At 46.3% G+C, this 258,397-nt stretch overlaps 2 protein-coding genes across 6 annotated transcripts; one reads left to right on the plus strand and one right to left on the minus strand.

Annotated features, from left to right (window-relative positions):
* Positions 1-31,405: 31,405 nt before the first annotated feature.
* LOC138303516 (zinc finger protein 780A-like) lies at positions 31,406-139,031 on the minus strand. 2 transcript variants are annotated; one of them, XM_069242701.1, is made up of 16 exons: positions 136,534-137,955; positions 135,554-135,680; positions 124,873-124,977; positions 119,240-119,359; positions 112,077-112,178; positions 66,542-66,667; positions 63,477-63,587; positions 60,644-60,691; positions 59,767-59,802; positions 54,740-54,787; positions 52,224-52,259; positions 51,397-51,444; positions 46,406-46,441; positions 41,340-41,429; positions 35,427-35,537; positions 31,406-32,405 (listed from the first exon to the last, which is right to left on the minus strand). In XM_069242701.1, the coding sequence occupies exons 1-16, from the start codon at positions 136,573-136,575 to the stop codon at positions 31,906-31,908; spliced, it is 1,686 nt and encodes a 561-aa protein (XP_069098802.1). In that variant the 5' UTR covers positions 136,576-137,955; the 3' UTR covers positions 31,406-31,905. The 2 variants fall into 2 exon arrangements, with proteins under 2 accessions (XP_069098802.1, XP_069098803.1); XM_069242702.1 differs by lacking the exon at positions 59,767-59,802 and having other exon boundaries at positions 136,534-139,031.
* Positions 139,032-151,934: 12,903 nt separating this feature from the next.
* Positions 151,935-216,597, plus strand: LOC138303534 (zinc finger protein 773-like). Of its 4 annotated transcripts, none has more exons than XM_069242751.1 (8): positions 151,935-152,437; positions 166,507-166,633; positions 191,803-191,913; positions 194,958-195,071; positions 203,015-203,131; positions 204,152-204,262; positions 204,491-204,592; positions 214,977-216,597. In XM_069242751.1, exons 1-8 carry the CDS (start codon positions 152,414-152,416, stop codon positions 215,630-215,632), a joined length of 1,362 nt encoding a protein of 453 aa, XP_069098852.1. In that variant the 5' UTR covers positions 151,935-152,413; the 3' UTR covers positions 215,633-216,597. The 4 variants fall into 4 exon arrangements, with proteins under 4 accessions (XP_069098852.1, XP_069098853.1, XP_069098854.1 ...); XM_069242752.1 differs by having other exon boundaries at positions 151,987-152,437; positions 204,152-204,235; XM_069242754.1 differs by lacking the exon at positions 191,803-191,913 and having other exon boundaries at positions 151,988-152,437.
* Positions 216,598-258,397: the final 41,800 nt, after the last annotated feature.

The raw sequence follows: 258,397 nt of genomic DNA on the forward strand, positions 1-258,397 counted from the left end.
ATTGTATTCCAATGTCCAGCTCTCTGTGAAATAGGCTTTGGCCAAAGCCCTCGACCTCTGACGTCACACCTTAAGCAGGGCTGCTTGCCTTCGACTGTGGCCACTGCAGAGACACCTCCACGGCAGATTAAGCCTTCCAAAGGGAAATCCAAAGCTAAGAAGTGGGCGCCCTCGGAGGCCTTTGAGCGGTTTGCAGCTACCGTTCTGGATGAACATGGCTACAGTAATCCTCGCGCCCAAGAGCCCCCCTCGGATAACTCCGAATGGGCTGGTTCTGATTCCTCTCAGGAGACCTCAGATAGTGACCAGGAGGAAAAACCTGGCCCCAGCAAGAGGAAGCATCCGGACCGTGGATCAGTCCACCAGGCGCCTCTCAAGGTGCTAACTTTCGACCCTACGGAGATTGTTCAAACATGTTACACCAACTGGACGCCCCTCCCTGAGGTGGCTAGCTATGTCCAGTCACACCTCCAACAGGGTTTCAACAAGGACATCAGGTTGAGGCTCAGGTCGGAGTGTCCTCAACCAGACCATGAGGGCAAAGTTTCCGATACACTAGAGGTGGATCCCACCATGGTGACTTTTGTGAAGAAGTGGGCCAAGGACCCCAAAAAATGGCTGGACAGGGCCTGGCGACCCTGTCAAGACAGATTTCTGGATATTTCGGGCCCCTTAACTAAGATCTTGGAGATGGGGGTCCAGGCTAAGGAATCCGGGGTGACAGTGGACCAGGACGTCCTCATTGGATGGGCGGAGCTTGCCGTCTGGCAGCTGGGCAACGCCAATGTTGCGATTTCGACTGAACAAAGGCTCTCTATCCTAATGCGCATAGACCCAAAGCTCAACGACCTCGCTTCCTCAGAGGCAGGTCCGGTGGTGCAGGGTCTCCTATTTGGTGGGCCATTTGTATAGGACCTGGCCAAGTTGACATGCAACGTATACCACCTTAGACAAGGGGCACTTGTCTTTGAAAAAGGTCTTCCGTAACCACCTTTTAGGCAGGGCCTGACGATGTAGAGCCTGTTCGTCAGGCCAAGGTGTGTGCCAGGGCTCCCAAAGAAAATCTTTTAATCGCCCTTGAGGAGGCTGGCAGGACCAGCAATCTGATCAAACCTTCTGCCCCACCAGGAATCATGGGGGTCGCCAACGCTTCCCCAGACGTTACGGCAGGGGCCAATAGAGGAACAACCCTGAACCATGATATTCCGGTGAGTCTCATTCCTTTTTCAAAAGTAATTTTGGGGGGCAGGATCAGAATGTTTATTCACAACTGGAGGTCGCTGACTCAGGATCCTTGGATTCTCGAGTCTGTCATGGGGTACAAGATGGAGTTCTACAACTCCTGATACAGGCAGATCCTCCTCAGGAAATATATTTTTCCCAACAAGATCGAGACCTCATCTCAGGGGAAATTTCCGCTCTCAGGCAAGAAGGCGCCATATGTGTTTCTTCTCCCCATCCCGGGGGATTCATCAGTTCTATATTTCTGGTCAGCAAAAGAGGAGGCGGATCTCGCCTTTTGCTCAACCTGAATACTTTAAATTCTTGGATTGTCTATCGGTATTTCACGATGGAAGGTATTCATCTTCTTTGAGATCTACTGGAGGAGGGGGACTGGATGGTCCGGCTGGATCTGAAGGACGCATACCTTTCAGTTCCCATTTTTGCTCCCCACAGGCATTTTCTTCAGTTTTACTGGCTCGGTCAATGTTACGAGTACAAACTCCTTCCTTTCGGTATCTCCTCGGCTCCATGGTGTTTCACTAAGCTGATGAGACCAGTGGTAGAGGCTCTTCAGGCTCACAGCGTCAGGTTAATCATCTACCTCAACAATATCCTCATTATGGCCCAGGATCCTCAGACAGTATCCCTGCATTTGTCTTGGACAATTCAACTTCTGCAGGTCCTGGGTTTCAGCATCAATCAACCGAAATCCTGTGTGGTTACCTCTCGGCAGATGCAATTTTTGGGATTCTGGATAGATTCGGTGCTGTGCCAATTGATTCTTCCGTCGAAAAAAGTCCAGTCGATCAAGAAGGAATTGAGAGCTGCACTGCGAGGCCAGAAAATATCATTGAGGTCAGTAGCTTGGATTGTGGGCCTTCTGGCCTCTTCCATCCAGGCCATTTTTCCGGGTCCCCTCCATTACAGGGCCCTTCAATACCTGAAGATACAACACCTTCAGAAAAGTTTGAGTTATTCAGAACTGATTCACCTCTCCTCGGAAGCCAGGCTGGAGATGACTTGGTGTTTAGCCCACATGGAAGCCTGGAATGGCAGGGCAATTTTTGGCAACGCCCCCGACATTATCTTGGAGTCGGATGCCAGCAGGTGGGAATGGGGAGCCAGATGCGGGTCTCTCTCCACAGGTGGCCGTAGGTCGGAGCAGGAACTTCAGCTCCACATCAACTGCCTGGAGCTTCTAGCGGAATCCTTTGCAATCAAAAGACTATCCCCATCTAAGACGGACTGCTGCATCATACTGCGGATGGACAACATCTCAGCAGTCAGGTATGTCAACAAGCTGGAAGGTACGAGGTCCCGGATATTGGCAGAGATTGCCAAGGATTTTTGACATTTTTGTCTGCAGCACCGGATTTCTCTCATAGTGGAGTATCTGCTGGGATCAAAGAATTCGGTGTCGGACTGGCACTCTCGCCACCTTCGGGATTTCAGCGATAGGAGGTTACACCTGAGGGTTTTCTTCCTTCTCAATCACAGATGGGGCTCATGTTCAGTGGACCTCTTTGCATCACAGCTCAATTGTCAACTGCCAAATTGTTTCAGCTTGCGTCCAGATCCAGAGGCTCTTGCAACGGATGCGTTCCTGCAGGATTGGTCGCCTCTCCTGGGCTATGCTTTTCCCCCATCCAGCATGATTCCCAGGGTATTGGCTCAGACGAGATGCCAGAAGGCCGAGATTGTTCTGGTCATGCTGCTATGGAGGGCTCAGCCTTGGTTCCCCATGGCGTTAGACATGACATGCGAGGTTCCTCTCCTAATTCCGTCGAGGCACAATCTCCTTTTGGACCCGGTGAGCCTTGTAGATCCCTTGATCACATCAGACCAATTGAGGTTAGTAGCTTGGAGGGTTTGCAGAAAAGATGGAGTTTGCCAGGCATTTCGGCACAGGCTTCGGCCTACATTGAGCAGGCCTGGGCACCTAGTACTCACAAACAATATGCCTCTGCGTGGCGGAGATGGGTATCTTGGTGCAACAAAACAGAATGCAGATCCCTCTCAAGCAGATGTCTGTCTGGTAATGAATTTTCTATCGTCATTGGCGGATTCCGGTTTGACTTACAGGTTGGTAAACAACTACAGATCAGCTATTTCAGCAGGCCATATCCAGGTTAATGGAAAACCTATTGGCGAGGATCCCTTGGTGTGCAAGTTAATGAGAGGCATTAGGGGCCATATTTATACTCCGTTTGCGCCGAAATTGCGTCGTTTTTTTTGACGCAATTTCGACGCAAAACTAACGCCAACTAACGCCATATTTATACTATGGCGTTAGAGGCGAATAGCGCCAAAGTTCCCGGAATGTGCGTCATTTTTTAGCGTGAACCCCTTCCTTGCGTTAATGATATGCAAGGGAGGCGTTCCCGTCTAAAAAATGACTCCCAGGCCTTTACGTGGTATTTATACTCCCGGGCAAAAGAGACGCCCGGGAGTGGGCGTGGCTAAAAACGGCGCATTTGCGCCGCTTTTTAACGCCTGGGTCAGGCATGGCGTTAAGGGACAAGTGGGCTCAAAATGAGCCCAGAGTGCCCTCCCCTGCCCCCAGGGACCCCCCCTGCCACCCTTGCCCACCCCAGGAGGACACCCAAGGCTGGAGGGACCCACCCCAGGGACATTCAGGTAAGTATTTTTTTTATTTTTTTTAAATAATTTTTTGTGGCATAGGGGGGCCTGATTTGTGCCCCCCTACATGCCACTATGCCCAATGACCATGCCCAGGGGACAGAAGTCCCCTGGGCATGGCCATTGGGCAAGGGGGCATGACTCCTATCTTTACAATGATAGGAGTCATGTTGATGGGGGATGGGCGTCGAAAATAAATGGCGCAAGTCGGGTTACGACGATTTTTTCGACGTAACCTGACTTGCCCCATTTTAAGACGCCCATGCGCCATTTTCCCCCTACGCCGGCGCTGCCTGGTGTACGTGGTTTTTCTCGCGCACACCAGGCAGCGCCGGTCTGCTTGCGCCGGCTAACGCCATTCCATAAATACGGCGCCCGCATGGCGCTTCAGAATGGCGTTAGCCGGCGCAAAACTTTTTGACGCTAAACTGCGTTAGCGCAGTTTAGCGTCAAAAAGTATAAATATGGGCCTAGGTTTTTTAAACCTCCCCAAGCCAGATATTCGACCTTGTGGAGCGTGAACACTGTGCTTAGACTCTTGATCTCTTGGCCTTATAACAAATATTTATCCCGTAAGCAATTATCAGCTAAACTGACTATGCTATTGTGCCTGATTTCTTGCAAAAGGGTCTCGGATGTACGAGCTCTAGATGTCAGAGGTAGGAAAGTTTCTCGTGAGGGTGTTCGTATTTCCATATCCCGCAGAACGAAGACTAACATCAGGTCAGTGTCTTATCCGGCTTTTCCTTCTGACAAAAAAATTTGGCCCTGATTTATACTTTTTTTGCGCCACATTACTGTCATTTATTGACGCAAAAGCGGCGCAAACTTACAAAATACAAATGTATTTTGTAAGTTAGTGCAATTTTTCTGTAAAAAAATCATGGTAATCAGTGCAAAAAAAGTATAAATCAGGGCCTTTGTGTGGTAGAGTGTATCAAAGCATACAAGGCAGCTACCAGTGAATTTCAGGTTGAGCCTGAGGGACAATTGCTCATCGCTCTCCGGAAACCTTTTGGACCGGTGTCATCAGCCACTCTGGCTAGATGGATGCAATGGTTGTTATCTGAGGCAGGAGTTGACACTTCGATTTTTGGTGCTCATTCGGCACGAGGCGCTATGGCGTCAAAATCTTTTGCATTGGGTTCTCGTTTGGAGGATATCATGAAGGCAGCAGACTCGTCTTTGGAATCCACATTCAAATCTTTTTATTATAAACCGATTGTGGATGTAGCGTCGGTTATGGTGGCACAGCTTTGAACAAGCATAATCAAAGCCTCCGTTCCTGATATAGAATAAAACTTTTTCTAGCTAACGCAATAAGAATTTTCAATTCTTTTAAGGACAGAGAGGCGAGGACTATCCCATCCCTGAGTGTTGGCATTACTACGTAGGGTATAAGTACATGGTTTTTCAGTAATTTTAATGTATAAAAGATTCATTCCCACCCGTTATTGTTATTCTTTATGCATGCTATGGATACAGATTTTATGGCTATGGTTCCTCTCCTAGGTAACGACCAGAAAAAAGCACGAATTGCAGTTTTAGTTCCACGTGGTTTGGCCGTTTATAACGTCTTCTCCTGAAGGTCTTCGTTCTTGACCAGGAAAGTTGGGGGAGTTCCAGGTCCTGTTTGTGACCATTCAGACTTTCTCGATCCAACGGATTTATGGAGTTTGACTTTAATTCAGCCTTTGCAAAGAAAGATGAGGTTAAGATGGTGGCAGTGACTATTGAAGGGCTAGACGGTTGGGGATTGGCCCATGTGATTTGTAGTTTTATTGCAGTTTTTTTTGTATCTGATTGGCTGCTGTATTATGTGTAGTAAAGAAAGGGAAGAGTAATACTCGCCTCTGTGTCCTTAATAGAATTGAAAATTCTTTTGCGTTAGCTAGATTTTTTAAAATTGTAATTGTGTTTATATAGCGCTTACCCCTGATGAGGCGTTGAAACGCTTTTTGGCGAGGAGCATGCTACTCCGGAACCTAAGAGGAATTAGTGGTGGATTAGTATAGGGAATTATGAGTACAGTATTAGTATTAGTAAATTTGAGCAGTGGATATGTGAGTTTGTTTGTTGGATTGACTAGAGTAATGGAGGGATAGAGGAGGGAAGATTCCAGAAATTGTAATTGGGAGTAGTAATAGGATGAGGCTTGGGATGATTAAAGGAGAGCTGGAGGAGGGAGGAGTCTGTGCAAAGGGTTAGGGAGATCATAGTAGCAGGAGGGGTTTTGGATGAGTCAAAGGTGAGATGAATGGGGGAGCATTTAGTAGGGTTGTTTGAGAGATCATGGTAGTAAACTGAGGTTTGGGGTGAGCTACATGCAGTAGAGGAGGGTAGAACTTAGCAGGGTTATTTTGGAGATGAAAGTAGTAGGATGGGTTTGGGGTGAGTTTGAGTGGAGATGGAAGATAGATTGATAGAGACATAGAGTGATGGGGAAGACAGAGTAAAGCTTACAAGAGAGTAAATTTATATTATTTTTATTTATTTAGTATTTTATTTATATATGTGTGTGTATGTATATATATATATATAAATATATATATGATTTTTTTATTTTATTTTATTTATTTTTTATTTATAATTATTGATTTTTTTTAAATGTAATTATAATTTGAATTGTATTTGTAGATTTTATTTTAATTTCATTTTTCTCTAATACAGTAGGAGTAGAGTAATAGATAAATAGATATGTAAATACATACTAAGAGAATATATGTGCAAGGAATATATTAATGGGTATAATAATATGAGAAGAAAAGTAGTATTGTATAAACAGACTTTCAAGATTTTAATATTTGAAGTTAATTAATAAGTGTACTTTTCTAACATTCATTTATCTTTCCTCAATTTTTTAATAACGAAATGCTTATGATAATAAAACATTTGATCACTGTGATAGAAAAACAAAAGCAGGGCTTCATAAGTACCTAATATAACAATGTATCTAGGAGCTATGCAATGACCTATGGACATATTAAGCATTGAATAAAATACATAGATATGTGTATACACACACATATACACATACACACACACATACACGCACATATATATTTAACAGTGAGTATACATACATTTGTTAAACCGGCTTAAAGAGTATGTGTATAATTTATTAATACGAAATAGTTACAATACATATTTCTTAAAGAACTATACATATCTAGAATATACAGATTATAACTATTTATCAACACAGGCGTATGCAGTCCATTGCTGTTTGGATATGGTGGTTATGAAGGAAAGAGCCAACTCCTGAGTAGTCTTCTAAAGACAAGATAGTTATCCGTGGATCGTATATTCGGGGGCAATTCCATAGTTGGCAGCTTGGGCAGAGAAGGATGTACCACCTACTCTCTTTTTCTTGTATGGTGGTGTTCTAAGGTGGGGTCCCAATCTTGAGCAGAGGCTTCTTTGTTGAATGTATTTGGTTATTTTGTTTCTGATAAAAAGCGTTCCTGTTCCATGTATAGCTTTGTGGGTGATACAAAGCAGCTTAAAGATGGATCTTCTGGCAACGGGTAACCAGTGTAGTGCTCTCAGGGCAGGGGAGATGTGGGGTTGTGGCTTTACATGTAGTTGTAGCCTGGCTGCGGAGTTCTGAATACATTGTAGTTTTTTCATAACAGGTAGAGATGATCCATGATAGAGGACATTGGCATAATCCAGTTTGGATAGTACAAGAGATATAGTAGCCTGCACCTTGTGTGGAAATCCGAGGTGGGGGAAGAGTCTTCAGGGTGATGAAGCTTGATCGTGCTAATTTGTCCACTTGGGTATTCATTGTTAACTTGGAGTCTATGGAAATTCCAAGGTTTTTAACTTCCTTGGATACTTGAGGAGGTGGTCTGAGAACGCCAGGGCAGGCGCACAGTGTGTCATAATTTTCCCTTCGCCAAATTAGTATTTCCGTTTTGGAACCATTAAGTTTGAGATGGCTCCAAGTCATCCACCGATCAACAGCCATGAGGCAACTGAAGATTTGTGAGTTTTCAATGTCTTTGGGGCATTCCAATTTAAGTAGTATTTGTGTGTCATCTGCATAGTTGTAGTATGTGCGTTGGAAATCATTGATCATTTCTGGTAATGACATCATGTAGATGTTTAAAAGCATAGTTGAGATGATTGATCCTTGAGGGACCCCTGCTTTTGTGAGGTAGGGTTTGGACGAGAAGGGGGAAGAATAGATAATATTAGTTTTGTTTTGAAGGTAGGATGTAATCCAGTCGAGTGCAGTCCCTTTTATGCCGGTTTCACGGAGTCTTTGAATTATGGTGTCATGGTCAACAGTATCCAAGGCAGCTGAGAGGTCCAAGCAAGAGAAGTAGTGCAGTAACTCCATTGTGGTCGACTGTGTTTTTAAGATCATCCCAGATTGCTATGAGTGCCGATTCAATGCCTCTTCCTGGGCAGAATTCAGTTTGGTAGTCTGAAAGTATGGAATTGTCTTCAATGAATTGTGACATCTGAGAGAATGCTGCACTTTCTATCAGTTTGCCCAGGAAAGGCCCATTTGTGATTGGTTTGTAAATGTTGGGGTCCTGCGAGTCTAGGTTTGTTTTCTTTAATAACAAACGTATGTATGCCTTTTTCAGGTCTTCAGGAAAAGTTCCTGTAGTTAAAGAGTTATTGATGATTCTTCTTACAGGTGTGGCAGCAGAAGTAGATAAAAGAATGTTCTTGAAGATGTGTTGTGGACAAGGATCAGAAGGGCAACCGGAAGGCCTGCTTGCTTTGACCAAATCCATAAATACTTGTGATATTTGTTTGAAGGTGTACAGAGGCTGGGTTGGTTTATCCCTGGAGGGGACTTTAGGATAGGGGTTTGTGCTGATGGGTTTCTTCTGTTTTAAATAAGAGTCCAATGTGTCTGCCTTGGTTCTGTAATGAGTTGCCAGTTTGTTTGTGAAATCTTGAGTAGTGGGATGACTTCCTTCCATGCATTTAGGTTTTCGAAATTCACTGAGAATTTTATAAAATTCTTTGGTTGCATATTTAGCATTTAGAATTAAGTTTGTGTAACTAAAGTTTGTCTCAAATGTCATTTGTTTTGAGCCAGGCCCATTGTAACCTTCTGATTTGTTGCTTTATCTTTTTAAGTTCTGTGTTTCTCCAGGGTGTTGATTTTCTTTTGTCCTGTTTAGTTTTTCTGAGTGGTACTAGGATATTGAAAGCCTCCTGTAGCCACTCATAAAGTTTTGGAATAGAATTAATTGTATCTAGATCTGTGATGGCTGTTAGTTGTGTTTCTAAGTCTTCAAAATTGAGTTTGCTCCATGGTCGATAGATGCATGTATGTAAGTTGGTATGGGGTGTATTGATTTGTAGTGTTTTATGTCAAAAAGTTATCAAATGGTGGTCTGACCATGCGATTGGCGTGATGCTATGAATTATTATTATTATTATTATTATTATTAAACAAGCTTTATTCGGTTAACTTAACCATCAAAGCATCAATAAAACAATTTAAGCTAATTAAAAATGTAGACAATTTAAAACATAGATAAAATTAAGAAAAACATACAACTATTATAATAGAGTACAAAACCTCCCACTTCATAGCCATAACATACTTACATGATATTTAAAAAAAAAATATTTAAGAAAATGAGTTCGTATATGCCGAGCGGCCACAAGGAACTTGCTAACCGCGAGGATTAGGAAATTAGAAGCATCACTTTTTAAAATCCTTAAAACAGTGCGTCAATGGTTTAGACACAAATTCCGGCAAATTGTACGAATCCATTTTGACCGGGGAATGGAGTATACAGGACAAAAAAACATAAAATGTTCAACAGATTCAATACTGCCACAACAGGCAGGGCATAAATCAGAAGCTGAAGGTGATCCCCAACTGCTTGTTAGAGACAGCAATGGTAAACACCCAAAACGAAAACGAGCATACAAACCCTTCCCCAGCAAGTCATGTATAAAATCTAAATAGGGTTCGTACTGAGGATACCACTTAAAATCAATAAATAAATTGGTCAACCAACCATATGATTTGCAACAGATAAGATTATTTCTTACATGAGACCAATAAGCTGCTTTCAAAATAGATTTATGATTTTTCACCAAATTTTGTGGGTTCTCCCAATAACTTTCCAACCCCAAAATGCAGAACCAATTTGACACATGTCTAAACCCAGGAATGGAAACTACATTCGATCTTTTTAATAAATCAAGAAGGGAGTCCCTATATATGACAAGTTCAGGGGTAGTCCAAATCCTTATCCAGAAAAGTAAGAATCTTAAAGCTATCAGATCAGTAATGCGATTAAACCCGAGATCCAGAAACACTGGAATCAGGGGTGTGCTACGAGGGCATGCAATTAGAGCCCTGGCAAAATTATTTTTGCCCACAGATAGTCTTTTACTATTACAGAACCCCCACATCTCAGCACCATAAGCAGCCGCACCCTGCGCTTTTGCCAAATAAACGTTGATGGCTGGGAATACAGCTTTAGATACAGATCTTCTATAGAAACGCAGGATAGCGCCCGCCATATGCTGGAGAAGCCCCGCACTTTTGCTGATCTGGTCCTCCCAGTGTAGATTATTTGATATCCTCACACCCAAATAGTCTATTGATCTAACCCTACTTAAGGGAATCCTGTCCAAAATGATGGTACATCTCCTACTTGGTCCTGGACTGAACACCATTAATTTGGTTTTACTAACATTCAATTCCAGGCCATAATCTACACAGAATGATTTGAACCTAGCAACAAGAATCTGGAGGCCCATTGGAGTCTTAGAAATAAGAAGAGAATCATCAGCAAAAAGTAGGATAGGGATTTTCTGCGCATTCAGATAGGGGGCATCATTCTGACAAGAGGAAAAAGTTTGTACCACCTCGTTAATAAATAAAGTAACTAGGGTACGAGCCAAAACGCTTCCCTGGCGGACCCCTCTCTGAATAGGAATATGTTCAGTTAACTCTCCCTGATTGCCCCATCTCACCCGAGCATATGTATTTTCATGTAACCATTGTAAAAGATGGATTGTATTGATAGGAGTACCCATTCTGTGTAACACTTCCCATAGTTTTTCTCTGGGGACCAAATCGAAAGCAGATCGAAGGTCCACAAAAACAACGTATAGATATTGCTTGGCAAGGACTACATATTTCCAATATAAGAGCATCAGCCTAAAAACCTGATCTATCATATTGGTTTTTGGGCGAAAGCCCGACTGTAGAGGGCATAACACCTGAGAATCTTGTACCCAACTCAGTAGCCTCTCCAAAAGCTGTTTAGCAAAACATTTCTGTAAATTATCAATAAGGCTAATAGGTCTATAATTGGCTGGGGAACTTACATCACCCTTTTTATGAACAGGAATTATTTCAGCCCCTTTCCAAGTACTCGGGATTGGACCCTCGCTGCAATTTTATTCGAAATCAGATTTATATACCAAGACCATATTATTGGTTCTGATTTATATAAATCTCCCGGAATCTTATCCGAACCTGGCGCGTTAACAGATTATAAAGAATTAATAGCTGCTGTAGTTTCCTCTAAGGTAAAGATAACTGGATCTTCGAAAGTACAAATATCTAGTCCTAATATATCCGTGGAATTTCTAGCCAACGGCGGAGAAACTAGAACATAGGTTGGGAAGTTACAAGGAATAACATAAAGTTTAGTAAAATAATCCACCCAGCTCTCGGGTTGAATATGATTACTTATATTGCTCTTGCTATGCTATGAATGGTAACTAGTTCAGGCTTTGCAAAAATGACATCTAGGGTGTGTCCAGCGATGGATTGGCGTGGCCTGGCCTGCCAGCAAGATGGCCGTCACGTCGTGAGGCTCTGCTGGCCTATTTTCTATATTTCTCCTGCCGGAGCGGCTATCTTTGAGGTTTTCCTCTTCGGGTGCATTCCCTGACCAGGTGTGCTGCCTCCGGGATCGGGATCCCCGTGGCCGTCTGGTGCTGGTCTCCGCTCGCCGGCCGGGCCTGGCGATTTGGGGTGTTGCCCGTGGCGGTGCGGGCCTGGGCTTCCTCCTCCCTTCGGGTGCGCCCCTGGCGCTGCAGAGGTGCTCTCTGTGAGCCTAGAGCTGGGGAGGAGCGGTGGCTCCCTTTCTGGAGGCATGCTCGGTGGTCGGGTCGGACCACGGGCTCGCGGCCCCCTCGGTCGGGGGGCCTGCTTGCCTCGTCGTGCCGGCAGGCTGGTGGCGCTGAGCAGAGGGGGGGGTGCTCGAACTGGCCCCCTCTGGTGTGCTCCTTGCGCTTTGAGGGCGCTACGGCTGTTGCTGGGCCCAAGCGGGGGCCCCAGCTCAGAGGTGCTGTGCTGGGGGCCCGTCGGCTCCGTGGAGAGGTGAGGAGCAGCTGGCATTGACTGTCACCCCCGGTTGGGGGCCTGCTGTGCATGCTTCGGCTCAGGGGTGCTTCCCGGGCCGCTCCTTCTGGGGGGTCCCTTCACCGGTCTGTTCGGACTGGGGGACTTTTGTCAAGTTCCCGGAGTGGTGGTGGTTGGCTATAGCCACTGACTGGCCTCGCTTGCTGCGATCCTGGGGTTGGTCTTGTGGCTTGGCCGCGCGGCTTCTGTGGCAGCGGTGGCCCGTCGCCCAGCGGGCACCGATCATCCCCACTGGCCCTTGGAGGGGAGAGTGGCTCAGGCTCAGCCTGCGGTTGTCTGCGGACTGGGGCCCTGGCTGGCTTGGTGGGGACGGGAGTGACAATCACAGCGAGGCCAGAGCACCGTTACTCACCTGGTCAGGCCTTGCCTCTTGGTTCCCCTGGTCACCAGTTGGTGCCCCTGCAGTGAGATCTCGGGGACTGACCGCTCTGTTGGCTTACCGGCGAGGGAGTTCTACAGGCGACATCCTTGCAATTGGGAGAATGGGAAAGGTGGAGCAGAGACAGGCAAAGTTATCCTTTAAAGCAGGAAAGAAGAGGGGCAGCCTCTCGGCCTCTCAGCCCGGGGATGTGTCCGTGAAGGCCCGGACGCTTCAGTCAAGGCCATGTTTCTGGATCTTAAGAATAGCCTTGCTGGAATAGACTCTAAACTTAATCATTTGCCTGCGCAGATAGATAGAATTAAGACCAGGGTGGATGATCACGATTCCCGGCTTGATCGGTTGGAGACGCGTGCTTCAGAGCTGGAGGATCAGCAGGTGGGTGAGCGGGAGCAGCTGTTGCGCATGGAGCACGTGTTGGAGGTCATACGCAATAAAAATGAGGATTTGGAGGCGCGATCTCGGCGCAATAACATAAGAATAATTGGGCTCCCGGAGTCCACTGACATGGGCAGGATGGAGGATTTTGTGTAGCACCGGCTGTCTGAGCTCTTTCCTGGTGAGTTATCCCGACTGCTGGTAGTGGAGAGGGCTCACAGGTCCTTGGGGCCTCGGCCTGGTACTCCGCCGCGCCCCATCATTGTTCGGCTGCTGAACTATCGTGATAGGGATTCTATCCTCGGCTGGCAAGGGAGCGACGCCCGTTGGTATACAAGAACGCGGAACTGCTTTTTTTTCCAGACTACACCCCTGGTGTGCAGGCTGCCCACAGGGCCTTTCTGCCGGTTGAACAGGCGCTTAGTCAGACGGATGCTCGTTTCTCACTCATCTATCCTGACAAACTGAGAGTACAGCATGGTGGCAAGCTGCATTTCTTTACGGACCCTTTAGCAGGTGGCAAAATTCGTTAAGGTGATCCCCAGGAGGTCAGCCGCCGCTGTCTCGGGTGCCTCTGAGCGAGCGGACTTGAGTGACACTGCTTGTGAGGCTGATGGTCTGGGATGCTCCTGGCTTGCGGTTGGGGTGCACCGATACTGTGTTACATGTGCTCCTGGCTGCTTTATAGCTTTGTTGACATAAGGTCCTTTGCCCTCCCCTCCCCTGTTCCGTTTGGGATGGTGGGAAGGATGGCTTGGCACTCGCCCCTTGGATGTGTCCTAATCTTATGCTATATTTTGAGGGATGGGTTTTTGCGATTACAGAGGGTGTTTTTTTTGCTCTGACCCGTTTGGGGGGTCTGTGTGGGTGGGGGGTAGGTTTGTTCATGTTTTTGTTATTTCTTCTTTTACTGCGTCCCTTCTTTTCCTTTCTTGGTCTGACTTTGGGCAGTGGGCTTGGCGGCGTGGTGGGGCAGTGTGGTGCTTTGGCATGGATTTTTTGATGGCGTGGGAGATGACAACATTAGTTTGCTGTCTTACGTGGAACGTGCGTGGCTTGAATGATGGGCGAAAGGTGAGGCTTATGTCTGCTTACGTTAAGCGCCAAGAAATGTATATATGCATGCTGCAGGAGACCCATTTGGTGTCTGCTACGCTCCATAGGTTGAGAGCCCGCTGGATTGGAGAATCCCACGGAGCGGTGTTCTCGAGTTATGCAAGGGGAGTGGCGATTCTGCTGGGAAAGGGGCTGCATTGGCGTACCCAGAAAGCGATCATAGATCCGCAGGGCAGATATGTATTACTAAGCAGAACGCTGTTGGATAGACCTTGTAGACTCGTCTCAGTATACGGCCCAAATACTGACGACCCTGAATTATTTTGTGAAGTGTGGCGTTTAGTTGAGTCGCTGGGTAGTGGTGCTGTGATCTGGGGTGGTGACTTCAATGTGATCCTAGATCCGGTGGCGGACCTTGAGAGTTTGGCCAGGGTTCAGCATGTTGCAGCTGCCAAGGCTCTATCGACTGTGATGGCGGACGGCGCTTTGGTAGATTTATGGAGGGTGAAGCATGGGGCTGCGAGGGAGGGCACTTGTGTTAATTATGTGCATAATAGTTGGTCTCGTATTGACCGTTGGCTGGGTACAAGGGATGTCGAGCTCTGGACCCAGTCTGTGGAACATATGGCTCGTACGCTGTCCGATCACTCGCCGGTTAAACTGGTGTTGGCGGTGCCTGGAGGGCCTGGGCGTGCCTACATGTGGCGCCTGCGAGATTCGCAAGGCCATCTCTCACTATTTCGCTGAAAATGGTGGGTCTGTGAGCTCGGCTGGTACGCTGTGGGAGGCGTTTAAGGTGGTTATTCGCGGGGTGTGCCTCTCGAAACAACACGTGTCTTACGGATGTTGAGGCGGGAGCTGGCTGATCTGGAGACGCAGATCGCGGATTTAGAGAGGCGACTGGTGCTGGACTGGTCGGGTGCTACGTTAGCGGCTCTTCGGAGTGCTGTGTCTCAATACGAAGAGGCCTCCCAGCGAGAGATTTGTTTCCTGGGGAAGTTTGCCAGGGCAAGGCGCTATGGAGATGGTGAGAGGTCTCGGCGCACGCTGGCAAATTTGTTGCGTAAGCCCTGGGCCAGTAACTACATTACCGAAATTGATGGCTTAGAAGGTGAGCGTGTGGTGGGGACGGAGGATGTCATGCAGCTTTTTACAAAAATGTTTGTGGATCTGTATGCTGAGCCTTCTGGGCTGGATGACGAGGCGGCGCAAGCTTACTTTTCTGAGATTAGTTTGCACTGGTTCGCTGAGGCTCACCGCTCTTATTTTTAAGCTCCCTTCTCTGTGGAGGAGGTGAAATCGGCGATTCGTAGCTGGCCCGTGCACAAGTCCCCCGGCCTGGATGGATTGACTCCTGCGTTCTACAAAGAATACTCTGACCTTCTTGCTCCTCACCTGCTGGAGGTCTATGCGGAGGCTGTGAAGACTGGTGTTCTTCCTCCTTCCCTTCGTGAGGCCTTGATTGTTACAATTCTTAAGCCTGGTAAGGACCCGCATTGCTGTAATTCGTATCGCCCGCTCGCTTAATATAGACAATAAAATCTTGGCTAAGATGATAGCTGCGCGCCTGCAGCCACTGTTGCCGAAGCGGGTGCTTCAGGATCAGTCAGGATTTGTACCAGGCCGGTCCACGACGCATAATCTGCGTACATATTTCGTGGTCGCTGGCTCGATTGATGCGGAGGATGATGCAGTCGCAGTGTTTCTTGATGCCACTAAGGCTTTTGACTCTTTAGCATGGAAGTACATGTTTGCGTGGTCGTTAGAGTCGGCTTAAGCGTGCGTTTCATAAAATTTATTTGTTTGTTGTATTCCGAGCACACAGCCAGACTGCAATTGAATGGTAGTATCTCCGACCCCTTTAGGGTGGCCAGCGGGACGCGTCAGGGCTGCCCTTTATCTCCGTTGCTTTTTGCCATCGCGATGGAGCCGTTGGCGGCGTGTCTGAGACAACATCATAATCCAAGAGGCCTGCCGTTTCGGCAGCGACCCATAGTGATCTCCATGTATGCTGATGACATTGCGCTGTTTCTACGCGACCCACGGAAAAATCTTGATGTTTTGTTGGATGAGATTGTGCGCTTTGGCGCCTTTTCAGGTATTGTGATTAATTGGTCTAAATTGGTAGTGATGCCTCTATCTGAAGGGTTGGCGAGAACTCCCTCCCGGTATCTTGTTGGGTGGGCTGATGGCCCTGTATGCTATTTATGGGTGTGGCTGAGTCGTGATGTGGAAACGTTATGGCTGACCAATTACGGAAGGGTTATCTCTTGGCTGGAAGACAGAGTCGAGGTGTGGCGCTCCTTGCCACTATCTCCTATTGGTGGCATTGCTATTGCTAAGATGGTAGTGTATACCCAAATTGTTATACCTGTTTGTGAATATTCCTCTCGCCCTCACTGCCAGCTTTTTGCAGCGTTTACGCTCTGCTCTGATACGGTTGGTCTGGGAGGACGGACAGAGTAGAATTGCCTGGGAGAAACTGACATTGCCTTTTGAGCTGGGTGTACTAGCCGCGCCTGACCTGGAACTCTATTATTATTGTGCGCAGGCCCACTTTGCGTATTATTGGTTGCGCCCGGTTCGATATTTGCTACATCTGGCACCTGAAAGAGATGCAGTGTGGCCTGATGCGTGTGCTCGGGTGCCCCTCTCGACCCAGATCGCGCGGGGTGGACACTGTGGCCCGTACCGCTAGAGCTTGGTCTGCCCTTCTGCGCTGGGATGCCGCGCGTGAGCCTTTTGCTCCCTCGTTGCCTGTACTGGCTGTTGCGGATGAGAGGATGCATCGCAATGCCCGGCTGCGTGACTTCTTGTGAGACTCTAATCTGACTGATCTGGGTGATTGCTTTGTGGAGGGGCGATCGATTTCCCCAGAGGTGGCTCTTGGGGATAAGCATGACTGCCCACTGCGCAGGCTGTATGCACTGCGGGTCAGCGCGATGCGTCATGCACGCTTTTCCGGTCTGCCCGCGACTACATTGGTATGCCAGGTTCTGGAGGTGATATGTAGGGCGCGGTCTCCTCGGGTTCTCATTTCCAAGCTTTATAACTGTTTGAAAGGTCAGCGCGGTGGTACTGCTGATTCAGCTAAAGCCAAATGGGAGGGGGATATCGGCAAGACCATTCCTGAGGATGAGTGGAGGAAATGCTGTGCGCATATGAGAGCTCTGTCCCCTAACTATAGGTTGAGGCTTATTCATTTCAAATTTTTTGCACCAGTTGTATTACACCCCTCGTGGGCTACATGCTATGGGTCTGCGCGCGGACTCGTGTTGCAAGAGGTGCCGGACCCCTGATGCTTATTTTCTGCATCTCTCGTGGTATTGTGGGGAAGTCCATGCCTTCTGGGTGGAGGTCATGCATATGATTGAGGAGATGACTGGCTTAACTCTTCCTTTTTCCCCCAAGCTGGCGCTTCTTGGAATGGTCGACGTAGTTCCGTCGCCTAATAGGAGGCTCGTGGGCCGATTGCTGCTGCTGGCTAAGCGCAGGGTGGCGATGAGCTGGGGACGTGGTAGGTCTCCTCGTGGGTCGGAGTGGTTGCGTGATGCCTCTTTCTGCCAGGAGCAATTAATGATTTTCTGGGAATTGGTCCCCGAGGGTTCCCGGCCCCGTGACATTTGGGCTCCATTGCGCTCTTTCTTGGAGTCCTGTCCGTGAGGCTGATGTTGTGATTTGTCTTGCCATGTGCTTGGCGGCTCCGCTCTTCGTCCCTCTTTCCTTGCGCCATGACTGTTTTGTGTTCATTGTGGCCTGCGCCTTCCCCCCGCTCCCTATCTCTGGCCGTTGTTCCTTCTTGTTCTGTTAGTTGTATTTGTAGTTTCAGCCCTCCGGATGTGAGCATCTTCGAGCTGGAATTCAGCCTCATGCTAGTTAACGCTGTATGTTCCCCGTGATGATGTTATCCTTTGTTAACATTATTTGTTGTAAGACACTTCATTCAGTGATACTGTTGGATCGATGTACTGGCACTGGTTTTGTGCATTGTATGTGACTAGCTCTGCATTTTTGTAATGCTATTTGTGGGGCTGTCTTTGTTTTTTGTGTTTCTTATATTGGAAAAATTCAATAAATAAATAAAAAAAAAAAAATAAAAAATAGGATGTGTCCAGCAATGTGTGTGGGATTGTGTACAATCTGATGTAAGTTCAATGCGATTAGGTCAGTGGTGATAGCTCTTAGATGAGGCATATTAGGTTTGTCAAACCAAATGTTTAGGTCCCCAAGAATGCATAGGTTTGAGTATAATATAAGGTTTGAGACTGTATCTAGAAAAGTGTCTGGGAATGTTGAGTTGTTAGGTGGAGGTCTGTAAAGAAGGAGAAAGCTATAGGAGGAAGATGGTGTAAGGTTGCATCTAGCGAGGACGGCCTCACAACCTTGTACGGAAATGTCTGTTTTAAAGAGATTTATTTGAATATAATAGCTAGTCCACCTCTTCTCTTGCCTATACGGTTTTGTGTGATGGTTTGATAGCCTGAAGGAATGGCTTCATGCAACAGTGGGGCCATGTCATCTCCCAACCACGATTCTTTTACAAACAGTAAGTCAGGTTGTGTGTCCGTGAGCAGGTCATAGATGTGGTCATTGTTTTTTTACAGTGATTGAGCATTTATGAGCAGGCACTTTAGAAAATGTGTGTTAGTGGCGGTGTTGTTTTGTTTTGGAGAAGAGTGGGTAGTCTTCCGGTCTAGATTTTTTTATTTGAATTCTGGGACTTGTAGTCCTGTTTTATAATAGAATAAACAATACTATAAGGGCCAGATGTAGCAACAGAAAAGTTTGCGAGTTGCTAATTGCGAGTCAGACCGACTCGCAATTTGCAACACGCAAAATTGTATGCAGAAAGGTGTCTCAGACACCTTCTGCGACTCGCTATGGGGTCGCAAAGACCCACCTCATGAATATTAATGAGGTGGGTCGCATTTTGCGACCCCATAGCGAGTCCATGCATTCACAGGGATGGTGGCCTGCAGAAGACAGCAGACCAACATGTCTGTGACTGCTTTTTTTAATAAAGCAGTTTTTTTTTTTGAATTGCAGCCCGTTTTCCTTAAAGGAAAACGAGTTGCAATACAAAAAAATAATGAAACCATTTGGTTTCATTTTTTCAGAGTAGGCAGTGGTCCATTGGACCACTGCCTGCTCTGAAAAATTATTTTTAGCGATATTCACAAAGGGGAAGGGGTCCCATGGGGACCCCTTCCTGTTTGCGAATGAGTTACCACCCACTTCAAGTGGGTGTTAACTGCGAATTGCTTTGCGACCGCTTTTGCGGTCACAAAGTAATTCTGCATTGCGGTGCGAGTCGCAAATAGGAAGGGAACAACCCTTCCTATTTGCGAGTCGGGTTTCACATTTTGCGAGTCGGTACCGACTCGCAAAATGTGAATCAGCATCGCGATGGCCGTTTTGCATGGCGCAAACTGCGTTTTTCGCAGTTTGTGACATGCAAACCGGTTCCTACATCTGGCCCTAAGTCCCAGAATTCAGTAGAAAAACAATTGGACTGTAGTCGCACATCACACATTGACCTGGGAATCTTTCAAGGGCTGGGCTCTATGATTCTGTTTCTTCAACAAAAATAACATTTGAAAAAAAAAGTGGCATAAACGTTTCACCTGTATAAAGGGCTTTACTGTGCCATTCCAATGGCAGAAGGACTACTTATAACTGCCCAGTTTCCCAGATCCATGTGTGATGTGCTGTGCCCCTCCGAGTTTGTTCTTTGCATTTTGGAAGTGGTAGTCCTGTTTTAGTGTGGAAAAACAAGACTACAAGTCCCAGAATTCAAAGAAAAAACATAAAGTGGAGCAGTACTTTGCGCATGGACCTGGGAAACTTGGCAGGGCTGGCTGCCATAAATGATTTTTAACCTCTGCATTCAAGAAGGACAGCTCTTTCCTTTCTGCCAACCTGCCTGCAGGATCTAATCAGGCCATTTATACAAATGGGTTCACTGGATATAGACACACTCACCTGGGGGGCGAGTGACACAAATCATCATCCATACCTTCCAAGTTTTCAGGTTGCCTATGTGTAGATTTCCATCATTTTTGTATGTGCCTGTGTGACATTTGAATGTGTAACATGTTACACAGAATAACAGCCAGTTATGTACATGTAACATATCTCAAAAGAAGGGCTGGTCGACGTGCACTGTGCCCCTTAGACATGGTCTCCCCCATAAATAAAATCACAGAAAAGGTGCAGCCACGTGTTCCACACACAACCTGACAACCACAGACAATCTTATGAAACAACTATACACAACAAACATTCATGCTCACCACAAGATTTTTGATAAAATAGAGCCTTCCCTATTGAATGTATCAGTACTGCACTCTGATCCTCCCAGCACTTACTTTGTTTTGTGACCATTACAAGATCCCAGTGTAAAATAAATAAATAAACTGTGTCTTGATGGCGACCCGGGGAAACTACAATTAAAGTGCTGGCAAAAGAGGCCTCGGGTCTTGCGGTGCCACCGGTAGAAACCTATGATTATTTGCCATGTGTTTTTTTTTTCTCAGCAATCAAGGATATACCATGAATAATGCCAGATCTCTCTAAATCTTGGGAAAGCATTTTATTTTACACATTTTTTTGTGTGGTTCAATTACAAAAATACAAACAAAAACAAATAAACTCTGTGACAAAGAGAACATTTTTATCTTGTGAAAGTAGAGGCACTTGGTGATGTAGTGCCTTACAACTGCAGTTGAAAACTTTGGGCCTGATTTGGTTTGGTGGATGGGATTACTCTGTCACAAATGTGACTGATATCCCTCCCACCATATTACAATTCCATTATATCCTATGGCAGGCGTAATACGGCAGATGGGGTATCTGTCACGTTTGTGACGGAGCAACCCGTCCACCAACCTTTAAATCAGGGCAATTGTCTTTTTTTTAATATTTACATTCGGATATTACCAGGAGCAGAAAAAAAAATGAGTGACCATTACAAAAAGAAGTCTTGGGGGATCAAGTCTTACCTTAACTGCCCACTCAGGTCTTAAACTCCTTCAAGCTTGTGAAGCGGCATTATGGCTCATAGTTGACTGATCATGACCTCGGTGGATGTTGCTTCTAGCAGGAGCTTTGTACATTGAGTGTTCCCTTCCTCCGCCATGGCATGTTGTTCTTCCCGCGTGGCGCTGGCCATGTAAACATCTTGCATCATGCCCACTCCTGTGTAACCGGCTGGGGATGCTTACCAGTTCCACAGGGTCACAATGCTACAGCACTACCTCGTCTCATCAGGTGCGGGCAGCACAAAAAAACAAAATGCTGCTGCTCCATTGCACCAATTAGCTGTGAAGAGTGTGTGCCCGGAAAATCAACAGAAGCTGCCTATATCGGGGTCCAGCTCGCTTACTCTGCTGTCAAGACCTGGCTACTCAAATGAACAGATCACCACAAAAGAGTTAACAGCTCCACTGCTTTGAGACCCTCACAGGTGATCTGCCGTGCTTTATAAATCCTTGATTGATTGATTACTACTCGTAAATTACAGTGACACTAGGGTCGATGGATCCACATGGCCTGGAGAGTCTGGGCCTGATCTCAGCTCACAACTTGTTTTTGAAGGGACTCCATTCATACTACGCTGAGGAAACACTATTAAATACTGTTTCCCAAAAACTGCTCTCTATCAGAAAGTGTATCAAATTTAAGGCTATCTGTATGGGTCCCAAGACTCTTTACAACAGGCCTAAAAAAAATCTACTCGCCCACTCGCTATGGAGGGTCACATTTTATCAGGTCGAGATAGTTTTAGCACCTATTGGTCCGTTCTGGCGAGTGAAATTAAGCTGGAATGAACATGTGTTTTGTTCATTCAGAAAGTGAATGAGCAATAAAGACGCCTTTAAATCTTGTTTTTAACTTGACACATTTGCTGTCTAAGGACAGAGGTTAAGGCCCATATTTATGAACAATGTCGCACAAGTGCGCTTGCGCAGTTGTGAGTCATTTTTTAAAAACATGAACAAATGCCACTCCCTAATGCCATCCATGCAGCATATGTATAAAATGACGCACAATGGCACTAAAGAATGGCTAGCATCTAAAAAAAAACGCTAGCCGGTGACGGATGGCTTTAGGGGAAATGGCGATAATGGATCAGAAATTACGTTAGGCTGGTTAGTGGCAAAATATCTGCCGCTAGTCAGCCTAGCATCATTTTTTGACGCACAAGCAGCCAAAAAATGACTCCAGTGTAAGTACAGACAAGAGTCATTCCCACTACCTCAATGCCCACCGCAGGGGACCAGTGTCCCCAGGGCAAGCCCAACATACCCAGTGCCAGCCAGGGGGCCCCATGTATGGGCCCCCAGTGGCATACCACACACATACACATAATCTTCCCTTCAACTTACCTGGGATTGGCTCACTCCTTCTGTAGTGTTCCTGTGGTGTGGGTGGTGGTGATCCCGGGGTTGGGCTTCTATGTGCCCCCATTGAAATGGGCCTACCTGCACATTGACGCCTGGTCTGACCAGGCGTTAAATAATGGCACTAAGGAGGCTTAGCGCCATTATTTAGGTCCGCCTCCTCCTTGCGCGCCGTTTCAGCTTCAGGAGTCAAATATGGCGCTGGGGAAAGGAACGCCTATCTTGCATCTCATTGACAAAAGGTGGGCTGTCGCTTCCTAGAAATGGCGCTAACTGCAATATTTTGACGTGAGACAGGTTTAGCGCCAAAATATAAATATGAAGTTAGGTTAGCACTGCTTTAGCGTCAAAATTAATGACACAACGGCGATGCTAACCTTCCATAAATATGGGCCTAAATGTCAGTTTGTATTTTTACTAATTATTTCTTATCCTGAAAAATGGTGTTTACATTTCTTTCTTTTATTATGTTAGAGGTGTTTGTCAAGTGAGCGGTCTGACAATCATTGTGAAACAAAAAGCTGTAAAATGTCAGTTTTTTTCCTAACACACGTGGTTTAAACAGCTTGTAAATTAACAGTACAAGTATTAAAAAATATATCAGGAATTACGTAAGAGCATTTTTTTGGTAATTCAGAAGTGTGATGTAAACTAAGATTTAAATAGGAGCAAAACGAATCAGAACACGTCACTTGGTGATGTGCAAATATTTGCAGAACTCGATTTCCAAACATTATACACAATATATATTTTCATAAGTAAAACCAAGTCAGTGGGAAATGTGGTCATTTAAATGGAAGATCTACTGATTGAAAATAAGTTACCACTTCATTCTTCAGGTATGTATTTATTAAAAGTGATAGTTTTTGAACTTTGAGAAATATTCCTGCTCCGCCCTGATGACAATGCAGTTAATGAACTAAGAGGCAGGTCAGCAGTCATGTGTATTCTATATGTAGCTAGATTTGTATTATATATATGAAGCAAATGTTTACAACCTACTTTCTCAAATTGGGTATAATCTACACTATAGACTGTTGCTTATTCTTCTATCAACGCACCTAGTACATATTCTTTATTTTTTCCAAATGTGCCCCTGGAACATTCTATGGTGGGATCGTGGAAACAGTCCCTTGTGTAGATATTGTACCACGGCAAATAAAGCCTTTCATTGGGTTATATTACTTTTATGTCAGTGCCTCAGAAGCTCCCTCACCTTCTCGGCTCAGGTGGCAGCCACCTCCAGGTCCAGAGGTGCAGGAGGCCCACCTTTTTCCTGGAACACAACCTCTTCCTAGGTAATTGGTAGCTTTCTGTCTGACCCTCAAGAAGCCACACAAAACCCAGGCTAGAGGTGTAAAGTCTATGTTCTCTTCAAGGAGTAATCAGAACAGGTCCAGTGTACTCTGATTTATTTGCCCCAGTGATGAGTTGTGCATCATAGTGAAACATACCTTTAAAAGCCTCAAGTGGTCGGTTGCAGAGGCCAGTTAGCAAGGTCCGTCTGTCTCACATCCTTTCAAATAGAGCACCCCTAGAGAGAGGCTAAAAGGCAGCAACTTGGTTGACCACTGGTCTGAGCAGGAGTGACCACATGTCACAGGCTGGCAGTTCTTGCACCGCTGAGCTGTAAAAGCTGGCATTTGTCCTTGGCAGACAGGATATGTTTATAGCTGTCAAAACGCGCTCCGAGGAGCTAAGACAAATGCATCAGATCCCCACTTTAAGCTCTAATTTAAGGGTGAAAATTTTTCTTAGTTTGGAATTCCTTTCTCCCTGAAATAAGGTTCCTGTCCTCATTCTATGGCTGTAGGAAGGCACTCAAAGCCCACCTATGTTAGATATTCTGATTCCTAGACCCACGCCAAGAGATCTATTGCTGGTGGTGTGCGCTTTATGATTTTCTCATTCTTTTCACAAGATGACTATGGGTTGGACAAAGTTTCACTGATATCTTGGGAAAAGGCGTCTGAATTTACTTATGATTCTGGATTTGTATTTTGCATTTTTTTACTTTGGATTTGACACGTGCATGGAGGCTATGTTTTGAACACTGTTTCATCTACGTTCAATGCATGAACAGCTTGTTTATGTCTACCATTTTTGTATTGGTGGACTGAGTGTCCATGCTTCTGTAGAAGTTTACCAACAAATTTGGGCCATATGTACAAAGCATTCTGTAAATCGGGCTGTTTGCGACCAGAAAGGCAAAGGTGTGTTTTAGGGCATCACTTCCAAATACCGAACCAATGCGGTATGTATTACTGTTTTCAACCAAATTCCAGTCACAAATAGTAACACATTACCACCAGTTTAAAACTGGTGGTAACCCATTTGCAAAGGGAAAGAGGTCCCAAAGGGACCCCACCCTCTTTGAGGATGTGAATAATAATACATTCAACGAGCAGGCAGTGGACCCACAGAAAAAATTAAACAGCAAGTAAAAAATTTTCTTTTCAAACACATCACATTTTCCTTTAAGGAAAGCAGGATGCACTTAAAAGAAAAATATTGCTTTATTAAAAATCAGTCACAGACATGGTGGTCTGACCCCAGCAGGCCACCATCCCTGTGATGTCTGTGATCCCTAATAGGTTGCAAATTGCGACCTACCTCATTAATATGCATGAGCTAGGTCTATTTACCACCCAGTAGGAATCGCTAATGAAACTCAAAAGTTTCATACGTTAGGAATACGGAGTTCCTGATTGTGATTCGAAGAGAATCGCAATTAGGAAATCAGTCTTACTAGCAGTAGTACATCTGGCCCTTCACCGTCCATGATGAAGAAGATGGAGGGCAAAATCAAGCCTTGTGGCACAATGAAAAGTGATTGTTCAGAAAAATAATTGACAAATCTGTTTGTGAGATAAGATCTGAACCAATTAAAGGCTGTATCATCCGTAGCCACCCTCATTTTAAAAAGCAGCAGGGGAATGCTGTGGTCATGGTGTCAGAAGAGAAGATGAAACAAGTTAACTCTAAAAGACATTGTCCTTAGTAAAAGAGTGGAACAGTAGAATGAGGAGGCATAATTCTGTAGGGTGTCATATTCTACATCCTGACTTAAATGGACCTAATAGAGATTTTTTGGGCAGATAGTACACTCTGGTGCAGATATGTTCCATCCACTGTAATACAAACTTATTATAGTCAATACACTTTCAATGTGTCGGGCGGGAAAGAGCCCCTGTCTGCCAGCTCTAAAGAAGGCCCCATGTTTGGTGATGTGATCATTATGTTGGAAGGGAACAAAATTCTCAAGTAGTTTTGCAAGGAAGAGTAGACTTGTAACTAAACTTAAATTACCAGTTTTCTTGGGATCACCGTTTTTGAGAAGTGGGTGTTCCTGACCTATTTTGAAAGGATCAAGGACAGAAACTTGTTAAAGTGAAGCATTTTCTCCCCAGAGGGACATGAAAGTATCAAAGTTTTCATTATCCAAATGAGGAGGAATGAAATCGCCTGGTCAGTGCAAGGGTCTGGGCTCAATGACCGCCACCTTAGTCTTACTCGGTGTTTGTTTGAGTGAAGGTTCTGAGTTATTGTTTGCCATTGGCCACGTGTGTTTTTTTAGGGATAATCCCTAGAATCAGACGAAGTGTGTCAATCTCAATCCTGAGGGCAAGAATGCTAATGGAAAAATAAGTTGTGAATGGCTCACATTCTGGAGTTGTTTACCTTGTAGCATGGAGGTTGTGATGTTTGACAGTTTAGAAGACTGAATAGATGTTGGTCAATATTTGGTTCCTACAAACCTAGCCTGGGTGCATGCTTTCTTAGGTATCATGGCCCAAGTATCTCTCTCTGTATATTCACTTAGTCTCTTAACCCTTTTGAGTCTTGTCGGGGAGGCAGATGGGCAGGGGTTGATCAGGGACTGTGTCAAGAATCATGGTTATATTGCCATGACAAGGAGGGATCAACATTAACATGTTGTGAACATGTAAGGGATGTAATAATGGCAGAAAGAGATTTTGTATCAACATATTTGAGATATGTGATGGTTGTTAGTAGCCTGCTGGGTTGTGTGTTCTGCGAGAGATGTGTGTTGTGAGTTAGGAAGGGTGGGTGCTCCTTAGAGAGGTTCTAAGATTAGAGTGATATGCCAGTACAATGTGACCACACTAGTGATGGGGTGCTACTGAGAGCAGGTGTCATTCCTAATACCCTAGCCATTACCAACAATTAAACGATAGAGAATGCGGGTTGTCACATAGCTGTATCCATGTTAAAAAGCATATTACCAACCAGTAAAACTTTAGAGAGAATATCTGAAAAGGAAAAAAAAAACTTTTTTTCCAGGCTAAATAAATGATAACCTAAACTATGCAAGGGCATTCTAGCTTGGGAAAACATTTGGACGTTATGCACACATAAGAGCCTCCTCCTCTTCTTGAATTCCACAAGAAGCTGAAGACCCGGCTTTTCAATCAACCAACCCGCCATAGGCAGGGCTGGGCACGCGCCTGCCCCGCAGCAGGACACTCTCGCAGGTGATAGTTAGCTTTACAATACAAACATTACATAACATACAGGGTAAGCATCCAAAGAACTGTACTTCTGGTGCCCCTGTGGTGTTATTCATGTTTGATTAACTATCAGGGTTCTTTACTGTCTGGTAAGCATCATTTACACAACAACACTAAAATACAGGGAATGCATTTTGCAATTTCAGTTTGATAAAAAGCAAAAGAAAAACTTAATTGTGGTAAAACGATAACATTACATTATTGGTAAAAAACATTTTGGGAAACATTTTATTAACAGTGCTATACATTCCTGAGCATAGTACATCTTTTAACAATTGCTAAGTTAAGGAACGCTTCTCGTGAGATACCAAACTCTGTTTTTCAGAAGTTCTGGAAGCCTGGTTTGTTGTTGCCGTTCTTCCAGGACTCTGACATTTTAGGCTCTGCGCGTGAACACGCGCTTCCTCCCAAGTGATCCACCAGTAAACTGCCATGTGTATTTTGGTTGACTGTACTCAGCAGACCCTTTTCTCAGTGGGTCTACATGTTGGACAAAGTGTTGGTCTCTGAATGTCATGTAGAGATACAATTCCTGAAAGTGTCACATTCGTGTCCCATGTGATGGCGCTTGAGGACATACTTAGTTTCGAGGGTTTCATTGAGAGCGTCGAGCAACGTATTCTTAAGTGAGATATGAAATGACCCAACAGTATCTTTCTCTATGTTTAAAATCAATGATCAGAGTCATGGCTTGCTACAGGTGTTCACCTTGTGTCCGGGGCATTGTTGGCTGCCCTAAAGAGCAGGTCTCTTACTCAGGATGACAATATGCTGTGACGATAATCCCTATATAACTGGTAGGCTTCAGCAGGATTCAAGGATCTGGAACAGAGCGGAGCAGTCCAGGGTTTTGAAGATGCCCCACAAGATGTGAGGATCTGCAGCAGGATTAGAGGTTCCTGCGGTCTGTACAAACCACACCCAGGCCGTGGCCAGGCGCTTGGTGGTTCTCCTGTTAATAGGAAGTCTGTGCTTAAGTTCTGCTCTTTACCTGTGTTCCTGCCTCTCCAACCGAGCCGATCTTAAAGAGGATTGCAAGTTCATGTTCTCAGAAGCTTTCTGCTTGTGGCACACTGTGGAACTTCTTCTGTAGCAACACTTCAAAGGGATTTCCACGCAACCTTGGAACTCTTCTTAGAATTTCCTTACATCGTTGGAAGACTTCGACCTCCGCCAGCACTGTCTTCAGAGGCCTCAGGTTAGTGATTAGCTACAAAGAGTAAGACTTGTTTGATGGGACTGTAAAACTACTGTTGGATTCATGAACTGTCTCTTGCATCTCATCTCCGTACAGGGACTCTGCCTCGACTCTAAGTTGTGCTGTAACAGGCGTGTCTACGCAGAATTATTTACAGATCCTGAGCAAGCCTTTAATTCTGTCTTGTGCCTCAAGTTGTACAGCTTTAAGAACTGTGTACAGGACATTGGAACAGGACCAGTCTCACAAAAGATCCCTTGGATCTAGCATCATAAAGGTACTGTGACACTGGTTTAGGGTTCACTATAGTGCGCCTGCAGCTAGAGTGATTCCTGGGTATTCGTTCAGTTTCTGTAGAATGTTCTCATTCATGCGAAATCCGGGTAAAATAAAAAACCTGCGTGCAGCTGAAATTGATGTCGGAGCAGAAAATAACACTAGTCGTGTGTTTGGTTTAGCAGTAAAGTACAGCCTCCATTTTATGAGACAAGCTGCTGTGTGACTATAACTTGAGGATGTCTTGTGTGCCTGGCGACGGGGAAGGAGACCCGTGGGTTCCTGCAGCAACATTCAGATCTTCAAGCTAGTAGTAAGTTGAGACTGACATTTAGGGGTCGATCTAAAGAATATTAACCAGCAACGATATGTCGCATTTTCTGACCTGTTGTAGACACACAGTGGCGTATTACACAGGAACTTTGCCATATTACTGTTTTGCTAGAAACTTTCCAAAGCAGATTCTACAGGAGTGTTATAGCTTCGGCCTTTTTGATCTGCCCATTACAAAAAAAAATTTAATGTAGGAAAAGATCAGACTGAAAATGTTGCTGTAAACATACACAGATGGTAAAGAAAAGACATTCTTCTTGGGAGAATTTCACTCAATCCAGAATTTGATGTTGATAATATTTGAACTATTAGGACAGCTCTTGCTTTTTGTCTTGGGGGAGGCACTAACGTACTGTGTAAGGGCACCAGCTCATTTTAACTATAATGATAAAATGCTTTTCAGCATGTATGTTATGATGTAGGTAGTGGTGGGCAGCTTAAAGTGAGTGGTAGTCATTTTCCAGGAAATTGTTTCTAGTAAAGGGGTATTTGGCTGTGAGCCTTTGCCTTGATTTGCTGTACATTTTCGGTTTTATATGTTCACAAGGGCTCGCACCGACATTTTGGTGCATTTTACAGTTATTAACTGTTTAGTGATATGTAAAATATTGTTGTACTCTACCTCTTACATGATTAGGACAATTCCCTTAATTTAGTGATTAATGAGGACCAACACGGGTTCAGATTAAATCTTGAGAGTAAACATGTCAACACTTTTCAATGTCTCTTTCTGTTAAATGTATGCCTAGACAATTTTTAAGTAATCTATATATTTCATTTTGCTTACTCCTACATAATTCTAGGAGATATTTGTACTTATGGGACAAATATGGATATGATTTATGTTTTTAAAATAATGTTTACAATTTTAATTAACAGATGCAATAAGAATGTATAGAGAAGAAGCTACCTCTGGTGTGGTGGACATGTCGAGACGTGTCTGTGGATCACAGGATTAATACGGAGGTTGTGGTAAGGCACCTAAGTGAGCACAACCGTGCACATGAAATGCTCCACCAAACCAGTGTCCAGAGGCTCACACAGAGGGGGTGTGGATGGGGGGGGGTATCTTGTACCTATTGGTCTTTTCAACCTCACCTTCCTCCATACACATGGGAAGGTTACAGGAATACAAGATAGTAGGGAAGAGGTTGCTTGTAGTTCAGAGAAGACCCAACCACAGGTTCTGGTCCTTCAGTAAGACTTGACCAAAGACATCATCTCAGTGAGAGGTTCTCCCCAGGACATAACTTTAAAATAAATTGTGGGATGGCCCATTTATCGGCCTTACACGTAACCCGAGATCACATATAACAAGCAGCAAAGACCATCATCTCACAGAAAAGATGAAGCCACACCACTGTCTCTCTCTGCTGCAGGAGGATGGAAGTTGCCCCCTCCAGGAAACGGGAACAGAAGTTTAGAAGGTCATCCCTAACAGATTGGATAACCCAAGGCAGCTGCATCAACACCAAGATGCCCAGGAATTGTGCTTCAGTGTTGTTGAGCCCTACTGGTTTCAAAAGTTCGTCAGTTTACAGAGATGATCATGGCAATCATGTTGCCAGCACAAATCTTCACCCAACAGAAGGTAGATTGCATTCAGTGTGAGTAAGAGCACCATTGTTACCCACTGAATTACAACTTCCAGCAGCATCTGCATTTCCTGCAGCAGACCCATCACTCAGCGTTTTAGTGACTGTCACTGTTAGGGCAGGAGTAACCTTTGGAAGAACTTTGGGGTCTGATCTTAGAGCTGCGGGGGTGATCCTGTAAATTCGACTTGTTCGAGAAACAATAAAACCACAGGAACTTTCTAGAGCACCCAGACTGGACAGTGCCCCCACGCTGAGAGGCAGTGGGGTGCGGGTCAGCATTTCACTGTTTCTACCTTGCACTGGTCTATGTCTTGGACTTGAGCTGAAAGGTAGCACAGGAGGAGGTGCCAGAACTTCAATGAGCATAAATGGAGCGGGCACTTGCATTCCGGTTGCAGGTGCCTTAAAGAAAATGTCCTTAATTGGCCTCTTCCAAACATACCCAGTACCATTCAGCAGTGTCATATATCCCCAGGTGACAGTGGGCTTTCTTGAAAGTCATGAAGGAGGTAAGCAAGTGTTACCTTAACCTGCTGAAGCTCAGCTTCCATCGCTGAAAAAGTCCTTGGCTATTAAGACTGACATATATAGTACAAGCTTGAGTGATTCGTGGATTGGTATGACCTCAACGTCCGGTCCTGTTGGGCAGCAAGGTCTTCGAAAGCGATCTCTGCCGACTGATGGTAAGAGGCATCTCCAGCTGGGTCCTCTACAGGAGGTTGAGACCCTCTGTCCCAAAGGATTGTATCTGGAAGATAGGGTCGGCCACCTGTCCTACCGAACACACAGAGAAAATGGAACGTCTATTTAGAAAAAGTGAGTGTCTTGCGGGTGAGTCCAGCTCCCTGGCAGTGCAGAGAGGAGGACCTCTGAAAGGCGCTGCTGGGACTTGTTGACAATGGGGCCACAATGGGCTTAGACCTTCTTTGCAGGAAATAAACATTCACTGCGAATGATACACCTGTTTTCCGCATGTCAACTGGACTTCCTGTGGGTAAGAAGTAAGGGGAACCGAAAGTTTCAGTACAACTGATTAATACTTTATTTCTTGGTTTAGCATCTTAAGGGTGACTTTCTCTGTTCAATACAGGTTGGTTTCAGTAAGACAGGTGAATGCTCACTATGATACTCGATAGCACCAACGCCACTTACCCACAAGAGTACCCATGTTTTAAAAGAAGCGCTTTATGGGTTTACACAGTGGCACGAGCAGGCAGGCTTGGTAATTCACTTTCACAAGCCCTGGTAAACCATCATCTGACACTTTTCAATCTTTCATTCCACAACATAATTGCCCTCAACAATACCATGATCTTCGGTCGCTTCTAGAGGATGACAGCTTCATAACGTGGCCCCAAAATTTATATCATCACCACCACCACAAACGTGACGGATATCCCTTTCGCCAAACTCTAAATCAGGCTCCTAGTATTAGGTAATCAGTGTAATGACAACTTGGGTATGTTCTGGGATTCAGTTTTGCTCATCGTCCCTTACTCCATCTGGTGGTGAAATAGTTTAATCTTTGCAGTCTGACAGATTAATGAATGAATGGTAACACATATCTAGCGCACTGACGCTGCCACTCAACCTTGGGGCAGCTTTTGAATGGATTTTTTGGTGGGCTAGAAGGTGGTGTTTGAGGTGGAATCTCTTGTTGCATACACTACACTGATACGGCCTTTCACCCGTGTGCATCTTTTGGTGCCTAAGAAGAACCTCCTTTTGATTGAAACTTTTCCCACATAAAATGCACTGATATGGCCTCTCCCCCGTATGTATTCGTTCATGTCTAAGAAGATTTGACATTGCAAAGAATCTCTTTCCACACTCATTGCAGGTATATCTTCCTTCGGTGGCTTGTGTTTTCTGACGTCCAGTGTGACAGTTCTGGTTGGTTTGCTGCGCTTCAGGAGTTTCAGATTTGACCTTTTTTGTTGAAGACTCGCACACTGTTGGTAAATCTTTACACTGCAAAGCATCACCCAGGTTCCTCTTTCTGTTTTTAGTTCTGGTACCTGTTGGAATACAATTCAATGCATATCATTAGTTGTATATGAGTCAAATGATGGATTATAATATTTGCACACATTGCAGTGTATTGTAGCTGCACTTATATGAGACAGAAGTCGGTGTCCCCCCACCTTCTCATGGAGTATAATCTAGAGAAATGAGGAGGTCTGGGCACCTTACATTTCAATGCTCTACCATTCCTGGAACTGGCAGTTGTGGTACACAGTGAAATGTGAAGGAGGGGTATTTTATTCCTCTCTGCTTTTATAAGGACTCTGCCTTTCAGGTACAGGAGCGCCCGGTACCAGATGATGTGAACATTGCAAAGGACGTATCTGGTGAACTCTACTGCCTGATAATCTGCCGCTGGAACACGCTAAGGGCACGGCTAAAACCAATCACATGCATGATGAACGTTTCTGCTGCCTATGGAGGGATTCGTAAGACAGGCCAAGGGACACATCAGCATTGGCAGTGTTGTTTCCATGACACAGAGAGAGGCACATGGACAAAGCCTGCCGATTGGAGATAGGCTCTCCTTGGTGACTGTAGCGAGCTTTATTCTGCGGTGTACACGTCGCAGGTGATAGTGCGCTTTACAAATACACAGAACTTAACACTGACTGCACTGATTAAGATCTGATCCAGAACATACGCGTTCCAGTCATTCCTGCGAAGGGGCACTAGATGCTACAGGCTAGGTCTGCTTCATCTGTGACACGAAGAAGAAGAGGAACAAGGAACCATGGAGAGCCGCAGTAATGGAGGAGCAGGGACTGTTTAAAAAATAAAATAAAAAAGCGGGATTGGGAGAGGTGGGGAAAGCAACAGACAGAGACAAGCAAAATCCAGGCCTCAAAAAAAATGAAAATTGTTCCAGTCTGCTTCCTGTGGGTTGTGAAGCAACTGAGGCCAGATTTACTAAATGTTTTAGTGGTTGCAAACCCTGCAATTTGCTAAATTTGTGGGTTTATGACTGCCTACCAAACCCATTGTAGGAGTCAATAAAGTTTTATCGACTTCTAAAACAGGTTTGCAACCAGAATCTGTGTTGCAACGTGGAAGGGGACTTTGTGGAGAACCCTTAGGTACCTGATGTACCAATAGTTTGTGATAGTCACAAACTATTTATCAACTCCCAAGGAGGGGTGGAAACTCATTTGCAAAAGTTAAGGGGCCTGTTATGGAGCCCTTCTCTTTGTGAAATAAATGTTCCAGTGTATGCATCGGTCCTGGGAACCGTTGCCAGCTCTCAATGTCACAGTACGTTTCCTTTAGGAAAATCAGGCTGCTTTTAAAAATCTTTTATTTAAAAGCAATCATTGACATTGAGGCCTGTGATTGTGACCAACTGGACTGAGTGGCAATTTGTGACCTAATTAATGAATATAAAGTCGGACTGTGACACACTCCAATTCATTATTTAGTGAAGTGACCTACTGAACATAGGTCATATCACAAAGTAAGTTTCTGCTTCTAAAAGTTGTCTCAAATTGCTCCCATTCTCTAAGACCACAACAATAGGACATCTGGCCCAGAGGTTTTAATGAACATGCAAATCTAAAGGAATGGGAATAAAGGAAACACCTTGATAGCAGATCAATGTTTCATGGTAAATTATCAGTACACACAGAACTGTAAAAAAACACACACAATATGCTTTCTGTTCGCGTTCAGCTCATCGTGCAATTCAAAGGTTGTTCTTATGCATGTGTAGTCTTATTAGCGCTTACATAATAAGACAATGAGAACAGAGTTACGCAGTTTTTCTCATTTTCTATATGATCTGAGGTTGCAGTTGCTGTATGGTACTAAATGGTACAAGTCAATGTTCATTCCACACCAGAGTTCTGAACAAAGATCTGAGAGAGGGTGTAAGCTGACATGATAATCCCTGAAAGAGGCAGACAGAAGATATTCATGTGTACTGGAATATTTACAACAGTATCAACTATCAATAAAAGCTCTGGAACTTCTATGAATTTGATGGCAGAGAGAGCGGGGCCTTTCCTCTGCTATCTACCTGACATGGTATAATTAGTTTGGTATAAAAAGCCTTCCTTCGGCCACAACCAGAGCATGTTAAGTTCAGCACTACACACAGACAATGTTTCTTTGAGGCTTATATTTGTGATGTCACTGACTCTTTTAAGGAGATGTATGTTGTACAACTGGCTATAATTTGTTTTTATATATTAAAAATTGTATTTGCATCTGTTATTGTCCCTTATGAGGATGATGCAATGGGGTGAACAGCGATAAATCTTGTTCAGCAAAGAAAGCCATTCCTTCCTAAATATGTCAAACATTTCCAGGCTTCCAAAGTTCTAACATTCAAAGCCCCTCCATCAAAACAAAAGTATTCATCTAGGTCACATAGGCTCACCCTGTCAGTGTGGCCCTGGACAACTGACGAAGGGTGAAGGAAACATGCCCCATGCATTGATTCCCGCTTCTAAAATATCCTCAAAAGGGCTGTGAACAGCAACCATCATTAGAGACCCTCATTATTATCTCTCTCTATTTCTCTGCATAGTTACTGGTAGAGCCAACAGAGGAAGGGGTAATATCTAGAACACAACGGTGACGGATATCCGGTCTGCCGAAATCTAAATCCCAATATATCGTATGGGATTTAGATTTCGGAGGACAGGATATCTATCACCGTTGTGACGGAATAACCTGTCCGCTGAGTTCTAAATCAAGCCCTACGTTTCTATCGCAGCAGACTCCTCTAGCTCCACAACTTCATGTGTATCATGATAAAGTTGTCTGCTGGGCCCTGTGCTGTCCCCGTAACTCTGTTAACTTAATGTAACCTTCAATATGGCCCAACGACAGAACACCTTCATGACTTCCAAGGGGTACACAACCCTGTCAGATACAAAGCCAGACAGGTAGTTACAGCTAAGTGGAGCAAAGGAGAGGTTGATGGGCAACAAAGCAAAACCTAAATAAACAAGATGAAAACACTTCCCAGAACACTGTCCCGGCTGCTCGTGATACTGAGCGGGGGGATTTCTCACCTGTTGAGCTGTTAAAGACTTCTGTTCTTTGATAGCCCTGCATGGCGATGGGATAGGTCTCTCCATCTTCATTAATACCGAGTGATGCAGCTGGCGCAGTCACTTCCGTCCCTTTTAGGAAAGTGTATTTTTAAGTTTGTGAAAAAGCCTTCACAGGAAAGTAAACTATAACCAAGCACAGACCGTAAAACATTCCCTCTCATGATATGTACCTTACACTTTTCTACAAGAATAGATAATGTGCAAGCCATGCTAGCTGACAACGGTGGATAATAAATACACTGTTCCAAGATAGTGGACACCAGTCTTGGAGCAGTAAATTAAAAAATGTGTGAAACTGAATTAAAGAAAAAAGAGCAGTCTGGTAAGAATTGAACCTGTTAGAACACAGGAGAGGGGGAACAACACCAGAATGAGTGGGGGGGGGACTCAATGTCAGCTCAAGGAGGAAAAGGGAGCAAGAGAAACAGAGGAACAGTGGCAGTTTTAAAAGATAAGATGAAAAAAGGCAGATTGGGAGTACTGGGAAAAGCAACAGACAAGAGGTGGGACGGGAGCAACACAGGAGGTGAGGGGGTGGGAAGCAGAGTGGGAAGCAGCACACAAGGCAGAGAGCAAGAAAACATAAGTATTCCCATGGAATACTGAAAAAGAGTGGAAAAAGTAGGTCCCTAATTGTAAGCAGATAGATAAAAGCCATCCAATCAAAACGATGCTAAAGAAGCTATGCTCCAGGGGAGGGCAAACACATGAAGAGGAAGGAAAACCAACCAATAAGGAGCAACCAAATGAGATTGACAAGAAAGCCAACCAATGGTAAGCAATGGGCTGACCCAAAGCCCACTGTAAATACTGGTGCTGTGCCCCATAGGTCTTCAACAACAGGTTTAGGCATATTGTTATCTCCAAAAGTGACAAATGGTTGCTTTGTCTTTCTGCTTGTCTTTGTACTTTCAATGTGGTACATTATAGTGCCATGCGTTCAGCGTGTCTAACACTCTCTTTGCTTGATTTTTGGGTTTTGGAAAAAACTTGGTATTTGTATTGATTGATTTATGTGGAAGTGTGATTCTATTTTGGGTAAGAATTGTGTATGTGTCCTCATGAGAATTCTGTCTTTGTGAATCTGTAAGTACGGTTCTTGAACATGAGTGTTTGTATTTCACTCACCCTGCGAAGAGATGATATGGCCACCACGAATGCTGTCTTTAGTGTGAGCATCTTTAGTGTGGCTTTGTGTAAAGAACCGTTTTAGTACTGGAGTTGTGAAGAAGCTTTTTCCTATGTGACCTCTTTTGTAATTGTATTATCTGTTTGGACCAATACTGTCTCCCGCCGAAGCTTTTCCTGAAAGGAATTTAAGGTTCGGAACACTGTCTGTAGTTCCAGGATATTGATATGTTGTATGGCCTCCTGTTCCTTCCAGACTCCTCATACTTTGAGTGTGTCCATGTGCACTCCCCAGCCCATACGAGAGGCATCTATTGTAATGGTCACTGCTGGAGTTGGTTGTGTAAATGTCCTTTCTTGTGTTAACTGTGAATTGTTCCACCACGCCATTTCCTGCTGTAGTTTCTGTGTGACAATCGCTGAGTCCTATCAACTCCCTGTGGCTTGTGACTTTGGTTCAGTAGCCATTCCTGAATTGGTCTCATGTGTAACTTTGCAAACCAAAATCAAAGGGATGCATGAAGCCATCGTCCTTAACACTTTCCCACAGTCCTCACCATCAGAGCTTGCCCTTTCTGGTGAAGGCAAGTTTCCAGCAACAGTGACCACATTCTCCTTTGCTGGAGTATACGTTCCCTTGGATTTAATTGATCATTTCTCCCAGAAACATTCCTCCTTGTTCTGGTGTTGCTGATGACCTCTGCGTTTATAGAGAAACGCAACATGAATAGTGTCCTCAGTACCTGCTGGGCTGCTCTTTGCACTTGGGGGAGTCTGCTCTTACTAACCAGTCATCCAGGTGCGGACAGACATGTACTCCTTGTCTTCTTAGGTGAGCTGCTACTGCCGCCAGGCACTTTGTGGAGACCTTTGATGCTAATTTCAACCCGAATGCCAGCTCTGTGAACTGGTGGAAAATCTTGTTCACCACAAACCTCAGGAACTTCTTGTGTTTTGCATTCATTGGGATGTGCACATAGGCATCTTTTATATCTATAGTTGCCTTGTAATCCCCTTTTTGCAATTGTGGAATGACTTCCTGCAAGGTTGTCATTTTGAATATTTGTGTCTTTATAAACTAGTTTATGAATCTGAGATCTAGAATTGGTTGTGATGATCCATCTACCTTTGGTATTAAGAAATATGTAGAGTAATTCCCTTTCTTAACCTCTGGTCTGGACACCTTTTCTATTGCTCTTTTTTCCAGCAATTCCTCTACCTCCTTATTTGGCCCTCTTGCAATAGGTATCCTTTCCCATTCTATGTAATATCCAAATTCGTTGACGTTTAAAATCCATTTGTCTGACGTTATCTTACCCCACTTCTGAAGGATGTTTTTTTTTCTGCTTCCCAATGGTGTTGTAAGTGAGAGGCTGTTTGTCTTTGGGAAGTCACTAGTTGGCAGGGGTTGTGCCTCCCCTGTGAGGTTGTCCTCTTCCATGTGCTCTTCACCAAAAGGACTGCCATCCTTGCTGCAGATTCTGCCAGTGCTGCTGGGGAGCAGAACATTGGCTACTTCCCTGAAAGGCCTGGTGTGATGTGCCCATTTGGAAGCTGCCTCTCCCAGTAGGTCTGCGTTTTGGCGTTGCCCCTCGTCGTATATTTCCTCTGAACTGCAACACCTCCATGGACTTCGCAGTCTCATTATCTTTCTTGAGCTGGTTCAGGGTGGCTCAGGCGTGCGGTCTACAGTACACCAGGACAACTGTTCTCCACTGAACTGAATATTCAAGATGTTTGCCTGTACTTCTGCCTTGAAACCTGATATTCTTAGACATGAATTACGGCATAGTGTGATCCCCGTCATCATTTGCCGGGTAGCTGTGTTTGCTTTATCCAATGTTGATCTCAGGCATGTAGTGCCAATATTTAAGCCCTCTTCTGCCAGGTGTGCAGCTCTCTTTCTGTATTGTTGTGGCAGATGTTTCATCAGCTCAGTCATCTCCCCCCAGTGTTGGTAGGCATGTCTACTGAGTAGGGCAAGGGCATTTGAATTGGTGACGTGCCATTGATTGGCTGTGCGGCGTTCAATTTTTCTGCCCACAAGGTCCATCCTCTTGCTCTTCTTATCAGGAAGTGGGCCATATGTTCAGGAGATGTTGACCCTTTTCGTGCCGTAGAAGCGATAATGGAATCAGCCGGTACTGTATCTTTGATGTACGCTGGGCCCTTTGATGAATATTTGTACTTCTTCTCTGCCCTAGGAGTCCCTGTTCGACATGTGATGGGTTCCTTAAATGCCTCTCTTCCTTAGTCCAAGACACTAGGCAGCATCAGAAGGAATTGGTTCCTGGCTTGGGATAACAATAACATTTTCAGCAGGAAACAAGACTGTGGTTTTTCCTCCCCCAGCTGTCCTCCATATTTATTAGCTGCCTTTTTTATGACCTGGTTGTGAATGCTAATGTCATCTGGAGGCAAAGACCTCGAAGGATAACAATCTACTCCCTCCTCTGGAGAGCCTGTCTCCAGCTCCTGCCCCTGAGCCTTGGTGTACTCTGACTCTTGAAACAAGCCTAGTCCCTCTTGCTCCTCTTCTTTCTCATAGAAGAGCTTCTCTTCATCTTCCTGTGGTTCAGGCGTAAAAGAAGGTTCAATTTCTTTGAAGTCCTTTTCGCCCCAGGCTTTCAGCACCAAAGTTTTCGGAGGAAATCAAAGTTCCTTCAATGTTGAGTCAGAGTCCTCCTTCTGAAGCAACGCAGCCATTTTGGCCTTGAGGTATTTCCTCTTTCTCTCCATCTCTGCCGAGCATTCCTCTGCGTTGAGGATCGCCACTGAGTTCCTCTTCGATGTCGAAGATTCATTCAATGACGTATTGGTCGTCGAGCTTCTTTGCTCCTCGCGTGACCTCTCTTTCTTTGATGTCGGAGCATCTGTTCCTATCCATCTTTCGACAAGTGTGTTTTTTTCTGGAGACTTTCCATCTGTAGGTGTCTCTTTCAAGGGAGCCAAGGGGATCTTTGTCTCGGGCCTGCCTTTGGTTGGCGAATGTTTCAACAACGAGACTCTCTTTGACCACTTGAAGTCTGTTTTATGAGTCTCAGGTAATTTTATTGGGGCAGATGCATCTTTTACCTGTGGTCTCTTCTCTTTCTTGGTCGTCTAGGCTTCTACTTCGATGATTTTCTGGTCGTCATCAGATGCTCCTCCCTCGGCACCTTCTGCGATGTGTTCCTCCTCGTTGCTCGACAGACCCTGGTCTCTTAGTGATAGGGTTGGTTTCTGTCCCTGCATGGTGTAGTGTGCCTGTCTATGCTTCTCCCTCACCTTCTGCATCTTCGACTTGAACCTGGCACAGGTGTTCAAGTCATTGCTTCGTTGATCGATCGGCAGGCAGAGGTTGCGGACTGGGTGATGGTAATTCTGCAAGAATTTGTGGTGACAGTTCAGGCACAACTGCAACAGAGTTTTCTCTATTACGCAGAACAGGGAGCCCCCTGTCCAGGCATTCTTGAAACCACTGAGGAAACCTTCTCCCTTACTCTTAGTCTGCTCTGGTATCTCCTTCTAGATGTTCTTCTCTGGGTTTCATCCAATCTCTCTGTGATCTTCTCTCTAACCTCTCACAAACTTGTTGGTGAGCCTTCAGCAAAGCATCCAGACACAACAACTGAAAAAAAGAATCTGAAGATGGCGACCAAAGTTGGGAGCTTCCACGGGAGGGCGTAGAACATCACAGGAAGCACCAAATGGGGGATCTGTTGACGGCCAACAAAAAATAGAAGGACTAGAAAAGTAGGAGAATTCCGGACCAACCACTAGATGGTGGAATAATGCTAAAACATGTGAATCTAGAAAATATTCATGCTGGAAAAGGAATATTGTGGTAGCCAATGAACTGGTAGTAGAAACATTGTGGTTCCTGACTGACCAGAATTACTCTCAATAAATTACAATTTAGGATCTGTTGTCAAAAGCCCCCAACACCTAAAAATAGTCAAATTCCACAAGAAGTCTTTCTTTCACCCTCTTTAAATATCCTAAGAAACCCTTGTCAGCACTTTGCATTCTCCATACAGCCAGTGCCTCGTGCATTGTCCTGTAGTGACCTCGCCTGGTGCCGGCCAAGCCTTGTCTGACAGATTTCTCCATTGTGTCATCACTAGCCCCTGCACTCCAAGCAGCATCTCCATGTCTTGAATGTTGAGTCTTAAATTTGAGGTGGGAGGGGAATACTTTACACCATTATTCCTTGTTAAGCACACTGTACTCTTAGGGGGTACCCAGTATAGTAACAAAGGCCTCTGCAGCTCCCACAGTACAGGGGGAGCGAGCTTCAGGTGGTCCCCTCATTTCAACACCCTGGCCTGAAAGCTCCCGAGTGACTCTGGAGGGGGGCCCCTCCAAGTTCTTTGCAGGGGAGCCCCTCAAGTTTTGTTACCTCAATATGAGTACCACATCCTCTGCCTCCTCCTGCTCCTCAAATAAAAACCACAGAGAACAAAAATGGATTAAAAAAGATAAAAGATGAGGAGATAAATACAAACCCTAAAACAAGCACCAATGAAAGAAAAAAGCAAAAACAATTATTGTTATAAAAGCTTACTTTAACTTAAAAAAAATCATAATAAAATAATGTTTCCCTCCTAAAAAAACACAGCAACATAAGCTTTCAATCGCTACAAGCAACCAACACTCTTTTGCCAACAAACAAAACTCAAGGATGTACCAATAATAACTTTTGGAACATTTGAGAATTTATGTGAGCTGAGAATCTCCTCTTACCCATTGCTTGTTTCTTACCTGAGCTGAGGCACATGGCGCTTGCTTCTTTCTCTGTGCATTGATATTCACTCAAATGCCCATCACCTTCAATGCTGTGAAATAAAAACCCTGTTTTGAAAGATAAATATTAGTATTGCATAAAATATATTTTGCTGCCAAGTACCATGACTTCAAATTCGATGTGGCACCGAGCTGCGACACAGGTAGAAATAGAAGAATAGTGTTAAAAGATTCATAAACATTTGGTGCTCTCTCTAAAAGTCACGTCTGTATCGGAGTGAGACGTTTGGACTCTGAGACAGGATACAGGCTGCCTCGCATGAAGAATGGATGCAGAGTGGGACATCATGACCAGCTGGTTCTGCAAGCAGCACTACTTGGAACTTCACCACACTCAGGGGGTACTGCGTGAAGAGGTGCAGAGCTGGTAATACAGGTCATACTTACTACGTGGTAAAGGCATGCATACCGGGCACAGTATTGTTCCCACTGGACATGTAGTGTCGCCAAGCCCTGTGCCTCGTGCCCACTGGATATCTAGTGTACACAGGTACCGGGCTCAGGATGAAGGACATCCGTGTACTGGAAAACTGTGCTAACAGACATGGTTTTCTACCAAGATCACCTACTCACCAATGTTATTGAAAACCTTAGAAATGCCCTGAAAGACCCTAACATGGAGGGACTTTATGGGATGATGCAAAAACTAAAAACACCAAATGCACATCATCAGTGATGGCATCCATGAAGTCTTGAGAGGTGACGGGGGAGGTAAGGTTGGTGATTATAAATTGTTTTCCATTCCATAAATCAAGGTAATGACTTTTAGGCCTGATTTAGAAGTTGGCGGACGGGTACTCTGTCACAACGGTGACGGATATCCCGCCTTCTAAAATCTAAATACCATAGGACATAAAGGGATTTAGATTTCAGTGGATGGATATCCATCACTGTTGTGACTGAGCAACCCGTCTGCAGAGTTCTAAATCAGACCCATAATTTCTATAACGATAAACTATTTAATATCTAAACAAGAGAAATACAACCTGAAGTGCCAATAAAATGCAAACATTACGTACATTCCGCCAAACATTGCAAAGAGCAGTTGTTAAAATGTTAACGCACACTACACCCACTTCCTACAGACAAAATATTTTCATAAAACGATTTAATATGGTAAAGCATGTAGGGCCAAATGTATGAAAGTTCAATTTTGCATTTCCTAAATAGCGAATCCTAAGAAATCGCTATTCGGGAAATGCTAAATTCAATGTAAGAAAATTCCGATCTCCTAATAGCGATTCCTAGAGAGTCGCAATTGCTATTAGGAAATTAGGGCCAGATGTAGGAAAAAGGGAAATTGCGACTCGCACTTTGCGAGTCCGTGCGACTCGCAAATTGCAACTCGCAATGTGCTATGCAGAAAGGTGTCTCAGACACCGTCTGCGACTCGCTATGGGGTCGCAAAGACCCACCTCATTAATATTAATGAGGTGGGTCGCAGTTTGCGACCCCATTGCGAGTCAGGGCACTCACGGGGATGGTGGCCTGCTGGAGACAGCAGACCACCATGTCCGTGACTGCTTATTAATAAAGCTGTTTTTTTTTCTATCTGTAGCCCGTGTTCCTTAAAGGAAAACGAGCTGCACTTAGAGAAAAAAAAAGAAACCTTTTGTTTCAGTATTTTTCAGAGCAGGCAATTGTTTTTGTGATCATTCACAAAGGGGAAGGGGTCCCATGGGGACCCCTTCCCGTTAGGGAATGAGTTACCATCCACTTCAAGTGGATGGTAACTGCGAGTTCATTTGCGACCGCTTTCGCTGTCGCAAATTAACTTGCATAGTGTTGCGAGTCGCAAATAGGAAGGGAACACCCCTTCCTATTTGCGAGTCGGAAATGCAATTTGCGAGTCGGATCCGACTCGCAAAATGCATTTCTGCATCGCGGAGAGGCTTTTGCGCCTCACAAACGGCGTTTTTTGCCGTTTGCGAGTCGCAAAACCCTTCCAACATCTGGCCCTTAGTATTTAGCAAATGCTACACCATCCTACATATGGGCCTTTAGGTACGAATGGTTTTGCATTTCCAAATTTGTGATTTCCTAGTAGGCAATCGCAAATTAGCAAATGGAACACTAAAAGGGCTTGTGGCCCTACGGCGCACCTTTATGCACCCCAAAAAACGTGGTGCATATGTAAAGTGCACAAGTACTCTAGTGGCATGTGTGCTACATGGCACTTTAAAATGGATTTTGGGTGCATTTTTAAAATTGCACATGGTTATCATCAACTTGGAGTCAAAGGTAATAGAATTTCCTAAATGCCCATTTCGCATTTAGGAAATGCTGGGTACATATGGTTACTAAATCGCAAATAGGAAATCCCTATTTGCGATTTCCTATTTTGGTATTCACAAATTGCGATTTTTACAGGGCAGAAATCGCAATTTGCGACTGCGTTTCTGCTTTGCTAAATGAGCCCATTTAGCATCTCCTAACAGCCCGAAATAGCGATTCGGTCCATTAAGAAATACTAAATGGCTTGATACATCGGGCCCTTAGTGTATGCTACATTTTTTGTATATCTGAGTTCTCAACTCACTGCTTACAGTAAACATTCTCTAGTTTGAACGTAAACACGTTTTTCATGACATACTCAAGGAAACTTAATCATATACGAATGAAAAACTTATGTCTGATTCTTTTGAAGCACAACGTCATATATTATCATATCTATGGGCCTGATTTAGAACTGGGCGGAAGAGTTACTCCGTCACAATGGTGACGGATAGCCCGTCCGCCAAAATATAAATCCCAGTCTATCCTATGGGATTTAGATTTCGGCAGACGGGATATCCGTCACCGCAGCGACAGTAACCCGTTTGCCGAGTTCTAAATCAGGCCCTATGTTTGTTTAACGCTAAAGAACTGAGGGTATCAAGGCGCTGCAGGATTCAAAAGAAACAGGTCATTATTCAAACAGTTTGGTCCAATAATAGACCCAGTAATGCCATCTTCTGTTGACATCAAAAAATCATTGACCTTTGCTCTTGCATTTCACTGAAATATAGTCTAAAGTCGAGGAGGAGTCCAGAGTTTGTTTATCATTGATATTATCTCAAGCATAATGTTTATTATTGTTCAAAAATTTCATTTCATGTGTTTGGTGACATTTTCGAGACACCTTTTGTTTTAGCACCAAGTGGTTTATGATACTGTCACTACAGGCCCATTATACAAGGTAATCAATTACCCATGAAAGGAAAGTATTTCATACTAACCAAGAAATAATTCAGAATATATATTTACAGGATCACAATATTGCTCTGAATGATATAATCAAGAAGCTTTGTTACCGTCAGTGACGTCACAGCTCTGATTTAAATCCAGCGTCTGCGAAACACAGCTGCTAATTAGGTGAAACACCAGTACATCAAAGCCTTTTGCAGTTGGGAGCAGTAGCTGATATCACATGTTTTGGGATGCCTAATCTCCAGAGACAGTCACTCCTTAGATCTCATGTTTCCATGAGACACCCTTAGTGTCCTCAGTACGGACTCACCTCTTTGTAGTCCCCAGTTCACCTCACCTGAAGTTGCCTCATGGCCAATGTAAACTAAGGCCAGAGGCTTCAAGCAGACTGGGGCCCCTTCAGATTTTTTTTAATAAATGTAATCTTCTAGAGCAGTGGTTCCCAAACTGTGCGCAGTGGCACCCCAGTGCGCCACCAATCTCAGCCAGGGGCGCCACGGTCACTTCGAAACTATCAATGCTGCACACATTGTTCAGCAGTGAACCTTTGCAGATTGTTTCAATGAACTGCAGGTCCTGTAAGAGCCACCAGATGCCAGTAAGAGCACAGATTTCCAGACTCGGAACAGCAGCTCTAGTTGCATCATTTGTATTGCTGAAGGACAGCTTTAGATCTACTTTTCCGTGTTTCCACTTTTGTAAGCCACCTCATCCAGACAAAAAGTGCAGTTTTTCAGAAGAGTGGTACCCCTGCCCTGCACACTCAAGGTCACTTCGTTTTGTTTTCATTGTTGCATTCTCTCAGCTTTGCTGGAATACTGCTGATATTTTACTCTCTTTTGAAGTAGTGAAGCATGCTGGTGTTACCTGTTTTTCTACATTCCTGTGTTAGTAACAGTCAGTCTGGCCTTTAAATTACCAAAGATTCTCAGGCTTACCCCTTCAACAAATTGATATAATTTTGATTCCAGAGTGTATGTAGTGGGGATTTACACATATCCTCTTTCAGTGTCTGATGCTGTACAGAAACAACAAGCTGCCAGGATTGCATTTGGCATTTTAATGTATTCTTTTTTCCTTCACTGTGAACTGATGCTGCATTAGCCATCATTATACAACGTCTCTGCTAGAAGGCTGATGAGTGAGATTACAGTGCACACTATTCCCCCTCCTCCCGCCTGCCAAATAAATGTAATGTAACGGGGAGCCGCGGCCAGCGGCCAATTGGTCAAGAGAGCCGCAGGTCCTAAAAAGTTTGGGAACCACTGTTCTAGAGTGTTACAAGGAGACATGACTGCTCTAACTATTGTGAACAACAGAATGAGTGAGCTATATAAAAGAACTTCGCAAACATTACTAGTGCAACCATCTTTAGGTTTACCAGTAACTATTCAAAAGCATTAACTCTAGAAATCACCCATGTTGGGTAGAATTGTGTGTGGCACTTTCCTTTGGGTAGCACCACGCCAAGACAACTGCCAGGGAGACTTCTGCCCATTTGTTGTGATCATTGCTTTTAATGCATACATTGTACAGAGCCATCCAAACACAGGGTACTGAAGTTCCATACTTCAAACCCTGTGTTCTTTTCCACCCTTAATTGAGGGGCAAGGCTATACCTCCTGCTTGGTTCAGAAACCACATACCAAACTTTTAAGTCACTGTTGGCTTCCTTTGGAGATAAACATATATAAAACTCAAATTGCTGTTACAGTTCTGTATTCGTTCTGCTGCTTGCAAACCTCTAGGGCTGCGCACTCTAAAAGCGACCTTCTTGCCTCAACGTAACTGTTTTGGTGGGTGTGATACTGTGGTAGAGCAGGACGGGAACTTACCTGGGTTTTGATGCTGGAACTCAGCTCCAACGACACCTACATGAGAAATAAAAGCAATGGTCAGAGAGGTAGGACTACCAAAGGGCATACTTGAAAACACAGAGGAAAGACTTTTGTTTGCTAACTAGGAGGAACAGATGGGCACTGACAAAGAAACAGCACAAAAGGAGGAAGAGGTGTGATCGAGGAGGGGAGAGGACGCAGATCCCAGTTGAGAGTGGAGAGGATAATGTGATAGAAGAGAAGAATATGAAACCAGAGCCCGAGAAGCTGGATCTGAGGAACAATAGAGGATTCAGGAGGCCGACACTAACGCCAAATTGCCTCCTGCCAAATATACCACCTGGAGAGGCCCTGGGCCCGTCGCGCTCCTGGAGGAGTGTGGCTTGCACTGGTTGGAGCTCGATTACACGTGTTGTGGGAGCAGAGTAAAATCAATCAATCGCATTTATAAAGCGCGCTACTCACCCATAAAGGGTCTCAAGGCGCTGGAGGGGGGGGGGGGTCAGTGCTCGAAGAGCCAGGTCTTGAGCTGCCTTCTGAAGGAGAGGTGGTCAGGTATGGCGCGAAGGTGGCTGGGCAGAGAGTTCCAGGTTTTCGCTGCTAGGAAAGAGAAGGATCTTCCTCCGGCGGTGGCTTTGCGGATGCGGGGTACGGCTGCCAGGGCCTGTCCGGTCGAGCGTAGAGTGCGCGGAGGGGTGTAGAAGGAGACGCGGTTGTTGATGATTTTGGGTCCGAGGTCGTGTAGGGCTTTGTGTGCGTGGGTGAGGAGTCGGAAGGTGATCCTCTTGTTGACTGGGAGCCAATGAAGTCTCTTCAGGTGTCCGGAAATGTGGTGGTGGCGGGGTATGTTCAGGATGAGTCGTGCAGCAGCGTTCTGGATCCGTTGTAGTTTCCTCTGCAGCTTGGTGGTGATGCCGGCGTATAGGGTGTTCCCGTAGTCCAGGCGGCTGGTGACGAGGGCGTGGGTGACGGTCTTCCTGGTGTCGGTGGGGATCCAGCAGAAGATCTTGCGGAGCATGCGGAGGGTGTTGAAGCATGCCGAGGTCACCGAGTTGACCTGTCTGGTCATGGAGAGGGATGAGTCCAGGATGAAGCCGAGGTTGCGTGCGTGGTCGGTGGGTTGGGGAGTGCTGCCTAGGGCGGGGGGCCACCAGGAGTCGTCCCATGCGGCGGGAGTAGGGCCGAGGATGAGGACCTCCGTCTTATCTGTGTTCAGTTTCAGCCGGCTGTCTGTCATCCAGTTCGCTACTTTCTTCATTCCTTCGTATAGTCTGGTCCTAGCTGAGGTGGGGTTGTTTGTGAGGGATAAGATGAGCTGGGTGTCGTCAGCGTAGGATATGAGGTCGAGTCTGTGTTTGCGTGCGATGTTCGCCAGGGGGGTCATGTAGACGTTGAAGAGAGTGGGGCTGAGGGAGGATCCTTGGGGTACGCCGCAGATGATCTCCGTGGCTGTGGATCTGAAGGGGGGCAGGCGGACTCTCTGAGTCCTTCCGGAGAGAAAGGAGACGATCCATTCCAGGGCCTTGCCTCTGATGCCGGCGTTGCTGAGGCGGTGTATCAGGGTGCGGTGGCAGACCGTGTCGAAGGCTGCAGAGAGGTCCAGGAGTATGAGGGCCACGGTTTCTCCCTTGTCGGTCAGGGCTCGGATGTCGTCCGTGGCTGCGATGAGGGCGGTTTCGGTGCTGTGGTTGGCCCTGAAACCGAACTGTGTGGGGTCGAGGGAGTCGTTGGTTTCCAGGACGGTGGTGAGTTGAGCGTTGACGATTTTCTCAATCACTTTGGCGGGGAATGGGAGGAGAGAGATGGGCCGGAAGTTTTTGAGTTCGGTGAGGTCTGCTGTAGGTTTCTTTAGGAGGGCGTTGAGCTCTGCGTGTTTCCAGCTCTCCGGGAAGGTGGCGGCGGTGAGGGAGGCGTTGATGACGTCTCGGAGGTGCGGTGCGATGATGTTGTCGGCCTTGTTGTAGATGCGGTGCGGGCAGGGGTCTGATGGGGATCCGGAGTGGATCGAGTTCATGACGCGGGTGGTCTCCTTGGTGGTGGTAGGGCTCCAGGTGAGGATGGTGGTGATGTCGGTGGCGGGTTCCGGGTGGGGGTTTGCGTTGGCGGTCGGGGAGCTGTTGTATATGTCGATGATCTTGTGGTGGAAGAAGGTTGCGAGGGAGTCGCAGAGGTCCTGTGAGGGGGGAATGGGGTTGTTTTCTGCGTCCGGGTTGGAGAGCTCTTTGACGATGCCAAATAGTTCCTTGCTGTTGTGGGCGTTGTTGTCAAGTCTGTTCCGGTAGGCTGTTTTTCATGCGGCGCGGAGGTGTTGGTGGTGTTGGCGGGTGGCGTCCTTGAGAGCTGACATGTTCTCTTCGGTCTGGTTGAGGCGCCACACCTTCTCGCGGGCGCGGCATTCTTTCTTGGAGTTCTTGAGGTCGGGGGTGAACCAGGAGTTTTTCTTGTGGTTGTTGGTGTTAGCTTGAGTCTTCAGGGGGGCCAGGAGGTTGGCGCAGTCGGAGATCCAGTTTGTGAGGTTGTTGGCAGCTTCGTTTGGGTCGGTGGTGCTGGTGGGTTGGTTCTGGGAGAGGGTTGATGCGAGCTGTTCAGTGGTGATACGATTCCAGTGTCTTCTTGGTGGTTGCTGGGTGTGGTGAAGCACGGTGGTCTTCTTGAAGCTGAAGTGGACACAGCTGTGGTCCGACCAGGTGAGTTCGGTGGCGTGGCTGACGGTAATGTGTTTGCTGGAGGAGAAGATGGGGTCGAGCGTGTGTCCGGCGTGGTGGGTGGGTGTGTTGACTAGCTGTTTCAGTCCCAGGTTGGCGAGGTTGTCCAGTAGGGCGGTGGTGTTTTTGTCGGTGAGGTTCTCCAGGTGAAAGTTGAGGTCTCCTAGGAGGATGTAGTCGGTGGACGAGAGTGCGTGAGGGTTGACAAAGTCTGCGATGTCTTCGCTGAACTTGGCGCGGGGTCCTGGTGGTCTGTACATGAGGGTGCCTCTGAGGGTGGTCTTGGGGTCGCTGTGGATCGTGAAGTGGAGATGTTCGGCGTCGGGGAGTGAGTCATCGGTGTGGGTCGAGATGCGGATGGAGTTTTTGTGTGCGATGGCGATGCCTCCTCCGATGCGGTTGGTGCGGTCTTTCCGGATGATTTTGAAGCCGTCGGGGATGGCTATGGCGATGTCGGGTGCCGAGGAGGGGTTCATCCAGGTCTCGGTGAGGAAGGCGATGTCCGGGTTTGTTGAGTTGATGAGGTTCCACAGTTCGATGGCGTGCCTGTGGATGGATCGGGTGTTGACCAGGATGCAGTGGAGATTGCTTCCGGGGGAGTTGTTCTTGGCGGGAGCGGAGTGGGCCCGAAGGCAGGTGAAGCGGCAGTTGTTGCAGGTGAAGGATCCGTGGGTCCGTTTCGGGGTGGCGCGGTAGCAGCCCGGCGTGCGGCCGGGGTTGAGTTTGGTGAGCGTGGTGGAGTCGTAGGTCAGGCGGGAGGCGCGGGGACCAGGGGGTCGGGCGCTGGGCGCGGTCCAGGCACGGACGGGCGCAGACGGGCGCGCCAGCGGCGCACCCGCTGCGTGGCCTCGCAGCGGCTGCCATTTAAGGGGTAGCCGGGGAGGCGGGGTTAGCTGGGAGGCGGGAGGTGGGCAGGTAGGTGAAAAAGCGGGAAAAGCAACGGCGGGAAAGCCTCGAGAATGGCGAGGAGGCCTATAAACGAAAAAGTACCGAAAAAGGTACGAAAAACAGGGAAAAAACGCAGAAAACGAGGAGAAAAAGCGGCGGAAGGACGGGGGGGACGGCGGGGACACTCGGCGAAGGCAGGCACTCGGGGTACACGGAGAGAAGGGGAGCGCGATCACAACAAGCAGGCAGCAAGGGGCACACTCAGGCAAAACCAAGCAGGCAGACAGCAAAGGGCACACACTCGGGGTACACGGAGAGAGGGGAGCGCGATCACAACAAGCAGATAGCAAAGGGCACACACAGGCAAAACCAAGCGGGCAGACAGCAAAAGGGAGAAGGCACACAGGTCTGGTGGCGCTGTGAGGACGGGGGAGCGACCTACCCTGGGGTCAAGGGTCGCTACCACGGCCTCGCAGCGGCCGCCATTTAAGGGGTAGCCGGGGAGGCGGGGTTAGCTGGGAGGCGGGAGGTGGGCGGGTAGGTGAAAAAGCGGGAAAAGCAACAGCGGGAAAGCCTCGAGAATGGCGAGGAGGCCTATAAACGAAAAAGTACCAAAAAAGGTATGAAAAACAGGGAAAAAACGTGGAAAACGAGGAGAAAAAGCGGCGGAAGGACGGGGGGGACGGCGGGGACACTCGGCGAAGGCAGGCACTCGGGGTACACGGAGAGAAGGGGAGCGCGATCACAACAAGCAGGCAGCGAGGGGCACACTCAGGCAAAACCAAGCAGGCAGACAGCAAAGGGCACACACTCGGGGTACACGGAGAGAGGGGAGCGCGATCACAACAAGCAGATAGCAAAGGGCACACACAGGCAAAACCAAGCGGGCAGACAGCAAAAGGGAGAAGGCACACAGGTCTGGTGGCGCTGTGAGGACGGGGGAGCGACCTACCCTGGGGTAAAAGAGCGGTAACTCAAAATAAAACTATTAAGATGTTTTATTTTTATTATTTTGCGTTGTTAACAAATCTGAAACAGTTACTTAGATACAACAAAGACTCTGAATAATTGAACAAGTGTCTAGAGGCACTATAAGCAACCTGTGACAAAACCAAAAGGAAAGTTTAATTTGGCTTTTGGTTTGTTTTAATCTTAAATTGCTTTGTCTGAAATATGGTCAGTATTCTACAGGAGAGAGGAATATCTAGACATACGCCCCAATAAAGCTGGAAGCATGAAATGAGAGAGAGAACGGTTAAATTAAATAATCAAGTCAAGATCAAAATAATTAGAAACTGAGAGGAAAGAAGATAATTAAATCCATATAGAAACCCTAAAAGGAGGAGAGAAGAAAAGAAATTTCAAGAGTTAACCTCCCCGAATCACTAAACTTACCTGTGCTTGATGTTTTTCCAAGAGACTCCGGTATAGAAATGCCTGCACCTAAATGAAGAAAGGAAAGTGAAATTGGTGAAGAAAACGAGACCCGATAAATCAAAAGGGAAAAGTCAAATTTCTGTGAATTTACTGGACCAAAATTCATGTGTTTCTTCCAACAACCTTTTTTTGCTTTCTTTATATCAATGAACCAAAGTTCGTAATAAAAATAAGCAAATACGTGAAAAGCCCTATCTGGGTCTTGTCTTTCTACAGACTAAGCGAAACCCCGGCCACACGTGGTGTCAGAAGTGGGATAATCTGCTCAGATAAAAGATTGAGAACATCATTCATTGACTAACAGAAGGGCAGCAAAAGCTGGAGTGAGGATTAGAATGTTATCTTAAAGCTGCTGAAACTGAACGCAGTGTTTTTCAAGGCACATTAAAGAATCACGCCAAGCAGCTGCATAAGGTGTCTGGGAGTCAGTTACAGTTACCCACCAGGACAGCTCAAAGTAAGGGCCCTCTATTTCACGATGTTATGAAAAAGCAGCCCAAGCCCTGACCTGTCAAACGTGGACCTAACTATTTTAGCCCTAGCTAAAACTAGGGGAAATTAAACCCTCATTCAGAAATTGATGTTCACTTTTTGTCCTTGTTCCCAAACTTGATGGAACTATCCAGTTTCATATTGATTTTCGAGCAGTCAAAACGTTTGATAATTATCCTCTATTGGGAACAGATCAGTTAATTTACCCCCGTTTTTTTTCCTAAATCGGAAAAATCTGTTGGAGGGAATATGTGACACGCGGGGTGGGGGGGTAGAGCAGGACAGGGACTTACCTGGGTGTCGAAGTTGGAACTCCGGACAGACGACACCTACAAGAGAAATAAAAGTTATGGTCAGAGAGTAAGGACTACAAAAAGATCTACTGAAAAACAAACACAGAGGAAGGACTTTTGTTTCCCCACTAAGAACAAAAAGAACAGATGATGGACAGAATGCTGAACAATACAAACATTCATCCCCAGTCACAGATCTGGGTTTAATCCATTGTTTTTTGCTCACCATGGCACCTCAGTGTGGAGCCAGCCATATACAAATCAGTCTTGATCCCGCTCTCCCTGGGAACAGTCGTACCGGAACTGCCAGGCCAGGTCCTCCCGGGACCAGAAACAAGCATTTTGGGATGGGCTTGGGGTATCACCCCTCATCAGCCAGGCTAGCTTGAATACAGTGGTACAATGAGCACAGGACCAACATCTGCGCATACCCTTCCCACTTAGGGCGACAAAAGCAAAAAGTACAGATGATGAATAGAATGCTGTACAATACAAACTTTCACCCCCAGTCACGGATCTGGGTTTTAATCCATTGTGTTTTTTTGCTCACCACCCCAGCTATATGTAAATCAGTCTTGACCCTGCTCCCCACAGGAACAGTCCAGGCCAAATCACATCTGGGCACACCCTTCCCACATAGGGCGACATAAGCAAAAGCATAAAGAGCAAAAGACTGATATGCAAATAGCTGGGTCCAAACTAGGGTGGTGTGGTGGGCAAAAAAACAATGGATTAAACCTAGATCTTTGTGACTGGGGTGAATGTTTGCATTGTTCAGCATTCCGTCTAACATCTGTTCTTTTTGCATTTGTCGACGAGGAGAAGCAGACAGACACAGACAAATAAACGCCACAAAATGAGGAAGAGGTGTGGTTGAAGTGGAGATATACCATCCACAGAGTCCCCCAGCCCTGCCATGCTCCTAGAGGAGCCCTAGAGGAGCATGGCTTGAACAGATTAGTGCTCAGTTACGGGGGGAAGGGGAACAGGTGACTCCTTATGGATAATAATTGAGTGTTAACCCAAAACGAAACTATTAGGGGTATTTATTTGTTTTACTTTGTTACAAAGTCTGAAACTGTTGCTTAGATAATATAGAGACTCAGAATAATTGTGCAAGAGTCCAGAAAAGCTATGAGCAACCTATGAAACCCCAAAAGAAAAGTTATACTTAGGTTTTGGTTTGTTTGAATATATGTCGGAACAACACATGCTGGAACCACGCATGCCTGAACAACGCGGTTGGAACAACGACCGCGTTATTACCACTAATGCCTTTACCACGAATGCCTTAACAACAATTTTTCGTTGTAAAGGCATTCTTGATAAAGGCATGCGTGGAATGGCATGCATGGTTCTAGCATGCGACCCCCTTGACCCTACCACCCCACCCCTAAAACTATAGCGACCCCCATCTCAGCCCCTAAAAACTAAACCTACCCCCACCACCGCCACCCCATCCCTAAAACTACTGTGACCCCCCACCCCTAAAACCTGAACTACCTCAACCCCCCAACCCGCCTCTAAAACTACAGTGACTCACACACCCCGTACCTAAAACTATCCCAACCCCCATCCCACCCCTAAAACTACCATGAACCCCCACCCCTAAAACCTCAAACTACCCTAACCCCGCACCACTGCCCCTAAAACCTAAAAGTACCCCGACCCCTCACCCCGCTCCTAAAACCCAAACTACCCAACCCCCCATCCCCGGCCCTAAAACTACTGCAACACCCCACACTGCCCCTAAAACCTAAAACTACCCCAACCCCCCACCACTGCCCCTAAAACCTAAAAGTACACCGACCCCCCCCACCCTCGCCCCTAAAACCAAGCCCAACCCAACCCCATCCCTAAAAATTACCGCAACTCCCCACCCCGCCCCTAATATTACCACGACCCCCTATCCCGCCCCTAAATGTATTGCGACCCCCCCAAACCTAGACAACCCCAACCCCACAAAACTACTGCGACCCCCTACCCCGCCCCTAAAACCTAAAATTACCCTGACCCGCCCCTGCCCCTAAAATCTAAAATTACCCCTATCCTCCCACCCCTAAAACTACCCCCCAACCCTACCCCACCCCCACTTACCTGACCGCGTCCTCTCCGATCCGGAGTCTGTTTTCCTCTGCCTTAACCACGCATGTTCATTGTTCTGGACATGCATGGTTAAGGCAGAGGAAACAGGGTCGTTGTTCAGGAAAGCGTTGTTCTGCTTTTGTGGACAATGACCCTCGCTGTTCCCGCATCATTCTACCGGTTTGTTTTATTATTTAATTGCTTTGTTTGAATACTGTAGTATTCTACAGAAGAGAGGAATATCTAGACACATGTCCCAACAAAGATGGAAGGCAGAAAGTGAGAGAGGGGAAGGTGAAAGGAAAAAAACGAGTCACCACAGAAACAGCTAGAAAGAGAGAGGAAGGAAAATAATTAAACTCCATATAGAAGCCCTAAAAGGAGTACAGAGGAAAACAAAGATCACAATATACCCCCTACTTAGTACTTACCTTTGCTTGGTATTTTTCCGAGGGACTCCGGTCTGGAAATACCTACACCTAAAAGATTAAAGGAAATTGAAATCGGTAAAGATTGAACCACAATTCATTTGTTACTTCCAACCAATTTTTCTGTTTCCTTCATACCAATGAACCAAAGTTTGGACTAAAAATAAGAAAATTAATGAGAAGCCCTATCTGGGTTTTGTCTTTTCAAAAACTTCTATAAACTAAGCAAACCCCCATCAACATGTTGTGTCAGAAGTGGGATAATCTGCTCTCTGACAAATTGAGAACCTCATTCAACTACTAACGAAGGACAGCAGAAGCTGAAGTGGCAGTCAGAACTTTATATTAAAGCAGCTGAAACCAACCACAATGTTTTTCAAGATACATTAAAGCACCAGGTCAAGCAGCTACATAAGGTGTCTGAGAGCCATTTACAGTTAGCCACCGGGATAGCTCAAAGTAAGGCTGCATATCAAGCACTCAACTCCACCAGACCTATCCCTTATAATGAAATAAAAAGGATTATTTTGCAAAGACTAGTTGTAGATAATGAGGTTTGCCGACTATGAAAGCGGTTTCCCAGGTGATACTCCTAGAACCTTATTTTCTAAGCTTAAAAATACGGCTGACTGATTGCTTTTACATCATGAGGCCCCTAAGGAAGAAATAATGGCCAAAGTTTACTTAGAACAATATTAGGAAGCCCTGCCACTCCAAATGCAAAAATAATTGAGACAATATCCTGGACTAACTTTAGAACAAGCCATTGAGATGGCAAACACCTTTTCGAGGGCACAACTACCCAAAACTATACAAAGATATAAAAAAAGGACCAAAACCCATGATTGTTACATTGGAAAGATTCCAAAAGAAATTAATTGCTCCTCGGCACGATACGGCGGGGTTATGACAAGTTAGGCCCGATACAATCCGCCCTAAAGGACTGCAATTGTATGAATGGAGGGAATGGGGTCAAACTGTCTGATTCTGTTGAAATTCAGGAGTTGGAAGAGTAACCAATAGGAGTAAATTATGTGCTACATTCTATTTACTATACCCAGGAGATGGGCCCCACTTACTATGTGAGTTTACAGATAAACCATAAACGGGTCATCGTTTTATAGGACTCGGGTGTAAACAATCTGTTATCAAAGATAATTTGGTTCTTCCACAACAGATCAGAAGTGTGTATTAGATGTGTTTGAGGGAACCACAGAACTTATTCATTAGGAAAACTCCCAGTGACAAGTATAGATGGCCAGGAGACGTGGATAGAGGTTGTGGTACTACACAGTCTCCCATAATTTCTTTTTTTTGGTACTGATAACATTCAATTCTTCACATTCTCAGAGAAACCCTATCTGAAGCTGGGGCATGGTTAAGTAAAGCCCCTTTCTCCCAAGACATAATAGAAACCCTACATCATATAGAAGCTATGAAGCCCAAGAAGGAAAGACAAGAGCAGAAAGCAGAAAGGCGCATCTCAAAACACTCTTGTCATCCAGGAACATTGGAAGTTGGACAAAACTTTAGGCTTTAGGGATAACAAATTACAACAGTATGCTTGGCTGAACACCTGAGATGAGGAGGGAGAGAACCTTCAGGTAAATCCCTTGTTTCAGATAAAATATGGATTGTGGTGTTGCATAGGAAAAAAAGACAAGTCTCCCCTGACACTTAACGCCAAGGTATGGGGTTAGATCATTCCAAAAGGTCTGGCAAAAGGGTACTCCTGCTATGCTTTCTCTAGTGTAGAAGTACTAGTGACATATAGGAATAACATTAGGAACAATTAACATGCTTGAATTATTTGTGTTTTTCACCATTCTAATAATGCCTATTACAACTACGTGTCTCATCTGCTTAATAGTTGCAGCTCATGTTTTATTTACAAGGATAAGCTCTTTTCAACAAATATTTCAAAATTTATTTTCGTACCTTTTCTTTGTGGCACCTTGGTCATGCAAAAGTGATGAATGAAAGGGTTACCTTTGTTTCCACAAATTCTGTGGAATTGGAGTGGTCATGTTTGAGGTTACCGACAACATCTATCACCCTGAAAGGTTAGGGGTTTTAGATGTGGTACTGTGAGCCAGCCAAACAAACCACCAATTACTGATAAGAGTACTCAGGGGGTCATTCTGACTTCGGTGATCCTTTCACAGGACTGCCAAAGCCGCTGCAGGCAAAAGACCGCCAGTACTGGAGGTCTTTTGCCCACCATATTAGGAGTGTTCCGCTGGGCCAGCATGCGAAAACAGTGTTTCAGCCCACTGTCCTAGCGGAACACTCACCACAACATTGACGCTAGCTCATAATTGAGTTGGCGTCAATGTTGTGGTGTGTCGGGCGCGACAGCACCTGTTGCCCATTTCACTGCGAAATGCGCGATGGGGCTGTGCATGGGAGCCCCTTCACTGCCCATTCCAAGTGCATGGGCAGTGCAAGGGACCCCAGGGGCCCAACAACACCCCCATTCCGCTATCCTTTCCATGGTGGTGTTCCCCGCCATGGAAAGGCTGGCAGATGGGGACTTGTAATCCGGAGGGCAGCGCTGCTTGCAGCATTGCCCTGGTGGATTAAAACCGCTGGGACCGCCAGGCTGCAGGCTGGCTGCAGGCTGGCAGTGTCATCTGGTGGACCGTGGTGGTTCTGCCATGGTAAGAATGGGGCAGTCGGACCACCCTGTCTGCGGCGGTCCATACCGCCACCGCGGTGGTCGGAATGACCCACTAAGGCCCTCATTCCGACATTGGCCGGCGGCGGTCGCCGCCGGCCTGTCGGGGGCCGCCAGAATACCGTTCCGCGGTCGAAAGACCGCGGCGGTGATTCTGACTTTCCCGCTGGGCTGGCGGGCGGCCGCCTTCAGGCCGCCCGCCAGCCCAGCGGGAAAGAGGCTTCCACGATGAAGCCGGCTCGGAATCGAGCCGGCGGAGTGGAAGCTGTGCGACGGGTGCAGTTGCACCCGTCGCGTATTTCACTGTCTGCAAAGCAGACAGTGAAATACATTTAGGGGCCCTCTTACGGGGGCCCCTGCAGTGCCCATGCCAGTGGCATGGGCACTGCAGGGGTCCCCAGGGGCCCCGCGACCCCCCCTACCGCCATCCGGTTCCCGGCGGGAGAACCGCCGGGAACTGGATGGCGGTAGGGGGGGTCGGAATCCCCTCGGCGGCGCAGCTAGCTGCGCCGCCTTGGAGGATTCCTATGGGCGGCGGTACACTGGCGGGAGACCGCCAGTGTTGCCGGTCCGACCGCGGCTTTACCGCCGCGGTCGGAATGCCCATTGGAGGACCGCCGGCCTGTCGGCGGTGCTCCCGCGGTCCTCCACCCTGGCGGTTTGAAACCGCCAGGGTCGGAATGAGGGCCTAAGTCTCTATACTGTAAAATTTTATTGACCTAATGCACAATTATACTAAATTCATAGGAACCTTATAACAGGTCAGGCTACATATAAGTTACAGTTTCTAGGATGGCGTGCCCAAATATACCACATAAACTTATTAAAAAAGGGTTAGGTCCTCCTCTAGCACACATCCCAACAACCGAAAGAGTGAGATTAGATGAAAGCACCCTAAAGGATACTATGAAGGAAATGTTAACTGAGGGGAAAAAAGAAGAATTACAGCAATGCCTATCCGCTTTTACACAAATGTTCCTCGATCTTCCCAGAAAAACTTAACTCATAACTCATGCAATTCGTAATGAAAGAGGGAAGATTGTAAAACAATTGCCTTATTCGATAGCCAAGGCCAAACAAAAAAATATCCCGGTATCCCGGGAGAGGTAGAATAAATGCAAAAACTAGCCGTAATGGAACCCTCAACCAGATATTGGTATTCCCTTACTGACCTTATTCCCAACCTGGATGGAACTAGTTGGTTCTGTATCAATTTCTGAGCACTCAATAGAATATCAGGTTTGATCATTATCCCCTACGGAAAATAGATGAGTTAATCAACTAGGGGAAGCCCATTCTATAGCCACTGCAGATCTTACAAAGGGATGCTGGAAGATTCCCTTGCGGTTGGAAGATAAAAGAAGACAGCCTTTTCAACACCATATGGGCTTTTCCAAATGACACCCGCCCACCCCTTTGGATTCCATGGAGATCCATTAACCTTTCAAAGACTCATGAATCCTAAAGCCACACAGAAACTAACCTTCTGTGCATCTAGATGATATTGTCATCCTTACCAATAGTTACAGACAACATCTTACTCAGTTATACAATGCCTTAATGGGCCTACAGTCCACCTGTCTCTGTATTAATGCACAAAATCAAAGCCAGCCCATAATAGAGTCAAATATTTGGGATACTTAGTTGGTGATGGTCTTACTGAGCCCCAGAAAGAAAAAGTAAGGGGAATCACGGCCGTTCCCTTACCAAGCACTAAAAGGGATATGAGGACATTTTTAGGCCTTCTAGGATATTATAGAAGGTTTATTCCACAATATTCTACAATTGTGCCCTGCTGAAAAAAAAAAAAAAAAAGGTCCTTTGATGTTCCGTCTGAAAAGGTTTTGATGTATTTGACCACTTAAAACGTCTAATTGCTTCTAAGCCCTTTCTTCAGTCTCCAGACTTCGACAAACCATTTCTACTACAAATGGATGCCCCCGATATTGGAACTGGGGTGGTGCTTTCCCAATTAAAAACCACTGGAGAGGAGAAACTGATCTTGTCAGTTGTAAACCATGAAACCTACTATCCTACTATTGCAAAGGCGTGCTTAGCAATTAAATGGGCAGTGGAAAAGCTGTGTCATTAACTAGAGGGCCTCTTAGATTTTCTCTATATGGGCCATGCCCCATTAACCTAGCTGAGTAGGAATAAGGGGAATAATGCTAGGATCCAATGTTGGTTCCTATTTCACCAACCTTTTAGATTTGAGGTTCAACATACACATGGGAGTGACCAGGGCAATGCTAATGTTCTGTTAATGTTCTGTCTAGGCACCCCCTTTTGTCCAATCAAAAACATCTATGGGTGGGGATATGTGATCTGGGGGTAGAGCAAGACAGGGACTTACTTGGGTTTTGAAGCTGGAACTCTGGTCTAACAACATCTACAAGAGAAACAAACGTAATGGTAGAAGAGAAGGACTACAAAAGGACGTACTGAAAAAACAAACACGGAGGAAGGAATTTTGTTTTCCCACCAGGAGAAGCAGGCAGCAACAAAGAACCAGCACGAAAGCAGAAAGAAGTGTGGCCGAGGATGAGAGAGGATGCGGAGAAGACTGAGAGTGGAGAACACGAAAGAAGAGAAGAATATGGAGCCGGAGCCCGAGTGGCTGGACCTGAGGAACAACAGGAGATTCAGGAGGCCGACACAAACGCTGAAGTGCCTGCTGGGAAATATCCCGTCCAGAGAGGCCCTCGGCCCGCCATGCTCCTGGAGGAGTGTGACTTGCACTGGTCAGTGCTTGGTTACAGGGGTGGTGGGGGCGGGGTAGAGAAGGGAAACAGGCAACTAATTACAGATAATAATGGAGTGTTAACCCAAAACAAAAATATTAGAGTTTTTTTTTGTTTAACAAATCTGAAACAGTTACTTAAAAACAATAGAGATTCAGAATAATTGATCAAGAGTCCAGGACAGCTATGAGCAACCAATGAAGAGCCAAAAGGAGAGTTTAATCTGGCTTATGGTTTGTTTTACTATTTAATTGCGCTGTTTGGAAGGTGGTTAGTATTCTACAGGAAAGAGGAATATCTAGATACATGTCCCACCAAAGGTGGAAGGCAGAAAGCGAGAGAGGGAAAGGGGTAAAAAGAGAACCAAGTCCACACCGAAAGAGCTAGAAGCAGAGAGGAAGGACGAGAACTAAATCCATATAGAAAACCCTAGGAGGATTAGAGAGGAAAAGATAGTTAAAAACATAACCTGCCACTCAGCACACCTACCGGTACTTTGTGTTTTTCCGAGGGACTCCGTTCTGGAAATACCTGAACCTAAAAATCAAAAATAAAGAGAAATAGGTGAAGAGAACGAGACCCAGGAAATCAAAAGGGAAAAATCTAACTTCTGTGAATTTATTGAACCACAATTCATTGGTTCTTTCAACAATTCAACATTTTTTTGTTTCCTTAATACCAATGAACCAAAGTTCAGAATAAAAATAAGCAAAAGAGAAAAAAAAAACATCTGGGCCTTGGCTTGTTATAAACTAAGTGCAATCCTGCCCACAGTGGGGTATTATGAATTTCCCCGTGTTGCAGCATACTGTGTTGTTAATGAGCACGAGCGTCATTGCTAAATCCCTGCGTCTTTCCGCAGCCTAAAGCCTTTCAACATCTCATAGCTCCACTGGAGGACCTCATCAGATCACACAACATCAACATACTCTCCCTGTAGGACAAGACTCCCACAACAAAAAACAGCTTTGCCCCCTTCATGCCCGAGATAGCCAAAAGATGAAATCGAACTGCCTCAAACTCAACCTAGACCAAACTGAAATGTGATCTTCACAAGAAAAGCCTCAGCTTACGACCCCACTGGTGGTCGGTGGACCTCGGCCCCCCACCAGCCCCCACTCCAGGAATCTTGAAGTCATCATGAGCAGCAAGTTCAACATTACAGCCTGAGCAACAGACGTGACACCCACTGGCTCCCACACCCTGCGTGCGCGGCAAAAGATCTTGAAGTGGCTACCGGTAAAGACCAGGAAGACAGTTATACAGGCCTTGATTACCAGCAGAATTAGACTATGACAACACGCTCTAAACAGGAATTCCTAAGAAGCTCCTGAACAGGCTCCAAACATCTAAAACGCAGCAGCAAGGCTCATCCTCAACTAATCTCGCTCTACCCATACACCCCACACCTCAGAAAACTTCACTGGCTCCCCATACACGAACGGACACAGTATAAAATCCTCACATACGCATATAAAGCACTACAGAATATGGGCCCGCCTACCTCAACAGCTGCATACACTTCCACCTACCTCCCAGACACCTCTTCTCAGCTGGACTCTCAATAGCTCACATACCCGGCATCCACAAAGCAACAGTGCCTGGATACCCTCATGGGTGATACGCAGGATTGCTGGTGTAATTTTGTTAGTACCATGCAACATTTGTGTATTGTGCTGTTTGTGGGTTTTGTTTCCTGATTTCTGATACACTGGATGCATATTCACTATATTACGAGATATGAATAAAACAGTTGTGCAACCTACAACCTTGTCTGTATATTCAGACATTATTGCAACTGTGGTAGTTGTGTTGAATTTTACCTGTTGGTAGACTCACCCCACACCATATGCAGCACGTTAGGTGCTGACTTCTCCTATACAGCTACAGAGTCAAGGTGGTTTAGTAAGGCTTACTTCCCACATACAGACCCTCTTTTCCAAGCACTGGCACCATTTGGATTGTTTAGTCTCCATAATTCCACACGCCGCAGAGAGCATTCCTGACCCTTCCTTGTGTGAGAAATCACTGGACCAAAACCCTAATATCCCCTGTGGACTTTACTTTCCTCACAGGTGAGGTGGGATGCACAACCCTAAGAGGCAGCCAGTAGAATTATGGTTCATAATCCATGGTCCCAGCAGCTCACCACCAGTCTCTTTCCACATTACCGATTCATCCAAAAGGTAAACAGAATTTGTGGGATCAAAGAAAACCTATAATGCACTAGCTGCCTTCTCAGGCAGCAGCACAGGGACAGACACAGGCTTCTTAATGAAAAGGAAACTGATGAAAACTGGACACTGCAGGTGACCTGGAGGCCATGGAGAGGTTGTTATCTGAATGTCTGGATCGGGAAGACTGTATTAATTATTTTACCATGTGGACAGTTTCCTTTGCTTGACATTAGTGAAAGCGGAATCTATTTTCTGATATGGACCAGCTTTTTGCTAAATGTGGCCATCTCCTGTTCACAGCATGTGTTAGGAGGGGAAGGTTTGTGATTGCACATGCCAGTACAAGCCACCCATAAATGCCATCACTATGCGTGAGTCCGGAGATTCACCCTCAAGATCTCATGGGCAATGATTTGGATTTGCCTTCTGAAGCAGGGAATCTTGTTGAAGAATGAGATTAGCAGATCTCCTTTGGTTTAACAACAGATGCCACTTTAGCAAGACCTGTCTGTTATTAATGATTGACAAATTAGGGCTGCCGTTTTCATTACAGACAATGTCAATGACAGATTGAGAGATTACCGAAGTGTATTCTATGTCAGGACCGGAGGCTCCGATTATGCTTCTCTTTCTATGCTTTATTTTACTCAGCAACAAATTAAAATAGAGATTTTTTTTTTAAACTACATTTCCCATAACTTCAATAAACATGTGACCAAGGATAGAGCTAGACACCATATATATACTCCTGACAACACAAGACTTTCCCTTTTCTTTGCGAGTAAACATTTTTAGAACTTGAGTCCGTTAATAATCTGAAACTGGAACCAGAACAAGAAAACTGCTGAGTAAAATAAAGCATAGAAAGAAAAGCATAATCCTTGCCTCCGTGTCCTTAATAGAATTGAAAATTCTTGACGCAATAGCTAGAATTTCTTTTACTGAGGGCAGGCTGGCAAGGCCTTAGGACTCAGTAGCACATCAACTTTTGAACGAAGCTGGGAGCAAGGGAATGCAGGGAATGATTCAGTGGGGGTCCCCTCCCTCTCTAAACTTGTACCTACATGCACAGTGCAGGTGATTAGGTGGCAAGGTTGACTCAGATCTTTTCTGGCATTTCAATTTCATCAGCAATATTTACTCACTTTTGGTACTGGCGATGAGTTTGCTTCTCTCCAAGTTGCAGTGTGCCATTACATAGGGATCTTCTTCTCTTTTAATGTTGTATAAAACATCTGGTGAAACATCTGCATGCTCTAGTACAAAAAAAATAACGTCAAATATGCATGTCTGAAACTAACCAGGAGATTCAGCTATTCTATAAATAAGTACATTTAAAATAACATAAAGAAAACATATTCCTTTAGAGAACAGCAACAGGAAGGAGGAAACTCAACAAATTAACACGAGCAGCAAAAATCAAGACAGTAGCACAGAATCTTTCACGACCAGCACTAAAAAATCAAACACGCCATCCTCTAAATATACTAAAAAACACATTATTCTATGATAGAATGAACCAAGGGTTGCAGTTCTGGAACCTCTTAGTCTGCCTTACTTTCCTGCACATTCAGTTCGGATTTAGGTGACTGCGGCAAGTTCACCAAAGCTTTCGAACCACCAACATGTTCAGGAAACTGTCTACTTGACATCTGTCAGCCCTCCGCCTTTGTTCTCACATCTTGCAATGTTACAGAAAGCTTCAATTGTGGTTTAACATTTCCTTCTGCGCCATCTATCATATCCTTTCACTGTATCATGTAACATAGTTTTACTACAAGGCCCCTTGCACGGTGGTTCTAGCAACAAGGGCATGCAATCAGTAGGAGACCGATCCACAACGAACAGACTTTGAAGCTCAGAGGCTCGTGTTTGTGGGATTTCATCTACATTCTGTGAACATTCATTATCACAGGGTTCAGGCACTTCTTTTGGTCTTCTTAACTTATTGCATCTATTTATTACAACTTCATAGCTGATAACACCATCCTTGTGTTTCTCCCGTACACAAGGCCTTTTTCACCTGGTCTTTCATTGCCATCTGCAACGATACATCAGCATCAGCCGTCTTACAATTCCTCTTCGGAGGATTGTAGAAGAAGTGATAGAGTCCATAGTCTACGCGGTTGTGTCCACCAGATCTCCTCTGAATCCCACCAACGTTTGACCTGGTGGGGTCTTTCCCGAGGTTTAGCACCATCTTAGCACCACCCACATACCATCTGGTTTCAAGGGTTAGGAATTAACCTAAGGTAATACCTGTGCCAAAGGCAGCAACAGATCTCACAGGAGACAAGAGACCCGCATATCTAAGACACAGTGCCCGTCAGTCGGAGTTTTTTGGGGTAGAAAAGTTGATGCTACCACCAGAGTCGAAATTAGACTGCAAGTCCACAGTCAGATTTTCCTTTTTGATTCTTATGTTCAGTTGATTGAAAATGCACCTCTTGACAGATTTCCATAGCCAGGCTCAGCCGAATTTGGAGTTTAGGGTCAAGTTGTCTTTTTCCAGAAAGCAGGTGATTGCAAAGGTTTCTACAACTCGACAAAAATACTGGATGAATGATGCAGTCATCAGGGTGAACCACACTAGCTTGAAGATATGCAAACTGGTCTTGATGTTCACAATAATGATTTCTGATTAGTTAGGAGTAGATTTAAGATGGTAAACAATTGTGGCGAGTTTCAGCTAATGGGAGAAAAAATAACATAGGTGTTGTTGGTTCTAGCAGGACTTTTTCAATGGAATGTTGGTTGTTCATAGGATATAATGGGGTTTATATTTCGGCACATGGGCGATCTGTCACTGTTGTGATGGAGTAACCTATCCACGAAATCCAAATCAGGGCCTAAATCCTAAGAATCCATTTCTGTACACCGAACTCCAATCCTGCATTGTTATGTTATGTTCCTTTGCTTATTTTGATCCTGTTATAGGTCCCAGGGAGATTCAAGTTTGGAAATAACGTACACAATTGATCCAGCAATTCACCAATTAATGGTTAAATACAATAATTCTCTACTGCAATAATATTAAAGTCTTATCAATCTCCGGGGGTATTTCCATGTTCTTAACTATTCTTCCTAAAAGAGTAGAGGGGTACCCTACTGGTGGTGTAGATGGCTCACAAATACCTCCTGGAAAGTCTCATTACACTGCCTGAATACACGAGGCACCTACTGTATCTATTTACACATTTCACCAAACAAACTATAAACTCCAGGAGTTGAGCAGATTTAGCTATCATAGTATCCAGAAAGCAGTACCTTCAACAGTTCTTGGGGCTAAAGAATTAGATTTTTAATTCTGAAATCCCTTTGTTGACATTTGTTTGTGTTTTTGCATTTGATGATATATATATATATATATATCAGACCGGTCATAAACACCAGTATCATCGGCGCAGCACAATAGTGAATACAATATATTAGTTGGGTCAATTATACACAAGTTGAAATGATGGTACGGTCTCTCAGGCGTATTGTACAGGTATAGTTACAACTGAACTCATCACATCATGCCGCATAAATACAACAAAGAGATGTTCTTTAATGTCATAGGGAAAGGGAGAGGAAAATCTAACTAAGGGGTCATCAGCGTCTGACAGAGCGGATTGGAACTCAAGCATGAGAGCATCCCAGCTATACGTAATACGATATTTACGCAGGCCCCTGGTATCCTTTTTTACGCCTTGCAACTCTTTCAGCCTCTGCCCACATTTTTATTGAGTATTCCCAAGCAGAGATCATGGTGGGAGTGGGTGACTTCCATCTACGGGTGTTTAGGCTTTTGGCCAGGAGGAGACCTGATATGTGACCTCTGAAGACACCTTGTATGACCAATGTTTTGGTATGGGAACATGTGTGTTGGATGACTGGGCCGATACCATGATAGCCGACAGATGGCTAGGAGATGTTTATTTTATAGTTTGATAGCGGGTTAAATGTAGCGATTGTAGAGTTAACGCAATTCACCTTGATTTCCCAACTCCTCTCCAGCCCCTGTTTAGGCCCCATGGCCTTGTGCACTTGGAGCTTTGAGAGCTTTGACTTTATAAAGAATTATGTTGGAACAAAAATCTATTTAAAGTTATGAAGTTATTTCTTCCCTTTTTCCCTGCTTTGAAGCTACTATTGTATTAATCAATTCACAAAGGGGTCTCGGACATGTGTGTTTGGATCTTTTTAAATGTAAAAAAATTTACCTTACCTAAGCTAGAACCAATGCCACATATTTTTGTATCATACGGTTCCATCGATCTGGACGGATCCATCAGTCTGGAGTCCAACTCTTCTTCCGTTTTCAAAACATATTCCGAATTGAGAATGTGAGCTCCTAGAAGAAAGGCGTAGCAAGTGAATTAAACGCTTAATGGCAGGAATTGCAGAAAACAGCTTTAATGTTAGATATTAAAGTGTTACTATTCATGAACACCAGGGTTGCTATCGCTGTATGTGGGGGTGCGCGTATCACCATTAAGGAGCCATGTTATGCGCCTGCCCGTGCTTTGGATCCCCATAGTCACCTCCCTCCCATGATCAACGCCCTCTGTCTGCGTGATCACCTATGCAGAAGAATACCCTGAGTCTATGTCTCGCCTGCCCTACCTCCTACCAGTCTTGTACTGTGATTCTGACTAGCAAACACTTCTTCTATCCGCGAAGGAGTATTTCAGGCCAGATTCAGCCACTGAGCTTTAAATTCCAGCCTTTGGGTGGACTGAATCGGAAGCTCAGCATTCAGAGCCCAGAATGCAAAGGATGGGGACAACCCTCTACCATTACCAAATAAATTACTTCACCTGATGTTTGGCAGGGGGTTGAAAACTAGGCGGTTACAATACTTTTATTCAACCGTAGAGTTCTCTACACAACAGAAGACTGAAATAATGGTACTCTTAATAAAGAGACTTAACAGGACATAAAACCAACTGTTCTGGTCTTAACTCTCCCAGCCATGCACAGCACTTTCTCAGCATGCCCTGCATATTTCTACCAACATTATGCAACCCTTCTGCCAGAACCATACATGGTCAGCCCGGTCCTGCACATGATCATCCAGGCTCTACACAGGGCTAGCCAGGTTCTGGGCACCATCAGCCAGGTCCTGCACACCATCAGCCAGGTCCTCCACACCACCATCAAGGCTCAACACAAGGCTAGCCAGGTTCTGGGCACCATCAGTCAGGTTTTACACACCATCAGCCATATCGTGCACACCACCATCAAGGCTCTACACATGACTAGCCAGGTTCAGTGCACAATCAGCCAGGTCTTATGCATCATCTGCCAGGTCCTGCACACCACCATCGAGGCTCTACACAAGGCTACCGGGTTCGGTGTACCATTAGCTAGGTCCTGCACACCATCAGCCAGGTCCTGCACACCACTATCAAGGCTCTACACAAGGCCAGCTGGGTTCTGTGCACCATCAGCCAGGTCCTGCACACTATCAGCCAGGTCCTGCACACTATCAGCCAGGTCCTGCACACCACCATCCAGGCTCTACACAATGCTAGCCAAATTCTAGACACCATCAGCTAGGTCTTGAACACCATCAGCCAGGTCTTGCAATCCGCCATCCAGGCTCTGTGCACCATCAGCTAGGTCTTGTACACCATCAGCCAAGTCTTGCACACCACCATCTAGGCTCTACACAAGGCTAGCCAGGTTCAGTGCACAATCAGCCAGGTCCTGCACATCATCGGCCAGGTCCTGCACACCACCATTGAGGCCCTACACACGGCTAGCTGGGTTCTGTGCACCATAAGCTGGGTTCTGTGCACCATCAGCCAGGTCCTCCACACCATCAGCCAGGTCTTGCACACCACCATCAGGCTCTACACAAGGCTAGCCAGGTTCTGGGCACCATCAGCTAGGTCTTGCACACCGCCATCCAGGCACTACACAAGGCTAGCCAGGTTCTGGGCACCATCAGCCAGGTCCTGCACACCGCCCTCCAGGCTGTACACAAGGCTAGCCAGGTTCAGTGCACAATCAGCCAGGTCCTGCACACCAACATTGAGGCTCTACACAAGGCTAGTTGGGCTCTGTGCACCATCAGCCAGGTCCTGCACACCATCATCCAGGCTCTCCACAAGGCTAACCAGGTTCTGGGCACCATCAGCTAGGTCTTGCACACCATCAGCCAGGTCCTGCACACCACAATTGAGACTCTACACAAGGCTAGCTGGGTTCTGTGCACCATCAGCTGGGTTCTGTGCACCATCAGCCAGGTCCTGCACACCACCATCAGGCTCTACACAAGGCTAGCCAGGTTCAGTGCACAATCAGCCAGGTCCTGCACACCATCAGCCAGGTCCTGCACACCATCAGCCAGGTCCTGCACACCACCATTGAGGCTCTACACAAGGCTAGCTGGGTTCTGTGCTCCATCAGCTGGATTCTGTGCACCATCAGCCAGTTCCTGCACACCATCAGCCAGGTCTTGCACACCACCATCAGGATCTACACAAGGCTAGCCATGTTCTGGGCACCATCAGCTAGGTCCTGCACACCGCCATCCAGGCTCTACACAAGGCTAGCCAGGTTCTAGGCACCATCAGCTAGGTCCTGCACACCGCCATCCAGGCCTGTACACAAGGCTAGCCAGGTTCAGTGCACAATCAGCCAGGTCCAGCACACCACCATTGAGGCTCTACACAAGGCTAGTTGGGCTCTGTGCACCATCAGCCAGGTCCTGCACACCATCAGCGAGGTCCTGCACACCACCATCCAAACTCTCCACAAGGCTAGCCAGGTTCTGGGCACCATCAACTAGGTCTTGCACACCGCCCTCCAGGCTGTACACAAGGCTAGCCAGGTTCAGTGCACAATCAGCCAGGTCCTGCACACCACCATTTAGGCTCTACACAAGGCTAGCTGGGTTCTGTGCACCATCAGCTGGGTTCTGTGCACCATCAGCCAGGTCCTGCGCACCATCAGGCAGGTCTTGCACACCGTCCTCCAGGCTCTACACAAGGCTAGCCAGGTTCAGTGCACAATCAGCCAGGTCCTGCACACTATCAGCTAGGTCCTGCACACCACCATTGAGGCTCTACACAAGGCTAGTTGGGTTCTGTGCACCATCAGCCAGGTCCTGCACACCATCAGCTAGGTCCTGCACACCACCATCCAGGCTCTACACAAGGCTAGCCAGGTTCTGGGCAACATCAGCTAGATCTTACACACCGCCCTCCAGGCTCTACACAAAGCTAGCCAGGTTCAGTGTACCATCAGCCAGGTACTGCACACCATCAGCCAGGTCCTGCACACCACAATTGAGACTCTACACAACGCTAGCTGGGTTCTGTGCACCATCAGCTGGGTTCTGTGCACCATCAGCCAGGTCCTGCACACCACCATCAGGCTCTACACAAGGCTAGCCAGGTTCAGTGCACAGTCAGCCAGGTCCTGCACACCACCATTGAGGCTCTACACAAGGCTAGCTGGGTTCTGTGCACCATCAGCTGGATTCTGTGCACCATCAGCCAGTTCCTGCACACCATCAGCCAGGTCTTGCACACCACCATCAGGATCTACACCAGGCTAGCCATGTTCTGGGCACCATCAGCTAGGTCCTGCACACCACCATCCAGACTCTACACAAGGCTAGCCAGGTACTAGGCACCATCAGCTAGGTCCTGCACACCGCCATCCAGGCCTGTACACAAGGCTAGCCAGGTTCAGTGCACAATCAGCCAGGTCCTGCACACCACCATTGAGGCTCTACACAAGGCTAGTTGGGCTCTGTGCACCATCAGCCAGGTCCTGCACACCATCAGCGAGGTCCTGCACACCACCATCCAAACTCTCCACAAGGCTAGCCAGGTTCTGGGCACCATCAGCTAGGTCTTGCACACCGCCCTCCAGGCTGTACACAAGGCTAGCCAGGTTCAGTGCACAATCAGCCAGGTCCTGCACACCACCATTTAGGCTCTACACAAGGCTAGCTGGGTTCTGTGCACCATCAGCTGGGTTCTGTGCACCATCAGCCTGCTCCTGCACACCATCAGCCAGGTCTTGCACATCACCATCAGGCTCTACACAAGGCTAGCCAGGTTCTGGGCACCATCAGCTAGGCTTTGCACACCGTCCTCCAGGCTCTACACAAGGCTAGCCAGGTTCAGTGCACAATCAGCCAGGTCCTGCACACCATCAGCCAGGTCCTGCACACCACCATTGAGGCTCTACACAAGGCTAGTTGGGTTCTGTGCACCATCGGCCAGGTCCTGCACACCATCAGCGAGGTCCTGCACACCACCATCCAGGCTCTACACAAGGCTAGCCAGGTTCTGGGCAACATCAGCTAGATCTTACACACCGCCCTCCAGGCTCTACACAAAGCTAGCCAGGTTCAGTGTACCATCAGCCAGGTTTCCGCACACCATCAGCCAGGTCCTGCACACCACCATTGAGGCTCTACACAAGGCTAGCTGGGTTCTATGCACCATCAGCTGGATTCTGTGCACCATAAGCCATTTCCTGCACACCATCAGCCAGGTCTTGCACACCACTGTAGGAGGCTGGACTGGCTTGTAGTGAGTACCAAGGGGTCCTTGCACCAGGCCCAGTTATCCCTTATTAGTGTATAGGGTGTCTAGCAGCTTAGGCTGATAGATAATGGTAGCTTAGCAGAGCAGCTTAGGCTGAACTAGGAGACGTGTGAAGCTACTACAGTACCACTTAGTGTCATATGCACAATATCATAAGAAAACACAATACACAGTTATACTAAAAATAAAGGTACTTTATTTTTATGACAATATGCCAAAGTATCTTAGAGTGTACCCTCAGTGAGAGGATAGGAAATATACACAAGATATATATACACAATAGCAAAAATATGTAGTATAGTCTTAGAAAACAGTGCAAACAATGTATAGTTACAATAGGATGCAATGGGGAAACATAGGGATAGGGGCAACACAAACCATATACTCCAAAAGTGGAATGCGAACCACGAATGGACCCCAAACCTATGTGACCTTGTAGAGGGTCGCTGGGACTATTAGAAAATAGTGAGAGTTAGAAAAATAACCCTCCCCAAGACCCTGAAAAGTGAGTGCAAAGTGCACTAAAGTTCCCCTAAGGATAAAGTAGTCGTGTTAGAGGAATAATGCAGGAAAGACACAAACCAGCAATGCAACAACTGTGGATTTCCAATCTAGGGTACCTGTGGAACAAGGGGACCAAGTCCAAAAGTCACAAGCAAGTCGGAGATGGGCAGATGCCCAGGAAATGCCAGCTGCGGGTGCAAAGAAGCTTCTACTGGACAGAAGAAGCTGAGGTTTTTGCAGGAACGAAAAGGGCTAGAGACTTCCCCTTTGGTGGACGGATCCCTCTCGCCTTGGAGAGTCGTGCAGAAGTGTTTTCCCGCCGAAAGGATGCCAACAAGCCTTGCTAGTCGCAAATCGTGCGTTTGGCGTTTTTGGACGCTGCCGGGGCCCAGGAGGGACCAGGAGGTCGCAAATTGGACCTGAAGAGAGAGGGGACGTCGAGCAAGACACAGAGCCCTCACTGAAGCAGGTAGCACCCGGAGAAGTGCCAGAAACAGGCACTACGAGGATGCGTGAAACGGTGCTCGCCGAAGTTGCACAAAGGAGTCCCACGTCGCCGGAGACCAACTTAGAAAGTCGTGCAATGCAGGTTAGAGTGCCGTGGACCCAGGCTTGGCTGTGCACAAAGGATTTCCGCCGGAAGTGCACAGGGGCCGGAGTAGCTGCAAAGTTGCGGTTCCCAGCAATGCAGCCCAGCGAGGTGAGGCAAGGGCTTACCTCCACCAAACTTGGGCTGAAGAGTCACTGGACTGTGGGGGTCACTTGGACAGAGTCGCTGGATTCGAGGGACCTCGCTCGTCGTGCTGATAGGAGACCCAAGGGACCGGTAATGCAGCTTTTTGGTGCCTGCGGTTGCAGGGGGAAGATTCCGTCGACCCACGGGAGATTTCTTCGGAGCTTCTGGTGCAGAGAGGAGGCAGACTACCCCCACAGCATGCACAAGCAGGAAAACAGTCGAGAAGGCGGCAGGATCAGCGTTACAGAGTTGCAGTAGTCGTCTTTGCTACTATGTTGCAGGTTTGCAGGCTTCCAGCGCGGTCAGCAGTCGGTTCCTTATCAGAAGGTGAAGAGAGAGATGCAGAGGAACTCGGATGAGCTCTTGCATTCGTTATCTAAAGTTTCCCCAGAGACAGAGACCCTAAATAGCCAGAAAAGAGGGTTTGGCTACTTAGGAGAGAGGATAGGCTACTAACACCTGAAGGAGCCTATCAGCAGGAGTCTCTGACGTCACCTGGTGGCACTGGCCACTCAGAGCAGTCCAGTGTGCCAGCAGCACCTCTGTTTCCAAGATGGCAGAGGTCTGGAGCACACTGGAGGAGCTCTGGACACCTCCCAGGGGAGGTGCAGGTCAGGGGAGTGGTCACTCCCCTTTCCTTTGTCCAGTTTCGCGCCAGAGCAGGGGCTAAGGGGTCCCTGAACCGGTGTAGACTGGCTTATGCAGAATTGGGCACATCTGTGCCCAAGAAAGCATTTCCAGAGGCTGGGGGAGGCTACTCCTCCCCTGCCTTCACACCATTTTCCAAAGGGAGAGGGTGTCACACCCTCTCTCAGAGGAAGTTCTTTGTTCTGCTATCCTGGGCCAGGCCTGGCTGGACCCCAGGAGGGCAGATGCCTGTCTGAGGGGTTGGCAGCAGCAGCAGCTGCAGTGAAACCCCAGGAAGGGCAGTTTGGCAGTACCAGGGTCTGTGCTACAGACCACTGGGATCATGGGATTGTGCCAACTATGCCAGGATGGCATAGAGGGGGCAATTCCATGATCATAGACATGTTACATGGCCATATTCGGAGTTACCATTGTGAAGCTACATATAGGTAGTGACCTATATGTAGTGCACGCGTGTAATGGTGTCCCCGCACTCACAAAGTTCAGGGAATTGGCTCTGAACAATGTGGGGGCACCTTGGCTAGTGCCAGGGTGCCCTCACACTAAGTAACTTTGCACCTAACCTTTACCAGGTAAAAGTTAGACATATAGGTGACTTATAAGTTACTTAAGTGCAGTGTAAAATGGCTGTGAAATAACGTGGACGTTATTTCACTCAGGCTGCAGTGGCAGGCCTGTGTAAGAATTGTCAGAGCTCCCTATGGGTGGCAAAAGAAATGCTGCAGCCCATAGGGATCTCCTGGAACCCCAATACCCTGGGTACCTCAGTACCATATACTAGGGAATTATAAGGGTGTTCCAGTAAGCCAATGTAAATTGGTAAAAATGGTCACTAGCCTGTCAGTGACAATTTGGAAAGAAATGAGAGAGCATAACCACTGAGGTTCTGGTTAGCAGAGCCTCAGTGAGACAGTTAGTCACTACACAGGTAACACATTCAGGCACACTTATGAGCACTGGGGCCCTGGGTTACCAGGGTCCCAGTGACACATACAACTAAAACAACATATATACAGTGAAAAATGGGGGTAACATGCCAGGCAAGATGGTACTTTCCTACACAACACCCCCCCAAACGAAGGACAATAAGACTAGCCATGACCTGATGAGTCTTCATTGTCTAAGTGGAAATATCTGGAGAGTCCATCTGCATTGGAGTGGCTACTCCCAGGTCTATGTTCCACTGTATAGTCCATTCCCTGTAGGGATATGGACCACCTCAACAATTTAGGATTTTCACCTTTCATTTGTTTTAGCCAAAGTAGAGGTTTGTGGTCTGTCTGAACAATGAAGTGAGTGCCAAACAGGTATGGCCTCAACTTCTTCAGAGCCCAGACCACAGCAAAGGCCTCCCTCTCAATGGCAGACCAACGCTTTTCTCTAGGGGTCAACCTTCTACTAATAAAAGCAACAGGTTGATCCTGGCCCTCAGAATTAAGTTGTGATAGGACTGCCCCTACTCCTAATTCAGATGCATCAGTTTGGACATAGAATTTTTTAGAGTAACAAGGGCTTTTCAGGACAGGTGCAGAGCACATGGCCTGCTTCAGCTCCTCAAACGCTTTCTGACAGCTTGCTGTCCATAATACCTTTTTAGGCATTTTCTTGGATGTGAGGTCATTAAGAGGGGCTGCAATGGAGCCATAGTTCTTAATGAACCTCCTGTAATACCCAGTGAGGCCTAGGAAGGCTCTCACCTGAGTCTGAGTGGTAGGGGGAACCCAATCAATAATAGTTTGGATTTTCCCCTGAAGTGGTGCAATCTGTTCCCCACCAACAAGGTGTCCCAGATAAACCACCTTACCCTGCCCTATCTGGCACTTTGAGGCCTTGATAGTGAGGCCTGCCTTTTGCAGGGCCTCCAAAACTTTCCATAGGTGGACCAGATGATCATCCCAGCTGGAGCTAAAGACAGCTATATCGTCCAAATATGCTGCACTGAAAGCTTCCAGCCCTTGCAGGACTGTGTTCACCAACCTCTGAAAAGTGGCAGGTGCATTTTTCAAACCAAAAGGCATTACAGTAAACTGGTAATGTCCTCCAATGGTAGAAAATGCAGTCTTAGGTTTAGCATCTTCTGACAATTTGATCTGCCAATACCCTGCAGTCAAATCAAAAGTGCTTAGATACTTGGCAGATGCCAGTGTGTCTATGAGCTCATCTGCCCTGGGTATAGGGTGAGCATCAGTTTTGGTTACCAAGTTGAGACCTCTATAGTCTACACAAAACTGCATTTCCTTCTTTCCATCTTTAGAATTGGGTTTTGGTACCAGTACCACAGGAGAAGCCCATGGACTGTCAGAGTGCTCAACCACTCCTAGTTCCAACATTTTCTGAACTTCTTGCTTTATGCAGTCCCTGACATGGTCAGGCTGCCTATAGATCTTACTTTTGACAGGTAAACTGTCTCCAGTATCTATAGTGTGCTCACACCAAGAAGTGGTGCCTGGCACAGTAGAGAAGAGTTCTGAAAATTGTCCTAGGAGATTTATGCAATTATCTTTCTGCTCAGCAGTAAGACAATCAGCCAAAACTACACCTTCCACAAGAGCATCTTGTTCTGTGGAAGAGAAGAGATCAGGTAGAGGATCACTGTCTTCTTCCTGTCCCTCATCAGTTGCCATGAGCAGGGTGAGATCAGCCCTGTCATAGTAGGGTTTCAGGCGGTTGACATGGAGCACCCTAAGGGGACTCCTGGCAGTGCCTAAGTCAACTAAATAGGTGACTTCTCCCTTCTTTTCAACAATTGTGTGGGGACCACTCCATTTATCTTGGAGTGCTCTTGGGGCCACAGGCTCCAAGACCCACACTTTCTGCCCTGGTTGGTACTGAACCAAAACAGCCTTCTGATCATGCCATTGCTTCTGGAGCTCTTGGCTGGCCTGAAGGTTTTTACTGGCCTTTTTCATGTACTCAGCCATCCTTGATCTGAGGCCAAGTACATAATCCACAATATCCTGCTTAGGAGCTTTTAAAGGTTGTTCCCAACCCTCCTTTACAAGTGTGAGTGGACCCCTAACAGGGTGTCCAAAAAGAAGTTCAAAGGGGCTGAAGCCCACTCCTTTCTGGGGTACCTCCCTGTAGGCAAAAAGGAGGCATGGTAGAAGGATATCCCATCTCCTGCGGAGTTTTTCAGGGAGACCCATAATCATGCCTTTGAGAGTTTTATTAAATCTCTCCACCAGTCCATTTGTTTGTGGATGATAGGGTGTTGTGAACTTGTACGTTACACCACACTCCTTCCACATGGCCTTTAAGTATGCAGACATGAAATTGCTTCCTCTGTCTGATACTACTTCCTTTGGGAAGCCCACCCTGGAAAATATTCCCAGGAGGGCCTTTGCCACTGCAGGAGCTGTAGTGGTCCTTAAAGGAATTGCTTCAGGATATCTTGTGGCATGGTCCACTACCACCAAGATAAACCTATTGCCTGAAGCAGTAGGAGGGTCAAGGGGGCCAACTATGTCAACCCCTACCCTTTCAAAGGGAACCCCAACCACAGGCAGTGGAATAAGGGGTGCCTTTGGTGTGCCACCTGTCTTGCCACTGGCTTGACAGGTTTCACAGGACTTACAAAATTCCTTTGTGTCCTCAGACATCCTAGGCCAATGAAACAGGGGAACAAGCCTGTCCCAAGTTTTCATTTGCCCTAGGTGCCCAGCTAAGGGAATGTCATGTGCCAGTGTTAGGAGGAACTTTCTGTACTCCTGAGGAATCACTAATCTCCTGGCAGCTCCAGGTTTAGGATCCCTATGCTCAGTGTACAAGAGGTTGTCCTCCCAGTAAACTCCGTGAGAGTCACTGACATCCCCATTAGCCTGTTTGACAGCTTGCTGTCTGAGACCCTCTAATGTGGGACAGGTTTGCTGTGCCACACTCAGCTCCTCTCTGGCAGGCCCCCCTTCACCCAAAAGCTCAGCAGTGTCTGCTTCCAGCTCCTCTGGTGTAGGTTCTGCACAGGGAGGGAATTCTTCTTCCTCAGAAGTAGAATCCACTGTAGAGGGAGGGATAGTAGGAAGTGGTTTGCTTTTACTAGCCCTAGCTTTAGGGAGCACTTGGTCCATTGTTCCAGGATCCAAGCTTCCCTGTCCTTTTTGCTTTTTGGCCTGAGCCCTTGTTAAAGCAAAAATATGCCCTGGGATGCCCAGCATTGCTGCATGGGCCTCCAACTCCACATCTGACCAAGCTGATGTCTCCAAATCATTCCCTAATAGACAGTCTACAGGTAAATCTGAAGCTACCACAACTTTCTTTGGACCAGTTACCCCCCCCCAGTTGAGATTTACAACAGCCATGGGGTGGCTTTGTGTTATGTTGTGAGCATTGGTTACTTGGTACTGGTGTCCAAGTATGTGTTGTTCAGGGTGCACCAGTTTCTCAATCACCATTGTGACACTGGCACCTGTGTCCCTGTAGGCCTGGACCTCAACACCATTTATTAGGGTTAGTTGCTTGTACTTCTCCAAGTTATGGGGGCAAGCAACCAAAGTGGCTAAATCAATAGCCCCTTCAGAGACTAAAGTAGCCTCTGTGGCCTCCCTAATTAGACCAACCCCAACTAAATTACCAAAAGTGAGCCCAGCTACTCCCTTGGATTGGCTATTAGTAGGTTTGCTCCCACCACCACTGCTATTAGTAGGGACACTAGGTGTAGCAGTAGGGGTTGTAGTGGTAGGAGCAGTGGTGCCTTTCTTTGGACAACTGGGATCTGTTGTCCAATGGCCTTTTATTTTACATAAATAGCACCATGGTTTCTTTTCCTTGTTCTGATTAAAGGAGGATTTGGACCCACCACCCCCACCAGAGTGTTTTTGTGGGCCTGATGAAGACTCATTTTTAGATTTGTCCCCACCTTTGTCAGAAGACTTACCATCCTTCTTTTTGTTGCCATCTTTGTCACCCCCTGTATGAACTTTTCTGTTCACTCTTGTTCTGACCCATTTGTCTGCCTTCTTTCCCAATTCTTGGGGAGAGGTCAGATCAGAGTCCACCAAGTACTGGTGCAACAAATCAGACACACAATTATTAAGAATATGCTCTCTCAGGATTAAGTTATACAGGCTGTCATAATCAGTAACTTTACTGCCATGTAACCACCCCTCCAAGGCCTTCACTGAATGGTCAATGAAATCAACCCAGTCTTGTGAAGACTCCTTTTTGGTCTCTCTGAACTTTATCCTGTACTGTTCAGTGGTTAAGCCATAACCATCCAGGAGTGCATTCTTAAGAACTTGGAAATTATTAGCATCATTTTCTTTCACAGTAAGGAGCCTATCCCTACCTTTTCCACTAAATGATAGCCATAGGATAGCAGCCCACTGCCTTTGAGGGACATCCTGTACAACACAGGCCCTCTCAAGTGCAGCAAACCACTTGTTAATGTCATCCCCCTCCTTATAAGGGGGAACTATCTTGTGCAGATTCCTGGAATCATGCTCTTTTGCAGGATGACTATGGGGAATACTGCTGCTGCCACCATGGGTATCTAAACCCAACTTCTGTCTTTCCTTCTCTAATTCAAAAGACTGTCTATCCAAATCCAGCTGTTGCTTTTTAAGCTTCAGTCTGGTTTGTTCCACCCTCAACTTATTGAGTTCCCTCTCTAACATTCTGTCATCAGGGTTGGTGGGAGGGACATTTCTAGAAACAGAGCTATGATGGGAATGAACAGAAGGAGACCTGTCCCTTACAGAAGCCACCCTAACAGCTTGGTTTACAGAAACATTACTACCAGTATGGTGAGAATAAATGCTTTTGCTATGGTGTGAGACAACACTATTTATATGGTGTGGCTCATCATCATTACCATCTATGCTAGATTGTCTAGTAATGGGCAGGCTAGGAAGTTTCTTTCCTGAATCTTTTCCTGGGGGAGTCCCTGAATCAGATTGAGAACTATTAGGTACTTTTTCAACAGATGAGGCACCTATGGCCTTATCCTGTTCTCTAAGCATGTTAAGTAACAGTTCCAAGGAAGGATTCTTCCCTACACTCAAACCTCTCTCTATACAGAGACTCCTTGCTCTTTTCCAGCTAAGGTTGTCATATGCAAGTTTGGACAGATCAACACTTTGGCCTGTGACAGACATTTTTTAGAGAGAGTTAAAGTGATAGAAAAAGAGAAAAAAGTTTTCAGAACTTTTTTGGAAAGACAGAAAAAAACTTTTTAAACTTTTAAGAACTTTTTGAAAGTTTAGAGGTACTTTTCAGCACTTAGAAAAGAGTGAAAAGAGGAAATGCAAAACTTTTTGGCTATGTGTATATACACTGACCTTGTTTTGTATATTTTTCTCTTATGAAAAGTACAATGACAAGAGTGGTAAGTAGTCTCAAGCACTTATCCCACCACTGCACAACCAATGTAGGAGGCTGGACTGGCTTGTAGTGAGTACCAAGGGGTACTTGCACCTTGCACCAGGCCCAGTTATCCCTTATTAGTGTATAGGGTGTCTAGCAGCTTAGGCTGATAGATAATGGTAGCTTAGCAGAGCAGCTTAGGCTGAACTAGGAGACGTGTGAAGCTACTACAGTACCACTTAGTGTCATATGCACAATATCATAAGAAAACACAATACACAGTTATACTAAAAATAAAGGTACTTTATTTTTATGACAATATGCCAAAGTATCTTAGAGTGTACCCTCAGTGAGAGGATAGGAAATATACACAAGATATATATACACAATAGCAAAAATATGCAGTATAGTCTTAGAAAACAGTGCAAACAATGTATAGTTACAATAGGATGCAATGGGGAAACATAGGGATAGGGGCAACACAAACCATATACTCCAAAAGTGGAATGCGAACCACGAATGGACCCCAAACCTATGTGACCTTGTAGAGGGTCGCTGGGACTATTAGAAAATAGTGAGAGTTAGAAAAATAACCCTCCCCAAGACCCTGAAAAGTGAGTGCAAAGTGCACTAAAGTTCCCCTAAGGACAAAGTAGTTGTGTTAGAGGAATAATGCAGGAAAGACACAAACCAGCAATGCAACAACTGTGGATTTCCAATCTAGGGTACCTGTGGAACAAGGGGACCAAGTCCAAAAGTCACAAGCAAGTCGGAGATGGGCAGATGCCCAGGAAATGCCAGCTGCGGGTGCAAAGAAGCTTCTACTGGACAGAAGAAGCTGAGGTTTCTGCAGGAACGAAAAGGGCTAGAGACTTCCCCTTTGGTGGACGGATCCCTCTCGCCTTGGAGAGTCGTGCAGAAGTGTTTTCCCGCCGAAAGGACGCCAACAAGCCTTGCTAGTCGCAAATCGTGCGTTTGGCGTTTTTGGACGCTGCCGGGGCCCAGGAGGGACCAGGAGGTCGCAAATTGGACCTGAAGAGAGAGGGGACGTCGAGCAAGACAAAGAGCCCTCACTGAAGCAGGTAGCACCCGGAGAAGTGCCAGAAACAGGCACTACGAGGATGCGTGAAACGGTGCTCGCCAAAGTTGCACAAAGGAGTCCCACGTCGCCGGAGACCAACTTAGAAAGTCGTGCAATGCAGGTTAGAGTGCCGTGGACCCAGGCTTGGCTGTGCACAAAGGATTTCCGCCGGAAGTGCACAGGGGCCGGAGTAGCTGCAAAGTCGCGGTTCCCAGCAATGCAGCCCAGCGAGGTGAGGCAAGGACTTACCTCCACCAAACTTGGGCTGAAGAGTCACTGGACTGTGGGGGTCACTTGGACAGAGTCGCTGGATTCGAGGGACCTCGCTCGTCGTGCTGATAGGAGACCCAAGGGACCGGTAATGCAGCTTTTTGGTGCCTGCGGTTGCAGGGGGAAGATTCCGTCGACCCACGGGAGATTTCTTCGGAGCTTCTGGTGCAGAGAGGAGGCAGACTACCCCCACAGCATGCACAAGCAGGAAAACAGTCGAGAAGGCGGCAGGATCAGCGTTACAGAGTTGCAGTAGTCGTCTTTGCTACTATGTTGCAGGTTTGCAGGCTTCCAGCGCGGTCAGCAGTCGGTTCCTTATCAGAAGGTGAAGAGAGAGATGCAGAGGAACTCGGATGAGCTCTTGCTGTCACGACTCACGTGCTGCTTGCGCCTGGAATTTGCAGATCTGGTGGCGTGAATCTTCAATGTTCGGCTTTGGCCCAAAAAGGGGCGACTCTTTCTGGTAGCCACGGTGCTGTAGGCAATGGAGACACCAAGAACAGACCGTGCCCTTCAGAAAGTAGCGCCAGAGGGAAAAACCCCTTCCAAAGGGGAAAAACCTCCAAACAGGAAAAGTCCTGGAGAAAAACAAGAACAACAAACAGGAATCCAAAAGGAGCAAAAATCAGAAAATACAGAATGCTGAGTCCAAAACCAAAAGGCAAGGAAATCAGGAGCGAAGACACCAACTGAGCAGAAAGTGTTGCAGCGCAAGGAAAGAGGAAAAACACAGCCCTATATACCAACAAACAGGAAGTGACCCACAGGAAGTAAAAGGACACCATCTTAGATAGGGAAACAATATATAGAACAGAATAGTAGAGGAACCATAGAGAATAGGGAACAAGGAATGCTGGGAAAGCACAGGAATCTGGGAAGGAGGAAAAGACATAAAGAAAGGCACACAACAGACTGCAAACAGAAGAAAGGACAAGAAACGAAGAAAAACAGGTAAGAGGGTTCAGAGACCCCTGGGACAGTGAAAGGCAGAAGGAAGAACGAGGCCCCAAGCAAATCTGGGGCCTCGAAACGCGCAGGAGAGGCTGGGGGCGCGCCGCGTCTTAATAACGCGGTGCGCGGCCCGAGCCGAACGCCCGGCCGAAGTCGAGCTCTCGGCTCGCGCCGCACCGCGCGGCGCGACAGTAGGTCCCCCTCCCGAAGGCCCAGGTTTAAGAGGGAATAAACAGTGAAAGCGTTGAGTCAGGAGAGGAGCGTGAACGGATGAGGCATCTTCCCATGAACATTCACTGAGAGGATAACCCTTCCAATGAATCAGATACTGAAGTCGTTTATGAAAAAGACGAGAGTCACAGATTTCCTGCACTTCATATTCAGGAGCATCATTCACAAGGACAGGAGGTGGACAAGGAAACTGACGTGAGTAAGGATCAGGCACATAAGGTTTAAGCTGAGAAACATGAAAAACCGGATGGATCTTCCATGTATGGGGTAAGTGAAGACGGACAGTGACAGGATTGACCAACTGGAGAATACGGAAAGGCCCATAGTAACGAGGTGTGAACTTGTTTTGAGAGAGACGTGAGGGCAAGAATTTGGAGGAGAGCCAGACTTTATCTTGCAGATGATAATTTGGATTGGTTGTACGTCTCTTGTCTGCAGCCTTCTTCATATACCTCTTGGTATGTAACAAATTAGATCGAATTAGTTTATGGAGTTGGAGAAGGCGTTTGGAGAAATAGTTAATAGCAGGTAGAGGAGAGTTGGATTGTGGAGAAGTAGGGAAAGAGGTAGGATGAAAACCATAGGAACAGAAAAAGGGAGTGACCTTGGAGGCACTATGGACTGAGTTATTGTAGGAAAATTCAGCTAAAGAGAGGTAAGTGCTCCAGTTACTTTGGGTAGAATTGCAAAAGCATCGAAGATATTGCTCTAGTCCTTGGTTCAGACGCTCAGTCTGTCCGTTGGTCTGAGGATGGAACCCTGAAGACAGGGCTCTATTCATATTCAGTGTTTTACAAAAATGCTTCCAAAATCGGGAGATGTACTGAGGTCCTCTATCAGAGATTATGGTATGTGGAAGTCCATGGAGACGGAAGACATGATCTATGAATATTTGACCTAGTTCTTGGGAAGTAGGCAGCTTTTTTAGGCCAGTGAAATGAGCCATCTTTGTGAAAGAATCCACTGTGACCATGATAACCCGGTTTCCTGCTGATGGTGGGAGCGAACACATAAAATCAGTAGAGATAGTATGCCATGGGGCCGATGGAACAGGCAAAGGTTGTAGTAATCCTGCCGGTCTGGTGTGAGGTATTTTGACTTGGGCACATATGGGACAGGCCTGAACGTATCTTTCCACATCCAGTTTCCAGGTAGGCCACCAAAAAAATCGTGAAAGTAATTCTTGTGTGGCTTTGATGCCTCTGTGACCAGCTACAGGGGAATCATGGCACATTTGTAATGCTTTCTTTTGCACCTTGTTTGTAGGGAGGAATATCAGGTCTTGGTAATAAAAATATCCTTGTTTCTTGTACAATAATGGTCTTAGTTCTTCTATGTCATGGTCCGATAGGTTGGCGTATTCTTGTTGTACTTCTTCCAGGAAAGACTGAGCCACTCCAATGATCTTACTGGGTTCTAGAAGATACTGGGATGAGGAAGGAGAACACTCTGGATATCGGCGAGACAGAGCATCAGCCAGAATGTTTTGGGATCCTGGAATATATGTAATATAAAAATCGTACTGACTGAAGAAAAAGGCCCAGCGGGCCTGACGACTATTCTGGCATACAAAATTTCTTAAACATTGTAAATTACGGTGGTCTGTCCTCACCTCAAATGGTTCCTTGGAACCCATCAGAAACTGCCTCCACTCAAGGCAGGCTGTTTTCAGAGCCAATAATTCCCTTTCAAGTACGGAATAATGTTGTTCAGCTGTGGAAAGGATATGAGACAAATAGAAAACAGGATGTTCAAGGCCATCATCCTCTTGTCGTTGGAGTAAGACAGCTCCGATGGCTCTCTCAGAAGCATCAGTTACTACTATAAATTGCTTGGTGGTATCTGGATGTCTTAAGATGGGGGCTTGGGTGAAGGCTCTCTTTAAGCTTTGAAAGGCTGCTTCAGCAGTCTCAGTCCAGACAAACCCCTTCTTTAAATTGTCCTTCTTTAAGGTGTGAGTTATGTGGCTAGTCTGACTGGCAAAGTCTAGAATGAATTGTCGATAGAAGTTTGCTAAACCTAGGAAACATTGTGTTTCTTTTATGGTAGAAGGAGAAGGCCACTCTAGGATAGCTTGTACCTTTTCTTGGTCCATAGCTATGCCGGTGGGACTTAAATGATAGCCCAGATATTTTACTTCCGTTATGTCGAACTCACATTTCTCTGGTTTGCAAAATAGTTGATGATCACGAAGTCTTTGAAGAACTTGTTTCACATGGGAAGTATGGAGTTCAGGATTTCTAGAATAAATAAGAATGTCATCTAGGTAGATCACGACTGTCTGATTAAGTAGGTCTGAAAACACTGAGTCCATAAATCTCTGGAAGATTGCCGGGGCGTTAGTAAGACCAAACGGCATAACCCTATATTCAAAATGGCCAAATGGGGTCCTGAATGCTGTCTTCCATTCGTCGCCTTCTCTTATGCGTAAAAGGTGGTAGGCTCCTCGTAAATCCAATTTAGTAAAACGTTGGGCCCCTCTGATTGCTTCCAGTATGTCCCTGATGAGAGGCAAAGGATAACGATCTTTAATGGTGATTTTATTCAGACCTCGAAAATCCAGGCACGGACGAAGATCCTTAGTCTTCTTGGGCACAAAAAAGAGAGGGGCCCCAGCCGGAGACGACGATGGAACAATAAGACCACTCTGTATATTTTCGTCCAGATACTCCTTTAGAACTTCCCTTTCGGGTTCCGTGAGGGAGTACATCCTCCCAAAAGGAACAATTGTGCCGGGTTCTAATGGAATTGCACAATCATATTCTCGATGTGGAGGTAGCACAGGTTTTGACGGTTTTTGGAAAATATCCTGAAACTCCAAATAGTGGTCTGGGACCCCTTGGACCGTATTAATGGACATACCAGTGGCACCTTCAGTAGCTAAGGATCTTTTCGGAGACCAATACTTGTCAGAAGTAAAACAGTTCTCGTGACAAAATTGCGAAGACAAAGAGACTGTCCGGGTAACCCAATTTATATATGGGTTATGTCTAATGAGCCACGGAATTCCAAGAATGATGGTATGGTTAGGGGACGTAATAAGATCGAAGGAGATGTGTTCTTGATGGTTTCCCACCTGTAGACTTAACATCAGGGTAGTGGTGTCTACAGGACCAGAGGATATCAAAGATCCATCCACAGTGTGTACCTGTTCGGGTACTTCTTTTGCTTGAGTAGGAACTAGGTTAGCAGCAGCCCATGTCTTGTCCATGTATATACCACTAGCACCACAGTCTAGTAATACCATAGTCTTTTCTTGACGACCGTCAGGAAGTTGTAACAGGACAGGAAAGATGAACAAGGCAGTTGTATTGTCATTAAAGGAGCTGATGGAAGGTATAGCTGTAGATCCCGTCCCCTCCCTTCTTACAGAGGACGGGAGGTGGCGTTTCCCGAAGGTCTGGACGGACGTACTGGACAGGTACGGAGTATGTGACCAGCAGAACCACAATACAGGCACAACCCTCTCTTGCGTCTGTCTTCTCGTTCACTAGCAGAGAGCGGACCTCGGGTAGTATCCACCTGCATGGGTTCCCCTTCGATGTCTCTAGCAGGAGTGCGAGGTTCCTCGGAACGCTGCAGGTATGCACGGGAGCTAATTGGTTGGGTAAACCCTCTACTCCTTTTCTTTTCCGATCTCCGTTCCTGAAGACGATATTCGATGGACAGTGCTTGATCCATCAGGCCACGAAGATCTTCCGCTCTGGTAGAATGCACTAGTTCATCCTTTATTTCTTCTCTGAGTCCTCTACGAAATAATGTTACCAGAGTACGTTCCACCCAAGTGGTCTCTGCCGCCAGCTGACGAAAACGGGTTATATATTGCAGGACGTCTTGGGAGCCTTGTTGGATGTCGCACAAGGCTTCTTCAGCGGAGGCTTCCAATCCAGGACGGCTAAACATTTGTTTGAAGCGACTCACAAAGGCGGAATAGTCTGACAATACAGGGTCGTCGGAGGACACCATCGGGGTTGCCCAGGCCAAGGCTGGGCCGGATAAGGCACTGATAAGATAACCCACCTTGGTCCTGTCGTGGGAGAATTGAGTAGGTCGGAAGGCGAAATACACCGTTAAAGCATCCAAGAACTCGCGAAGCTTGGTTGGTTCACCAGAGAAACAAGGGGTAGAAGCGGAGATTGTCGGAACATCACTGGTGCGGAGGGCCAAAGCCTGTCGTAACGCAGCATTTTCATTACGTAGTTGTTGCAACTCCTGGGCTTGTTGCTGAATCGTGGTTAACAGAGATTGCTCCGGATCTGCAGCAGCCGCCACTGTATTATCCATGGTGTTTGAGGACGTCGGAATGGTTAGGCGCTGCAATCTGTCACGACTCACGTGCTGCTTGCGCCTGGAATTTGCAGATCTGGTGGCGTGAATCTTCAATGTTCGGCTTTGGCCCAAAAAGGGGCGACTCTTTCTGGTAGCCACGGTGCTGTAGGCAATGGAGACACCAAGAACAGACCGTGCCCTTCAGAAAGTAGCGCCAGAGGGAAAAACCCCTTCCAAAGGGGAAAAACCTCCAAACAGGAAAAGTCCTGGAGAAAAACAAGAACAACAAACAGGAATCCAAAAGGAGCAAAAATCAGAAAATACAGAATGCTGAGTCCAAAACCAAAAGGCAAGGAAATCAGGAGCGAAGACACCAACTGAGCAGAAAGTGTTGCAGCGCAAGGAAAGAGGAAAAACACAGCCCTATATACCAACAAACAGGAAGTGACCCACAGGAAGTAAAAGGACACCATCTTAGATAGGGAAACAATATATAGAACAGAATAGTAGAGGAACCATAGAGAATAGGGAACAAGGAATGCTGGGAAAGCACAGGAATCTGGGAAGGAGGAAAAGACATAAAGAAAGGCACACAACAGACTGCAAACAGAAGAAAGGACAAGAAACGAAGAAAAACAGGTAAGAGGGTTCAGAGACCCCTGGGACAGTGAAAGGCAGAAGGAAGAACGAGGCCCCAAGCAAATCTGGGGCCTCGAAACGCGCAGGAGAGGCTGGGGGCGCGCCGCGTCTTAATAACGCGGTGCGCGGCCCGAGCCGAACGCCCGGCCGAAGTCGAGCTCTCGGCTCGCGCCGCACCGCGCGGCGCGACACTTGCATTCGTTATCTAAAGTTTCCCCAGAGACAGAGACCCTAAATAGCCAGAAAAGAGGGTTTGGCTATTTAGGAGAGAGGATAGGCTACTAACACCTGAAGGAGCCTATCAGCAGGAGTCTCTGACGTCACCTGGTGGCACTGGCCACTCAGAGCAGTCCAGTGTGCCAGCAGCACCTCTGTTTCCAAGATGGCAGAGGTCTGGAGCACACTGGAGGAGCTCTGGACACCTCCCAGGGGAGGTGCAGGTCAGGGGAGTGGTCACTCCCCTTTCCTTTGTCCAGTTTCGCGCCAGAGCAGGGGCTAAGGGGTCCCTGAACCGGTGTAGACTGGCTTATGCAGAATTGGGCACATCTGTGCCCAAGAAAGCATTTCCAGAGGCTGGGGGAGGCTACTCCTCCCCTGCCTTCACACCATTTTCCAAAGGGAGAGGGTGTCACACCCTCTCTCAGAGGAAGTTATTTGTTCTGCCATCCTGGGCCAGGCCTGGCTGGACCCCAGGAGGGCAGATGCCTGTCTGAGGGGTTGGCAGCAGCTGCAGTGAAACCCCAGGAAGGGCCGTTTGGCAGTACCAGGGTCTGTGCTACAGACCACTGGGATCATGGGATTGTGCCAACTATGCCAGGATGGCATAGAGGGGGCAATTCCATGATCATAGACATGTTACATGGCCATATTCGGAGTTACCATTGTGAAGCTACATATAGGTAGTGACCTATATGTAGTGCACGCGTGTAATGGTGTCCCTGCACTCACAAAGTTCAGGGAATTGGCTCTGAACAATGTGGGGGCACCTTGGCTAGTGCCAGGGTGCCCTCACACTAAGTAACTTTGCACCTAACCTTTACCAGGTAAAGGTTAGACATATAGGTGACTTATAAGTTACTTAAGTGCAGTGTAAAATGGCTGTGAAATAACATGGACGTTATTTCACTCAGGCTGCAGTGGCAGGCCTGTGTAAGAATTGTCAGAGCTCCCTATGGGTGGCAAAAGAAATGCTGCAGCCCATAGGGATCTCCTGGAACCCCAATACCCTGGGTACCTCAGTACCATATACTAGGGAATTATAAGGGTGTTCCAGTAAGCCAATGTAAATTGGTAAAAATGGTCACTAGCCTGTCAGTGACAATTTGGAAAGAAATGAGAGAGCATAACCACTGAGGTTCTGGTTAGCAGAGCCTCAGTGAGACAGTTAGTCACTACACAGGTAACACATTCAGGCACACTTATGAGCACTGGGGCCCTGGGTTACCAGGGTCCCAGTGACACATACAACTAAAACAACATATATACAGTGAAAAATGGGGGTAACATGCCAGGCAAGATGGTACTTTCCTACAACCACCATCAGGATCTACACAAGGCTAGCCATGTTCTGGGCACCATCAGCTAGGTCCTGCACACCGCCATCCAGGCTCTACACAAGTCTAGCCAGGTTCTAGGCACCATCAGCTAGGTCCTGCACACCGCCATCCAGGCCTGTACACAAGGCTAGCCACGTTCAGTGCACAATCAGCCAGGTCCTGCACACCACCATTGAGTCTCTACACAAGGCTAGTTGGGCTCTGTGCACCATCAGCCAGGTCCTGCACACCATCAGCGAGGTCCTGCACACCACCATCCAAACTCTCCACAAGGCTAGCCAGGTTCTGGGCACCATCAGCTAGGTCTTGCACACCGCCCTCCAGGCTGTACACAAGGCTAGCCAGGTTCAGTGCACAATCAGCCAGGTCCTGCACACCACCATTTAGGCTCTACACAAGGCTAGCTGGGTTCTGTGCACCATCAGCTGGGTTCTGTGCACCATCAGCCAGGTCCTGCACACCATCAGCCAGGTCTTGCACATCACCATCAGGCTCTACACAAGCCTAGCCAGGTTCTGGGCACCATCAGCTAGGCTTTGCACACCGTCCTCCAGGCTCTACACAAGGCTAGCCAGGTTCAGTGCACAATCATCCAGGTCCTGCACACCATCAGCCAGGTCCTGCACACCACCATTGAGGCTCTACACAAGGCTAGTTGGGTTCTGTGCACCATCAGCCAGGTCCTGCACACCATCAGCGAGGTCCTGCACACCACCATCCAGGCTCTACACAAGGCTAGCCAGGTTCTGGGCAACATCAGCTAGATCTTACACACCGCCCTCCAGGCTCTACACAAAGCTAGCCAGGTTCAGTGTACCATCAGCCAGGTTCCGCACACCATCAGCCAGGTCCTGCACACCACCATTGAGGCTCTACACAAGGCTAGCTGGGTTCTGTGCACCATCAGCTGGATTCTGTGCACCATAAGCGAGTTCCTGCACACCATCAGCCAGGTCTTGCACACCACCATCAGGATCTACACAAGGCTAGCCATGTTCTGGGCACCATCAGCTAGGTCCTGCACACCGCCATCCAGGCTCTACACAAGGCTAGCCAGGTTCTAGGCACCATCAGCTAGGTCCTGCACACCGCCATCCAGGCCTGTACACAAGGCTAGCCAGGTTCAGTGCACAATCAGCCAGGTCCTGCACACCACCATTGAGGCTCTACACAAGGCTAGTTGGGCTCTGTGCACCATCAGCCAGGTCCTGCACACCATCAGCGAGGTCCTGCACACCACCATCCAAACTCTCCACAAGGCTAGCCAGGTTCTGGGCACCATCAGCTAGGTCTTGCACGCCGCCCTCCAGGCTGTACACAAGGCTAGCCAGGTTCAGTGCACAATCAGCCAAGTCCTGCACACCACCATTTAGGCTCTACACAAGGCTAGCTGGGTTCTGTGCACCATCAGCTGGGTTCTGTGCACCATCAGCCAGGTCCTGCACACCATCAGCCAGGTCTTGCACATCACCATCAGGCTCTACACAAGGCTAGCCAGGTTCTGGGCACCATCAGCTAGGCCTTGCACACCGTCCTCCAGGCTCTACACAAGGCTAGCCAGGTTCAGTGCACAATCAGCCAGGTCCTGCACACCATCAGCCAGGTCCTGCACACCACCATTGAGGCTCTACACAAGGCTAGTTGGGTTCTGTGCACCATCAGCCAGGTCCTGCACACCATCAGCGAGGTCCTGCACACCACCATCCAGGCTCTACACAATGCTAGCCAGGTTCTGGGCAACATCAGCTAGATCTTACACACCGCCCTCCAGGCTCTACACAAAGCTAGCCAGGTTCAGTGTACCATCAGCCAGGTTCCGCACACCATCAGCCAGGTCCTGCACACCACCATTGAGGCTCTACACAAGGCTAGCTGGGTTATGTGCACCATCAGCTGGATTCTGTGCACCATAAGCCAGTTCCTGCACACCATCAGCCAGGTCTTGCACACCACCATCAGGATCTACACAAGGCTAGCCATGTTCTGGGCACCATCAGCTAGGTCTTGCACACCGCCATCAAGGCTCTACACAAGGCTAGCCAGGTTCTAGGCACCATCAGCTAGGTCATGCACACCACCCTCCAGGCTGTACACAAGGCTAGCCAGGTTCAGTGCACAATCAGCCAGGTCCTGCACACCACCATTGAGGCTCTACACAAGGCTAGTTGGGCTCTGTGCACCATCAGCCAGGCCCTGCACACCATCAGCGAGGTCCTGCACACCACCATCCAGACTCTCCACAAGGCTAGCCAGGTTCTGGGCACCATCAGCTAGGTCTTGCACACCGCCCTCCAGGCTGTACACAAGGCTAGCCAGGTTCAGTGCACAATCAGCCAGGTCCTGCACACCATCAGCCAGGCCCTGCACACCACCATTGAGGCTCTACACAAGGCTAGTTGGGTTCTGTGCACCATCAGCCAGGTCCTGCACACCATCAGCGAGGTCCTGCACACCACCATCCAGGCTCTACACAAAGCTAGCCAGGTTCAGTGTACCATCAGCCAGGTTCCGCACACCATCAGCCAGGTCTTGCACACCGCCATCCAGGCTCTGTGCACCATCAGCTAGGTCTTGTACGCCATCAGCCAAGTCTTGCACACCACCATCTAGGCTCTACACAAGGCTAGCCAGGCTCAGTGCACCATCAGCTGGGTTCTGGGCACCATCAGCCAGGTCCTGCACACCACCATCAGGCTCTACACAAGGCTAGCCAGGTTCTGGGCACCATCAGCTAGGTCTTGCACGCCACCATCTAGGCTCTACACAAGGCTAGCCAGGTTCTGGGCACCATCAGCTAGGTCTTGCACACCGCCCTCCAGGCTCTACACAAGGCTAGCCAGGTTCAGTGCACAATCAGCCAGGTCCTGCACACCATCAACCAGGTCCTGCACACCACCATTGAGGCTCTACAGAAGGCTAGCTGGGTTCTGTGCACCATCAGCTGGGTTCTGTGCACCATCAGCCAGGTCCTGCACACCATCAGCCATGTCTTGCACACCACCATCAGGCTCTACACAAGGCTAGCCAGGTACTGGGCACCATCAGCTAGGTCTTGCACACCGCCATCCAGGCTCTACACAAGGCTAGCCAGGTTCTGGGCACCATCAGCTAGGTCTTGCACACAGAATTCCAGACTCTATACACAGGGTTATCCAGGTTCAGTGTATCATCAGCCAGGTCCTGCACACCATCAGCCAGGTCCTGCACACCACCATTGAGGCTCTACACAAGGCTAGTTGGGTTCTGTGCACCATCAGCCAGGTCCTGCACACCATCAGCGAGGTCCTGCACACCACCATCCAGGCTCTACACAAGGCTAGCCAGGTTCTGGGCAACATCAGCTAGATCTTACACACCGCCATCCAGGCTCTACACAAAGCTAGCCAGGTTCAGTGTACTATCAGCCAGGTTCCACACACCACTAGCCAAGTCTTGCACACCACCATCCAGACTCTAGCCATTAGCTAGGTCTTGCACACTGCCATCCAGATCTTGCACACCATCAGCCAGGTAATGCACAGCATAAGACAAGCTCTACACATGGGCAGTCAGGTTCTGTACACCCCAGGCCAAGGAACCAGCTCTGGCAAAAACAGCATTGAATGCTAAATGTATATTGAGAGTTGACGTGTTAAATCCAAGATCTAATAAAATTAGAAGTGAACGACTGTTGTGGGGAAGCTACAGATATGAATGTTATTTCTAAAAGAGAGAAATAGTCATAAAGTAAATACAGCAAGTAACATGCAAACAACAAATAAACATTAATGCTTCACATGTGGGAACACAAAAGATCTGGCCTGGCCCACCAAATGTCTAGCCGCAAAGGTTAGATGCTACCATGTTCCTAGGGGTGCTGGTGCCGTACAGTTAGGGGCGCAGGTCAGCAGTGATGAAGGTGAAGATGAATGACTCAAAAGAAGTAAAAGAGCTAAATAGTTGCTAAACTTAGAGTGTTTTAAATGTAATGGAATCATACATTCCACCCAAAAGGAAAGTGAGTCTCAAGGGTGTAAAGAGTGATGTTGGGCGGATTCCTGTTTGCCATAAACAGTGACTGGTACGCTTGCCAAAAGTTACAGAATGTAGTGTCAGAAACACCGGATGTGACCTCACTTGACTACTGCAGAGTTAAGTTGCCTTAATGAGATGGTTTGGTGCAATTTTGAGTTTTGAGGGTATAACACATAATTGAAACATATATGTTAAGAGAGAAGGTAGGTTGTTTTAATGGCGAGAAGAAAAGAGATTGGGATTCACGTGGGATTCCAACCAACCTAGAACAAGGAGAGGTTAAGGATTTATTGAATGTACATAGATGGAAATCAGAAATTCCTGAGATGTTCCCCAAAAAACTGAACAGGCTGAAAGGATTCTCCCCCGTCTTATTATGAAACAAGAGTTCAAAACGAGAATTACACAAGGTGAGGACTGTACCACTTGCACTCAGAGAATAAGTAAAATCTGAATTACAGAAACCCGGTGAGGAGGAAGTTATTGCACCTATAGAATCTTCAGAACGGTTGAGACTGGCTGTTTTGGCATAACCCCCGGGTGGGAAGATATGAATATGCATCTATGTGCACAATCATATTAAATACATTTAGGTGGACCAAAATCCACTACCTAACATCAATGAATTGTTGAGTATCCTTGAGAAAGGGGAGTTTTTAAAACAAAATAGACTTATCAAATGCCCATTATCAAATAGTACTGTACCCGGACTGTAGTAATTTAATATTGTTTGCAAGACTGGAAGGGGTGTTTGGGAACCAGTCATGCAGAAGCTAGCAGGAACAGATGGGGTGGCATGATTACCTGGTGAAATACTGGTATGTGGTAAGGACAAGTGAGATCATGATACAATTTTGAGACAGGTCTTAGGAACATTGAAGTAATCAGGTTAAACGAATGATGTGGAGAAGTGCAGACTTGCTGTATCAGAGGTGGAATTCCAAGGCAAGTAATCAGTGATGAAGATATTAGACCTAAGTTGCAGTTTCAGAGAATATTGAGAAGGTGCCAACTCCAGTGACTAAGTACAAATTCAAATCTTTCCTGGGTTTGGCTGAATGTTATGCCAAGTTTGTTGGCCATGTTGAAGACAGGACTAGACTTATGAGATCATTTCTAAAAAGGGGATAAAAGTACAACTGGTCGAAGGAGTTTTTAATGTAAAGAAATACAGAGTAAAGGCTCCAATTTTGAAACCATTTAATCCCAACTACAAGTCTGTAGTGATCACCAAAGACAGCGCATGTCGTTTAGGAGCGTTTTAATGCAGCTTGGACCAAGGGTGTGAGAGGGTAGTGGTGCTCTCTTCCAACACTCTGAAGGGAGCTGAAGGAAAATATTCAGTGATTGAAAAGGAAGCCCTTGGTAGTTGGAATTCAGCATTTTGCACCTATTTATGGGGTACGGGATACAAGCTGAGAACAGACAACAAACCCTTGTGAGATATTTTCACCACCACAGTAGCAGGAAGAGCGACACCACTAAAAGCAAAGTGGCTGTTCACGGATTACAAGAATCTGCATTTTGACATGAAACTTCATCTGGTGTACAGAACGTTAATGTAAACTATTCAGTGGGAGGACGATGACTGGGTGGTTGCCGATGTGCAGTTATCGTCGGGAGAAGCCCTCAGATAGGAGGAATAGCAACCGTGGGTGGCGATGATGAACTGGATTTTTTAAAGAAAAATATTTTGCAGAGGTGGAAGGCGATGGTGATGAATGGATGTAATGCCAGGATGAGGGACGACGAGAGAAAAAAAACTTGTTCAAGGTGGATGAGTGATTACTTTCTATACTTTCTTGTGTCCTGCTTTTTGTTGAAATCAGAAACCATTACTTGGTCATTCCTTGTCATATTTAAATGTTCATGTTTCCCCTATATAAACACATGTAAGCAATTATTATGCATTCTGATTCCTGATTATTATATTAAAATTTCGATATTGTTCTCTATTTATATTCAGTTTTCCTTCAAAACAAAAACAATATTATGGAGGTAAAGGTGTTTTCATGCACGTAGATTTAAGACAAGGAACATCATGGCATTTGTTGATGTTATGTGATAGGGACAGTAAATTCCTTTCACTGGCAGCTGCGCTGCCGGGGTCCTGTGTGTGGGATTTGATCCTCTCTTGTGGAATAAAACTCTTTTATTTTGTGACTGGAGTGTGGATTTCTTCAGAAAGGACTTATTTTCACCGCCTCACACCCAAGAACTAAATGGCTACTGAGTGCTTGGGGCAATATGCCCACACTGCAGGGTCAGGGAGAGAAGCAAGAGAAGAGCAGGTGGGCTGGGGCTACATGCAGATACCAGATGACAATGTACGTATGTATTTATATGGTATTTCTATAGCACAAACCTCTGCAAAAGGCAGCTGAACACTGTATATTGCCAAGGCAAGCACAAAGTCAAGTAAGAGGAGAGGAATCAGGGTTGTCAACAGCTAATGCATTGTCCTGTAGTGGTCTTTAAACAGAAGAGTTTTCAACTGCACCCTAAATTACAGCAGCGTTTGGGCGGTCCTCGTGGAATAGGGGATGTTGCCCCAGATCCTGGGTGTATTGATGAAAGAGGCCCGCTGTCTTGTTCTTCTCGTTTTCACACTTCATAGTCTGCAGTTTGATGGTGTCCTGGCTGGGGGTGCCCCAAGAACCACCAGAGATGGTGAGCCAGTTTGCAAGATTGGAGGGGTGCTGGCTGGGATTGCAGTGAGAGAAGCAGGAGGGAGTAGATCCATATAATGCCATGTGGGGGGCAGCATGAGGAGAAGGAGGGGCAGCTACTGTTCTCAGTGGAGAACGCAGGCATAGGTAAAGATCATGCACTACATGCGAATGGCAATCCGACTGCCAGTACTAAAAGCAAACATCGTTTACACTTCAGCAAGCAGCTTAGATTTCTTCTATTATAGACATCAAAACTAAGGCCCTCAGTGTGATTTGGCGGTAAGTCCTGCTTACCGCCATGGTGATGGCCGCCAAAATATTGCCATAGTGGCGAATAACCGTTTGCCATATTATGACACACACACACCAATCCGAGAGAATATAGCCACATTCACAAATCCGCCAGCCCAAAGGTCAGTGCTAAAGCGACAGTTCCAACACCCATACCGTTACGCCAACAAAACAACGCCCACCACATTATGACCCACAAATCATTCAATGGTGGTAAACCATTGGCGGTACATTTTGCTGCGCTCAGAATTGACACCCACATACAAAAACAACACTACATTTGCTAATACTAAAAACACACACCTGACACTTATACACACACCACACCAACCCACAGCACCATAAAACACACACCCACATTACCCACAACCCTTTACGAACAACAATTACTGCCAGGAGATCGACACGAACCGCACAGAGACAACTAGACACACACCACATACACCCATACATCCCACACGCACCCCACATCACACACCCCACCACATTACTCAACACACTCTCACCAACATACACCACACAACATCCATGTCCCCACTAAGACACCCCCGTTTCAATGATGAGGAGTTAGAGGTCATGGTGGAGGAAATTGTCAGGGTAGAGCCACAGCTGTCTGGAGCACAGGTAGAGCAAATATCCATTGCAAGGAAGATGGAGTTATGGCGGAGAATCGTGGACAGGGTGAACGTCGTGGGACAGCATCCAAGAACAAGGGACGACATCAGGAAGAGGTGGAACGACCTACGGGGGAAGGTACATTCCATGGCAGCAAGGCACCAGCTCGCCATCCAGAGGACTGGTGGTGGACTCCTCGTCCCCCACAGCTCACAGCATGGAAGGAGCAAGTCTTGGCAATCCTGAGGGACTCACTGGATGAGCTGGAGGACTAGACAGTGGTGAGTCAATATTTACTACTTATCACCCCCATACCTTCATGCCATCAAACCCCCTCACCCTCACTCTCATCACTCCACTCCATCCCACACACTGCACCTACACATATGACTAACCACAATTTCAAATCCTTAATGCCATACCAATGCATGGACAGCCCTCCCAGCCCTGCATGGACACCAATCACTAAAGCATGCACAGCATAGGAAAAATAACAATCACACAATACATCACCATACACAAACAAAGGTGGGAGGGCAACAGCAATGACAGAGTGGAAGCCAGGGATGTACAATATGTCACAAGCCATAGGTGACAGTAAGTTGAGATGCAAAGTAGTTAATACCATCATGCTACAGCCACACAGAAAACATCAATAGTCAGAGAAATGGTCAATTGCACTGTCACCTGTGTGTCATTGGAAGTGTTGACGTATAACTGATGTTCTGTTGTCCACATCCTCATCCTCTGCCTCCTCATCCTCACTGTCCTCAGGGTCCACAGCTGTCACAGGGGCATCTCCAGTATCCTCATCCTGCAGAAATGGTACATGCCGTCTGAGGGCCAGGTTGTGCAACATGCAGCATGCCACTACTATCTGGCAGACCTTCCAGGGTGAGTAGCACAGGAATCCACCTGTTAGATGGAGGCACCTGAACCTGGCCTTCAGCAGCCTGAAGGTCCTCTCGATGATCCTTCTGGTTCACCCATGTGCCTCATTATAATGTTCCTCTTCCCCTGCCCTGGCATTCCTCACAGGGGTCAGCAGCCACCATAGGTTTGGGTAGCCAGAGTTACCTGCAAGTATTGAGGGACAACATTTAGCCTCACACAATGCTATGGGGATCACACCTGAAGGCATACACTAACATACGGTGGGTGGGGACCATGGCTCACCTATTAGCCACACCCTGTGCCTCTGTAGTTGGGCCATCACATTTGGTATGCTGCTATTCCTCCGAACGAAGGCGTCATGCACCGACCCAGGATACTTAGCAGTGACGTGGGAGATGTACTGGTCCGCCAGACACACCATTTACACATTCAGTGAGTGGAAACTCTTACAATTCCTGAACACCTGTTCATTCTGGCGGGGGGACTAATGCAATATGTGTCCCGTCAGTCGCCCCAACAATATTGGGGATATGTCCCATTGCATAGTGTTGGAAAATGGGTTATTGGTAGGGCAGGTAGGTACCTACACCTAGCAACAAGCCACAAACCTCCACAAAAGTACAGTTAGGTCTCAGTAAATTAATCCCAGCTCTACCCTTGGTAGCTTGGCATCGAGCGTCAAGGCTTAACTTAGGAGACAAAGTGTAAAGCATTCAAATATCACACAACAGTAATTAAATAAAACACAGGAAACAGTTTAAAAATCCAAAACCAATTTATAAAAATAGCTTATATTTTTATCTTTAAAATGACACAAAAACGATTAAAATCGGTTCAGGGGAACCGGAGATATGAATTTTTAAAGTATTATTATTTTCTAGCGCATAGAAACAAAAAGCGCCAATCGGGTCATCTGGTTGCACCAGGACCGGGGCAAAGTCAAACTTTCAGGCCGACCGCGATGGAGCCCTGCTCGGCTACAAGTCGCGGGAGGCCTCGGTCAAAAAGTTACCTTCTGACTTAGTCTCTTTTTCGATGTTTTTCTTCCCCGGGACGAACCTGCCAGTTGGATCCGACCTCCTGGAGCCCTTGTCCGGATACGCGAAGTCGGTTTCCTCGGTGGTGATTTTTACCTTCGGACTTAGTAGTTTTTTCGAGATGAAAATCCTTCGACCGGGGTAAACCTGGATCTTGATCCGACGTCCGTGGAGCCCTTCTCGGATACGATGGCTGGAAGGTCCCGGTCAACTTTTTACGTTCGGACTTAGTCTTTTTTTCGGATGTTTTTCTTGACCGGGACGAACCACGAAGTCAGGCCGGGTCGCGGTTGAGGCAAGCCGGCTAGAATTTCCGCGTCGAGTCGGTCACTTTATGGAGCTTTTTTCTAAAATTTCTCCAATCTTTTCCAAACTTCTGGGGCTTCACCCAGATGTTCTTTTAAGGTTCTTTTGGGGTCCACAGCTCACCCCAAGGGTCCAGAAGTTCTGTGATGGTCCTTGGGAAGTGCGGACTTCAACTCCCAGAGTGCACCTGGCGCAAACTCCTTTTTGGCCACTGGGCAGTGGTCAGCTGGTCACTTTTTCAGGAGTTGGTGCAGGGGACTCTGGTTAGCAATTTTTCACCTGTAGCAAACAGGGAGTCCCTCCTTGAACCAGTGGAAGCCAGGCAAAGTCCTTCTTGTGGTGAAGCCCAAGTGTGCAGCTGGTGCAGTCTTTCTGAGTGCAGGGTCCAGGTGCAGGCCAGAGGTCCAGCAGGGCAGTCCTTCTTCTCCTTGTAGTTCTTTCTTCTTGAAATTTGGTGGGGATCTCAGGCGTGGGTGCAGGTCTGCCAGTTTTATCCTTGCTCCTGGGTGAAAAGCAGGGGGGCCCTGGTCCTCCAATCAGGGACAGGGTCGTCCCCCTGTGATGACCACTTCCTGGGAAGTGTGGCAAAAATCCATCCCAGAAGGCAACAGTCTCTAAAAATCCAAAATGGATGAATCTGATTTTTAGAGGAGAGATCTGGCTGAGCCCACCCACTGGTGTGGCTAAAAATCATAAACACACCCCTCTCCTGCCCTCTCCTAATCTAATCAAGGGGGCACCTAGCTGTCTGGGGTTGCAGGATGTGGGGGTGTTGCTGGGTGCTCCAGATGTCCTTCCCTGCCTTTGAAGACCAGTTTGGCAGCCCTCCCCCTTCCTGCTTCCCCATCTGCTGAGGGGAGATTCTCTCCCCCAAGCACATTCCTTTGTGTAAAGCCAGGCCACTTCACACCTCATAAAAGTGGCCTGGCAGAAGCTGCTGCAGGCTGGCCAATCAGAGCACAGCAGCAAAAACAATGCAGAGCTGAAATTGGCAACTTTTTAGGTAAAGTCTAAACTTTTTACCTGCACTAGTTATATTAAATCCAACAACTGGAAGTTGTGGGATTTATTATAACAATCAATTTGATACCAAATTTTTGGTATGTAACATTTAAGGAGACTTTAAAATTTAAAATAAAGTCTGCCCATTCTAGCCTATGAAGGCCATTTACTTCAATGAGGGAAAAACGAATTTGGCTGTTTTTACCTCACCAGGGCTTATAAATCTATTTTTATAAAGTCCCTGCTTATAGTTACATGGCACCCAGCCCTAGGGGCACATAGGGCACACCTTAGGGGTGACTTATATGTAAAAATAAGGTAGTTTAAGACTTTGGAAGTACCTTTAATTCCAAAGTCGAATTTGCATATAACTTTAATTTAAAAGCAGCCAGCAAGGCAGGCTTGCTTTTAAAATGACACTGGGCACCTCAGCAATGCACCTAGGTGTGCACCACCTATGCTGTGGTCCCTAAACCTACATGCCCTACCATATACTAGGGACTTATAGGTAGGTTAACTTAGCCAATTATAATTAGCCTAATTTGCATATCCATTTTACACAGAGCACAGGCCCTGGGACTGGTTAGCAGTACCCAGGGCACCATCAGAGTCAGGAAAACACCAGCATAAAGTGGAAAATGGGGGCAAAAAGTTAGGGGGCCTCTGCAATCAGCCCCAGTTTCTCACACAACCCCCCCCCAGCCCACACGCCCAGGAGACTCAGCCCAACCCTGGGAGAGTCTTCCTGGCTTGTTAGGCGAGGAAGACAGTGAAGAAAACTGGCTGTCCCTTTGCAGGGCCTACTCTGCCTTACATCCTCCTGTCAGGGTCTCTCCCTCTGGGTAGTGAACCCACCCCAACAATGAAAGGACCCATTTCAAACTGAAACTTCCCTCTAGGGGGGTCTTCCTCCTCTCTCTCTGCCAACTTGGGTAGTGAGGTGCCCACCTCCCCTACTCCTAACTTTGCTAGGGCAACACCTAGCTTACCCAAAGAGGTCACCCAACACTTGAGCAACCCCACCATGACCAATAGGGTCAGGGGGCCTACATTGCTATTGGCCCTGGGGTCTGCCTCCCAGGCCAAGTACAGTGCTGCCAGGAAGGCTAGCACCCAGCAGAGGCTACTGACAGCTGTCAGTACCCAGAACCACACCCTAAGCTCTCCACTGACAGGTGGCTGAGCTGCTTTAGGGGCATCTTTGGGGTCCTGGTACCCCTCTTGCTGTCTAGAGTGGGGGGCTACCACCTCCTGTGGCAGACACCCTCCTTCCACTCTCCCTTCTGTCAGTGCAGGGGCAACACCTTGCATCTGGACAGCTGCCTGACTACTCAGGACTTCCTTGGGGTCAGGTGAGGCCTCACCAGTGCCAACTCTGGGCTCCCCCCCTACTGGGGCAGAAGGCCTTTGGCTCCTTGGAACTCTCTTTAAGAGTGGCCTACCCTTCCTTTTCTTCTTTCCTTTTCTTGGGGACCCCTGTCTCCTAACTGTAGGGACTGACTCCCCAGGACTTTGGGTAGGGGGGGCGCCCTGGGCGACCACCCCATCTGTGACCAGACTCACCTCTGGGAGGTCATTGCCCAGGATACAATCTAGGGGAAGGTCAGCACTGACTACCACCCTAATCCAGTCAAGGATACCCTCCCTCTCTAGGGGCACTATGGCTACAGGTTTGGAGGTGACCTCCCCTGTGGCTATCCTGACTTTCTTTGTCTTTCCTGGGACATACATGTCTGGGGTCACTAACCGGTCACTCACTACAGTGTGACTGGCACAGGTGTCTCTCAGGCCAGTGGTAGGGATCCCATTCACTTGAATGTGGTGGAAGTGCCTACTCCCACCCTCAGGGATCACCAGCTTACCATCTGGTCCTGTCTCCCAGCACAATGCTAGGAGGACTTCATCATCTGAGGAATCCTCCTCTATGGCTACACTGGACAGCCCAGTGCTAACCACCTTCTTTGGACAGGCTGCATCTCCTCTGAAGTGACCTGTCTGCTGACAGTCAAAGCAAGCCCTACTGTCCAAGAGCTTTTTTAACCCTGGGTCTCCCTGTCTCTGCATGTCAGAGTGGGAGTGGGATTTACTCTCCTCCTTCTTAGGGTTCTGGGGTACAGAGGGAGTCTCTGTGGTGGGCTTACCACCTCCCTCCTTAGGTTTTTGGGGACCTGTCCCCCCCTTCTTGGAGTCTCCCCCCTGGGACTTGACAACCACCCTGGTTCTCAACCACTCATCAGCTGCCTCCCCTAGCTCTCTAGGGTTGGTCAGCTTAGAGTCCACTAGATGCTGGCGTAACCTTTCTTGGATACAATTGGTCAAGATGTGCTCTCTCATGATCAGATTGTATAACCCCTCATAAGTATTTACTTTGTTGCCAATAATCCAGCCCTCTAGTGCCTTTAGTGAGGTGTCCACAAAGTCAACCCAAGACTGGGTACTGACCTTCTGGGTGTCCCTGAACTTCATTCTATATTGCTCTGGGGTCAGACCAAACTTCTTGACTAAGCACCTCTTCATACTAGGGTATGAATCTGCCTCCTCCCCCCTTAAGGTCAGAAGCCTATCCCTCCCTGAGTTGGGGACCAACTCCCACAAAAGGGAACCCCAGTATTGAGGCTTAACCCTTCTCATTTGGAGTGCCCTCTCAAAGGCCCCTAGCCACTTATCTATGTCATCCCCCTCTATATAAGCAGGAACTACCCCCTTGGGTAATCTGGGGCAAACTCCCCCACCCATGGACACCTCAGCTTCTTTATCGCTGCTTCCATCTCTTTTTTCTTTGTATGCCCACTTTTTCTTCTCTAGGGCCAGCTTCTCTGCTTCCAAAGCTATGTAGGCTAGCTGGGCTTCCAGCTCTCTTTCCCTGATGGATGGGTTCTCTCCTCCTGAAAGGACCCTCTTCCTACCACTAGCTTTGGGTCTGCCCCTAGTGACTGTGTCCAGTGAGGACCGTTCCTCCTCTTCCTCACTTGGGGTCTGATGCCTTTCCTCCCCTGAGTGGTTAGAGTTAGCATCATCCTCTTTTGGTTCCTCCTCTGGAGCTTCCTCTGTCTCTACCTCTTGGGCCTCAGCCCATGCTGTCAGGGATTTAATCAGGATTTCCTTCCTGAGATTAGTGGTTGCAGGCAACCCCCTCTCAATACACAACCCCCTAAGCTGGACTACTGTCAGTGTGGGTAGGCTAGCCAGATCAAGCTCCATGGTTCCCTAGTTTTGTGTCAACAAAAACTTTTTGCAAAAATTGGAAACAAGAATTTAGAAAAATTACAAAAATTCAATAATTGAAATTAATCCAAATTAGTTTAAAAAAAAAAAAAAATTAAAAATTAAAAACAATTTTTGCACTAGGACAATTTAAAGGATTTTTAATTTGTTTTATCTAAAACTGTAACGTGATATTGAACACAAGTACAGGATCCCGTCGCTGCTTCCAATTATGTTGGAAAATGGGTTATTGGTAGGGCAGGTAGGTACCTACACCTAGCAACAAGCCACAAACCTCCACAAAAGTACAGTTAGGTCTCAGTAAATTAATCCCAGCTCTACCCTTGGTAGCTTGGCATCGAGCGTCAAGGCTTAACTTAGGAGACAAAGTGTAAAGCATTCAAATATCACACAACAGTAATTAAATAAAACACAGGAAACAGTTTAAAAATCCAAAACCAATTTATAAAAATAGCTTATATTTTTATCTTTAAAATGACACAAAAACGATTAAAATCGGTTCAGGGGAACCGGAGATATGAATTTTTAAAGTATTATTATTTTCTAGCGCATAGAAACAAAAAGCGCCAATCGGGTCATCTGGTTGCACCAGGACCGGGGCAAAGTCAAACTTTCAGGCCGACCGCGATGGAGCCCTGCTCGGCTACAAGTCGCGGGAGGCCTCGGTCAAAAAGTTACCTTCTGACTTAGTCTCTTTTTCGATGTTTTTCTTCCCCGGGACGAACCTGCCAGTTGGATCCGACCTCCTGGAGCCCTTGTCCGGATACGCGAAGTCGGTTTCCTCGGTGGTGATTTTTACCTTCGGACTTAGTCGTTTTTTCGAGATGAAAATCCTTCGACCGGGGTAAACCTGGATCTTGATCCGACGTCCGTGGAGCCCTTCTCGGATACGATGGCTGGAAGGTCCCGGTCAACTTTTTACGTTCGGACTTAGTCTTTTTTTCGGATGTTTTTCTTGACCGGGACGAACCACGAAGTCAGGCCGGGTCGCGGTTGAGGCAAGCCGGCTAGAATTTCCGCGTCGAGTCGGTCACTTTATGGAGCTTTTTTCTAAAATTTCTCCAATCTTTTCCAAACTTCTGGGGCTTCACCCAGATGTTCTTTTAAGGTTCTTTTGGGGTCCACAGCTCACCCCAAGGGTCCAGAAGTTCTGTGATGGTCCTTGGGAAGTGCGGACTTCAACTCCCAGAGTGCACCTGGCGCAAACTCCTTTTTGGCCACTGGGCAGTGGTCAGCTGGTCACTTTTCAGGAGTTGGTGCAGGGGACTCTGGTTAGCAATTTTTCACCTGTAGCAAACAGGGAGTCCCTCCTTGAACCAGTGGAAGCCAGGCAAAGTCCTTCTTGTGGTGAAGCCCAAGTGTGCAGCTGGTGCAGTCTTTCTGAGTGCAGGGTCCAGGTGCAGGCCAGGGGTCCAGCAGGGCAGTCCTTCTTCTCCTTGTAGTTCTTTCTTCTTGAAATTTGGTGGGGATCTCAGGCGTGGGTGCAGGTCTGCCAGTTTTATCCTTGCTCCTGGGTGAAAAGCAGGGGGGCCCTGGTCCTCCAATCAGGGACAGGGTCGTCCCCCTGTGATGACCACTTCCTGGGAAGTGTGGCAACAATCCATCCCAGAAGGCAACAGTCTCTAAAAATCCAAAATGGATGAATCTGATTTTTAGAGGAGAGATCTGGCTGAGCCCACCCACTGGTGTGGCTAAAAATCATAAACACACCCCTCTCCTGCCCTCTCCTAATCTAATCAAGGGGGCACCTAGCTGTCTGGGGTTGCAGGATGTGGGGGTGTTGCTGGGTGCTCCAGATGTCCTTCCCTGCCTTTGAAGACCAGTTTGGCAGCCCTCCCCCTTCCTGCTTCCCCATCTGCTGAGGGGAGATTCTCTCCCCCAAGCACATTCCTTTGTGTAAAGCCAGGCCACTTCACACCTCATAAAAGTGGCCTGGCAGAAGCTGCTGCAGGCTGGCCAATCAGAGCACAGCAGCAAAAACAATGCAGAGCTGAAATTGGCAACTTTTTAGGTAAAGTCTAAACTTTTTACCTGCACTAGTTATATTAAATCCAACAACTGGAAGTTGTGGGATTTATTATAACAATCAATTTGATACCAAATTTTTGGTATGTAACATTTAAGGAGACTTTAAAATTTAAAATAAAGTCTGCCCATTCTAGCCTATGAAGGCCATTTACTTCAATGAGGGAAAAACGAATTTGGCTGTTTTTACCTCACCAGGGCTTATAAATCTATTTTTATAAAGTCCCTGCTTATAGTTACATGGCACCCAGCCCTAGGGGCACATAGGGCACACCTTAGGGGTGACTTATATGTAAAAATAAGGTAGTTTAAGACTTTGGAAGTACCTTTAATTCCAAAGTCGAATTTGCATATAACTTTAATTTAAAAGCAGCCAGCAAGGCAGGCTTGCTTTTAAAATGACACTGGGCACCTCAGCAATGCACCTAGGTGTGCACCACCTATGCTGTGGTCCCTAAACCTACATGCCCTACCATATACTAGGGACTTATAGGTAGGTTAACTTAGCCAATTATAATTAGCCTAATTTGCATATCCATTTTACACAGAGCACAGGCCCTGGGACTGGTTAGCAGTACCCAGGGCACCATCAGAGTCAGGAAAACACCAGCATAAAGTGGAAAATGGGGGCAAAAAGTTAGGGGGCCTCTGCAATCAGCCCCAGTTTCTCACACATAGCATCTGGCCTTCACAGTGGCCAGATCTTCCACCTGGGGGAAAGCTATGTAGCTGCACATGTGTTTCACTAGGGCAGACAAAACTCTTGCCAGCACGATTGAGAACATTGGCTGTGACATTCCTGCTGCCAAGCCCACTGTCACTTGGAAAGAACCAGTTGCCAGGAAATGAAGCACTGATAGCACTTGCACAAGAGGGGGGATCTCAGTCGGATGACGGATAGCAGATATCAGGTCAGGCTCCAATTGGGCACACAGCTCTGTGATTGTGCCCTGTCCAGTCTATAGGTGAGTATAATGTGCCTGTCCTCCAGTGTAGCCAAGTCCACAAGGGGTCTGTAAACGGGGGTTTGTCTCCTCCTCTGATTCATCTGCAGCAGTAGGTATCTAAGGGACACAAGAGCGAGTAGGCTGTCACAATTTGAACAATGGAACCACAACCTCAGTGTACATAGTGCATTTATGTGATGGGACAGTGGGAATGGCGAGGTATGTGCTAAACTAGGCTGTGACGCAGTTAAGGTTGATATGACCATTGTCCGCCACCATGAAATGGTGACCACCTGTCCTGTATGTAGGGATAGGTGGAAGTGAGGTAATTCCGCCGACATTGGGCTTCGTGGCGGAAGGCTATTCCTCATTGGATAATATGGGGCTCTATGGAGTACAGTGGGCAATGGGAATCAGTGCCGGCGGTGACGGTGTACACCATTGTGGACGTGACTGCCATTTTCTATCTGATTCCTCACTTGTTTCCTGACCTTCAACAGGAGAACACCTACACTGCATGTGCTGCTGTGACCTGTGTCTGGAACCTACCATGGCCCGTGTGACTGGGGAAAGGGCCCCTGCCTTCACTTCAGAAGAGCTGGAGCGATTGATGGATGGGGTCCTACCCCAGTATGGACTGCTGTATGGGCCTCCAGACCAACAGGTGAGTACACATTGGGCACGATGCACGTGGGAAGGATGCATGGAGATGTGTTTGCAAGAATCGTGTCATCGGGGGGATGTAATGTGGTGGTGTACATGGTGTGCGCCGGCCAATGTGTGTGCCAATGGTGACGGAAGCTCCCTGGTGGTGGCAGACACCTCTGTCACCACCCCAGCTGCAGGTACAGCCGCCACCCCCGTACCAGCACCGTCCTCCCAGTAGGCCCTCAGCGAGCTGCCTGTGCCCGCACACCCAGGAGGGTGGGTATCTCCTTTGCCCCAGGCACCTCAGGCCCTGCCCCAGTGAGCCCGGTTGCCCTCACTGAGGAGGCTATTGACCTCCTGAGATCCATCTATGTAGGGCAGTCAACCATTGTGAATGCCATCCAGGGGCTGGCATCCCAGATGCAGCAATGCATTCCTAGAGGGCATCCACGGTGGATTGAGGGCCCAATAGAGATCCATTCAGGCTCTGGCCTCCTCTCTGATGGCAGCCATTGTCCCTGTTCCTAACGTCCCCCCTCCAGCTACTACTTCCCAGTCCCAGTCTCCTCAACCCCAACCCAACCCATGTACACATACAAAAGAGCATGCACACAAGACAACACACAAGAGTGGCACAGTCAAACACAGGCACCACACTTCATCCCACAAGCACTCATGCAAACACCAGACAGTTGCAGACACAGCCACATCCACTGCCTCCTCTGTCTACCCCTCCTCCTCCTCCTTCACCTCTCTCACAGTCACATCCACACTCACACATGCATGCACTGCATCAACATCCACTACCACCATCATCACAACAAGCAGCACACACACCTCACTAATAGACACCTCCACAACATCCATGCACGCGTCCCCTGTGTCCTCTCCTACCCTGTCTGTCCCCCCTCCTAAAGGACACAAACGCAAGCACTCACTCACCCAACAGCCATCCACCTTGCATCAGCATACAGCCCATACACCTGCACCCAAATCCAGCAAACATACACCTCCAACAACCACTCCCTCAACCTCCGCTCCCATCCCTCCTCCCTCATCCCACCCCACCGTCCCTAAGAAGCTTTTTCTTACCCACCTTGACCTTCTACCTCCCACTCCCCCCCTTCCTGCCTGTAAGAGCAGGGTCCCAACAACCCAGGCCAGCACCTCAGCCAAACAGTCAACATGGACAATGGTGGCACCACCTAGTCGTGGTGGCAAATCAGTGAAGGATCCCACTCCACCAGCAGGATGGTTAAGGATCCCACACCTCCTGCCATGAAGGGAAAAGGGCCCGCTCCTTCTGCCATGAAGGAGAAGAAACCCTTGACTCCTGACAGGAAGGCTAAGGAGCCCGCACATCCTGCCATGAAGGGGAAGAAGCCCTCAACCCCTGCCAGGAAGGGTAAGGATCCAACGCCTCCTGCCATGAAGGGGAAGAAGCCCTCAACTCCAGCGGAGGCTGTCAGGGTGACACCACCACCACCAGTGGTCCAGGGTCCTCACCTCCAGCTGAGGAAGTGCAGCCTACTCCTCCCGCAGAGGCTGCCCAGGAGGCACCTTCACCTGCTGGGACAGTGCAACCTTCACCTCCAGTAGAGGCTGGCAGGATGACAACACCACCACCACCAGTGGTCACGGAGCCCTCACCTCCAGCTGAGGCAGTGCAGCCCACTCCTCCTGCAGAGGCTGCACCGTCACTTGCTGAGACGTTGCAGCCCTCACCTCCAGAGAGGCTGCCCAGGAGGCATCTTCACCTGCTGACACAGTGCAGCCCTCATCTCCAGATGAAACAGTGCAGCCATCACCACCAGTGGAAGCCATGTAGGCCACCCTCCAGGGACTGCTGTACAAGGGGCCCCCTCCAGAAGCAATGGGCAAGTCACCCACCTGAGAGACTGTGGCCTTGCACTCCGCAGCAAAGGGAAATGGGCATGAAGCCCACTCCAGAACCAGTAGGAAGTCACCCACCCCAGAGACTGTGGCCTTGTACTCTTCAGCAAAGAGAAATGGGCATGAAGCCCCCTCCAGAACCAGTGGGAAAGTCACCAACCCCAGAGACTGTGGCCTTGTACTACCCAGCAAAGAGAAATGGGCATGGAGCCCCCTCCAGAAGGAGTCGGAAAGTCACCCACCTCAAAAACTGTAGCCTTGTACTCCCCAGCGAAGATAAATGGGCATTGAGCCCCCTCCAGAACCAGTGGGAAAGTCACCCACCCCAGAGGCTGTGGCCATATTCAGCTGAAATGCCCCTCACGCCCCATCCCCCTGAGGTGCCTGCCCACTTGTAAACTGGTGCCCCTGCAGAGTTCTATCCGGATGAAGTTAGGATTCGAGTTGAGCCTTGGACTGTGCACTGTGGCCATGTGGGACCTTAGTACTTTGGACTGGGCATTGGCCCTTTGTGTACATTTGTACATATCTGTTTTTCGTACAATTGGTTAATTTGGTAGCTGTTTACAATCAATGGATTCTCATTACTGCATTCTTGTTGTCCTTGCATTAATCTGCCATGCGTCGTGTGCCATTGTTTTTTGTCTGCAGCTGGTTGTGTGGATGGTGCGTGTGTGTCTGGTGTGTGTCGTGCGTGTGTGTGTGTCACTCTCCTTTTCCTCCCTCCCTCCCTTGTGTGGTAGGCGGCTGTATTCACCATTGTTGTCTTTGTCGGTGTTGGTGTTCCAGGTGGAGCATGGCGTAGATGAGCATGGGGAAGACTTGCAGTTCCGGTTCCATGGCGGCACTGTTCTTCCCTGTGTCTCCGATGGTGTCTTTGATCTTCTGTGTTCTGTTTCCGCCAGGCTTTTGATGCCATTGGTACCGCCCCGGAAATCCTGGCAGATTGCAGGGTCATAATATGGTGGGCGGTACTTTGTCTTCCGCCTGGCTGTTGACGGCTACTGCCGTGATCAGTGGTGTTAACGCCTTGAAGGCTGGTGTGGCACATTGGCTGTCTATGCGAGTTATCACCGCCAAAATCATAGTTTGGCGGTAATTACCGCCAGCCTGTTGGCAGTATTACCACCACTTTATCACTCACCGCCAATGTCATAATGAGGGCCTAAATGTCCTCCCAGGGTAAGGAGTCAAGAAAGGTGCATGTCATGCACAATCCTGTCAGATAACCATGCAGCTTTGAGCAGTGAGAAATTAACAGCAAGGGATGATGTGAAAACACCCTACAAAGGAGAGCATACTTACTGCTCACTGTGAATGCAGGTAGCAGCTCTGAAGAGAAAGGGATAACTAACTCATGAGTGTTTCGGGAGCAAGGGATATCGGATAACTAACTCATGCCGGTTTTTGGAGCCAGGGATAAGTAACTCATGAGTGTTTTTGGAGCCAGGGATAAGTAACTCATGAGTGTTTTTGGAAAAAGGGATAACTAACTCATGAGTGTTTTTGGAGCAAGGGATAACTAACTCATGAGTGTTTTTGGAGCGAGGGATAACTAAGTAATGAGTGTTTTTGGAGCGAGGGATAACTAACTCATGAGTGTTTTTGGTGCAAGGGATAACTAACTCATGAGTGTTTCTGGAGCAAGGGATAACTAACACATGAGTGTTTTTGGAGCAAGGGATAACTAACTCCTAAGTTTTTTGGTGCAAGGGATAACTAACTGATGAGTGTTTTTGGAGCCAGGGATAACTAACTCAGGAGTGTTTTTGGAACCAGGGATAAGTAAATCATGAGTGTTTTTGGAGCAAGGGATAACTAACTCATGAGTGTTTTTGGAGCCAGGGATAAGTAACTCATTAGTATTTTTGGAGCCAGGGATAAGTAACTCATGAGTGTTTTTGGTGCAAGGGATAACTAACTCATGAGTGTTTTTGGAGCAAGGGATAACTAACTCATAGGTTTTTTGGTGCAAGGGATTACTAACTCATGAGTGTTTTTGGAGCCAGGGATAACTAACTCATGAGTGTTTTGGAGCAAGGGATAAGTAACTCGAGTGTTTTTGGTGCAAGGGATAACTAACTCATAAGTGTTTTGGAGCAAGGGATAACTAACACAAGTGTTTTTGGTGCAAGGGATAACTAACTCATGAGTGTTTTTGGAACAAGGGATAACTAACTCATGAGTGTTTTTGGTGCAAGGGATAACTAACTCATGAGCGTTTCTGGGGCAAGGGATAACTAACTCATGAGTGTTTTTGGAGCAAGGGATAACTAACTCCTAAGTTTTTTGGTGCAAGGGATAACTAACTGATGAGTGTTTTTGGAGCCAGGGATAACTAACTCAGGAGTGTTTTTGGAGCCAGGGATAAGTAAATCATGAGTGTTTTTGGTGCAAGGGATAACTAACTCATGAGTGTTTTTGGAGCAAGGGATAACTAACTCATAGGTTTTTTGGTGCAAGGGATTACTAACTCATGAGTGTTTTTGGAGCCAGGGATAACTAACTCATGAGTGTTTTGGAGCAAGGGATAAGTAACTCGAGTGTTTTTGGTGCAAGGGATAACTAACTCATAAGTGTTTTGGAGCAAGGGATAACTAACACAAGTGTTTTTGGTGCAAGGGATAACTAACTCATGAGTGTTTTTGGAACAAGGGATAACTAACTCATGAGTGTTTTTGGAGCAAGGGATAACTAACTCGTGAGTGTTTTTGGTGCAAGGGATAACTAACTCGTGAGTGTTTTTGGTGCAAGGGATAACTAACTTGTGAGTGTTTTTGGTGCAAGGGATAACTAACTCATGAGTGTTTTTGGTGCAAGATATAACTAACTCATGAGTGTTTTTGGTGCAAGGGATTACTAACTCACGAGTGTTTTTGGTGCAAGGGATAACTAACTCATAAGTGTCTTGGAGCAGACAGTATAGAGCGTTATCATAAATGTGGGCTGGCAGGAAGTTATTTTGTGGGTGTCAAACATGAAACAGGTGAGCAGGGCAGGCATTTAACAATTGTAAGAATAACTTGGTCCTGTCTGGCACCATAACCAGGCCCTCCTTCAGGACCATTAGGTCCCTGGTGCTGCAGGGGCTTTTCCTCTCATTCACACATATACACAATTCTGTGTTTGGTTAGGGTGTGATGAGTGTAGCCCCAGACAGATGGATCCTACCAGGAACATAAGATCTTTGGGCCCGATTTAGAGCTCGGCTGCTGGAATACTTCGTTACAAACCTGACAGATATCCCGTCTGCTGTATTACGATCTCCATAGGCTATAATGGGTTTGTAATAGGGGATGGGATATCTGCCACACTTGGACGGAGTAACCCCATCTGCCAATCAGGCCCTTAGTTGGGACAAATTGTCATCCAGACTCACTAGAGGACTTATGAGAAGACTGAACAACCAGGGAGGGGGTTGTTTCTGGAGCGGTCCTCCTTTCGGAGAAGCACATGCATTTGCAGTGAAGTATCCAAATACCCAACTAAACCTATTTCAGGCTGTGGAGGAATCAAGCTGAGCAGTAGTTGTATCACAGAAAGTGAATCGAACTCACCAAGAATCCCTTTCCTGCAGAACATCACAGTTCCTTCCTGCAGAATGCTGAAGAGCTGTGCCTAGAAGCGGGTAAGTGCGTTCTTGCAGAATGTCAAATGTCTGAGCCTAATAGCAGCTAAGTGCCTCTCTGCAGGATGTCAAAAGGCTGAGCGAAGCCGCGGGTTGTGCCTTCCTGCAGGATGTTAAATGACCAAGCAAAGCCGTGGGTTGTGCCTTCCTGCGGGATGTTAAATGATCAAGCAAAGCCGTGGGTTGTGCCTTCCTGCGGGATGTTAAATGACTGAGCCAAACCGTGGGTTGTGCCTTCCGGCGGGATGTTAAATGACTGAGCCAAGCCGTGGGTAGTGCCTTCCTGCGGGATGGTAAATGACTGAGCCAAGCCGCGGGTTGTGCCTTCCTGCGGGATATTAAATGACTGAGCCAAGCCACGGGTTGTGCCTTCCTGCGGGATATTAAATGACTGAGCGAAGCCGCGGGTTGTGCCTTCCTGTGGGATGTTAAATGACTGAGCCAAGCCACTGGTTGTGCCTTCCTGCAGGATATTAAATGACTGAGCGAAGCCGCGGGTTGTGCCTTCCTGTGGGATGTTAAATGACTGAGCCAAGCTGCGGGTTGTGCCTTCCTGTGGGATGTTAAATGACTGAGCCATGCAGCGGGTTGTGCCTTCCTGCGGGATGTTAAATGACTGAGCCTACTAGCGGTTATGATGCTTCCAGTCCTGCTGCATAACTCAGTCTTGTCCAGGCAACAACAAAGATCTGCTGTTCCTTTTTTTTTAGAGTGTGGAGAGTTTTACTCCCTCAGACTCAAATCCTTACTACAGATGATTCCCAATTTAATATTATCAGAATGACACAAGTTAACCATCATTTTCTCTGACCTGTGCTGAGACCATTGGATCCTTCCCGCTCATCTGTCTCCGCATTATTTGTCAGGTATTGGCTTCCTGTGAATAATACATCAGTTTCAGGGGCCACGACTCCTGTTAAATAAACACAACATAAATGAGAAGTCCCAATATGGAATCATTGAGAAGGTATTTTACTACGTTGTATTTTTAGCTTTAAATTACATCACTTTGGACTTAAATACAACATAAAATTTCTGAGGTGAGCTTAATTGGTGATGATATAATTTCAACATCATGTCCACACTAGTCAGAAGCAGTCTCTATCGAAGCATGCGGGAGAGAGAGCGAGGGAGAGAGTTAATGCATTAGTATATCTAAACAGACTTGTCTGTGTGTACCGTCCTAGGGCCAGGGCGATGAAGTAAAATAGTCCATTGCCCTGAGTGACATCCCGTCCCCCAACTTTAGAGATGTCCACCAGCCCCACCGACATCTCTTTACTTTGTCGGTAGCGCCCTTCACCGACAAAGTTGTAACAAATTGACAGGCGGCACCCTCAAACACAATGGCTAGCCTTCAACCCTTTACAAAGTTTTACTTTTTTTGAAAAAACACTCCCAAAGCAATGTAATGGCCCTCGCACCATGTGATTTCTCTCCCGTGGAGTGGGAGATAATTTCTTTAAAATTATTTTTACAGTCCCTTACCACCGCGTTTTATCCGAATACCCACTCTAAGTTGTGCAGGCGGTCAGTCCTCTGACAGTTCATACTCCTTGGGGGTACTGGAGGACTATGCCAGCGACGGAGGTGGGGTATGCTGTGTCGACATTCTGTCAGTCCCGTGAGCTTGGCGGAGAGGGTACCCTCACCACATGCAATGCCCTACCCGGCGAGGCGGAGAATAATGCACTGTGGCAATCAGTTATTACTTACGAGGCCCACAGCAGGCCTCAGAGTGCCGGAAAAACTGAGATAGTTGAGAGATGGAAGCCAAACATGTGAGGACTCCAGCCAGTAACTGGGAATAAGAAGAATGGGGGGCTGAAACGTTGTACCATTAAATGTTCACAGCAGTCTCGCATTACTGAATGCAGTAACGTTTGTGATCACTGTATTGATAAGGAAGGGTAAACAGGATGCAGTTGGGGTGCAACACCACCTCAAAGAGGGGTCACTGGTCAGGCACATCATGTGCGAGGTTTGGTTTTGTAATACATTGTTAAACTTTATTCCTTTGTTGGTGGGCAATGTCATCTATATATCAAACATTTGCGTCCTGACGGGTGTGTAGCTTGACAGTTGATGCCTCTGGCCTCCCCAGCTCCAGTTGCTGGAGTACAACCGAGCACAGATGATATCCAATGCCTACTCAGTAGTGTCTTACATTCTGTTATTGTTGGAGGGAGTAATACTGAGGCATGAGGGAGAGAGCGCATGAATTCGCTGGCAAGCGGGGGGCTAGCGTGGGTGGCAGGAGGCTATTTGCGAATGTTCTTAGTGGAAAAGGCATAACAAGCCAGATAAGCCAGCCAGTCACCATCACTGAGGACTTGAGGACATTCAATATTTGCACCGTTCAGACCTCTAGATCATTCTGTAATATATGGGCATCCAAATACATAAGTAAATATTACTAAAAGAAGGCCACTCTCCTTCATTACTTGAACTATCTGGGATTTAAATATGCTCCCCTAAGCGAGACAGGTGTTAGCATTCTTAAACAGGCATGGGGCCACATATGACTAAGAGACAAGAGACACATCTAACTAAGGACAGAAGAAAGGAAATTATTAAAGAAACAGGCTGGACATTATGTGACATCTTCATCTTCAAGAGGGTAGCTTCCTTATCAAAAAGGGGTGCCACTCCATCCGTTCCACTCAGTCCCAAACACCGAAGTAGAAATATCATAGAGCAGGGCTCGCCGGGCTGTAAGCAATTTAATTTTAATATTTATGATCCAATTGGGGAAATCCCTGAATTTCTGTAATGACATCTTGTAGGAGGCTGGCCTGGCTTATAGTGGGTACCCTGTGGTACTTACACCCTGTGCCAGCTCCAGTTATCCCTTATTAGTAGAATAGAGGTGTTTCTAGCAGCTCAGACTGATAGAGGTAGCTATGGCAAAGCAGCTTAGGCTGAACTAGGAGACATGCAAAGCTCCTACTATACCACTTATATCATATAGCACTATATCATAAGAAAACACAATACTCAGAGTTACTAAAAATAAAGGTACTTTATTTTTATGACAATATGCCACAAGTATCTCAGTGAGTATCCTCAGTAAGAAGGTTAGTAATATACACAAGTTATATGTACACAAACCCATAACAGGTAAGTAAGAGTCAGAAAAGTTGTGCAAACAATGTAGAATTACAATAGGTTGCAATAGGCAAACTTATGTCTAGGAGCAACACAAACCATATACTCCAAAAGTGGAATGCTAATCACAAATGGACCCCAGACCTATGGGAGATTGTAGAGGGTCGTTGGGACTGTAAGAAAACAGTCAGGGTGTCCAAGATACCCCGACCCAAGACCCTGAAAAGTAGGAGTAAAGTACACCTACTACCCCAAAAGGACACAATAGTCGTGATAGGGGGATTCTGCAAGAACCAGAAACACCAGAAAAGCACTGAAGACGGATTCCTGGACCTGAGGACCTGCAATAACGAAGAGGACTAGGAACTTCTCCTTTGGATGGAAGATGTCTGACGTTGCGATGAAGGTTGCAGAAGTGTTCCCATGCAGAAATACCGCAAACAAGCCTTGCTAGCTGCAAGGGTCGCGGTAGAGGTTTTTGGGTGCTGCCGGGGACCAGGAAGGACCAGGATGTCGCCCCTTGGAGGAGGAGACAGAGGGGGCGCTCAGCAACTCAGAGAGCCCCCACAGAAACAGGCAGCACCCGCAGAAGTACCCGAATAGGCACTTGGAAGATTTGTGAACCGGAGCTGGCTCAGAGTCACAAAGGAGGGTCCCACGATGTCGGAGTCCAACTCAGAGAGTTGAGCACTGCAGGACGGAGTGCTGGGGACCCAGGCTAGGCTGTGCACGAAGGAAATCCTGGAAGAGTGCACAGGAGCCGGAGCAGCTGCAAATCACGCAGTACACAGGTTTGCAGTCTAGCGTGGGGAGGCAAGGACTTACCTCCACCAAACTTGGACTGAAGGATCACTGGACTGTGGGAGTCACTTGGATAGAGTTCCTGTGTTCCAGGGACCACGCTAGTCAGGATGAGAGGGGACCCCGAGGACCGGTGATGCAGTCTTTTGGTGCCTGTGTTAGCAGGGGGAAGATTCCGTCGACCCACTGGAGATTTCTTCTTGCCTTCTAGTGCAGGGTGAAGGCAGATGACCCCCAGAGCATGCACCACCAGGAAACAGTCGAGAAAGCCGACAGGATGAGGCGCTACAATGTTGCTGGAAGTCGTCTTGCTACTTTGTTGCAGTTTTGCAGGTATCATGGAGCAGTCAGCGGTCGATCCTTGGCAGAAGTTGAAGAGGGAAGTGCAGAGGAACTCTGGTGAGCTCTTGCATTCGTTATCTGAAGAATTCCCCAGAGGAGAGACCCTAAATAGCCAGAAAAGGAGGTTTGGCTACCAAGAAAGGAGGATTGGCTACCAAGAAAGGTAAGAGCCTACCAGAGGGGGTCTCTGACGTCACCTGCTGGCACTGGCCACTCAGAGCAGTCCGGTGTGCCCCCAAAACCTCTGTTTCCAAGATGGCAGAGGTCTGGGACACACTGGAGGAGCTCTGGGCACCTCCCCTGGGAGGTACTGGTCAGGGGAGTGGTCAGTCCCCTTTCCTTTGTCCAGTTTCGCGCCAGAGCAGGGATGGAGGATCCCTGAACCGGTGTAGACTGGCTTATGCTTTGATGGGCACCATCTGTGCCCATCAAAGCATTTCCAGAGGCTGGGGGAGGCTACTCCTCCCCAGCCCTTCACACCTATTTCCAAAGGGAGAGGGTGTAACACCCTTTCTCAGAGGAAATCCTTTGTTCTGCCTTCCTGGGCCAGGGCTGCCTGGACCCCAGGAAGGCAGAATCCTGTCTGAGAGGTTTGCAGCAGCAGCAGCTGCAGTGGAAATCCCGGAAAGGCAGTTTGGCAGTACCCGGATTCTGTGCTAGAGACCCGGGGATCATGGAATTGTTCCCCCCAATACCAGAATGGTATTGGGGTGACAATTCCATGATCTTAGACATGTTACATGGCCATGTTCGGAGTTACCATTGTGATGCTATACATAGGTAGTGACCTATGTATAGTGCGCGCGTGTAATGGTGTCCCCGCACTCACAAAGTTTGGGGAATTTGCCCTGAACGATGTGGGGGAACCTTGGCTAGTGCCAGGGTGCCCACACACTAAGTAACTTGGCACCCAACCTTCACCAGGTGAAGGTTAGACATATAGGTGACTTATAAGTTACTTATGTGCAGTGAAAAATGGCTGTGAAATAACGTGGACGTTATTTCACTCAGGCTGCAGTGGCAGGCCTGTGTAAGAATTGTCTGAGCTCCCTATGGGTGGCAAAAGAAATGCTGCAGCCCATAGGGATCTCCTGGAACCCCAATATCCTGGGTACCTAAGTACCATATACAAGGGAATTATATGGGTGTTCCAGTGTGCCAATGAGAATTGGTAAATTTAGTCACTAGCCTACAGTGACAAATTTAGAAAGCAGAGAGAGCATAAACACTGAGGTTCTGGTTAGCAGAGCCTCAGTGATACAGTTAGGCACCACACAGGGAACACATACAGGGCACATACTATGAGCACTGGGGTCCTGCACCTATGAGCACAGTGACACAGGGGCTAAAACATACATACATACATACATACAGTGAAAACGGGGGTAACATGCCAGGCAAGATGGTACTTTCCTACACATCTGCAGCCTGACACTTTCATTTTCCCCCAAAAAAACACTCTACGGGCCAGGAATTGTATTACATCAGTGGCCAAGTCCATGCGGGAAATCCTTTCAGAACACAACTTGCCTGATTGGAGGAAGAGACACCCTGTACCAAGAAATAATACAGCATGTCGTCTAGACTTAACTAATGGGGTTTTAGTGGTGATGTGAGCACCTAGAAAAGATAGGTTGAGCACCTTGTAAAACAGTGCCAGAGCACTCCCCAATTCTTCTCATGTTCATAATGACAGGACCACAGAGCAATAAAGCCCTGGGGGACAGTCTCTGAGGGTGCTGTTAGATGAATTGTTTAGAGATGAGATTAGAAAAGAAATTGTGAACTACTTTACAAATAATAAAGTTTCAGCAGATGACATGGGAACAATATGGGAAGTGTTCAAAGTGGTGATTTGGGGACAATGTATTTCCAAGCAGCATGGCGTATTAAAAGGAATTTCTAGCCAATAGGCCTGGTTGAAGCATGAGATAAAACAGCCGGAAACAGTCCTACCTTCAGATGGAGAAAAGAACACTAGTGTATTGATTAGATATAAACTATCAGAATACAATGGTGGCAGAAAGAGGAGTTCAGTCTTTGGACAAGGATGTAAAGGCAAGCTCTGTAGGAGAGGGCGAACTCCTGGGCAAGATACTGGCTAATAATATCAAACAAACACACAAAAGCTAATAGAAGGATGCTTGCAATCGATTGGAGTAGCATTCCAACCCATCATTCTTTCGCCCACCATGCCACTTCAGATTACAACCAGTCATGTGCAAATCAGTCCTAACCCTGCTCCAATAGGAACTTGACTGATGCTAGTTTGACTGATGTTGTATTCTGTTAACAAAATAAAGGTAGCAGGTGGCTTGCAATGTAAAAAAAAAAAATCTTAAATTAATCTCCAGGTTGAGGGCTATTTAACAGGCCATCCGGAGCACTGATATGGACTCTCAGAACCGAGAGGCTGTTCCAGGCAGACTTCAAGTTTCCCTTCCTGGATCTCCTTTCTTTTCTAACATCCCACAGTCTCCCAACATTGATTTATTTTAGGTCAAAGTGAGAGGCAAACTTCCAGCACTAGCTGGTGGAACCTTTCTATGGAACATTATGAGGCCTACTTCCATGTCCTAAAATTCTTTGGCCACCAAAGTCTCCCTGATTAAATCCTCGGGGAGCTTGAGGCATGCATCAGTGCTAGGGTCACATTAAACCATATTTGCTAGGCTGAATGTCTACTTCTCCAGGCCTTTAGCGAGATGTGTGAGTCTACAGGTCTGTGTTGATCGCTGAAATCCCATGCCAGTTAGCAACAGGCACTGCCTATAATATTTAAAAGGCCAACTTTTAGATTAGGTAAAGTGGATGTTCTCTCAAGGCTACATTCTTGCATCAGAGCGTATCTAACTTCCCGCTTAGCACCACTCACCTTAAACCCAAAACTGCCCTCCTAGTGCGGGGGAAACACTCTGCAGCATCGAACCTTCTTCACCAAAGTTTTTAAATATACATGTGCCACTGAGTTGTATCTTAATACACCCCAATGGCTAAGCTCAAAAGACCTCAGTGATGCTGGCGACGATCCCGAGAGGATAACATCAACCTTAGAGATGGCTTCTTCATGAAGAATGTGAAACATTGTTAAATAGTTTTCACAAGCCAACCTAGTATCCCATGCTTGCTTTATGAAACTTCTACCTAATTCTCATTGAATGCTTCTTTTGTTATATGGTCTGTTGGGCCTGTTTGTCCAGTTTGTCTTTTAATTAGTGTTTGGTTAATACATTCTATAACGTTGACATGTTTTTAAGGGCATAATTTAGAGTTCAGAGATAAATAAAAAATCCTCTGATTTTTGGAGGAAGGACTAAATACTCGTGGAAGATTCTCCATCAATGGGGAATCCGAGGACGTAATTTCCTGGACCACATTGTTTCTGTGTTTTAAAAGAGGCAAGTCCTCCAGAGGATTGTTCTCCAGCAGAGAATCCTCCAGCAAAATTAATTCACACAACAACCCTTATGTAAGTAGAGGTAATTTCCTGAAAGATTCTCTATTGGCAAAGAATTCTCTACATTCCGATTTACCACTTTCCTATATTTTGGGGGTCCGCGAGAACAACTCTCTCTAGTCACACGAAGCCCACAAGAATCTTCATGCTGTCTTGAGCAAGTGTCAACTGACGCATGTGAAGGAGACCGCTTAAGACTCGTAGTGGCAAGGAGAAGTGTCCTGCTCTTATTTCGCCTTTCTCCGTGTGGGCTGCAATAAACTTACCGTCACTTTTGTCTTGGTTCCTGCATCCTGCTTCCACAGTAGCATCACGCGGCAGACCACAGGCAACAAACTTGCTTTCCTTGGCTTTCCAGCATTTTGACTCAGCCCCGCCTTCTCTCCCTGAAATACAAGAGCAGCTGCCTGTAAAATTTGTCTTGAGCGCAGAAATGTTGTTAAAACGTTGTGAAGACTACATCTAAGGCAAATCAATAGACTGGTTACTACATAATGACGCCGACAGTCCTGTATGTCTTGGTGACATCTTTGCAGGTACTTCCTCTTCCTACACATTTCCGCATCTGTGACGTGCACACCTTATTATTATAGACAATTACTACGTACTGTTGACATATTCACTGCTAAGATATTATTTCAATTTATATGTTTCAGGAATCATTTAGATAATTGCTATTATATCAATGCAGTATTGTTCAAGGTGGCAACTATTGTTTCACTGCAGGTTTGTATCTTAAACTGATACACTTTAGCATAGTCAATTACACTTCATGTCAGGGTTCCCGTCATTGGGACTCATCAGTCTGTACATCCTCCTTTGCAATCTCTGGATGTTCCAGGTGAACCTCCTGTCAAATGGAAAGACTGGTTTAGACCTTCAATGTCTTCTTGGGTGCTCCTGCTGCACCACGTTACAGAGGTGAGAGAAAAACATTCATTTTTTAACTGTTTGGGGTGAAAAGGGCAAGGCATATCTGAACATCTACGAGTTTGTAATCTTGTAAAGGGAGAAGAGCTGGACAAATTTCAAGATGCTATTCAAAGATTGGAAGGTGTTTTGGGGTGAAAAATGGTATCATTGTACGACGATTACAATTTTTCTTCAGGGTACAAATTCCTGATGAAACAACTGACATTTCTGTCACAGCTCCGAGGATCCTAGAAGCTGTCTGTACATTTGAGAGATCAGTTAGTTGTTAGATGCCACAGTAAGGTCATTCAGGGCAAGCTTCTGTCTTTTAAGAAACTTACACTTTCTGAAGCTATTGAAACTACCAGTACTATTGAATCATTTCAAGAAGAGAGGAGAATCATTAGGAAGAGATTGGAGGAGCCTACAGAGTTGATGATTTGTGTTGACCGTAGGACACTTAACAGCAACATGTGGATTGATGCTCATCCTCTACCCAAGACTGAGGAACTTTTGGTCAACCTAAAAGGTGCTACTATCTTTAGCCGATCAGATCTGCATTTAGTCTACCATCAACTGGTACTCTCTTCTTCTCCCTGTTATCTTGAAACTTCTATAACACCTGAAGGTTTTTCTCAGTATAAAAGAATGCCTTTTGGCCAGGGGGTTCAGAAGTTGCTGTCTTTCACAGAGTCATGGACAGAAGGCTGGGTGATATTCAGGGTGTTTCAACTTTCCAAGATAATGTCCTGGTTGTGGGAAGAGACTGGACAGAACCAATTCAAGACTGCGAAAGTCAGTGGTTTGCGACTAATGCCTGATAAATGTTTATGTAGGCAGTCAGTGGGCAGTATTTGCAGGATATTGTTAGTGCTGAAGGAATAAGTCACAAACCTGGGAAAATAAAAGCCAGTGAAGATGTCCCTCGACCCAGTAATAAGGACTAGGTCATGTCTTTTATGGGACTATGTGAGTTCTATGCTCAGTTTCCACATAACTTTGCCACTGCTGCTGAACCCATTTCCAGTTCACTAAAAAAGTAGAGTTTTAATGGGGTAAACTACAAAAAGAAGTTTCTTTTCACAAATTAAGGCAGATTTAGTACATGCTCCTCGTTTGCAAGCATATGTTCCAGTTTTACCAGTCACTATCAGCGTAGATGCATGTGATAAAGGTTTAGGTGCTGTTGCCACACAAAAAGTATTCGAGAAAGAAAATACAATTGCTTTAACTTCACATGTTTTAAAAGATTCATAGAAATCCTACTCAGTTATTGAAACAGAAATGTTAGCCTGTACTTGGGCAACGTAGAAATTTAGGAACTTTCTGTGGCGTACACATTTTCATTAAAACTAACCACAAACTTTGAGTGTACATATTGAACAGGCTTAGTACACATTCTGTGAAGCTCACTGCCAGACTGACAAGACTCCCTACAAAAGTGTTAGAGCACAATTTTAGTGTAATTCATGTACCAGGTTAGAGTAAAAGGAGAGCTGATTTTTTTAGCCAGATTTCCTATACAAGATGATCACTGGTCGATGAGGATAATGCAGATTACATTATTGCATTTGTTGACTTTAATTTACTAACATGTATATGAGGAAGAATAGAAACAAGCATTTACAATGCATCGGGTCTCGCGTTTGCTCATGTTAGAGCTGATCGCAATGTATATTCCTAACCCGACTTTTCACCTATCGGGCAAAAGCACATTTATGTACATAACCCGAAAAAGTGAAATCAAGTATGTAAAGCGCTCGACTTCTGCCAAGCGAGATCGCGCTCGTAAATTAGAGAAAAAAAAGTCCACGAGCCCGCTGGAAAACAGCGAGCCTCGCATGTTTTCTGTACTTGGTCGCTGCGCTGGAGGAGGGCTAGCCACCGGAAAAGGCATGACATATGCGTGCCTTCGACTAATGAAAGCAAGCAGATTTTATTAGGGAAGCCCACGAACCAATAAAAAACACTGACGTGAAGTTGACAGGGCTCTGAGCCCTTTTCTAAATACAAAAGAGTCTCGCTGCGAAACGCATTCACGAGCGCATGCAACGCAGGCTCGACCCTTAAAAGGATGTTTGTGAGAATGTGGTTTTAAAAAAAAAAATGCTGGATTTTACAAGGGTGGTCTAAAGAGACTAAAATGTAGGGTGATTTGCAGTTTATTTCTAAAATTGCTTCTGAGTTGTCTGTTGAAGATGGAATTTTTGTCAGGTGTGAGAAGCTTTTTCCTCCAATTTCACTCAAAAATATGTTCCTTCATCTTAGTGTCATTCATGTATGACATTGAACAAATAGAGACTGCGAGATATGTACTGGTTGCCCAGGATGGATTTAGATGTAGATAGGGTACAAATTGTGAAGTGTGTCAAAAAGCTGATAAACATCAGATAGCTAGATCACCATCCATGGTGCAGATAGAGTTACCTGAACTAGTGTGGAAAAAAACTTGATTTCGACGTCTTGGGACATTTTGACTACTACGGAGAGTAGCAATGGTATTAGTTGATTACAAGTCCAAGCAGGTTGAGGTGAAGTTTGTTAAACAACGGAATACCACTGAAGTAATCGGTTTCTGGTAGGACGTTTTGTGCGTAAAGGTCTGCCAAGGTATTTAGTTACAGACAACAGACTGCAGTTCACGGCTCATGAGATGGTGAATTTTCTCAATAAGATTGGTATTACGCACAAGCAAACAAGCCTATATCACCCTCAAGGTAATGGTCTTGCTGAGGGCATTAACAGGCTCACTGGTGACACAGTTATATTAGCTTTGACTAATAACTAAGATGTTGGTAGAGCAGCTGATCTCCTATCCTGGTACTCCTTATTCGACTGTGGGTATTTCTCCTTTCTTAGCTCTAAGGGGATGCAAACACTTCATATAAGTTGAACCACAATGGCTCCAGAAAGATAGTTACATTTTGAGATGTGCAAGTTGTGAAGAAAACTCTTCTAAAATGGATGTTCTTTATTTTTCCTCCACACCACACCGATCTCTTTAACTAACTCTCTGAACTTTCTCCCATATCTTGATGTGCACCTCTTATGCTGGAAACCTTTGATATTTCTGAGCTTCCATGAAATAACAATGACGAGGACCACAAACATTACGCAGCAACAGAGAACCAACTTGTGAAGCAGGCCTGATTTGTATATGAGGTAAGAAAAAGAATGCTATGTAGCATGACATGGCCATTCAGTGGCAGTATTATTTTGATTTTTTTGTCATTTTAACACATATCAATGCTCATTCATAATAATTCAACGCCTCAATATAGCACTCACCAAGTGGAAGGTGACCAGAGTTAACTCTTGCAACTGCACATCACCGCCACCTGTAATGCTTTTTTAGTAACATTTGCTCAGAGCTACAAACAAAATGTATTTCCGTTGAAATCTACAACTTATGCACTTGAAGGTGTTTTGTATTGCAACAGAGGTAAATTCATAATCATATGGAAAAGACTGCAGTCACATAATCACAAAATTTCAAGGGCCCCACTATTACTTCCACTGGTTCATGATTCCAAGTACTGAACAGATGCAAGATCTGCCCACTTGTTACGTTCTGTGCAGCTACAATACTCTCCAGCACGTGCAAGAATGGACCATAGTAACCGTCCATTGTTGAGCCTCCTCCTGTATCATTCAGCTCAGTGAAACAATGGTTTAAACATTGCCCATAGAATGTTTATAATCTGTGTACATATACACCAAGCTTATTGTATACCCACCAAGCTTGCCTGCGCTCCCCCGAAATTAGACAAAATACAATCCCATGACAATGTTATAGAAAACAATTAAAGGAGGTGCCGGCAGTACCTATCTGGGATCCTGATATACCTTGACATGGAACGTAAGATCATGATTCTTAGTCTCCTGGGCACATTGGAGCTGCCCTCCGGTAGTTGCAAGTTTCAGTAACTTCACCATCTTGACCCTCTACACTGGAATCCTCTACAAGCTAGTACTCGAGCAAACCCTCCACCTAGCAGTTCCAAGCAGCACTGGAATATCGGGGCAGATGTACGAAAGGATTTAGCATTTCTTAACAGACCGAATCACAATTTCGATTCTTTAACAAATGCTGAATTGCCTTTTCAGATGTACAAAGGCAATACAGAATCACAAAATGCAATTTCTACCCAGCAGAAATCGCAGTTTGTAATTCCCAAGTAGGGATTTCTTATTTGCGATTTCCTAATCACATGTACAAAGCATTTCCTAAATGCAAAATGGTAATTTAGGAAATGCTATTACCATTGACTCCAAGTCGATGGTAACCATGTGCAAATTTAAAAAACGCATTCAAAATGCATTTTTTAAAGTGCCATGTAGTATGCAAGTGCCCCAAGGGCATTTGTGTGCTTTATATGTGCACCACTTTTTTTGGGGGTGTACAAAGGGGGGGCCACAGGCCCCTAGGCAACCTTGGGTTTGCATTTCCTAATTTGCGATTTCCTATTGGAAATCGCAAATTTGGAAATGCAAAACCATTCGTGCCTATGGGCCTTAGGCCCATAGCAAGGAATGGTGTAGCATTTCGTAAATAGCGATTTCCTCATATTGATTGCTAGTTTGTAGGAATCGTTTTTAGGAAATCCATATTTTATACATTCCATTTTGCATTTCCTGAATAGTAATTTCTTAGGATTCACCATTTAGGACATGCAAAATAGGACTTTCGCACACTTGACCCATAATCTCTTCACATTAGAAGGCGCTTCCAAAATATGTAAAAATTGTATGTTTCATCAGACATTGATGTGTCGTTAGATGTGTGATTGTCTTTGCTAATGGTACTGGCAGAAGGAGGTAATATAATCCTCATCTAAGGATTTCATCTTGGTTAAATCCCATTCACTATACCCCCACCAAGCCGTATAACAAGATCACATTCTTATGTACAACATTACTGTTCACACTGATATAACTGCTAAATACATAAATAAAAGGATAGATTTCTGCTGCCTATCCTACTCACTTGAGCTGATACTGCCCCATATTTCTATTTCCTCAAGGTCCATGGTGCACAAATCTTCGTTTTCTTTCGGACTTAACGAAAAGACAGATGTGGCAATTAGAGGACCTGGTGGGACACAAAAACAATTGTTATTGTGTGTTACAATAAAATAACAATATTTACATCAGCCACGCTACATTGGGGGGGAATGTGCAAAGAGAAAAGTGACATCATCCAGTCACTGTGTAGTGAAAAGGAACACCAGGGGCTAGTATTACAATGAAGAGATCTAAGAACACAACATTTCCAAGGGCCCGATTCACAAAGGTGAACTTGGACTTTTGTTCTAAACTTAGACCAAAAGTCTAAGTTTATGACTTTGGATTTTGGGAGTGCGGACATAAAGATAGTACTCATAAATATCATTTGTGAAGTCCCAAAGTTGTAAACTTAGACTTGAAGTCTAAGTTTAGAACAAAAGTCCAAGTTTACCTTTGTGATTCAGGACCTAGGTCTTTATCCCCTCCAATAATGGACAGGACAGCCGCATTAAGTCCATAGCAACAGCTACAGGGTAAACCACTCGTCTCAGAACTGTCGCTAAGTCCCTGGCATTCCAATGAGGTCCCAACTATTAAAGCACTAGTGCTGGTTACACCTAGATCAGATTACCACACATCTTCTCCCTTCATAAGTTACAACAATATATTCTTGCTTAGAAAGAAACTGTAAGTAAGGAAAATAAAACAACAAGATAACAAAAAAAAAGGACGCAGAGAGCGGAAACAAGACAGAATAAACATACATCTTTACCAGCCTAACCAGGAAAAATCTAAAAATTGATGCATATTATGATTTTGATAAACATCCTCAAATGATGCCTAAATTATGACAGAGCAAAGTCTTTGAGATAAAGTGACTTCTTCTTGAACCTTGAACTCTTCTGTCGTTAATGCAGAGTCACTAATATGCTTCTTCCTTGGTCAAAATAACTAGGTTTAGATTTGGATAATCGTGACATGTTCCACGTTTGTCCATTAATCAGGACAACTATATTTCACCTGAGCTTAGCAATTTCCATTAGTCCCATGTAAATCGACTTACCTTTCGGTGCCAAGCCAGGTCTTTTCACATAAATAAACCCACCTACACTCCACTTCCTTTCTCTCACACAATGCTTACCATTAAAATATTTCCTAAATCTTCCTTGATCCTCTTTCACTTTGCTTGGAGTGTTACCATATCCCTGTCTCTTGAAACTCAGTCACAATGGGTTCAGTTTGGGACTTGCTGTGCTCACCCTCAAAGATTGGAATGGAGAGTTGTCATTCCAGTTGAAGCACTGTGCTGGGCCCACACCTTCTCAAGAAACACCCCACTTACTAGCAATTTATTTTCTAGAGCAGTTTGTACACCTCCTCACCAATCGGTTCACCCTCTTCAGTAGATCATTTGCTTAGGGGAGTGCTCAATGGTGAACAATTGATAGATCAACAAGAAATTCCTAAACTGTACTAGAACAAATTGGACCCCATTGTCAGTCACAATTGTTTTAGGGGTACCCTCAGAGTCAAAAGCACCCTTAAAAAATTCTAAAAGATTTCTGGTGGTGACTGAAGATACACAACTGGCAGTGTACCATAAGGATGTATAATTCATCAACATCGCTATAAATCTCTGTCCAGGACACAGTAATTCAAATGGACGAACTATGGTGAGGCATGTTGTCACTACTTACACATTGCAAACAGTCTTTCATAACGTCCTGCACTTGCCTATCGAGGCTAGGCCACCAATAACATTCCCCTCACTCTGGCTCATTCCTAGAAGCCCCTCATGTGCACAGTTGATAATTTTGCTCCACAGGCCAACCTAGTGGTTCTTCTCAATAAGGTTTACCACTCACAACACCCCACCCATCTCTCACATTCCAAAAGGTCTTGGCTTCTTCACAGACTAATTTCATATTAGGAAAACCCTAAACAATCTGACACTTGCTTCCGTACCACATCTTTAGAAATCTCTAGGTCCCACTCCGTCTTACTCAGAACTGACTTGTTAACCAACATTACGGGCGCCTCAATGTCAGACCCGGCAGATGTGTCACTTGGTAGTCTGGACAGACAGTCTTTAGGAATGTTCTTTACACCTGGAAATATTCCACCCCAAAATTAAATTTAATCAAACCCTCTATCCATCTTCTGATACCAGTTGTAATATTTTCCACATGCCTGCAAGCAAATATTTGTACTAAGGGTGTATGGTGTGTTCTTATTAAAAAGAAATGGGAGACCCCCACCTCCCCAAGAACAAGCATTGGCAAAGCCAATAGGTTTTGCCTATGTGATCTATTGTCTTTTTTTAGACGTGTTGCATCTGTTGAAAGACATACAGAAAAGTAAAAGTGCTGAGAGCACGCTCGACTTGTCTAGCTCAGTGATGACAGCTGCGAGAACTTTCTCTTCTCTTCCTGTTTCTCTCTCTCCCTCTTCTCTAGCTATCTCGTCTCATGCCTTTGACTCTCAATGCTGATGGTGGCTTGCATTATTGGGATATTCGCCCCTCGCTCGTTTATACTTTGCTTGTTTAAATGTATCATATGTAACATCGCTAAAGGGATCGAGGTGGCTAATTACCCGGTTTTAACGTTTGTTGTGTTTTTTGTAACACGCTGCTTATGCCTTTTGCCTGATGCGTCGGTGTTGCATCTTGTTGTGTGTCATCTAATTTTGAAAAAGCAATTAAAGTAAATCTGCAACTTTATTTTATTGCTATTTCATGTAGCGCAAACTGTGCAGCTAAAAAAAAAGGCTTCACAGAGGAAAGAAAAGTAGCCGCAGAAAAATGGCATTAGCATGGAAAAAACATTCAGGTGCGAGCAAGTAGACAAACAGGGGGCGGAGGGTGGCAAAGGAACGGGTCAAACCATGGAGCAGGGAGTGGACAAGCAGTGACCGGATGTAGGTGGTGTGGGGGGAAAACAACAAGGACTGTCTTTACAATTAAAAATACATTGGAGTGATTTGGAGTGCTGCAGTTTAAAATAAAACAACGGGGGAAGGGCAGGCAAGCGACAAAAGATAAAGCAATGGCAGGGGTCGTGGATGGGTCAAACAATGGGTGAGCACGCAATAAAGGAATGCAGGAGTCGCGGGAGGGAGTTTGCATTAAGAACTAAAAGCAGTACTGTGCGATTTTGACACGCAAACTTCTAGAGAATCCCAGCTGCAAGCAATATCCTGTTAATTTACATTGACACCATCGGAATTCCCAAGTGTGGCAACAACTTAAATTAACATATCTGCCCTTTTCTAGGCTAATGTTGCATGCAAAGCATTTGCTCTTGTTTTAAGGGCGCAAAAGTTGGCTTTTAGACAGGGCACTGTCCTGACTTCAGTACTCCTAAGCATTGTGCTGCTGGTCACCCCAGCCCGTCCCCCAGTAGTGTGACGTTCCTATGTTTTTGCAGATCTGTGTGGCTGTTATCCACGCCGACAGAAGCGTTATCAGACAATTCTCCATATTTTGCGTAGTGAATTGTGGAGGCGTGAGTCCTACCCAGATCTGCCTATGATTAGAGGACTTGCAAACCTGCCACAACAGCACTGGACGGGAGTAACGGTCCAGAGGAAGTTTATTTTTCTTGTTTTCGTGTTTGCTGTCTGCCCCGTCACACAATACAGAGGTCAGAGCCAAGCCTCGGTGACAAGGCTGAGAAGCCAGTAATTCCTGAGCCCTCCCCTTTTTGTAGTGTGCTAAAAATAAAAAATAAAATAAAAAAAGAGTGAAAGAATACTGCAGAGAAAAGAGGCATGTGTGAACAAAGAAGCCATGCAGCCCCTGGACTTTTTGAACGCCGGGGAGGAGAGAAGACGGCCTTCCTATGCACTTGTTTGAAGTGCTAGCTAGCAAAAAAAAAATTAAAGTGTGCAGTGAGTAACTTGTGGAAGGATACAGGCCATTAACCAGTGGCAAGTGACCGGAAGGAGTACTCGGTCCCGACTCCACCCAACGGCATGGATGGTAGGATGGCAAAGCAGAGAGCAGGAAGTGAAAGCAGACAACATGCTTACAAATCAGAAGCACCTACATTAGAGCAACGTTGGACTTAGCCAGTGGTAAGTTCAGGTAAGTGAGGGGCGGTTCTAAGACCCTTTAAAAAAACAATTATCAACAAAAGATTTTGCAAGCACGGCGCACAAGTGTGTGCATGCAGGCGAAGCCTAAAACTTGAAATGATGTATTGCCCACATACAAGCTAAGACTTCGCCTTCAATTACAGAATATCGCTCATCAGCATTCTTGAGTGATATTGAAGCAAAAGTCACCACTTTTCTCCTATCATCTACTATTTGGAATATACCTGTCCCAAAACATTTCAAACGTGCTTCAGTGGTAAGAAGAGTTTTCTTTGATACATCTAAATGTCCTACAGTTGTCAGCGTTTTCTTTCTTTACATCTATAAATATTTTACCATAGTCTTGATACCAAGCAAAACTCGCACTCTTTTTAAGTATTAACCATAAAGGTTGTACAACACTTGCAAAGTTTGGAATGAATTTAGAGTAATACTCTGCTAGTCCCAGGAAAGATCTAACCTGATCCTTATTGCATGGTGAAGGTGCCAAAAAATTGAATCAGCCATCTCTAATTTGGGAATGATTTCATCACCAGATATGATGTGCCCTTAATACAAAATTGTGCCCACTCTTAATCTACACTTATCTCGCTTGAGTGTGGGGCCACTGTCTCTCAATCTGGTTAGGAGCTCTTTCAAAGTAGCGTCATGACTCTGTCCTTTCCACAGACCAAAACATAGGGCCTGATTACGAACTTGGTGGATGGAATACTCCGTCACAAATGTGACAGATTTTCTGTCCTGCGTATTACAAGTTGATAGGATATAATGGAATTGTAATTTGGCAGACTGGATATCCGTCATGTTTGTGAAGGAGTAACCCCATCCGCCAAAATTGCAATGAGGCCCAAAGTCTTGGAAGAACATCAGAGTCAACCCCTCCCAAAAATTCCTTTGTGCATCTTTGGACAAAGCTGCCACTGAGGCTAAACCGAATGGCATCTTTATGAATCTGAAAGCACCCAAAGCTGTAACAAAAGATGTAAGTACCCTCAAATCTTCATGAAGCAATACCTGATGACAGGTGGCAGTAAAATCCATCACACTGAAAATATTAGACCTAAGTAACATGGCCAAAGTGCACCAGTTTTGGGTAATGGTTGCTAGTCTACCCAAATACTTTGCATAAAGGCAAACGTAGGGTCAACTAGTTGTCTAGGAAGAGATGCTCATTATGCTGAATACACCCCAAGAGTGTGCCCAGATCTCTTCAAATGGGAAGAAGGTTTGCACCATCTTAGATTTGGGTAGAGAAGGATATTTTAGGATTGTGTGGTGGCCAAGGCCCCAGGAAGTGTTGCCTCCTGGAAACTATTACACAGTTGGCTAGTGATTCCTCTCCTATCACAAAAGAAAAGGTGGCATAAAATTGGCACCCCAGACACACAGTCCACAGATCACTACTAAACTGAAAGGAAAACAGGCTACGGACTGCCTTACTGCTAGCAACACCCAGCAACAAAAGGCTACACCAAAAACTGGACTGCACCTGCTGCACCCATGGCACCATTAAACAGGACTGTGCCTGCTGTGCCGACTCATAGAAAATAGCTCCACTTGTGCCAGGACGGAAGAAGTGATTTCAAGGGCAAGTTGGCTAGCATTCTGTTAAGCTTCAGGACCACCACAATCTAAAGAAGCATGCATTCCCCGAGAGCCCAGCTGTCCAGGAACACCTGCCCTCCACTGGATGACAAAGTGCCAGATTGGGGACCTAGTCCTGACCTTACTGAGGTGTCCTCAAGCCCCTGGAACCTGTGGCCATAGTCGAAGCGGATCCTGGTCCCCAGAAAGAAGATATTTGCTTAGCTGTAAGCATCAGGTGCAAACGCTGTAACCAGGCGACTTGACCTGAACTGGACTCTTATGATGTATCATGGCAGATCGGATCCTGTCACCGTGGACGACCCTCGATGCTTGTGGATACCGGTGTAGCCCCAGAAATATTCACTGCATCTCTTCAGCAACCTTAGTATTTTCAGCATCCTGTATTCTCAGCATCAGGACCACTTTGTAGCTGGACCATGTGCAGGATAAAATTTCCAGAAAGAGCCTGAGATTGCTGTACGTGACAGGTAGCTGTGTCCCTTGACCACAGTGGTTTCTGTGGCCCGTCCCCACCCCCTTGTTACCTGTCCAACAGAGAAGTGGCCGCACTAGCCAGATGTCTAAAAACTGTTAAACCACTTACAACAATTTATTGTCTTTTCCTAAGAGTGAAACTTCAGTGATTTACTTACCTTTGGAAATTCAGACCGCCAGCTTCCCTCAATAGATTTTTATCATCTTGGTGTCTATGTAAATATAAAAATACACCCTATTTTTCATAAATTGGTGTTGGAATTTTATTGTGTCCTATTTCCTACTTATTAACAGTCTGACTGCTTTACTTGTGCTCCTTTGAGTTAAGCCTCACTCCTCTGTGCCACAGCTACATAGGACTTGGCAAAATGTTTTATGAAATAAATCTGTCTAGATCTGATTAAAACTGTGACAATATTACATGGTATGGTTTCACAACGACACCACATAATTATCCACTTTCCCACAGTTCTGTAAACACTTGTCCCAAGAGCGCTATTAAGCATCCATCCGGCCATACTGGTGCTGAGCAAAAACAATAAATATATTGAAACTAATAACATGGAGACAGTGGCATTTCACTCTAGGAACCACTTGAAATGTTCTTTTGGTTGAGACGGCAAAGGTAGGTTTCTCGTATTAATATCTTTGGCGGTACTTAAGAGATTAATAATGAACCATGTTAATTTGAGGATAATAAAAGAAAAGCTGCAACGGAAACGATCCCAACAGATGTAGAGACATGGGAGATGGACTTCTTACTGCTACGTCGTGCCGTCCTATCTAGAGTTTCTTGAACTCTGAAAGAGTTTGTAATTGTTTTTAGATGTTCATAGTTGAAGAAGAAGGCTTCTTCCATTAGATATTATAAATGGCATTAGGTTGGGGTCACACTGGCTTGGTTAGGATTACTAAAAAAGCCAATGTTTTGGTGTAAGTCCAGAACTTTTACCATCCATACTTCAATTAATTATGCCTTATGAGACTAGTCCCCTTCTATACATATTAAAACATGCCTAGAAGAACATTTTCATTTAATGCACTTGTGCTGCGTGGGGTCAGTGATATACATCTCCAGCACAGATAAGGCTCGAATTCAGCCACCAGAAGCACAGATAAGGCCACCAGAAGCACAGATTAACTTTAATACAATCCTGATCCGCGACAGATATCCCATCCAGTTTATCCACTTGGTGCTTCCTCTCGGCTCTTGCTTGTTTAGTTACAATGAGCCTCTTCAAGGAAGAGATGCACCCACCTTGGATGGTATTAAGGTTGGGGCATATAGAATTATATTTTGCCTCACTAGATATACATCTCCAGCACAGATAAGGCTCGAATTCGGACAACAGGAGCAGCACAAGCGCATTGAGTATACATGTCCGATGTGAACTTCAGTTTACATTTAACTGTCTCCACTTGGTCTACAATGTAAAAAATACCTTTAGCTCGGAATAAGAGGCAAGGGCGTCACTTGTATTTTGCTGTTGTTCAATTACATAAACGCTGAATAGGCCTTTATTTAGCTTTCTGTCTTTATACTTCCCAGTGGTAAAAATACCCATATGTGGGAAGGCCATCACTTAACTCACAGATTAAATTAAAACCTAGAATCTCAATGCATCATCAATACATTATTGTAATAAGCAAATCTCAGTTAAATGTTTGTGAGACCCCCTCAAATGAATAATGTTACTTCTCAATAATCATAGCACTTCGGGGAGCACATTCTGTGATTGACTATTAATGCTTCAATTCTTTTTACGCTAACATTCTTGACTTGCTTCCACAGTTAACTTTAATACAATCCTGATCCACAACAGATATCCCATCCAGTTTATCCACTTGGCGCTTCCTCTCGGCTCTTGCTTGTTTAGTTACAATGAGCCTCTGCAAGGAAGAGATGCACCCACCTTGGATGGTATTAAGGTTGGGGCATATAGAATGATATTTTGCCTCACTAGATATACATCTCCAGCACAGATAGGGCTTGAATTCGGCCACCAGAAGCAGTCTCTGGCTAAACGAGGATGTATATCAACAGATGGAATAAAATCAGGTGGGCAGAGCCAAATTCCCTGAACTTGCAGGCCAGTAGGTGCATGTGACAAAAAACTGTACATAGCAGTCTATTTACAACTAGCAGACAGCCGGGTCTGCCAATCACGTTTAACTTTTACTATAATACCAATAACACTGTTGATCTTAAACTTTTGTATTGAAGAATGGTTTTTAGTCTGACCAAATTGTAGTACATGCTCTTTTTATGTTGCAATGGTTTTAATTAACTGCGCAATATTAATAAACTTGTGAACTCTTCTTTAGTTACGATGAGGCTTTAATTCTGTACCTCAATGCTGCCAAAGTATGGAGTCCTGGTGGTTTACTTGGGCCTCAGTCACCACACTGCGCACCTCTCAACCATAAGCTCTCTCTTACTGACGAAGGGGGTTTGTTTCACTGAAGATGGTTTATACATTAGAAACAGGGGACCAGAGTCAATCCAGGAAATGCTCTATCACGTGGGCCACATGTACAACTGCTTCTTCAGGCACACTGATAAGGATACACTTCCTAGCCTTAAGACTCTACTGTGGCACTTATGAATTTCACCTTCTTGCTTTTCTCCCCAAACGACAAACGTTCTCCTTCGGCATCAGCTCCATGATTCCAATGAAGACATCACGAGGGTCTTCAGTTGTAACCAGCGCTGGACTATTCTGCACTCTCGCACATATAGACACATTGTATGTCATTACACAAACAGTTATGCCCTGATAAAACGTACATCAAATAAGTAACTAGAAGGAAGTCGCTTAGCCTTCCTCAGACCAAAAGACATCAAGAAGTATGCTAGCTTCACCCCGGCTAAACGGTTATCCCTTCACATACGTTTAAATTATCAACCTCCTAGGAGGTACGGAGGGTTGGCTTCAAGGGTAGAAAGGGAAATGATGGGCTGAACTTTCTGTAATAACTATAAGTATGTTCTGGGCCTGGTAATTGAGGCATATAGCATTGCCTGGCTTGTCTAAGACAACATATGTACAGTTATCCAAATAAAAGAGTTGTAACAATGGTGCAGCAGGTCAGTTGACTATGCAGATTTCTGACATGTGCAAACCTTTGGCTTATATTACTTGAGTTAAGACTAAACAAGATTAAAAAATTAGTTAATATCATGGAGTTTATCACATGTTTTAAAAAAATATCTTTATTTGTTTTTTTGGGTTTTCAGCGTTTCGGAAATGACACAGCAAACAGTGCAATTAGGTGCCAACCACACACTGGAAAAGAAAATACAAGAGACAATAAGGGAGACACGCCTACACCCACACGACCAAGCACAAGGGGCATTTGCACAGCAGTTTCAAATACAGAACAAAATCACAATGATGAACACAGTTATCCGCCCCACATACAACACCTCAATTCCATTATGCATAGGGAATCGCGGCTGCAAATGAAAGCTGGTTATGAGTATTTCAACCACCTTCCCCATGACGTGTGGAATTTGTGCGGGCATCCTCTGCTTGTGTAAGGGACCCTTTCAACTGCAATACATAGGTCCATTCCTTTCCTCCATTCCAGTAATGTTGGAGTTTCCGGCGCCCCCTGATGTTATGTCACATCCTGTTTGCCTGCCATCAACCCCAAATTACAGAAAAGAAGCTGCGCCCTGGGGACATTGACATCTCCCGTCACTCCAAACAGTATGTAGTTGGGGTCAACAAGAATATTTGCACCCACCACCCAGCCCAACTCTTCTGCTGAGTTTATCATAGTTGGTTGGCCTAGGCTGTAATTACTGAGAATGAAAAATGTACTTGCCATATAACAATGTTGGTAGCCCTTTGTATATGCTGATTATCTGTCTCGTCGTCTTGGATATTTGTAAACTCAACTAACTGTCTCTCAGCCTTCAAACTGGAATAGGATCTTACAGTGGGGCAATGACATTTGCCCTTGCAGTAGTCACACAAAACCTCCAGGTTGGTGTTGGACTATTTTTAAGAAATGTGTGCACATAACTTATGACATTTTTACAGTAAGTGTGACTTACTCTTGCCAGTTCAGAAGCAAGATTGAGATGGTCCTGCAGCTTAAATAACCATGATCTTATCTGACTCTGTTCCTGATTATGATCTTGGCAGGCAGGTGTTACTTTCACAAATGTGACGGATAGCCCGTCCACCATATTACAATTCCATTATATCCTATGGAGATCATAATACTGCAGACAGAATATATGTTTGTGACAGAGTATTTCATCCGCCAAGATCGTAATCAGGCCCTCTGTAGGCACAGACACATGCAACAGGAAGAGAAGGATATGAAGACACAAAGAGCACCAGAGCCTCCTTACAAGCGCCAGGCCAAAGAACATGCACATTATATCACACTGCTTCCATGCGAGGTTCACAGCATTTACATCTGCTGCATATATCCCATGCACTAATAAATGCAAAGTGTGACCTCACCCAGAGAGCTGAAGACCTGGTGGATTTCCTTCATGACGTTCCTGTACAGCTCCTTCTGCCAGCGCTGTAGGAGCTCCCACTCCTTGTCAGAGAAACCAGCAGCGACATCCTGGAATGTGAGTAGGGCCTGCGACAGGAAGAAGGAGTCAGGCATCTGCCGGTTTCAAAAGTGAGGTGTTATTCACATGCGTTGAGCGGGGGCTTCAAGAGGCCTACTCACATTAACAAATATATGGGCCTCCCTGGGAGCACGGGTGAAAGAGGAGGCATGCTTCCATAGATTATTTGAAAGCATCATTCCTTGGAATGGCTAGAAATATGCATTTGTTTTTGCCCAGGTCTGTACAATCTGGATGTCAGGGAGGAAAGCCATATATTCGAAGGTAGTAGCCCTTGTGCACCCCAAGATTCCTGACAGATGAGGCACATTTAGGGAGACCTCTTGCTCACCCTGAGACCACTGCCCTTCCAGGGGTAGTAGTATTTCATTCCAATGATCCTGATAGAAGGGAGGGGCACATACAGGAAGACCCTAACAGATGTGGGCGAAGACCTTACAAGATTCCAAGTTCCATGCGTGATGTGCTGCTCCAGCCCAGATTTTTTTCTTTGAATTCTAGTACTTGTAGCTTTGGTTATTCCATTATAAAACAGGACTATAAAGTCCCAGAATTCAAAGAAAAAATGCTGGACTGGGACAGCACCTCACGCATGGATCCGGGCACACGGATGGATAGGCCTCGTTCCCACCTGAAAGAAGAGAAGCACATGGGGGAGCGGGCCTCGCTCACCTCAAGATCCCTGACGGGAGGGGGGCAGACAGAGAATCAGTCCTCGTCACACCAAGACCTCTAATAGGAGGGGGCAAAAAGGAGTTAGCCTTGCTCACCCCAAGATCACCGATAGAAGGGAGTCGCATGGCTGAGAGGATGGAAGCCCCGTTCACTGCAATACACCCTGGTGGGGGACGGTGCACTCACCTCGGTGGGATCCTGCCCAAACACCCCCTTCTTGGTTCTCATGGTGATTCAAGGAGTCCTGCTGAGGGACAGTCCTGGCAGACAACCCTTGAAGGGCCTTCTTGTGACGGTCTCTTCGCAGAGCAGCTGTCTCTGTCTGCAGCTCCTCTTGAAGGGTTTCCTGTGTCTGTCTCTTCCCAGACCAGCTATCTCTGTCTACAACTCCTCTTGAAGGGTTTCCCTGTGTCTGTCTCAGACCAGCAGTCTCTGTCTGCAGCTCCTCTTGAAGGGTTTCCCTGTAACTGTCTCTTCCCAGACCAGCTGTCTCTGTCTACAGCTCCTCTTTAAGGGTCTTCTTGTGACTGTCTCTTCCTAGACCAGCTGTCTCTGGCTGCAGCTCCTCTTGAAGGGTTTCCCTGTGACTGTCTCTTCCCAGACCAGCTGTCTCTGTCTACAGCTCCTCTTGAAGGGTTTCCCTGTGACTGTCTCTTCCCAGACCAGCTGTCTCTGTCTGCAGCTCCTCTTGAAGGGTCTTCTTGTGACTGTCTCTTCCCACACCAGCTGTCTCTGTCTGCAGCTCCTCTTGAAGGGTCGTTTTGTGACTGTCTCAGACCAGCTGTCTCTGTCTACAGCTCCTCTTGAAGGGTCTTCTTGTGTCTGTCTCTTCCCACACCAGCTGTCTCTGTCTGCAGCTCCTCTTGAAGGGTCTTGTGACTGTCTCAGACCAGCTGTCTCTGCCTGCAGCTCCTCTTGAAGGGTCTTCTTGTGACTGACTCTTCCCACACCAACTGTCTCTGTCTGCAGCTCCTCTTGAAGGGTCTCCCTGTAACTGTCTCTTCCCAGACCAGCTGTCTCTGTCTACAGCTCCTCTTGAAGGGTCTTCTTGTGACTGTCTGAGACCAGCAGTCTCTGTCTGCAGCTCCTCTTGAAGTGTCTTGTGACTGTCTCAGACCAGCAGTCTCTGCCTGCAGCTCCTCTTGAAGGGTCTTCTTGTGACTGTCTCAGACCAGTTGTCTCTGTCTACAGCTCCTCTTGAAGGGTCTTCTTGTGACTGACTCTTCCCAGACCAGCTGTCTCTGTCTGCAGCTCCTCTTGAAGGGTCGTTTTGTGACTGTCTCAGACCAGCTGTCTCTGTCTGCAGCTCCTCTTGAAGGGTCTTGTGACTGTCTCAGACCAGCTGTCTCTGCCTGCAGCTCCTCTTGAAGGGTCTTCTTGTGACTGTCTCTTCCCACACCAGCTGTCTCTGTCTGCAGCTCCTCTTGAAGGGTCGTTTTGTGACTGTCTCAGACCAGCTGTCTCTGTCTGCAGCTCCTCTTGAAGGGTCTTGTGACTGTCTCAGACCAGCTGTCTCTGCCTGCAGCTCCTCTTGAAGGGTCTTCTTGTGACTGTCTCTTCCCACACCAGCTGTCTCTGTCTGCAGCTCCTCTTTAAGGGTCGTTTTGTGACTGTCTCAGACCAGCTGTCTCTGCCTGCAGCTCCTCTTGAAGGGTCGTTTTGTGACTGTCTCAGACCAGCTGTCTCTGTCTACAGCTCCTCTTGAAGGGTCTTCTTGTGTCTGTCTCTTCCCACACCAGCTGTCTCTGTCTGAAGCTCCTCTTGAAGGGTCTTCTTGTGACTGTCTCTTCCCAGACCAGCTGTCTCTGTCTGCAGCTCCTCTTGAAGGGTCTTCTTGTGACTGTCTCAGACCAGCTGTCTCTGTCTGCAGCTCCTCTTGAAGGGTCTTGTGACTGTCTCAGACCAGCTGTCTCTGTCTGCAGCTCCTCTTGAAGGGTCTTCTTGTGACTGTCTCTTCCCACACCAGCTGTCTCTGTCTGCAGCTCCTCTTGAAGGGTCGTTTTGTGACTGTCTCAGACCAGCTGTCTCTGTCTGCAGCTCCTCTTGAAGGGTCTTGTGACTGACTCTTCCCACACCAGCTGTCTCTGTCTGCAGCTCCTCTTGAAGGGTCTCCCTGTAACTGTCTCTTCCCAGACCAGCTGTCTCTGTCTGCAGCTCCTCTTGAAGGGTCTTCTTGTGACTGTCTCTTCCCAGACCAGCTGTCTCTGTCTGCAGCTCCTCTTGAAGGGTCTTCTTGTGACTGTCTCAGACCAGCTGTCTCTGTCTGCAGCTCCTCTTGAAGGGTCTTGTGACTGTCTCAGACCAGCAGTCTCTGCCTGCAGCTCCTCTTGAAGGGTCTTCTTGTGACTGTCTCTTCCCACACCAGCTGTCTCTGTCTGCAGCTCCTCTTGAAGGGTCTTGTGACTGTCTCAGACCAGCTGTCTCTGCCTGCAGCTCCTCTTGAAGGGTCTTCTTGTGACTGACTCTTCCCACACCAACTGTCTCTGTCTGCAGCTCCTCTTGAAGGGTCTTGTGACTGTCTCTTCCCAGACCAGCTGTCTCTCTCCCGAGTTCTTCTTGTGTGACACAGCACCTCTCTTTCGACAGCTTTTCTTGGGTCCTCTCAGTATTTGTAGCCTAAAGATGTGCCCCCTACAGAGACACTACTGCACCAGCCTGCCCAGTGTATCAGCACTCTAAGGACATGCGCCCTACAGAGACACTACTGCACCGGCCTGCCCTGTGTGAGCAGCACTCTATGGACATGCGCCCTATAGAGACACACCGGCCCAATGTGAGTACTATAAAGACATGTTCCCTATAGAGACACTACTCCAGCAGCCTGTAACATCTGAGCATGCTCCTTCTAGTGTCACTGTTTCCGGGCTTGCTTCTTGACAGCTGTAATCTCAAACCAGGTGCCCAACTAAGACACTACTCCAGGAGCCTCTGTACAGCCCAAGATAGTACAGGCAGAGACACTACTCCACGAGCCTGCTCAGTGTGAAGCTGCGCACCAGAGTTTTGTGCACGTAGAGACACTACTCCACAAGCCTGCTCAGTGTGAAGCTGTGCACCCCGAGATAGTGCAGAGACACTACTCCCTAGCCTGCTCAATGTAAAGCTGTGCACGCAGAGACACTACTCCACAAGTCATCAGAGCCCCTGAGCCTGCTCAGTGTGACGCTGCGCACCCTGAGTTTGGAGCACACAGAGATACTAATCCATGAGTCTGCTCAGTGTGAAGCCGTGCACCCTGTGTTTGGTGCTCAACAAAGACACTATTCTACAAACCTGCTTATTGTAAAGCTGTGCACCCCAAGATGGTGCCAAAGACACTACTCCATGAACCTGCTCAGTGTGAAGCTGTGCACCCTGATTTTGGTGCACACAGAGACAGTACTCCATGAGCCTGCAGAGCCCCCGAGCCTGCTCAGTGTAAAGCTATGCATCCTGAGTTTGGTGCACACAGCGACACTATTCCCTGAGCTTGCAGGGTCCCTGAGGCTGTTCAGTGTGAAGCTGTGCACCCAGAGTTTGATGCAAGCAGCCACTCTTCCATTACTCCACAGAGCCCCAGAACCTGCAGCATGAAGCTGTGCACCTCGAGTTTGGTGCATGCAGAGACACTACTCCATGACCCCGCTCAGTGTGAAGCGCTGCACCCTGAGTTTGGTGCACACAGAGACACTACTCTATGAGCCTGCAGAGCTCTGAGCCTGCTCGGTGAGAATCTGTGCACCCTGAGTTTAGTGCACCAGAGACACTACTTCAAGAGCCTGCAGAGCCCCTGAGCCTGCTCACTGTAAAGCTAGGCATCCTGTTTGGTGCACACAGAGACACTATTCCATGAGCCTGCAGAGCCCCAGTGCCTGTTCAGTGTGGAGCTGTGCACCCAGAGTTTGGTGCATGCAGAGACACTGTTAGACCTGGCAGCTTTTGGCGTTTCTCCCCTGTCTTTTTACCTTCTGACCTCCTGTGTTTATGGTATAGTGGACTCTGTTTTTACTGATTTATTGTCTCTGTGCACTTTACTACTGCTAATCAGTGCTAAAGTGTAAGCTCCCCTACATAATTGTGATGTTGATTGGTTTATCCATGATTGGTATATTTGATTTACTGGTAAGTCCCTAGTAAAGTGCACTAGCGGTGCCCAGGGCCTGTAAATCAAATGCTAATAGTGGGCCTGGAGCACTGATTGTGCCACTCACATGAGTAGCCCTGTAAACATGTCTCAGACCCGCTACTGCAGTGTCTGTGTGTGCAGTCTTAAACTGCCAATTTGACCTGGGAAATGTACCTACTTGCCAGGCCCAAACCTTCCCTTTTTATACATGTAAGGCACCCCTAAGGTAGGCTCTAGGTAGCCCCGTGGGCAGGGTGCAGAGTATGTTGAAGGTGGGGACATGTACTGGTGTGTTTTAAATTTGGTTTCCACTGTTGCAAGTCCTTTTTCTCTCGTAGGTTAAGTGGGCTGCCTATAAATATCCTTAGAGTGCAGTTTCCCTCTGAGAGCTGATAGAAATATGGAGTTTGGGGTCTCTGAACTCACAATTTAAAAATACATTTTTTGGTAAAGTTGTTTTTGAAATTGTTTGTTTGAAAATGACACTTTTAGAAAGTTGGCATGTTCTTGCTTAAACCATTCTGTGCCTCTGCCTGCTAATGTATTCCACGTCTGGGTCAGATTGACAGTTGGGCTGTTGTGAATTCCCTCTAGACAGTGACACAAAGAGAGCTGAGGTGTAGCCTGCATATCCCGATGAGCCATCTGAGCTAGAGTGGAGGGAGAAGCGGACACCCTTAACCTGAAAGGGCTGTGCCTGCCCTCTCACAATGCAGTCTCCACCCCCATGGAGTGGGTCTGGGGCCAGGCTGCTTGCACTGTCACCTGTGGGCCGCACTCCGGCATCGCCTCGCTCACACTGCAGCCTGGGCATCCCCAACGATGCCCCTCCTGCTGACACCGGCGCCGCTGCTTGCACCGTGGCCTGTGGACACTGTTTGTGAGGTACACAAAGCACTGTCTCGTCTTGCACCGCAGCCCCGGTCTACCGATGCCAGCACCATCGACTCCAGTGTCGTCACCAGCTGTCCCTGTCTGCACTGCGACCTGGAGACGCCGTCTTGGGCCTACCAACAACAGTGCTCCAGCAACGCCGCCGCCACTGCCTGCACCGTGACTTGGTGACACCGAACGTCGCACCGCCCCGCTTCAGATCGCAGCCCTGGTCTCACCGACACCGATGGACACAGTCAACGAGCCGCTGTCAGCACTGTGACCTGTGGGCACCGCACGTCGCATCTTCCCGCTCCACACCACAGCCCCGATGCCATCGCTCCTGACTTTATCAGCCCGGAATTCGATCTGCAACACGTGTGACTTCACGGGCCCGACGATGCCCGCATCGACCTCCAGAACCGATGCCTGCGACGCCACTCTCCGGACCTCATCGTGAGGATCATGACACCCTGCATTTCCAACGTACTGTTTGCTGGCCTGCCACGCCGTGGCCGGCCTGAACTGTTGGATTTGTTGTTCACGACGCCACGATAGCCCCAGACGGAGCCATTAACTTCAAGGAACTGTCTTTTTAATTAATTCTTGCAAAATGTATATGTTATTTATTGTATGTAGGATTTTTATTGTACTTGGTCTTGTTTTATATAGATAAATATTGTCTATTTTTCTAAAACTGGTGTGGTGTCCTTTTGTAGTGTTTTCACTGTATTACTGTGTGTTATGTAAAACTGCTTTACACATTGCTTCTGAGATAAGCCTGACTGTTCCTGCCAAGCTACCTGAGTGGGTATCTCCCTTATCCTGACTAGAGTGAGGGTCCCTACTTGGACAGGGTGCAAACCGACTGCCAACTAGAGACCCTATTTCTAACACCTCCTATCTGAAATACAGGGACACAACAAGCTCCAGAGGCCTCTCTGCAGCTGCCCAGGTGGCCTGCTGCACTGGACCCACCAGAACCTGCAATTGGACCTGCCTGAGCCCTGCTAACCACTGCTGAAGTGAAGGGTCCTACACCTGTGACTGGCATCAGTTGAGGTCCTCCTGTGAAAAAAGGTGACATCCAGAAGTTTTGGGCTATTTGTGATTGTGATCGGGCCCATTCATACTGAGACTTTGCTGCCCACATCAACAGCTGACATGAAGCTCCTGTGAACCCAACTCTTCATGCGACAGCCAGCAAAGATTGGCCACACAAGATCTGCAGTTCATGCTACATCAACGACAGCCCTTGGAGACCACTAACACAAAGCTCCAGCATCACTCATCTGTGTCACCCAACTGGCTCTTCGGGCTACAGCAACGACCATCTGCAATGTCAGGCCTGCTCTTCTTGCTACAGCGACATCCATCTGCAACGGTCTCCCTGCCCCTTGCAGCCTCCACCACTGCAAATGTAACTCTTTGCACCAGACTTTGAGAAGGTAACGTTTTCAGCTGGACTAACCTGTCCCCTGTACCAGGCCCAGACTCCATCACTGTTGGCCTAAACTTGTGACTTGCCTCTGTAAAATGTACTGTATTTTTTTTAAGTTGACTTGACATTTTTCTTGTGCTGTGTTTTCACTTTATTATTGCTTGTGTACTACATCAATACTTTACATTTTGCCTCTAAATTAAGCCTGACTGCTTTGTGTGAAGCTACCACAAGATTAAGCATAGTTTAATTTTGTGACTTTTGTGGTTGACCCTGACAAGAACTGTGGTTGTTGCCTGAGTGGAGCTTTCACCCAACATCCCCAACCAATATAACCCAATTTCTTACAAGCAGCATTTTAATTGAAATGCAGCATACACTACAATAGCAAAAACCCTGATCTCTGCTCACAACAGGTACAAAGATGGGTGTTAACAAACCGTGTGAGTAAACCAGTGGGATTGTACACTTTGTTTGCACACTATTTCCGGTTGAGCATAAGACACAGAAATTTGCTCAACTCTCCAAGTGAAGCAGAGTTCACCGGTGTGCCCTAGAATGAGGCCTAAGAGTGCCTCAATGCTCCCTCAGAAACTGTTTGGCCCACATATTTATTTGGTGCCCAATTTCCTCAAACTTAGCCAACATCCAAAAAGAGATGGATATAGTCAATAGACAAAAAGAGAAAAAATTTGCAGTATCAACTTTACATCTACAGTGTAAAGCTATCACTGGAATTTGGGGCTGCCTTAATTGGCAATGAGAGCACCCGGTCTGTGCTTGCTGCTGCATGTGCCTATTCTCTGGGCTGGTCTACCCTGCTACTGTATTTTTGCTGCAGATATCCCACTTACAAAAGGACATCACAGCTGCTGTAATCATGATGCTCAAAATCATTGGATGGTACTCTGTTGGCTGAAAAATGGTTTCTAGATTCTGCTCTATTTCCTTTCCCTCAGATACTGTCTCAGTATCTTATCCTGTCTCAGAGCTATCCTCCATAACTCAAGTTAGGGCCTGGGAAGCAGTCATCCACCAAGACACCATCTTTGTTGACTGTCTAAACGGGTTCTAAAACGTTCTGTCAGAAATACTGTCATACATAAAAGGTGTAAGTAAGGTTCATATCAGTGGGTGGGTGTGTGAATCTGTGAGATGTGTGTGACAAAGTGTAAAAGCACTTAGCTTATGGATGGGTGGATGTGTGCGTCTGTCCAATGTGGGTGACAGTGTAAAAGCAAAAAAGCACAACTTATTGAGACAGCTTCTCCAAAGACACTAAAAAAAGACAAAAAAACTAGTATTACATCACCTTGCCACATACCTATTACCATAGCTTAACTCACAGTACAAAGGGTGAAATCACTCCAGCCAATGCGTATTTATTATGGCACTTGCATGAAGCAGAGACAATTTTAGGTGTGAGACAATAAAAAAAAAATCATATAGGGCCAAAAACTAGACTTGGGCACGACAGTAAAAGTGTGCCCCATTAGCAAATCAGCCTACGAAACAACCATCTGCAAAGCCAATAGGTCTGGTAATCATTGCCAGCCTTTTGGGTTTGTCAATGCTTGTATAAGTGTGAATAAAAGTATCCTGCAAACTCTAAATACCTAATGTGACATGTGTGAATAAAAGAATCCTGCAGACTCTAAATATCTAATGTGACACGTGTGAATAAAAAAAATTCTAGCTTTCGCGTCAAGAATTTTCAATTCTATTAAGGACATGGAGGCGAGGATTATGCTTCTCTCTCTAAGCTTTATTTACCACAGCAGCCAATCACAAGAGAGTAACCAAAACAAAACATATCCCATCATTCAATGGATAACGTCACAACCATCGAGACCGACACTGTATATATAAACTAACGAGGATAAAGCACTTCCTCTTTCTTTGCGAATGCTGAACAAAATTCAACAATAACAGACAATAAAGTCAATAACAGGATCCCAACGAAATCCACAGACCACGCTGAAAATGGGGGACCAAAGATCCAAAGGAAAACAATCTGAGAATCCAGCGAACGTCCAGTTCCTCATTGTTTCTGTTCAAAACCTAGAGGACACAAACAGAACCAGTCATAGACAACGGAAAAAAATCATAAAACTCAATCTCAAATCCACTTATACAAAGGGAGGGCATACAATCAAAACAACAGTGTAAATGTAAATCTTAAAATACTTAACTCTTAAGTATGTTAATTCCTGTAATCCGGGTGGGATAATCCTCGCCTCCGTGTCCTTAATAGAATTGAAAATTCTTGACGCGAAAGCTAGAATTTTTTTTATTCTATGTCAGGACCGGAGGCTTCGTATTATGCTAGTTCAAAGCTGACTAACCACGACTGACGCGATATCCACAATGGGTTTATAATAGAAAGTCTTAAAAGTAGACTCAGCAGACCAGTCCGCCGCTCTCATAATGTCTTCTAATCTAACTCCAAGAGAAAAAGATTTTGAAGCCATAGCTCCACGAACCGAATGGGCCCCAAAAATGGAGATGTCAATGCCAGCCTCGGCCAGAAGCCACCGAATCCATCTCGCTAGAGTAGCTGATGAGACAGGGTTAAAAGGCTTATGGAGAGCAATCAAAAGTTGACCACCAGGGTCTCTCCGGAATTCCTCTGTAGACGCTTCATAAGCTTGCAGGCACTGAACTACACAAAGTTTAGGATTGTGAGGAAACGAAGGATAGGAAACCGAAGAAGTACCTGTCTTAGTACGACGGAAAATCGAAAAAGAGACTCCGGAATGAGTAAACATCCTTCCCGACAGATCCAGAGCTTTAACGTCAGACACTCTTTTACATGAAACAAGACACAGAAGTAATGTAAGCTTGGCCGACAGTTGTTTACGTGACAAGTAATTATTGTCAGGCTAAGAGGAAACAAAAGACAGGACCACGTTAACATCCCAAAGAGAGGAATAACGCGGGAGAGGAGGTTTAGCAAGCCGAATACCTCTCATCAGTTTACAAACAACAAAGTGTTCGCCTATAGGCTTACCTGACACCGGGACATGGCCCGCTGAAATGGAAGATCGATAATTGTTAATAGATCTGTAAGCGAGACCAGAAGCCGCTAAAGATGCCAGAAAATTGACTACTAGATTGACATCTGCTTTAAAGGGATCGGAATCCCGTTCCGTACACCAAGAAGCCCAACGCTTCCAGGCGGAGGCATATCGTTTGTGCGTACCAGAGGACCATGCCTGAAGGATGAGCTTTGAAGCTTGTTCTGAAATACCTGGCAAAAGCCATTGTCTCCGGAAAGTTTCCACGCCACTAGTTGTAACTGGCCTGACAACATCAGAGGATGAGGATTCCCCAGAGGGTCCAGCAACAGGTTGAGATGATGCAGAATCAAGAGCGGAAAATCGCACAATAACTCCAGAGCTAGGGGAAACCAATATACAAAAAAGGTACACTGTTCCAAAAGTACTCGAATAACCTAGGGCACACTGAGGTGTCAGGAGCAAAATCCCTCAAGCATCACAATGGATGGCTGGCATCATCATTGGGAAATGCTCCTCGCCAGGCCGGCGCTGCAACGCCTGACGGGCTCCCCTAAAAGGGAAGCACTCAGCCGTTCTGTTCTGATACAAACTAATCAGACAGGAATGCCTATATTAAGGCACTAGCATACGCTCGGAGAGAATAAGATGTAAGACTAAAATTGGTTATTCATCCCGAAAAAAGAAACATTCCTTTAATTAATATACTCGGATGAAGACCAAGACTAAAATCAAAAAGGAAAGTAATAAACTGAGTATTGATGCTCAATTACTTTCAAAGAGCAACGAACTATCGGGGTCTGTAATAATCACAGTACCCTCAGAATAAGGTCGACATGTTTCGCGTCGTGTGGTCCTCAAGGATCCAGTGACGCTTCATCAGGACCAAAAAAAGGGCAATTATTAAGGAAATTCTTCTCCAATTAAAAAGGAAAAATGTGACGAAAATTAAATATATATACCGGTCACTTACATTTTTAAGTCAAACTGGCTACGTCACTATCAGGTCGCCCTAGGGGACAGAGAAGTATCAAAACAAAAAAATATATTCATACAACTCATAATATCTATTGTGAATATCATGGTGTAATATGTGTTTATCATAAGGTTGATCAGGCAGTCTTAAAAGTAAAACATGGGCTTACCATCCCTTAATCAGGATAGGGCTCCTTGAGAGGCACGTTTCAGGGACTTGGAAACACGTAGCCTATTGGTAGATGTAAGTCATCAAAAAGCACAAAAAAACAAGTAATCCATGTTGTACACATAATATAAGTAGCACCCAGCACTCTGTAGTCAGTGCGTCGTATTATGAGGTAAGATTGGTGACAAAAGTAACCAAGCAATTATGTGCGTTAGAGTAGTTAGTATCAATCATTAACAATGAGTAAACCAACAGATTATAGTGCACGTCACCATAAGTGCAATATAATTAAGGGAAATAGCCATAATAGTGCCCACACTCGTGTAACCTGGAAGTATACATTAGAAACGCTAGGTCGTTATGTCTGTTGCTTCAAATAATTAAGGCAAAATGTCCATTTACTATAATGCGTGGTATTAGTGTACCACTAGGCATTTGTGAGCTCGAAAGACGAGCTAAAGAGCGTTAAATATCGCGTAAGTAGCAGCCGCAGTACTCACATAAGTATTCCAGGTCCGTAGCTGTGGACCTAACCTCCGTAAACGGCGTCTCGCACAAGTACAGAGCGAGCGCCGTCGGAGCTTAAAAAGACGCCGCGGACCCGGAAGTAACTGTGTTTCCACGGGTTCCGCGCGTCTCAAATCATGGAAAGGGAGAAAGGGCTCCCGAAACCCCAAGTGAAAACTGAAGAAGGACTAGCAAAATCAGTCCTAGTTAGATCACCGATGTGTCCTGCTCGCGTTCTGCCCGAATTGTAACACACATCTCTCCTCCTAAATCGGAGGTGGACAACGGGGGATGTGTGTCTCCCTCAAACAAGAGTGCATTTCCACAGATCTACAAGGTGACTAAGTAGAAAATGTATAAAATTAAAGGTTTAAAGCTGTTAGTGTGTACGTCAGTATATAGTTGTCAGATCAGGAGCCAAACTTTTTATTCCTTGGCAAGGGTACAGTTGCTCATAATGGGACATAGGGGAAACCAAGCCTGTGCCCTCCAAAGGGGGGTCACAAGAGCGATCACCACCCGCTGGCGTCGAACCTGAGACAAAACTCGGGGGATCATGCTGAATGGAGGAAACGCATATCCCAGATGGGGAGACCAGTCCTGAAGGAAGGCATCCGTGGCTGCCGCTTCCGGATCCGGTCTCCAACTGAAAAACAACGGAAGTTGTCGGTTCAGGCGCGATGCAAAGAGGTCGATGGAGAAGGAACCCCACAACTGGTGGAGGTGACGGAACACTTGCGGAAGGAGCCTCCAGTCGCTGCCGTCCCGCAGAAACCTGGAGTTCCAATCCGCTACGGTGTTGTCCACTCCTGGGAGATGTTCCGCAATCACTGAAATGCGGTGCTGAAGACAGAACTGCCAAAACTCTTTGGCAATCTGAGCAAGAATCGGAGATCTCGTACCACCCAGTTTGTTCACATATCTGACCGCAGATATGTTGTCCATCCTCAAAAGGATGCAACAATCTGATTTCAGGGGAGAAAGACTCAGAATCGCAAAGGAACCGGCCAGAAGTTCCAGGCAACTGATGTGGAGGAGAAGTTCCTCCTGGGACCAACGCCCGCCCGTGGTCAGAGAACCGCAGCGAGCTCCCCAGCCCCATCTGCTGGCATCTGCTTCCAGTATCACATCCGGCGAAGAACCGAATATCGCCCGACCATTCCAGGCGTCCATGTGGTCCAGCCACCACTGAATCTCGGAACGGGCCTCCTCCGACAGAGGAATCTTGTCTGAATACGACAGGCCCTTCTGAAGGTGGGAAATCTTGAGACGTTGAAGGGCCCTGTAATGAAGAGGGCCCGGGAAAATGGCCTGAATCGAGGAGGATAAAAGACCTACCATCCGCGCTAAGCTCCTCAAGGACACATTCTGTTTCGACAACAGAAGCCGCAACTCCTTCTTGATGTTGCGAATCTTCTGGGGAGGAAGGATCAGAAGGGAGCGAATAGAGTCTATTTGGAACCCCAAGAATTCCATCTGTTGGGAGGGGACGAGGCAAGATTTGGACTGATTGATGAGAAAACCCAGACTCTGAAGAAGGTTGATTGCCCAGGACAAGTGTTCCCGAAGAACCAACGGGTCTTGAGCCATAATGATCAGATCGTCGAGATAGACGATCAGGCGAACTCCCTTGCCACGCAGGGATTCGACCACAGGGCGCATCATCTTGGTAAAGCACCAAGGAGCGGAAGAAAGCCCAAAGGGGAGAACCTGAAACTCGAAACATTGGTTCATCCAGAAGAACTGGAGAAAACGTTGATGCGGAGGGAAGATAGGAATGCTTAGGTATGCGTCTTTTAAGTCTAGACGAACCATCCAATCTGATTCTTGGAGCACCTCTCTTAGGAGGTGGATTCCCTCCATTTTGAAATGCCTGTAAACTACCCAGGCGTTGAAATCCTTGAGGTTTAGAACCAGTCTCGAACCGCCGCACTTCTTTTCTACTAAAAAGATGGGGCTGATGAAACCTCGAGGATGAGGGTCTGCCCGACAAATAGCCCCTTTTTTGAGAAGGGCAAGAATTTCCGTATTCATGATGTCTTGGTCGAGACGGGAAAAACGGTGAAGGGGAGGGATGAAGGGTTGGACAGGAGAGCGATAGAACTCCAGTTTGAAACCTCGAGCGGTTTCCAACACCCAAGGGTCCTTGGTTATCTTCTGCCATTCCCCCAGACATGTTTGGACCCTGCCCCCCAGCAGCACCTCCGAAAAAGGAATGAGTCTCACCTGAAGAGGAGGCATACTGGGAGCTTCCCTGCTGACCCTTGTAGGCATTTCTACGGAAACGGGACCTCCCTGCGCGGGGACGTGTGGGGTAGAAGGTATTCTCTGCCTGCTGATCTCTGTAGAAACCTCTGCCACGGGAGAATGAGTCTCTTCTGGGGCCTTGATAGAAAGAGCGGCCTGACGAGCAGCCCCGACCGCGTCCGGCCCTACGAAAAAGAGTCTCCCTGAAGACCTTCTTAAGGGAAAGCTGCGCCTTATCCATGGAATTAAACGTAGCCGCAAACTTGGACAAGTCCTTGAGGAAAGGAGCTCCGAAAAGGAGGCCCTGGGCAGCCTGACCTGCTTCCGAGGAAGCCAGTTCATTGAGCTGGGGGTCCACCCGCATCAATATAGAACGACGTCGTTCCGATGAGTTCGCCACATTGGCATTCCCCAGGAGGCAGATGGCACGTTGTGCCCAACCCATAAGAATGTCAGGGTCAATGGGGGCATTAGACTCTTTGGAAACATAGGTTAACTCCAAAATTTTTGCTAGGGGGCCGGTGAGATCAAGCAGTTTATCTTGGCATGATCTCCATGCCCGATCAAGGCCCTTCTTAGGGTCTTTAGCCCACTTCTTTAAGAATGTCACCATTGTGGGATCGACCTCCGGAGTATCGGTGACTTTGCTCTCTAGATCTGGTCTGGGGCATTCCGTCTTTAGTCTCGCCCGAACTTCTTTATCGAAGCCAGCTCTAACATGCTCCTGCATGTACAACGCTACCTCCGGGGGAGGAGTCCAGCTGGAGGAACGAGGGTGAACAATGTCTTCGGGCTTAAAATTAAGAAGACGAGGAGCCTTGGGGACCTGATGTTTGGTCTTGGAATGTTTCTTGCGCTTAGAAGGGACTGAAGGGACACTTCGCGCAGAGACGGAGTCAGAATCTGACGAGACATTTGGAGGAGAGTTATTAGAAGATGTGTCCGAATCTTGAACCTCTCGCAAATTAGTTGAGCTATAACCATGCTCAGATTGAATGGAGGCGGCCAGCTTGTCAAACATTTCTGAATGCGCCCATTTCTGGAGTTTAGACTTGCCCTTGGAGGTAGAGGGGCGATCCTCATGGGTGTCTTTAAGGGCATCTTCAGCCGGGGGGATGGCGAGCAAAGTTTTCAAAGTGGTGAGTCAGGGGTCCCAAAGCCTTAGCCAAGGCTTTGTTTACGGATAGCTGTACGCTATTGTCAAGGGCACCCACAAGGGACTCTTCCAAAGAAGGGGCGTCTTCGCCATAATAATCCTCCTCCTCATAAGCAAAGGAATGAGACATGTTCAGGGCAGTATGGGTAACTGCGATCAAGGTAGCCAAGGACTACAATCAGGGGGAGTGCGAACCCCAGCAGGCTATAAGGCACCAAAGGATAGTTGAGCGTGGAGGGAGCAGCCTGCTGCACTCTAGGCAGAGCCTATGCCAATTATTTCAACCCTGGGCCGACCAGATGGCCCCAGGGCATCAGGGAGTATCACCAAGCCTGAAGGCAGGTCAAGGTGGGAGTCACCGGCAAGACAGGGAGCGCAGCGTTTATAGCAAAATACCAGAAAAGAAAAACGGGCTGCGATCCACGTGCGAGCACTCCGTTGAAATTCCGCCGAGCCTTGAATGGAACGGGGCTGGTCGGCAGGAAACGGAATGAGCGCGCGCGAATGCGTGCGTGCGTGCAGGGGCAAAAAAACAGCCGGTACTCCGATCGGAAGACCCGATCATCGCTAGGGGCAGAGCCTTGTAGGCGAACTCCCGCTCCCACTACACAGTGCCAAAAGACGCGTAGCGCGCGCTCAATATACACAATACAAAATTCTGGAGAGAACTTGAAAGGCACTTAACTGGCTGCGGCAGCAGCAAAGAAAGAGGAAGTGCTTTATCCTCGTTAGTTTATATATACAGTGTCGGTCTCGATGGTTGTGACGTTATCCATTGAATGATGGGATATGTTTTGTTTTGGTTACTCTCTTGTGATTGGCTGCTGTGGTAAATAAAGCATAGAGAGAGAAGCATAATACGAAGCCTCCGGTCCTGACATAGAATAAAAGAAACCTGCAGACTCTAAATATCCATCTACTCTTTACACATAGGATTGGTTGAGGAAGTGACGCCAGGGCGTTGCATGAGCACAACCCATGCCAGCAAGTGAAGGTCCTTTAAAGGTCAAAGAAGCACAATCTACTGCGCATGCCCGCAGCGGGAAACACCAATCCCTGAGACATGCGCAGCTTATCACGTCACCGAGGGCTTCCTCACCCCTCGGAACCGCGCAAGCGCGAATATCCCGCATCCGTTCATGTATTTTTGTGGCGGACGTTAACAATGCTTAGAGCGGTATTTTCTTACTGGGTTGTACATATTTGCAGTCCTGGAGACCCTTCCCCCACAGAGACGTGTTCGAAGCGGCACGCGCGGTTCCGGGAGTTAGAGCACGCGTGAGCGACTGCTTCCGGCTTCACTGCGCGTGCGTGCGCTTCCGGGCCCAGCTCTGTGTTTACTTCCGGGTAGAGCAGTCCTGCGGATCCGCGCTGCCTCCGCTGCGCGCAGGAGGGCACTGAGGCCGTTTCTAGGCGCTTCTGATGCAAGGAGGCAGCCGTGCGCCCGGAGGGCCCCGTCTCTGTCTGCTGTCTCAGTGCCTCCAGGCTCTTCACTGCCCTCGTAGCACCGGGGCGCACTCCGGCTGCCTCTGGCCTGCTGCCTCCCCCGGGACCAGTGACAGCCGCCGGCTCGGAGATGCCCCTGCAGGGGTCTGCGGAGGTGAGCGGCGCTGCGGGCATCTGTGTGCTGGGTGGAGGCTGGCAGCAGAGTGCTCAACGCACAGCCTGCAGGGCTGCCCTGGGAAAGGGTTCAAGCGGTCTGCAGAAGATTCCCACGGGCAGCGCTGTGCGGCACGCGGGGGTAGGCGTGGGCTGCAGCTTCAGAGAGCTCCCAGTGGTGTGTGATACACCGGGGTGTGGTGTGTAATCTGCAGCTTCAGAGAGCTCCCAGTGGTGTGTGATACACGGGGGTGTGGTGTGTAATCTGTAGCTTCAGAGAGCTCCCAGTGGTGTGTGATACACGGGGTGTGGTCTGAAGGGTGTGATACACGGGTGTGGTCTGCAGCTTCAAAGAGCTCCCAGTGGTGTGTGATACACCGGGGTGTGGTGTGTAATCTGTAGCTTCAAAGAGCTCACAGTGGTGTGTGATACACGGGGTGTGGTGTGTAATCTGTAGCTTCAAAGAGCTCACAGCGGTGTGTGATACACCGGGGTGTGGTGTGTAATCTGTAGCTTCAAAGAGCTCACAGCGGTGTGTGATACACCGGGGTGTGGTCTGAAGGGTATGATACACGGGGTGTGGTGTGTAATCTGTAGCTTCAAAGAGCTCACAGTGGTGTGTGATACACGGGGTGTGGTGTGTAATCTGTAGCTTCAAAGAGCTCACAGCGGTGTGTGATACACCGGGGTGTGGTGTGTAATCTGTAGCTTCAAAGAGCTCACAGTGGTGTGTGATACACGAGGTGTGGTGTGTAATCTGTAGCTTCAAAGAGCTCACAGTGGTGTGTGATACACGGGGTGTGGTGTGTAATCTGTAGCTTCAAAGAGCTCACAGCGGTGTGTGATACACCGGGGTGTGGTGTGTAATCTGTAGCTTCAAAGAGCTCCCAGTGGTGTGTGATACACCGGGGTGTGGTGTGTAATCTGTAGCTTCAGAGAGCTCCCAGTGGTGTGTGATACACGGGGTGTGGTCTGAAGGGTGTGATACACGGGTGTGGTCTGCAGCTTCAAAGAGCTCCCAGTGGTGTGTGATACACCGGGGTGTGGTGTGTAATCTGTAGCTTCAAAGAGCTCACAGTGGTGTGTGATACACGGGGTGTGGTGTGTAATCTGCAGCTTCAAAGAGCTCACAGTGATGTGTGATACACGGGGTGTGGTGTGTAATCTGCAGCTTCAGAGAGCTCCCAGTGGTGTGTGATACACGGGGTGTGGTGTGTAATCTGTAGCTTCAAAGAGCTCCCAGTGGTGTGTGATACACCGGGGTGTGGTGTGTAATCTGTAGCTTCAGAGAGCTCCCAGTGGTGTGTGATACACGGGGTGTGGTCTGAAGGGTGTGATACACGGGTGTGGTCTGCAGCTTCAAAGAGCTCCCAGTGGTGTGTGATACACCGGGGTGTGGTGTGTAATCTGTAGCTTCAGAGAGCTCCCAGTGGTGTGTGATACACCGGGGTGTGGTGTGTAATCTGTAGCTTCAGAGAGCTCCCAGTGGTGTGTGATACACGGGGTGTGGTCTGAAGGGTGTGATACACGGGTGTGGTCTGCAGCTTCAAAGAGCTCCCAGTGGTGTGTGATACACCGGGGTGTGGTGTGTAATCTGTAGCTTCAGAGAGCTCCCAGTGGTGTGTGATACACGGGGTGTGGTCTGAAGGGTGTGATACACGGGTGTGGTCTGCAGCTTCAAAGAGCTCCCAGTGGTGTGTGATACACCGGGGTGTGGTGTGTAATCTGTAGCTTCAGAGAGCTCCCAGTGGTGTGTGATACACGGGGGTGTGGTGTGTAATCTGTAGCTTCAAAGAGCTCACAGTGATGTGTGATACACGGGGTGTGGTGTGTAATCTGCAGCTTCAAAGAGCTCCCAGTGGTGTGTGATACACCGGGTGTGGTGTGTAATCTGTAGCTTCAGAGAGCTCCCAGTGGTGTGTGATACACCGGGGTGTGGTGTGTAATCTGTAGCTTCAAAGAGCTCACAGTGGTGTGTGATACACGGGGTGTGGTGTGTAATCTGCAGCTTCAAAGAGCTCACAGTGATGTGTGATACACGGGGTGTGGTGTGTAATCTGCAGCTTCAGAGAGCTCCCAGTGGTGTGTGATACACGGGGTGTGGTGTGTAATCTGTAGCTTCAAAGAGCTCCCAGTGGTGTGTGATACACCGGGGTGTGGTGTGTAATCTGTAGCTTCAGAGAGCTCCCAGTGGTGTGTGATACACGGGGTGTGGTCTGAAGGGTGTGATACACGGGTGTGGTCTGCAGCTTCAAAGAGCTCCCAGTGGTGTGTGATACACCGGGGTGTGGTGTGTAATCTGTAGCTTCAGAGAGCTCCCAGTGGTGTGTGATACACGGGGGTGTGGTGTGTAATCTGTAGCTTCAAAGAGCTCACAGTGATGTGTGATACACGGGGTGTGGTGTGTAATCTGTAGCTTCAGAGAGCTCCCAGTGATGTGTGATACACGGGGTGTGGTGTGTAATCTGCAGCTTCAGAGAGCTCCCAGTGGTGTGTGATACACGGGGTGTGGTGTGTAATCTGTAGCTTCAAAGAGCTCCCAGTGGTGTGTGATACACGGGGGTGTGGTGTGTAATCTGTAGCTTCAGAGAGCTCCCAGTGGTGTGTGATACACGGGGTGTGGTCTGAAGGGTGTGATACACGGGTGTGGTCTGCAGCTTCAAAGAGCTCCCAGTGGTGTGTGATACACCGGGGTGTGGTGTGTAATCTGTAGCTTCAAAGAGCTCCCAGTGGTGTGTGATACACCGGGGTGTGGTGTGTAATCTGTAGCTTCAAAGAGCTCACAGTGGTGTGTGATACACGGGGTGTGGTGTGTAATCTGTAGCTTCAAAGAGCTCACAGCGGTGTGTGATACACCGGGGTGTGGTGTGTAATCTGTAGCTTCAAAGAGCTCACAGTGGTGTGTGATACACGGGGTGTGGTGTGTAATCTGTAGCTTCAAAGAGCTCACAGTGGTGTGTGATACATGGGGTGTGGTGTGTAATCTGTAGCTTCAAAGAGCTCACAGTGGTGTGTGATACACGGGGTGTGGTCTGAAGGGTGTGATACACGGGTGTGGTCTGCAGCTTCAAAGAGCTCCCAGTGGTGTGTGATACACCGGGGTGTGGTGTGTAATCTGTAGCTTCAAAGAGCTCCCAGTGGTGTGTGATACACCGGGGTGTGGTGTGTAATCTGTAGCTTCAAAGAGCTCACAGTGGTGTGTGATACACGAGGTGTGGTGTGTAATCTGTAGCTTCAAAGAGCTCACAGTGGTGTGTGATACACGGGGTGTGGTGTGTAATCTGTAGCTTCAAAGAGCTCACAGCGGTGTGTGATACACCGGGGTGTGGTGTGTAATCTGTAGCTTCAAAGAGCTCACAGTGGTGTGTGATACACGGGGTGTGGTGTGTAATCTGTAGCTTCAAAGAGCTCACAGCGGTGTGTGATACACCGGGGTGTGGTGTGTAATCTGTAGCTTCAAAGAGCTCACAGTGGTGTGTGATACACGGGGGTGTGGTCTGCAGCTTCAGAGAGCTCACAGTGGTGTGTGATACACGGGGTGTGGTGTGTAATCTGTAGCTTCAAAGAGCTAAGGTGTGGTCAAAAGTGTGAAACAGCTCACAGTGGTGTGTGATACATAGGGGTGGGGGTGGTCTGCAGCTGCAAAGAGCTCACAGTGATGTGTGATACACGGGTGGGGTGTAGTCTGCAGCTGCAAAAGAGCTCACAGTGATGTGTGATACACAGGGGTGAGGTATGGTCTGCAGCGTGAAAGAGCTCACAGTGGTGTATGATACACAGGTGGGGTGTGCTCTGAAGCGTGAGAAAGAGCTCACAGTGGTGTGTGATACACAGGGGTGGTGTGCGGTCTGAAGTGTTAAAGAGCTCACAGTGGTGTGTGATACACAGAGGTGGGGTGTGGAATCCAGCTTCAAAGAGCTCACAGTGGTGTGTGATACACTGGATGGGGTGTGTCTGCAGCTTCAAAGAGCTCACAGCGGTGTGTGATACACGGGGTGGGGTGTAGTCTGCTGCTTCAAAGAGCCCGCAGTGGTGCGTGATACACGGGGGTATGGTGTGGTCTGACGCGTGAAAGAGCTCACAGTGGTGTGTGATACACGGGGTGTGGTGTGGTCTAAAGGGTGAAAGAGCTCCCAGTGGTGTGTGATACCCGGGGATGGTATTAAGTGTCCAAGAGCTCACAGTGGTGTGTGGTAGACGGGACTGGGGTGTGGTCTGCAGCTTCAGAGAGCTCACAGTGGTGTGTGATATACAGAGGTGGGGGTGGTCTGCAGCTTCAGAAAGCTCACAGTGGTGTGTGATAAACGGGGGTGGGGTGTGGTCTGCAGCGCGAAAGAGCTCACAGTGGTGTGTGATACACGGGGTGGGGGTGATCTGAAGTGTGAAACAGCTCACATTGGTGTGTTATACACAGGGGTTGTGGTCTGCAGCGTGAAAGAGGTCACTGGTGTGTGATACACGGGGGTGTGGTCTGCAGCATGAAAGAACTCACAGTAGTGTGTGATACACTGGGGTGGGGGCGTGGTCTGAGGTGTGAAAGAGCTCACAGTGGTGTATCATACACATGGTTGGGGGGTGGTTTGCAGCTTCAAAAATCTCACAGTGGTGTGTGATACACGGGTGGGGTGTGGCTTTCAGCTTCAAAGAGCTCACAGTGGTGTGTGATACATGGGTTGGGGTGTGGTCTGTAGCTTCAAAGAGCTCACAGTGGTGTGTGCTACACGGGGTGGAGTGTAGTCTGCAGCTTCAAAGAGCTCACATTGGTGTGTGATACACAGGCTGGGAGGTGGTCTGAATCGTGAAAGAGCTCACAGTGGTGTGTGATACACGGATTGGGGTGTGGTCAGCTTCAAAGAGGTCACAGTGGTGTGTGATACACATGGTGGAGTGTACACAGCAGCTTCAAAGAGCTCACAGCGATGTGTGATACACAGGGTGGGGTGTCGTTTACAGGATGAAAGAGCTCACAGTGGTGTGTAATATACAGATGTGGGGTGTGGTCTGAAGCATGAAATAACTCACAGTGGTGTGTGATACACAGGGTGGGGGTTGGTTTGCAGCTTTAAAGAGCTCACAGTGGTGTGTGATATACAGGGGTGGGGTGTGGTCTGCAGCTTCAAAGTATCAAACAGTGGTGTGTGATGTACAGGGGTGGGGTGTGGCCTGAAGCGGGAAAGTGCTCACAGTGGTATGTGATACACAGGGTGAGGTATAGTCTGCAGCTTCAAAGAGCTCACAGTGATGTGTGATACACGGGGGTGTGGTGTGGTCTAAAGGGTGAAATAGCTCACAGTGGTGTGTGATACACGGGTGTGGTCTGAAGTGTCCAAGAGCTCACAGTGGTGTGTGGTAGACCGGACTGGGGTGTGTTCTGCAGCTTCAAAGAGCTCACAGTGGTGTGTGATGCACAGGGGTGGGGGTGGTCTGCAGCTTCAAAAAGCTCACAGTGGTGTGTGATAAACAGGGGTGGGGTGTGGTCTGCAGCGTGAAAGAGCTCACAGTGGTGTGTGATACACGGGGTGGGGGTGATCTGAAGCGTGAAACAGCTCACATTGGTGTGTGTTACACAGGGGTTGTGGTCTGCAGCGTGAAAGAGGTCACTGGTGTGGGATACACGGGTGTGGTCTGCAGCATGAAAGAACTCACAGTAGTGTATGATACACTGGGGTGTGGGCTAGAGCGTGAAAGACGTCACAGTGGTGTGTGATACACAGGGTGGTCTGCAGCTTCAAAGAGCTTACAGTGGTGTGTGATACATGGGGTGGTCTGAGGCGTGAAAGAGCTCACAGTGGTGTTTCATACACGTGGGTGGGGTGTGGTCTACAGTGTGAAAGAGCCACACAGTAGTGTGCGATACACGGTGTGGGCTGTGGTCTGAAGTGTGAAAGAGCTCACAGTGGTGTGTGATACACGGGGTGTGGTCTGAAGCGTGAAAGATCTCACAGTAGTGTGTGATACACTGGGGTGTGGGCTAAGAGGTCACAGTGGTGTGTGATACACGGGGTGGTCTGCAGCTTCAAAGAGCTTACAGTGGTGTGTGATACATGGGGTGAGGGGCGGTCTGAACCATGAAAGAGCTCACAGTAGTGTGTGGTACATGGCGTGGGGTGTAGTCTGAAGCTTGAAGGAGTTCACAGTGGTGTGTGATACACAGGGGTGTGGTGTGCGGCGTGAAAGAGCTCACAGTGGTGTGTGTGATACACCACATGGGGTGTGGTCTGCAGCTCACAGTGGTGTGTGATACACGGGGGTAGGGTGTAATCTGCAGCTTCAATGAGCTCACAGTAGTGTGTGATACACAGGGTGGGAGGTGGTCTGAAGCATCAAAGTGCTCACAGTGGTTTGTGATACACGTGGGTGTGGTGTGGTCAGAAGCGTGAAAGAGCTCACAGTGATACACAAGGGTGAGGTGTGGTCTGAAGTGTGAAAGAGCTCACAGTGGTGTGTGATACACAAGGTGGGGGTGGTCTGAAGCGTGAAAGAGCTCACAGTGGTGTGTAATAAACTGGTTGGGGTGTGGTCAGCATCAAAGAGGTCACAGTGTTGTGTGATACACATGGTGGAGTGTACACAGCAGCTTCAGCGATGTGTGATACATGGGGTGGGGTGTTGTTTGCGGGATGAAAGAGCTCACGATAGTGTGTAATACACGGATGTGGGGTGTGGTCTGAAGCTTGAAAGAGTTCACAGTGGTGAGGGTTGGTTTGCAGTTTCAAAGAGCTCACAGTGGTATGTGATACACAGGGTGAGGTATAGTCTGCAGCATCAAAAAGCTCACAGTGGTGTGTGATTCACGGGTTTGGGGGTGGTCTGAAGCGTGAAACAGCTCACAGTAGTGTGTAATACACAAGGGTGAGGTGTGGTCTAAAGTGTAAAAGCTCACAGTGGTGTGTGATACACGGGTGGGATGTAGTCTGCAGCTTCAAAGAGCTCACAGTGGTGTGTGATACACGGGGGTGGGGTATGGTCTGCAACGTGATAGAGCTCACAGTGGTGTGTGATACACAGAGTGGGGGGTGGTTTGCAGCTTCAAAGGGCTCAGCGGTGTGTGATACATGGGTGTGGGGTGTGGTCTGCAGCGTGAAAGAGCTCACAGTGGTGTGTGATACACAGGGGTGTGGTCTGCAGCGTGAAAGAGCTCACAGTGGGGTATGATACACGGGTGGGGTGTGGTCAGAAGCGTGAGAAAGAGCTCACAGTGGTGTGTGATACACGGAGGTGGGGTGTGGAATGCAGCTTCAAAGACCTCACAGTGGTGTGTGATACACTGGGTGGGGTGTGTCTGCAGCTTCAAAGAGCTCACAGTGGTGCGTGGTACACGGGGGTGGAGTGTGGTCTGATGCATGAAAGAGCTCACAGCGGTGTGTTATACATGGGGTGGTGGGTGGTTTGCAGCTTCAAAAATCTCACAGTGGTGTGTGATACACGGCTGGGGTGTGGCTTGCAGCTTCAAAGAGCTCACAGTGGTGTGTGATACATGGGTTGGGGTGTGGTCTGCAGCTTCAAAGAGCTCACAGTGGTGTGTGCTACTCGGGGGTGGAGTGTAGTCTGCAACTTCAAAGAGCTTACAGTGGTGTGTGATACACACGGGTGGGGTGTGGTCTGAAGCGTGAAAGAGCTCCCAGTTATGTGTGATACACTTGGGTGGTCTGAAGCGTCAAAGAGCTCACAGTGGTGTGTGATACACTGGGTGGGGTATGGTCTGAAGTGTCAAAGGGCTCACAGTGATGTGTCATACACAGGGTAAGGTGTGCTCTGAAGTGTGAAACAGCTCACAGTGGTGTGTGATACACGGGGAGGGGTGTAATCTGCTGCTTCAAAGAGCTCACAGTGATGTGTGATACACAGGTGTGTGGTGTGGTCTGGAGGGTGAAAGAGCTCACAGTGGTGTGTGATACACAGGGTGGTCTGAAGTGTCCAAGAGCTCACAATGGTGTGTGGTAGACGGGACTGGGGTGTGGTCTGCAGCTTCAAAGAGGTCACAGTGGTGTGTGATACACATGGGTGGGGGTGGTCTGCAGTTTCAAAAAGCTCACAGTGGTGTGTGATAAACGGGGTGGGGTTTGGTCTGCAGCGTGAAAGAGCTCACAGTGGTGTGTGATACACGGGGTGGGGGTGATCTGAAGCGTGAAACAGCTCACATTGGCGTGTGATACACAGGGGTTGTGGTCTGCAGCGTGAAAGAGGTCACTGGTGTGTGATACACAGGGGTGTGGTCAGCAGCATGAAAGAGGTCACTGGTGTGTGATACACAGGGGTGTGGTCTGCAGCATGAAAGAACTCACAGTAGTGTGTGATACACTGGGGTGTGGGCTAGAGCGTGAAAGACGTCACAGTGGTGTGTGATACACTGTATGGTCTGCAGCTTCAAAGAGCTTACAGTGGTGTGTGATACACGTGGGTGGGGTGTGGTCTGCAGTGTGAAAGAGCTCACAGTAATGTGGGATACACGGTGTGGGGTGTGGTCTGAAGTGTGAAAGAGCTCACAGTGGTGTGTGATACACGGGGTGTGGGCTGAAGCGTGAAAGAGCTCACAGTAGTGTGTGATATACTGGGGTGTGGGCTAAGAGGTCACAGTGGTGTGTGGTACACAGGGTGGTCTGCAGCTTCAAAGAGCTTACAGTGGTGTGTGATACATGGGGTGAGGGGTGGTCTGATGCATGAAAGAGCTCACAGCGGTGTGTTATACATGGGGTGGTGGGTGGTTTGCAGCTTCAAAAATCTCACAGTGGTGTGTGATACACGGCTGGGGTGTGGCTTGCAGCTTCAAAGAGCTCACAGTGGTGTGTGATACATGGGTTGGGGTGTGGTCTGCAGCTTCAAAGAGCTCACAGTGGTGTGTGCTACTCGGGGGTGGAGTGTAGTCTGCAACTTCAAAGAGCTTACAGTGGTGTGTGATACACACGGGTGGGGTGTGGTCTGAAGCGTGAAAGAGCTCCCAGTTATGTGTGATACACTTGGGTGGTCTGAAGCGTCAAAGAGCTCACAGTGGTGTGTGATACACTGGGTGGGGTATGGTCTGAAGTGTCAAAGGGCTCACAGTGATGTGTCATACACAGGGTAAGGTGTGCTCTGAAGTGTGAAACAGCTCACAGTGGTGTGTGATACACGGGGAGGGGTGTAATCTGCTGCTTCAAAGAGCTCACAGTGATGTGTGATACACAGGTGTGTGGTGTGGTCTGGAGGGTGAAAGAGCTCACAGTGGTGTGTGATACACAGGGTGGTCTGAAGTGTCCAAGAGCTCACAATGGTGTGTGGTAGACGGGACTGGGGTGTGGTCTGCAGCTTCAAAGAGGTCACAGTGGTGTGTGATACACATGGGTGGGGGTGGTCTGCAGTTTCAAAAAGCTCACAGTGGTGTGTGATAAACGGGGTGGGGTTTGGTCTGCAGCGTGAAAGAGCTCACAGTGGTGTGTGATACACGGGGTGGGGGTGATCTGAAGCGTGAAACAGCTCACATTGGCGTGTGATACACAGGGGTTGTGGTCTGCAGCGTGAAAGAGGTCACTGGTGTGTGATACACAGGGGTGTGGTCTGCAGCATGAAAGAACTCACAGTAGTGTGTGATACACTGGGGTGTGGGCTAGAGCGTGAAAGACGTCACAGTGGTGTGTGATACACTGTATGGTCTGCAGCTTCAAAGAGCTTACAGTGGTGTGTGATACACGTGGGTGGGGTGTGGTCTGCAGTGTGAAAGAGCTCACAGTAATGTGGGATACACGGTGTGGGGTGTGGTCTGAAGTGTGAAAGAGCTCACAGTGGTGTGTGATACACGGGGTGTGGGCTGAAGCGTGAAAGAGCTCACAGTAGTGTGTGATACACTGGGGTGTGGGCTAAGAGGTCACAGTGGTGTGTGGTACACAGGGTGGTCTGCAGCTTCAAAGAGCTTACAGTGGTGTGTGATACATGGGGTGAGGGGTGGTCTGAACCATGAAAGAGCTCACAGTAGTGTGTGGTACATGGCGTGGGGTGTAGTCTGAAGCTTGAAGGAGCTCACAGTGGTGTGTGATACACAGGGGTGTGGTGTGCAGCGTGAAAGAGCTCACAGTGGTATGTTACACACTGGGGTGGGGTGTGGTCTGAAGCGTGAAAGGGCTCACAGTGGTGTGTGATACACCGGATGGGGTGTTGTCTGCAGCTTCAAAGAGCTCACAGTGGTGTGTGATACATGGGTGTGGGGTGTAATCTGCAGCTTCAATGAGCTCACAGTATTGTGTGATACACGGGGTGGGAGGTGGTCTGAAGCGTCAAAGTGCTCACAGTGGTGTGTGATACATGTGGGTGGGGGTGGTCTGCAGCTTCAAAGAGCTCACAGTGGTGTGTGATACATGGGGGTGGGGTGTAGTCTGCAGCTTCACCACTGTGAGCTCTTTCACGCTTCAGACCACCCCCTAGCCTATCACACACCACTGTGAGGCGTAAAAGAGCTCACAGTGGTGTGTGATACACAGGCTGGGGGCTGGTCTGAAGCGTGAAAGAGCTCACAGTAGTGTGTGATACACGGATTGGGGGGTGTGGTCAGCTTCCAAGAGGTCACAGTGGTGTGTGATGCACATGGTGGAGTGTACACAGCAGCTTCAAAGAGCTCACAGCGATGTGTGATACACAGGGTGGGGTGTTGTTTGCAGGATGAAAGAGCTCACAATGGTGTGTGATACACAGGGTGGGGGTTGGTTTGCAGCTTCAAAGAGCTCACAGTGGTGTGTGATACACAGGCTGGGGGCTGGTCTGAAGCGTGAAAGAGCTCACAGTAGTGTGTGATACACGGATTGGGGGGTGTGGTCAGCTTCCAAGAGGTCACAGTGGTGTGTGATGCACATGGTGGAGTGTACACAGCAGCTTCAAAGAGCTCACAGCGATGTGTGATACACAGGGTGGGGTGTTGTTTGCAGGATGAAAGAGCTCACAATGGTGTGTGATACACAGGGTGGGGGTTGGTTTGCAACTTCAAAGAGCTCACAGTGGTGTGTGATATACAGGGGTGGGGTGTGGTCTGCAGCTTCAAAGCATCACACAGTGGTGTGTGATGCAGGGGGGTGGGGTATAGTCTGCAGCTTCAAGGAGCTCACAGTGGTGTGTGATACACGGATGGGGTATGGTCTGGAGCGTCAAAGGGCTCACAGTGATGTGTGATACACAGGGTAAGGTGTGGTCTGAAGTGTGAAACAGCTCATAGTGGTGTGTGATACACGGGGGTGGGGTGTAATCTGAAGCTTAAATGAGCTCACAGTAGTGTGTGATACACTGCGTGGGAGGTGGTCTGAAGCATCAAAGTGCTCACAGAGGTTTGTGATACACGTGGGTGTGGTCAGAAGCGTGAAAGAGCTCACAGTGATGTGTGATACACAAGGGTGAGGTGTGGTCTGAAGTGTGAAAGAGCTCACAGTGGTGTGTGATACACAGGGTGGGGGTGGTCTGAAGCGTGAAAGAGCTCACAGTGGTGTGTAATGCATGGGCTGGGGTGTGGTCAGCCTCAAAGAGGTCACAGTGTTGTGTGATACACGTGGTGGAGTGTACACAGCAGCTTCAAAGAGCTCACAGCGATGTGTGATACACGGGGCGGGGTGTCGTTTGCGGGATGAAAGAGCTCACAATGGTGTGTAATACACGGATGTGGGGTGTGGTCTGAAGCATGAAAGAGTTCACAGTGGTGAGGGTTGGTTTGCATCTTCAAAGAGCTCACAGTGGTATGTGATACACAGGGTGAGGTATAGTCTGCAGCATCAAAAAGCTCACAGTGGTGTGTGAGAAATGGGGTGGGGTGTGGTTTGAAGCGTGAAAGTGCTCCCAGTAGTGTGTGATATACGTGGGTGGTCTGAATTTTAAGGTCCAAGTGATTAAATTTTCTTTATGAATTAGGTGGAGACGTTATTTAGTTCTGAGTTATAACATGTCATTATTATGAACATTATTAAGACTCTAGAAAGAAAAAGTGTACATTTAATCTACATCTTATTATATCTTGGACAATTTGGATTTTCTTCTGTCAATGTTATTTTTTTATTATCTGTTGTGTCTTGTCTTGTGTAACACTGTGTCTCTGTTTATTCACTATATATATGTGTGTGTGTCTTCCCTTGTGAATATGTAAATATTTATATATCTAATTTTGATTATTGCGTTCTCATGTTGTTGTACATACATATGTAATAAATATAATTTTTCATATTTTTGTTATCTTGACTTTTTGGTTGTTTATATTGTAGACAACAGTGAGCATTAGTTGTAGCTCATTTTCATATGGTTGTGTTGCCATATATCAACCACTGTTGTAATACTCATTGTGCCTTACTGCGAGAATGCCAGAGGTGATGTCCATCTACCTGGGTCTGGGAGTGCTGGTCACTCCATTCGTCCACCCGGGTTATCAAAAGGATGGGGCTGTTCTTGGAAGATAGCTTTCAGTTTGGCTGGGCTCAGGAGTTTTCAGTTTGGCTGGGCTCAGGAGTTTGCAGACCAGCCAGATGCCTCTCGGTGCTTAATTTGAAAATAAAATGTGCTAGTGCCCAAAGCTCTCTTTTGAAACGCACGGCTGCTGCATTTTCTGTCAGTTAAGCATTTTGTTTCTGTTACTAGAAAGGTATTAGTGGTTCATAGAGTAGCTAGAGCTTCCTCTGAGATGCTCCATTTTTCTGAAGTCACTCTTTCTACTACACAGTAGCATGACATCCATGGCCTCTTCCCCATTCGTAGTCCCTCTCTGGATGCTCGTCTGTATGTCTACTGTCATTGTCACCGCCACGTGTCTGTTTGTACCACCATTGCTACCTCCTTGTTCTGAAGTGTCATTGTAACTTCCACGTCAAGGGGTGCAGTATTATGGTCACATTTATGTCAGTGTGTGAACTGTCATTGTCACCTCCATGTCCAGGTTTGTACTTTGCCACCGTCATGTTCATGTGTGTGCTACCATTGCTACCTCCCTGTCCTGAAGTGCACTGTCATTGTCATGTCTGTGTCCGTGTGTGCATTATTATTGTCACCTCAGTGACCATGTTTGTACTATCAGTGTCACCTATGTGTCCATGTGTTTAAAGTTATTGCCACCTCTATGTCCAAAAGTGCACTATAATGTCCTGAGGTGTGTTCTTGCACCTTCGCGTGCTGAGCATGTACTGTCATAGCCCCTCTGTATTTTGATGTATATATGTTAAGCTGGGTCTGGTGGCTTAGTGGACTAATGTGTCCACTGAAGGGGCCTGTGTTTGACCTCAGGTCACAAGTTCAAATCCTGACGTGTCCAATCAGCCTTTCGTCCTTCTGAGGTCTATAAAATGAGTACCATTGAGTTGGATAATAAACATCTGTTGTTCTTCGTCTTAATACTCTCTGGAGACTGTGTGCTTTAGAAATACACATGTTATCTTTGCCACCTTCATGTCCAGGTGTGTACTATCACTGCCATTCCCATGTTGCAAGGCACACCGTCATTGCGATCTCCATGTTCTGAGACACGCTATCATTGCCGCTCTGTGTTCAGGTGAGTACTGTCATTGCCACTTTCATGGTCTGAAGCATGCCACCATTTCCACTTCCATGCACTGAGGTGTAGACTCTCATTGCCAGCCCCATATTCAGGTGTGTAAGGCTATTGCTACTTCCGCGTTCAGATGTGTGCTGTCTTTCTTTCTCAACTCCATGTCTCAATGTCTCCTGTCAGTAACTTCTCCATGTTGTGAGGTGTGCTGTCATGGCTACTTCCATGGTCCGAGGCACACCCTCCTTTCTGCATTCATGTCAGGGTGTGTACGATGAGTACCTTCTCTTTGTACCCGGGGACCCCATCATTGCCACCTCTGAGTCCGGGCTCCCTATTGTTGTAGAAGCTCATTGTTTTACAACTGACTTCCTAAACCATGTCCTTTAGAGAATTGCAATTTATAAAACATGGCTTTTCTTCATTATTTTCACTTCTATTTCCTTTTACTTTGTTCTGAGCCTCCAAATATTGGAGGTGATTGCAAACAGATGAAGGAGCACCTTATTTATAAATGTTATGTCTTGTTAGTTATGGTAGTTCATTCAACTAAGTCAGTTCTTCAGTATTCCATGTGCAATTGTCTGTTCCAGATGCAGGTTACTCTGCATGAAACTGCAGCCTATTTCTCTGAAGAGGAGTGGAAGCTTTTACACGAATGGCAGAAGGAACTTTACAATAATGTGATGAAGGAAATTCACCAAGCCCTCCTCTCTCTTGGTAAAGTTATACTCTTTTATTAAGTGTTATATAGTGTGTAAGACCTGGTTCCAGTTTAACGACAGAATGTGCTGTAGTTGTAATTATTGTACTGACATAGAGAAAAAATCGGATTAGGAAAACAGGGCATTCACTTTCTTGTTTTTCAAGTTCATCTGTCGAGTAGAAAGTGGGCTTTAATAAGGAGGGAAACTTGCTGGCTGTGAATTGAACTCCAAGGGAATATCCATATCATTCACCTGAACTGTAAAATTAGACTTGGAATCCTCGTCGTTAGCTGCATGAATCATGGACTGTATTAAATCACACTCTGTAGAAAGGTAAGTAATCAAGTAGGAGGCAACTTCATCTGATCCATGAAGAATCTGTACCTTTGTTTACGACAGGCATTAATGATGTTGTGGCAGTAGCTTGTCTTCTAGTTTTGCAGATTCCGAATGTGAGGAGAGCCCAGTCCCTCAATATGGTTAAGCCCTTTCCACTCCATTTTCTAACCAGCCAGATGCAATGAAGTTCAAAGAACTAGTCAGTAAGCTCACTCAGTTACAGAAATCCTAGCATGGGTTGGAAAAGCTGTTCGTTTAGTATTTACTTGTCTGAATGTTCTTTTTTGCCCCAGCACAATAATTTGCTTGTCCGTTGGAGGTGCTTTGTGATTCTCCAGGACATCTGATCATAGGGCCTGGGCTCTATTAACTAGGAGTGCACCCAAAGTGTACATTGATCTGTAGTGGGGGTGGCTACTTGCCCCACGTACCAAGCTGATTGTGGCTGATTGTTGCCTGGCAGCTGCTGATTATTAACACGGGTGCACATTTGTATCCTTTTGCTATTCTCTGCAGTATGCAGGGTGATTGCTGTCCGAGGGGGACACTGTATGTTTAGCCACCCAAGATGGCGGTTTGAGAGTAGGCTGTCTAAATGTTCAGCCAGTATGTTGATAACTCCGTCCCTTAGCAGTCAGATGGGCTGGGATAAATCTACATCCTTTACCTGTCATACCAGTTTCTCTCCACTGCTTGAAGCCCATATTTCCCTTTCATCTGCTGTATTTGCGTTAGCTCAGATGCCAAGGAAACATGTCGAGCTCTCCTGGGCAAAATCTACAAAACACCTAACTGATTTTGAACAGCCTGAACTTTCCCTGCCTGTAAAGCTGAAAAAAGAAGAGAACAAAGGAAGAAGAGTCCATCCCTCTTGATTGGAGGAGTGTTGATTTTCTAAGATTATTTATACTTTGGGTGGTTCTCACTTCCCACCAATGCCTCAAAGTAAGAGAAGTACTCACCCCCTCGAGCTAGTAATAATTTATCTGGTCTTCTTGGGGACTCTGTGACCATCCCAGAGAGATGTGCTGTGGACAGAACGTTATTGATAGATGATTTCCTGAACAAAGGCCAGGCTTAGACACCAGAGATGCCCGACTGCTGCAAACTGTGTGGCAGAAGCAAGAACGAACCTGTCTGGCTAGAGGAAAGAAGCAGATTAGGATGAAGATTAAGACCAACAAGAGGCTCAGCTGACTAAGGCCATGGATGGAGGACATCTCCAGAGTGAGAGAGACTGAGGAGCCAAAGCAATCTTGCAGCTCATCTGCTTGGCCTATCTCCAGAACGATTTGCTGCACCTCATTGGGCTGTACGGTTCCATTGTAGCACAATGGCCTGTACGTTAACTTTACATCCCAGTTCCCCAGTGCTAATTGGCAAACAGCCGGTCATACTGGATGCAGCCCCCAACTGAGCGTTACTCAATGCAAGGCTGAGATACTCCAGGGCTCTGTTATTGTAATAATACTAATACTAATGAATATCATTGTTTCTATAATAAATAAATCCAAAATTTGTAACTCGCGGCAAATTACCTGTGAGTGTCTCAAGGAGTTGAATTGTAGGCACGGGGAGATGACGTGATTTGCCTAGAATGTTGAACCGATGCTGAGACTCAAACCTGGTTCCCCCAACTCCAAAGTCAGCAGCTTAGGCTGTTAACGCCACATCACCTCCCTCTATGTGCCATAAATGAGAGGCGCTGCTATTGCTTACTGTATTTCTACTCAATTTATCAGCCTCTGACGGGTGGAATCTTGAGTTGTCTTTGCTATTACTCAACCTTAAGACCTTCAGATCACAGCAGCTAATGTTGAATTCACTCAGCCATGTATCCAGCACGTTGTAGTGCTTTTAAGGTATCTTTTATCCCCTGTTCTGGTTCCCTTACCCACAGTATTTCCATTGGGGAGCCTTAAGTGGCTTCAACAGGAAAATAATTAAGCTAGTGGCCTGTTTTCTACTGAGTCGCCAAGTCATTTTTACCCCAGTCCCTCACCTTACACACCTTTCGGAGGTTATCCATCCTGGGGGTTTGCAATCAACCTAGAAAAACCCTTCCCATTGGCTGAGCTGGCATAATGCGCGGGGTCTGCACCTGCTACAATGATTCATGTTTAAGGGAGCCTAAGCCCGGGTCTACAATTCCATCCCCTTTTGTAATGTGTTGCATCAGACTGTGATGTGGTGAACATACATGGCACCCATCCTTTAAGGATGTGGTAATTATCACTTAACTCGTTATTACGATCCCTGTACCTCTACTACCGTCTGCCGAGGGCAACAAAGAAGACAGCCCTTGCCGCACGCATCGAAACCAACACCAACAACATCAAGAAACTGTTCAACATCATTAAGGAAGTCTCCAGCCGAGCTGCCAGCGAAAACAACAACACACCCTCACAGGAGCTGGGCAGCAACCTTGCCCACTTCTTCCACAACAAGATCTCAACCATATATAGAAACTTTGAACCCCAACCCACAGCCGTATACTTCCTCGACAGATACACCACCACCGTAACCGACACAAACCACACACTGACCACCTGGAACATCCTCTCCACCCAGATCATCTCCTCCACCCTGAAATCCATCCACTCGGGAGCTCCCACAGACCCTTGCCTGCACCACATCTTGAACCTTGGAAACCAAAGGATCGTCCAGGAACTTACTACTCTGCTCAACACATCTATCGCTACTGTAACATTTCCTGACGCCTGGAAACACGCCGAAGTCAGACCACTACTCAAAAACCTTCAGCCGACCCCAGTGAACCCAAAACTATCAGCTAACTTCCCTGTTCCCATTCCCAGCAAAGTTACTGGAAAAAATCCAGTAACTTGAAACTCATATCATACCTAGAGCAGAACTAGGTACTCTGTGCCTGCCAATATGGCTTCCGCAGCAATCACAGCACCAAAACTGCCCTGATCGCAGCTACCGACGAAATCGGAACCCTCCTCGACTGAGGAGAAGCAGCAGTTTTGATCGTCCTCGACCTCTCGGCAGCCTTCAACACCGTATCCCACCACATGCGAATTGAAAGACTCCATCACATTGGTATCCAAGGGGATGCACTCAGATAGATCTTCTCCTTCCTCACTGGAAGAACTCGGAAGATCCACCTTTCATCGCTGCACCCAAGGAGATCGCCTGCAGTGTCCCACAGAGCTCATCCCTCACCCCTCACCCCATGCTCTTCAACACATATATGACCCCGTTGGCCAACATGGTCCGATCCCATGGTCTCAACATAATTTCTTACGCATATGACACCCAATTTATCCATTCACTCACCAATGACCCCTCCACCACCAAAACCAGCTTCCACAGATACATGAAAGCATTGTTGACTGGATGAAGAACAACTGCCTGCAGCTGAACACAGACAAGACGAAAGTACTGATCTTTGGCAGTAGCAGCAACACATGAACAAGTCCTGGTGGCCGTCAGACCTAGGACCTGCACCCATTCCCTCCGACCATGCAAGAAACCTTGGAATCATTATTGACAACAAGCTCACCATGGAATCCGAGATAAATGCCATCTTCTCTGCCTGCTTCTTCACTGTGCGCATGCGCAGTAAGATCTTCAATTGGCTACCCCTACACACAAGCTGCACCGTGTCACATGCCCTCATCAGCAGCCGAATGGATTATGGCAGCACCCTCTATGTGGGAATCGCTGTACACCTCCTACAGAGACTTCAGACCATACAGAACGCTGCAGTCAGACTTGTCCTCGGCCTCCCCTGGCGAACCCACATCACACCCCACCTCAGGCAACTCCACTAGCTCCCCATGCCGAAGAGATGCCAGGTCAAGCTGCTGACCTTCGTGCACAAGGCTCTACACAACCCAGGACCCGCGTACATTAACTACCACCTGAACTTCCACCAACCATTGAGAAGACTACGCTCTGCTTCTCTTTCACTTGCCCATCATCCCTGCATCTACCGTAGCAGAAGTGGAGGGAGCTCTCACATCGCAGCTAAAACCTGGAAGAGCCTTCCCACACACCTCCAGACCATTACCTCACTTCCGGAATTCTGAATTGCCCTCAATACCTTGCTGTTCAAATAAGCCTCCGGGACCTGCAAGCACCTGGATAAACTATCGGGAGATTAGATGTGCTTTTTAAATCCTGATTGATTTAAGGAGGTTAATGTAGACTTAATGCTTGTGGTTAGATATAGGATGAATGCCTGCAGGACAATGTCATCCAGCAAAAATCTTTTACTTAGCCATTCAATGTTGTTTTTTTTGTTTATTTTTATTTGCCAGGGAGTAAGCATAAACCAGGCCCCTCATTAAATTAAAGATTCCATTAACATCCATATCCATATATTACAGCAATAGAAAGTCTTTAAGGATATCCCTCCCTCAAAGTTTCACAAAAAAAAGTCCCCATAGTTTTTCAAATTTCTTGCTTGTGCTGACCTAACAGCAAAGATCCACAGTTTCGAAAATTGTTCTGAAAAAGATGAAACATACTGTGAATGTCAGTGCTGTGTTACGATAGCTCTTGCAATTAATTTGGATATAAAAATCAATTCAGCCTTGGAATTAGTTATAGTTATAACATTAATTTGTGATGAGTATCTCAATGAGATCTTCAGGTCTTGTGGAATTCGCATTGAAAGCTGATTTGTACAAAAACAATTACGTGACAATTGCACTATTTTAAGGCAAGACCACACTACATGGAACCAATTTTCTGCTTCCTTTCCAGACACTTATAACTTTATGATTTTATTTTTGAGTTAACCTTGTGTAAAAGAACAAAAAAAACAAATTCCTCAGACCTGCAGATTGTCAGAAAATTCAAATAACCTTTCTTCTGAACCACTAACTGAAGTGGGGGTCTAGACCAGCTAAAAAGTACTGAAAAGTACAAAATCAGATTATTCAACCCCCCAGAACCAGATTTATTTTGCTGTTAAAACTCCTTCCGGATTCTATGGATTTCACCCTGTACTAGAGAGGATCTTGGACACTTTTGTTATCTCACCTCTTTGCCATCTGGTGATGCCACTGTACACATTAAGGAGCAATAAATAAGAAGAGGTCTGTTGTATGTAGAGAAAATGTTTTAAGCGAAGCGGATAGGTGTTACTTTTACAAATGAAGAGGAGGGCTGTTCCAGAGTCGCAGTTCAAGCTAAGAAAACGACTTGCTATCATAGAAATACAAAAGGAGAAACAACAAAAAGACAAACATGTAGTGTACCTCCTATTGTTATAGGTTAGCTCAAATGAATTAAAACGTCCATGTTACCAATGCACACCTTTCTCTTTCCGCCGTCCCTTGAATTCTATATGTGTGAAGTAGGTGCTTGGAATTTAGATATAAGAACTAGAGGGGAAGTTCCATTGAGTCAGTGGACCTTGAAGTGATTTTGTTTATGAATGGGTAACCAGTGTATTCTATCTACAATGTGCTTTGCCAAAGTAAACCGCAGCTGTTAGGCAATATGTCTAACAATTTCTTTTTTAATTACTTGTAGCCTGTGGATCTGATGCTTTGAGATTCCTAGATATAATACGATGTGGTAGTCGAGCCTCACTTCAACAGTTGCTGATACTGCAGTCTGTCTAGCTTGTGCGAGGAGAGGAGGGGAAGAATGGGTCTCAGTTTATGAAGATGTTCTGCGTAGGAGTAACTATCATAGTGATTTGAGTTTCCAGTTTGAGTTTAGTATGAAATTTTACACCAAGACTTTTCACAACCGATTTAGGGGGAGAAAATGGGGCAAGTGAAATAGGCCAAAGGGGTAAAGACCACGCTAGAGCATAACTGCTGGTTACTAAGACCTCAGTCTTAGCTGGTTATGGTCTACCCATTTCCTAAGTTGTATAAGTGGTCCATTAATGCATTGTACTGAACACCAGTGTCATTTAGGTGGAAAATAAGCTGACTTTCTTCAACGTAAGTATTAAAGGAGTGGCCCAATTTATTAATGTGAATGACAAGACTTCCATCTAAGCGCTAAACTGCATTACAACACCTTGTTTAACATTCCAGTAAAGTGAGTTACAACGCATTACATTTACAACACATTTTGTATTGTATTGTAATCGTATTTATATAGCGCTTACTACCCCTAACGAGGCGTTAAAGCGCTTTTTGGTGAGTAGCACGCTACTCTGGAACCCAACAAGAATTAGTGATGGACTAGTATCGGGAAATAATGAGTACAGTTTTAGTATTATTATGAGTTAATTTGTGCCGCGGATATGAGAGTTTGTTAGTTAGATTGACTGGAGTAATGGAGGGGTGGAGGAGGAAAGAAATCCAGAAGTGTTCATTGGGAGTATATCCTTAATTTACTCAACCCAAAGGCTTGGGATGAGTAAAGGGGGATGAAGGAGGGAAGAGTATGTGGAAGGGTTAGGGAGAGTGTGATCGGGCGAACCCGATCACGGTGACAGCAGACAAAGGAAATGACGTGTCGGGCGAACCCGATACGTCATTTCCGCGTCCCCATGTAACCATGGGGACGCACAACGCGCCACAGCTGCGTTTCCCCGTTTCCGGGGAAACGCTCGTATACAAAACGGCCGCGGATCGGCCACAGGAGGGGACCAACGACGAAGAGCGGGACGGCGGCAGTAAGAGGAGGACGGAGACCAGTGAGGACGCGCAGGATCCGAACAACCAGACGAAGGAGCCGAAGATTCCCCAAGAGGAGGACAACCAGACGAAGGAGCCTAGCCACGACCCTGGAGGGTCGTGGCTCACCAAGGTACGGTCCCTCCTAGGGGCAAGGGGCAGGAACCCTAAAAATTCACTAGGAAAAGGGAGTGGGGAGGGATAACAGGGGTAAGAGGGGAGAGGGAGAAAGAAAAGGGCACAGTCTGATTAAAACAGACAAAAACCTCTCGGGTGCACCTTATGACTGTTCGGAAACACAGAAGGAATTATACTTTAGCACACTTCACGGGTGAATGCACTTTGCCTTCTATTCCCCTACTTATCCACTCCCCCTTTACTTTCCACTAGTAAGAGCCCCAGTATATACCTCTATACTTACCCAAGTCTTCTTTTGTTTTTCTTGTCGGTACCTCCCTGGACCCTTGCCAAACCAATCGAGAAACCTGACAAAGGAAGAAAAGAGAGAGAAAGAAGACCAAGTTAAAGAAGAGACTTGTTTACTGGGCCCTACCACATTTAATGATATAAACTTGAATTAACAAACCTTAACGTCTTTACAATAAATCTTTACTTACCAGAATATCGGATTTTTGTCTGGTGTATACTGTTCAGCCTGCCACAGTGGTGTCAGAAGTGGGATACGGGTATCCCGGCGGCTGAGGAACGGTATAACCATGAGTGAACATCCGAGCCTTGAGGACATGATAAAACAACTGGCGGAAGGCCAGCGACATTTACAGCTGGTCTGGGAGGCTCACCAGCGTGAGGCCAAAGAAGATAGGGAAGCATTACAGTCCGCTCTAAAAAGCCAAGCCACTATATTAGCAAATAATCAGCTGGTCCACGAGACGGCCATGAAAAAGTTAACTGAGACCATAGCTGCTAGTAAAGTGCATCCTAATGTCCCCAGTTCGGTTCTTCAACGATATCAGGAAGGGGAAGATCCTGATTCGTTCTTTACGAACTTTGAGCGGGTCGCCTCTTCGGCTCAATGGCCCGAAGACCGATGGGGACAATATATCGCACCCCTACTCACCGGGCTTATCCAGGCCGCCTATCAGGCAGCCAACCCTGATGGAACGACACCTTATAAAGACATTAAAAAGAGCATTTTGGAAAGGATTGGTCACGACACTGAATATTACCGAGTACGATTCCGTAAGGTTAGATGGAGTCAAAATGAGGACCCTCGAACCTTTTATTTTAGGGTTAAGGATTTGGCCCTCAAATGGCTAGGTCCAATAGGCAATAGTCGAGAGGATGTTATTAAAACGGTTATCCTTGAACAATATTTGGACTCACTACCCACCGGTACAAAAAGCTGGATACGACAACATCCTAACGTGGATACAGACATGGCTATAGATTTGGCCTGTGCATATCACAGGTCCACGGACGTAAGATCAACTTCACCGCGGCCTAATCCCAAAACCCTTCCCCCTCCAACACGGCCCCTCCAGAGATACACCGTAGAAGACCCCATGTCACATAAACAAGGGGAGACCCATGCGATGTCCGGACCACAGTGTTTTAACTGTGGAGAATGGGGACATATTGCTCGCCTATGTCCCAGGAAAACAGAAGGGACGGAACCTATGGAAATAGGAGTCACCCGACGCCGAGTCTTATGGACAGGAACAGGGGAAAGCAAGTTTAAACGGACACTCCGAATTAATGGGCATCTCCTCTTAGCCCTTATAGACTCAGGTTGTACACAGTCCGTAATACGACAAGATTTAATAGATCCAGTAGATGAAAACACCTGCCAAAGAGTAACAATTTGCTGTATACACGGTGATAAGGCCCAATATCCTCTCTCCACAGTACAACTGGAATGGGGAAATCACAGAGACTTTCTTCCCATGGGGGTCATGGAACACCTAATAGAGGAGTGTATTGTGGGAACAGATTACGTCTATTTCCAACAATTACTAAATAGTACCCACATGGAGAACTTCGAATGGTGGGCAGAGGCTCCTTTCCCTAATAGCGAAATTGACTGTCCCCCATATCGTAGAAAACTATCTCGCCGGGAAAAGAGGGAAGGCAAGGCCCAGTTTCGAGAAACAAATAACCAATCTCCAACCATACGAGTTATAGCGGAGAATCACAGGGACAACATCAGTTTCCGACAGCATCAGAGGGAGGACCCTACTCTCACTCATGCTTGGGGAACAGCAAAAACAGAAGAAACTGACGAGGTGGGTCCCTATTTTTTTGTACAACGCAATCTTTTGTATAGGGTGACCACTACCAGGGAAGGGGAACGAAAATTCCAATTAGTAGTCCCTGAGACTTATAGAGACCAAGTACTTTTTCTAGCCCACAATCAACCGGGTGGGGGCCATTTTGGCAGAGACAAAACGGAAGAATATCTCCTCCGACGATTCTACTGGCCAGGGGTGTTCGCGCACATTCGAAAATATTGCTCACAATGTACTAGGTGTCAGCTCACCGAACCAGGCCGACCCCGGAAAGCACCTCTCTTACCTCTTCCCATAATTGATATTCCATTTAGTAGGGTGGGAATGGATTTAATTGGACCCCTACTTCCTTCAACTAAGGGACATACATATATACTAGTGATAGTAGACTACGCCACCCGGTATCCCGAAGCCATACCTCTTTCCAGTATGACGACAAAAACGGTAGCACAAGCAATGATAACAGTATTCACGCGGACCGGGTTTCCCCGAGAAATTCTTACGGACCAGGGTACACCCTTCATGTCCAACCTTATGAAGCAAATCTGTAAAACACTGGGCATTACTCAGATTAAAACTTCAGTGTACCATCCACAGACAGACGGACTGGTAGAACGATACAATAGGACTATAAAAACTCTCTTAAAGAAAATAGTAGATGAGACTGGGAGAGATTGGGATCAGAAACTGCCCTTAGTGTTGTACGCTATTCGCACCCACGAACAGTCCTCTACAGGGCATAGTCCATTTGAGCTGGTCTTCGGAAGACAACCTCGCTCCCTCTTAGATATGGCAGTCGAAACCTGGGAGGAGGAAGAGGAAGAGGAGGGGAGACCTGTGTTAGAATATGTACAGAAATTGAAATCACATTTACAGGATTTATGGGAGAATGTAAGACAACATATGGAAAAGGCCCAAGAAGCGCAGAAACGATATTATGACAAGGGTAGTAAACTACGTACGTTCCTGCCCAATGACCAGGTATTGATTATGAGACCCACCTCTGATCAAAAATTGCTAGCTAGATGGCAAGGGCCATATAGGGTTGTTAGAGCAATCTCCCCTGTCACCTATCTCATCGAGCTAAGCGTCAATCCCCATAAGACACAAATTTATCATGTGAATCTTCTCAAGAAATGGGAAGAGGAACCAGAAGTCAGTGAAAGAGTAGCAGCGAGTTGTCTTGTATCCCCCGTTAAGGAAGTAGGAATAGAGTTGTTTCCCTCGGGGAGTTCCCAGGAGGTAAACTTGCCCATTATCAACATCTTGTTGACAAAAGCACAGAAGGATCAATTAGCTGACTTGTTAGCGCAACATTCAGGTGTATTCTCTGATACACCAGGCAGAACATCCCTCATCCAGCACAAAATAAGAACAGCTCCAGGGCAGATTATTCGATTACGGCCCTATCGTATTCCCGAAGCTAGGAAACATACCATCGAAACCGAAATAGAAAAAATGATACACATGGGAGTTATTGAGCCTTCGGTCAGCCCATGGTGCTCACCCGTAGTTCTGGTTCCCAAACCTGACGGAACAGTTCGTTTTTGTATTGACTTCCGCCAACTCAATGCCATCTCTGAATTTGACTCATATCCCATTCCACGGGTGGATGATGTTCTCGAGAAGCTAGGAACAGCTAAATACATGTCCACTTTAGACCTCACTAAAGGATACTGGCAAATACCCCTTTCCCCCGAAGATAAAGAAAAAACAGCCTTCTCGACTCAATCTGGATTATATCAATTCACCGTGTTACCTTTTGGTCTCCATGGGGCGCCGGCAACCTTTCAAAGGTTGATGGATAGATTGTTGAAACCCTTTCATTCATTCTCTGCTGCTTATCTTGATGACGTTGTTATCTTTAGTAATACGTGGCTTGATCACCTGTACCATCTGCACCAAATTTTGAATACTCTCACAGACGCCGGGTTGACTGCTAATCCCAAGAAATGTGTTTTGGGGAAGACTGACATCTCGTATCTCGGCTATAAGATAGGCAGTGGTATGCTAAAGCCTCAAATGTCTAAAGTAGAAGCTATTCAAAATGCCCCAAACCCCAAGACAAAAAGAGATTTGCGTTCCTTCCTTGGGCTCGTGGGTTACTATCGTAGGTTTATCCCGGGGTATTCCACGGTGGCGGCGCCACTGACTGATCTTTTGTCAAAAAAACACCCCAACAAATTGGTCCCTTTTTCAGACACTCAGAGACGCAGTTTTGAACAGTTAAAATCTGCCCTTACCTCAGAACCGGTTTTACGGTGCCCGGATTTCTCCCGACCTTTTCATGTGTACACAGATGCTTCGAATGTGGGCATTGGGGCAGTGCTCGCTCAACCGGAGGTGGGTGGTGGAGATCACCCGATTGTCTTTATTAGCCGGAAGTTGCTTCCCAGAGAATGCCATTACCCCACGATTGAGAAGGAGTGTTTGGCCATTAAATGGGCTGTGGAGACTTTGCAGTATTATCTTCTGGGTCGCCCGTTTGTACTGTATACTGATCATGCTCCGCTTACCTGGCTTGCTGCCCATAAGGATTCCAACTCTAGAATTCTCAGATGGTTTCTTGAGCTTCAGCCTTTTTCCTTTCAGGTTTGTCATGTTCCTGGTACGCAACAAGGTCCTGCGGATTACCTCTCCCGGTTTCCTTGCCCTACTCCGGTCCTCGACCAGGACCGTTCTTGGGAAGGGGTATGTGATCGGGCGAACCCGATCACGGTGACAGCAGACGAAGGAAATGACGTGTCGGGCGAACCCGATACGTCATTTCCGCGTCCCCATGTAACCATGGGGACGCACAACGCGCCACAGCTGCGTTTCCCCGTTTCCGGGGAAACGCTCGTATACAAAACGGCCGCGGATCGGCCACAGGAGGGGACCAACGACGAAGAGCGGGACGGCGGCAGTAAGAGGAGGACGGAGACCAGTGAGGACGCGCAGGATCCGAACAACCAGACGAAGGAGCCGAAGATTCCCCAAGAGGAGGACAACCAGACGAAGGAGCCTAGCCACGACCCTGGAGGGTCGTGGCTCACCAAGGTACGGTCCCTCCTAGGGGCAAGGGGCAGGAACCCTAAAAATTCACTAGGAAAAGGGAGTGGGGAGGGATAACAGGGGTAAGAGGGGAGAGGGAGAAAGAAAAGGGCACAGTCTGATTAAAACAGACAAAAACCTCTCGGTGCACCTTATGACTGTTCGGAAACACAGAAGGAATTATACTTTAGCACACTTCACGGGTGAATGCACTTTGCCTTCTATTCCCCTACTTATCCACTCCCCCTTTACTTTCCACTAGTAAGAGCCCCAGTATATACCTCTATACTTACCCAAGTCTTCTTTTGTTTTTCTTGTCGGTACCTCCCTGGACCCTTGCCAAACCAATCGAGAAACCTGACAAAGGAAGAAAAGAGAGAGAAAGAAGACCAAGTTAAAGAAGAGACTTGTTTACTGGGCCCTACCACATTTAATGATATAAACTTGAATTAACAAACCTTAACGTCTTTACAATAAATCTTTACTTACCAGAATATCGGATTTTTGTCTGGTGTATACTGTTCAGCCTGCCACAGAGAGCATAGTAGCAGGGTGAGATAAATGTGGGAGAATTTAGTAGGGTTGTGTGGGAGGTCACGGTAGTAGAGTGAGGTTTGGTGAGTTAGATGTGGAAGCAGAGGGAAGAGCTTAGGCAGAGTTATTTAGGAGATGAAAGTAGTAGAAAGGATTTGGGATGAGTCAGAGTGAGAATGGAGGATAGTTTGATAGAGACATGACATATGATGATGGGTAGATAAGTGTGATAAGATGAGAGCAGAAAATCATAGATATCTAGTATAACAACCCACCCAGGAGCCATGCACTGACCTACGAACATGCCAAGCACAGAAATAACATATACACACACACACACATATATATATATATATATATATATATATATATATATATATATATACATACATGTTCGGTGGCATGTGTAGCTGCAGATACACATGCTGTGCACATCCCGCCATCTGGTGTTGGGCTCGGAGTGTTACAAGTTGTTTTTCTTCGAAGAAGTCTTTTCGAGTCACGAGATCGAGGGACTCCTCCCATTTCGGCTCCATTGCGCATGGGCGTCGACTCCATCTTAGATTGTTTTTTTTCCGCCATCGTGTTCGGGCGTGTTCCTTTTCGCTCCGTGTTTCGGGTCGGAAAGTTAGTTAGAATCTCGGAAAAATCGTCGGTATTGTTTGCGTTCGGTATCTGGTTAGTTATAACAGATCGACACCGACTTTTGAAGAGCTCCGGTGGCCCTTCGGGGTTTTTTCGATTCCCCCTGTCAGGGCCTGGTCGGCCCGGCCACGTGTCTCTTCAAGGCTGATGGAACGGACCCCATTCCGCTTCTGCCCAAAATGCCATGACAAGTATCCATATACAGATCAGCATCTGGTCTGTAACTTGTGTCTGTCACCAGAGCACAAGGAGGATACCTGTGAAGCCTGTCGAGCGTTTCGGTCGAGGAAGACATTAAGAGACCGAAGATCAAGAAGACTGCAGATGGCGTCGGCGCCGACAGGACAAGGGCGTTTCCAGGAGGAAGAAGAAAGCTTTTCCATCCATGAATCGGACTCGGACGAGCTCGATCCCGAAGAAACGCCGAAAACCGTGAGTAAGACGTCGAAACATAAAACTCACGAGAAGACAACAAAAGCCCAGGGGACGCCACCGCCAACAGGCCATGGCTTAACCCGAAAAATAAGTGACCGATCATCGGCACCGAAAAAGGGCACGCTGGTGGCGAAGTCATCCGACTCCGGTCGAGATACCGCCACATAGCAATCTCGGGCTCGAGATAGTGGCTCCGAGCAGGTTCGGCACCGAGACAGCGGCACCAAAATGAGTCGGCACCGAGAGACAACGACGGCGAAAACAAAAAAGGTTTTGTCGGAACCAAAAAAAGTAGCCGAAAAGATTTCAATACAGAAACATCCGGCTTCAGAACCGAAATCAAGTTCCTACACAGAGGAACAAGGACTGTCCTCACAAATGAAAAAACATACATTTGGACAGGAATTAGAGGCAATGGAGCCGGACTACACCCAAAGATGGCTCCACATCCAAAAAGAAACGGGAAAGATCAGCACTCTCCCTCCTATTAGGATGAAACGCAAACTTGCCTTCCAGGAGAAAGACAAGCAGCCACAGGAAAAGGTGGCTAAACAAGTAACCCCGCCACCATCTCCACAATGCTCTCCGCAACCATCACCGGTAGCCACTCCACCTATGATGCAATCCCCGACCCACACAGGGATGAGTCAAGATGACCCTGACGCATGGGACCTTTATGATGCACCAGTGTCAGATAATAGTCCTGACTGTTATACAGCTAGACCGTCGCCACCAGAAGATAGTACAGCCTACGCACAAGTGGTGTCAAGGGCAGCGGCATTTCATAATGTCGGCCTACATGCAGAGCCCATTGAAGACGACTTCCTATTTAATACACTGTCGTCCACACACCGCCAGTACCAGAGTCTTCCTATGCTACCTGGGATGCTCAAACACTCCAAACAAGTGTTTCAGGAGCCTGTAAAAGGAAGGACCATTACTCCAAGAGTGGAGAAAAAATATAAACCGCCACCAACAGACCCTGTGTACATCACACAACAGCTAACACCAGACTCAGTTGTGGTAGGGGCAGCTCGCAAAAGAGCAAACTCACATACTTCAGGAGATGCACCACCTCCAGATAAGGGAAGTCGCAAATTCGACGCAGCAGGCAAAAGGGTGGCGGCACAGGCAGCAAACCAGTGGCGTATTGCAAATTCACAGGCTTTGTTGGCCAGATATGATAGGGCTCATTGGGACGAAATGCAACATTTAATAGAACATTTGCCCAAGGAGTTCCACAAAAGAGCACAGCAAGTAGTTGAAGAAGGACAGAGTATCTCCAACAATCAGATATGGTCAGCTATGGATGCTGCAGACACAGCTGCTAGAACTGTCAACACAGCAGTGACAATAAGGAGACATGCATGGCTGCGTACATCAGGATTTAAACCAGAAATACAGCAAGCTTTGCTCAATATGCCATTTAATGGACAGCAGTTGTTTGGGCCGGAGGTGGACACTGCTATCGAAAAACTTAAGAAGGACACTGACACGGCCAAAGCCATGGGCGCACTCTACTCCCCACAGAGCAGAGGCACATTTCGAAAAACACAGTTTCGAGGGGGGTTTCGAGGGCAAAGCACAGAACCCACAACCTCACAAACAAGGCCCACTTATCAGAGCCAATATCTGTGTGGAAGTTTTCGGGGACAATATAGAGGGGGACAGTTCCAAAAAAATAGAGGAAAGTTCCAAAGTCCCAAAACTCCTCACAATAAGCAGTGACTTATAAGTCACACATCCCCAACACATAACACCTGTGGGGGGGAGACTAAGCAAGTTTTACAAACATTGGGAGGAAATAACAACAGATACTTGGGTCCTGGCAATTATCCAGCATGGTTATTGCATACAATTTCTCAAATTCCCTCCAAATGTCCCACCGAAAACACACAATATGTCAAAACAACATATAGATCTTCTAGGACTAGAAGTTCAGGCGTTGCTACAAAAAGAAGCAATAGAATTAGTACCAAACCAACAGAAAGGAACAGGAGTTTACTCTCTGTACTTTCTCATACCCAAAAAAGACAAGAGTCTGAGACCTATATTAGATCTCAGAACATTAAATACCTACATCAAATCAGATCACTTTCACATGGTGACATTACAAGACGTAATCCCACTGCTCAAACAACAAGACTACATGACAACACTAGACCTAAAGGATGCATATTTCCATATACGATACATCCTTCACACAAAAAGTACTTAAGGTTTGTATTCCAGGGGGTACACTACCAATTCAAGGTGTTGCCGTTCGGAATAACAACTGCGCCAAGAGTTTTTACAAAATGCCTAGCAGTCGTAGCTGCACATATCAGAAGGCAGCAAATACATGTGTTCCCGTACCTAGACGATTGGTTAATCAAAACAAACACGCTAGAACGGTGTTCACAACACACAAAGTATGTCATAGAAACCCTCCACAAACTAGGTTTCTCAATCAACTACACAAAATCACACCTTCTGCCATGTCAAACACAGCAATACTTAGGGGCGACAATCAACACAGCAAAAGGGATTGCCACGCCAAGCCCACAAAGGGTTCAGGCATTTCACAATGTAATACAGGCCATGTATCCAAATCAAAAAATACAAGTCAAAAAAGTAATGAAACTCCTAGGCATGATGTCTTCATGCATAGCCATTGTCCCAAACGCAAGGTTGCACATGCGGCCCTTACAACAGTGCCTAGCATCACAGTGGTCACAGGCACAGGGTCAAATTCAAGATCTGGTGTTGGTAGACCGCCAAACATACACCTCGCTTCAATGGTGGAACAGTATAAATTTAAACCAGGGGCGGCCTTTCCAAGACCCAGTGCCACAATACGTAATAACAACAGATGCCTCCATGATAGGGTGGGGAGCACACCTCAATCAGTACAGCATCCAAGGACAATGGGACACTCACCAAAAACACTTTCACATAAATCACTTAGAACTATTGGCAGTATTTCTAGCGCTGAAAGCATTTCAACCCATAATAAGCTACAAACACATCCTTGTCAAAACAGACAACATGACAACGATGTATTACCTAAACAAACAGGGAGGCACACACTCAACACAGTTGTGTCTCCTGGCACAGAAAATATGGCATTGGGCGATTCACAACCACATTCGCCTAATAGCACAGTTTATTCCAGGAATTCAGAACCAGCTAGCGGACAATCTTTCTCGGGATCACCAACAGATCCACGAATGGGAGATTCACCCCCAAATACTGAATACTTACTTCCAAAGTTGGGGAACGCCACAAATAGATCTATTTGCAACAAAGGAAAACGCAAAATGCCAAAACTTCGCATCCAGGTACCCACAAGATCAGTCTCAGGGCAATGCGTTATGGATGAGTTGGTCAGGGATATTTGCTTACACTTTTCCCCCTCTCCCACTCCTTCCATATCTAGTAAACAAGCTGAGTCAAAACAAACTCAAACTCATACTAATAGCACCAACATGGGCAAGGCAACCTTGGTACACAACACTACTAGACCTCTCAGTAGTGCCTCATGTCAAGCTACCAAACATACCAGATCTGTCAATGCAACACAAACAACAAATCAGGCACCCAAATCCAGCATCGCTGAATCTAGCAATCTTGCTCCTGAAGTCCTAGAGTTCGGACATTTAGACCTTACACAGGAATGTATGGAGGTCATAAAACAAGCTAGGAAACCTACCACTAGACATTGCTATGCAAATAAGTGGAAAAGATTTGTATATTACTGCCACAACAATCAAATTCAACCCTTACACGCATCTGCCAAAGACATCGTAGGATACTTACTACATTTGCAAAAATCAAAGCTAGCTTTCTCTTCCATTAAAATACATCTTACAGCAATTTCAGCTTACCTGCAAATTACGCACTCAACTTCTCTATTTAGAATACCAGTCATAAAAGCATTTATGGAAGGTCTTAAGAGAATTATACCACCAAGAACACCACCAGTTCCTTCATGGAACCTTAACATTGTCTTAACACGACTCATGGGTCCACCTTTTGAGCCCATGCACTCTTGTGAAATGCAATACTTAACATGGAAAGTTGCATTTTTAATTGCCATCACATCTTTAAGAAGAGTAAGTGAGATTCAAGCATTTACCATGCAAGAACCATTTATTCAGATACACAAGCATAAAGTAGTTCTACGAACAAATCCAAAATTTTTACCAAAAGTCATATCACCGTTCTACTTAAATCAAACTGTAGAATTACCAGTGTTCTTCCCACAGCCAGACTCTGTAGCGGAAAGAGCACTACATACATTGGACATCAAAAGAGCGTTAATGTACTACATTGACAGAACAAAACTAATTCGCAAAACAAAACAATTATTTATTGCTTTCCAAAAACCTCATACAGGAAATCCAATTTCTAAGCAAGGCATTGCTAGATGGATAGTTAAGTGCATTCAAACCTGTTATCTTAAAGCTAAAAGAGAACTGCCTATTACACCAAGGGTACACTCAACTAGAAAGAAAGGTGCTACCATGGCCTTTCTAGGAAATATTCCAATGACAGAAATATGTAAGGCAGCTACATGGTCTACGCATTATACTTTTACCAAACACTACTGTGTAGACGTGCTAACAACACAGCAAGAAACAGTAGGCCAAGCAGTACTACGAACATTGTTTCAGACAATTTCAACTCCTACAGGCTGAACCACCGCTTTTGGGGAGATAACTGCTTACTAGTCTATGCACAGCATGTGTATCTGCAGCTACACATGCCACCGAACGGAAAATGTCACTTACCCAGTGTACATCTGTTCGTGGCATTAGTCGCTGCAGATTCACATGCGCCCACCCGCCTCCCCGGGAGCCTGTAGCCGTTTAGAAGTTGATCTTGAACATCTGTATATTTGTAAATATATATATTACTTTAAACTACATTATGTACATACGTATTCACTCCATTCCGTGGGCACTATTACTAGCATATACAACTCCTACCTCACCCTCTGCGGAGGAAAACAATCTAAGATGGAGTCGACGCCCATGCGCAATGGAGCCGAAATGGGAGGAGTCCCTCAATCTCGTGAATCGAAAAGACTTCTTCGGAGAAAAACAACTTGTAACACTCCGAGCCCAACACCAGATGGCGGGATGTGCACAGCATGTGAATCTGCAGCGACTAATGCCACGAACAGATGTACACTGGGTAAGTGACATTTTCCATATATACACACATACACACACAAACACACGGGAATACACACACATATGCACATACAATGCATAATTAGAACCATGGGTAAAATAATACTTAGTCAAACAGGTTTAAAGAGTGTGTGTATATTTTATTGTTATGACATAGTAGAGATACATATTTTCTAAAGAACTATACATAACTAGAAATATACACCTAATCTGAAAAAAATATTTATCCTCATAGGCATATGCAGTTCATATTTGTTTGAAAAAGGTGGTTATGAAGGAAGGAGCCAACTCTTGAGTAGTTTTCTGAAGACAAGAAAGTTATCTGTGGCTCTTATAGTTGGGTGTAATGAATTCCATAGTTTGGCTGCTTGAACGGAGAAGGATGTACCACCTATCGTCTTTTTCTTGTAAGGTGGTGTTCTAAGGCGGGGTGACAATCTTGAGCGGAGGTTTCTTTGTTAGATGTATTTGGTTATTTTGTTTCTGATAAAAAAGAGGTCCTGTTCCATGTATAGCTTTGTGGGTGATACAAAGCAGCTTGAAAGTGCATCTTCTGGCAACGGGTAACCAGTGCAGTGCTCTCAAGGCAGGGGAGATGTGGGCTTGTGGCTTTACATGTAATAGTAGCCTTGCTGCGGAATTCTGGATACGTTGTAGTTTTTTCATAACAGATAGAGATGATCCATGGTAGAGGCCATTGGCATAATCCAGTTTGGATAGTACAAGTGAGATAGTAGCTTGCATCTTGTGTGGAAATCCAAGGTGGGGGAAGATGCGTCATAAAGTTTTCAAGGTGATGAAGCTTGTCCGTGCTAATTTGTCCACTTGGGCATTCATAGTTAACTTGGAATCCATGGTGATTCCTAGGTTTTTAACTTCCTTGGATAACTGAGGAGGTGGTCCGAGATCGTCAGGCCGGACGCACAGAGGGTCATAATTTTTCCAGTCACCACATATGAGTATTTCTGTTTTGGAGGTATTTAGTTTGAGATGGCTCCAGGTCATCCACTGATCAACGGCTCTGAGGTAACTGAAGATTTGTGAGTTTTCAATGTTTTTGGGGCATTCTAATTTAAGTAGTATTTGTGTGTCATCTGCATAGTTGTAGCATGTGAGATGGAAATCATTGATCAGTTCTGGTAAAGATATCATGTAGATGTTGAAAAGCAAAGGTGAGATGATTGATCCTTGGGGGACCCCTGCTTTTGTGAGGTAGGGTTCGGACGAGAAGGGGGGCGAGTGGATGATATTAGATCTTTTTTTGAAGATAGGAAGTAATCCAGTTGAGAGCAATCCCTTGTATGCCGGCTTCGTGGAGTCTTTGAATTAGGGTGTCATGGTCAACCGTATCAAAGGCAGCTGAGAGGTCCAAGAGAAGTAGTGAGGCTGGGTGGGTGTTTGGTGACGTTTAGAGGTAGTAAGGGGCTTGGATATGTTTAGGATTTTGGGTGGAAAGGGTTTTTAAGGCTGCAGTGCTGATTAGTACATTGGGGCAGTAAGGGGTTTTTAAGGTTCAGTGATGGGTAGTAGTAATGGGTTTTTAGGGTTCAGAGATACGTGGTCGACAGGAGTAGTAAGGAGTTTTTAGAGTTCAGTGATGGGTAGTAATTGTTTTTTAGGGTTCCGAGATAGGTGGTGGACATGGGTAGTAAGAAGTTTTTAGGACTCAGTGATGAGTAGTGATAATGGGTTGTAAGGTATTCTTAGGTTTAAAGGAAGAGTGGTGCTAAGGTGTAGAAAAGGTTTGTAGGGTTCAGTGATGGGTAGTAATGGGTTTTTAGGATTCAGAGATGCGTGGTCGACAGGTAGTAAGGAGTTTTTTAGGGTTCAGTGATCAATCAATCAGTGCTTGTAAAGCGCAGCTACTCACCCGTTAGGAACTCAAGGCGTGGGGGGTGGAGTGTAGCATATACTGACAAGGTGGTTTAAAAAAGACATGTCTCCAGTTCCTTCGTGAAGCTGAGAAGGGAGGTGGATTGTCTGATGTGGATAGGTAGGGCGTGCCAGGCGGTGGCTGCGATGTAGTAGGAGCTTCCTCCTGTCCTGGTTTTCCTGATGTGGGGTACTTCTGCGAGAGCGTAGGGCCCTGTGGGGTACGTGGAAGTTGAGTCGCTGGTTCAGGTAGGCTGGTCCGGTGTTGTGGAGGGCTTTGTGTGCGTGGGTGAGGATCTTGAAAGTGATTCTTTTCTCTATGGGGAGCCAGTGCAGTGTATGTAGGTGTTGCAAGATGTGGCAGTGTCAGGGTAGGTCGAGGATCAGTCTGGCGGCTGCGTTCTGGATGTTTTGCAATTTGCGGGTGAGTTTGTTGTTGATTCCGGTGTAGAGTGGGTTGCTGTAGCCCAGTCTGCTAGTGATGAGTGCGTGTGTGACGGTCTTTCTATGTTCGAGGGGGGGATCCATTTGAAGGTCTTGTGTAGAGGAGGTGGAGGGTGCGGAATCAGGTGGAGGTGACGGAGTTGATTTGATGGTTCATGCTGAGGTCGAGGTCCAGGATGATTCCGAGGTTGCGGGCTTGGCTGGCGGGCGGGGCAGGTTGCCAAGGGTGGGTGGCCATCAGCAGTTGCTCCATGCATTGGGTTGAGGGCCCATGATGAGTACTTCTGTCTTGTTTGTGTTGAGTTGAAGGCAGCTGTTTCTCATCCAGTTGGCGACTGCTTCCATACCTTAGTGGAAGTTGTGTCTGGCCTTGTTTGTTGGAGAAGGAGAGGATGAGTTGGGTGTCGTTGGCATAGGAGATGTTTATTCCGTAGCTTCTGATGAGGGTGGCTAGCGGGCCATGTAGAATTTGAACAGCCTGGAGCTGGGGGAGTATCCCTGGGTCACTCCGCAGGTGGTGGGTGTGGGATCTGTGAGGAAGGGAGCGAGTCTCACTCTATACCTTATGCTGGAGAGGAAGGATTGGATCCCGTCGAGGGCCTTTTCTCTGATGCCGGCTTCGTGGAGTCTTCTTATCAGGGTGTGATTGGAGACTGTGTCGAAAGCCGCCAAGAGGTCTAGTACGATGAGTGCCACCGTCTCTCCCTTGGCCAGTCGGGAGCGGATGTCGTCTGTTGTGGCTAGGAGAGCTGTTTTGGTGCTGTGGTTTGACCTGAATCCAGATTGGGAGATGTTGAGGATGTTGTGGTCTTCTATAAACGTGGTGAGTTGGCTGTTGACTGCTTTTTCAAATACTTTCACAGGAAATGGAAGTAGGGAGATGGGCCTGAAGTTTTTGAGGTCAGTGGGGTCTTCTGAGGGTTTCTTAAGGAAGGGGTTGATCTCAGCGTGCTTCCAGTCGTCGGGGAAGGTGGCGGCAGCTAGTGAGCGGTTGATGGTGAGGCAGAGCTTGGGGGCTGTGGTGTCTGCAGCTGTGTTGAAGATGTGATGGGGGCATGGGTCCGTGGGGGCCCCGGAATGTATGGACTCCATTGTTTTCAGCGTATCTTCAGTGGTGAAAGGTGTCCAGGTGGAGATTTTGTTGGTATAATGGTGTCGGGGTTTGGTGGAGGGGGTTCTGCGCATAGGTTGTCCTTGTTGAAACTGTTGTAGATGGTCTTGATTTTGTGGTGGAAGTAGGTGTTGAGTCTGTCACAGAGGTCCTGTGAGGGTGGGATGTCCGTTGTTTCACTGTTGGGTTGGGCGAACTCCTTGATGATGCTGAAGAGTTCCTTGCTGTTGTGTGCTTGTGAGGAGATTCTGTCTTGTATAGCTTTCTTTCTGGTGTTTCTGATGAGTTAGTGGTGTGCAGTGGTGGCGGCTCTGAAGTTGCTGTGGGTGATCGGTCGTGATTGGGTTTCAGGGTTCAGAGATAGGTGGTGGACAGGGATAGTAAGGGGTTTTTAGGGTTCAATGAAGGTTAGTAATTGTTTTTAGGGTTGAGAGATAGGTGGTGGACAGGGGTAGTAAGGAGTTTTTAGCGTTCCGGATGGGTAGTGGTAACTGCTGGTAAGGTATTTTTAGGGTTCAAGGAAGAGTGGTGCTAAGAGGTAGTAAGGGTTTTTAGGATTCAGGGATGGGTTAGTTTAGGGGTACTATTGGATATTTAGGGTTCAGTTTGGGTAGTGTTAAGGGGGATAGTAAGACATCTTTAGGGTTCAGGGATTGTGGATGAAAGAGGTAGTAAGGGATTTTTAGGGTTCAGGGATGGGTAGTGGTAACGGGTAGTTAGGAGTTTTTAACATTCAAGGGTCGGTGGTGAATAGGGGTAGCGAGGGTTTTTTAGGGTGCAAGGGATGGGTAGTGGTAAGGATTCGTAGAGGTTTCTAAGGCTCAGGGATAGCTAGGGGTAAAGACCAGGAAGTCATTTTAGGATTGAGGGATCTGTATTGTATGTGAGCAATAAAGGGTTTTTAGAGTTCAGTGCTGGGTACTGTTATGGGGTAGTTAGGACCTTTAGGGTTCAGGGCTGGGTAGTAAGGGTTTTTAGGGTTCAGGGCTAGGTAGCGTACAGGGATAGAAAGGGGTTTTTAGGATTCAGGTTCGCTTAGTGCTTAAGATAGTACCAGATTTGTAGGATTCAGGTTTGTGTAGTGCTTAAGATAATATGGGATGTGTAGGATTCAGGTTTGTGTAGTGGTACAGATAGTACGTGATTTTAGGATTCAGGTTTGTGTAGTGGTACAGATAGTACGGGATTTGTAGGATTCAGGTTTGTGTAGTGGTAAAGATAGTACAGGATTTGTAGGATTCAAGGTTGCGTAGTGGTAAAGATAGTACAGGACTTGTAGGATTCAGGGTTGCGTAGTGGTAAACATAGTACAGGACTTGTAGGATTCAGGGTTGCGTAGTGGTAAAGATAGTACAGGACTTGTAGGATTCAGGGTTGCGTATTGGTAAAGATAGTACAGGATTTGTAGGATTCAGAGATGGGATGTAAGGAGTTGTTAATGATCAGTGGTGGCTGTGAATAGGAGCAGCTATTAGAGACAACTGGTGTTGAGGCACCATATGTGTGATGTCTGCATTCTTTTATCGAGGACTCGTACTATAATACTTACTGTCTGCATTCTTTTATCGAGGACTCGTACTATAATACTTACTCTGCTCTGTGTTTGTATATATCCATGCATGCAGTGGTTTCTGTGCTGCTGTCTACATTCTTTTATTGAGGACTCGTAGACTTGTACTATAATACTTACTCTGCTCTGTGTTTGTAAATATTCATGCATGCAGTGGTTTCTGTGTGCTGTCTGCATTCTTTTATCGAGTTCTCGCACTATAATACTTACTCCACTCTGTGTTTGTATGTATTTATGCATGCAGTGGTTTCTGTGTGCTGTCTGCATTCTTTTATTGAGGACTCGCACTATAATACTTACTCTGCTCTGTGTTTGTATGTATTTATGCATGCAGGGGTTTCTGTGTGCTGTCTGCATTCTTTTATTGAGGACTCGCACTATAATACTTACTGTGCTCTGTGTTTGTATGTATTTATGCATGCGGTGGTTTCTGTGTGCTGTCTGCATTTTTTTATCGAGGTCTCGTACTATAATACTCTGCTTTGTGTATGTATTCATGCATGCAGTGGTTTGTGTGTGCTGTCTGCATTCTTTTAGCAAGGACTCGTACTATAATACTTACTCTGCATTCTTTTATCGAGGACTCGTACTATAAAACTTACTCTGCGTTTATAAATATTCATGCATGCAGTGGTTTCTGTGTGCTGTCTGCATTCTTTTATCGAGGACTCGTACTATAATACTTACTCTGCTCTACGTTTGTAAATATTCATGCATGCGGTGGTTTCTGTGTGCTGTCTGCATTCTTTTATCGAGGACTCGTAGACTCGTACTATAATACTTACTCTGCTCAGTGTTTGCATGTATTCATGCATGCGGTGGTTTCTGTGTGCTGTCTGCATTCTTTTATCGAGGACTCTTACTGTAATACCTACTGTGCTCTGCGTTTGTATATATCCATGCATGCAGTGGTTTATGCTTGGTGGTTTCTGTGCTGCTGTCTGCTCTATTCCCCCTCATTGGCATCCCTTCTGTTTATGGACAATGGTTGGTTATCCCTTGTGTAGACCAACGGGAATCCCTTCTGTGCTATTCACATCTCCTGGTGATTCCACTAGTTTCTGTTCTCTTAGTCCACTAGGTTTTAGCATTTCCTTTGTATTTAGCCATTTCTGGGGGCACTGTAAAATCATACTTTTCTCCTCTTTGCATTTCACATAAGGTCCTCTTATTGCCACAACTGTGTTCTCATTAAGAGCCAAAGAAAAGGACGACCAGTGCGGTGCGGACAGCCTGGCCGCTGGAAGGACGCACATCGACAACAGGTCCCCAGGTGAGCAAGTTGCATAAAAGGACTCAAACTGGGATTTACCTTAAGGAATGGCATATTCTCTCCATGTCCAGTTCCCACCCCTGCTTCCACACTCCAAACTAACAAAATGAGGCTCACAGATATGACTTAGCACTGCTTTGTGAAAACCGTAAGTGTCTTGGTAAATCGTGTCAGAACACCGTTGCCATACAGTCTAAACATGTATTGTTTTATGTAAAGAGTATCAATAGCCCCAAGTGTGGCTGCGATGGTTGTGGAGTGTAAGGGTGACAGATGGACTGTGGGATAAGGTCAAATGACCTCTTATTAAAACACAGATGTTCACTGTAGGTTGTCCGTTGGGACTGACAAGGCCCTGTATGACACACTCACTGGCGCGAGGTTTAGGTGATGGGAAGGTCTGTAGCCTGAAGATAAGATGGTGCTCCATGGTCTAATTAGGGCTTTGTTACAGAGTGGGGTAACTTGGACAGGGAAGGGCCTTCTGCTGCACCTCTGTTGCCAAATGTAGGGCTGTGGAGCTGGGCAGCATAGAAGAGCCTAAAGGAATGAGCAGATGTATTACATTGTTTTAGACATTGACATATGGCTCTGTACACTACTTTTTATTGGCAGTCTACGATCATGTGAAGGGTAGCAAGGGTGGGGGAAATATGTTCTCTGTGCCATAAGCCAAAAAGCTTGGTGCCGCTTTCCGATGACACTGCAGTTGTCTTAGAAGGCAATTTGGAAGGACCTGGTAAATCCTGTCGACAAAGTGTAGCCACAGGTTTGCAGGGTCAGCGCGCTCTAAATTCTGTTCAGCGGGCCCGAAAAGGATAATCCTGTAGAACTGTTCTGTGTTCAGATGGCCTCTTTTGGCTGTATGTGGCATCTCAAAAATCATGGATTTTTTCAGATTCCACAGAAAGAGTTGTGTTCTTATCATAACGTACTGGTGCAGGGCAGATTCTGAGCTTCGACACTGACCAGATGCCTGCAGGCCACAACACATTGTCAGCCACCACAACCATAATTTCAGTGTCAGACTCTCTGATGGCATCCATTGGTCACTGCAGCCAGGAATGTGATGTGATGGCAGCTTCAGTTAAGCAAAAACTTAGAGCATTACAGACTTAGTCATTTGGATGTAGAATAAGAGAAGTGCATTGGAGAGAGCATGCTCATCACTGGAAAGTCTCAGAGATGCAACAGAGAAGAAGGAAGGTTGCATCGCTACCAAAAGATCTCTACCCGAGGAAAAAAAAGACAGCAGGTGTCCCTATCGTCAAGTTTTGTTCTTTGTACCAGTATCTAGCGGCCAGTTTGATGTCTAATTGCTCAGCACTCCGTTTTCCCCAGCATCAGCCTTTCTCCAGAGATCACCAAGTACGGGTACCCACAACAGTTCAGTCACTCTCATGGTATGAAAACATGGCTGAATGTAGAGTTTAATGTTGTTTATCTCAATATAGCCCCCTCTGCCCTTTACTGCTTGCTGAAAGAGTTTTGCACGGTAAAGCAAATGTGGACTGTTCAGGTGGCCCAACCAAGCCTTTCTGTGCAGAGGTGCTTGAACCGCTCTGTCCCAAGCTGCTGAAACAGACGCAGATGTTAGGTAGAGGTTGGGCAGCTCAGTAAAGTGGAAGGCAAGGGACTTTAATATTGCACTTCAGCATCAGTCCCTGTGGGGTCTTAAACATGGACTTCTGTGTTGTCAGATTTGCTAATTGCTGAACACAAAGGAGCTAAAAGAAAGTACATAGACCTCTAAAAGTAGCATTAAAGAGAAAAGTTGAAGTTGACGCCAGGTTGATGTTTTATATTCAATATTGATATAAATTAGATGGATTCTGCTCGTTAAAATTTATAAAGGGCAGAGTTTGTTAGGCATCTTGGCAAGAGTCTGAGTTGTTGGTGTGTAACACAGTTGGTTTACGTTAGTGAAAAAAGCCTTTGCGAAGATAATGGTTTAGGAATTCTCTCATTGAAAACACAACGTATTCACACTTTAGATTTCAGCTGTGTCTATCCTTAGCAGCTGTAAGTGTTTCTTCTGACGGCAGAACCCTTGTGAACAGGTTCTTACATACTTCTTGTCTGTTGCTGTTTTAAATGGTAAAATGCAGCTAACTACCTCCTTTTACTCATCCTTGACCCAAAGAGGACAGAAAAGCTTTTGACCACACAGAACGCCACATTATTGTGGTTTCCACTGTTTCTTTTGCACAGTACTTCCGTGTTTTCATTCAATAATATAATCAAATGTTGTTGAATGCCTTAGAAGTGCTGTTGAGGCTTCGTGTGCCAAACGATCTGACCCCTGCTCTGCATGAGCGGCATCTTGGATCAACCCAGATGAATAAACCTGTCTGCCTCCCAGGAAGTGACTCCACTGCAGAGCACCAGGGGCTATCTTAACATTTGAGGAGTAAACTCAATCATCACATTTTGTAATAAATGCAGTTAGTTTTTTATATACCTGTGTACAAAAAGTAAAAAAAAATTTTCTTACTGCAAGGTGCCTTGGTTCACTTTATGGTGGGACAAAAGAATTGCTAGGGATGCTGAAGGACCTGTGTTGCTGTTTCCATTAAAGCAGTAATTCTTTGTTACCGCTAGCAACTGCTGTCAGCTAGTTATGAGTAGTAAGCACCAGGCAGCTTTCCTGCCCCTGCTTGTAGAACGCTGCTTTCATACAAACCAGTGCCTGGTTGTCATTCTGCCAACATTCGTAGACCTGACATGGACATTTTGTTTTCATGTGAGTCTTGTACTCCATAGTTTCCACTGCTTGCATGACTGTACACTTAACTGTACAGTTTTATTCCAACCTTTGATTGTAATGATAAACCATAAGTTAGGTGTTCGGCTTCAACACATTATTTCAACTGTGAGAATGAATCACAGACCCAATGAATCCCAAAGGGTTGAGCGGTACCAAAGACGTCCCCTGCTTACAAAATAAATAATTAGGGAAGGATTTTGATCAGCATATTGAAAACACACCAGGTGGACAAGGTCTTTTGAGAGCGTAAATCATTGATTTTGCCTTTTATTTACAGGTGATGTGACCGGCAACTCTGCAGATTCTTTCTGGATTAAAGGAGAGGCACCCCAATACCTGAAGGATCGCCAGGACACAGACAGAAGGGGAAACAGTGACTATCCCAGCCCAGGTCAGCAGGAGGGTTGCGATACATCATGCTTTTGGGAGTCCTTTACTCCTATAACTTCTGAATTTTTAAGACCAATGCATCTAAGGTCATCACATTCCAATAAAGAGGACAACACCCTCTACATGTCAGGGAAATTTAGCAGGTGTACTGAGGGTTCTCTGCGCTAAGCGGCAAATAGTTTACTGGTGTGCCATTTATTTGGATATAGGTTAGGCTCACCAAGAGATAGTGGGGGTTGCAAGCAGACATCGATTACTGGGCAATAACTGTTTGCGCTATTGTTGTTTACAGCTCATGTTCTGGGTTGCAATAAGGTTGCATTCAAAGTTAATGACCACGTACTTAATTAGGGCTTGATTTAATGCATTAGGGCCTAATTTAAGGTTTGACTGCCGAGTACTATCCGCATTACCTCTGCCATCCTGACGATACTCTGTCTGCCGAATTAAGAGATGGCCACCAACCCAGCAGGCTTCTCTGTACATTGAAAGGAACCAGTCACAGAGGTTCCTTTCAATGTACTGAAAGTTTGGTGGGCTGCCACCACTGGTTTTGACGGTGGTCCACCAAATGTTTTCTAGAAAAAAAACTCCCAAAGAAAAAACTATTAACCTTCACATGCTAGGTTCTACCAGCGTGTGTTATTATTGTTTTTTTCCTGTCCTGTCTTCGGTGATGGACAGAAAAAAGACATCACACAGTTCACCCTAAATGGGACGGGTGGTGTAAAGTCCTTCCTCCGATTGCCCCTGCTTTGTCAGATTGTCAAATTGTTAGAGGAAGACTTCTGTTGACAGTGCCTATCGGGACTCCTTCGACTGAATACTTAAGATCTGAGGCAGGCACATGTAGGGTTTGGCAAACTGGGTACATGTCGCCTTTGCAACAGAGTAGCCTGTCCGCCAACCTTCAGATTGGGCCTCTACTAACCAGAATGTTAATGCACATCTTTACTTTAGAAAATAACTGTATTTTTCAGGTGAGTAAAGGTTCTATGCTTTGGCAGCTTCTGTGGAAAAAGAACAAATGCAAAATGCTATTGTAACTCACTAATACTAGGCGCTAGGAAGTACTTTAACATTGAGCCTTTTGGCCAATGTTATCCTGCCCTCTGTTTCTCTCTGAAGAATTCAAGGTTAGCATACTTCCAGGTATTTTTAGAAAAGAGATCAAAGGCTTCATCTACATAGTTCTTTTGGTTTTGGTATACAGTGATCAGATGGCACTGTATTTAAAGGGATTTATCCAGATATGCAGCCTGTGCTTCTGTCAGTGCCCAAAGAATCCTAAATTCCAAGCAACACCTACCCTGCAAACGAAGTTTGTAGGTGCTTCGAAGGATGACCAAGAGTCTGGTCACCAGTAGCCACTGAGCTATTAAGAGCAGCGGGCCCTGTAGTGCAGTTCATGCTAGATGTTCCTGTAGGTGGTGATGGGTGTTTATATTTTAAGAACCACCAGTCGCTTTTGAGATTTTCTGATGGTAGACACAAGTGGCCGGAACCGAGGGACCATGTTGACAGAGGTTCAGACCACAAAATCTCATCAGTCACTTGGTCTAGAAAGGTATCTGTAATGATTAAGGGATCAGGACAATCTCCTTTACTCAATGAGATGTATCCCCCGGCCAAGGATGGAGAATTAAGTACAGAGAAAGATGTAGAGTTAAGTACATGGACCCGTGGGTACAGGGACAATGGGTATTACTCCAGTATTGGAACTTTCATAGATTCACTTGCTTGAATCCTTCCCCGTCGTTGAGATGGGAGCCCCCGGTACATTAAAATAGCAATATAGAAGCAACTACAATGAAAAAAGGCCCAAAGGCTTTAACCTTAGTAGCCTATCCTTGTCTCTATGAGTAAAAAGGACCGAAGCAAGTCCCAGCCAATCAAGCTGCCCCTCCCTCTAGAACCCTCCTGTGGGAAGCACCATTCCATCAGATTTTCTACTGCATGTCGTGCTAGGGAGTCTCCACTGAGCTCTGCTCACTGAAATCTCCAAAGGTCTTTTTCTAGGCCTGTTTTCACAAAGGAAAGATTTCTTCAGCAAGTAAGGCTTCAGTTTTTTGCCTGACCTAAGAGAATTCTGTCTTCTTAAAAATTCAACATGTTAGACAAGGAAAAGAAAAGCCTTTTTAGACTTAATTTTGAGGATCCACACTAGAACTGCATTTACTGCCTCTATCCTGATCATGTAGCCAAGGACCGTAAGGTATGCAGAACGTTTTCTAACAAAACCCTCAAAGACAGGGAGGGTAGGCTACTAATTTGGCTACAGAAATTGAAATCTAGATCAAACCCTGTTTCTGGTTCTGACAGTGAGGAATCCTCCTCTTCTTCAAGAAAGTTTAAAAACAAAAAGGGGCAGATCTCCTCAGGCTCATCATTCTGTGGCTCTACCTAAAGAAGCTCTCAAAAAGACAAAACAAGTGTCTTCTAAAGCATACAGCCCTTCCAGTTCTCCTCACAGGAGTTCTACATCATCCAAAAGAGACTCTAAAGAGCGTTCTGTTTCCTCAGAATGCAGCAAAAAAGCCTTTTCTGAGGCTCCAACACCACCTCCTGTGGTAAAACAGACCTTCAAAAGACCATCTGGAAAAACAACAACGACCACACCGTCGACAACATCATCGTTGACGACCACCCCATCGAAGGCAGCATCAAAAGGAGTGTATAGGGCCTCATCGTTGACTGCCACAACGCCCACTGTCTCTACGGTAGCTTCTGCTTTAACGATGATCATCTCAACGACGTCCTCGTCAACAGGTTTTGTGGTCACATTGTTGACGATTAATGTGCCCATTGCCTCTCCTCTCTGTTACCGTCGTCGACCGCCTCGTCGACAAGACTTTCTCCATCGTCACAGCTGACTCTGTCAACGTCGTCGTCGATGATACCGTCGATGACGGTTAAAAGATATAAAAAAATCTTATTTGCTCCCGACATTGATGACATCACCGAGTAAGGTATCAGCATTGGTATGTACACATCTTTTAGAGGAGGAGGATTCAGAGGATGAGGGCCCATTTGGGATTGCACATAGCCCTTCAGAACTGCATGTGAAGTGCCAGGATTTGGAAGACGATATTCAGCATGATCCCCACTCATTTTATTCGCAGGCACAGCAGTATCCTCATAAGGAGCAAATGGTCCCTTTGCCCGGAATCTCTCATCGCGGACTTACAGTTGATGTTAGACAACTACAGAAGGCGATTTCCGCCAGCCGGCTCGGAAGTGCAGCAACCATCTATACCACCTTCTGTGCCTCTTCCTTCCACACCTTTTCATCCGGGGGTACCACCGTTACATGTACCACCACAGACACCAATTTCAGTTCCGACACAAGATCTGTCTTCATCGGAGGACGACAGGAGGGAGAATTGCCCGATGCAATAACAGAATGGGATGATTATCAGATTCCCATTCCGTCCTCACCTTCCCCTGTCCCGATAGATTCCCCTCCAGGTGACATCAGAGGTTTTCACAATTTGCTGGAAAGAGCGGCGAAGAGGTTTGAGCTGCCCCTGCCAACAAAGCAAATGGATTGTTTCCTTTATGATTTTAAAGAACCTTTCCAAAAAAGTGTAAAATCGATACCAATAGTGGACTATCTATAGGATGAAGGCAGCAAGGTAATGATAAACCCGGCTACCGTCACTCCTGTCTTGCCTCGTCTTGACAAGAAATATAAGGCACCGGAAGACTCTCAGGCCTGCCTTACGGGGCATTCCAAAGCCGACTCAATCATTGCCCAGGCAACGCAGGTCCAGAAACCCTTCGGCACCAGTATCTGCTCCACCAGACAAGGAGGGTAGAAGGCTGGATAATATAGGGGAAGCGTTTGTCTTTGATGTCTGCTCTTATGATGAGGGCCTCTAACTCTTTGGCTATCATAGGCAGATACGACAGGCAATTATGGGCAGACATTGCTCCCTACCTAGATCAGCTACCAGAGGAATCAAAGAAAGAGGTGAAGAAAACCTAGCAGGATGGTGAAAGGTCTTCTGCTGAGGTTACAGACTGTGCGATGGATATCGCTACCACGGCGTTTTGGCTGCTGGCAGGGGCAGCTGTTCTAAGAAGGCAGGGTAGGCTCTGTGCAACTTCATTTAGACCGGAGGTTCAAACCAAGATTCTGGACTTGCCTTTTGATGGGGAAGCCCTATTCGTAAAGCACATTGATGACACCCTTCAGTCCATAAAGACAGACACCGACACAGCCAGGTCCCTTGGCACGCAGCAGTTTAGAAGGCAGCCCTTTCGGGGGGGCTAGAGGTCGGGGGTATTCATCTTATAGAGGAGGCTTCCAACAATACAGATAGCCCCCAGTCTCCACTGATTCTCAGTCCTTTCGTTCCCAGTACCAGCAGAGGCTGCCTCCACAAGCGGAAAATTCGAGAACATTGCAAAGGGGAAAAGCAGGAAGGAAATTGAAGGACACAGGACGCAGATGATGACTTTATGGTGACTCCGGCTACGAACCTTTCCTTGGAGAAAAAAATAGGTGGAAGGATTTCCCTTTACTTTCGCAATTGGCAAAAGATAACATCAGACCAATGGGTCTTAAACTGAATTCAGTTTGGCCATACTTTAGAATTCCTGCAGTTTCCTCCTGCAAGACCCCCCCTTCCACGAATGGTGAAGCACTTACATCTGCTCAAACAGGAAGTTGACTCAATGCTCCTCAAGGGAGCTATAGAGAGAGTTCTGCATCAGGACAAAAAGAGGGGATTCTACTCTCGGGTCTTCCTGATTCGAAAGAAATGGAAAAGTTGGCGCTCAATCTTAGACCTCAGAGATCTCAATACTTACCTCAAGAAGCAGTCATTTCTTATGATTACCTTAACAGACATCCTGTCCCTTCTCAATCCAGGAGATTTCATGTCCACCCTAGATTTGCAGGACGCATATTTCCATATCCCTCTACATCCTTCCCACAGGAAATATCTCAAAATTTGTTGTAGCCGGAGAGCATTTCTAGTTTAAAGTACTTCCTTTCGTTCTGAAATCGGCCTGAGAATCTTAGTCGCAGCCTTCCTCAGAAGGCAGAACCATCAGGTCTTCCCGTATTTGGACGATTGGCTGGTCAAGGCCAGATCCAGGTCTCAGGCACTGAGGGCCACATGTGCCTGTGTGGAACTGTTCACAAATCTCGGCCTAACCGTCAACCGCAACAAATCAGCCTTCCAGCCCTTAAGAAGAAGAACATTTTTGGGGGCAATATTGGACACATCCACCAACAAGGCAACTCCTACAGAAGAGAGGCTGAAAAAGCTCATGTCCCTGGCCAGACTCCTGCAAAAAAGAAAGTGTATTTTAGTTTGCCTCTTCAAGTCCCTGTTGGGAATGATGTCCTCCTGCATTCCACTGGTACCATTCTGCCGTCTCAGAATGAGAACCCTCCAGGAACACCTAGAACTTCAGTGATCACAGTCCAAGGGGTCTTTCGACTATATAATCAGGATAACGAATGAAACCCATGATATCATCTCTGGCTTAGTGGACTCATGAGTCTTAACTGTCAGTGAGGCTTTCTTTTCTCCTCTAACCAGCTCCGTGGGTGATCACTACCGATGCATCTCTCGAAGGTTGGGGAGCCTTCCTCCAGCACTTACAAGTCAGGGCCAAATGGAAGCCACATCAGAGGTCCTTTCACATCAATTATCTCGATTCGAAAGCAGTTTGACTAGCGCGCCGCGCTTTTCTTCCATAGATAAGAGGCTCATTGGTACTGATTCGGACAGACCACACTACAACAATGCATTAAATCAACAAGCAGGGAGGGACAAGATCTCTCCTCTCATCGAGAGAATCTCAGCGCATTTGGGAATGGTGGATCAGGCAAAAGATAGACCTTCGAGCAGAACACGTCCCAGGCATTCAGAATGTCATAGCAGACTCTCTGAGCAGTGTCAGTGTCATCCAACCACGAATGGGCACTGGATCAAGGAGTGCTGAATCGAGTTTTCTCCCCTTGGGGAAAACCAAACCTGGATCTCTTCACCACCCTGCAGATTGCAAAATGCTGGTTCTTTGCAAGTCGGGATCACCATCTGGGCTCTTGGGGGAATGCTTTTTCCATGGCATGGTCAGGAATTTATGCTTACGCCTTTCCTCCCATTCCCCTCATACCGAGAGTTCTAGCGAAGATCAAGAGCGAACGCTGCAAACTTCTGCTGATCGCTCCGGCACGGCCTCGCCAGTATTGGTATACAGAGCTCCTTCTCCTTTCAGAGAGCCACAGCATCCCTCTACAAGTGATGCCGTCCCTACTAACAATGAGCAATGGTCGAATTCTCCACCCGGATCTAGCTTCACTTCACTTGACAGCCTGGTTCCTGAACACCATGAGTTTGCGCACCTAAATATTCCTTCGGGCTGTAGAGTCATTCCCGCCAGAGCTGCAGCTGAAAGCACCAGCAAATGTTATTCATTCCTTCTTTCCCGCCAGCCCAGTTTGTTTTGTGCACATTGTATAGCATTGTTTCTTCCTTTGTTGATGTAGTATTTAATATTTACCAGGCTACAGTGATGTTCTTTTAGCATATTCATTGCCTATTTAATATTTCTTCTCTTCTTCATGATCATATTTTCTTCAGTGATTATGGTTATATATATTGTACAGTGTGCTTCACTACTGCTTGCTATTCTGATTCAAGCATGCAAATCTATGAAAGTTCCAATACTGGAGTAAGAAAATTTGTTACTTACCTGTAACTGTAGTTCTCCAGTATGGGAATTTGGCATAGATTCACATGTGACCCTCCCTCCTCCACTGGGAAGCTCACCTTCTGTCTTCTTCAGATATTCTTATACTCGTGCTTGAGAAAATCTGAGGGAAGGGAGCTCCTCTCAGGAGGGTTCTAGAGGGAGGGGAAGCCTGATTGGCTGGCTGGGACTTGCTTTGGTCCTTTTTACTCATAGAGACAAGAATAGGCTACTAAGGTGAAAGCCTTTGCGCCTTTTTTCATTGTAGTTGCTTCCATATTGCTATTTTAATGTACCATGGGCTCCAATCTCGACGACGGGGAATGATTCAAGCATGTGAATCTATGAAAGATTCCAATACTGGAGAACTACAGTTACAGGAAAGTAACTCATTTTCATTTGTAGGCTCTTCCTTCTCAGATCGGACTTCCCTGGGGACAGAGGATGCTCCCCCTAGATCCCATTCTCTGTCACTTTTTTTTCCCAGGACTCAGGTTTTGGTGCCGGGCATTCCCTAATGGCACCCAGGCCAAACATTTTGAGTTGTCGCTAGCCAGTGATTGTGTGGCACTTCGAATCCTAAAGGGAATATAGCCCCTCGATGTGTATTATCCTCGTAGAAGCCAGAACCTTGAAGTGCTTAGGAAGTATTATTCAGGATACACAGATATCTAAATCTGCATGAAACTTAGCTGGATATGCCAAATGAGACCCAAAGTCCCAGCAGAGTCACCAAACAGTGGGAGTGGCCTTGACTCATGAGAGGCAAAGTCTTGAATGGGTCTAATACCCTTGCTTCTTCAACACTGTGAGTCATTAGCATATTAGTTGTTGCACCGGTACATATTGAATATTCCATGTCCTTGCGCCAGGTGTAGTAGTTATAAACAAGTCTATTTAATCAGAACCAGGGTATAAGAAATTGAATCCATACATTAAGATAAAATCACATTGAGTAGGCCGCCTTACTGTTGGCAGAGTTGGTTTCCTCTATGTCGAATCTTAAATTTCATTACATATTTGAGACAGCAAGTAGTCTTTTTACATGTCAGTTATGTTGCACTCTTATAATAACAAGGAATTCGACGTTTGCACTGGTATAATGTTTGTATGTGCAATTATTAGGACATGTTACTGGGCCACATTTATTTTTACTGCCAGGGCATATATAAGTATTTTGTGCTAAGACCCAAAACACGAGTCATGTGTGAACCACCTGCATTCTCTACCCAGATTGTTACCCCGCCCCACACCCCGAGATTGTAATTCCGATTCAAGAAGAGGAGAAGATACAGTGCAGCGACTGGGATGCTTTGGATGGATCAGAAATCCATAGTCGTCCTACCAAAGGTGGGTGAAATATAAATATAAATTAAGGGTGTTAGCCGAAACTATCATCCTGTACCAAAACCTACTCCTCTGTGGTCCTAAGGAAAGGCGTCCATTTTATATTCAGAAGGGTCAGAGCCATGCCCAGATTTCTGGATAAGCGCTGACTGTGTAATTCTGATGTAAATCACTTATGTACAGATGTAAATTTGTCATGGTTCCAGCTCTAGTGGGACATCACCAGACACTCCTATGGAAGCCTTAATCTTGTCTGTAAGAATAGCTATTGTACGGAATTATTGCCTGACATATTTTCTATACTATGGACTTCTGAAGCCACAAGTGTGATGAGAGCCCACTCACACACAGTAAAAATTGTTTGTGCCACACACTCGAAATATGATGCAGACTGTTCATTAACTATACTAGGCCTGTAACTGCGTTGAAGGTCAGGGTTGCTGATTTGGTGATTTTCTGTGGCAAGAAGCACCCATGACAGCAGCTTTTGGCAGTACCTCATTGTGGCTGTGTCACTTCTATTTTAAATACTTTGATCATATTAAAATGAGGTGGACGATGGATGAGATGAAAGGTGCCAAGACTGACGGGGTGCAGCCTGCCAGGAAGGAGCAGGTGTGTTGTAATGCAGGTCCTTTGATGCCAGCGTCATCTAGGCACTGAATGAATATGGGGTGGGTCACGGTAGCAGATGCAGAGTATATATTCAGAAGGATGAAGGCCGTGGTGTCTCCTCTGTCTATGATCAGTGGGGAGTCGTTCATGGCAGTCTCAGTGCTGTGGTTGTGTCTGAAACCGGATTGGGTGGTGTTGAGAAGCTTGTTCTCGCTGAGGTGGGCTGCTAATTGTTTGTTTATGATTTTCTTTAAGACGTTTGCTGGGAAGCGTAGCAGGGAGATGGGCTTGTAGCTGTCAAGCATAGTTGGGTTCGTAGTAGGAGCTAAGCTTTGTGTGCGTAGACAAAAAGGTTGCACAGTGAAGGCTAACTGTGAAATGTATAAACATGTACACTTCATCCAACAGGGTATTCCCTTCTCAGCGCTGACATATGTCAAAGGGAGGTGCCGGCGTCAAAACCTTTTTTAATGGACTCTACTCAGGAAGGAGGTCAGCACAGTACCCGCCCTGGCTTAGGTAAGATGCTGTGGATTCAGGACGTTAAGGGACTTCTTTTCTAGTGGGTATTCTATTAACTTCATCACCTTGCCTTTCCTTTTCAAATCATTTCACTTGTTCCTGAATCCTTTGCAGCATCTTATGCTTCTTTGACAAAGTTTAATGTCACAAGAGAACACATAGTGCAGATTAGTATATGTTTCTATACTATGCATAACTACCGTTTGAATGTACTTTTAACAACAGGACATGAAGTCATTTCGTTTATCATAAAGGAAGAGGAGGAAGCAACATGTTCACTGGAGCGCCAGACTTCGATTAAGAGAGGAACCATCAATTGTTCCACAGGTGAGTGAGGTGTATTTAAAGACTTTTGTATTCATATTAGAATTATGCTGAAGTGCAGCAGAGCGATTTACATAGCCCACAGAATGAAAGGATGGAGTGCATAGAGGAACGATTATATAGTATGGGACGATCATGCAGAGTGCTTCCTAAGAGAGGTGTCTTGAAAGCTTTTCTGACACTTTTCTAAGAAAGGAAGTGCCTTGAGCGTGGAAGGAGATCATTAAGCCTGTTCTTTCCAGGTTTAGTTCTGTATTAAGGCAAGGAAGGAAGGATGAGCCTTGAGCATGCAAGGAGATCATTAGGCTTGTTCTTTCCAGGGGTTTAGTTCTGTGTTAAGAAAAGTAAGGAAGGAAGTGCTTGTATATATATGTTCAATGTCATGTGTACCTGCAGATACACATGCTGTGCACTGTTCCTGCCATCTAGTGTTGGGCTCGGAGTGTTACAAGTTGTTTTTCTTCTAAAAAGTCTTTTCGAGTCATGGGACCAAGTGACTCCTCCCTTTCGGCTCCATTGCGCATGGGCGTCGACTCCATCTTAGATTGTTTCCTTTCCGCCATCGGGTTCGGATGTGTTTCTCTTCGCTCCGTAATTTGAATCGGGAAATCTCGGAAAATCATCGAAATCCGTCAGTATTGTTTGCGTTCGGGACCAGATTAGTACAAACACAGCGGCACCAACAATAAGACCGCTTCGGCGGCCCTTCGGGGCTTCCCCATTTAACCAAGGCCTGGTTGGCCCGACCACACCCATCGTCGAAGACTCATGGATCGGACCCCCTTCCGTTTCTGTCCGACGTGTCACGCCAAGTATCCTTACACAGACCAGCATCGGGTCTGTAACCTGTGTTTGTCGCCCTAACACAGAGAGGATACTTGTGAAGCCTGCAAAGCTTTTCGATCTAAGAAGACCCTAAGAGATCGATGCGCAAGACGTCTGCAGATGGTGTAGAAACCGACACAACACCTCGACGTCGATGAGGAAGAAACGAGAATTTCCATCCAGGGTTCGGACTCAGATGACTCCGACGGGGATCGGCCACCGACGGCGGCGCAAAAAGTGCGTACACCTGCCCCGTCCCAGACCCAAGGTCACATAAAGAAACAGAAGGCCTCGGGGACGCCACTGCCGGAAGGCCATGGCTCGACCCACAAAAAAGGAGGTGACCAAATACAATCATCGGCACCGAAAAAGGCCAAAATAATGCAGAAGACTTCCGACTCTGGTCGAGAAACCAGCACCGAAAAGAGTCGCCATCGAGTGATCGAGTTGAGCAAACCTCTGAAAAGCCTCTCGGAGCCGAGACCGACAGTATCCATTGGGGTTTCGGTACCGAAAAAACCAGCTTCTGAGCCAAAAAAGACTTCCTATATGGAAGAGCAGGGGCTCTCTCAACAGCTCAAAGAAAGGCACAGATTCGAGCAAGAACTGGATTTGGAAGAGCTAGACCAAACAGAACCAAGGCTACAAATCCAAAAAGACACAGGGAAAATACAAACCATCCCTCCCCTCAAGTTCAAAAGAAAACTGGCTTTTCATGAGACTGAAATGCAACTAAAGGCCAAAGTGGTTAGAGAAAAGTCTCCACCCCCACATTTCTCACCACAACCGTCCCCACTTCACTCGCCGCAACTGTCACCAGTGGGTACACCAATGGCACAGTCACCCACACATACTGGGATGACGCAGGACGATGTGGACCCCGGGGATCTATATGACCCACCAGTTTCGGACAACAGTCCGGAGTGTTATCCTTCAAAACCTTCGCCTCCAGAGGATAGCACGTCCTACACGCAGGTACTGGCCAGAGTAGCAACATTTCACAATGTTACAATGCATTCAGAACCAGTGGAGGATGACTTTGTTTAACACTCTAGCATCCACGCATGCTTCGTATCAAAGCCTGCCAGTGTTACCGGGCATGCCGAAACATGCACAACAGGTTTTCCAAGAACCAGTAAAAGGGAGAGCCATCACGCCAAGGGTCGAGAAAAAATATAAACCGCCCCCCGTCAGACCCTGTGTTTATTACACAACGACTCCCTCCGGACTCAGTTGTAGTGGGGGCTGCAAGAAAGCGGGCAAATTCACAGTCATCAGGGGATGCACCACCCCCTGATAAAGAAAGCCGTAAGTTCGACACGGCAGGGAATAGAGTGGCATCGCACGTGGCCAATCAGTGGCGTATTGCCAACTCACAAGCCCTCCTTGCCCGCTACGACAGAGCACATTAGGACGAGATGCAGGATATTATCCAACATCTACCAAAAGAGCATAAAAAACGTGCCCAACAAGTGGTGGAGGAGGGACAGGCCATCTCCAATAACCAGATCCGCTCTGCACTAGACTCTGCAGATACAGCGGCACGGACTGTCAATACAGCAGTCACCATTAGAAGGCATGCATGGCTGCGAAGTTCTGGTTTTAAGCCAGAGATACAGCAAGCGGTATTGAATATGCCATTCAATCAACACCAGCTATTCGGGCCGGAAGTGGACACCGCAATAGAAAAAATGAAAAAGGACACGGACACGGCCAAAGCCGTGGGCGCGCGCTATTCCTCTCAATATAGGGGAACATTTAGGAAACCACAGTTTAGGAGAGGGTTTAGACACCAACCCTCAGAACCATCCACCTCCCAAACAAAACCCACTTACCAGTCTTAGTACCAGAGAGAGGGGTTTCGTGGTTCCTACAGAGGACAGACCCCCAGAGGAAGAGGGAGATTCCAGCCTGCCAAACAGACCCCTAGTAGCAAGCAGTGACTTCAATGTCACACTTCCCCAACACACATCACCTGTGGGGGGGAGATTAACAAAATACCACAACAATTGGGCACACATTACCACGAACACATGGGTTCTATCAATTATCCAACATGGTTACTGCATGGAGTTCACTAAATTCCCTCCAGATGTTCCCCCAAGAACGCACAAGATGTCAATACAACACTTAGACCTATTACAAATAGAGGTCCAAGCATTACTAGCAAAACAAGCCATAAAACTAGTACCTTGTCACCAGAAAGGAACAGGGGTTTACTCCCTATATTTCCTTATTCTAAAAAAAAGACAAAACGTTAAGGCCTATTCTAGATCTCAGAACGTTAAATCTCTTCATCAAATCAGATCATTTTCACATGGTAACACTACAGGACGTAGTTCCCTTACTAAAACAAGGGGAATACATGGCAACACTGGATCTAAAAGATGCATATTTTCACATACCCATTCATCCATCTCACAGGAAATACCTCAGGTTTGTAATACAAGGCAAACATTACCAATTCAAAGTGTTGCACTTCGGGATAACAACAGCACCGAGGGTATTTACAAAATGCCTAGCCGTAGTAGCAGCTCATATAAGGACACATCACATGCATGTATTCCCGTATCTAGACGATTGGCTAATAAAAGCCAACACTCAACACCAATGTCAAATTCACACGCAATATCTAATAGATACTCTACACAAACTAGGGTTTTCTATAAATTACCAAAAATCTCATTTACAACCATCCCAAATACAGCAATACTTGGGAGTCACACTCAACACATAAAAAGCAGTTGCCACTCCAAGTCCACAGAGAGTTCATTTGTTTCAAAATATAAGATCAAGCATACAGCCAAACCAACAACACACGGTCAGGTTTGTGACGAAACTACTAGGCATGATGTCCTCATGCATAGCTATTGTCCCAAACGCAAGACTACACATGCAGCCCTTACAACAGTGCCTAGCAAGACAATGGACGCAGGCACAGGGTCAACTCCAAGATCTAGTGTTAATAGACCGCCAAACACACTCTTCACTTCAATGGTGGAACCCTGTAAATTAAAACAAAGGGCGGGCTTTTCAAGACCCAGTGCCTCACGCCATTATCACAACAGACGCCTCCATGGCTGGGGAGCACACCTCAACAATCACAGCATACAAGGTCAGTGGGACAGTCAACAAAAACACTTCACATAAATCTCTTAAAACTGCTAGCAGTCTTTCTAGCACTAAAAGCTTTTCAGCCCCTTCTAGTCCACAAACACATTCTTGTCAAAACAGACAATATGACAACAATGTACTATCTAAACAAACGGGGGGGACACACTCGTCACAACTGTGTCGCCTAGCACAAAATATTGGCATTGGGCAATTCACAACAACATTCCCCTGATAGCACAATATATACCAGGCATTCACAATCAGTTAGCCGACAATCTCAGTCGAGATCACCAGCAAACTCACAAGTGGGAAATACATCCCCAGATTCTACAAGATTACTTCTACCGCTGGGGAACACCAAACATAGATCTGTTTGCAACAAAACAAAACGCAAAATGCCAAAACTTCGCATCCAGGTACCCACACCCTCAGTCCAAGGGCAATGCTCTATGGATCAGCTGGTTAGGGATATTTGCTTACGCTTTTCCCCCTCTCCCGCTAATTCCTTTCCTGGTCAACAAACTGAATCAAAACAAACTCAAACTAATACTCATAGCACCAACGTGGGCACGCCAACCATGGTATACAACACTGTTGGACCTCTCGGTAGTACCGCACATCAAACTGCCAAACAGACCAGATCTGTTAACACAACACAAACAACCGATCAGACATCCCAATCCAACATCGCTCAATCTAGCAATTTGGATCCTGAAGTCTTAGAGTTTGGATATCTACATCTTCCACCAGAATGTATGGAAGTAATTAAACAAGCAAGAAAACCCACTACCAGGCAGTGCTATGCAAACAAATGGAAAAGGTTTGTCTTTTACTGGCAATCCAAACAAATTACCCCTCTTTCCGCATCCATACAAGACATTGTAGGTTATTTACTTCATCTACAGAAAGCAAATTTAGCTTTTTCATCCATTAAAATACACCTCACAGCTATTTCAGCGTATTTACAAAATATACAAAACACGTCTCTAATTAGAGTCCCTGTTATCAGAGCCTTCATGGAAGGGCTAAAACGTATCATACCACCAATAACACCTCCAGTGCCTTCATGGAATCTCAATATTGTACTCACACGGCTCATGGGTCCACCCTTTGAACCCATGCACTCCTGTCAGATTCAGTATCTAACGTGGAAAGTAGCATTCCTCGTTGCAATCACTTCATTACGAAGAGTTAATGAAATACAAGCATTCACTATTGTACAACCCTTTACACAAGTACACAAACATAACGTAGTACTCCGCACAAACCCAAAGTTTCTACCTAAAGTCATCTCACCGTTTCATATAAATCAAACTGTGGAACTTCCAGTCTTCTTCCCACAGCCACACTCAGTAGCAGAAAGAGCGCTGCAGACATTAAAAGAGCTTTGATGTATTACATTGACAGAACAAAATCATTTAGGAAAACTAAGCAGTTATTTGTGGCATTCCAAAAACCACATACTGGAAATCCAGTCTCAAAACAAGGACTAGCTAGATGGATAGTAAAATGCATCCAACCGTGTAACCTAAAAGCTAAAAGGCAGCTATTAGTAACACCAAAAGCACATTCCACAAGGAAAAAAGGTGCAACAATGGCCTTTTTAGGAAATATACCAATGACAGAGATTTGTAAAGCGGCCACTTGGTCAACACCCCATACATTTACCAGGCATTACTGTGTAGATGTGTTAGCAGCACAACAAGCCACAGTTGGACAGGCTGTACTAAGAACACTATTTCAAACAACTTCAACTCCTACAGGCTGACCACCGCTTATGGGAGGAAAACTGCTTTGTAGTCTATGCATAGCATGTGTATCTGCAGCTACACATGCCATCGAACGGAAAATGTCACTTACCCAGTGTACATCTGTTCGTGGCATGTTCCGCTGCAGATTCACATGCGCCCACCCGGCTCCCCGGGAGCCTGTAGCCGTTAAAGTTACAACAAACATCTGTACATATGTATATATATATTTCACTTCCATTTGCATGGACCTCTCTTTTCTTTATACTCCATCACTTCTACCTTACTCTCGGCGGGAAACAAATCTAAGATGGAGTCGATGCCCATGCGCAATGGAACCGAAGAGGAAGAGTCACTCGATCCCGTGACTCGAAAACACTTCTTTGAAAAAAAACAACTTGTAACACTCCTAGCCCAACACTAGATGGCAAAACCTATGCATATCATGTGAATCTGCAGCGGAACATGCCACGAACAGATGTACACTAGGTAAGTGACATTTTCCATATATATATATATATATATATATATATATATATATATATATATATATATATATATAAAAAAAAACGAACTCTGGGAAGTTCCCAATTTTAGGTGGAGAGATGCTCTAGTAAGGAGCACTCTGCAACACCAGCGACACTCTAGATTTGCTCAACTCATGGGGAACTTCCCAGAGTTCTTCTTTGTTTTTTGCATAATTTATGCGTCGCTCTATCCCTGAAAGAGTTTTGGTGTGATATATATATATATATATATATATATATATATATATATATATATATATATATATATAGTTTGGCTTGGAGGAAGACCCCACTAAGAACGAAAACAATTGTGGTGCAGAAGAACCGTTAGTGGAAATTGTTAGCCACTCCTATGTAGCAGAGCTTGGAAATATTGACCATTTAGTGAGATGCAGAGGAAAAGGAGTGCTTAGAAAGGAAATAAACAGCAGACAATTGAATGGAGTAGGAAAAGAAGTACATGGGGCTGTGAAGCATTAGCTGGGGGAGTTGGTAAATGGATAAACCCAACAGCAGCAGGTAGAGAGTTGGGAGGACAAGCAACCAAAAGTACTGAGGTCTCTCCCGTTCACTTCATCCAGCCCTGCAAATAGCAGTGTGATGTAATAAAATTTAGCAATAGAAAAAGGCCATTGAACAAGAGCAAAATGGGGAGAAAAGACCTGTGAGAAATGGGGGTCAAGGTTTGTATACATTGACTGCTTGTCATTGTAAGTAATTGGATTGCTATTTGGGGAAGATGACTTCCGACATCAGGGAACAATCACAACCCTTGTCAAGGTGAACCATCACAGTCTCTAAAATCAACCTCCTGGTAGTGTGACGCTCAGCAGGAGGTTTAACTAAGGGCAACGACTAAGGTTTTTATGCAGTACCAAAACAGTAATGAAGTCAAAATGCAAAATAATAAAAATCCCAAATGGATTACAAAAAAATGTAATAAACAAAATAACCCGAAAATGGTAAGCATCCCATTAGGTGATCCAGAGATATGAACGTTTAAAGTTTTAAGTAGCAATAGAGACAAGAAGCATAAAGTGCCAGTGATACTGCTTGAAGTAGATCAGGATGTAGGTACGATTGAGTGTGGTTCAGATGCATTAACCAGGTTTGTCCTTGTCAAAGATTTTAAAGTTTGACATGGTCCTTAAGTTCCAGTCCACCATAGCAGTACATTTTTAAGTTGGTGAAAGTCTTCAACCACACTAAAATTGGGCTGTGAAGGCTGTAGGTGTGTGGCGAGTGCACTGTAGTAATCCAGGTGTCCTTACACATCTAACACTGAAATCCAGTTTGAGGCATCCACTGTATGCCGTATAAACCAAAAGACAAAAGTCTGGTAGAACAAAAGTATGAGTTTCTGGCAACCATACAGTGAATAAACAAGAACTGCTGTAGCATCATGTTTCCCTTCCTTTGAAGTGCTCCCACAGTGTTGCATGTAAAACCCAGAGACTGACATCTGGTAGGAAAAAGCAGGATTCCCCAGTAGCCAGACAGTGGATATAGAGAATTGCCTTGGCATCCTGTTCTCTTCCTTTCAACTGTGCCCTAATTGTTATATGTAAACCCCAGCTTACCTGCCAAACAGGATTTTATACCCCAGCAGGATTTGACACTGTAATGTCAAAAAGAGACCCACAGTAATTGGAGCCTTCCCGGCTGGGGAGACAAAGGAGGATCCCTGCCCAGTTGTCAGCTAACATTTCCTTTGGACGGGGATAAACCTTTTTGAAGTTAATCCAGTTCTTGGCTTTACCAAGTCAGTCATACTTTCAAGGAAACAACAACACCTTCCTGAACCCAGGCCTTTGTCCTCTGGTTTGGGAGCAAATGTTATGCCTTATCAGGGATGGAGCCTTCAGATAGCTGCATCTGAAGGCTAATGCAAATTTATTTCCGGGAGCTTCAGGTTACTTGTCCTAAATATTTATTAAAATCAGAATTTGTCATTAAATTGGATTTCCTTTTCCCTTATGGGTTCCAGGTCAGGGCTTGCCTGGTTGTGTTTGATGCAAACTTGCGGCCGGTGTGAGCTATCCAGCCCCACTGTCTTTTCATGATTTCTTGATGAGCAGGGAGTTGGAATATCTGCTCCCATGGGTCGTTCATTCCTGAGATACAGTATTCATATTTTTTATCTGTACTTGGATATTCCATGTAGCACAGCTAGGCCTGCCACAGTTAAAAATAGCGTCCGGGTGCTAGTCACTGTGAGGACGTTAACTTTAAATTTCTGCATGTCCTATTTTTAACCACCTTGCACCCCACCTTGTGGGCTCAGAAGGGTTTATTTAGACGGATAAGATTGCAGTTTTTATTAAACTGTTACACTGGAAGGTCTGTAGCCATGCTTGCACTGACACTGTAGTGGATGGCTTAATAGCTGCTGCCGTCCACTGGTGGCATTTACCTTCCAGGCCCTGGATGCAGTTTGTCCCATATATGAGCCATTATACCATATAGAGGCAAGTTAAAAATGCCAATTAGCGATATGCCAATTCAGCCACATCAAAAGGGGGAGCGCAAGCCCTTAACTACTAATGTTCACAGAGTTCTAAATCCAGCTAACTATAGAGTCCAGCAAAAGGCGAAAAAATTTAGATGACCACGCAAAAAAGGGAAATTTCCTACACTCATACAACCCTTTCAATTACAAGATCACATATTATTTTTTTGTCAGTTTACTCTGTAAACAAAGGTAGACATTTTCTCTAGAACTGCAACAAATGGTGCAGCTGCTTTAACTGGCAGTACTTTTGTGCACTATTTGAGCATATCCAGACATGATCCATGGTCACGTTGAGTTTCAGATCTTGTTATTCTCAGTCTTCTGTGGCTGTATGAAGCACTTTACAATACTGAAATCGACACGCAGCACTCAGTCAGCAAGGTCCTTTTTTATGTAGTCGAACTCCACACTGTTGAGTTCTTGGAGTTGGGCCCTGCAGCTTTGATGCAGTGAGCTAGCACAGAGGCCATGTATTGGGTGCACATTAAACGACTTCTAAGAGGAGCAGTCCTAGACTTGTGTCCCAGCTAATAGATTCCACGGCCTGTTTATTTTCTCCTCTAAAAATAACTGTTTCAAATTAATTTATTTAACCTGTATCACCCAATGTGAATCTTTCTCAGCTCGGAAGTTGGGTAGCTCACATTCCTCAGCTCCTCTGCATAGGCCTTGTTTTTTATGGAAGGTGCCGTTGAAATATTCCACCCAGCCATATTCAATGTGGTTGCTTCCGTTGTATTCTATGTTAGCTCTATGTTTTTTAAAGTCTTGCAGTTCTAAACTTAAGGCAACGTCTTATCCTTTCTTGACAGTTCATATTGTCTTTATGTGTTTCTCAGCAATTCCTTTTTTCTCTTTCTTATAAGGGATGTGTAAGACTACTAAGTATGTTTTTCCTTCTCTGACCTCTGGCCTTTGTTACAAGAGCGAGTAGTGATATCTTCATATGAAGGAATCCAATGTGTCTCTTGTCTGTCTTCAGCATTTTGATTTTTGTGCATGTAGTTGATTTTTCATGTCACCAGTTCTTCCTGGTCACTCCATTTTGACATCATTATGGTTGCCCACTGGTGCGCTTTTACCTTTGATGCAACCTTTTATTCAGTAATTCAATGGGGTTGGCTTTGGCGTTTCCTACCTTTTCTTTTTGAAGGGACCTTAAACTGTATCTCCATGTTTCCTGATCTGAATATAATAACAGTGTTATAATTGTGTGGATTATAAAATTTATTTCACTCTTTGTAATTATACCATGTTACAAGCGGAGGTAGGTGTTTCTAGAATACAAAAATTACTTACATGCCTTTCTCAGGGATGCTGATTAGTGGAATCATGTCTGGACAATGCCTGCATCTCTGGCCACTCTTGAACAGTTTCTGCCCCCTCTCAATAATTATGTTTAGTTTTAGAGAGCTCTGGAAATTCCAGGATAAGCAGTGTGAGTCTCCAGAAATAGATGTGTACAACCTTTGGTGGATAACTTTTGGGGACACAGGATTCGGTTGGAAACGCACTTAAGATATTTTATCTCTGCTTTGAATTATGCACTACAAATTTCTGCATGTATTTCCAATATGCCACGCCAACTTATTTTGAATAATATTCTGCTAAGTGCTTGTGTTTTATTTAAATATCACTATTCTTTGTTTTCTCTGTTTAAGGTCGACATGAGCCAATAAACTGTACTGAACCACAGCCACCCAGGACCTGGGAAAAGACATTAATTTACAATAAAGAGGATGTCAGTAACATTGGTCATAGATCAGGTGTTATTGGCAATCAAAGAATCCACCAAGGAAGGAAACCTTATGTTTGCAGTAAGAATGGCAGCAGTGTCAATCATAGGTCGAACCATTTTAAACATCTGGGAAGCCAGAGAGGGCAGAGACTGTCTAACGTGACTGGGTATGGAAAGAACATCCATGAATCGTTAAACGTGGGACAGAGTCAGGACTTGCAGACTGTAGTAAAGGTTTGTGTATGTAGCCGGTGTGGGATTTGTTTTAATCAGTCAACTGATGTGAATTCAAATCAGCAAACAAGCAGCGATAGACAGAAAACCTGTAGTGACTGTATGAAGAGCTTCCGTCTGTCATTAAATGTAAAAGAGGATCAAAGAAAACTCATGGCACAAAGAGCCCACATGTGTAGTGAATGTGGGAAAAGCTTTAAAACCTCTCAACTATTGGTCAGGCATTGGCGAATACATACGGGAGAAAAACCCTACACCTGTGTTACATGCGGGAAGAGTTTCAGGCAAACGGCACACCTTATCAGACATCAGCGAATGCACATGAGAGAGAAGCTGAAATGCTGAGGAGAGCAGGCACTTGTGATCAGCTATGAACATGCTTCTGTTGTAGAGAAGAACTAAATTATTCATCTCAAATCTTAACTGGAAACCTACGACTTGTGGGACTCGCTGTGACATGTCCGAAGCAGATATCAGCAAGATGAAGATGATGACAGAGTGTCCATTTAAAAAAGATATCCAACGCTCAGAATGGAATTTATATTGGTGTAAAGTTGTTTAAACATTGTCGAACCGAAGCACACGGTGTCTGCTGTGGTCTAAGTCCACTTTGATGCTACAGAGCTTTGAAGTGTACCTGGAGTATTGGATGGTGTAAGTTTGCAACTTGCAAACTGAAATAGCCTTCATGTGTGATGATCCACAAGTAAGCGCTTTTCAAGACTGCGCGCTCTTCTAAAAATGTACGCTAAGAGAAAATTGATTGAGAGGCGAACACAAAAGCAGATACTTGTACGGGGACAGTCTTATTAGAAAATTACAAAGAAAAAACACTTATTAGTATTGAAAGGTTTATTACTGATTGTCCTCATTTTATCGTATTTCATATTGAATATTAAGATGTTTTCATTGGTACTGGCAGTCTAATTTTCAGCATCTCGTGATGTTGGGTGCTGGCACTAACAAGGTGATTTAGTTAATGCAAGTTTCAGATCCTGGTTTAAAAAAAAAAAAATACATTTTTGAGTTTGTCTTCCGCAGTGGTGTAATATTTCAGTGTGCTCACAGCAAATTAATGTCTAAGAAGTGTTTTTTTCTTTTCTTTATGGCTGTCTGTGAAAAAGAGCATTCGTATTTTAGTGCCTAATCTGATTTGACTCTAACTTTTATCTGGTTATTTTTTATGACTGCTTTGTTTCTTTGCAGTTTGTTTTAACTATTTGTACATTTTTCTCTGTTGCGTAGTATTTTTGTGCCTTCAGGGTTTTTTATGTTTTGGACTTTTTTCAAATAAAGTAGCAATACCTTTCCTACTCTGTTCGAATCAGTGAAAATAACGTTTAAAGGCTTAACTGCAGCCAGTGTTTTTTTGTGGAAAAATTTATATTAGCTCACCAAAATGACCCAAGATATACATTGGTGTCTTCTTAAAATCTAATTATGTGTGGGTGTACTTTACTGGGAGAATACTAGGCGCTCTGGGTATTAAGGTAAATATCAATAAAAATTATATCCTCTAATGGTGCACCCTTGAAAGACACCACCCCTGGGTCTTAATATGTGCATAAGCACTCATAAATACCATTGACTACAAGAGGCACTCATACACAAGTAAAATCCAGTTCCCTAAAGTCAATATTCTTTGGATTCGTAACAAATTCGAAAATGCATTACTCATAAGTCAGTGATCATTAGATCATACTTGTATTTTATATATTTCTACAGGGAAAAAAATGATATTCATCATGTATGTCAATGTCCTCAAATTAAGTATCAATGTCCAAATCCAAAGTAACCAAACATTCAAATCTGTTGCTCCAAACTTGTTATATGATCCAAGGTCAAAGTCCAAATTCCTTCAGTCAAAATTCAGTCATATTCTTCAAAAGTATCTTGTAATCAGTGTCGATTCTACTCCTCGTTCAGAGTCACAGCCAACACGTGTTTCGTCCGGGAATTTCCCAATGACTTCATCAGGGCTGTAATCGTATAAGTACCTATTATTACAGTCTCGGTCCACATTCTTAAGTATGGAAACCACCACCAATGTGATAAAACTGTGGGATCGAGAGTCATGCAAGTTCTTAGAGCATCTTTGTTCCCTCATGTGAAGATATCACATGTTGTGTCATCATGCATTATTATTACTAGATCACGTGCCACTATATCATGAGTAGAATCGTAAAATTAGTGCTGGAATATAGAAGTTAGTGGGTGGGTATTCCCTAAAGAGGTTAAATATACTAAGTCACTTATCTTACGTAACCTCAATCCCTGATAGTACCCCTAATCACTAATACTGTGTAGATATGAACCCATACTCTTACCTACAATATATAGGTCCAACATTTATATCTTAGATATTCCTTGTTGACGTATCCAGAACACTCCTATTATGAAATATCTATTATTAAGAAAACACAGAGACTAGATAAACATCCAGGCAATATAAATACCAAAAAATAACCAATAACACCCAACTTTCTAGGACCACACGTCTATATGTGTTAAAATAAATAACCACTCACTTATATATGAGTGGTACAAGTAAACCGTGTTATCTAACCAATCCAAACCGTCTCTACTCATCTATCTATTCTGAGCATGTCTAGGTGTATGATATTTAAATCATCTCACACATATATGGGCACAGTTACAAAATAAAGACACTGGGTATTATAACCCATATCATCCAAGGCATGTATCTACTATACGAATCCCAAAAATAGGCTGTAATTCTGACTCTTATTGTCAGCTCCACTCAGAGACATAGATAATACTTATAAGCCCTCCATCCAAATCAAGAATACCACTGCCGCCAAGTGACTCACCTGGTTTTAGTTCATATTCAAATACATCAAATCCTGTTGCCGACAGCCCAATGCGAGTGCGCGTCGGGCTGTAAACCATCAAAAATGCTGTAAGTAGCGTCTCCAAGCCCTAAATATAACCGAAGGGCTGAACGCTGTTAACGATGTCTAAGATCTCGCGCGAGTCATCGCAGACAATCTACATAGACAGAGGACAAACATACCGACCGCCATCTTACTAGTAAATTGATACTATTGAATAAGGATATTCTTCATAATAATAGAGAAAGGACTACTCGGCTGGCGGCCATATTGGAAATGAAACAGTATTCGTTTGTCGATCAGCATAAATAAGTAACAATGATATCGACCGCCGTTTACCCAAAATTGAAAATAAGAATTAAACCACTGTATATATCTTGAAATAAAAGACTATAAAATTTCCATAGGGAGGGGTAAGATATTGTCAATCTTATTTGAACTATAGCGATACAGCACTGAGTATGAGAAACAACTAGAAGACATAACCATTAGTTATGAGTGTCAGGTGCCAAATAGAAACCAAGAACCAGAATTACAGGTTGTGTCAAGCAACAGTCAATCTGGTGAAAATTAGTAAGTGCTTACAGAGAAATATAATTGTACATAAATAAACCCTTAATGATGATATTTCAATCTAGTGATACACTGCCTAATTTAGAGCTAATAATTTATGCCTAGACAGAGCAAAAGTTGAGTACATTAAACATATAACATTGTGAACAGTTACAACTCTAAATCAAAAAAAAATTCCATATCATATATAATTAGTCAATATAAACTCAAAACATGTAGATTCACTTCTTCCATTTGTCCTAATACGATGTATCCATACAGTATATGATCGCATCTTTCGTATAAACCCATATCAAGTGACGGAAATATTAGGACATCAACATATTACTGTTAATATTATTACAGGTATTGTTATCATCCTGATGTTAAACCCATACCTCCTAATCACCAAGAAAATATTCAAGTTCCCTATCCGTGTTGAGACCTGTTTCGACTGCTTTTAATCGTAATATCCAAATGGCCTCTTTCCTCCTTAACGTCAGTTCCCTATTACCTGCTCTTGGGTCAATACCTATGTGATCAATGCCAAAAAACTCAAAAGATTTATGGGGTCCTTGCAGTTCACATGATAATATGTGTGCTACTAATGGGTATCTATAATCCTCATGTGCAAGTGCCCTTGCATGTTCTCCTATCCTGATTCTTAGTGGACGAATTGTACTCCCAACATAGCACCGATTGCATTTACAAAGCACCACATATACCACAAAAGGGGTACCACAATTAATGTGTGTTGTAATCTTAAAGGTTTTTCCCAAGGTATCTGTAAATTCTGGTTCGGTGGCATGTGTAGCTGCAAATACACATGCTTTGCATAGTCCGCCGTCTGGTGTTGGGTCAGAGTGTTACAAGTTGTTTTTCTTCGAAGAAGTCTTTTCGAGTCACGAGACCGAGGGACTCCTCCTACTTTGGTACCATTGCGCATGGGCGTCGACTCCATCTTAGATTGTTTTTTTTCCGCCATCGGGTTCGGACGTGTTCCTTTTCGCTACGTGTTTCGGGTCGGAAAGTTAGTCAGAATCAACGGAAAATTCATCGGTATTGTTTCGTTCGGTATCGGGATAGTTAGGGCAAATCAACACCGAGCCTTAAAGAGCTCCGGTAATCCTTCGGGGTATTTTCGATCCCCCTCGGGGCCTGGTCGGCCCGACCGCGTGCAACATCGAGACTGATGGAACGGACCCCGTTCCGATTCTGTCCTAAATGCCACAGTAAATATCCCTATACAGACCAACATTTGGTCTGTAACTTGTGCCTGTCACCCGAGCACAACGAAGAGACGTGTGAGGCCTGTCGAGCGTTTCGGTCGAGAAAAACGCTTCGAGACCAAAGAGCCAGAAGGTTGCAGATGGCGTCCACGCCGTCAGGACAACGACGGTTCGAGGAAGAGGGAAAAGAAGAAGAAACTTTCTCCATCCACGAATCGGACTCCGAAGAATTCGACGTCGAAGAAACCGTGAGTAAGACATCGAAACAAGCATCACACGGGAAAACAGACAAAGCCCAGGGGACGCCACTGCCAACAGGCCATGGCTCAACCCATAAAGTAGGTGACCGTCCATAGGCACCGAAAAAGGGCGAGCTGGTGCCGAGGTCGTCCGTCTCAGGTCGAGACACAGGCACGCAGCAATCTCGGGACCGAGAAACTGCTGCAGAAAAGGGTCGACACCGAGACAGCGGCACCGAAGCTGCTCGGCACAAAGACAGCGGCACCGAAGAGGGTCGACACTGAGAGGGTACGACACCGAAAAAGAGAAAGATCTCGTTGGAGCCGAAAATAACAAAAGACACGGTTTCGGTGCCAAAACACCCAGCAACCGAACCGAAAGCCAGTTCCTACTCAGAGGAACAATCACTGTCCTCCAAACTACAAAGACACAGATTTGAGGAGGAATTACAAACAACAGATGTAGATCCCACGCAAAAGCGGATCTTTATACAAAGTGGGACAGGGAAGATCAGCACTCTTCCACCAATCAGAAGAAAAAGGAAACTAGATTTCCAACAACAAGACAAGACACCACAAGCAAAAGTGGTAAAGAAGGTAACTCCACCACCCTCTCCACCACCGACAACTCATATATCACCGGCACAGACTCCGCTACAATCACCAGCTCATACCGCCATGAGCCAAGATGATCAGGACGCATGGGATCTCTATGACGCTCCAGTATCGGACAATAGCCCTGAGTCGTACCCCACTAGGCCCTCACCACCTGAGGACAGTACAGCATATGCACAGGTGGTAGATAGGGCAGCAGAGTTTCATAATGTATCGCTACATTCAGAGCCTATCGAGGATGACTTCCTCTTTAACACCCTGTCCTCCACCCATAGCAATTATCAAAGCCTTCCTATGCTCCCGGGAATGCTAAGGTACGCTAAACAAATTTTTAAGGAGCCAGTTAAAAGCAGAGCAATAACTCCAAGGGTGGAGAAGAAATACAAGGCACCGCCCACAGACCCTGCTTTTATTACATCACAACTGACACCAGATTCAGTCGTCGTAGGAGCAGCTCGTAAAAGAGCCAACTCGCACACATCAGGTGACGCGCCACCTCCGGACAAAGAGAGCCGCAAGTTTGATGCAGCTGGGAAAAGGGTTGCAGCACAAGCTGCAAATCAGTGGCGCATCGCAAACTCGCAAGCACTCCTAGCGCGATATGACAGAGCCCATTGGGACGAGATGCAGCATCTCATCGAGCACCTCCCCAAAGAATTCCAGAAACGGGCAAAACAAGTGGTTGAAGAGGGACAAAATATATCCAACAACCAAATCCGTTCTTCTATGGATGCAGCAGATACAGCTGCAAGAACAATAAATACTGCTGTAACGATAAGGAGGCACGCATGGTTGCGCACATCCGGCTTCAAACCTGAGATACAGCAGGCAGTGCTCAGTATGCCGTTCAATGAACAACAATTGTTTGGCCCAGAGGTGGACACTGCAATTGAAAAACTAAAGAAGGACACTGACACAGCTAAAGCCATGGGCGCACTCTATTCCCCGCAGGGCAGAGGCACATTTCGCACATTTCGCAAAACTACATTCAGAGGAGGTTTTCGAGGTCAAGCCACACAAGCCAGCACCTCACAAACAACACCGCCTACCTACCAGGGACAATATCAAAGGGGAGGCTTTCGGGGCCAATACAGAGGCGGCCAATTCCCAAGAAACCGGGGAAAATTTCAAGGTCCCAAAACCCCTCAAAACAAACAGTGACTCACAGGTCACTCAACCCCTTCACACAACACCAGTGGGGGGAAGACTAAGCCAGTTCTACAAATCTTGGGAGGAGATAACAACAGACACTTGGGTCTTAGCAATTATCCAACATGGTTATTGCATAGAATTTCTCCAACTCCCTCCAAACGTCCCACCAAAAACACACAATATGTCAAAACAGCATTTGGACCTTCTACAACTAGAAGTTCAAGCATTACTGCAAAAAGACGCAATAGAATTAGTACCAGGTCCACAAAAGAACACAGGAGTTTACTCACTGTACTTTCTAATACCAAAAAAGGACAAAACTCTGAGACCAATATTAGATCTCAGAACACTAAACACCTTCATCAAATCAGAACACTTTCATATGGTCATGTTACAAGACGTAATACCACTACTGAAACAGCAAGACTACATGACAACCTTAGATCTAAAAGACGCGTATTTCCATATACCGATACATCCCTCGCACAGGAAATACTTAAGGTTCGTATTCAAAGGAATACATTACCAATTCAAAGTGTTGCCATTCGGAATAACAACCGCGCCAAGAGTCTTTACAAAATGTCTAGCAGTAGTAGCTGCACACATCAGGAGGCAGCAAATACACGTGTTCCCGTACCTAGACGATTGGTTAATAAAGACCAACTTGCTAAAAAAGTGTTCACACCACACAAATTATGTAATACAAACCCTTTGCAAACTGGGTTTCTCCATCAACTATGCAAAGTCACACATTCTGCCGTGTCAAACACAGCAATACTTAGGAGCGACAATCAACACAACAAAAGGGATAGCCACTCCAAGTCCACAAAGGGTTCAAAATTTTCACAACGTGATACAAAATATGTATCCAACACAAAAAATACATGCAAAGATGGTATTAAAAATCCTAGGCATGATGTCCTCATGCATAGCCATTGTCCCAAATGCAAGATTGCACATGAGGCCCTTACAACAGTGCCTAGCATCACAATGGTCACATGCACAGGGTCAACTTCTAGATCTGGTGTTGATAGACCGCCAAACATATATCTCGCTTCTATGGTGGAACAGTACAACTTTAAACAAAGGGCGGCCTTTCCAAGACCCAGTGCCACAATACGTAATAACAACAGATGCTTCCATGACAGGGTGGGGGGCACACCTCAATCAACAAAGCATACAAGGACAATGGGACGTACATCAAAGAAAGTTTCATATAAATCACCTCGAATTGTTAGCAGTATTTCTAGCGTTGAAAGCATTCCAACCCATGATAACCCACAAATACATTCTTGTCAAAACAGACAACATGACGACAATGTATTATTTAAACAAACAGGGGGGAACACACTCAACACAGTTGTGTCTCCTAACACAAAAAATATGGCATTGGGCAATTCACAACCACATTCACCTAATAGCACAGTTTATTCCAGGGATCCAGAACCAGTTAGCAGACAGTCTCTCTCGGGATCACCAACAAGTCCACGAATGGGAGATTCACCCCCAAATCCTGAACACTTACTTCCGAATTTGGGGAACACCTTAAATAGATCTATTTGCAACAAAAGAAAACGCAAAATGCCAAAACTTCGCATCCAGGTACCCACACCGGCAATCTCAAGGCAATGCTCTATGGATGAATTGGTCAGGGATATTTGCATACGCTTTTCCCCCCCTCTCCCTCTCCTTCCATATCTAGTAAACAGATTGAGTCAAAACAAACTCAAACTCATACTAATAGCACCAACATGGGCAAGACAACCTTGGTATACAACACTACTAGACCTATCAGTAGTACCTCATGTCAAACTACCCAACAGGCCAGACCTGTTAACACAACACAAGCAACAGATCAGGCATCCAAATCCAGCATCACTGAATCTAGCAATTTGGCTCCTGAAATCCTAGAATTTGGACACTTAAACCTCACACAAGAATGTATGGAGGTCATAAAACAAGCTAGAAGGCCATCCACTAGACACTGCTATGCAAGTAAATGGAAAAGATTTGTTTGCTACTGCCATAATAATCAAGTTCAACCATTGCATGCATCTCCAAAAGATGTAGTAGGGTACTTACTACATTTGCAAAAGTCAAATCTAGCTTTCTCTTCCATAAAGATACATCTCGCAGCAATATCTGCATACCTGCAAATTACTCATTCAACTTCCCTATTTAGAATACCTGTCATAAAAGCGTTTATGGAAGGCCTAAAGAGAATTATACCACCAAGGACACTACCTGTTCCTTCATGGAACCTCAATATTGTCTTAACAAGACTCATGGGTCCACCTTTCGAACCCATGCATTCTTGCGAAATGCAATACTTAACGTGGAAAGTTGCATTTCTCATTGCCATTACATCTTTAAGAAGGGTAAGTGAAATTCAGGCGTTTACTATACAAGAACCATTTATTCAAATACACAAAAATAAGGTAGTTCTAAGAACAAATCCAAAATTCTTACCAAAGGTTATCTCACCATTCCACTTAAATCAAACAGTAGAATTACCAGTGTTCTTCCCACAGCCAGACTCAATAGCTGAAAGAGCACTACATACATTAGACATCAAAAGAGCACTAATGTACTACATTGACAGAACAAAACTTATTAGGAAAACAAAACAACTATTTATTGCATTTCAAAAACCTCATACAGGAAATCCAATATCAAAACAAGGTATAGCCAGATGGATAGTTAAATGCATCCAAACCTGCTATCTTAAAGCAAAGAGAGAGCTGCCTATTACACCAAAGGCACACTCAACCAGAAAGAAAGGTGCTACCATGGCCTTTCTAGGAAATATTCCAATGAACGAAATATGTAAGGCAGCAACATGGTCTACGCCTCACACATTTACTAAGCACTACTGTGTAGACGTGTTATCTGCACAACAAGCCACAGTAGGTCAGGCAGTACTAAGAACTTTATTTCAAACTACTTCCACTCCTACAGGCTGAACCACCGCTTTTTGGGCGATAACTGCTTACTAGTCTATGCAAAGCATGTGTATCTGCAGCTACACATGCCACCGAACGGAAAATGTCACTTACCCAGTGTACATCTGTTCGTGGCATTAGTCGCTGCAGATTCACATGTGCCCACCCGCCTCCCCGGGAGCCTGTAGCCGTTTAGAAGTAATCTTCAACATTTGTACATTTGTAAATATATTACTTTAACCTTCATTTTGTACATACTTATTCATTCCATTGCATGAGCACTATTACTAACATACACAACTCCTACCTCACCCTCTGCGGGGAAAACAATCTAAGATGGAGTCGACGCCCATGCGCAATGGAACCAAAGTAGGAGGAGTCCCTCGGTCTCGTGACTCGAAAAGACTTCTTCGAAGAAAAACAACTTGTAACACTCCGACCCAACACCAGACGGCGGACTATGCAAAGCATGTGAATCTGCAGCGACTAATGCCACGAACAGATGTACACTGGGTAAGTGACATTTTCCTTCTTTTACGACTGGCCCACTTGCATAATCCACAATGACCACAATTACGAAAACCTATTGTCTGGGCTGAAAGCCAGTCCTCCTTAGTGTAATTTAAGGGGTAGCTTGGACTGAGAATACATTTTAAGGTTTTACCTCTACGATATGTGATTTCCGGTTTGGTACCAACAATATCTTTTAAAGAATCATCTTGTAACAAAATGTGCCAATGTTTGTGTACAAACTTACGCAATATTTTTGCGTTCTGCGTGTAGTCCGTTATTAGTGTAACTTTTCCTTGCTCACTGTGAATAACGTGTTCCTTGGGCTTCAGTGTGTGTTCCCTTTGAATATTTTTAACTCGCCGTTTCGCATTGCTAATGACATGCCTGTGGTATTCCCTTAGTTCAAAACGCTGACACATATCCTCTATGCATACCTCAAAATCCTTGTCCTTACTACAATTACGTCTTGCCCGAATCATTTCACCATATGGTATCACAGAAATCTGATTATGTGGATGGGCACTTGCAGCATGTAGTATAGAGTTGCAGGCAGTTGATTTTCTATATAGCCTGCTTTGGATACTATTGTTGTCAATATATAGTTGTACATCCAAAAAGTCAATAGAGTATTTGCTATACTGATAAGTGAACTTTACATTCATATCATTCACATTAAGATATTCACAAAATTCTGTAAGTTGCTCCACACTTCCTGTCCAAATCATAAGGCAATCGTCAATATAACGACCCCAATATAAAATATCCGAGTGCCATTTGGCGGCCTCAGGGCCCCAGACCCACCTCTCCTCAAACCAACCCATGAATAGGTTGGCGTAAGAAGGGGAGAATCTCGAGCCCATCGCCACTCCCTGTTTCTGTCTATACCAATCTCTCTTAAACAGAAAAAAATTATTGTTCAGTATTAAGTCAATCATGTCTAACATCATTCTTGTATGCTCCCACAGAGTGACTGATTTTCTGTTGAGAAACACCTCAATCGCCTTCAAACCCAAGTCATGTCTTATACAGGTGTATAAAGAAACAACATCCAAAGTGACAAGTGTCATATTGGTGTCCCATTCAAAATCACTTAAAATCCTTAAGATGTGTGTGGTGTTCTTAATGTATGATGGTAGATTGTTAGCCATGGGTTGGAGGAAAACGTCTACATATTCAGATATTTTTTCTGTGGACCCGAGATTCCCGAAATAATTGGTCTCCCCGGAGGAAATGGTAATTGCTTGTGTATTTTTGGTAGGGTATAAATACATGGATATCCAGGTCTGGCCACTAGCAAATACTGATATTCATCTTTATCCAGTAATTTCCCTTCATACCAATCTTTTAATTTTTTCTGTATACTATTGGTCAGTCCCAGGATAGGATTATGTGTATGTTTCTCATAACAACATGTATCATGTAGTTGAGAAACAATTTCTGTCTCATGATCGCATATATTCATTATCACCACGTTTCCCCCTTTGTCTGCTGGTCTAATAATTATTCCGTCATTTTGCTGGAGTGCTTTAAGAGCCTTCCTTTCTCCATGACTCAGGTTAGGACAGGTGAAGTGTGGTTTGGCCTTATCCAAATCTCTACAAACTAAGTAAAAAAAAATATCTAACTTATTGTTACCAATAAGCTTGGGGACCCATCTTGACTTACTTTTGAGACCACTACTAATGCTGACATTGTGTATGATAGTTAAATCATTTAGCACTTGTGAAAAAATAATTGGAAACTCTTCATGCTCAGAAATGGATAATAGTGTCGCTGTATCTTGAATATCTTTAATTGAGAGTTCGTTTAAATTCAAACCCTGTACCGGGTTATCTTGCTTCTGAACATCAGAATGATAAAACGAGAAATGTTTCTTTAGCTTAAGTTTACGAATAAATTTAAGCAAATCTATTTTTAGCTTATTTATATCTCCTCGGTCCGTGGGGCAAAAATTCAGACCCTTTTCCAACAATTTTTTCATATCAGATGTAAGATTCATATTAGATAAATTGACAACATTTATAGAGTCAGTTGTACTTTGATTCAGACCCGTTAGTTCCAGGATCTTGTCTTCATAGCTGTTTTCTCTCTCATGTTTTCTCCCCCGCCTGCCCCTTCTGGTTCTACTATATTTTGTCTCTTCTTGTTTTGGTCGCGATTGCTCTGCTTGATTCTCATAAGCTCCTGTTAAAAGGCCTGAAAGTTACTCTTCTCTGCTTCTTAAACATTTTTATGTCCTGAGTATAGGAAACCTTGCTGGAAGAAATCATGACATTGTCGCTACTTATGGAGAAAACATAGCAAAAAATGATGTTCATGGCATGTGTGGCTGTAGGCTGATGTTAATCTACAATGCACCAGGACAAAGAGTCCAACTCCGATTGTTTTGTTCCACCATTCAGTTTTGACATTCAAGTGACAGCCCCAAGATGGACATGGTATTTGCAGGATTGTTCGGGTCCAGACTTTGAGATTTCCAACCTCAAAACAATTACTGAGTTTTGTGAACCCGGTCGGAGGACTGTTCACCGATGCCCAAGCACTTTCTTTCAACTCACCTAGTTCAAAGACTTCTAGACGCATCGCAACCGCACATTTGTACCAGAAGCAGGCACCAGTGGCACTTTTATCGCTTTTCAGGTTGTGTTCCGGAGAAATACTGTGGGGAGATGAGGGCTGCTCCGGAACAGACACCTTTTCAGTTTTGCCTTAGATGCAATGCCACTCAACTCCAGAACATTCTATGCCGAAAGGCCCTACAGGAGCAGCTTTGAAACCCTTGATGCCAAGTTCCAAAGCTACTAAGAAATAACATACATATATTTCCCTGTACCCTTTTGCTTCTGACCACCTGTTTTTGGACCCTGTGCAGCAATTTGTTTTGGCTGGTTTTGATACCCTGGGCACTTTACCACTACTAAGCAGTGCTAAAGTGCAACTGCTCTCTGTTCATATTGTACTGGTGATTGGTTACTCCATGAGTGGCATATTTGATTTACTAGTAAGTACCTAGTAAAGTGCACTAGAGGTGCCCAGGGCCTGTAAATCAAATGCTACTAGTAGGCCTGCAGCACTGGTTGTGCCACCCACATGAGTAGCCCTGTAAACATGGCTCAGACCTGCCACTGCAGTGTCTGTGTGTGCAGATTTAAACTGCGAATTCGACCTGGCAAGTGCACCCACTTGCCAGGTCCACACCTTCCCTTTTATTACCTGTAAGTCACCCCCACGGTAGGCCCTAGGTAGCCTCATGGCCAGGGTGCAGTACATTTAAAAGGTAGGGCATGTACTGATGTGTTTTACATTTCCTAATAGATAAATACTGCCAAATTCTGTTTTCACTATTGCAAGGCCTATCTCTCTCATAGGTTAGCACGGGACTGCCTTTAAATATCTTTTAAATGCAGTTTCTCATTGGGAGCAAATAGAGATATGGATATGTGGTCTCTGAACTCTCAGTTTAAAAATACATCTTTTGCTAGAGTTGGTTTTTAGATTGTTTGAAAATGCCACTTTTAGAAAGTAGTCATTTTCTTGGTCAACCAATTTTGTGACACTACCTGCTTGTGTAATCCCTGTCTGGGTCAGACTGACAGTTGGGCTGTTGTGAATTCCCTCTAGACAGTGACACAAAGGGAGCTAGGGTGTAGCCTGCATATCCTGATGAGTCTCCTGGGCTAGAGTGAGGAGGGAGGAGCTGACGCTTACACCTGAAAGGGCTGTCCCTGTCCTCACACAATGCAGTCTCCACCCCCTTGGTGTGTGTCTGGAGCCAGGCTTAAGCAAGGCAGGATACGGTGAACAACAGAGACTTTCCTTTAAAGTTTACCTAATGGGTATAAGTAGTGGACTCAAAGCCCCAGATTTTCAGATTACTCCTAGATCAAGAGGAACCTGCGCCAAGGAGAGAAGCTTGATGCTTTAGGAGGACCTGCCACTCTGCCTGTTGTGTTGCTGTGCTGGCCTGCTGCTGCTTCTGCCGGAAGAGGGAAAGAACTGGACTTTGCTCTCTTAAATGCTGCTTGTGAAGTTTCTCCAAGGGCTTGGACTGAGATTACCCCTGTTATGAAGTCTCATGGAAATCAAAGGCTTCATCTGACAGTGCCTGAGCTCTTCTGCTAGGAGTCCTGACTTGCTAAGTGGTGCCAAATCCAGTCCCTGGGCCCTTAGATGTGGAAGCTGGGGAAAATCCATGCACAGCTGTATGTGTAACTATACTTTGTGCCCTACGGTAACTATACTTCGTGCCGTCGTCATGCACAGCTATTTCCTCCACATACTATATTATTAATGAGATCTTGTACGGTATCTTTGATATTATCACTGCAACATTTTCAATAAAAGTTTTGATAATTAAACTGTGCATGGCAAGGGTGTGTGATCTAGTTACCTTAGAGCGCAAGTTATAGTTACTTGAAAGAACTCCAGCTATAACTGCTGAATTTCTGTGGTTTTGTATGAAATTCAGAACGTAACTATTGTTTTTTTTTTTAGTTAAAGTATATATATATATATGTTCGATGGCAAGTGTAGCCGCAGATACACATGCTATGCATTATTCCACCATCTAGTGTTGGGCTCGGAGTGTTACAAGTTGTTTTTCCTTCAAAGAAGTCTTTTCGGAGTCACAGGATCGAGTGACTCCTCCTCTCGGTCATACTGCGCATGGGCATCGACTCCATTGTTAGATTGTTTTCTCACCGCTGTTGGGTTCGGACGTGTTTTCTCTCGCTCTGAGATTTCGAATCGGAAAACTTTTTTTTAAAAACCTTAATCGTCGGTATTGTTTTGATCGTGTTGCCACCTAGCCTCAACCCGATAGTACCGTCGCAAACTAGATTTCGCGTGCAGCCGACTCTGGCCTGTTTGGGCCTATCGAAGCCTGATGGACCGGACTCCATTTCGATTTTGTCCTCGGTGCCACGCTAAATTTCCCTACACAGATCAACACCTTGTTCATAATCTGTGTCTTTCTCCTGATCACAAAGAAGAATATTGAGAGGCCTGTCAATCATTTCGATCCAAGAAGACCCTGCGTGATCGGAGAGCCAGAAGATTGGAAATGGTGTTGAAAAGTACAGAACATCTCAACATCATGGAGGAAGAACAGTCTCAGACAGCCGTACCCATCCGAGACACCAACTCTGAACAAGAATCGGAAGAAGATAGGCCTATCACTGCTGGACAGCACGTGAGTACCTCTGCCCCTATGCCCACATATAAAAAACTATCGAAGGCCTTGGGTACACCACTGCCAGAGGGCCATGGTTCGACCCAAAAAAAGACTGCCTTCGACCGACCTTTGGGTTCGGCGCCAAAAAAGGCCACTCCTCTGTCGACATCGGAGTCGAGTAAATCTGTAAAGAGTTCTGCCTCGGACTCGAGTAAGCGCCCTCACTCCTCTGAGTCAAAGCCTTGACGCCCTGCTTCGGAGCTGAAACAACCAACTCCAGTTTCGGGACCGAAAAAGCTTCCATCTTCGGAACTGAAAAATCTTCTTATTCATAAGAGCAAGGACTTTCGAGTCAACTTTCGAGCCATCTCAAACAGAGTTCGAAGTCACTGCATGAACAATCCTATAGACCTTCTGATGAGGACACTGAGATTCAGCCTATCCTTGAGGTTATGGATGAGAGACAATCCAGAATTCACATCCACAAAGAGACTGGCAGAATAGTTACTTCACCTCCTCTGCAAACCAAAAGGAAGCTGGCCTTTCAGGAACAATTGGACACTGCTAAACCACCAGCAAAAATGTATAAGCAGAAGGAGAAGCCAACACCTGCTTCTACTTCTCTCCCTCAGTCACCACAGCTTTCCTTTTCACCTCCACCCACTAGCCCACCACCTTTACCTTCACCAACGCATTCGCAGTTCACATGGTGATACAGTGGATCCTTGGGATCTATATGACCCAGATCCTATTCCTGGCAATGACCCTGATTCATACCCCTCCAAGCCTTTCCCACCAGAGGACACTACTGCATACACGCAGGTTGTTTCTAGGGCAGCTGCTTACCATGGGGTGCTTATGCACACTGAACCCCTAGAAGAGGATTTTCTGTTTAACACTCTATCCTCCACCCACTGTAGATATCAGTGCCTTCCTATATTACCTGGTATGGTTAAACATGCAGATCACATTTTTAGTGAGCCAGTCAAAGATAGAGTAATTACTCTGCGTATTGACAAAAAATACAAACCTGCTCCTACAGACCCTGATTATATAACACACCAAGTTCCTCCAGACTCAGTGGTAGTCAGTGCGGCTAGAAAGCGGGCTAATAGTCAATAATCAGGGGATGCTCCTCTCCCTGATAAGTAGAGTAGGAAATGTGATGCTGCTGGCAAGAGAGTGGCCATACAGGTGGCCAATCAATGGAGAATTGCAAACTTGCAATCCCTGCTAGCGAGATATGATAGAGCTCACTGGGACGAGATGCAAGAACTCCTACAGCACCTCCCAAAGGAACATCAGAAAAGGACACAGCATATTGTAGAGGAGGGTCAGGCTATAAGCAATAATCCTATACGGTCTGCCCTTGATGCTGCAGATACAGCAGCCAGAAGTGTACATACGGCCATTACTATAAGAAGACATGCATGGCTACGTTCTTCTGGTTTTAAACCAGAAATCCAGCAGGCAGTACTCAACATGCTTTTTGATAATAGGCATTTGTTTGGCCCTGAAGTCGATACGGCCATAGAAAAACTGAACAAAGACTTAGACACTGCCAAAGCAATGGGAGCATTATACACAACACTGTATAAAGGCTCCTTTCGCAGGCAACAGTTTAGAGGAGGATTCAAGCCACAATTCACTGAGGCTTCTACCTCCCAGGCAAAGCAAGGACAACAGCAGCAGCAGTACCAGAGAGGGGGATTTAGAGGGTCTTACAAAGGCCAATACTTTAGAAACAGAGGCAAGTTCCAAACCTCAAAACAAGCCACTAGACCATCTAAACAGTGACTTATTAACCATTCCTCATCCCCACACCTCTCCTGTTGGGGGAAGACTGCAGCAATTCCACTCCCATTGGCAACACATCACCACAGACCATTGGGTGTTGTCGATTATCTGCAATGGCTATTGCCTAGAATTGATTTCTACCCCTCCAACCATTCCTCCACATTACTACAGGCTGTCCCCAGAACACAATGTTCTACTACAACAAGAAGTGCAATCGCTACTACTAAAACAAGCAATAGAATTAGTCCCACATTCTCAACAAGGAACAGGCGTATACTCACTATACTTCCTTATTCCTAAAAAGGATGGCACTCTCAGGCCCATCCGATACCTCATATCTCTAAATCTATATATCCTGTCAGAACACTTTCACATGGTTACTCTGCAGGACGTCGTTCCACAAAAACAAGATTACATGACTGCATTAGACCTCAGAGATGCGTATTTCCATATACTCATCCATCCAGCTCATAGAAGATTCCTCAGGTTTGTCATAGCAGGAAAACATTATCAGTTCAAAGTTCTACCATTCGGCAGAACAACAGCTCCAAGGGTATTCCCAAAATGTCTAGCAGTAGTAGCAGCCTACCTAAGAAGACAACACATACATGTATTTCCATATCTAGACGATTGTCTTATACAATGCCAACAACACACTCAATACGTAATAGAGACCCTACATACTCTAGGGTTCACTCTCAACTACCAAAAATCTAATCTTCAGCCATCACAGGTACAACCTTACCTAGGTGTTATTTAAAAAAGAACCCTAGCCTATCCAAATACACATATGATACAAGCTTTCCAACATCTCACACCACAAATACAGCCAAATCAACAATACACTGTAAGATTTATTATGATAATCCTAGGAATAATGGCATCCTGCATAGCAATAGTACCACATGCAAGATTCAACATGAGGACACTGCAACAGTGCCTCTCACAACAATGAGACAAGCACAGGGTTAGTTGCAAGATCTAGTGTTGTTGGCCCGCCAAACACACAAATCCCTTCAATGGTGGAATCTCAGCAATTTAATGAAGGGGTGGTCATTTCATGACCCTGTGCCTCAAACCACAATAACAACAGATGCGTCAATGATAGGTTGGGGGAGCTCATCTCAACAACCTTACCATTCAAAGGCAATGGGATGCGAAACAGAGAAATTTTCACATAAACTATTTAGAATTATTAGCTGTGTTCCTTGCCCTAAAAGCGTTTCAACCCCTTCTCAAACACAAGATTGTTCTGATAAAAACAGACAATATGACGATCGTGTATTACCTCAAAAAACAAGGCGGGACACATTTGTCTCAACTGTCCGTTTTAGCCCAGACAATATGGAGATGGGCAATTCCCAATCACATTCATCTATTAGCGGAATACATTCCAGAAATACACAATCAGCTGGCGGATTTCCTAAGCAGGACCCACCAACAGTCACATGAATGGGAGATTCACTTTCAGGCACCTCAAAAGTACTTTCAAAAGTGGGGAACACCAGAAATAGACTTATTTGCAACAAGCGTAAATGCAAAATGCCAAAACTTCGCATCCAGACACCCACATCCTCTATCCAAGGGCAATGCTCTATGGATCAACTGTGCAGGGATATTTGCTTATGCTTTTCCCCCTCTCCCACTACTTCCCTTTCTGGTCAACAAACTGCTTCAGACATCTCTCACCATGATACTGTTAGCCCCAACGTGGGCACGACAACATTGGTACACCACACTTCTAGACCTGTCGGTAGTACCTCACTCCAAACTTCCAAACAGGCCGGATTTGTTAACACAAAACAAAGGTCAAATCAGGCATCCAAACACCAGTGCTCTCAACTTAGCGATTTGGCTGCTGAAGTCATAGAATTTGGATACCCAAAACGTCCATTAGAACTCCATGGAAGTACTCAAGCAGGCACGTAAACCTACCACTAGACAATGTTATGCTGACAAATGGAAAAGATTTCTCTACTACTATCAATCTAAAAATACTGATCCACTTACAGCATCAATACAAGATATTGTATGCTACCTACTTCATTCGCAGAAATCTAATCTAGCTTTCTCATCCATTAAAATCCATTTTACTGCAATATCAGCATACTTGCAGTTTATTCAACACACCTCTCTATTCAGAGTTCCAGTTACATTTATTATTCCACCTAGAACGCCATCTGTTCCCACTTGGAATCTAAATATCGCACTCACCAGACTCATGGGCCCACCTTTTGAACCCATGCATTCCTGTGAGATTCAATTTTTGACATGGAAGGTTGCCTTCCTAGTAGCTATTACTTCATTGCGAAGAGTTAGTGAAATACAAGCATTCACTCTTGAAGAACCTTTTTTCCAAGTGCACAAACATAAAGTTGTCCTTATATCATATCCCAAATTTCTTCCAAAAGTGGTATTAGCTTTTCACATAAACCAAGCAGTGGAATTGACAGTCTTCTTTCCATTGCCAGACTCAGTTGCAGAAAGAGCCCCTCATACTCTTGACCCCAAAAGAGCTCTAATTTACTATGCAGATAGAACTAAAGAATTCAGAAAAATAAAACAACTTTTTGTGGCCTTTCAACAACCACATAAAGGCAATCCTATCTCTAAACAAGGATTAGCAAGATGGATAGTTAAATGTATACAAACATGTTACATTAAGGCAAAAAGACAACTTTTTATCACACCTAGAGCACATTCCACTAGAAAGAAAGGTGCATCTATGGCATTCTTAGGAAACATACCAACGGCAGATATTTGTAAAGCTGCCACATGGTCTACTACTCATACATTTCCGAAACATTATTGCGTAGGTGTATTTTCAAAGCAACAGGCCAATGTTGGCCAAGCTGTCTTAAGAACATTATTTCAAACAACTTCAACTCCTACAGGCTAGCCACCGCACTTTTTGGAGGAGATTAACTGCTTTGTAGTCTATGTATAGCATGTGTATCTGCAGCTACACATGCCAATGAACGGAAAATGTCACTTACCCAGTGTACATCTGTTCGTGGCATGTAGTGCTGCAGATTCACATGTACCCTCCCTCCTCCCCGGAAGCCTGTAGTTGTTGTAGTTTTATTATTTGTACATATGTAGATACATTTACATTTGCATGGACATCTATTCTTACAAATTTTATAGAACATTTATATTCTTACACTCTATCACTCCTTCCTACACCCTTTTGCGGGAAAACAATCTAACAATGGAGTCGATGCCCATGCGCAGTATGACCGAGAGGAGGAGTCACTCGATCCTGTGACTCCGAAAAGACTTCCTAGAAGAAAAACAACTTGTAACACTCTGAGTCCAACACTAGATGGCGGAATAATGCATAGTATGTGAATCTGCTGCACTACATGCCACGAACAGATGTACACTGGGTAAGTGACATTTTCCATACATATATATATTCTCCCCCTCTCCCTCTTCCTCCTGTTGGGGCTGAGTCACCCTTTCAGCCTCCTGCACAGCCTTTCAGTGTCACCCTGATAGAGCCAGCTCAGTTCTACAGAGAGTCTTGCCCTGATGACCTTGATTGATTCTTAAACAGATAGATATGAATACCGTTTCCCTTTACTTTATTTTTAATGAGGGTATTACAGATATTTTGCAGTGAGATGATGTGTTTATGTTTTATGCAGGATCTATAAAAAATGTTTTTTAAAATCTTTTACATCAGAACAGGACCTCACATATGAGGAATGGGAGGGTGGTACAGAGAATATTTGCGGTAATGTTAGTGAACTGCTGCTGTGTGACATTATTGAAAACACACAATCCCTGAATATTAGATGTAAACACATTTAGAATTTGGAGAGTGTGTCTGTGCACTATTAGTGACATGGCGAAAGAGGGCATTAAAGAGCTGAAATGTGATCACAAATGTAAAACTGTTCCGAACAAGGCCCCTGTTAGAAATGGGGTCTCTAGTTGGCAGTCGGTTTGAACTCACTCTAGTCAGGATAAGGGAGATACCCGCTCAGATAATCCCTGCTCACCCCCTTGGTAGCTTGGCAAAAGCAGTCAGGCTTATCTCAGAAGCAATGTGTAAAGCATTGCACATAACATGCAGTAATACAGTGAAAACACTACAAAAGGACACCACACCAAGTTTTGGAAAAATGGACAATATTTATCTGTGTAAAACAAGACCAAAATGAGAAAAATCCAACATACAGTGCTAAAGATATGAATTTTGTAAGGTTTAACTTAAAAATACAGTTCCTTGAAGTTGATAGCTCCACCTGGGGCTATCAAGGCGTCGTGATCATCAAAACCAACAAGTCAGGCCGGCCGCGGCGTAGTGGGCCAGCTACGGTGTCGGGGAGACCTGTAAATAGTACCTTGGATTTGCAGGGCGATGTGATCCTCGCGGTGAGCTCTGCAGAGCAGCATCGCTGGCGTCGTGGTGTCGGATCCGGAGTAGAGACGGGTGTCGTCGGGCTTTGAAGTCACACCCGTTGTGGATCTAACTCCTAGCTGATGAAGTCAGGAGCGCTGTCTTGGATGGCGTCGGGGTTGCGGTGCGAAGTGGGACGATGCGACGTCCGGCGCCCACAGTGCAGGCGGTGGCTTCGTGACTGCATCCAGCAGCGTCGGTGAGACCAGGGCTGCGGTGTGAAGCGGGGCGGGGCGGGGCGGTGCGGTGCGGTGTTGTTGTTGCTGAAGCGCTGACGGTGGCAGGCCCAGGCCAGTGGTGCAGGATGGGACTGTGCTTCGTGACCCTCTCGAGCGGTGTCCACAGGCCACGGTGCAGGCAGGGATGCCTGGTGACAACACTATAGTCGATGGTGCTGGTGTCGGTGGACTGGGGCTGTACGGTGCTTTGTGCTCCTCACGAGCAGTGTCCACAGGCCATGGTGCAGGCAGTGTCGTCAGTAGGAGTTGCGTTGTCGGGGATGCCCAAGCTGCGGTGTGAGCAGGCGATGCCAGAGTGTGGGGCCCACAGGTCACGGTGGGAGCAGCGGCCCGGTGAAGTAATCCGGCGACAGTGTCGGTGAGACCAGGGTCGCTGTGCGAAGTGGGGGCAATGCGTCTCCGTGTGGTGTTGGCAGGTCACAGTGCAGGCCAGCGGCGTCACAGTGGTTTTTCTTCTTGTACAGCACAGAACACACAGTTCCCAGTGCTGCAGATCGAGGAAACTGAAGTCTTTGGTGTCCCTGAGACTTCCAACTGGAGGCAAGCTCTACTCCAAGCCCTTGCAGAACTTTCTCAAGCAGGACACACAGCAAAGTTCACCCTTTGGACTCTTTTCAGGCAGAAGCAGCAACTGCAGGCCAGTCCAGCAAAACAACACAGCAAAGGGACAGTACTCCTCCTCCAGCTCTTCAGCTCTTCTCCTTGCAGAGGTTCCTCTTCATTCCAGAAAGATCCTGAAAGTACTCTTCTTATATCCCGTTCTGCCTTTGAAGTTGGCAAACTTCAAAGTAAAGTCCCAAGTATTTGCAAGATCCTTGCCCAGGCCAGGCCCCAGACGCACACTAGGGGGTTGGAAACGGCATTGTGTGAGGGCAGGCACAGTCCTTTCAGGTGTGAATGACCACTCCTCCCTCTTCTCTATCTCAGATGGCTCATCAGATTATGCAGGCTACACCCCGCCCCCTTTGTGTCACTGTCTGGAGAGAGGTGCAAAACAGCCCAACTGTCAAACTGACCCAGACAGACATTCAACAAACAGGCAGTCACAGAATGTTTTAAGCAAGAAAATGCCTTCTTTTGAAAAGTGGCATTTTCAAACAGACAATTTAAAAACCAACGTCACTAAAAGATATATTTTTTAAATTGTGAGTTCAGAGACCCTAAACTCCACATTTTATCTGCTCTCAAAGGTAATCTGCGCTTTAAGGATATTTAAAGGCAGACCCATGTTAACCTATGAGAGAGATAGACCTTGCACAGTGAAAACCGAATTTTCCATTATTTCACTGTCAGGACATATAAAACACCCTAGTATATGTCCTACCTTTAACATACACTGCACCCAGCCCATGGAGCTACCTAGGGCCTACCTTAGGGGTACCTTACATGTAGTAAAAGGGAAGGTTGAGGCCTGGCAAGTGGGTACACTTGCCAAGTCGAATTGGCAGTTTAAAACTGCACACGCAGATACTGTAGTGGCAGGTCTGAGCCATGTTTACAGGGCTACTAATGTGTCTGGCACAACCAGTGCTGCAGGCCCACTAGTAGCATTTGATTTACAGGCCCTTGGCGCCTCTAGTGCATTTTACTAGGGACTTTACCAGTAAATCATATATGCCAATCATGGATAAACCAATCAACAGTACAATTTACACAGAGAGCATATGCACTTTAGCACTGTTTAGCAGTGGTGAAGTGCCCACAGTCCTAAAGCCAACAAAAACTGATCAGGAAAATTAGGAGGATATAAGATTGGGGATGACCCTGCAAAAAAGGGCCAGATGCAACAGCCCCCCTAATATGTTTGGCCCCCAAAATCCTTACCTCCACCACCTAATCCAGAGGGATGCTTACTATCACAACATGAACTTGTACGTTGTCCAGTAGGAGGATGATTTCCTCATACAGACTCTGTCAAAGACAGATTTCTACAGCACCTCCCTATGCTGAGGGGCAGGTTGAAATCTGCTGATAGTTTCCAGGGAAGGAAGGCTAGGGTCATCACTCCAAGGGTGTAGAAAAAGTTTAAACTTACTCTAGATGACCCAGGCCCTCATTACAAGGCTGGCAGTCATAAGACCGCTAGCCTCGCCGTGGTGGTTCTACCAGTGGTAAGGACCGTCACATTACAAGTTGTGAGGCTTGGCAGACGCCAAGCCTCCACAACTCCGCCTGGCCCACCGGTGCAGTCACACCACCACCGCGGACGGCGGAGAGCACCTCCAACCCGGCGGCAGGCTTCAGCCTGCCATCCGGATTACGAGGCTGCAAACCGCCAGGCCTTCTGTGGCAATCACGCACCCGACAACAGGAATCTTCATTCTTGTCTCTGGCACACACATTCACACATGTCCACACACATCCCCCCCACCCATCCACATACACCCCTTCACGCACGCATGCATACACATACACACCCATTCAGCATATGCATACATGCACTCAGACACCCCCAATCACTTGCAGACATGCAGACACATCCCGCATTCATTGCAAACACACACACACACATTCACATTCAGTGTACATTCGAGATCAAGTTCCACCCAACTCACTTGTTGTACACATGGCACGCAAATCTGTGTTTTTTCCCTGCCTGACAAAGAAAGAAGCAGATTGGTGCTGCTGGCAGACGAGTGGCAGGGAATGTTGCGACGCATTGGGCCATCGCAAATTCTGTAGTCTGGCTCTCCCATACAACTGGCACCACTGGGAAGGATTCAAAGACCTCATAAAACTCCCCTGAAGCATGTAGGAAAAGAGGAGAGGAGCTGGTGGCAGAGGGCAAGATCATATCCAGTATCCGTAATAGATGCGCCTTTGTTGATGTAGCTATTTTTGTTATAGTTTTATACACGTTGTTTTAGCAAACTAGGCCTCCCGCTATGCACTTTAACCTAGATATATTTTATTCAGCTTCATTTTTATTATTTCAACAATAGCCACATTTGTGGTCTTGTTTTATTTTCTCTATCTAGTTGTTCTTTGCCTAGACCAGCACTACGTTCTTAAACAAGGCATTTCTTTCACTCTGTGCTTTTCTCAAGGCTGCAGTAAGATAGGTTGCCAGCAAAAGTGGTACGCTTTGTCTCACTAGGGGGTCCTTTCTTGGAACATCAGCTGTTTTATTATAAAAACACTACTTTGACCCATGTACGTTAGAGGGAGATTCCAGCCAGATGACCACGACTGTATGCTGATTGCTGAGTGCTTCGCTGCAGCTGCTTATGTAGACTACTGGCCTCTTGTTCAGGTATGAGGGATGATGTCTTCCCAGGGGGAACCTAAAGGGCAGAATTAGAGCTTAACATGCTGTGTTCTAACATAGCTTTGGTAGGAACTATCCTTAACAATCTTAATGACATTATGGTAGTGTTATTTTTGTGTTTTACTCTCCTTGTGACAATCTTAATCTTACTGTGCTTCATCGTCCTTGTTATTGCAATACATGCCTTATTATCTAAGATTCAGTTACTTCAATACAACTTTATTGAACTTTACGCTGCCTCTGATTGTCCTTGCATATGTGAGACTAATGTAATTGAGAGAAACGGATGAGATCTGATTGACCACGATTCCCCCGAGGAGTCATTATGTTGTACGCTCGGTTGCCCAATCATTCCTGCTCCTGGGTGGAGATGAGGCACTGCTAGTTAGCCGGAAGAAAACCCGGATTCGGCCGGCAGGTGTCACATGGTGCGGGTTCAGACTCAGTCCCCGTAGTACAAATGATTCTGCTGCCCAAATCAAGTAGTCTTATTAGGATAATGAGAACTTACGTAACTTTTGCATTAATACCAGCATTCACCAATGGCCCCCGCACTTGTCTCTGAACCTCTGGTTTCCAAGTACAACAGCAGCTCTTAAAAAAAAAAAAATCTGTTTCATAATTTTGAAATTTAAATGCAGCACTACAGTATAAACAAAGTAACAACCACCAACGCGTTTCAACTCCACAAGACTCCTTGTGGAGTTGAAACGCGTTGGTGGTTGTTATTTTGGCATCAATAAATAGGCACTATTGAAACTTCATGGAGTGCAGTGAATACTTTTGTTGAATTATATATATATATATATATATATATATATACACACACACACACATACACACAATCCTGCCAATACAGTGCCCCCTCACCACTGTTATAAATGTTTCACACTCATCCACTTGATTCATAGTTATCTCTTTATTTTCAATAAAGTAGTTGGTCAGAGATTGCTTAAATAAACAGCATCTTCAAAGGTGGTGGAGTGTGTTAATCAGTGTAGCCTGTCTCACCCATTTAATTGTTAGGAGTAGGGGATTGTAGTCTGGAAAGGTTCTCCTGAAATATTCTGCATAATGGCAGTATAGGCTAAATCCTGGTCCCCATAATGTGACTGAGTCAGGCGCACAGGTCATTTACTTGTGAATAAAGTAGTATTCCAGGGTTGCAAGGTGTATTTCTCTCCATTGCTCAGTTCGAAAGCCATTTTGAAAAACCTTGAGCAATTCTCAGGGCTATTGAGGCCGGTAGCGAAGGCAATTGCCTATCTAAATCTGCATTTAAAGCGCAATTAGTGTCTTCCCTGTCACATGGGGGGGGTCTGAGACCAGTTAGCCAGTCTAGCAGAGGCCACATCAGAGAAGAGAGTAGGTCACACTTAGGTGGCTAGAGCCTCTCTACTGTAACCACAAGCCCATTCTACCAGCCGTGCACCAGCATGAATTGCCCCTGTCTACCTTTGTTTACCTGTGCCAGAATAAAGGGAGCTCCAGGTCTAACCAAGATCAGGACTCCTCCTGCATAACCAGAGTAGCCCGTAGCAATCATCTGATGCCTCCATCCACCGTGTAGTTAAACCACTTCTTTACAAGTTAAGTGTGTTTCCAGGAGAAACGTCACCTCTGCTGCGTGTGTCCTCAGGATTGTAGGCATCTTTTACCTGCTAGTGGCAGAACCCAGTCCTCTCACATTCCACGTAAGGCACGTGCAATCATTCAATGCAGGCAGCACGTTGCTTCAAAATCAGGAGGCCCTTCCACTACCCTGCCTCCTAGAAGGATACCCTCTCTCCTTGTTTGTCCCAGCTCTCGTCAAGACATTTCAGTATTACATTCAGTGTGTCAGACTCACCATAACCCAAAACAATGGAACCCCGAACTCCCATTCCCTGGGATTGAAACACAACAGTGCACCGTACAAATTGTTCCAGCATCGGAATTTGAAAACTGACTTCCCCACTTGGATATATCGCCAGCGGGGGAGTATAGCGGGTTGTGGGCATGTCCCCATCTCAGCATGAACACCCCTCCTGGCCGTATCATCAAAATCCCTCAATGTGATTAGCTCAGTCACTTAAATAATGTATGAGCTCAAAATTCTTCAGCCCCCTGCCCAACCATGATCAAGGGTAATAGGAGCCACATTTCATTGCATCCCAGGCCACCCGCAGCAAGCGCAGTCTACCTGACATCACAGCTGGAACAGCAACACCCTCACTGCCCCAAGTATACCGGTTTGAAACGTTTTCATAGGCACTAGTTGCCATTAACTTGGACTTATGGCCCCTTGGATCATTTTCTCTAGTGCCGTCCTCTCAGCCTTCACTTATGTCTTTGTGGGGCGCCTAGTGGCCTTCTGCAAGGTTCGCAGTCTGTGTTGTTTCTGCTTTGCTGTTTAAGACACTGCCAAGTCCTGTTGTCTTTGCCAGCATTATATCAAACAATCAATATACATAGAGTGCAGCACTGTCACCCCTGGGGGTATCTGGGCTAGGGTACAATGTTGCTGTCGAAGAGCCAGGATGGGACTCTTTCTGCAGTCCGTCAGTGATGGTGCTGTTCGAAGGGGGAGGGGCAGGTCGCCCCATGCCTTGGTGGTGATGTAGGAGAAGGAGTGGCCGCCGCTGCGGTGAATCCTGGGTGTACGTGTGTGTGAGGGCAAGCGAGGAGGAGTGCAGGTTTCTAGTGGGCTGGTGGAAGCTGAGTTGGCGCTTCATGTAGGCCAGTCCTGTATCATGGAGGGCTTTGTAGGCATGCATGAGGAGACTGAACTGGCATCTTTCCTGGATGGGGAGCCAGTGGATGTTTCTAAGGTGGAGAGGCGATGTGTGTCCATTTGGGGAGGTCCAGGACGAGTCTAGCTGCCATGTTCTGTATGGTCTGGAGTTTTTGGAGGATCTGGGAGGCGATGCAGGCATATACTGTGTAGCCGTAGTTGAGGTGGCTGGTGTCCAGGGTCTGGGTGTCTGCTTTCCCGGTGCTGACAGAGACTCAACTGAAGATTCTGCAGAACATGTGGAGAGTGTTGAAGCAGGAGGAGGTGACTTTATTGATTTGCTTCTTCCTGGTGTGGGAGTGGGTCCTAGTTCAGCTGGCCACCCGCGATGGTCACAGATGGACGTGTTTCTCCCAAAGATTAGCACTTCCGTTTTGTTGGAGTTGAGTTTGAGGCAGTTTGCTTTCATCCATTCAACTACGTTGGTCATGGTGTTGCAGAAGTTGGTTCTGGTGGTGGTGGGGTCTTCTGTGAGCGAGAGGATGAGTGGAGTATTCTCTGTGTAGGAGATGATGTTGAGTCCATGGGATCTGATGTTGTTGGCCGGGGCGGTCATGTAGCTGTTGAACAGACTGGGGCTGAGGGACGATCCTTGGAGTATGCCACATATGTTGTTCTTGGGTGTGGAGATGAAATGTGTCCTGTCATGGAGGAGGCAATCCATTTAATGGCATCCTTTTGTATTCCAATGTTGCTGAGTTTGTTGATAAGGATATAGTGGGAGGTGGTGTTGCATGCAGCTGATAGGTCAAGAAGGATCAGGGCATCGGTGTCTCCGTGATCAAAGAGTGCCCTGATGTTATCCGTAGCCACAATGAGAGTAGTTTTGGTGCTGTGTCTGGCACGGAATCCTTATTGGGAGATGTCCAAAAGGTTGTTTTCTTCCAGGTAGTTGGTAAGTTGTTTATTGATGGCTTTTTTAATGCTTTGGCAGGGTAGGGGAGCAGAGAGATGGGGTGGTAATTTTTGAGTTTGCTGGGGTTGGCAGAGGGTTTCTTTAGGAGGGGTCTGATTTCTATGTGTTTCTAATTGTCCAGAAAGACTGGTGAGGTTATGGAGGTGATGAGGTTGAGCCAGGTTTAATTGATGAAGGCCACGTCGGGTGAGAGGGAGGTGATGGTGTTCCAGATTTCTTTTGCATGTTTGCAGAGGGAACGGGCGTTGAGCAGGATGCAATGGAGAGGTTCCGGGTCGGTCTGGTTCTTCCGGGAGGATGTGGGGTCCTGTACAGGCAGAAAGCTCTGTGTTGCAGGAGAAATGGCAGTGACTGCAGGTGAACAATCTTTTGGTAGCTCGAGCGGCGGTGGCGCAGTAGTTGTTCATAGTGTGGCATCCAGAGTTTAGGGAACTGAGTTCCTCAGCGGTGTATCAGTGGGTGGCGGGAGGACTAGGGTTCCTGGCGCTGGGCACGGTCCAGGCGTGGAAGGGAGCAGTCAGGCTTCCCTTTGGCACACATTCGACATGCCATTGGTGCACCAGCGCATTGATCTTCATAGGTAGTGCAGGGGGAGGAAGGTGCTGACGGGAGGCTGAGCGGGCTATGAGCCGGAACAGAAGGTAGGAAAACGGCAGTAGCGGGCAGGCCCTCAGCGACGCGCTCTGGCAGAGTAGGAAAAACATGTGACTTACACAGAAGCACAAGAAATACCCTTAACCAAAATAACAGAAGTAAATGCAGCTACCTGAACAACAGAATAGAAATAAACTCACAACATAAATAACAAGAGTGACTACGGTTGGGGCAGGCAGGGCAGAAACAAACCTGGGAGGTCCAATGTCACAGAAAAGGGCAGCAAGCTTCTGCGCTAAAGAAGTGGCAGCGGGGAAGCAGCAACCACACCAGGGGTCAGCATTATACGTCACAAGCCAAGGCCGGACAAGAGACCTTCAGTAAAAACAGCAATGGTTCCTCGATCATTATCTTCAGTCTAGCAGGAAACAGAAGCATGTATTGAATCCCTTTTTTCACTCAAAGATTTCCTGATTCCAAGCTTGTTACTAGACAGTGGCTGTATAGTCTGGAAAAGTCAGGACAGACTGATTTTCAATTTTGAAGGGGTAATTCTGGCTTTTTAAAGGATCAGGTCTCTATTCCGGTAGTGCAAAAGTCTGGCTACCACCGGACAAGGAGGGCCCACCAGTCCTGAAGGAGCAACTGCTTGTTATCCAATTTTCAAAGAACTCTATTGTGTTTTCTTTCTCAGCTTCTTCACGCAGCACCACCATTTTGATGTTATTTCTGCAGTTGCATCCCTTTGAGCCCTCTGCTCTTTATTTAAAAAATCTCACTCTCCGTCAGATACAGTATCTGCTTCTGGATGACATTTGCAGCTGTGGCTCCTTTCTGTCAGTTTCCATTGATCCTCACATAGTAGACCCACATCGTCAGCGACCATGTCCACCTAAGCGTTTACTTCGATTGCCACCAAGATTTTGTTTAATTATCTGAAAATGCAATCTCTGAGGCTATTCTAGAAGGTTTACTTGGAGTTACTTCTTCAACTTGTGACCCTTTAGTTCACTAGGACAAGATGTCCCAGGGATCACCACCTCTTTGGCCCCCAGGTCGATGAGATGCTGGGAAACAAAATGAAAATGACACAGACCTACCTAAGTCAATGGGTGCCCCTCATTCACCACCCCAAGGCCCACCTTTAAAACCACCAACCCAGAAGTGGATCCAAGGCTCCCCCATGCATCCAAAGGCAGGGCTACAAGCCCAAGTAGGAGTTCTTTCCAGCGAAGTGATTATAGAAGCAGACGCAAAAGGTGAGGCAGCTCCAACCGGGGATTCTCAGCCACACAGCAGTGACTCTCTTTCTATTCTCCCAATCATACAACATCTGCCAGGAGAAGACCTACCTTGGACCGATAGGTACTTTCAGTAGTACGGCGGGGTACTGCCTAGAGCTCTACATAACGCCACCAAACATTCTATGTCAACGCCATGTCGTCAGCCCAGACCATCTTCAGCTTCTCAAGGAGGAGGTGGAGGCGCTCGTAGCCAAAGGGGCCAAGAAGCCAGTGCCCCTACACCATAGCAGAAATTAAGTGTACTCCACCAACTTCTTAAAACCCAAAAAGGACTGGTCCTTGCAGCCAATTCTACTTCTTCAGCTGCTGAAACAGTATGTCATGTCGAAGCACTTTCACATGACCACCGTGTTTGAAGTCATGACACTACTATTACAAGGGGACTTCCTTGTGGTACTACACTTAAAAGATCTCTACTTCCACATGCCCCTTCATCCTGCTTACCATCAGTACCGTCCCTTTATGGTAGGTGGACAAAACTACCAGTTCAACGTTTTACCCTTTGGGGTAGCTATTGCCCCAAGGGTGTTCACAAAGTGGTGGCAGTGGCCATTCATCTACTCAGAAACATCATTCATGTCTTTCCATTTTGTAGACAACTGGCTGATCAAAAGCCCCAGCAGACAACTAATCCTAGCGCACACTCCGACAGGGCCCCACAAGTTAGGATTCACCATCAACATAAAAAATCCTACCTCCAGCCCTTCCTAGTGACCATCCTTAATGCAGTCACCAGGAAAGCATACCTTTGCTAAAAGAGGGTGATTGCACCCCAAAAAAACGCTGCCTCTTTATCAAAAGGGATGTTCTGTTACTGTAAGGACCATAAGGTCATTTTAGGGGATGATGGCTGATTGCACTGCCATCGAGCCACATCCCAAGCTTCACATGTGCCCACTTCAAGAGTGCCCATAAAGCAGGTTCACAAGCAGAGGGTCAATGGGAAGTTTTTGTGTTGGAAAAGTCCAAAACTGAGCGCACTGTCCTAAATAAAATAAAATAGCAACAATTTGTTGCTCAGCAGACTTTTCCTTCACCATTAGCATGGACCCTTCACTCACAGGGTGGGGCGGTCACCACCATAAACATTTCTCTTCAGGATACCTGGACCATACAGTGCCAGAGGTGTCACATCGAGCACCTGGAGCTCTTGGTCATCCATCTAGCCTCAACATCTTTCCTCAAGCTAACCTGGGACAAAACAGTCCTCTTAAAGACAGACAACAAGATGGCCATTTATTTCATCAAGAAATACAGAAGAACAAGTAACTTACTTTCGGTAACGCATTATCTGGTAGAGACTCTTTCTAGCTGCAGATTCCTTACCTTTGATTTTCCCAGGCATCAGGCTTGATCTGGAAACTTTTGCTGAGAAAAACCTCTTGTGCGTGCTGTTGGGTGCCTCCATTGAGCTCCATGTAGCATCGTTGGCGCCGAAAGTGACATTGTGACTACATAGTTAGGTGCCACATAGACGTAGGCATCAGTTACTTTTACCACAACTTTCCATGCCAGAAGTGCTGAGCCATGATAAGAACTGGTGCAGTGTGTCAAAACTAGGGCCCTGAAAAAGGGATCTCCCTAACACTAATAACAAGGCCGCAGAGCAGGGAGGCATGGGTGGGTGTAAGGAATCTGCAGCTGGATAGATTCTCTACTAGATAATGCGTTACAGAAGGTAAGTTACTTGTTCATATGATAGAGACTTCTAGCTGCAGACTCCTTACCTGTGATTAGATACCCAAACCATATCCTCTTAGCGGTGGGCTGTGGTCTCTGTCTTAAACTAAAAAGTCCTGCAGTACCGAACAGGCAAAATGCCCGTCCCTGCAGACCTGACTGTCCAGGCAGTAGTGCTTTGCAAACATGTGCAGTGACACCCATGTTGCTGCTGGGCAGATGTCCAGGACAGGGACTCCATGTGCCAGCGCCATGGTCACAGCTTTTCCCCTGGTGGAATGGGCCCATAAGCCCTTGGTAAGCTGCTTCTTAACCAGGTTGTAGCAGATCTTGACAGAGGCTCCTCTTGATTCCAGAAAGATTCTAAAACTCTGGGGTTTTGAGTCCACTACTTATACCCAGTTTTGCCTTTGAAATAGGCATACTTCAAAGGGAAGTCTCAGTCGTTCACAAGATCCTGCCTTGCCCAGGCCTGGCCCCAGACACACTCCAGGGGGTCGGAGACTGCATTGTGTGAGGGCAGGCACAGCCCTTTCAGGTGTGAGTGACCCCTCCCCTCCCCTCCATCTCAGCACAGATGGCTCATCAGGATATACAGGCTACACCCCAGCTCACTTTACATGTGTTTTACATGTCCTAACAGTGAAATACTGCCAAATTCCGGTTTCACTGTTGCACGGCCTATCTCCCTCATAGGTTAACATGGGGGCTGCCTTTAAATAACTTTAAAGCGCAGATTCCCTTTGAGGGCAGATAGAAATGTGGAGTTTCGGGTCTCTGAACTCACAATTTAAAAATACATATTTTAGTGAAGTTGGTTTTTAGATTGTGTGTTTGAAGATGCCACTTTTAGAATGTAGGCATTTTCTTGCTTCAACCATTCTGTGACTGCCTTATTTGTGGATTTCCCGTCTGGGTCAGTTTGACAGTTGGGTTGTTTACACCTCTCCTCTAGACAGTGACACAAAGGGAGCTGGGGTGGAGTCAGCATATCCTGATGAGCCATCTGAGCCAGAGTGGAGTGGTCACTTACACCTGAAATGACTGTGCCTGCCCTCAACATGGAAGGATCTTACAAACACTTGAGACTTTGTTTTGAAGTTGCCAACTTCGGAGATAAGCCTGACTGCTTGTGCCAAGCTACCAAGGGGGTGAGCAGGGGTTATCTGAGCGTGTATCTCCATTACCCTGACTAGAGAGAGGGTCCCTATTTAGACAGGGTGCAAACCGACTGCTAACCAGAGACCCCATTTCTAACATTGGTTGTCAGCAGTGAGGATAGGACTTGCATTTGCACTTGACCCACAGTAATTGGTGTACACTACTATCATATCTCAGACCACTACGTGCTGCATACAGATTTTTGTTTTTCTCTTTGACCTATTTTTATCTTGAGCTCAAGTGAACTCCAATGACATCAGGTCTCAGTCAGGAGCATCATCAGTTGCATTCCAGGATTTGGTTTTTGAGGAGGATAGGTTGGAAACCTATACGGTGAAGGAACTGAAGGCAGTTTGTAAAAACCTCAAAGTCCAGGTCAGAGGCCTCACCAAGAAGGAGGAGCTACAAAAGGCACTGAGGGCCTGGGTAGCAGCCAGAACTGCCAGTGGGCAGTTTATGGATCCAGTGGGGGAGTCTGTGGGCCCAAAACCAGGAGAAGATATGCTGAGGGTGCAGGAGCTGCCGGGGGGATGGGGCACCCCCTGGGTCAGGCATCAGTGGTGGTTCTAAGAGCCTGACTCCAGAGGAGCTGGAGGACATGAGAGAAGCCAGGAGGCACCAGATTGAGTTGGAAAGATTGAAAATGGAGGAGAAGAAAATGCATGGGCTTAAAGTAAAGGAGTTAGATGTGAGGAGCAGGTCCAGCAATAATGGTGGCAGCAAGTCCTCAGTGCAGCCAGACAGAATTGTGCACATTCCTAAGAACCCAGGGAGAGAGTACAAGAAGGAAGGCGACATACAGGGGTGGTTTCAGGGATGTGAAGCATCCATCCACATCAATGGGGTCCCTGAAAAGAATTGGCAGGCAGGACCGTGGAACCACTTCACAGAGGAGGGGAGGGACACTTTGCTAGCTTTGGGTAAGGGGTACAACCTCACCTAGGCTAACATGAAGGAGGCCCTCTCACCAGGTATAGTCTCACTCCTGACAAGTACCAGGATCAGTTTAGGCAGAGTAAGAAAACTGATTTGCAGACCTGGGAGCACTTGTCTAGTCCGAGTTTTGCAGAGCTGCGCTAGCACTTGACTAATAGTAAGCTGACTGACCCCAAGAAGCTTGCTACGGAAGCGGACCGCTGGGTGAGTACCAGAGTCCACAAAAAGGAATATGGGGAGGTTCTGCCAAAGGTGGGCAGGGTTCGCAGCAGCAGAATGGGTGGGGGGACAAGGGTAAATAAAAGGAGTCTTCCAAAGGGTCCCAATCTAGTAACCCGGGTAAGAAATCCCACCCCCTTGAGAGAAGAAACAATGGGCCTCTTCATGAAAGCCTGCAGAGGCAGGGCACCATAACTGCTTTGCCTGTGACCAGGGGGGTCACATGAAGGGAGATCCCAAATGTCCCAATTGGACACCGCCACCCAGCAGTGGGCAGACCAAAGAGTTGACCATTGTAGCGCTTGGGGTTGAGGTCATTCCAGGTGGGTGTGGGGATCGCACAGAGATGATCCTTGTTTCACTAGAGGACAGTGAGATGGTCCAGAGAAACCTTATGCCTGATAACACTAAGAAATACAGGCAGTGGGTGACCATCAATGGGCAATGGGTAGAGGCTCTCAGAGATACTGGAGCCAGTGTGACCAACGTCCGGTGTCACCTGGTTTCTGAAGAGCAAATAGTCCCTGGTGTATACCATCAAGTAGTTGCAGTGGACAACTCAGGAGCGCCAATGTAACGTGGCACAGGTTCCCTTTGAGTGTGGGGGGTGGAAATCACAGGTGTTTTTAGGGTAACTGTTAGTCCCACCATGCCAGTTGACTGTCTGCTGGGCAACGACCTGGAGACTGGAGGTGGAGCTCAGGATTCACTTGGGGATGTTGGGGTTGCCAGGGTGGCCATGCATGACCACTTGGTCCATGGCAGCCAGTCAGGGTGATCAGACAGACCTGGAGCCCGAAACAGTGGCCCAGGTGACTGCCAAGAGAAAGGGCAAAGAGTGCGGGAAACCCGCCTCAGAGGTTCCCACAGTCCGGGAGGAGGTTGACCTCGAGGGGGACACCCCGGCACCTACAGGGGAACAAGTGAACGAACTGGGGGAACTACCTGAGCTGACACCTTGGCAGCAAGAAGGGGATCCTACCAGGGAGGAGTTCTGCGCAGAGCAGAAGATGTGCCCTACTCTTGTGGGTCTTAGGCAGCAGGCCGAAGACCAGGCAGCTGGCCTGAGCCCAAGGATCACCTGATCCACAGGGAGTATAATCTCCTGCATAGAGAGCCTAAGGCTGCTGAGCCTGAGGCAGCCCGTGTGCTGGTGGTACCCCAGCGCTTCAATCAATCAAACAAACAATCAATTTGTTGAGCGCACTACTCACTGGGTAGGGCCTCAAAGCGCTGGGGTTGGGGGCGGGGTGCTACTGCTCGAAGAGCCAGGTCTTGAGGCGCTTTCTGAAGGACAGGAAGTTCTGGGTCTTCTGTAGGTTTGTGGGGAGGGAGTTCCAGGCTTTGGTGGTGAGGTGGAAGAAGGACCTGCCGCCAGATGTGGTGCGGTGAATGCGGGAGACTGTTGCGAGGTCGGCAAAGCGGAGCTGGCGTGTCAGGGTGTGAAAGTTAAGTTGGTCGTTGAGGTAGGCCGTTCCGGTGTCATGGAGGGCTTTGTGAGCGTGGATTAGGATTTTGAAGATGATTCTTTTGTTGACGGGTAGCCAGTGTAGGGTTCTGAGGTGGGCGGAGATGTGTTCGTGGCGAGGGAGGTTGAGCATGAGACGTGCTGAGGCGTTCTGGATGCGCTGGAGTTTTCTCTGGAGCTTGGCTGTGGTTCCCGCATAGAGGGCGTTGCTGTAGTCCAGTCTGCTGCTGACGAGGGCGCGGGTCACTGTTTTTCTGGTTTCTACTGGAATCCACTTGAAGGTCTTGTGGAGCATACGAAGGGTGTTGAAGCATGCGGATGAGATGGCATTTACTTGCTGGGTCATGGAGAGGGAAGAGTCTAGTAAGAAGCCGAGGTTGCGTGCGTGGGTGTCCAGGGCGGCCCCAGGGTGGGCAGCTATCAGGAGTCGTCCCATGCTGATTTGTTGGGTCCGAAGATGATAATCTTGTTTTTTTCAGATTTTAGCTTGAGGTGGCTTGCTGTCATCCAGTTAGCGATGGCAAGAAGTCCGGTGTGGAGGTTGCTCTTGGCGTTTGCGGGGTTCCTTGTAAAGGAGAGGATGAGCTGGGTGTCGTCAGCGTAGGAAATTATGTTAAGGCCGTGGGGTCGGACGATGTTGGTGAGCAGAGCCATGTAGATATTGAAGAGGGTGGGGCTGAGTGAGGATCCCTGGGGGACTCCGCATATGGTCTTGGTGGCCTTTGACCGGAATGGGAGGAGGCAAACTCTTTGTGTTCTTTCGGAGTGGAAGGAGGTGAGCCGGTCCCGGGCTTTGTGGTGAATTCCGGCGTCGAAGAGGCGTGTGTGAAGGGTTTGGTGGCATACGGTGTCGAATGCTGCGGAGAGTTCGAGAAGGATGAGGGCAACGGTTTCACCTTTGTCAAGCCTGGTCCTGATGTCATTGGTGCAGGTGATAAGGGCGGTCTCAGTGCTGTGGTTTTCGCGGAATCCAGACTGGGAGACGTCGAGTGTGCTGTTGTCCTCCAGGAAGCGGGAAAGTTGGTTATTGACTATCTTCTCTATGACCTTCGCGGGGAAGAGGAGTAGAGAGATAGGTCGGTAGTTTGTGAGGTCTTCTGGGGCGGCTTTGGGTTTTTTGAGGAAGGCGTTGACTTCGGTGTGTTTCCAACTTTCCAGGAAAGTGGCGGTCTCGAAGGAGCTGATGGACCGGAGCTGGAAAGTGATGATTTGGCTTGCCTTGTTGAAGACGTGGTGAGGGCAGGGGTCTGTTAGAGAGCCTGAGTGGATGGTACTCATGATTTTGGTTGTTTCTTCATTGTTGGTGGGGGTCCAGGTGCTCAGTATGTTGGTGCGGCAGGGTGCGATGGGGTTGACCGTGTCAGTGGTGGTGGTGGGGGAAAGTGTTGTGAAGCTTCCATGTATGTCTGTGATCTTGCGGTGGAAGTAGATGGAGAGGGAGTCGCAGAGGTCTTGTGACTGGGGAGGGTCGACGGAGCAGGATTTGGGTTTGGTGAGTTCCTTGATGATGTTGAATAGTTCCTTGTTGTTGTGTGCGTTGCTGTCTATCCGCTCTTTGTAGAAGGATCTTTTGGTGGTCCAAATGAGCTGGTTGTGTTTGCGCATGGCTGATTTGAGTCCGTGGAGTTGCTCATTGATTGTTCTTGGTGCCAAGTTTTCTCAGATGTCCGGCATTCTCGTATGGAGGCCTAGAGTTCAGCGGTGAACCAGGGAGCTTTCTTGTTGAAGCGGGTGTTGTTGGTTTTCTTGAGTGGAGCGAGGGTGCAGTCGTCGAGCCATTGTATGAGGTTGAGGGCGGCTCTGTTGGGGTCGTTGGTTTTGGGTGGTGGGGATTGGGCGAGGTTGGAGATCAGCTGTTCCTTAGAGATCTTGTTCCACTTGCGGTGAGGGATCGGATGTTGGTGGTGGGCTTCAGGAAGGAAAAGTGAACGCAGTGGTGGTCAGTCCAATGGAGTTCGGTGGTGTGAGTGAAGGTGATGTGGCTGCTGGAGGAGAATATGGCGTCGGCCGTGTGTCCGGCTGAGTGGATGGACGAAGTGACCAGTTGCTTGAGGCCGACGTTTACGAGGCTGTCCAGCAGGGCAGTGTAGTTGCAGTTACAGCTGCTCTCCAGGTGGAAACTTAGGTCACTGAGGAGCAGGTATTCCGGGGAGGCGAGGGTGTGGGAGATGATGGCGTCGACTATGGTGTCGCAGAATTGGGAGCTGGGGCCTGGTGGTCTGTAGACTAGGGTTCCTCTCAAGGTGGTGTTAGCGTTTATGTGTATCTGAAAGTGTAGGTGCTCTGCGGCATCCAGGGTGTCGTTCGTGTTGGTGGAGATCTTGATGGAACTTCTGTGTACTATGGCGATTCCTCCTTCTGGTTTGTTGACACAGTCTCTTCGGGTGATCTTGTAACCCTCCGGGATGGCTACGGTGATGTCGGGTGCAGATGAGGGGTTCATCCATGTTTCAGTGAGGAAGGCGATGTCAGGTGAGGCTGTCGTGAGTAGGTCCCAGAGCTCGATTTCATGCTTGTGGACGGAGCGGGTGTTGAGGAGGATGCAGCTGAGATGGTTGGGGTGTCTGGCGTTGTTGTGGTGCTTGTTGGCTTGATTGCAGGAGAAACGGCATGAGCGGCAGGCAAAAGGTCCGTGGGTGTGCCTGGGATCAGCCGGTGGGCCACCCGGGGGTTGAGAGCGTGGAGCTCTGCGGTGTTTGAGGTGTGGGAGGTGCCCGGGCCTGGGGGACAGGCGCTGGGCGCGGATGGGCGCAGACCTGCTTGCCGGGCAGAGCCTTCCTCCTGGGTTTGGCTCATGATGTGCCTCTGATAGGACACTTGGGACAGGGCAAGACCTTTGACAGGCTTGTCACCCACTTCTATTGGCCCCAAATGAGAAAGCATTCAGATGTGTTCTGTAGTTCCTGTCAGACTTGCCAAGCAAGTGGCAAAAGTGGAGGGAAATGTAAAGCCCCCCTCTAACCTTTCCCTGTCATAAGCACCCTTTTTGAGCAGGTAGGCATCGACATAATGGGGCCTCTGGACCCCAAGACAGCCCGAGGCAACCGGTTCATCATGGTCTTGGTGAACCATGCCACACGGTACCTGGAAGCTATCCCTCTGATGACAGTGACAGCGCCCATTGTGGCCAGGGCACTAATGGGGATCTTCACCCGAGTGGGTATCCCCAGGGAGGTGGTATCTGACCAGACTACCAACTTTATGTCTGCGTACATAAAGGCCATGTGGAAGGAATGTGGAGTGAACTACAAATTCACCATTCCTTACCACCCCCAAAGTAATGGGTTGGTTGAGAGATTCAACTGAACCCTGAAAGGCATGATTGGGGGTCTATCAGACTCCATGAGGTGTAAGTGGGACATCCTCCAACCATGCCTTCTCTTTGCCTACCAGGAAGTACTGCAGAAGGGGATTGGCTTTAGCCTCTTTGAACTGTTGTATGGGCACCCAGTCAGAGGACCTCTGAGTCTTGTGAAAGAAGGCTGGGAGCAAGCTCCTAGGAAGCCACCCCAGGATGTGTTCAGCTACATGCTGGCCTTCAGAAAGCAGACCGCTCGCTTCAGGAAGCTTGTGCAAGAGAACCTAGAGGCAATCCAGGAGGACATGTCACACTGGTATGACCAGAATACCACTCTGGCTGAGTTTCAGCCTCGCCAGAAAGTGTGGGTCACGGCCCTCGAAGGGCCATTTGAGGTGAAGGAGCGCAAGAGTGATGTCACCTACCAGGTGGACTTGCAGACTCCAAGGAACCCCTTGAGGGTTCTCCATGTGAACCGCCTCAAACCCCACTTTGAGAGGTCTGAGTTAACCATGCTTCTGGCTAAAGACGATGGAGCAGAAGAAGAGACTGAACCTCTCCCTGACCTCCTGTCTTGCAAGGAGCAGGATGGGTCAGTAGAAGGCGTAGTCCTCTCACCTTCTCTGACTCTATAGCAGCAGAGTGAGTGTCACCAGTTACTGGGACACTTTGCAACTCTGTTTTCACTCACTCCAGGTGTCACCCATTTATGCACGCATGATGTGAACACTGGGGACAGTTTGCTTATGAAAAACAAGGTGTACAGGTTGGCTGACAGACTTAAGGCCAGTACCAAGGAGGAGGTCTCCAAGATGTTAGATGTAGGGGTGATTGAGCACTACAGCAGCCCCTGTCCAGTCCAGTGGTTTTGGAACCCAAGCCTGCTGCACCTGGTGCCACATCAGAACTTTGGTTTTGTGTGGACTACAGGGGGCTCAATCCCGTCACCAAAACAAACGCCAACCCCATCATCAGAACTGGTTAGCTCATAGATCGGTTGGGGGCAGCCACGTTCTTAAGGACGTTTGATTTAAGGCCTGGTACTAGCAGATTGCCTTAACCGAGGAGGCCAATGAGTTTTCAACACCATAGGGGAGCTTCCAGTTCCGGGTCCTGCCCTTCGGGTTGAAGAACACCCCTGCCACCTTCCAGAGGTTGGTCAATCAGGTCCTGGCTGGGCTTGAAAACTTCAGTGCTGCCTACCTAGACAACACTGCGGTGTTCAGCTCCAGTTGGTAGGACATTTGCACTACCTCTTGGAAGTGCTGAAGGCACTGCAAGCCACAGGCCTCACTATCAAGGCCAGTAAGTGCCAGATAGAGCAAAGGTCAGTGGTGTACTTCAGACATCGGGTAGGGAGTGACCATGTGGCGCCCCTTACAACCCAACATTTATATAATTGAGGCTTGGGCACCCCCAAGACCCAGACAGAAGTGAGAGCCTTCTTACACCTCACCGGGTACTATAGGAGATTTTTCAAGAGGTATGGCACCATTGTTTCCCCCTTGACAGAGCTGACTTCTATGAAGCAGCCTAGACAGGTGATTTGGACTGAGGCGTGCCTGACTGCATTTAACACCCTGAAGGGGGCCATGTGTACGGCACCCATGCTGCTGGCCCCTTACTTCTCCAAGGAGTTTGTGGTACAGACAGATGCTTCAGAGCATTGTGTGGTAGCAGTACTTTCACGGCTGAACGAAGAGGACCTAGACCAGCCTGTGGTCTTCCTTAGCAGGAGACTACTCCCTAGGGAACAGAGGTGGAGTTCTTAAACAGTTCTTTATTGAGTGTAATGTATATTACCTCACCAACTTACAGAGAGTATGGTACACAGACAAACCTTGTTATACAGTCTCTCCGCCCAAAAGGAGGGAGCAGCAGTTGTATAAGAACATAAGAAACTTATGTAAAAGCAATAGAGAGAAGAAATGGGTAAGATGAGAATTACTCTAAAGAACCAAACCAATGAACAACCCAAGGATGGTATCCATGTCTGGCCTACACTGCCACCTTCATACAGGGCTACAACTGATAGTGTGTCTACATCTTCAGGCAGTCAGTGGGAAGACCAATTTGTTCTGCTTAGGGCCTTTCACTGGTGATGGCTGCACAATAACTCACCCACCCTACAGTTGTCTGAGTCAGCATCCCTAGGTGGGCTTATCGGTGTGCTGGTTGCTGATATTTTGATCCAGGGATATAGACAGAACCTTACTTCAGTCCGGATGTCTACAGCATGTACCTAGGGTGGGCTGTCATATTTTCAGTGACAGTTGCAATAGGGCTGTGTCCTCTGTATTAAGAGCGATGATTCTCCCAGGCCTCCTTCTAAGGATCGTGTTTTTTGTCATTGTCAGACGTCGGCCATCTGTACAGGTCCGTCTTCCAGACACAGCTCGCAAGAGCCTGGTGGATCACCCATTCTTAGAGATCAATCTCTTCACCAGCAGCAGTGCTAGAGCGGCAAATTATCAATACGACTTCTACATCTTTAATTGTGTCATGAGACCACATGCAAGTGTACAGCTTGAAAGTCTGAGCGGAATCACCATATGTGAAAATCTGTGATTTCTTGACCACATTGCTACTATATAATTTTCGAACAGGCACCACCCCTTGAATTTAATCCTGGCATTCACAGGCAGCTGCTGGAGTGTTTTAAGTATAGGTACCACTAGTCAAGTTCAAATCTCACTCACTAAAAACAACACACCTGATGCCAGTAAGTTTTTTTGTTATTTTTTTTGCACTGGAGTGATTTGTGCCCAACAAAACCAAGATCTAAAAGACCTGCTGATATTTTCACCCTTGTTCATCCTGGTTAGCATAACATAATATAGGCCAATGCCTTTTGGCTATGCTGATTCCTTCCAGCAGAATCAGAGGCCAGCACGCATCAGGGCACCAAGCAGGCATGCAGTCCTTCTCAGCAAAGCAGTCCAGATGAGTCCTTTGGGCAGCCAGGCAGTCTCTCTGACAGAGTCCAGGTGTAGATCCACAAGTGTCTGATTTGGTGCGGGGCCAGCGACCATGTATATAAAACCAAATGTGCCTTTGAAGTGGGAGAAACTTCAAGGAGTGGTTTTGAAGTGCACAAGTTCCCCTTCCAGCCCATTCCTATCTACCAGGATTCCTGTGGGGGTTATCAGTACTTTGTGTAAAAGCAGACCAGTGGCCTTTGGAGTGTAAGAGAGAACCCCTCCACCCTTCCTGCCCAGGGAGCCCCATTAAGTATGCAGCTGTAACGGAGCGTCCTGTGTTTATGGCTGTTTGGGTGGAATGCACAAGGGAGCGGTCAACCAGCACAGACCAGCTGTGGATTGCAGACAGGCTGTAAGACACAGGTAGCAATAAGTGCAGAGAAATGCCCACTTTCTAAAAGTGGGATTTCTTAAATAGTAATATTAAATCCAACTTCACCAGTCAGCACGATTTTCTATTATCATTCTGGCTATACTAAACACAACAGGGCTACTCTTTTCAGATCAGAATCTACCACTTTAAAGTACATAAGGGCAGTTCTAACGCTGGCCTGTAAGAGGAGCAGGCCTCTCAGTAGTGGAAAATGAATTTGGGAGTTTTCCCCTACCAGGACATGTAAAATACAGAAATACATGTCCTGCCTTTAACTTGCATGGCACTCTGCCCTATGTGTTACCTAGGGCCTACCATAGGGGTGACTTCTATGTAGAAAAAGGGGAGTTTAAGGCTTGGCAAGTAGTTTTAAATGCCAGGCTGAAGCGGCAGTGAAACTGCACACAAATGCCTTGCAATTGCAGGCC

Source organism: Pleurodeles waltl, chromosome 7 (genome assembly GCF_031143425.1).
Source record: "Pleurodeles waltl isolate 20211129_DDA chromosome 7, aPleWal1.hap1.20221129, whole genome shotgun sequence".
NCBI lineage: Eukaryota > Metazoa > Chordata > Amphibia > Caudata > Salamandridae > Pleurodeles > Pleurodeles waltl.

Bases quoted from the DNA above. Each gene is read 5' to 3' on its own strand.
- LOC138303534 (XM_069242751.1), top strand. From the start codon at position 152,414: ATGCCCCTGCAGGGGTCTGCGGAG. The intron at 191,914-194,957 runs GTGAGCAAGTTG...TTTTATTTACAG, and splicing joins CATCGACAACAGGTCCCCAG to GTGATGTGACCGGCAACTCT. The intron at 204,593-214,976 runs GTGAGTGAGGTG...TCTCTGTTTAAG, and splicing joins AACCATCAATTGTTCCACAG to GTCGACATGAGCCAATAAAC.
- LOC138303516 (XM_069242701.1), bottom strand. From the start codon at position 136,575: ATGAGAACCAAGAAGGGGGTGTTTGGGCAGGATCCCACCGAG. The intron at 60,692-63,476 runs GTGAGTAAATAT...TTTGATTTTTAG, and splicing joins ACTCATCGCCAGTACCAAAA to GTTCAGGTATTTCCAGAACG. The intron at 59,803-60,643 runs GTAGGTGTGCTG...TTTCTCTTGTAG, and splicing joins CGGAAAAACACAAAGTACCG to ATGTTGTTAGACCAGAGTTC.